This window comes from Macrosteles quadrilineatus, unplaced genomic scaffold, assembly GCF_028750875.1.
Source record: "Macrosteles quadrilineatus isolate MER2022 unplaced genomic scaffold, UCM_ALF_1.0 Scaffold_2__2_contigs__length_208266976, whole genome shotgun sequence".
In the NCBI taxonomy this organism is placed as follows: domain Eukaryota; kingdom Metazoa; phylum Arthropoda; class Insecta; order Hemiptera; family Cicadellidae; genus Macrosteles; species Macrosteles quadrilineatus.
The window spans coordinates 78,815,021-79,103,378 of NW_026542595.1; the positions used below are offsets into that span (position 1 = coordinate 78,815,021).

General features: G+C 36.0%; 3 protein-coding genes and 1 non-coding gene across 4 annotated transcripts; 2 read left to right on the forward strand and 2 right to left on the reverse strand.

The window, feature by feature from the left end:
• Positions 1-13,180: 13,180 nt before the first annotated feature.
• LOC128986999 (transmembrane 7 superfamily member 3-like) lies at positions 13,181-27,994 on the reverse strand. The gene is made up of 8 exons (XM_054407640.1): positions 27,713-27,994; positions 24,601-24,939; positions 23,278-23,543; positions 22,886-23,057; positions 21,067-21,231; positions 18,964-19,116; positions 17,811-18,071; positions 13,181-16,027 (listed from the first exon to the last, which is right to left on the reverse strand). The coding sequence occupies exons 1-8, from the start codon at positions 27,807-27,809 to the stop codon at positions 15,828-15,830; spliced, it is 1,653 nt and encodes a 550-aa protein (XP_054263615.1). The 5' UTR covers positions 27,810-27,994; the 3' UTR covers positions 13,181-15,827.
• A 35-nt stretch (positions 27,995-28,029) lies between these two features.
• Positions 28,030-168,088, forward strand: LOC128987000 (ankyrin repeat and SAM domain-containing protein 1A-like). The gene is made up of 20 exons (XM_054407642.1): positions 28,030-28,262; positions 49,313-49,393; positions 54,158-54,314; positions 68,310-68,455; positions 79,801-79,932; positions 98,120-98,346; positions 98,480-98,624; positions 100,747-100,936; positions 101,125-101,292; positions 101,876-102,121; positions 102,274-102,504; positions 113,923-114,124; positions 155,446-155,742; positions 156,330-156,472; positions 158,398-158,616; positions 159,261-159,488; positions 160,073-160,330; positions 160,785-160,952; positions 161,618-161,755; positions 162,447-168,088. The coding sequence occupies exons 1-20, from the start codon at positions 28,159-28,161 to the stop codon at positions 162,726-162,728; spliced, it is 3,762 nt and encodes a 1,253-aa protein (XP_054263617.1). The 5' UTR covers positions 28,030-28,158; the 3' UTR covers positions 162,729-168,088.
• LOC128988230 (U4atac minor spliceosomal RNA) lies at positions 93,498-93,615 on the forward strand. Its single transcript, XR_008490354.1, has one exon. It is a non-coding gene; the product is annotated as a U4atac minor spliceosomal RNA (small nuclear RNA).
• A 9,973-nt stretch (positions 168,089-178,061) lies between the features above and the next one.
• On the reverse strand, positions 178,062-179,233 carry LOC128986135 (lysozyme C-like). Its single transcript, XM_054406301.1, has one exon. The coding sequence runs from the start codon at positions 179,058-179,060 to the stop codon at positions 178,173-178,175; it is 888 nt and encodes a 295-aa protein (XP_054262276.1). The 5' UTR covers positions 179,061-179,233; the 3' UTR covers positions 178,062-178,172.
• Between the last annotated feature and the right edge of the window lie 109,125 nt (positions 179,234-288,358).

The following is a 288,358-nucleotide window of genomic DNA, read 5'->3' on the forward strand; positions in this document are numbered from 1 at the left end:
CCAACCCGCAAACTTTGGAGCCGCGCGGCGTATAACGCTGTAACAGCCTAACCTGGCCAAATCTCACCTAAATTAATTGTCTGTAAGAGGCTTTCCGACAATCCTTCCGCGCCAACTGTAGAGTAGAGTTGTGGAGTTTGTATCTGACAAGTTGAACTAAATGTAGGTAAATGAGTTTTGACGTTTAATCAGCTTCGATGTTGCTCAACTTAGCATCGCTTGATTGCAAAGTGAATTTATGGTTAAACAATGTGATGCACATTTTGAATTCAATGTGTGATATATTTAAATTGTTTTGCTGGTGATTAAACATTTGACACTAAATACTTTAATACTTTATTCTGAAATCAGCCACCGATAACTCAGTGCTCCAGCGTAACTTTCAAAACATTCAAAAATCCTTTTTCGTCTCTACATTTTTTTACAATTTTCAAAAGTTTAAAGAGTCCCTTCTACACATGTATATTCTCTTTTGTGGGAGACGGTTATGCATAGTTTAGTTAATTTTCTGAAAATTATTTGCTTAATAATTTGGTTAATTTTCTGTTAGAATGTAGAACAATGTTTTACGGAAAATTGTTATTGTAAATATTTTTGTACACGGTTAAAATGATGTAAGTTAGTTAATTATTTTTGCGAAATAACGATATTTTATTTAATTAAATTTATAAACAACGTTGAATGTAGAACCAAAATTACGTAAAAAGTTTCGTCAAGGTGTTATCACATCAAAACACGATGTTTAATGAATTGCTTTACCTTATATCGTAATGATTTAAAATTTGTGAATATAGGTTGACACATTAGTTAGGAGTTAGGACATATCTGATGATCATTATATCTGCATATTCCCACTTGTGGTGCTTGAGTGCAAGATTAATATGTGGTAAAACATTACTACCTATCTTGTAAGTGTTGAATTTATTATGTGTGCTATCCAGTTTCAAGCATGGTTTCGCAAATCTTTTTAAGTGAAACGGGATGGTAAGTAAGGAAAATTTAACTAACGCTAGAAACTGCCCAAATTAAAAAATGAATTATTTCCCCGAAAACATTGTACAGTACAGACTTTTCTAACTACAACCCTCTTAGCCTCATTCGGCCTCATGTTCCCTCGTTATTATATAATTAGCGTCTACAAAATAAATATTTAAGCTCTGAAATTAGTATAACTTCTCGAGGAAAGTTGAATCAACAACCCAAGAAAACTTTACGTGGAAGCAACAAGGAAACACATGGTATTGAATATAGTGCAGAGCAACCAGGAAACATATGGTATTGAATATAGTGCAAAGCAACCAGGAAACATATGGTATTGAATATAGTGCAAAGCAACCAGGAAACACATGGTATTGAATATAGTGCAGAGCAACCAGGAAACATATGGTATTGAATATAGTGCAGAGCAACCAGGAAACATATGGTATTGAATATAGTACAGAGCAACCAGGAAACACATGGTATTGAATATAGTGCAGAGCAACCAGGAAACATATGGTATTGAATATAGTGCAGAGCAACCAGGAAACGTATGGTATTGAATATAGTGCAAAGCAACCAGGAAACACATGGTATTGAATATAGTGCAGAGCAACCAGGAAACATATGGTATTGAATATAGTGCAGAACAACAAGGAAACACATGGTATTGAATATAGTGCAGAGCAACCAGGAAACATATGGTATTGAATATAGTGCAAAGCAACCAGGAAACATATGGTATTGAATATAGTGCAAAGCAACAAGGAAACACATGGTATTGAATATAGTGCAAAGCAACCAGGAAACATATGGTATTGAATATAGTGTAAAGCAGCCAGGAAACACATGGTATTGAATATAGTGTAAAGCAGTCAGGAAACATATGGTATTGAATACAGTGCAGAACAACCAGGAAACATTCGGTATTTAAATTTCATATAGTTCAGGGGCGAATGAACTTTCTGCAGCGCGTCTGGTGCTCCACAACTTCCACGAACCTGCAACCCCGCGAGTGACCAAGACCATGGTCGGTGGGGGGGGGGGGGGGTGAGGGGGTGTCCTGAGGTCAATGTCCAGTCATTGTTTTGGCTACCGTTACCTGTCACCTGATACAAACAATGTGACAACAGATCCATTAGACTAACTAGATAAGTCTAGGTCTTGCGAAGATTTAAAAAAATATGACACGTTTGTTTTGGGGGGACCATGGATGAATCAAGTTACAATTCTTCAATACTTGTCATCTAATACAGAAACTATGAGGGCAATTTGACAACCGATGCATAAGCATAAGAGATAAGAGTATAATCGTGTCTTGAGAAGATATGCATTGTAAATAATATGAAACATTTAGTTTTTAAGGTAGGTCGCAAACAATGGACCAAGATACAATTCTTCAGTAACTGTCATGTGTAAGAAACCAAACAGACAACAAGACAACATTTCGATTACTCTACAGTTAAGACCAATCGCATCTGGCAAAGATTACGAAATTACAAAAATACGATCCTGTTTGTTTTTAAGGGGGGTTGAAAACAATGGACAAGGTTGTGATTCTTCTTAACAAGTATTCGACTTTGTTTTGATTCTGGATACCTAAAAGATCGTAAGTGTGACAATCCAGCCGACACAATATATCTTTAGTTATTATTTTTATCACATTTATGATACTGATACTCTATCTATAAAATCCAGAAACATGTTTAACTCGTGAACTTTTTGACACAGTCGTGAAAACCTATTTGACCGACTCAATTGAAACCCTTAAAATGTTAATGTGTATTATTGTATTGTATTGCTGTAATAGCCATTACTAGGGGTCGTACAGTGGTCAAAAAATCTACAAAAAATATATAATGTACAGACGTCTCTATTTCCCCCCCCCACGCTGTAAATAAAACATGAGATTGGAATTTCTTCCATTTATTTTAATTTCTGTTTATATTTCCTCATTAGGTCAACAACATGGCAACCCATAAGGCCCATGTTTATTTTTTAATTTTAAATTCATTCTTTGTGCTTATTTTTGAACCTATTTTAATTTTTAAGGTATTCTGCACATCTACAAAAAAATCTTTCTAACAGCATGCGTAGATTTTCACATGCGATGCACAGTAGCTGAGAAAAAGTTTTCAAGAAACTTGGTTTGCAGCTAGAGTACCATTAACTCATTTTTACATTACTATAGGGGAGGAAGACACGGATTTTGTCTTTATTTTGGTTAAAAATGGATTTGTGTTGAAATACACGTAGGCCTTGATTATAAATTAAAAGTCATAGTTTGGTATTAACTATCTTTATAAAACCAAAAGTAAATATTTTCAAACACAACATAAACAAATGAATATTAAACATATGTTATTTGTCATCTTCCCCTTGAGCTTGGAGTCCTAATCTTTTTTTTATAAATCTATTATTTCTTCTCTTTATACCCTTGTCTTTAATAGAAACTAAATAAGATCTGGGTTGTTGAAGTTTCTTCTTTATTACTCCTTCATCCCATGTTTTATTGAATACATCTTGATAGTTTTTATTCCAAGAAGAAACTTCAAGGTTAGATATTGGGCTGTTTCTGTAGTTTAATAAGTATAACTGCAGATCTTGTTTTGTTTCTTGACATTTTTTTTAACATTTATTTCACTATTCCGACAGATTTTTCCACTAATCCATTTGATTGGGGATATTATGGACTTGTTGTTATGATTGTTACATTCCATTCCTGAGAAAACTGCTTAAACTCGATACTGTTGAAAGGCATATTATCAGCAATCAGTGTTCTAGGTATCCCAAATCTAGAAAATACTTCTTTAAGCTTAGAAATAATAACTGAACTACTTTTTGAACTTATCTTCAGAGCCTCAATCCACCGAGAGTAATAGTCCACAATTACTAGATAATAACTTCGTTGAAATTCTGCAATATCAACTGCAATTTTGCTGAATGGAATGTTTGGAATATCATGATTCATCATTGGACTTCTGGTTTTTTATTTCCCAAATTTTTGACAAATTTTACATGTTGACACTACATTTATTACATCAGAAGTCATACCTGGCCAGTAAAACAATTGTTTCATTTTTTTGTTGATTTTAGAGGATCCTAAATGAGTTTCATGTAGAGTATCTAATACAAACTTTCGCAAACTTTTGGGTACAACTAATCTTTCGCCATAATAAATTAAATCATCATTAACCTGCAGGTCTTGTCTGATATTAAAAAAATGTTTTATCTCACCCTCAAGTACTTTTGGATCCGGCCAACAGTTATGTAGATACTCACTTACCGAGGTCAAAATATTATCTGACTTAGTTTTGGATTGAACAAGTTTTAGTCTAGGTTCGTCTTCAGTTATTTCGTGAACTTCCTCAGTGTGAACGAAATCATCCATTAGAACATCTTTGAGTTCGTTAGTTTTTGTAGCAATAAAGTAAATGTCGATTTCTTCCTTAAACTGTTTAAATTTGTCTGAAATGTTTCCCTCCGATAGGTTCAGTGGATCTGGTTTATTGAACTCCATAGTATTTAAGCTTTACTTTCTCTTCTTCTATTTAAACTTTACGACTGCGCCATGATTATAAATTAAAAGTCATAGTTTGGTATTAACTATCTTTATAAAACCAAAAGTAAATATTTTCAAACACAACATAAACAAATGAATATTAAACATATGTTATTTGTCAGGCCTAATATAAGAGAAATGAAACGATATATCCTAACAATATAGTAGACCTATACAGAAATGAAAATATATTTCTGTGTCGACAGGTTAACGTGCATTATACCTCATAATTTCTATTACACTCCGATCTTTCTTATAGATTATAGGCCTAATGGTTTCTTTTTCTTTTGTCCTAGGACGCTAGGCACGAGCCCGGAATTGTTTTTCACATTACTTCAGGCTAGACCTAGGGGTTACGGCATTATCACTTAGATAAAAGCCATTGGTGAATTGGTGGGATTTGAACCCGGGACCTCCCAGGAACCGGAGTCCCGCGCTCTAACCACTAGACATGCTCGCCCCCCGTGTTAAATATTTGATCACTTAAATTTCAACCAAGCCGATTCAATATAAATAGCAACAAATCACACAATATACCATTCATAGTAAATTCTTTGCCTCCAATAGCACAATGTGAGGACCTGGCTAATTAAAACACCGCCTTTGAGAAATCCACACCATTCGTTGGCATCTTTCAATACACTTTCACTGTACCAGTTTCCGCGGGTGGTCCATTTTTTAGGGATGGACCTTAGGTATTATTCCCAGTCTTGGTAAGCCGGCGCCAGCTCGACAGCTGTTCCTGGAAGGGTTAAACGTCTGGAAGGATCCAGTTAATTATGCCCAGTTAATCCCTACAGAAGCCTCTTGTCAAATTGGCCTTGAAAAATGTCTCTATTCTCAGTTTTGTTTGGGTTGTCATGAGCCGGCGTTTCAGTGTTAAGTGGTCGTTTGAGTGCGTATTTTCTTGTAAAGAATATAGTTTGATATTTTAAAGGGTTGATTCATTTTATGACATTCTTTTTTATGGATTTTGTCATTTAAAGTTTCAGGTATGAAGGATTAAGTTTTTAGAACACATGTTTCTGGTTTTAGAGTTACTTAAATTAATTGGTTACAAATGTTGTTCTTCTTCGCGTTAACATTGATCAATATGACCTTGGAGAGTAATGAAAAGTTATATATTAACCTTCCTTGGAAATCATTATAACGATTGGACAGTTCAAAAAGTAGCGTAATTTTGAAATAAAGTAGGCCTAGGAGTTTTGTGCCACAGGTTCTGTACTGTTATGATACGGCAAACTAAGAGGTTTACATTAATTCTCATTACAAAATTCAAAACTAATCAAAATTCTGAACGTAGGTTTTGTCTATACTAATTGATAGAAAAAATGACTTACCTACGAATGTAAAATTGTGGTAAAGTATAACAAGTGAGTCCTAGATAATTCGTTTACAATATTATAAAGAAATTATTGATAGGTATTATTTTTTACGTTCTGCTTAATTTTGAATTTAATTTCAAACGTTATTTGTTTTGTATAGTACATTTACACTCTCAATTTTGTACTAAAACGTGTGTAAACAACTCAACAAACACTTTTTCAAACAATATCCCCAAAATCACGAAGATTGGAAAACTTGCTTTCAACCACACACACATACGGTTGAAGCAGAAAGACGTCAGGATATTATTTCCTCATTACTGGTGAAATAAAAGGACGATCGCTCCGGAGATTAGCCGACGTAGGCAGTGGAGCCTGAACAATCTGAATCGCCAGGTAACAGTGACGCAATAAAGGTGGCAGTGGCGGCGACATCAAACGTTCCTCAATAGTCATTGTTGTCGTGATTTATTACACCCAACAATATCCTGAGCGTGATTAGCCGCTACTGTGCGTCGAGTGTTATTAGACATCTCATCATACGTGTGTCATCAGTGCGGAGTGTTTGACACTGCAAGTGTGTGATTCTCGCTGAGTTTTGTTGAGTTGAGGTTATGTGCTGTTTTCGTCTGTTTCGTAGAGTATGTCTTTACAACTTAATGATGGACACTATTGAAAGTAAAGGCTTTGGTAAAGGTAACTGAATGGACATTTGCATCATACGTTTTTGTTATCGGATTTTTATACGTTGTTATGTTGGCCAGGTGATTTGGTTGGTTGGATAGCTTTCAAATTATATCCAATCAGATGGAGACAGTATGACCAAAAAACACAGGCACGCTTTTCTCTAACGTTCAAACATGGTTCAACCATGTTCAACCAAAGAGTAGTGACTCCAGTTATAATCCATTAATCTCAATGTTTTGACCCTGTGACAGTGTGTGTCGTGTGACTCGCTGAGTTTTGTTGAGTTGGGGTTATGTGCTATTATTGTGTATTTCTTGAGTGTGTATTAACAACTCAATTATGGTAATTATTGAAAGTAAAGACAACCGAATGAGCATTTTCATCATACGTAACGTGTGTCATCAGAGGGGATTTTTGACACTATACAACTGTGTGTGATTCTCGCTGAGCTTTGTTAAATGGAATGAGGTTATGTATCTTTTTTGTGTATTAATTTGGCTGGATTTGGTTTTACAGTTAAATATTCAACTTAAAAGAATTACAGAAAGCAAAGGCAAGGCAACTGAAAGGGTCTTGCAATTTTAACGCTGGAAATCCTTTGAAGCATCATCGTGCGTTGGACAGTTTCATAGATTTGTATACTTATGTAGGCTAATTATCATTGAAAGATGAAATGTGGACGGATGTTACAACAAACAAGCTTCAAAATTTACAATGGGATGAGGAGTCTACTTTGCATCACTCGGTCAAATTGGCATTAGGACAGGAAACACTTTATTACTACATCCATAAGATACTTAACACTAAATACACAAAATACTTACTAATAGATACATGACATACTTAACCTTAGATAACATGAGTTGTTTTACATGGGAGGGTGTTTAGCCGATCGCCACAACCCCCAATATGGAGGACCTACTTCTGGTCAGCGGGTCCATCGGACCTAGCCGGGAGGACTGACAAGCAGATCCACCGACCTTCCCCCTATCCGCCACCCAGGGGACGCTCCGTATACGCTGAAGTAGGAAAGCGCACGGATACTTTATTACCACATACATGAAATACTTACACTAAGTACAAAAGATACTTAATACTAACAAGTTTGTTGTTTGATTCTTCAAGCCTGCTTATGTCGTTCTTTTCTATCCCAACTTGTCTTCAATCGGCTCACAGTCTTGTAGCAGAACTCTTCGATTTCTTCTTCTTGTCCCAGATATTCCAGCTCCTCATCCTATCTGCATTCATCTCCCACATTTCATCATGTTCCTCAATCATTTTCCTATAGCAGATTCTTTGTCACTGTACTCTTAGCAATCCTTTCAACTATGAGGATCCTTCTTGCTTCACTGAAGCAATAAACGCCAGGTTCCCGTGTAGCTTTATAACCTCCCATTTTCCTCAGAAGTCACTATTTGATCGCTTCCTATAGCGATCCTCTGCAAGTTAGTTCTTATGAAGCAGTAGTGACACGATTATAAGAATCCTGCCAAAGTTTTCACTGATGTTCCATCTTCAAGAACTGATCTACTTAGTTCCCTCTGGAATGGAGCCAAGACACTTAACTTTCTTGAGTCTGTACTCTTCCTCAACATAATTTTGACAAAAGAAGAAAATTTCGTCTTACATTCATTTATTGAGTTGACGAATGAATAAAATTACTGGTTTCTATGGAAATATTTATTAAATATGTATAGGTAGTTGAGACATTTAAATTCCTTACAATGTTGAAGCCAAATTTAGAATAAAAACCAAAGTATTTAAATTGAGCTTCCAACAGAATGCGCTGACGATTGCTGGTTTAGAGCTATGGCTACAAAAGCAACTTGTAAAAGCAGCTTTCTCCAATTCAGTTTATACCTTGGAGATAGTTTGAACTTGAAGATAACCCCCGGTTTGTTTTCCATACTGTTCATGGCAAGTTTAAACTTACATTTTTTAACAACACCTAACTTAACTGCAGCGTATTCGTCCCTGTATCATTGTTTGTATCGCTTAGCAAGGTGTTGAGATGAAGCAGGTCAAAGCCTGTCTCAGGTGTTAGTGGATGTAAAGAACGGAAACGGAGTGTTAGTCTCGGTGCCGCCCCTAGAACTAGGGTGACATAGATACACTTGACCTCACCACTCCAGCCATGGTGGTAGAGATACCGTGTTTAAAATCGCAAAGAGTACTTTAAAACTTGTGGAACATAGAGGATTCTACCATATTATGGCTGGGTAGCCGAGTGATTTAGTGCTCGACTAACAATCAAAAGGTCACCGGATCGATCCTGAGAAAAGTCAGTAGCTTTTGATAGTTCGAAACTGGACACAGCTGTTCCTGATCATCGATTGTGCTTTGAAAAAAATCATCCTGGCTAATGAAACAGCTAATCTTAGTCAGAAACAAAGATCACCTCACACCATTCTACACTCATCCTTCGCTCATATTTGGGTCAAAATACGCACCTAGGTAGCGTCCCCATCAATTGATAATGATAATGATATTTAAGCCATTCATTTTGGATATTGGTGTCTGGTGACAGTCTTCTATCTCGCTCTAATGTAAAATCAGTCACGTGTTTTTTTTGTGTGTTTCATGCACGGTTCCGTTTGAGTATGTTAAAGTGGAATATAAGTTTTATTTTGGAGTTTCTTCATGGGAGTTTTGAAATTCCCACTTTACTCTCTGATCATAATGACATAGGAGAAGACACGTGTTATAAAAGTTTTATCTAGTTAAACTACTATAATTTATGAACGAATTGAAACGATAAAATTTGAAAATTATCACTTTACAGAAACCGGATGTGAAGCAACTAACCTTCATAAAAAATAATAAATATATAGAGTATGTGTTGTTATGCTACTATTTAAAACATGAGGCATGATTCATGTGTCTGTGTCTTTCATGACCGGTTATGTTTGGCACTGCTGATTTCGAGTAAATAGTATTCTCTTATTATTTCGACAAACTATGCAGTGTACACTTAACTCTTTGTTTATGGTACCAAATGTCTGGTATTATTTTAAAGATATAGCCTACAATTTTATTTGGTGAACATGGGTTTAGGGATGCTAATAAAATCAAAAAATAATAGGAAACATCAGCATACACAACTACAGACATTTTACAGAAAAAAAACTATTTGGGTAACTTAAATTAATTACAAATTAAGTTATTGTCTTTAAGTACAGTATCACCAAGATACTAATACCCCCGCCGCAGCAAACCTGCAGACTAAGCGAATTTCCATTTCCCTGAATGGATTTACACTAAAATGTCTCCTTAAAATTATCACATTTATTCCCTATTTAAATAGAATCAGTTTAAAACATACTTAGGTTTGCTGCAACAGGGAGGGTAAAAGTGTTTTTATGTAAAATGTTAATAGTTAGTAAGAAATAAAAACATTTTCCAAATTTGGGCAAAATATGTTAATAAACAAGCAAACTACAACAGTTTACTTATTCTCCATAAGAATAACATGGGAATTTTAAATTTACAATTTTTTGGAATTTTCTCCGTAACCATTAGGCGCATTATAACGCTTCAATATACTAAATTATTTGTTTTTTTAAGCTCTACAAAATAGTTTCGAAAGAAATTGCAAAATTGTATGTTTTTTGGGTCAAAAATGGGAAAAACCCATTTTTACCCCATAAAAGCCCCCATAAACCCCCGTTCCCATGGTCCGATCATGCTGGTTCGCGAACTCGTTCGAATACACGTTTGTACCAAATTTCATCAAAATCGGATCATTTTTGCTCGAGTTATCGCGCTAACGGACACACACACACACACACACACACACATATATATATATATATATATATATATATATATATATATATATATATATATATATGTATTTGAACGGATGGTGTTTTTGACCTCTAGAGACCTCAAAACGAAAAAAAAATCGGTCCCGGGTCCAGGTCTTACCATGAGTACTACGGTAATAGCTTATTCCCTATATGAGAAATTCGCTAAAACAATATTAGGCTGGGAAATTCGCTAAAACAATATTAGGCTAAGTTTATTTCCCGTAAAGTGTAAGCATTGTTGTCGTTTACTGGAAGTTGTTGGTATGTCATGCTAAACATTGTTGAAATGAAAGCCTCAGTGTAGTACAAGCAAACTAAAAAAACTTATACAGGGATCGTTAAAAAAATTGCAAGAAAACGTTTTATGGTTTTATTTTGTAGCGTTGGGTTTAGAGAATGACATAACGTAAGGTCCAACATTACAAAATAAAACCATAAACCGTTTTCTTGCAATTTTTTTAAGGTCATATCCTATATTTCTCTGACTAGTGTTCAGTTTCTAGAAAAATTCTCTTAATCTCTACATAATAGTCCGTAGTTCAATTGTTGGGCCAGTAGTGCTATGCATCTAGAATAACAAGGGAAACAGTAGTATGCAAATAGTTAGAATACGTCTGGTTTGGTTGTCTTTCCCTTTCTATTGGAGATAAATGTTTAGAATACGTATTCCAGCAACGTCATCATACTTGGCTTAGGTTTAACAAGTAGCTTTAGAGGAAAAAAATGTCCAGAATAAAAACGTTTTTAAATTGCATTTACTTTCTAAAACAAACATAAAATATAGAGTCTTCCAAAAGAATAATGAAAGTTTTTCTGCCACATTGAAAAAATGGCGCCTTAAATTATTTCTTCAACTTGACCGAAGTTTGTTAAATAAAAAACCGAGGCAGTTACAATTTAAAGGCGCATTTACATTAAATCGAGCTCGCATTCGAGTTCATGGAATGCGAGTGACAGTGAGTAACTATTCGATTATCGAATGACGGATCGAATTTTTACCTGATTGTATTATTCGCATTATTGAAATTGGCTCCCAAGAACGTATTAAATAAATAACAATCATCAAGCAATTCTTGTAAAATAAACATATAGAGTTGATAAGCAAAATATATATACATTACGGTTATTTTTCTTTCGACGAAGACATATGCGTAGTTTTTAAATTATAGATTTTTCTGAATCCCAATGAAAGTTAATATACGTGTAAATGAAGATATTACTGTTACTGATTTAACTTCTAGGACTCAATATAACGGGTTGTTTTACTAAAATAAATTCTTTAATCTTAAATGTAGGCCCTAATTATGTTTTAGGTATTAAAAAAAGAAAAAAAAACGACGAGAGAAATATTTAAGAAACTTCAACACTATAAAGGCTGATAGGATTGTATTAATTATTGACTGATTATTCTTACAAATAGACAGTCTGATTTACTAAATAGGCTACGTTTTCCATGAAGTGAAAGAATGAATATTGAACGTAGTTTTTCCAAATGTGAACACACATATTACGTTTACTGTACAAACAATAACAAATAAATCCAAGAGTAGAATGTAGTGTTTTTCATTTACATTTTAACCTAAATTAAATATTTGCAAAAATGTTAAAGACACGTTTTAAGTTAAAAGGGGGTTTTAAGCATCAAAAAGTGATTCGAGGAAATAAACTATTTATATTTTTTTACCATACCTTAGGAATCACTAAACTAACAACTATCTCTTCCAAATCTTGTATAATCAATAGTATAAACGTTGCATTATTTGTAGTTTTATCTGCGCCTTCAATATTTCAACACCGTATGCAACACACTGATGCAATGACCCAATGTGCAGGAGCTGTGAGAAATCCCATACAGCAGTAGCTCAGTCCAGCAGGGTTTCAGCTCTCTGGATTGGAACGTCACGAAAAACGAACATATGTTCACAGAGAAAACTTTGATAGCGACAGTGAACAAAAACATTTTTCAAGAATTGTAACTTGAATTAACAGAAACCGTTTCAACATTGATAGAACCATCCTAACTAGAAAATTGAGCGTGAAACGATAAAAAATAAAAACAATTATTATTTAATTTTTCACTTGCTTAACACACAAATTCTATATTGAGATTTTGCTGTTGTAACTCCTTTTGTAATTTTGTTTCCTTATTGATGAGTTTTCATTTCCTACAATATTTTCCATTTTTCTCCTAGCAGGTTGTTTATTTTACTAAACTCAAAAGGGATTAAACAAAGTAGTATAAATTGTAATTTAATTGTCAAATTAACAGAAAAATTAACGTTACTAAACCCACTGCCTGTTCATATTTTTGGGATAGCATTACATTTGTCATTGTCTATATATAAAAAAAAACTATAAATGCTACACTTTTAATTATAAAATATTTTACAAAAAATATTGATATACTAAATCATTTAATATGCTCAATTAGCTTTAATTAAGTAATTAAAGGCCTACAGAAAACAATCATACTACCATTGGTGGCATTCACATAAGACCTACTAATGGAAAAAAAAACATTTTACTATTATACCTAGAATATTATTTAAGTTAGTTAGAATATTATTTCATTAAAGCCACTAAATAAAACAATACAATAAAAAAGATCAGAAATTACAACAAACTAAACTACCATTAAGTAATAACCAAACTTTTGGAAAATATTAATTAGAAAACAGATTTCCTGCAAATCTGTTTCAATGAAAGAAAAATGAGTTCCACCAGGGGTTGTGTTGAAAGAAGGGTTGTGAGAGGTTTAAAGTGCTTCAAGTGTGAAGGGCAGTTATAGGGTTGTGATGAAGAGGGATGAACAAACTCAGTTAAACACGAATACATCAGTTTACTGAGATAAAACATACATTACACAGCATAACACACTAATATCATAGTGAAACACCATCAAGTGATACAATTGACTATTATTTATGTGTTCTGTAATCATTTACTGAGAGGGTTGCCATAGATTACTGCTTGAAGAGGAAATTTATTGAAAAGGGATAGAGTTTGGCTAGGTTATCTGAGAAGATTTAGAGTCCAGGTAGTAATAGATTTACAGCAAAAAGTCACAAAATAAATAAAACACTGATATTTCATCTGTATGAAACCTCTTCAGTAAATAGGTTGAAGAGAAAAAATACCCAACCTTTGAAAAAGATAGATTCTCTTTAGAAGTCCAATATTAGGATAAAATACATCAGTGTTAGTTTTCTTGTGTCTATTAATCCTGGGACTCTAAGAAAAGGATCCTAGGACATAAATAAATACCAAATTCTGAAAAAAGCCCTACTATAACATCTTTAAGCTCCTCTAAATGTTTAACGTAAAACTTGAAAATGTAAAAAAACACTAAATAAAATAAACAATTATAACAGGTATAATTTTTCTTTAGTGAGACAAATCACAATGGTAATTTTAACAACAAGATGTAACTTATAAAATAAAATTAGATATCATGTGAATCCTCTAAGTTTATAATTGCTTTCACTCTACTTAATATGGCAGCCCTATTCCGAGATAAATTGATTAACTAATGATAACTGCTTTGTGCAATTCACTTTAACACATACAAAAACGTATTATATTACTGTATATCTCAGTACTGTACATATATGCTATATATGATCAGAATACATTTTTACACTGTTAATCATGCAAAACATTTAAGAATAACTATAACCTATAAATATTTATATAACTAATAATACACTTACGCAAGATTAATAAGTAACAATATGACAAATTTTATATTGAGTAATGTTACAAATAACTGTGCTATTTAAATCTTACAAATACAAAGCTGACTGAACTGGAATGTTTCTAAATTGAAACAAAAATAAACGTAAAGTAGTCAGTCTAATATTTATAGTTCTAAACTACTTTCTTTCGTTTATCACAGATTCATTCAATAAGCATTCTTAATATCATTATTAGGCCTACAATGAAGGTGAAATATAACCACCTAAATCCAAACCATAGGCTTGAAGCCATTATACAATTTTTATTTCAGAATATAATTTATACAAATTAAGATCTTTAAATGATTAGTGATTTTATTGATAAACATAAAAACATTTTACTATTTGGTTTGTTAAATTAAACCGTTTATAGCATAGCTCAATATTTGTTTCATGCACGACTTTCAGTGAAAACCAACACAAATGATGACAAAATCACTCGACATTTAAAAGCAAATGTCTGGTGGTAAAACATGTGACAAAACTTACCTTGACAATACTGTATCTAACAGAACAGTGAATGTAGTCAAAATAGAATATCTCTTATGTTTATATCACTAAAATACATTATGATAAAACTTTCTCCCTTATATCTAAACATATGACACCAAAGACTTAGAACGGAGATTTGAGAATTATTTAATACTCTTCTTCAATACCATTGTAGAAATCATCTGACATCAAAACCATTATGGTAGTTTCCAAAGGTAGTTTTTCTAATTTCAGTTTACAGATAAGGTAAGCATAATTAATGTTTTGGAAAATTGAAAGTTGTGCATTTCAACAATGTGCCCCCGATATAAAAAATATTTAAAAATCAGATTAGCAAATGTTTATCAAGGGAAACCTTTAAAAATATAAGTTGGAATAAGATGGGTTGAAGGGCTGATTTTTAAGGGGATTCACAACTGAAAATAATAAGTGTACAAAAAACTAAAAATTGTTTTTATATGAATAAATAAATAAAAAACTAAGTGTTACCAACAATTTATACAGTCCAAGCTTTACTAGCCCAATATTTATAATTTAGGTCTGATTTTATAAGCCAAAAACTCAATAACAAATTTAGGTAGTAATATAGAATTATTGTAACAATAAGATAAGAAGTAGTAATTAACATATTTTACCATTTAATAATTCTCTAATTTGTTTTAGTAAATTTATACCTTAATTTCCAAGCACTTAATTTCCAGGTTGTGCCAAAGCACAGAGAAGTTAGGTACACAGAAAACATTTAATGGTGTCTAGCACTAGTCACTGGTGTCTAGGGCAAAGTCAAACACCGCCCTCCTTGCCCTCATGTACTACAACGCTCACGGAGGAGGAAGACCCTACGCCATAGGAATTTTCCCTAAGTGTTCGCTGATCAGGTTCTTCCTTGCTCTTTACCAGTATATTTCTGGCACAACATACCGGATACGGTCGTCCCATATGCAAGATTCCTCTGTAGCTTACTTCTCTGTGGCCAGCAGGCAACCATGCAGCAGTACTCTGCACTATGTTTTTTTAATTTTAAAATAATGACAATAATAAATAATGGAATTTTATAGATTCTCAAGAAAAGAACATCTTGATGAACAAACATCTTTTCAAACAACAAATATTTTGAATGATTTTCAGTAATGAATCCCCTTAGTGCCTAAGAAAAAAATCAATAAACTGTACGTTAACCCAAGAACAACTGGGAGAAAGTTGGCAACATACATACAGAGATAAATAGAGATACAGAAGGTTATGAGAAGACGCTGTCACTGCCAGGCGAGGCCAGTAGAGGCTTACGCTCGGCACTGGTCCGTGGCGTAGAGGGAGGGAGAGGCGTACCCCACGGGTGGGAGGACGGGGGGAAGGCCGGTCTGTCTCCTGAGAACCTCTGAGATTGCTTCACCAATCCTGTGACTGCTAGAACTACCCACACTGCGGCTAGGATCAAGTCTGTGGGAGAGACAACAGCTTAGAAACCATCAACAGTAAAAATGTAGAACTAATCATTACCACTAGCTTCTATGGTAAAACACAGGCCAGAGTGAGGCACCAACAGTCTTGTACCTTCAGTCTATTGAGGAGCAGCTCAGGCAGCCGGCGAATGGTCTAAGAGTCATACTGTTGGCTCTACTATTTCCATGTAATGCTTTTTTGACCACGGTGTGTGGCATCTTCAGGAGTTTGTAATTTTATGTTCTTTATACATTATTTACACTATATACACAGATTTACCCTTTCAGTGAACTAATAAAATTTTTATATGTAGATAATTTAAAAAGAAAATATATACAAACTCCCTGAATATGCCACAAGCTGTGGCGAAAATGTTGGAGTAAACTACAAATTCCGCAAGAACAAAGGCTGCCAAACAAGGTACTTACTTACTTTCCGTGTCCGGAAATCAGACTTCGCTTTTCCAAAAATTAGCTACCGATATGGCTTTGTCATTCGCTTGTAAAACAAGGTAACTTAGATAGTTCAATATTTTACTTTTTTGCCACTTGGAAAATAAATCAAATAACATCATACAAATATTATCTTATCCTATAAGTTTGAAACCATTTATATATCCTAGGACGTTGAAACATTGATATTAATGTTTGCAACATAAAATACACTCCAATTCAATCCACTAAATATTTTGGTTCTTCTCAAAATTTAAACAAAGTAAATATTTTCTCCCCAAAAGCACACCTCAGGTCTCAGATCTTATAAGCTGGGACTAAAAGGATAAACATGGAAACTACAAGATACACTATTCATTTGGATAAACGCCAAACTGATTACAATTAGGGATGTTTTTATATCTGTGGGGTCAACATAGGCTGAGTGTGAGCTAGGGGTAGAGGGGTACAAGGGTAGGGGAGGGTGACAATAACTAGGGGAGAGACACAATGACAATGTGGACCATGATTTATCATCTCACTGAATTGATTGGAAACAGTTTATAGTTGCGTAATGACACTCAGCCATTGGCTACAACAGCCGACAGGTTAATGATACACTTCAACCTGTGTTGCAGCTGTTTTGTTGCGTTTTAGTTTTACAAAATTGTTATTGTTTAATTTGATCTGTCACAGTGGTCTGGCATTCATAACATATCAGCTTTAACCATTTGAAACTATTCTTTTGATTTTTCATTAGTATTTCTTTGAAAATGTTGTTTCTCCTATCATGTACATTCTTGACCTTCTTCATGTGATTTTTTTATGTATGAAGAAGTATAGACGAGTTATCTACCATTTACATGATGCACAGTTATATACAGCCTATTCATCCAAAATAATTACAAACTAAAGTAAATTGTTTTTAATTTAATTTTTGTAAGAGTAGTTTTCAACACCAGTGGGTGGCATTGTTCGCAAATATGTTTAGGAGAACCCTGGTCTAATACTATCTAGAGGTTCAAGTATTTAATAGAATACTTCTGGGAAATAAGAAACTACCTCAAGTTTAACCTGAAATAGTATTTAAATATTAAAATGAAAATTGAAAGTAGGCCTAAGTTAATTTTAAATTTTAGGAGATTAAGACTATTTCTTTTTGCAAAAAAGGTATAGAGTAGGGGTAACTTACCTTAATTGACATACTTAATCACAAATCAAGTCAATTAAGTCAAACTTAAAAAATGAAGTGCTAAACAAAATTTTTATGTTATTATTTTTATATTTTTTATTATTTTATTTTTCAACCTGGTGTAGCATACAAAAAATGTTACAAACGAAAGACTTACCCTTCATCTGGAACGGAGGGTCAATGATGGCCTCCCCGAAGCCGGGGACTGTGGCTCGTCGCATGGTGTTGATGAAGATATACTTGAGATTGCCACCCACATAGTGGTCTATGGGGACTATGGCAGCGTACGAGCCAACCACTGCACATGCCACGATGTTGACTATGTCTGGGTGTCGAGCAAACATCAACCCAACCAATATCACCAGGCATGTGAAACACATCCAGTAGTCCATATCATGTACCAGATACGCTTGGTTCACTAGAAAAAAAAAATAGTATGAATAGTCATAGATAAAACATACTCCCTTAGTAGATTAGTCATCCTAATGGAACAGCTGAAGCCAATTTGATTGTTAGTTCTGTACGTCCAACTACATAGGTTATGTTTTGTTTACAATTTGTTTCTTGTTATTGCAGTAATTTAAAACCTCGTTTAACCTAATAAAGCGATATAATCATAAACAATAACTGGTCTCCTAGTTATATAACCAAACAGTAAAGCAAAAATCATGAAAATAACCCTAAAATAATAGAAACAAAATGTTGTCTACACTAGCGATCAGTGTGGACGTACATGAACTAGACGCAAAAAACAAGCTTCAAAATTTACAATGGGATGAGGAGTCTACTTGTGTTGCTTAGTCTATGGAATAATCTAAAAAAATATGTATATTGTAATTTTGATTGCATAACTTGCATCTTTGAATCAAGACGTTTTAGGTATAGGTAAGATCTAAAAACAAACAAAATTAACTTACCTCCTTAGATAAGTACCTACTAACTTTGGCTATGAATAAAACTAAACAATCTATTTCAATGTTAAAAGTAGCAACCAGTTTAGAATAAAAATGTCACTATTTATTCGTCGTTATACGTAACTCTTATCTTGAAAAAAAAACCACAAATTTTTGAGTTAGAGGAAAATAACTGAAAACGTAAATGTTTACAAGAAAAGTAGACTACAATGACACAACTCTTCTTTTGTTAAATTGCATATTAACATCCAGGCTAGATTTTAAACTTGAGTACAATTTATTAAATAAATCAACTAGATTCCAAAGTTGTATTTTGCGAGGGAATTCATAATTAGTTTTCAAAAAACATTTAGTAAATTAATTACTTGATTAGAATTAAAAACTATGGAGGCTTACCTATTGGAAAGTATATGACAACGGAAGCAACCAGGTAGCCTAGTGTAGACAGGGCCATAACAACAGACAGCAACGGGGAGCCAAACACCCACCACAACAACAACCACATACCGGCCAACGTCACTCCTCCCACAGTGGCTATCCCTATGTTGGCTGCAACAACAACAACAGTAACTCTCATTATGTTCTCTAGCAACATAGTTTACATTAATTAAGTAGGTACCCAACTGTGAAAAGACATAAGATAATTTTATTTCCTTTAGAACTCAATTTACATAAGTCATTGGAAAACGTCTTGCTACGTTATAATACATTATGAAATAAATGTCAAAAGATCATTATAAATAAAACAATTCCTTCAACATCATCTGAAAGAGAAAACATAAATATGTCACGTAACAAGGGAAAGAGTACTGTACCTGAAACTCGCCATGCAAAGGGTGAAAGTAAAACATCACACTCATCAAACTATTAGTCAAAAAAGTATTTCATATTCTTTTATTAGTTTAAGAAAATTATCTACACTGTCAAATGGGTTGGCCAGGAGGAGAAATTCCACGTCCCTTTTGAACTGATTGTCTGGTTCATTCAATTGATTGTCAAAAAATGGTTCATAGGTCAAAATCAAGAGATGATAAACAAAACTTTCCCCTAAAAGTCCTCTGTTTAACCAGATATCTACCACTTTTAGTTTGAAAAAGAATATTTTATTTTTAAATATTACTTAACAGAGGGTAGAGCCCTGTTTTAGGAAAAAATCAATAAAACAAATTTTTAATTTTTTATTATAACACATCTATAATTTATCATACTGTATATATATTTTTCTGTAAAATTATGTGTGTGTATATTAAGTGGGGAAAACAATTATTAATAAGTTGCACTGAATAAATTTGATCAACAATTTTCCAATTGTATTAGTACAAATCAAATATGACAAATATTTAAAAACACAGGGTTTTTAAATGGTAATTTTCCTAAATTCAACAATACGTAGGAAAAAGAAAAATCTAAAATTTAGGTACCGGTACAGCAAATATTTTGTTTTATTTGTAGGGTTGTATTTTATTTGTATTGTATATGTTTGTATTTAATCAAATGACAGCCAAAAGTAACTGTTGTTATTGTAGTTAATGATATGAAATGTTCAACAACAAAAACTGATATCTACGCCTCATAGATAATACATGAGTCATGATGACTCATCTGTGTCACCTCACACAATCACTGTACACTTGATGTTTCTAACCAAAACTAGCTCAGTAGCTTCCATTGTTACAATCAAAGTAGGTCTACTTCTTTGATCAAATTTAAATCTTTTCTTCTCACAATAATAAATTTAATATAGGCTGTAGGGTCCGTCTAATTTAAGTTTTAACTACACTTTTCCCCTTTTTTTATCTAAGGTAATTGGTACCTAAAGATTTAAACAATTTTCATTTGAACCAATTTACTCACACGGTAAAGACACTCTCAGAAAGTTAAGCTCAAAGAAGGGTTGAGTCAGAGAGGGGGGGGGGGGGAGGAACACCGTCTAAGCTCTGTGAACGACTCTTTGAAATTAACTGCTCTCCTCTTTTAGATTGCAGAAGCTACAATAATGGCATTGACTTAAAATATTTAAGAAAATCAAGTATTTTAATAGTTTAATCCTAAAATATACTGTTTTTTGAAACTTTTTAATATTAAGGTAAGTTCAATATATCATAGCAAAAATGAGAGTATTCTGCGCAATAATCATGGTCAAGAAGTTGTACAGTATAGGCTATGGTGAAAGTATGCAACCCATAAATATTTACTCTCTTTAAGATTTTTAAGTTCATAGATTGGAAAATGATCAGAAAAATGATTTTTTTTACATTGTCATTAATGTATCAATCTATGAGTCAAAACAGAAGAGCGACTCTTTTTAGGGAGATCGTTCACAAAGCTTAGTCGCTCTTCTGATGCTCTGTCCCAACAGTCATTCATAGAGTGCATTTTACTAAACACCCAAGCTTATACAAATAAAAAGAAAAAAAAATAAATTAATAAACACTCGAAATACCATCTTTGCCCTAAAGATTATACAATATTTGTAAAATATATTCGTTGAACACATACCTGCATCGGACAAGCCGTGGGGTGCTACGATGACATAGGTGATCATACTTCCTACAAGGGTGCTGAACAAGAACAGCTCCGTTTGGAAGAAGGAGTGACCGTAGAAACAAACAAACAGACCGATGAACAAAACCAACGCACACAGCGCTCGTGAGAATGTCGATGCTACAACAGACAAGAAGGGTAACTTAGTTAGATAAACTTATGTTCCAGTTGTGTTTGATTAGTTTACAAACTTTTCATTAGGATGACTGGGAAAACCAGCCCATCAATAATTTTTTTTAAGAAAAAATAAATAGGCAAAAGTCAATGAAGAACCCATGTGCAATTTTAAGGAAATAAGCTCACAGCTGGTCGTTTAAAAGTTGTACCCTTTTAGAAAAAGTGGACATTTTTAAAACTCAAATTTATAGAAACACATGGTCCAATATAGGGGACACTTTCTGAAGAGAAATTTAACTACTATTAACAGAGAAAATTAAAACTATATTTAAACAATTAATGAGGGCATTGATGCATATTTACTCTTACAAAGTTCGGTTCTTATCACTGCATTATTTAAATTACAAAAATGGATGTAACAAGGAGACTGTGCTCAAATTGAACATTTAAATACAGTTCAAAATTTTCCAAGGTAAAATAAATCCACTATTAAAATCCATTTTTAGCCCCTGAGCTGTGATATTAATTAAAAATAGGTATTTACCTTCGTCTACAGCTCAATCTGTTGTAACTTGAGTTACGGCCGTTTCGGCATTATAATGCCATCGTCAGACGTTGAACATTCAGCTGAAGTAGCGTCGTCATAGTTGAAACACGAAACACAAACACGAATAACATTTTACTTTTACAATTAATAACGAAAACACAACAAACAGGCCTGTCGCACACACGGTACCGGTTGACATTGCCACGATCTGAACTGGAAACGGCCGTAACTCAAGTTACAACAGATTGAGCTGTAGACGAAGGTAAATACCTATTTTTAATTAAATCCACTATGTTATGTTTAAATTAAATTTGTTTATTTTTAGTGTACACCATAACAAGGGTGTTTACCTGTTAACAATTATATAAAAAATAGCCTATTTAAAATCCATTTTCATAAATTGTTTTGTATCACGTTTGCCATCTGGCTGTGATTAAACATTCAACAGACAAGGATCAGCTATTAAATTACAATCCCAATTTAAACCGTAATAAAGAAAATGGTCTGTGTCACTGAATGTTTGTAAGGAAACTCTATAAATGCATCAAGCCCAAGTGGGACAAAGTCCTATAGAAAATTAACTTTTCTGTTACCTCTGTTTGTCTTTTTCCGTTAATCTTTTTTTACCTTGTTAGATCATATCTGTATCCATCCCAAAATATCAAGGTGGACCTCCTTGCGTAATGTAATAGGACATAATTTTATATTACCTTTGGTTTATACAATGTAACAAATTTTTACAATGCAAATAAATATTTTAATGCTGAAATGTAACTAAAAACATGTTATAGGCTTTTCATTTTACTGGGTAGGAGAACGTCCCCACCTGAAATTGAATGCTGAGGACGCAATTGCTCCTAAATGATCACAGCCTAGAGTTGGAAAAAAATATTTTCAAAAACCGGTGTTTTAGTTTAAACAATGGAAAAGCTAATTGGTTGGATATGCTGCAACTGAGAGAAAGTAAAAACATAAAAATCAAAGCTCAAGTACTACTTAATCAACAAAAACAGCTAAAATACCATTTTCAAACAATGGAGTACTTTCCAAAACCCATGAAACGTTACTAAGGTCAGAATCTAGCAGTTAAAAGAAATAAATAACACTTACTTAGAACTTGGCAGGTGTCAGTATAGCGTGACGGACTGCAGGTATAGCTGAGAGCAGGAACATACACAGCGTACTGGGCAGAGGAAGAGGACACTACTACAGCAAACACAGAGCCTGTGCCATGGTACGCACTGAACACATGCTTTAGTGGGTTGAATCCAAGGTCAGGTACCTGTGTAACATGTACAGCCGGTGTAGCTCAGAACAAAAACACAGCAAAATCCAAGAAAAAAAGATAAATTTTTGATTATTCTGTGACGTACGCTGGTCTTGTTTTTAAACCACTTAAAATTTGTAAAACCTTTTCAAATAATTTTTTCATCCTACTAATTATTTAGTAATAAAACTAGTAAACAAAATAGTTTATACACACTTTCAAACTTCAAACTCACCTTCCGTGCATTGTCAGTAATTCTCTTGACGGTGAGCATTTTGCTGATGAACTGAAAGTACGTGTCGGAGGTGAAGTCCTTCTCTGGTAGGTACAAGTGGTACGTCTGGTAGTGCAGTACGGGGTCACAGATGCCGGGGGTACCTAGGACAGCAGGTGCCTGTGCTGGGGCACTAGTGACTACCACAGTGGGGCCTGTCACCCCCACCCCTAGCCATGGGGCTACTGGCACTGATGCTTCTATGTTGCAGCCTCCAGGCACTGGGGCTACGGCCACGCAAACCAAGGTATTAGACATTTTTGACAAAGTAGGATTTTTAAACAAATCAGTTTATAATCAGCTTAAATAGAGTAATATTTATTTGTATCACATTCTTGTACATAATCACAGTTTAAGTGTAAATATATTAACTAGGGGGTTTTCCCAATTTATACCTAAAAAAATGATTTATTCAAAATTACCACATACAATTTTAGCCTATAAATTTGTAAAAAAAAACTTTTATTTGACATTTCCATGTTATAGAAAACTGGTGAAATAATGGTAATAGTGTAGTAACAAGTTGCTTTGCTTTTAGCTGTGTTTTGTGACAAGAGGAAATGGAAACATGATAATTATGTGGTTAGGAAATAGTTACACGCCCACTTTAGAATATAGAAATAAAATTCTATAGCACCACTTACTTCTATATAAACAAACTTACTACTAAAAAAAATTAACAGGCTAGTTTCAATCAACAGTGCATAGCTTAATTAAAGTTACTATAAAATTAATATATTTTAATGAAATTCAAACAAAGGTAATTTCTTAACGTTGAGTTATTATCACAGAATATAGACACCTAAAGGTACCTTTAGGTATCTATATTCTGTGGTTATTATTTTTGGAGTCATAATGTAAACAATTCAAAAAGATTGTTTCTTTGACAGCTGATTGGAATCAAATAGATGGTACACTATGTAGTAAAACGTAAGAGAAAATGTGTTCAATATTCTAAAAAACTGGGGTTTTGAACTCTCATTATTTTGTTAGGCATAAATTACACCTGGTATATGGCATTCTAAAACATGTAGTACCGTACAGGGAAAAGAGTTTCTCCTGAATTAAGCAGCGTAAATTTCCATCTTGAACATCGCCGACAGACACGAGTTACAGAAGTTGAGTTAAGACCTGTATCACCTTTTTTTGTAGTGAAATGTAAAAATAACCAGAGTTCATGGTTTGTTAAGATATTTTTTTTAAATCATACATTTTCTAGATTTTATAAAAAGAGCTTTAAGTAACCTTTTCATTTAACCTACAGAAGATTTAAGATTTGCTTACCATTTTTAGTGTATGCCACAATAGTCAACAAAGCTGTGACATTGAACGGATTCTCATTCAGTAGAAACAGTTGAGCAGTTTCAGCCGAAGTAACGTTTTGCATAAGCCCAATGTTTTGTCCAGTCACATATTTGCCCTCTACCTTCTTTATGGTGTAGCTAAGCGTAACGTTGTGAAGATACACATGAGTTTGCACAACAATGAATTGAGCCCAGTCCGGGATATATTCTGCGTGGATGTAGTAGTCCATGTTTGCTTGTAATTCATGTATCTCTTCAACAATTTCTCCATCACCAATTGGGCTTTTTAAACTTTTATAAGACAGCAATATTTCTTTAGCTAAAAGTAAAATAGTAAATTATTTTAAGAACATGAAAATTGAATACAGGTATAGTTGGCTCAAAACGTAGATAGACATCTCCTCAGATAGAATGGACCGTCTTAATCCCCTGTTGACATACCATAGACTCATAGATTACAGGTTTTTTAGTAGCACTCGGTAATATTTATAGTATGCTAAGTTAAGCGACAACTGCGTTATGACGCAAAGGTACATCGTAGAACTATGATTAAAATTGGTTTTTATTCGTCTAAGTAAGCAGGAAAAAATGAGCCGTCACTTGATTATGTAGGTCTAATGTATCAATTGATTACAAACTATAGCGTGACACAGATTTTTGTGGAATTCCAGCAGTCCAGGGTGGATGCCACTAATAAAGGCTACGGGTATGTCAACAGGGGATTAGGACAGCCCATTCTACCTGAGGGGGTGTCTCTCTACGTTTTGAGCCAACTATAACTCTCAAGTTCAATCGGAACCAGATGACCAGGCTGCCCTCAAAAATACATATTTGTTTGCGATTGAGTTTTTCACTGTCAAAAATCTACATTTCTTTATTTTCCGGCCATATTGTAAACACAAAAAATAATATCTACCTCAGATTGGTCAGTTCTAACCCATTCCCGCACTTAACCTTTACTCATTGCTTCATTGCTTTAAAGGCAATAGCTTTCAGTCACCTGGCGATGAATGTCCGCATCCCAGATGTTTCTTGTAGGCCTAATAAAAAAAAAAAATGTATCACTGATCTCATCTCGCACACAGTGGGAGGTTCAATAATTCAACACATTTTTTAAAACACTCCAAGCGAAGCCTACATGTTAGCTACATAGCTGCGAATCATGTAATTCTGAGTTCACAATATTTGATGAAAGTAAGAAACGAGAAGCTTTGTTGCGGCGAATTACGGAGCTACGTACATGCAAAAACGGCCCCTACATAAAAAACAAACCTTGTAATTATAGAGCAGTCAGCTCCATTCACTCTTGGATTGAAATACCTGGATTCGTATGGTCGCGATTTCAGATTAAAGTACCAAGTACCTAAGCCTTCATGTTGTGAATAGCTGCTAAATTGTGCAGCCAAGGGTCCAACGCCGAGTTAGCCGGACATGAGGGAGTCTAGTACAGCATAGTTTACTGAAATATGCGTACAGATCAGGCCCATATATAGACCAGGTACCTGAGGCAGGGAAAAGAAGTAAGTTTAAAATTCATCAATGCCCCACACGTTCAACAAATTATTTGCAGTACAGTATACAATGCATGGGCTATGCCTTTATGAAAGATCACTACTATTTAAGAGTCTAAGGCTTCACAATGGTCTAAAATACCTGCTTATTTTAAGGTTACCAATGATATGGAAAAGAAAGAAATCAAACCATTCCTTATAAAAAAGAAATTACTATAGACCTACACAATAGAAGGGTGTCTAAATTACCCCCTTCAAAAAATTTTGGAAAAGTGACTGTTTTAATTTTTACTTCTTAGCTACCATACTCGTACTGTAAGAAATTACAATGTCATCTGTTTCACTAGCTTTGCTGTTTCACGACAATAAACTGATATTATTGTTTAAGAATTGGGTAGGCCGTAGTTTTATATTATTCGGCAAGGAGGAGGATGCGACAATAATAAGTTAACAGTATAGAGAGGTTTTCCCGAGAGCTGTGTTGCTAGATTTAGATAGAATGCCGAAGTGGTTGTAGATGGGAATTTGACATGTGACGGAGGACAGAGGAGTCTGAGGGTAATTTTAGAATATAAAAAAAAACTTTCATTTGAGTAGCTACAAAAGTATCAAGTAGGCCTACTACTGGTACATGGGTAGTTAAATTAATGTGATAAGGGGTAGCCTATAGGCCTACTACCTATAGCCTAGATATACTTTAACGGTTATTGTTTTTGTTCCAAAATACTATGCCTATCTCAGCAACTACATTTTAATATTACTTTAATATTTTTCATTTAAATGGCGACCATACACAGTAGGCCTTGGTATTTTAAGCCAAGTATGAATAGAGATGAGTGTAGGATGAGTGGCGCGATCTTGCAGTCTTGTTAGTGACTAAGGCATATTCCTTAAACACAGCTGTTAATTAATAGCCCATATAGCTAATGGCAACTAACTTAAGGGACCTACAGTTTATAGTGGAATCCGAACCACATTTTTACCTTGGTAAAAGAATTAGTCTAAAAAATTATCAGGATAGTACTGTGGATAGTCGTAAAACTCACTAGTGCAGACGCTAATCCATACTAGGGAGTATCGTATCCACAGTGCATGCCTATAAATATCCACAATTCCTGACCAGGATGACGCCACCGTCCCAGTCCTTATAACTTATTATTATTTTGATTTAGGACCGTACCTGAATATTGATTTAGATATTTATTTGTTTATTAGGTAGCCGAGTTGTGCAACACCATCATACAAATTTCAAGGTTTGATGCAAGTGGACAACCTAAGTTAAGCTCAACTTATCAAATTGCACATCAATTTTATCTAGGGTTAGTGACTAACGGCAAATTGTACAATGGATATTTGTGGAATCTTAGTAAGTTCTAGTTGAATTAAGTAAAGTCTCTCATAATAATTAGTTAGGTGACAATAAAAAGACCAGAATGGGCGATTACCACCAAGAGGGACCTGGGCTGTATGTTGAAGTGTAATAAGTTAGACGTAGATGGAGGATTTATAGTTTATACGATTAAGTTTACTCAAAGTCAAATATGCACCAAGCTAATACAAGTTACGGCTTTTAAAACATACCATTTTGTCGTTCTTTAAAGTACGAGATATTTTCCCCTGACGAAAGTGAGGTTAGGAAACACATAAACAACACACAGCTGACTCCAAATGAATTCATTATGTGTGTCTCTTTTAAAGGAACCTTAACACAAAATTATGCACATTCTTTAAAACCCTGTTCAAATTATGCTCAATCAGAACTAGTTTCATATCATTATCACATTATCACTGCACAATCACTAAACTCGACGGAATTTTAACGCCTCAACGATTATTGATTAGAAATCACAACTTGGCTTTGGGTCGTCTACATTCAGCTGATGAGTAAATGATTCTCTTTCTGGCCACTGGGAGCGCTCAGTGACAAAAATGGTAGTGTTGGATCAATGAAATTGTGATAGTGTAGTAAAAACTAGAATGGTGCACGTAAATTAAAATTGTGAATTAAATGATATTAATTGTAGGCCATGGGTAAGGATCAGGAGTTATTGGAAGCTGCACGTAATGGAAACACTCCGGTCGTGGAAAAAATTCTTAGCCAGCGAGCAAAAAGGAGTGGCCCTCTTGCAAGGTAGGCCTTAATCTTTACACGTCAAAATAATATTCCAGCTATTTTGTTTTGATTTATTTTTACAGTTTATTTGGGAATTTAATATTACTGACTAAAGGTTTGAAATTCAACATTTAGCTTTAATATCTATTTCGATTAGTTTATGAGGTTAAGGTTGAAATTAAGTTAATTTTATGAAACAGTTTTAAGATAGGCTAATGAGTTTTAATTTACTGTAGTCAAAATTTAACCAATAGATTGGTGTCCTTTTGAATATTCAACATCAAATTTTAATGATCAAATACAAGGTAGGCCTATTTGAAATATCAAACAATAACAAATATTCCTTCTGGAAGCGGCCACATAGGGTATACTTCCATATCTGTTGGCACACACAACCAAATGAAAATATCGATCGATATATCGATTGGTTAGTTAGGTAAGGTTAACCAAACCAAACGATATATGGAATTAAACAATCGAATAATCAATATTACTCATTCGGTTGTTTGTGCCAACAGATAAGGAAGTGTACCCGCCACATTAGTTACAAAACAGAAACCTTTTAACCATATAGAACACTCCAGCCTCTACCCCAATATCAATGGTGTTCAAGGTTTAAATTAAATGTTATTTGTAATACTAGTTGCATGTCACCACAATATTTTTACCAATGGTGTTATATGAAAACAACACACTTTTTTCTCTTGTGCTGAGTTAGTCAACTCTGTCAACACCACACCTCTGATTAAGTTGAGTGTTCAACCCCTGAATCAACCTTTACCGTAGCTCTAAAGCCGCGTTTCCATGAGGCAAGTAGGCAGGCAGGTGGTTACCTGCCTCTAGCGTATTTCAAGTTACCTGAGGCAGGTAAGTTAACCTGCCTGCCAACTGACATCGTGTAAGTTTACGTTTTTTGATCGATTAAATATGGGCACTAACACACTTTTTTTCTCTTGTGCTGAGTTAGTCAACTGTCAACACCACACCCCTGATTAAGTTAAGTGTTCAACCCCTGAATCAACCTTTACCGTAGCTCTAAAGCCGCGTTTCCATGAGGCAAGTAGGCAGGCAGGTGGTTACCTGCCTCTAGCGTATTTCAAGTTACCTGAGGCCTAGGTATAAGTTAACCTGCCTACGAACTGACTTCGTGTAAGTTTACGTTTTTTGATCGATTAAATATGGGCACTAACACACCAAATCACAAACAGCTGGTATTGTTCTTAACAATCTAAATAAGCAATGTACGGCTATATATTTTAAATTGGTTTAAATAATCTGATTCTGCGTAATGTTTCTTGTGATGCTAAAGTAGTTTGAACTTGATAGGACACAATCTTCAGACGTTGAAAGATGTTATCATTTTGCTTCATCAGAAAATTGAATTCACATTTAACTTATAAAGAGACACACACAAACATGCAAGTCGCAGACATTAAAAATCATAAAACGGTAGGCCTACTATGAAAACAATAAAATGAAACTAACAATGGTATCGGGGGATGATGTGACACAACTTGATGGATGAAAAGTCAGATGCATACGTGTTAAATGTACTTTAAGCCTAACTATGGGAATCGACAACCTTATGAGAAAGTGAATGAAATGAAATGAAATGCTTTATTGTCCATTAGGCATGAAATGCAATAGGCATCGTCAGAACAAATAACAATATACAATTTTCATAAAAATTAGAACTAAAATGCAAAAATCACACAGCAAACAAAACCAAAAACAAACCATGCACAAAACTACTGTCAAGACAAAACAAAACAATCTGTTACTTACGTACATAGGAAAAACTCTCTCACAGTCTCCTTGGGAATGTCGAAGAAATCGCTGGTTTTATAGAGTGGGAAAGCCAATAAAAGTGCCCGGAGATTGTTTTTGAATTTTCTGTTGGTTTGGTTCCAAGCTGTACAAGAAATGTGGTTAAGAAGCCTTATGCTTAACTGACTGGAATTTCTTTTTGTTTTGCTTAACCTAACATAAGGTACATCAATATTGTTCTTATTTCTGGTATTGTACATATGATAATCACCCCTACGACTAAGTGACTGGAGATCATTTTTTACATGCACAACTGAAACAAAAACATACAAACTACATACAGTCATGATTTCCTCATTTACAAAGAGAGGTCTGCAAGGGGCATCATACTCAGCGTTTGCTAGGATTCTTACAGCTCTTTTTTGTATTAGCAATACCTCATTAATTTCAGCAGACCCACCCCAGAGTCTGAGTCCATACCTACAAAAGAACTCCTTGAAAAAAGCTACATAGGCTTTTTTTAAACAGTTTTTATTTAGACAACTATTTAGGCTTCTCAAAAGGAAGATAACTCTGGAAAGTTTACTGCAAACCAAGGTTATATGAGGGCTCCAAGTCAGTTTTGTATCAATGCAAATACCCAGGAGCTTAACAGAGGTCACATCTTGTTTAATGTTTTTCAGCGTAAAGACCAAAGATTGTGTTTTGGTTTCATTGAGAGACAAAAAGTGTTTATGATAGAGCGTTCAACGCGTGAAGATGAGTTCATGACAAGTCAAAAATAGTTATGTGGTACAAGCAACATTTGGATAAGTCCTGGCGATTGCCACTATATTTTTATCAACAGTTCCCTCTTGCAGCCTACTGTACCAGCTCACCGTAATTGCTAGATATGTTCCAAGCACAGACCCGGGGCCTCCTGGATAGGCAAATGCAAGGTTGGAAGAGGCTGCTTTTATTTTTACTTCTTAAAAAAGCTTAAGATGGGCTTAATCACCTGGTTAAAATCCATTGGTGACTGTCAGGATTTTAAACTACCATAGGTCTTCATGACAGGAGTTTGTTTATCTAATTACATAGAAAGTCATTTCGTATTAACATTAGTAGGTAGCCTAATATCTTGGCTACTTTACTATTTATTGTTGAAATATGTGTTACAGTACTCATGTTTCATGCTGATAGCTTAGGCGAGCAAACTCCAGTAGGAAATAAAGATACGAGTTGTAGATCAATTAACTTGTTTTATAGAGTTATAGAGATATAGAGATATTGTTTCTCGTACTGGTGGGAAACCTTAATGTTGAAGTTCAGGTGCAAAGAAAGTTCTCGTTTACAAAGTCAATCAAGTCTACAAAGTCAAGGCAATCAGATCGGCACCTCTCACTCCACTGTCATATCACCTTATAATACTTAATGGATTCAGATAGTTACTTTGTTCTAATAGGAATATAGTAGTGATATCATGATCTTTGATGCCATTATATTCTCTCACACTCTCAAATAGAATGGCCACCTTTCTTCATAGTTACTTAAAAAAAAAAACACCTTTCATTGCCACCATCACATTCTAGTACGTTCAATCCTGGAAATGTTTTCACATTATTTCACTAGTAGATAAAATCCATTGGTAATGAACGGGATATGAACCTTGGACTTCAGGGACCAAAATTCCACACTCTAGCACCATAATATTGACAAGCTCGTTCCCAAAGATTGACTTTGATTTATTAATGTTTACCTACAGTCTTGTGATTTTCTGAAACATCATATCATTACCATGTTAACTGGAGTTGCTTTAAGGTCGTGACTGAACATGTGCAAGACGATTAGATCACCACCTTTCGACCTTTTCTTCTTTAGATCACTATGATCTTTGATTGTGCCACTTTGTCACCTTACCTTTGAATATGTTGCTCCAGTCTGACTAAAAATTGTTAGTAAGCTGTGAGAAGAAACAGATATTGGAGCAATGAAAACAGTAAGTGGTGTGTTAACGCATATTATCATCCCTGTTTCTCTGTGTAAAATCAAATATAACTTCCCTTTGAGATCAGCTGTAAGAGATGAAAGAATATTTTGCTGGCTCACAACTTACCAATTTTTTATGACCTCCCTGATAGAGATCACCATTACCCGGCATTTGCCTTTGAAAACTGTTTGCGAGATGATACAGAATCAATTCTCGTTCAATACAACTTTGTCTGTGTTTTTGGATTAAATTTGCATAGGGGCATTTAACATGGAGTTAGCAAGTTCTAAAGTTAGCCAATTCCTCATACCCTTTGATATATGTTTAACGACAGGCGAGACCTTAGCTCCTAATCCAACAGCTGCAGTAGGTGGCATCTTTGACTATTGATACAACTAGACATTATATACCCATGTTACAGATGTCGCCAGTTTTAAATGAACAGTTTTGCACTGATGTAAATTACTGATTCCTGTCAAATACACAAACTTTTTAACCAAATCATACTGAACGACTCATTGTAAGCTGTAGCAGCCGTTATGACTTATCAACCATCTTAAAATCAGATCATAAAATTTAGGCGGGTTTAGGGGAAGAAATACATCCCCTCCACACCTTGATTATACCATTTAAACATAGCTCAACAGCTGAGATTTGTCAAAACATTAATCAGCTGCCACATACATAAGTCAGAAAAAAGTGGTGGGGAATTGGCTCTCAAACCGCCCAAATATTGGGAATGGAGTATAGTAACAGAAAATAAGGGAATAATAGAATTTGAGACATTTGTACATTCAGTGGCTGGCTCTTTCAACTACCTAAGTTATTTTTATAAAAAATAAAAAAAAGCTGGTACATAAAGATGAATGTCTACTTCAGTATCCAAAAATCAACGGGGACATGTTTGTAAGATAACTTAACAACCCAGAATCCATCGCGAACTTATATGAGGTTAGTGCGGCCTTTGTTGATCACAAATTATTTTAATTGGCACCCGCCACTAGTTCGCTGATAGCCTTAATTACGGTTGGCAAATAATATCATAATTCAGTAATCACCAACTAGCTTTTTGTGTAAGGTCAGCCCTTTTTTGAATGCTCCAAAAAGGATTTGAACATTTACCACATTGCCATCTAACGTTCCCTTATCAAAATCATCAGCTTCCCTAAAGATATAAAGAGAACAAGTAGTTCACAGCCTACAGTGCCTTACTATCTAGTCAAACAGGTCAGCAACACACGACCTAGTCAGCAGTCAGCTGTGTTTATTGTTGTGGCACAAGGACTGCTGACTGTCACTTTATTGTTATTGTTTAAACTATTCTCAAGGTCATACACTTCAAGTTGATGTCACCTTGTATGACTCAGTTGTATCAATACACGTACTTTAGTCCATCACATATGGAGCTTTAGCTATGGAATTTCTTAATTGATAAGAGAATAAACATGATGTAAATAAATGGTATCAGGAATCTGACACATACTTTCTACCATTAGCTTGTCAACAACATTTATCATGGATAAGCGGTGAGAGGAACTATAGTTCCATTAACTTTTTAACCGTAATTTTTACAACAATGGGTGGTTGCACTATTTTGTTTAGAATTATAAGTATCATACATAACATACTAACTTTAATCAAAACCGGGATTTTAATGGGAAAATATAATAAGTTACAATACCTTTAGAACGAACATTTTTACAGCTATGGGAGTTATACCATTTGATTCAGAATCTAAAGGGCTATAACATAATACAATTTTATCAAAATCATTCGGGCCATTTTTGAGAAAGTTCAAATGATCTGTAAACTTTATTTATGGGGTTTTATGGGAAACCCACAATTAAAAATCTAAATAAAAAAACACCTGGAGATAACATTGTTTAGTATCTACATACCAAATTTTATCAAACTCGAAAATTATGACGAAAACAATACTTTCTTCATATACTGTGGTATAGAGGGAAAAAGGAAAAAATGTATGATTCTTTAATTGCAATCGATTTGAACGGAATCGCGGTTGAATTTTCTGCGGCGAAATAATGATATCTTCGGTGATCGCGGTGATATTATCTTCGCCATTGAGATCAATCCATCATCGTATCCCGCAAACGCGGCAAAATCGTGATTTTCTATTGCGCAATCGTCGCAGATGTTTTTGGCGATAGCGAGGATTAAAGATCGGCTCGAAAAAAGTCCCTAACAGGTTTTATCAGTAAAAGTAATTTTAAAGTGAAAAATTTGCTTTGTCACCCAAAATCCCCGACGGCCGCAGTTATAAAAATGCCGCCCTGACCAACGGGTCTTTTCTTGTACCATGTCTTTAGTCATGGTTAGTTAGGTTAAAAGCGTTGACAGGAGCTACGCGTTTCACGAATGTTGCGTTACGAAGAAGCAATCAGTCGTAGACGGTGTTGTATGTTGTTTTAGTTTAGGTTTAGAGGTGGCATCATAGATTGTCGGTGACAGACCAAGATCAGTGAACCCAAACTGTTGCAGTTTGGCACCACTTGACCGTTGCATCTATTTCCAGCGCGAACATGTTGTTTGGCTGTCAAGATCACATTTCCTGAGGTCGTCATCCTCTTGCTAATGGAACCAGCTCCTGTCGGTGACGGAACACTATTTTCAGACCCTCATGTCTTCAGTTTCTTTTCCAAACTGCTCATGTAGCATGTAGCCTACTCGGGCGAAATTAAATCTGCTGCGAAGGTGGAATAACCTAAACTATCGTGAACGCGATAACTTGAGTAGTTTTTGTCAGATTTTTATGAAATTTAGCTTGAAAATGTAGGGTGGGATTTTTGGACGAGTTCTCGAACAAGCATGATCGGACTATGGAAACGGGGTTTTGTGATGAGTTTCATAAGGTAAAAATTGGGATTTCTCATTTTGGACTTCCGAAACATAAAATTTCCCAATTCAAAAAATAAAACTTCAAACAATTCCAAATACTGTAGCTTAAAAACAAATAATTAAAGTATAATGAGGTGTTTTTACGGTTATCGGCTACGGAAAAAACGAAAAAAATTGTAAATTCAAAATTCCCATGTTATTTTTATGGAGAATAAATAAACTGTTATAGTTTGCTTGTTTATAAAAATATAGGCTTATTGTGATCAAAGTTGGCAAATTCATTTAATTTATAATAAACTATCGATAGTTTAGTACTAAAATCACACTTTAGTACCCTCTTTGTAGCAAAAAACTTAAATATATGTAAAACCTAAAGTTATTTAAATAGGTCCAATTGAAAATCCAATCAGGTAAATGCAAATTCACTTAGTATGCAGTTTTGCTGCGGCATTCATTTACTGTTATATACTGTTCCAACCAAACAACACGTCCATTCACAAATGCTTGGTTATCCTCTGAAATCTTGAACATGAGCAATTAAAACACGTACCGTAAGATTTACTCTAAAATAAGAGAAAAACATACTGGTGTAAAACCCCATGTATGATTAATTAAATGTTTGAGATGTTATTGTAAGATAAGTAATTCTACTGCACCATCCGAAGTCAACAGATCTAGTATTCGAGGCGACTGATTATTTGAACTGTTGTAAACAAACATTGTAATCGTCTATCGAATGATAAGCAAAACATATAGTAGCATAGTACACTGACTGTTTGGGAAGTACAGCACAGTCGTTGTAGTTAAGACGAGGAAGTTATAATCGTGTTGTAAGTTATAATGTAAGTTGTTGAAGTTATAATCGACCTTCATTGACCTTGATAATAAACTCTCTGTTTCGCAATAATTTCCTTCATTCCATCATTATAATAAGTAATAATCTTCTTGACTACCGAGGAACAGTCATCATTAGCCATTTCTGTGACGTCTTGAACCTGAACCGAACCCAAAACACAGTTTATTACGTGAGAAACTGTTTCAAGATCTTATGGTTTATTTTTTTATATTAGGATTTTTGTACTGATAAGTTAGTTGATTATAGAGTTCATTGTTTTAATTTACCGTGTTTTAGATAAATAACCCGATGGCTTATGTTTCTTGACGCAATGTGGTTGTAACCATATCATACTATATTCGTAAAAATGTAATCCCAATTAGTTACGATTTTATTACCGTCAACGTATTATCTTGAGTTGTTCTTTTACCGCCTTAGATGGGTAAACAGTTTAATGTATTTAAACTGAAACGTGGATGAAGGATGATTTTAGAATAAAGTGAGATGCTCTGTGTACTTTGCTACTAGCTACGTGCTTATAAGTTTGTTTTTTTTTGCCTGGACCATTTATTAAACGCTAATGATCTTCAAATACTGCTGGGTCCAGTTCCGAAATTACTTTTCACATTATCGAACTGGCGAGCTTCTGAATTTTGCCAAGATGACGGTTAGTCACCAGCAGGAGTAGGTCATAGAGTGGGACTATCAGTGTAATTGTGCCGTCTGACAACATGATTGGGATGTCTCTCAGTAAGTGAGATATGTGGATCAACGGTTGTCTCTGTCCGACACATGAGCGATGTCTTGTCAACTTGACTTGACTGTACAATCACACCGATGGTCGGTTAGTCACCACCAGGACTAGGTCATAGAGTGGGACTATCAGTGTAATTGTACCGTCTGACAACATGATTGGGTTGCCTCTCAGTAAGTGAGATATGTAGATCAACGGTTGTCTCTGTCCGACACATGAGCGATGTCTTGTCAACTTGACTTGACTGTACAATCACACCGATGGTCGGTTAGTCACCACCAGGACTAGGTCATAGAGTGGGACTATCAGTGTAATTGTACCGTCTGACAACATGATTGGGATGTCTCTCAGTAAGTGAGATATGTGGATCAACGGTTGTCTCTGTCCGACACATGAGCGATGTCTTGTCAACTTGACTTGACTGTACAATCACACCGATGGTCGGTTAGTCACCACCAGGACTAGGTCATAGAGTGGGACTATCAGTGTAATTGTGCCGTCTGACAACATGATTGGGTTGCCTCTCAGTAAGTGAGATATGTAGATCAACGGTTGTCTCTGTCCGACACATGAGCGATGTCTTGTCAACTTGACTTGACTGTACAATCACACCGATGGTCGGTTAGTCACCACCAGGACTAGGTCATAGAGTGGGACTATCAGTGTAATTGTGCCGTCTGACAACATGATTGGGTTGCCTCTCAGTAAGTGAGATATGTAGATCAACGGTTGTCTCTGTCCGACACATGAGCGATGTCTTGTCAACTTGACTTGACTGTACAATCACACCGATGGTCGGTTAGTCACCACCAGGACTAGGTCATAGAGTGGGACTATCAGTGTAATTGTACCGTCTGACAACATGATTGGGATGTATCTCAGTAAGTGAGATATGTGGATCAACGGTTGTCTCTGTCCGACACATGAGCGATGTCTTGTCAACTTGACTTGACTGTACAATCACACCGATGGTCGGTTAGTCACCACCAGGACTAGGTCATAGAGTGGGACTATCAGTGTAATTGTGCCGTCTGACAACATGATTGGGTTGCCTCTCAGTAAGTGAGATATGTAGATCAACGGTTGTCTCTGTCCGACACATGAGCGATGTCTTGTCAACTTGACTTGACTGTACAATCACACCGATGGTCGGTTAGTCACCAGCAGGAGTAGGTCATAGAGTGGGACTATCAGTGTAATTGTGCCGTCTGACAACATGATTGGGTTGCCTCTCAGTAAGTGAGATATGTGGATCAACGGTTGTCTCTGTCCGACACATGAGCGATGTCTTGCTAACCAACGTCTGCCTTCGACTTGACTTTACAATAAAAAGAACTATAACAGCACCGGTTGTCTTTTAGAAGTAATTAATAATGGTGAATCCACAGATACGTTACATTTTCCTAGCACGCCAGGCTCTATCTTGGGACAGCTTTACAGAAAACTTAATCCCAGGCCTAGATCGTGGCCTTATTACAAAAAGTCTTATTACAAAGTCTTATTACAAAAAGCTTATTGCCAAAAGTCATTGGTGGTTGACGGGATTCAAACCCAGGACGGCGGGGACCGAAGCCCTACGATCTTAATCGACCAGCTCACACGCACCATAGCAGTAAAAATTAGTTATTACAGTGTGCAAATCACAATGTAATATAACAGTGTTGTAATGGAACGGAGGATTGTACATTGTTGCTGCTAAATCTATCGCATTACAAGTAGTAGTTGTATCCGTGCTTTGTACACAGTAATATCATCTGTTGATAAGACTTCAGTTTCTTTTGTACTGTTACATTTACGCAGTGTATGATATCAGTTCATAGTGATATCAATTTGATTCGTTTGAATCAGTTACATGACAGTGTAAAAAAAGACACTTCTGTCCTGTTTCAAAATGTTCCATGGCTTGTCGCTGTTGCACTTACCTAATTTTGATGAGTGCATGTGTGTTAAAACGCTAGAGCTTAGCATAATAAAACAACATTGGTTTTACAAATAACCCAACAGTGTTAACATTTGCAGTATGTATTCCGATAGTTATTAATTTAATGAGACACACAGCAAATTAAATAGAAAATTCAATCCAATAAGCATTTTTTTTTTAATTAAGTGATGCAGTGACTTTTGTTTCTGTGATCAATCATGGTTATTTAACTGTGTTCCACAATAATTAACTTAAATAGCCCTTCTCTCTCATAGCTCCGTTGTAACTAGTCTGATAAAAGACTAGTATGACCCAGCATTAATAGGTGTGCTGGAGGAACGGCGATTAAGTAGCTATTATTATTCAGTAAACACCTTGTTTGTTGACCTCTGCTCTAGTGGTATAAACTTGTCTGCATTTTCTGCTGCAATGTGTTCTAGTGTTAATTTTATCATATAAAAAATCCTGCTTTTTCAATTCAAGTATTGAGACATTTCAGATTTATTACGAATTGTTTGGTAGATTAAAAAGTGGAGATTTGGACCAGATTGATCTTATAAACAATAACATAAGCCTATCTTTTCTATACACAATTAATTCGGAAGGGGTTTTTTGTGAACAGATCTCCTCGTAGAGTTTTTATCCGATTTTCACGCATTGGTGTAATTAAAAAAAAAACTCTAAAGTTGTGCTAACTTTAAAAGGAGCTCAATTCATGGCAAGGGAAGGGCCCCAGTGGCCCTCGAAGTTGCCTTATTAACCTTATGTAATAATATTGAAATCAGCTGTGTTCATTTGTTTGTTTTAATTGATTGTTTGCTCCCTTCGACATCCAAAGTTTCGATGAGATTGAGACATAATTCGAAAACAACGCTTTGGAACAATTAAAAACTAAGCTTTAGAGCAAGAGCTTTTGTAAAAGTTAACATAGATTGATCTCAATCTATGACAAAAATATGATCAAAACTCTTTCATTTTCATTTTTGCTTTTTATATTTACTTTGTTTGCATATCGATAAAGTTATTACATTTATTATTCCTCGCAGCTGACTCAACCAAATTATTTGTTATTAATAAATGCGTTATTTATTGTGTTTAGTTTCCAGAACAAGGAGAAGTCTAACATATCTAGCGATCTATGTGATGTTAAACTGTACTAAGACACTAAGTTAGTGTTCTATCCTGGGGGAGATGATGGACGCTATTGGATCTTTATTGTATTACATCTTCGGGAACTTCTAGAATAAGTAGGTCATCCTATCCCAAACAAAGCTTGGATATTTGTTTTGCAGTTGTTTAAATTGCTATTGTTATACTGTATTCCATACAAACACCTGACACAGAAACAGCTGACTTGATTTTTAGTTGCAATGTTGGTTTACACCTGGCACATATTGCATATTCATATAAACAACCTGTCTGGACCCTCAGCGGTTCTCTAAACGAGATCGCGCATTTGCATAACACTTGTGGTTTCGATAGTTCACTAATTTTGTAGTTAAAATTTAGGTCTGTACAGTCATAATTCGATTTGATACCTATTCCAAAATAAGGTATAAAGTATGATTGCTTTGAAAATAATCCTTGTTGCCCATTGGTCACCACGAGCTTTTACTGAATGTTAAATCTATAGAAGTACTTTACTTTAATCTGAAATTGTGACAATACGTATTTTAAGCCAAGTATGAATGGAGATGAGTGTTGTAGGATGAGCGATCTTGTAGTCTTGTTAGTGACTAAGGCCGACATGTTCCTTGAACACAGCTCTTAGTTAATTGGTCATACAGCCAATGGCAACTAACTGGCATACAGTTTATAGTGGAATGAGAACCAAATTTTCGCCTTGTAACTAACGAATTGGTCTAATTATCAGGATAGTTCTGCGGATAGTCGTAGTACTCACTAGTGCGGACGTTAATCCACACCAGGGAGTATCGCATCCACAGTGCATGCCTATAATATCCACAATTCGTGACCTCCTAGTAGTTGGAGTACAGGACGTCGCCACCGGAGACAAATTAAATAAAGAAAATTGTGTGAAATGTGCTGAGTACAAATCTTACTGCGATTGTACACGGGGCTCATGTCAGATCTATTCCACATTATAATGATGGGATGTTTTAATAACAGTCCCAACTCAGTTACAGCCATTTTATTAAGTTCAATAAGTAACAAAGAGATCGAGAATTCAATTGGTCTTACTTATATAGACTCGACATAGAGTATCAAACTCAACTTAAATAATAATAAAACTTAGAATAAGAACATACATATATGACATCTCCCTTCTTTACAAATAAAATAATTACATTACCACTTTATTTTTAAACAATAATAAAACCAAAACAAATTTCTTCTAAATTATATAATGTTCTAAATATAGCTGCTGCACTGATTTATTTTTTATTTTATTTTATTATTATTATTATTTTATTTTTATTTTTTTTTACTAAGATAGGCCTACTTACAAGTCTAGAAGCTGCCTAGGTTTTACGACTCTACCTGACTTGGTCATATACTGTCCATCATGTTCTTTGATAAGCCTAGAATTTTGAGGGGACAGTTTTGCTTGAGATAAAGAACCTGAATTTGATTTTAAGGGACTTTTCGATGAAGGTGACTTGCTAGGCGAGCGCACATCATGAGGTTGTCGTGGAGAAGCGTTCGGGCTTGGTCCTTGCTGTCCTTCGCAGGATCGAGGCGTCTGGTTATCATCTATGGAGTAGTCCTCATCGTCGAGCTCTGCATCTTTTTCACTCTTGACTGGTCTCAAAAGAATTCTGTTCCTATGGTAAAATTTACCATTTTCTGACTGGACTGTATATGACCTAAGTCTTACATCAACATTTACTACTTTTGCTTTTACCCAATTACTACCAACTTTTACCATAACACTTTCACCCTTATACAACTTTCTCAGAGGTCTGGCTTTTTTATCATAATAGAACTTCTGTATATTTTGCCTCTGCTTAAGATTCTTCCACACATTGCTAGGGATTTTAGGTTTAAGATGCACATTCTGATAAGGTAGAATACCTCGCAGTCTGCGGTTATACAAGATCTCTGCAGGTGAAGGCAGGCCATCACCAAGAGGAGTATTTCTATACTCAAGCATTACTAGATAAGGATCAGTTTTTTCAACAATTGTTTTCTTTAAAGTCCTTTTTATAGTTTGTATAGCCCTTTCAACCATACCATTAGATTGATGATGATAAGGGCTGGACAAACTAACTACAAAACCCCATTCTTTAGAAAAGTCTTTAAATTCCTCTGAAGTAAATTGGCTACCAGAATCAGCAAATATTTCTTTTGGAATGCCTTGCCTGCTAAAGATTTGCTTCAAATGGTTTACAATGTTTGATGTTGTTATGTTGGACAAGTAGGCTAGTTCTGGATACTTAAAATAATAGTCAACTGCAAGTAAATAGTTTTTACCATTCAACTGAAATATGTCCAAACCTACTTTATACCATGGAAGTTTAGGTACATCATGTGGAACTAAAGGTTCCTTCCTATAGTTATTTGCAAAAGTTATACAAGGTTCACACTGAGATATCATATCCCTTATTTGATTTTCCATGTTAGGCCAATATACAACATTTTTTGCACGAAGTACAGTTTTAGTTACACCGCAATGAGTGAAATGTAAACGCTGTAACAGTTCACGCCTGAGATCATGAGGAATCACTAATGCATTACCTTTGAAAACTAAATTTTCACCCAAAGTCAACTCGTATTTGACTTTCCAAAACGGTTTCACATTGTCGGGAACATTTTTCTTATGACTAGGCCAATTAGTTACAATGTAAGATTTAAGGATTTTCATGGTTTCATCCTCATTTGTCAACTTTTTTAACTTAGTTAACTGATCATTGGAAACATTTATACTATTTACAACTGTACATACATGGGCTTCAATACTCTGCGTTTGATTATCTACATCAACTGGCTGAGACACATCATAATTAGCTCTTGACAATAAATCTGCAATGACAAGATCTTTACCTTTCTTATAGACTAGATCAAAACTATAACCTTGCAATTTTATCAACATTCGCTGCAAGCGAGGAGGACAAGAATCTATATTTTTCTTAAAAATAGAAATTAAGGGTTTGTGATCACTCTCTACTGTGAAATGAGTACCATATACAAATTGCCTAAAACGCTCACAACCAAACAATATAGCTAATGTTTCTTTCTCTATCTGAGAATACTGCTGTTGTACATCATTCAAAGCCTTGGATGCATAAGCAACCGGAAGATTACTTTGAAGGAGAGAAGCTCCTAAAGCATAGCTAGAAGCTAGAACTGTCAACCGTAATGGTCACAGGCTTTTTCATGTCAAAAAACTGTAAGACTGGTTTAGACACAAGCAACTTTTTAAGCAAATCAAATTTTACCTGTTGTTCATTTGACCACACAAATGCAACGTTTTTCTTCAAAAGAGCACGCAAAGGTGCTGTATGCTCTGACAACTTAGGAATGAATTTACTGACATATGTGATTAAGCCTAAAAACTGTTGGAGACTCTTTTTGTCCTTAGGCTCAGCCATATTCGTTATGGCCTCAATTTTTGATTCATCCATGTGAATCCCTTCGCTGTTTATTCTATGACCTAGATAATTAAGTTCGGTAATAGCAATCTTACATTTACCATAATTTAACTTTATGTTTTCAGACCTTAGCTTATCTAAGACTAGTTTTAATCTTTCATCATGTTGTTTCTTAGTAGCTCCCCATATAATAATGTCATCTACATACACTTCTACGCCATCCATGTCATCAACAATTTGCATCATCTTTTGTTGAAAAATCTCACTAGCGCAACATAACCCGTAGGGTAACCTCAAAAACCTATACCTCCCAAATGGAGTATTAAACGTACACAATTGAGAACTTTCTTTTGTGAGTTTTATATGCCAAAACCCGTTTTTTGTATCTAGTGTACTAAAAAACCTAGCACCTGACAATTTACAGGAAATATCATCAAAGGTTGGCATCTGAAAATGTGGTCTCAAAATGACATTATTGAGATCTTTAGGGTCAATACATAACCGCAACTCACCATTAGGTTTTACTACAATAACCAGAGAATTTACCCATTCTGTCGGTTCACTTACTTTATCTACTATTTTAAGCCTAACAAGTTCATCAAGTTTTGACTTAAGTCTAGATTTTAAAGCTAAAGGTACCTTTCTTGGTGCATGTACTACTGGATTGCAGTCAGATTTTAGTTTTATGCTGCATTCTCCTTTAAAACAACCTACACCTTCAAAAAGGTCACTGTACTGATTTAGTATCGACTCACTATTAGTGTTACCGCTTTTACTCTTGTGACTGTGGGCTAGGCCTATTTCACTAGGCTTAGTTGTCATATAGTCTAGCCTTGATATTAACTTTAACTTTACACAAGCTGAAAGACCTAGTATACATGGTGCATTGTAGTTAACGACATAGAAAGGTAATTTATGAGTTTCACCTTTATGCACTACATCAAGGTAACATAAGCCTAATACAGACAATTTCTGACCCGTGTATGATGACAGTTTGATATTGGTAGGCAACAAATTGTGCTTATCTATTTCAAGTAAATCAAGATAGTCTTGAGTCAAAACACTGACCTGAGCACCGCTATCTAGCTTATAAGGAATGTAAATAAGATCATTTGTTAATAGCTTTACAGACCATTCATTGTTAGAACCGATTTCATTTATGCAACCTAGATAAAGTTCATCTTCACTAGGCTCATCCTCTGATTTAACTTCTATTGAACTTACATTTTTATTTTTACACTGGCTAGAAAAATGGTTCAATCTAGAGCACTTAATGCATCGTTTACCATAGGCTGGACACTTAAACATCGGATGATTATAACCACACTTGCCACATACCTTTCCCATAGGTCTTGTAGATTTTCTCGTAGCGCCTGTGCTACTGGTAGGTTTATATTGGTTTCCCTTGCCTTTGTCCGACCACTGCTTCGCAGGTTTGGTAGCCTTGATTTTATGTAGGCTTAAACCTGCATCGGTTGATGTACCGGTACAGATTTCACTCAACTGATGCTTTGAAATTTCTGACGCCCTACATATGTCAAGAGCTTTATTAAGATCTAAGTCTTTAGTCCTTAAAAGTCTGTCTTTCACTGCCCTATCTTTAATGCCTAACACAATCCTGTCTTTAATAAGGCTATCTGTTAATGAACCAAAATCACAGGTTGAACTTAAATCCCTGAGGTCAGTCACATACTCATCTATAGGCTCATTGTCCTTTTGTTCTCTTAAAAAGAAATTGTGTCTTTCAAAAGTTACGTTAACTTCAGGCAAAAAGTAGTTATCAAACTTGCTAAGAACATGTTTTAAGTCTTTAGCCGATTCTGTACCAGTGTAAGTGAAGTTATTGAATACTTTCAAAGCCCTATCACCTATTATGCTTAAAAGCAAAGATACTTGATATTCTGAGTCTTCATTTTGAGATTTTGATGCAACAAGATATATTTCGAATTTCTGTCGGAAAAATTTCCAATTTTCTCCTAAGTTACCTGACCATTGAAGTTCTGATGGCGGTCGAATGTGAGGTGCACTACTTGAACTTTTTACACTGTGCCCTTTAACATCTATCTCCTCTTGCTCAATATTACCTTTAGGCATTTTTATTCCTTTTTATGTATAGTGGCTGTAACATTACTTTTAATTTTGACTGCGCCATATAATGATGGGATGTTTTAATAATAGTCCCAACTCAGTTACAGCCATTTTATTAAGTTCAATAAGTAACAAAGAGATCGAGAATTCAATTGGTCTTACTTATATAGACTCGACATAGAGTATCAAACTCAACTTAAATAATAATAAAACTTAGAATAAGAACATACATATATGACACACATACAAAATTAAAGCACGAGTACCTTGGGAAAACTGTACACATCGTAAATTAAATATAAAGTGTGTCCCCAATCGTATCTTTACAAGTACTTATAATAACACCTGCTACTTTTGTAACTGTTGTGACGGTAGGATGCGACTAGTGTATCTCAGACCTCAGGACTTTTTTATGAGGTCAGGGTACTCTAGTCTTACTAAAAGTGACGTGATCGTGAAATTCCAGAGAGTTGAAACCCTACTGAGGCTGATTTAGAACTATTTCCTCTTCAATCAACTAAGGATGAATCATGTGATGGAACCGTGACCCGTAGGGTCGGATCTCATCCTAAGTTTTAGGGTCACTTATCAAGTAAAAATGATAAGAGTCCAGGGTAAAAAGGTCTCTGTTGGTAATGTAGAACCCCTCTACGATAGGCAAACATTTGTTCTGTCGCTAGAAATATCGTAGTAGCAAGCCACATTGTTAAGATGTGCCTTAATCACGTAAATTACTTCATGTTAACATTATTGGTGTGAAACCAAACCAACAACAAAGAGCACAGGTCTGACACTTTGTTGGGTTTAATTTGGCTACAGCCAACACCTGATTGCTGACATATGCACTTTCATTTAGAGTTTGTTTGTAACGTTGAACTTGGACTATATATATCCCTCAAGTTGTAGCCCAGCGCATTACCTCCAGATCAATAGAGTGCTATAGATCAATTCAACAGTTAAATTAAAATAAATTATAATCTGTGTTGGAATTCAAACCGATCATAGTTGTACTGTTTAATCTCATTACGATATATTTCAGGCGTCATCAGATCAGATTTTTTGCTTCGCTTTTTATCTTCACTTTGAATTGGCATTACTTTGGACTTTTAAATATTAATAACCAGGGAAATAAAAAACCACGCTGATTAATACACAGTATATGATTAAATTTACAATTAAATTATACTCTGTATTACTGTAGAATCTTTTGTGTGTCGTTAGAGTGGATAGTAGAAGAGTCTTAAGACTTGAAGAGAATAGCGGAGGCAAATAACGTAGAAAGGGAAGTGAGATGCTCGTACTGGGAACGTGACAACGTGTCATTGCCTTCGCTGGGTATCCAGTGTTATCCAGTACCAGCGCCGTTAGCTGGTCAGTGGTCATCTCGCGGCCTTGCTAGATGACGTCACCGGGCAGTTCCCGTCTACAGCGAACACTCACCGTTTCCGGGAGATTTGAACGTTTATGGCCCACGCTCCCCGCCTCATTCTAGAGTATTACTCGGTGTGATGAGTATTCTGGGAAATAAGATTCAGCAACTCTCTGTTGTGGCCACAGGTTACAGCCAAATCATTTGTTGATGAATTTATTGACTACCGTTGACCTCAAAGAATAAACTAAATGTGGAATCTTTAAATAAAAAAAAAAAAAAAAAACAAGTAAAATTGTATAGGCATACTGAATAGCTTGAAAATATATTTGTAGCAATATGTGATTGTAGTAGGAAGCTATCGTAGTAACTGGCGGCTGGTGGTAACAATGGTAAGACTCCGTGTCTTATCTCTGTGAGCGCCAATCATAAACTGATATCGGGTCATAACTCTTTATATCTCTATCAAACAGCCACAGCCACTGACAGTTATATTGGTGTGACTCCATGTCTTATCAGTGAGTGACCTTCATGATCAGATATTGGGTCGTAACTCTTTATATCTCTATCAAACAGCCACAGCCACTGACAGTTATATTGGTGTGACTCCATGTCTTATCAGTGAGTGACCCTCGTGACCTGATGGGTCGTAACTCTTTATATCTCTATCAAACAGCCACAGCCACCGACAGTTATATTGGTGGGACTCCATGTCTTATCAGTGAGTGACCCTCATGACCTGATATTGGGTCGTAACTCTTTATATCTCTATCAAACAGCCGCAGCCACTGACAGTTATATTGGTGTGACTCCATGTCTTATCAGTGAGTGACCCACATGACCTGATATTGGGTCGTAACTCTTTATATCTCTATCAAACAGCCACAGCCACCGACAGTTATATTGGTGGGACTCCATGTCTTATCAGTGAGTGACCCACATGACCTGATGGGTCGTAACTCTTTATATCTCTATCAAACAGCCGCAGCCACTGACAGTTATATTGGTGTGACTCCATGTCTTATCAGTGAGTGACCCTCATGACCTGATGGGTCGTAACTCTTTATATCTCTATCAAACAGCCACAGCCACCGACAGTTATATTGGTGGGACTCCATGTCTTATCAGTGAGTGACCCTCATGACCTGATATTGGGTCGTAACTCTTCATATCTCTATCAAACGGCCACAGCCACTGACAGTTATATTGGTGGGACTCCATGTCTTATCAGTGAGTGATCCTCATGACCTGATATTGGGTCGTAACTCTTTATATCTCTATCAAACAGCCACAGCCACCGACAGTTATATTGGTGGGACTCCATGTCTTATCAGTGAGTGACCCTCATGACCTGATATTGGGTCGTAACTCTTCATATCTCTATCAAACGGCCACAGCCACTGACAGTTATATTGGTGGGACTCCATGTCTTATCAGTGAGTGATCCTCATGACCTGATATTGGGTCGTAACTCTTCATATCTCTATCAAACGGCCACAGCCACTGACAGTTATATTGGTGGGACTCCATGTCTTATCAGTGAGTGACCTTCATGACCTGATATTGGGTCGTAACTCTGTATATCTCTATCAAACAGCCACAGTCACTGACAGTTATATTGGTGGGACTACGTGTCTTATCATTGAGTGACCCTCATGACCTGATATTGGGTCGTAACTCTTTATACCTCTATCAAACAGCCACAGCCACTTACAGTTATATTGGTGGGACTCCATGTCTTATCAGTGAATGACTCTTATCACCTGATATTGGGTCGTAACTCTTTATATTTCTATCAAACAGCCACAGCCACTGACAGTTATATTGGTGGGACTCCATGTCTTATCAGTGAATGACTCTTATCACCTGATATTGGGTCGTAACTCTTTATATCTCTATTAAACGGCCACAGTCACTGTCAGTCATATTGGTGTGACTCCATGTCTTATCAGTGAGTGACCTTCATGACCTGATATTGGGTCGTAACTCTTTATATCTCTATCAAACGGCCACATCCACTGACAGTCATATATGTGTGACTACGTGTCTTATCTCTGTGTGTGACACCTACGACCTGATATCGGGTCGTAACTCATTACTCTTTATATCTCTTTCAAACAGCTACTGGCGGTTAGTTATCCATAACGATATAACAACAATATAAACGTTATATGTTCCTTCCATTCTATATTGTATTGGTGAGACTCCGTGTCTTATCTTTGTGGGTGGCACACATGATCCGATATCTTTTATTAGCTCTGCTTTATATGATCACATATTTGCATTTACTGACAGTTGCACTGGCATAATAATGTTTAAGTATATTAACTGATTGAATTGTGATTAGTGGTTTATGAATACCATTGCGTTTTTTTAAGCTTGCTGTATTTGGATTAGATAGTTAAATACATCGAGAGAAAACCCTACAATAAATCCCTAACACATACAGCTTTTCCCATCATCGGATTTCTACTGTCAATATGCAGTAATAGTTTGCATTTATGCACTTTTTTACTTACCGTGTTCCTCTTATTTTGAAATGACGTAGTTGTAGTAGATGTTGTTGCTTCTGCGTTGTTTTCATGTACGTATAGTAACAACTATTAATTTTGTCTCGAACCTTGCACTGACCTTTATCAAGCGCTTTTGAATATTACAAATTTTAAAGATAATAATGAATAAATGAGGCAAGGCTCTGTGTTGTAGGCCCTAAACAAAACAGTCAAAGACTTAACCAATGGAATCGTGTAATCTTGTTTTTCCGTAAACTGAAAATCGACCAGTTAAAATAAAAGAACAACAATCGAAATCAGCGCATTCAAACGTTACAGATATGAAACACACATCGGAACCACGTTTAACAATATTATAACCCCAACTATTATCACTGCCTGTGGTGAGATTGATTGTTTGTGTTGAGGTAATTAGATGTTCTAATTAGAGTATGTTGTTGCAGCCTGCGGAGAGGGCCCGGGGCCAATGTGCAGGACAGTAGCGGCTACTCGGCCCTGCACCACGCGGCACTCAATGGCCACAAGTGAGTACCAGAACACTATTTATTGTGTTAGTAGTTTGTTATTATTTTAATGTTCCACATGCACATCCTAGGACGCTACTGGTACTGTTTTACTCTCTTCTCCAGTCTACGTATAGCTGGGCAGCGGCATTATCACATATTAAAGTCATTTAGTTTGGGGGATTTTAACTGGAATCTCGTTGGTAGACGATTCGTGCTCTGCCACTAGACCAGATTGCTTCACTCGTATTCATAGATAGTATTGTATCAAATCTTTATGTTATATATTAACTAAAGAACATTGTTCAATGGAACATTCACCCAAAAACGTATTACACAGAAAATTAGTCGGTGTTTCAGTTGTTCACTTTTAACTTAAAGCTGGCTACAACTATATGCTACAACTTTTACATGTAATATTTAGCTCTATCCGTAACCAAGGATTGAATGTTAGTAATGAGAATTTCCTGCTCAGTCACTCTTTCTACCTCATTGTTCCATTCCATTTGTAGAATGCTTTCATTCTTTTACATTGGTAGTGCCAACGCTGAAGGTACCTCACAATTATATTTTTAAGACGTATGCAAGTGATTTCGTCGAAGAGAAAAAAAAACATAAGACATCCTGAGAAGTTCAATATCCACTCAGTAGTGCCGTTTTTCCGTGGGGGGTGGCCAGTCCGTCCCCGGCTCAAAATGTACAAGCAAATCCTTCACCTGCATTAGTTGTTTCAACAGTTATGATTTTCAGAAAACTTAAACTAATATGCCTTTAGCTGACCAAGACGTATATTAAGGGGAGAAATGGGTGAATCCCGCCCTATTTTATTGTTAAGGGTGAACATAGTCACTCATAAAACATCTATAAGAAACACTGAAACGTGGCAGTGACTGACTGATATCTCAGATAGTGACATTGGATTGGCCAATAGCCAGTCCCCAGATACAATATAGGCGAAATGTAGGTGGAGGGTCAAGAGACAGGTTCCATCATACAGAGTAAGGCAGATCAGTACTTGCTGTTGTCGCTACTATGGCTTTCCACAAAGCTCGGATGAATCCAAGGCATTATATTTGTAAACAACATCAAAAGAAATATCCGGAGAACCAGACAGAAAGAGTTTCCGTCGGCCCTAAAAAACAGTTGCTATTTTGAAATTTTAGAGAAGTGAAAGACGAAACGGATGGAGGAGTTACCCAGTAACTATTTTTTTTATTCATGACTCAGGTGACTTTCATTCCCATTGGTGGTGTTTGCAACCGAAGAACTTTTGAAGTTCTTAGCCACATCGGGAACATGGTTCATAGATGTAACTTTCAAAATGTCCTCAACTCCTCAAATCAGTTTGAACAACTATTTCAGGTGAGGAGAGGAAATAACAACAGAATAAGGACTTGCATATACGCCCTGATGACAGGAAAGACAAAGAAACTACATTATAAGGAAAAGTGTAGTATTGAGCCAACTTCCGAGATCAACAATATTGACGATGGATTTCGAAGCAAGCGTATTAATTATTGTTTCCAGTATCCCTGGCCCCCTGCCAGTGTAAGGGAATGTTCTTTTTTCATTTGTGACAAAGTACATGGCGACGTATTCAACAGAACAGTGTCACTACAGCATACAAAGATACAAAGTTGCACACTTCTGTGATTAGTACCTGGAAATAGATATGATGATAGAAAGATAGGGAGATGGAAGGAAAGGGAAGTCATGTGGTAGCAGAGTGTTCTATGAGAGCTAAGAAGGAAGAGTAGGATGTTCATCGAATGGGAAAGCCACAGGATTAAGGATTATATTGGTGTGGATAGGTGCTTTAAGTGCCAAAGGTTTGGCTATGTAGTAAATTTTTGCACGAGTGCCAGGCCGAATTGCTCACGATGTGCAGGAGAGCACGAGTTCAAGAATTGTAAGGAGAGGGATAAAGAGAGGGTGAAGTGTGCCAACTGTGGTAAGGAAGGGAGACAGGATGCAAACCACCCAGCTAGCTGAAGAGGCTTTCCGTTGTTTAAAAGGCAGTGAAGAGAAACAGCGATCAGATAGATTATGGAGTGTAGGAAAAAAACAGATAAATGTTATAGGAGGAAAGATTATGATGTAAGGGATGGTGAGAGTATGACGTCAGGAAGGCCTGGAGGTGATATTGATTCAAGAGCCCTACGTGACTAGTGGACAAATTAGAGGATGTGAGGAGAAATCATTTTTTGACAGGATATAAGTAGCCTATATAAGAAGTGCCGTAATAGTGTTGGAAGACTCAGTTGATGCCATAATGGTCGTACAGGAAACATACGTTTCATGACGTAAGTGTAAGACTAGAGAGAAGAGGGGAGGCAATAAAAGTGGTTAGTCTATACTGTCGGCCTTCAGAAGTAATAGATGGACATAGGAAAGTAGTATAGATAGTCCGGAACAACAGAGGGAAAGGAGCTATCATTGGAGGGTATTTCAACGCTAAGTCGAGGTCAAAGTTGAATGATAGGACCGATAGAGGAGACCGAAGAAATGGTCGAAATATGTGAACTTAAAATATGTGAACTTGAAATAGGAAACAAATGAATTCGCTGGACTACTTTCGAAAACTCTCAAATGTCGAATGTAACCTTGGGCACTAGGAATCTGGTTAGGAAACTCATAGGTTGGGAGATTATGAAAGAAACAATGAGTGGACTCCTCCTCGTTCAATTTTAAATAAGAGAAAGAAGGAGAAAAAGAACGAATAGAAACGTAGGTAGCAACTAAATTACGTATTAAACGCAGTAGCAAGTAAATTGGGTGAGATTTGATAGAAAGCTAGTTGAGGTGGTGGAAAAAACAACAATGGGAAATTAAGGAGGTAGAAGAATGTTTTCAGGAGCTACAGGAGATAATCAAAGACGTACGGGAACATGAAGTACCGAAATCAAGGAAAGATCAAAAGAAGGTGCATTGGTGGCCTGAGGCAATTGAAGAAATGAGGATGTGAAGATGTGGAAGAGATGGATGAGGACAAGGACAGAAAGAAAATAAGAGCGTTAATCACAGTGAGGACAGCATACGGGTGAGAAATAAGGAAGGGAAAAAGAAGTGCATGGCAAAAGCTTTTGGAAGAGGATGGTGAAAACGATCCATGGGGAAGTCGTATAGGATAATAATGGAAAAAAACTAAGAAGGAACCCAACTTGGTCAGCATGGAGAAAGAGGATGAATGATACACGATGATGGTAGATGAAACGCTTGAAAGAATTTTGGAAGGCCAACTGCCATACGATAACCAGAATGAGGACACAGATTATCAAAGGATGGTCAGAGAACAAATCAGTGTAATGTAAATATACAGCGAGCGACCGAAGGAGCCGTTATTTAGAGAAGAAGAACTCGATGAGGAAGTAAAGGAAAATGAAGAACAGAAAATCCTCAGGGTATGATGGAATTAAGATAGAATGGGAGAATAAAAGGGCATCTGCTCACCTTGTTCAATTGGATGTTATTGCAAGGAAGGTTTCCCTCGGTTTGGAAAAAAGGTGTGGTCAAGATTTTCTTGAAGAGCGAGGACAAAGACCCAAGCGTCGTGAAGTCATACAGGCCAGTGACACTGCTCCCAGTGTTAGAAAAGGTTAGAGAAAAGCTAACTGTCAGAGAAGAATGAGAAGATGGATGAATGCGGAGGATCTCTAGAGCGAAAAGCAGTATGGATTTAGGGAAGGAACAGTGGACGAATTAATGAAGGTAAGGAAGGCCTTCTGCAATAGATTACCTGTCGCTCCCTCCCAAGGGGATTCCGGTAATTACCATGGCTGCTGGTTCGGAAACCGTGCGGAATATGGATGCAACTCGTAGTAAAGTTGGTCATGATTCGTACACTTCGGTTCGTTGTTCAAGAGCCTAGGCTTTCTAGCACCATCAAGATGACTTATAGAACAGCAGACATCAGTAGGAGGCTTTTGTACGAATGAAGACTACCAAAGTTCGACATGAGCCTGTGACTGTGAATAATTGGCTTTGTCAGCGGCTTATCTTGCGTCAACCATAATAACATTATGTTTGGCGGCCAGCTAAGTGTCGAACTCGGAAGTGGCCAATCTGAGCAGAAAATGTGGCACGAATCTTCTTTTTGTTAGGACCACGATCTCGGTCTTGGCGACTGCCTTCTACAAACTGTGATTTGGCACCCAGTTGTTGGTTCTGACCATTGCAATTAATTCAGCGACGTCTGGCAATGTAGACATCGCAAGTTTGTTGCTCTCCTATAGCTCTTCTAGTCTACACCAGACTTATCATGTGTTGCAGAAACATTGTGCAGCTGATGCTGACCCACGAGACCTCCACGAACATCGTAGATGTGAAGGGTTCCAGCCCACTACACCTAGCTGCCTGGACTGATAATGTAGACATTGTCAAGTTGTTGCTCTCCTTCTCCTATAGTCCTTCAGTAGTCTATATCGGACTTGTCTTGTGTTGCAGAAACATTGTGCAGCTGATGCTGACCCACGAGACCTCCACGAACATCGTAGATGTGAAGGGTTCCAGCCCACTACACCTAGCTGCCTGGACTGATAATGTAGACATTGTCAAGTTGTTGCTCTCCTTCTCCTATAGTCCTTCAGTAGTCTATATCGGACTTGTCTTGTGTTGCAGAAACATTGTGCAGCTGCTGCTGACCCACGAGGCCTCCACTAACATCGTGGATGTGAAGGGTTCCAGCCCACTACACCTAGCTGCCTGGACTGATAATGTATACATTGTCAAGTTGTTGCTCTCCTATAGTCCTTCAGTAGTCTATATCGGACATGTCTTGTGTTGCAGAAACATTGTGCAGCTGCTGCTGACCCACGAGGCCTCCACTAACATCGTGGATGTGAAGGGTTCCAGCCCACTACACCTAGCTGCCTGGACTGGCAATGTAGACATCGTCAGGTTGTTGCTCACCCATGGCCCATCAGTTCCTAACGTCAACCTCACTGTAAGTACAGTTTTATACAGTAATGTTATATATTTAAAAAATTGGGTTTTCTTTTACGAGTTCGTTTGTACCCGACCCATTTTCATGATTGAGGTCTCAAATTGAAGGCATGCACGCACAGATGTCACATCAAGCATCGGCATACATTTATCCATCATCCCACTTGGCTTACACGTTAACGAAATTTGCTCCCATGTTTTCCTTATGGGAGTTAAATTTGGTTTTTCTTTTCCGAGTTCGTTTGGCTTTTCTACCCGATCCATTTTTCTATGATTGAAGGGTCTCAAATTGAAGGCATGCGCACCAAGTTTTCACATAAAGCATCGGCAAATATTTACCTACTGTATTACTCAACAAATTATATGCGTCAATTTGAGCTATTAATAGTTTAATCAGTTAAGCTCAAGATACTGTATTACTCAATCAAAAATCATAAATTTGATTATTTCTCGGATATTATATTTATTTTAACGCTGCAGAGCAGCATGGGTCCTCTAGTTTTATGTTAATTAGTAGTTTAAAATTGTTTAAGTGGTGATCGGACTACATGCCTTTTCATTCTTACGAATTCATATAACTTCATGAATGATTTTAAATAAAGGATACTATGTAGATAATTCTTTACCCAAAGTAGATTTTATGAAAGTTCTATCAGTTAGCATTTTTTTACCTTTTCCAAAAATAATTCCTCACCTAGATGGTAGTTCTAGTTTCGCATTATTTCTTACTTATTTTGTAAGTAACATTGAAAAACATTCGGTTATGTTTGTTATGTAAAACGTATTATGTAGGGGAAAGTATCCTCTTTCCCAGGATTTCAATAATTCAGCATTTGCTTGGTATAAGTTCAACTTTGTTTAACAATGTCTGCAGAAGTACAATTTATATTGATAAAACTAAATCTTATGGTGTCATTTAACAACTAAATAAATTCGACACCTTTGGAGTTGTACAGAAGATGGTTCTAATACGAGTGTGAAAGCGCAGTAGATTATCTCCTTGCAACTGAATATTTATCTTGCAATGTCAAGCAGACAGTCAATTTATGCGATTGTCCTGGCGTCTTAAAAGGAATCGATTATCTCTTAAGCCTATAATTCCTTTTAGAGCTAAAGGATTGTTTTGTCTGAACAAACGACTTTGTAAAACGTAGAGTTACAGGAACAATACCTGGGTTGTTCGGGGAGCCATTAAATCAATTAGTTGGTCTTTGTACTTGTCACCAAAGAATCCCCCACCCTCCAAACCACCCTTCACCTTCCGTCGTCATACTTGTTAACTAGTTAAACAATGGCCGTCTAACTTTGTACCTTGGTAACTTCCTTAGTTAACTACTTGCTGTCTGATAATAGCTTTCTTACAACTACTGTATGTCTTGCTTATTGTACAGACAACCGGACATATACGTGTGTAAACAGTCATTGGAAAGTCCGTGATTCGTTGTTTTGTTTACGATACATCAACGAAGAATTAATTGCTTTGATGGTTTTTACACTTTTCAAAGTTGTTATTTGTAATGTTTTGTAAACACTTTAAAATGCCTATTACCGGGTTTAAAGTAAATAATATGCATCGGAGTAAGTTTTATGTGTGGTTCTGAGATTCAACTTCTTAGTGGATATATCGTCGAACGGTTTACTTCAAACATCTCTGTTATCTGTTAATGTGACAATGGCAAATGGCTCTCATTGATTTGAAAATTAATTATTTCCTTAATATAGGATTGTGCATGAAGAGAATATAACCTGCCTTAATATCCCCTTGGTTTTTTTGACGGCAATAGCATAAGGTTTGCTCGGCGTGTGCTGTGACTGCTATAGTTATCGAATAACGAAATGTAACCATGAATAATTTGTAGGAAAATGTTTTGAGTTGTTCCAAATATGGATTAGAGCTCTAAAATGGTTTGGACCGTTCCAATCGGCATTATTCTCAATATTATTTTTACTCAAGTAAATTGAAAAGAATAGTAAGATTACATTTCTATCTACACCTAATAGGCCTACAACATTCATTAAGTTTAACTTAGGTTCCTTTGCCACGGGGAACACTCAAGATGTTTTAATCAATTTCCGTGATAAATAAAATTTCACCATTGTATAAACGATTAGAAGACCATAAACTTTTCGTACTATAGTGGTTCTGATAACAGGATGCTTTCTTTTTGCTTTATTTTAACGAAAGCAGTTGAAATGGCAAAACAGTTGGTTGAGTTTACCAAAGCTGACTTGATTCACTACTCACTCAACATGGATTGACAAGCTCGGCTTTGTGAGATGCGAGATGTGATTACGGGCCAATCCCATCGCAAAGTCACGTGTGAGAGAGCGATTATCTCAAGTGTGAGCTGCGAGGGTCCACGCCAATATGTCGCACCCCGAGGTGTTTGACAGTCCTCGTTAAACACCAATATTGCCCCCTTCAAGCCGATATTGCAAATATTTTCCAGATAAAATCTCTTAATCCGAGTGGCCGGCTCAAGTCTAATATTGCTAGTGTAAGGGTTTTGACACACAATAATAACCATTGCGACAGCAAATTCATTATAGGTTTTTACGGCCTTTGCGCCAGAGAAAATCTTGGTTGAGGACAAGTGGAAATATATTGAAGTTAAACGGTTTTAGACCTACTTAGACAATGTTTTGAATTAAGTTATTTTGATTGGTTATGCAAAGTGATCACATAAAGGTAATACTTCCAAAAAGTCGACACAAGCACTATATAGAGCTATGCCAATCCTTTTATTCGGTTTTTGGTGGTGTTTTATAATTGTTGGTGCAAAAGAGGGTTTAATATTTTATAATTTTTGAATGAACGAAGTGAATTCTCATACTGGTGTGAAATGCATCTTTATATTGATCGAAATCTCTAGAATGACTAAAGTTATAAACTTGATGTGTTGCACAAAAATTCTATACCACCTTATCTTGCGACCATTAGTTGTTCAAAAATATTTGTTCCGTAATTATTATAAAATCTTAAAAAAACATTTTTAATTTTGTCCCATAAGATTAACATTATGAGCTACCTTCTTCTTCTTTTTATTTGTTTACATTTTATGACCTACAATTTTGTCGTTTACTTGAGACAAAGAGAACGATACTCTTTCATCCATAGAGTAACAGTCATACCATATTCACATTATAACTCTACAATTTCTAGGATAATAATGTATTTACGAAGGAGTTAACAAATTATCTACTAAAATGTATCACAATTGATTGGAAAATAAATATTTACATGTTTATTCTACAGGCTACGTTGATGCGATTCTTCAGTACGCTGTGCTTTATAATAACATTGAGTTTATACTCAATGATGATAAGTACGACGCGACGGTAAACGATGCCGTGGGTGAAAGTCTACTATTGTTTCCTAAATTGCTAAAAGTTAAGTGTTATCTTTGACTAATTAATATTAGATAAGATTTCACTATCTAATAATCAATGGTTTTAGTTATTTTCGTTCTGGTTATTCTAAATTAAATTTCAGTAAGGCCTCGCGTCGGTGGCTTTATCAATTCAGCCAGTCATTCAAATGTTGCCCCAAAATATTTAGATAAGTTACTGTACTTTCATATTACTGTATAATGATATAACATAAGTACTAAGACTTTTTTTTATCAAATAAGGTTTTTTTTCATTTAATATATCTTTTTTTCATCGGTCGTCTGCAGTTCACTCGCTAACTAAGACAGAATCAGAAATGCTGCCTTAAGTTAAGTTTAGTCTTAGAACATACTCCTCAAGGTTTAGTGCATTCTGCTATTGATAATAAGACGGCAATCTAAGTAGGTTTTAAAAGTTTGTGAATAAAATCCTATCCATTTAAATTACGTAGGTAAGTAATGCAATCAAACTGCATTTTAGATTCAACTCAAACCTCATCCATTTTAAGGTTATCCTAGAACAAGTAGACTCAGTTCTGATGAAGAGCGGATGAAACTCAGCCAATGGACACATGAATAGGCAATAGGAAGGAGCTTTCCCGAATTTGGTCTGAATAAGTGACAAATTTTAGTGAGTTTAATATTGAACTCTCAGTCGACTATGTGCCAACTGAGCTTATGGACCCTTCATCAAGTATTGAACACTAAATACTGTAGGTCAATAAGTGGGAACGGAACCAACTGCTTCAAAGAGCTAGCCCACTTATAATAATGCTGCTAAGGGCCCATAACAAAAGGACTACGCTTAGATAACCAAGAAGTGAATATCAAGACGTACGGTACGAGCAGACATAAAATTGGGCTCACAGGTCTTCATCGATTGTACCAAGGCAGTGGAAGAATGGTGAGACAGACTTCAAAATATAGCCTAAACAGTATAAACTTTTGAAGGAAGGCGGTGAAGCGAGGAAGTGCTGTGTTATGTAAAGTTGTTTTGTGTAAAGTGTGTCTGTTGACATTAACTGCTTAGACGACCGTGTTGCCTAGCCTAGGTATGGCCTGTTAAGTGTTTTGTTAAAATCTGTGTCTAATGATGTCACAGTACTATGTTTATTTATTCAAACAACAATGTGTGTTTAATGTCTTTTTCACCGTCAAAGAATGTAGGCCTACGGTAGAAAGTTTAAACTAAGAAAGGTAGGCCTTAATATAACCCTAACTTACCTAAATAGACCTAAAAAAGTAATGTAGAAAGTTTAAACTAAGAAAGGTAGGCCTTAATATAACCCTAACTTACCTAAATAGACCTAAAAAAAGTAATGTAGCCTATAACTTTCTTTTAGCTACTATGTAAATTTGTGTCCTTATAGTGTAGGCCTACTTAGATTAAGTTACCCGGGGAACGGTTTCGCAGAGAACCTAGCCTACGATAATTTTTATCAGATGAAATATTTTTGTTTAACTTAATATGGCCTAGCCTATATGCCATAACTTATCGTAATCGGTTCACTTTTAGGCGATACAACTTACCATGTAGGCCAAGGCCTATTTCAATATTGAACAATTTATGCCTAAGATCTTTTTTAAAGGAGACTCTTTACACTGTGTAACTTAGCTTACTTTTTAGTTTATAATAGGCCTAATAACTAAGGTAACATTTCTAAAAAACAACATGAATCTTTTGTGTATGATTTGTTAAAGAGATAAATTTTTAAATACATAAGTTAGGCTACGGTAAGTTAACTTTGATCTTTTTCATGAGTTTATAAAAATGTAGGTTACCTATCTTACCTACTGGGTAAGTTACAGTTCCGCAGAGAACCAACAATAACTTACTTATTTTATCAGATGAATAACTACTTATCGGTTTGATTTTAACTTAACTTAATATCGTAGGCCTAGGCCTATTGAATTTAAGTTCATCATACATTAACCATATGATATAAATAAAAAAAATAACGTTTAAAAAATCCCACTCCCCAGAGCCATAGGTACACCTACCGAAGTAACAAAAAATTAAAGAAGTATTTTATTGTTATATCCTTGGTTGTTTTGCTATTAGATAGGCCTAGGCCTATTTGTTTTGTTTCTTTTGCGTACACTTCCATAATTGGTGTGAACCTGGCAATAACTCCAGCCATAAGTAGTGCGCGCGCCCGAAAAATCTATTGCTGGCCGATTTGCGGCAAAATACGACCGCGTAACATGAAACCGATAATGTCACCAGATAGAGGACACTTTAACGGACACGACAGTATCAATATCATGTACCTGGCGGATAAGAAAGAGGAGGTAAAGTCAGCAATAAGTAGAGCGCGCGCCCGAAAAATCTATTGCTCGCCGATTTGCGGCAAAATACGGCCGCGTAACATAATACCGATTATGTCACCAGATAGAGGACACTTTAACGCACACGACAGTATCAATATCATGTACCTGGCGGATAAGAAAGGGGGGTAAAGTTAGCCATAAGTAGTGCGCGCGCCCTCAAAAATCTATTGCTGGCCGATTTGCGGCAAAATACGACCGCGTAACATGAAACCGATAATGTCACCAGATAGAGGACACTTTAACGGACACGACAGTATCAATATCATGTACCTGGCGGATAAGGAAGAGGAGGTAAAGTCAGCAATAAGTAGAGCGCGCGCCCGAAAAATCTATTGCTCGCCGATTTGCGGCAAAATACGGCCGCGTAACATAATACCGATGATGTCACCAGATAGAGGACACTTTAACGCACACGTCAGTATCAATATCATGTACCTGGCGGATAAGAAAGGGGGGGTAAAGTCAGCAATAAGTAGTGCGCGCGCCCTCAAAAATCTATTGCTGGCCGATTTGCGGCAAAATACGGCCGCGTAACATAATACCGATGATGTCACCAGATAGAGGACACTTAAAGGGACACGTCAGTATCAATATCATGTACCTGGCGGATAAGAAAGGGGGGGTAAAGTCAGCCATAAGTAGTGCGCGCGCCCTCAGAAATCTATTGCTGGCCGATTTGCGGCAAAATACGGCCGCGTAACATAATACCGATGATGTCACCAGATAGAGGACACTTTAAGGGACACGTCAGTATCAATATCATGTACCTGGCGGATAAGAAAGGGGGGGTAAAGTCAGCCATAAGTATGATGATAGTAGTGTAGTTCCTCAAGTCTAAGGTGTAAACTGTATTTGGATGTATAAGTGTAATTGGGTGTGAATTAATTAATCGTGTAGAATTTTGTGTTAGGCTAGACTGTCGCTGTAGAGGTCAACATGAGTTGAGAATTCGTTTTTTATGTTAATAAATTGATCATTCAAAGCCGTGACAACAGACAACTTACGACTAGACTGGTTGACGATCCTTTTGTATCACCAACTTTTACCATAAAGTATTAGGCCTATAATCCTATTATGCGCGGCCACTCAAGTCGCGCAGATTTTTTCGGGCGCGCGCACTACTTATTGCTGACTTTACCCCCCCTTTCTTATCCGCCAGGTACATGATATTGATACTGACGTGTCCTTTAAAGTGTCCTCTATCTGGTGACATCATCGGTATTATGATACGCGGCCGTATTTTGCCGCAAATCGGCCAGCAATAGATTTCTGAGGGCGCGCGCACTACTTATGGCTGACTTTACCCCCCCTTTCTTATCCGCCAGGTACATGATATTGATACTGACGTGTCCCTTAAAGTGTCCTCTATCTGGTGACATCATCGGTATTATGTTACGCGGCCGTATTTTGCCGCAAATCGGCCAGCAATAGATTTTTGAGGGCGCGCGCACTACTTATTGCTGACTTTACCCCCCCTTTCTTAACCGCCAGGTACATGATATTGATACTGTCGTGTCCGTTAGAGTGTCCTCTATCTGGTGACATTATCGGTTTCATGTTAAGCGGTCGTATTTTGCGGCAAATCGGCCAGCAATAGATTTTTGAGGGCGCGCCCTCTACTTATTGCTGACTTTACCCCCCTTACTTATCCCCCAGGTACATGATATTGATACTGACGTGTCCTTTAAAGTGTCCTCTATCTGGTGACATCATCGGTATTATGTTACGCGGCCGTATTTTGCCGCAAATCGGCCAGCAATAGGTTTTTGAGGGCGCGCCCTCTACTTATTGCTGACTTTACCAGCCCTTACTTATCCCCCAGGTACATGATATTGATACTGACGTGTCCTTTAAAGTGTCCTCTATCTGGTGACATCATCGGTATTATGTTACGCGGCCATATTTTGCCGCAAATCGGTCAGCAATAGATTTTTGAGGGCGCGCGCACTACTTATGGCTGACTTTACCCCCCCCTTTCTTATCCCCCAGGTACATGATATTGATACTGTCGTGTCCCTTAAAGTGTCCTCTATCTGGTGACATCATCGGTATTATGTTACGCGGCCGTATTTTGCCGCAAATCGGCCAGCAATAGATTTTTCGGGCGCGCGCACTACTTATGGCTGGAGTTATTGCCAGGTTCACACAAGTACTTCCATATCTGTTGGCACAAACAACCGAATGAGTAATATCGATCGATGTATCAAATAAACAATCGAATAATCAATATTACTCATTCGGTTGTTTGTGCCGAAGATATGAAACTGTACCCTTTCTTTTTAATAGGCCTAACTTTTATTTATTTAATATTTAATTAATTAATATTTAATTTATTTTTGGTCAATTGTAAGTTAGTCCTAGAGAGTAGTTTAGCCTAATTTCTTAAACATGAACAAAAACCGTACCAACCATAAATCAATTTGATGTTTAGCGACATACATTGGAAAAAAAGAATTTTTTGTAATCGAAAAATTGAATCGGATAAATATTGATATGAATTGTTAAGATTAAATGTATTTAACTTACTCATCCGATAAAATATTTGGCAATTATTTAGTATGTCTACATTGAGAAATGATGTAATTTTTAGACGTTTACTTAAAGTATTTTTCACGCTGATTCCAAAAATGCAATCCGTTTTTGTCGGAAAGATTCCTAAGTGGATGTAAAACGAAGGCTAAAATTACGAATCTAATGTTCATTTCGCGGTTCGGATGGTAATATGGCGTGGTCTGGACGGGTCCGAATGTGTGCTGAGGACTGTGTGAGCAAAGCAAACAGCTGTTTATACTTGACTCAATACGGAATTAAATCAATTTGTTTTGAAACTAAATAATCAGCTCTTAGTAAGTGAGGAAGGTAGGTTGGGTTTTATGCGAATTTGTGACTGTATTAAGTGTTTTGAAGTTAGGTTCGATTAGGAAGGTAAAGTTTAGTTTATAATGAACCGGCTCATTAATTTATGCTACCTCCAGACTGTCTTTGTACAATTGAAATAGTGGTTGAAACACAATGAAATAACATTATAAAAAAGGCTTGCAAATAAAACAAAAATTGAAATATTTACTTATCTTGTTATTTTTACCTTAAATTCAATTTCCATAGTTAGGCCTACACAGTACTTTATTTGTTTCTAGGCCTATATTCAGGCTTCTATTCTTCTGGTAACATGGTCCTACAGGTTAAAATACTTAAATAATAACATTGTTTTGCATTTTAAATTGTAACATTGTTTTGCATCTTCCCTTAAGAAGGAGTTCCAGATTACTTATAACGAAAATGATTTTTATAAAATAAAAAAAGAATATAAGATGTTTTAACATTAAAACCTAATAAACTATGCATTAAAAATTCAATAAAAATTAAAAAGTGAAAAAAATGTTAGTAAAAGTTTTGAATATGCCCGACCGGGATTTGAACCAGGGACTCTAGCGTTGAACTCCGATCACTTAGCCACTACACCACGGCAACTTCTAATCACGTATTGTAACGAAAGCCATTACGAATACGAGAATCTAGGTCTCGCAACTGTAAGATAACATCACTTAAGCCGGGTTTACACGCTCCGATAAAACATAACGACTTGTCTGCAACGACTAATCGTTACGTTTTGTCGTAGGTTGAGCGGACCATTTACACGTTCCGTCTTTTTCTCTAACTTTGGCTCTCAAACCACTACCAGATGTATCTTGTTGTTAAGTAGTTGCCCTGTCAATTGCCTGCAGACGGGTCAATTTCTTTATATTTGTTGATTAATTCTACATAGGCCAGGTCTTTCTTCTTCCTGTCAGAATAGTCCTTATGTTTGACTTGCCACAAACTCTTGTATAGTTCAATGAACTCTATTACAAATTCACGAGATGCTTGACGTATGTCTGACATAGTGACAAATGTGACAAAAAACAGTAAATATAAACTTCACACTACACTACACAGTCAAAATATACCACAGCGGTTAAAACAACAGTACTACACAGTACAATTAATTACACAACAGTTAACTGGAACAACGCGAAATCGGAGGGTCTACAGGTTGCAACGATGGCTGAGTCACCGTTTACACGCAACGACTTGTCGCTACGATCTACAGAAAATCGCTACGATCTTCAGAAATTAGTGGAAATTTCCACCAACCTTCCAACCTCACTCCAACTCAGACAAAACGTAACGACTTCCAGTTTACACGTTCCGTTTTGCATGAGCGATTTGTCGTTGCAGACAAATCGTTACGTTTTATCGTAGCGTGTAAACCCGGCTTTAGCCACTACACCACGGCAACTTCTAATCACGTATTGTAACGAAAGCCATTACGAATACGAGAATCTAGGTCTCGTAACTGTAAGATAACATTTCCCAAAAATTGTCTTGCTCGGTAGAACTTTTACCAAACGAAATTCGACTGACTACAACAGTTCCTACAGATTTAATCATTTATTGATCTCATAGGCCTATCTACCAATGAAGTGAAAAATTGGAATATTTTAATGAAAATGTCAAGAGGGGTTCACCAGTTAATTAATAATTAAAAAAGTAAGCCATAGATAAGTTAGGCCTACACCCAATGTTATCGTAGGCTAACTTAGTACTTTAATACTTTTTTAATGGTCCTTTACTTATGCTAAAACAAATAGTTGGCAACCATATGACACAAAAACAACATTGATTGTCAAAGGCCTACAATAAACAACACTCTACAAACTAAACAAATTAAAACTATTTGTTTTTAGTCATGCGTTAATTTAGTTAAAGTTTTTTCATTTTCTCTGTCAATGGTTACTATCTTTTTTAGGCTTGGATTTTATAAGAATAAATTGTGGATAAGATAAAATGTTAGTTTGTCTCTTAAAACACAAATTTTATCAATTTCATATCCCATATCTGGTCAGATCTGGATGCCAGATACGATCAGATCTGTGATGCCAGATCTGAACTAATTCCATATCTGGTTAGATATGGGTGCCGGATCTGGAATATGTCCAGATATGTCATCCCAGATCTGGTCAGATAAAGAATCCAGATCTGGGACCAGTCCACTTTTCCATAAGGGACTAACACCATTTTATGGCATCAAACTATTGAATATTATTCATAAGAATTCCAAATTAACCACAGTACTCAAATTGCCATTCGCGATAGACCTAGGGTACTCTTGCATTACTTGCTCTAGCTTTTATAATTAACACTATTTATTCAATTTATGATAGGGCCAGGGGCCACCACATAAGGTTTAAATTCTTGTAAATTTTATGTTTTTTTTTATTTATATGGTTGATATAGGGGATAGAGTCTTACTGTTATTCAGTGCTCGATTTGGGGGGAATGCAGTGGAACGGAGTTCCGGTACCTCTCTTTCAGAAAGATAAAAATATTTGCATAAATAGGTATGGTACCTACATAAAAAGATATTTCATTACATTTCATTTGACTTCAGTTAAAAAAGGTAGCCTTAAAAATAACTTGAATGATGAACGGTTTGCTGAATATAAGAAAGAATGGTATAAATATTAATAATTCTCTCAATGCACCGTAACAACGTGGTTACAACGAGGTTTTTACCAAAAAGTTTGCCGAAATCTTTAAAATTTGAATTCAGGGGATTTTGCGGGTAATCAAGACTTGATTCCGGCTAATTCCGGGGATTACCACCGGATTTTGCGGGTAAAATGAGTAAGTTGTGATGGCAACGCTGGTCATTTGGGTTAAAATACGCACATAGTGGCGTCCCCATCTTAAATAATTGATAATTGATAATTGATCACTGCCACTGTCGCCGCACAAACTTGCGGCGGGCTGCAGAGGCAGGGTTAAGGGGCACCAAAGACTAAAGACAGATTATACATGGTAGCCTACATGGAATTGTCTTCGTTCATTCTCATACGCGACTTCGGAGCGTACTCCTAGTTTATAATTTGATTACAAATTGTTTGCCCTTTTTCAACAAATTATTATTTTCGACTTGGAGACGCGTACACTCAAACTCCAAAAGACAGTAAAGTACTTCTTTCTTTACACATACTCACAAAGAGATGTGGTTAGCTGAAGTCCGGAATATAATAATATACCAAAGATATTGTTTTCCTTTTTCCTTTTCATTTTCCTTAGGCCTAGTTTTATTTCTTGAAATAATGTATTCCTCTGTGTTTCTCTATTTGTAATTCATGCAGTTCCTATTCTGCACTAATGATAACATTTGACAAAATCTTGTTTCCAAGCAAGCTTACATTGCCCTGACCTCTCAAAGTTATCTTTAACAAAAGGTTCTGTATTAGCTCACACCTGTTGTAATGAAATGCCTTTGATCAAAGCCGACGAAATAACCCTGGCCCCTGACCCCTGACCCCTTACTACTGTGATACACCCCATTAATACTACTGTACTAGCAATGAAGGGGTATCCTCTAGAGATTTATCGGTCCCCCAGCAGCACCTTTAGGCCTACTATTTTCTCATTTGATAACATTACATTTCTATGTTCTGTTAAAGACAATTTAGAAAACTTTTAAGCCTTTTCAACGCGCGGCTCGGATTAACCTGACTACAAGTAGTCTGTTGTCCGTAATCCTTCATAAAACACGTTGAATAACAAGGGGCCCAGCACCAATCATTGTAGACACCGTTTCGTTATGATCTTGTTCACTTTAAAACGATCTAAAGTTGGAAATAGCGTCTGTATTCCCTGGAACTAGCAGGTTACACTTCGATTGATGCTCTCCAGATATCCGCATTCACGCAACACTCTTCAAATTATTTACCCCCATGCAGTAACAAAAACTCCATTAACATCTCAGAACAGACACGTTCATTAACATCAGCCATTACTCGAATATCTTTTTCATGTAAGGCAGCGACCCAACTGTTGCCACACCTTTGATAAATCTAGGTCCTAAACTGTCTATTATTGTTTTTATTATTTGTTTCTATTTTCAGTTTTATCCTCCTAAACAATTTCTCCATATTTCCTATTCTTGAAAGAAGGGGTTTACTTCACTTTGGTTCTTGTTGGAAAACACGCCTTGACTACTGACTCCAAGTCGTCTGAGAACTTGCCCTTTTTCAACATCTTGTTATACAGCACCATCAGCGTACACTCTTTTAAAGATCGTACACTTATTGGCTGAATCTTCTTTGAATCCATGAGCTGTTCTGTCTCTCAATTGGACAATACTAAATGCAACTCTTTTATATGAAATCATCTTCACCTATTTAAGCATTGTCCTAGGTAATATTTACTTCTGACGTCCCTTTTGAAAAAAAGGTGATAAGACACTGTCACATGTTCTTGAGAGTGTGTGTTTTTGAGTCTGCTCTTCTTCTAGATCCAGGAACCCCCTTCGATCGGATACTCCTACATGTTCTTGAGAGTGTGTGTTTTTGAGTCTGCTCTTCTTTCAGATCCAAAAATACCCTTCGATCGGATACTCCTACATGTTCTTGAGAGTGTGTGTTTTTGAGTCTGCTCTTCTTTCAGATCCAAAAAAACCCTTCGATCGGATGCTCCTACATGTTCTTGAGAGTGTGTGTTTTTGCGTCTGCTCTTCTTCTAGATACAGGAACCCCATTCGATCGGACACTCCTACATGTTCTTGAGAGTGTGTGTTTTTGAGTCTGCTCTTCTTTCAGATCCAAACCCTCTTCGATCGGATACTTGTACATGTTCTTGAGAGTGTGTGTTTTTGAGTCTGCTCTTCTTTCAGATCCAAAAACCCCCTTCGATTGGACACTCCTACATGTTCTTGAGAGTCTATGTTGTAGATTTTCCTTTCCTACCAGATACAGAGCGTCTAGTTACAACCCAAATATGTACTGCGTCAAATGTACTTCGCAGAGTCTTCCATGCCAGTACCATCGTATTATTTCTCCTGCTGAGTTTTTTTAAACTTTCCCACAACAATCCTTTAGGTTTTTAACCGCCAGTAGATTTTCTTTATTCCATATCTACATATCCTCTCTTCTCTTAAGCTTGAGCTGACCACCTTGCAACATCCCTACTCTCATAACTTCTTTCGTATTTACGTCAGGTCTCGTAGAATATTGTCTAGTTTCAGCTGTTTTAAATCCTACCTTTTCTCACCACGTAGAACCAGAATGAACGTTCTTCTGTTCATTCTGATGTCTATGATCTTGAAACTCCTCCTGAAACCTCGCTGAAGTTATACAATGGTCACTAAGTGTTTCTTCGCTGATTCTCCAAATAGACATTCGTGACTGGTACATTTCTCTACAGAGTACATTACCATAGAAAGCTGTTGCTGATGTTTTGTTGATGTTGTGTTGCAGACCAAAGACCGGGAGACAGCCCTTCACTGCGCCGCCCAGTACGGACACACGGCAGTGGTCAGTCAGTTGTTGGAACACTCCTGTGATCCGACAATCCGCAACAGCCGACACGAGACCGCGCTGGACCTGGCTGCCCAGTATGGAAGGTAGGTCTACTGAGTTTACAAATTGTACAAAGAATTCGCCTGGCTTCTTTATTCTAGGATGTGTGTTTGGCATTTTGGTATCAGAATGATACATCTTTGATGTAAAAATATTGCATTGAATTTTTGACTTCGGGTCTCCGGGATATGAATATAGTGGTCACTATATTCCCAAATCCAACAACGTGGCCCTCTGCCAAAGACCAAGATACGACTGCCTACGGTAGTTTGACTGTGGAGCCCTCCATCAGGATTATGGAATATTGTGGTAATTAACCTACTTGAGCCCATAAAATCGAACTCAAAATCAATATCAACATACTGAAATACATCCGTCTTTAATTTTTTAAAGCCTTTAAACATAACTGTGCATGCTCACACCATAGGGTATGTTTTATAGTTAAAGATTCTGTGAATACGCTTGACCAAGCTAGTTTTATTTTGAACTCCTATCGATTACATCACAGGAGGATTAAATTGATCTGAACTGTAATTTTACTCTGGGGTTGACCACGTCGTGTGCGTAAAGTAATTAATAACATCATAGCATAGATTTGTTATGAAAAATGAAACACTAAGTTTCCATTTCAAGGTGGCTTAAACGAATTCCCCCAGTAAATTCGTTTGTGATTCCATGGACGAATTCAACGTCTTTGAAATTCACCATATTCTAAAAATACTAATTCCTCGAGAATCGACGAGCAACCACCTAGGTGGCCTTCCTTGACCAGTCTTCGGAGAGAAATCTACAGAACGATGGCTTCTGGAGTGTGGCTAAACTCTTTATTTCACACTTTGCCAAGATAATGCTGGTGCCTGTAATGTCAGGAAAGTTTGGACGAAGAGTTCGAGAGGCAGTAAGAGAAACCTCTTCCTTTCTTTCGTGATGCTTCTGGGGGTGTTAATCCCACTGGTTTGTTCCAAGCACAAGGCACCTTAGCTATCCGTCGCGTTTCTATGAATTACGTCTTTTGGTCTATGTGTGATCCAACTACATGTCTGAATCCCGGGATCCCGGCCGGGTTTGGTACCATAAACACCCCGGGATTATCGTAATTTAATCCTGGGATTACGGAACCTATATTTTTATTTTTCTGGTTGATGATGAGTTTTGCTTGACATGAAGCACGAAGAACACAATTAATACGCAATCATAGCATGACAATCGGTGATTGAAGATTATCTTCTTTATGATATCGTAAGCCTTATAAAATGTTCTATCAACATAACTACCACACTACTTTACTAAAGATATTATTTATCATTCTAGGTTTTTAATTAGGTCTAGGCTAGTGCGCCGATTTATTTGTTTCACTACTGAATTCCCTGTAGTCTACTACTGTATATAGCTGTGAACTTGCGAGTTTGTATTTGCTTTGGGGTTTTTTATATACGTAAATTATATAATGATTGATCAAACCTATAATGTACCTAAATAACAAAGTCGTGTGATAAAGTTTCGTGTTGTACTATTTTTCAACATCGAAAGAGAACAAAAGTTAACAGTTTAAATCTTGTTAAGTCCTGTTTGAAATCGTCAGAGGATTCATTTAAAGTGTCTAAAAGCTAAAAATCTCAAAATAATAGAATCTTTGGATTCATCACTGATCAACACTTGCTTGTACAGAATTGTTTATTCACACCGTTGCATTACTGCAGCCACATGGCATGAAGTGATCAGAATAGTAATCATAGTATTCCATATGATTACATAAATAAGTAATACGACTAGTACGTTGTCACTGATTAGTGATTACTAACTGATGCTGTACAGCGTGTCGCATCTCATCAAGAATATATGCATATTGTATCACAAACTTACATGAACGTCGATATATTAATACCAACAACAGAAAAAATTACTGTAACCCAGCGTGATCAACTTTAAAAATAGTGAAATAGTTTTTATATTGTTGTTAGTTACTGAATTCCATTTTTTTACTTTTGTTTTGCAGTATTGCAGTCCTCCTAGCCAAGAGAAGTTAGTTTGTTATATATTATTACTAGCAGAGTACCCGTCCTTCGTACGGGGTTGGCATATAAGTTTAAAATGCTTATTGCAGTTATGCGTTTGTAATGGAGGAGGAGAAAGTTTGATACAATTTGCTTCTATATAAATTGACGGTATACTATGGTATTACACATCTACTATAGCCATAATGTTCTACCACTTCACCTAAAAAGTAAGAAAAATAAATTATTAAAAATTCTCAAAAAACACAAATTATTCATGACATTAAAAACATAAACATAACTGTAAACAATCCTACTCTGACAGTTCTCATTATATAAATGCAAAAAAAATATAGTGCTGCACCCTGTTGGTAAATCTTATAGCTTTAACGCTTTTGAATATCACAGAACCAACTTTGTTAGTTGAAACAGCTGACAAAATTCTTTAATTCCCTTTAAATATGAATACTCATAAGGTTAACATGGGGAACTACAGAGCCACTGGGGCGGAGCCCGAAAGGATTTTTGAGATAAGAATATGCCTATATGTTAATCGGGAATGTGAGCTATCATGATGCCAAATTTCAGCCCAATCCGTCCAGTGGTTTATGCGTGATTGAACTTCAAACAAACAAACACACAAACTTTCACATTTATAATATTAGTGTTACAAGTCAGGAGCCCCGCGCAACAATAGCCAGGCGCCGTCACAAAAGGGTTGTTTGTTTACACGGGTTTCTCAGAACGCACCACTGATAGACAATAGACCTATGTCAACGGACTACCTCAATAGGGGCCCTAGAACCTTCTACTTCTACGCCGGTTTGTAAACAACGGATGCTCGAACTCTCCACTCTAGAATGTTCCACGACAAACTTATATAAGGGACCGTCTTCCAGCACACGGCAGTTGAGTTGAGTTGAGCCTTCCGAGAATCGTCGCAGCAGTGCCCGTCGGTGTTAGTGACCAGTGCTAGTGCTAGTGGCAGTGACAGTGTAGTGACAGTGAGAGTAACAGTGTAGTGACTCTAGTGACAGTGTAGTGACAGTGTTGTAACAGAAGTGATAAATCCTGTAGAGGCCAGCTGTAAGTAGAAACATTGTAAATTAGAATAGGCTTTAGCTAGGTTTAGATAGGGTTAGTTAGGTGTTAGGTAATTCTAATATCTGTAAATATAGAATAATTAGTGTAAATAAATAGTTATTATAAAATCGCCAAGTTTTATTTGTAAAGAACCTGCTAAGCCCGCAACAATTGGTGTCAGAAAGCGGCATTATTTTGGCGATTTTAATTGTAAAATATTGAGTTTAATTTTAGTTGTATTAGATATTTTAGTAAGATTCAGGGTCTTCATTACATAGTAGTAATTTGTGTCGTAAATTTGTTTACAAAGGAAAAAATCATTTATTGTAAAATTATTTTAATTGTTTGGCATAAAAATGGCTTTCAAAGGTGTGAAACTTGATGAGTTAAAAGTAGCTGACCTGAGGAGAGAATTAGAAGAACGAGATATTGATACTAGTGGAACTAAATCAGCCCTTCAGGCACGCCTTAAACAAGCTTTAATTGATGCAGGTGAAGACCCAGAAAACGTTTTATTTGAAACATCAGATATGAATAAAATGCTTAAGAACTTAGAGTCAAAAATGTCAGAAAATAGTAAAACATTAGAGTCAATGTCAGAAAATAGCAAAACATTAGAGTCAAAAATGTCAAACCTAGAAGCTAATATCGAGTCTAAAATGTCAGAAAATAGCAAAAACCTAGAAGCTAGCATTGAGTCAAAAATGTCAGAAAATAACAAAAACTTAGAAGCTAGCATCGAGACAAAAATGTCAAATGTAGAATCAAAAATGCTGAACAAATTAGGTGAATATTCTAGCAAAGTTGATAGTTTAGAAAGTAGAATAAATGAAATCGATGAGAAAGTTAACTGTATAGAAAAGAATCTAGAAGATAGGTTAGTTGATAAGCTTAGGCAGGAGATGGCTGCATCGGGGAGCTTCACACCTGCGTCATCGGCTAGCACTAGCGAACTTCAGCAGGATAACACCCTAGATACGATCTCCAAACCAGCGCCCACCATTGCTGCCGTTGCCCCTCAGAACATCGTTCCTCACTTCGATGGCAAAACTCCCTGGGAGGACTACATGCTTCTCTTCGAGACAGCGGCTATGGTTCATGGGTGGACCGAGGAGACAAAGGCTTCAGCGCTGTGCCTTGCACTACGGGGTGATGCACTAGCTGTTCTGCATGCTATGCCAATGGCGGAGCGGAAGAATTTCGCAGAGTTAGTAAGAAGATTGGACATGCGCTTTGGACATCGACATATGGACCAGCTCTATCGATCACAGCTGCGGAACCGGATCCAGAAGCCCAGCGAGTCACTTCAGGAGTTTGAAGCCGACATTGCTCGCCTGGTGAGAAACGCCTATCCATCGGTCACGGATGATGTCTACGAGAGTTTGGCGGTGGATAAATTCCTAGACGGTCTACGTGAACCTGAGACTCAACAGGCAGTGAAACTCGCCAGACCAAAGACCCTGAGTGACGCACTGACACAGGCACTGGAGTTCGAGGCTGTGCGACAGTCGGTTAGGGGCCAGGCTCGAGTCCGCGTGGCAGACGCAGAACCTACAACTCCACTGGACATCGAGGAGCTAGTAAAGAGAGTGCTGGAGGCACTAAAAACTCGTCGCCGGCAGATACGCTGTTGGAGCTGCGGACAGATAGGACATCCCCGGAGTAAATGTCCTTCGACCACATCAGAACCGAAGCAGGAAAACTAAGGAGGGTTGATGGAAAGGGGCAACCGTCAGCCCGCGATTTGAAAGCCCCGAGGAAAAGTGTTAAAGTTGCTTCACTGGGAAGTCAGTCGAGCAGTTTCTACGTCGACGGAAAGGTGAACGGGCGTCTCCAAAGCTGACTTCTGGACACCGGGGCGACTATGACCATCCTGAATCCAAGCACGGTGTCGACGGAAGATATTTCACCAACATCATGGTCTCTACGTACAGCTACAGGTCAGCTGGCTCAGGTCTATGGGCAGACGGTTGCTACCTTTCACATCGGCGGCTGCGTGTTTCAACACTGCGCACTTGTTGCCGACATAGACGAGGACGTGATTTTGGGAACCGATATAATGGTGAAGTTTGGATTGAAGTTGGACATGTCAAGAGGATTAATGACTCTCGGAGATGAAGATGTCATACTTCGGCGTGGAAAGGATATCTCTGCACGCGTCCTTCTATTGGAAGACACAACGCTACCAGCACGCAGCCAAGTCATCGTTCGAACTACTGTCGAAGGAGATTGGACTAGTGGACAAAGTGTTCTTCTGGAGCCAGGAAGTGACAGTGAATCCCAGCTTGGACGTGGTGTCGTTGTCGCCAGATCCTTATTTAACTTAGGACACGAAAATCCGGTGCGGCTGATGAACTTGAATGGTTTTCCTGTGACAATTAAAAGAGGAGTAACGATCGGAACTTGCGTGGCTGTTAATTCGGTGGTGCGTCAGCTAAAATCATGTCCGCAATCCCCAAATGGATTGCCGAAAGAGCTGGAAGATTTCGTGGAGAGCACCTGTATGGAGCTGACGCATCAACAAAGTGCAAAAATTAGGGACTTTGTTACCAGATGGCAAGATGTCTTTGAGTACGGAAGTGGCCCTAGGGGAAGAACGAATATAGTACAACACAAGATAGACACCGGAGATGCAAAACCCATACGTCAGGCCCCTAGACGACTCCCACTGGCAAAACGTGACGAAGCCGAGGGAATCATAAAGGAGATGGAAGCGGATGGTGTTATCGAGCCTTCTAGCAGCCCTTGGGTGTGACCTGTAGTACTAGTGAAAAAGAAGGACGGCTCAACGAGATTTTGCGTAGACTACCGCCTTCTCAACAATGTCACCAAGAAAGACAGCTACCCTCTCCCCAGGATTGATGACACACTCGACACTCTGGGAGGATGTAGAATATTCTCGACTTTAGACCTCAGAAGTGGCTACTGGCAGGTCGGGCTCGCTCCTGAGGATAAGGAGAAGACAGCGTTCTCTATTGGGACAGGACTTTGGCAATTCACTGTGCTGCCTTTTGGACTTTGTAATGCTCCTGCTACTTTTGAAAGGCTTATGGAGAACGTCCTCAGGGGATTGTCATGGGAGACATGCCTGGTTTACTTGGACGACATTATCGTCCTAGGCAAATCCTTCGAAGACCACCTGAAGAACCTGGAGAATGTCTTCATGCGACTGCGGATGGCTAATCTGAAGTTGAACCCCAAGAAGTGCAACTTGTTCCGCAAACAGGTCAATTACCTCGGCCATGTCGTATCAGACAAAGGAGTGTCTGTGGATCCGGAGAAGATCAGAGCTATCACCGATTGGCCGATACCTCAGGATAAACACCAGGTTAGAAGCTTCCTCGGGCTGTGTGCTTACTACAGGAAATTTGTTAAGGGATTTGCTAATATTGCAAAACCACTAACCAAGTTGACCGAAGACAAGAGGACCTTTGTTTGGGATAACGACTGCGATAAAGCTTTTGAAGAGCTGAAGACTAAATTATGCAGCGCACCCATATTGAGCTACCCACGATCCGACGGAAAGTTCATATTAGACACGGACGCTAGCAATACAGCCATTGGAGGAGTTCTTTCTCAGCTCCAGGATGGAGAAGAACATGTGATCGGATACTTTAGTAAGGTCCTGTCAGCACCTGAGCGTAATTACTGTGTCACCAGGAGGGAGCTTCTCGCAGTGGTTAAGTCCATAGAACACTTCCATAAGTACCTGTATGGAAGAAGGTTTCTCCTGAGAACCGACCATGCCGCACTGATGTGGTTGCTGAGATTCAAGTCTCCTGAAGGACAGGTTGCAAGATGGTTAGAAAGATTACAGGAGTATGACTTCGAATCAATCCATCGTGCGGGGCCAAGCCACAGGAACGCAGATGCACTATCCAGAAGACCATGCGGGGACAGCTGCGCGCACTGCACACGCAAGGAAGACAAAAGTGCATCGGTTCATCGTGTGACCGCCGTTGACGACGAATGGGATAGTAAGAGAATGTCAGAGGACCAGAAGGAAGACGCCGACCTAAGACACGTTATGCAATGGAAGATGGACAATAAAGGAAGACCATCGTGGCAGGATATTGCTCCATTGTCTAAGAATGTGAAGACCTACTGGGCGCAGTGGAACTCGATTTTAATGGAAGAAGGAGTTTTGAAGCGAGTCGTCGAATCGGAGGAAGGAGGGCACCGCAAACTCCAACTAATAATTCCAAAGAAGAGGGTTCCCGAAGTGCTAAGAGAAGTACACGATGGAATTTCTGGAGGCCATCTAGGGGTACATCGTACACTTGCTAAAGTAAGGGAGCGCTTCTACTGGGCTAATCAGAAAGACGACGTAATAGATTGGTGCAGAAGGTGTGTGACCTGCGCAGCTTCAAATGGCCCTGTCAACAAACGAAAAGCCCCAATGAGGAAATACAACGTAGGTGCCCCGTTTGAGCGCATCGCCATTGACGTAGCAGGACCGTTCCCCATGTCAGATACTGGAAATAGATTTATTTTGGTTGCAATGGATTACTTCAGCAAATGGGTAGAGGCCTATGCACTGCCTAACCAGGAAGCGGTAACAGTTGCGGATATATTAATCAAAGAATTGGTTAGCCGATTTGGCGTCCCGCTCGAACTTCATTCTGACCAAGGAAGAAATTTTGAGTCAGCGGTATTCTCTAGAATGTGTGAAGTTCTTGGTATCCGGAAGACTCGAACAACACCTCTTCATCCACAGTCAGATGGCATGGTAGAACGCATGAACAGGACGATGGGAAGGTATCTGTCAAAGGTTGTCTCCGAACATCAGCGGGACTGGGACCAATACCTGCACCTGTTCCTACTTGCTTATAGGAGTTCTGTCAACGAAACCACCGGCCAGACTCCAGCCAACGTAGTTTTCGGGCGTGAGCTACGTCTTCCATGCGATCTGCAGTTTGGATTGAAGCCGGATGAATGTGTGGTTGGCGAGGACTACGTATCGGATCTGCGGAAGAGGATGGACGAGATACACGAGTAGGTTCGTCGCAACATATCTGGAGCAAGTGACAGGATGAAGGAGAGGTACGACGTGAAGGCCGAGAAAGGAGGGTTCACACCTGGTGATCTCGTGTGGCTACATAATCCCCGAAGGCGTCGTGGTTATTCACCCAAACTCCAGAACTCATGGGAGGGACCCTATGAAGTTATTTCCCGTTTAAATGACGTCATCTACAGGATTAAGAAACAACCAAATGGCAAACCAAAAATAGTTCATTATAACAGGCTTGCACCCTACAAAGGAGATCACGGCCAACAAGTTCGGAACCTCTCAACCAAGCAAAGAGACGTCGTGCCTGAGAGACATGGAAATGAGGGACTGAGGTTGTTGTACAAGGACCTCTTCACCTTGCCAGTGGAATATGCCTTGGCACACTGTGTAGCAGAAGACCTGAGAGCGTCGCGAGGTATAGCCACAGTCTTCAGGAAAAAGTTTGGAGGGACCGAAGATCTTGAGCGTCGGAGCCCCGCCATTGGCACAACCCTTCACCTGGAGCGCAATGGACAGCATTTGTTCCACCTCGTAACCAAGGAGACGTCAAGCCAGAAGCCCTCCTACGAATCGTTGAAGAAAAGCCTGCAAGACCTGCGAGACAAGCTCCTTCGGATCGGAATAAAAAAGCTTGCTATTCCCAGGCTGGGATGTGGTTATGACGGACTGGAATGGAGGATTGTAAGAAATATGGTGCAGGAACTTTTTGAGGACACTGGCATCGACATTGTGGTCTGCGTATACAACCCATGGGGAACCGGAGACATTATAGGTCCAGAAGATCCTAAACTTCGAGAGAAATCTGTTCTGGGTCAGAACAGTCTTAAGGAGGGGGCAGTGTTACAAGTCAGGAGCCCCGCGCAACAATAGCCAGGCGCCGTCACAAAAGGGTTGTTTGTTTACACGGGTTTCTCAGAACGCACCACTGATAGACAATAGACCTATGTCAACGGACTACCTCAATAGGGGCCCTAGAACCTTCTACTTCTACGCCGGTTTGTAAACAACGGATGCTCGAACTCTCCACTCTAGAATGTTCCACGACAAACTTATATAAGGGACCGTCTTCCAGCACACGGCAGTTGAGTTGAGTTGAGCCTTCCGAGAATCGTCGCAGCAGTGCCCGTCGGTGTTAGTGACCAGTGCTAGTGCTAGTGGCAGTGACAGTGTAGTGACAGTGAGAGTAACAGTGTAGTGACTCTAGTGACAGTGTAGTGACAGTGTTGTAACAGAAGTGATAAATCCTGTAGAGGCCAGCTGTAAGTAGAAACATTGTAAATTAGAATAGGCTTTAGCTAGGTTTAGATAGGGTTAGTTAGGTGTTAGGTAATTCTAATATCTGTAAATATAGAATAATTAGTGTAAATAAATAGTTATTATAAAATCGCCAAGTTTTATTTGTAAAGAACCTGCTAAGCCCGCAACATTAGTAAGAAGTAAGATTTCAGTAAAGAATTGACGCACAGTATATTGTTGTAAGATATTTTGCAACAAATTGGGATAGTACAGTTTTATTACAACATCGTATCTACTATACAAGGATTCAGGGATTGTAATTTCTTGCACGAGTTCACAACATTTTCATCGACAAATAGTATGATGCACTTTGTTGTTCTCAGATAAAGTATGGACTTCATCATGTCCGAAAAATCGGCGTTTGCAATGGCCCTTCCAAGCTTTTGTGTGAAGATCATGATAATCCAAGCCTCTTTCGGTTTCTTCATAAGCTCAAATCGTTTAATAATTGCATTCCAGTACTGTTTGTTCTGTCTCTCTATTTTACCAATGAATACACAGACCACTATAATACAGACTAAAACTTAACTGCACGTGTCATTTTTTTCTCAGGATTGTTCCAACTCATGGTTGCGTTGACTGAGATCCATAAGAAGTAACCCCTCTGATTTATTTTCAGACATTTGCCATCTGGCTTAGCAAGGTTTTTCTTGCTGTTAACAGAGTCCTTGCAGGCTCTGCCTTCAAAAACTAGTATTCGAGCGATATATATCGCGCGTTTTAGTTACGTCTAACATGATCGGGCCGATTGTAAAAGGATCAGGCGAAGAGTTCACGCGATATTGTCTCATAATTCTGTAGTTGATGTGCGGGTTTCTGATGTATGACCATGGTTGATGTTTCTATTCACAGGCCACAATTTTATTGGCACCTTTCATGTCCATTATTCTGAAGTCTACAATCATAATACAATTATTTGAAGAGGTGCGACTCCAGCCGCAGAAGTCTCAAAATTATCAGTGCTGTCAAACGGATGAACACATCTTGTGGGTGTGCATATGAAACGTCCCTCGCTTTCTCGCTATTTCACAAAAACTAAAAATACATTGTTAACAAAGGTTTAGTTCTTTTAAACCGACATTTCCTTGGAAAATTAGCCATTCACAATCTGATCCAAATTATTTAAACGCAGTTTACCAAGTTCGCTTCTAAAAACAACTCCGCGTCAGGCCCTTACTTGTGGATTTAGACGGCATCTGACGTGAACGGCATTAAGACGTGGTTCTGCGTTCTCAACGGGAAGAAGGAATCGGCATAAACAAAGCTCTGGCCTCTCTGACCAGACCTTAAAATCTCTTCCCAAAGATTTTACGTAATATATTGGCTTAGTCTGTCTCTGGTATCGTGCCTTCACGTCGGTATCGGCAACCACTTCGTTCTTGGTCTTTTCATGTGCATTTAGTGCAATCTATATCCACACCTTCCCCGAGGGAAGGATATTACACTTTAGTCACTTATTCTTTGATGCCATGAAATCCATCTGTAGCCCTGATGAAATCCAGTAAAGCAGTGTACAGTATAATTCAAATTGCGTCTTGTTGAGTTTTCCTCGGGAATCATACAGCTTCTTTTACAACCGCCATTGTGCTTAGTTTGTTTATGTCGGGCCTTTACGATAGTCTGTATGATGGAACCTGTCTCTTGATCCTCCGTCTGCTTGGGTACAATGTATTAGGCCCCGACCAGTTACAGTTAGACGAAGGGTCAGGAGATAGGCTCCATCATGCAGACTGTAGGGCTCCCAGTTTCGACGTCCAGGATTTCTCCACCGTATCAAACTAGGTCAACAATATCCATCCTGATAGAACCTAGGCAGATTAGACAAACTTACTGTAAAGTTTGATTGACGGCTGTAACATTACTACTGAATTTCTTTTGGTTCCAAACCTACTGTCCTCACTCCTACTTTTATAGACCCATTCGTACAGATTCCAGCATCCAGTGATCCTCTCGTCCACTTGTACAATTTCTTCTCTCTGTGATCATTATTATTGTTATGTTACAGACTGGAGACTGTAGAACTGCTAGTCAGGACACACCCTGAGTTGCTACAACCCTACCTCAGCAACCAAGGCTCTAGTCCGCCCTTCACCTTCCCTCACACACCACTTCACCTCGCCTCCAGAAATGGCCACAAGTAAGTCTATCAACCTTTACTTTGTCTTCTGAATGTGTTTGGTATTTACTCTGAATTTTGTGATACACTAATTGGTGCGACTTCTTGCACGAGGGTTAGTAAATTATGGTTGTTTTCAGTTTTACACGTCAAGATTACGTTTGGGTTTGTTTCTGTACAGTATTAGGGTGCCATCTTCAGAAATAAAATCAGGTTTTCTCCTAGCTCATAGCCAGAGTATCGCCAAAGTGAATATATGAGGTTGAAAAAGGTGCAGTGCAGTGCAATTCGGTTGGGTTTCCGTTCGAGTTGGCATGGACACATTTAGAGAAAGACAGAATTTACTTCCCATGGATGCTAGTATAGAGTGCGCATCTGGTCTGCCCACAAAGCATTTCTACTAAGTCTCAGTACGTACCTCTGTGACAAATTATTTCTACAACCGAATGTATATTTGAGAAGTACTCAAGAAAAACGAAATTCTTATTTTCTACATAAGGTTTAAAAAAGGAAGAGGCTCCACAAATTTCGGATCGGGGATGTTCAACTTACTGCCTCAAAAGTTTCAAAGAGTTTTTCTTGAATTCATATAAATGTATAAGTTACAAGCCACATTGTACTGTATTCTGTTAGTTATTTTTAAGATTATTATTGTTACGTTACATTTGTTGACTATTTATAAGTATCATGTAACCTAGGTTCATTCTGAAAAGCAGTTGTAAATTGAGAACGGCTTGGTAATGCAGGTCTTTTTATTTTCCATTTATTTAGACGGAAATGTTTTGGAATTTTCTGTTGGCATTTTTTACACTTGAAAGTTTATAACGAATATTTACTCTGTGGAGTGCCGATTCTTGATTTAGGAACAGCAATAATAATTGTGAAATAACCTTTGCTTTGACCCGTCGGCGCGTCTGTTGCTGCGTTTCGCTCTGATTAGTTTAAAATACAATCATTGCAGGACTATTGCCATCAAAGATATCGTCTGGACTATTTCGTATATGACTTTTAAAGATCAACCTTTAACCTCACATTGGAGTTAAGACAACATTTTGATATGTCTGAAAACGAATGAGATTATCTAAAAAAAAACATTTGTTTCAATTCTCGGTATTTTAAATTACGCCAAACCAACCACCGTTTGAAAACGTATCAGTAAAAAAAATTTGTTTTCTATTTAAATTGTTCAAATCATTGTATTCTTTGGGTATAAACCTGACGATTTAGATGTCCAGTAGCTTGAAAATGGTGTTTTTAATTCATAGAAAGAGACCTGAACTCATTGTAACTTAGTTACGCCTAATTTGTTCAAGGTTTTTGTTAACTTCATAAGTCCGCGTTAATATCCAACCCACAACCCGAATATTACGTTAAGTACATCAACAAGTGACCCGACAAACACATTACGGGCGTTCCTCATTGATACAAAGTCGCTCTAATGCGAGATCGGTGCCCAATCAATCAGTGAACGATTACTGATTACTGATTACTGATTAGCAGTAATGGTCATAATGACGTAGCTAACATTATGATAAGTAGCTTTTAGACAAAGTGTTGGGCTGATTGATTAATTAATACAAATTGAATACCGACCACGCTACTGAGCTAATAGTTATAATTGTTGCACGGATCATCGTATACAGCATGAATAGTTCTCTAAATGGAAGCTTATTGAGATATAATTTCGTCATCACTACTAATCGTCGGCACTGGACTTTGCTTTGCTCTGCTTCTCACAGCCGTGAAACTCCATTTCGGCTAAGCCGTAGCTTCTATGGACCTGTATAACGAACTTTATACGTGGCTCTTTTGAACAAAAGTAAAAATAAAACTGTTAGGTCTTAAAGAATGGTTTCGTTTTTAGCTCAAGATTTTATGCTGTTCCATTGTTCGATTTCGAATAAGTTGACTTAGCTTATATTTCGTTGGTACACGCACGTAAACTTATTGAGAAACTATTGAGAAACTTTTATTGAATTTCTAAGCTATATCAGACCTTTGGTATTTTTGTAAAAAATTCCGGCTACTTTTATGATAAAATTTTACTATGTGTTTTTTTTACATGGGGTGGGCAACGAATTTATAGGACTAATGCAGAAAACAAAACATTTAGAACATAACTGATTGACTCATAAACCTTTTGAATTTGAATTGTTACACTCAAATAGTTTTAATTTTAATCCGTAATTCGATTTCTTAGAAGACTAGCTCAAGTTCATGTTTTGTTGACACACTCGCTAGAAGACATCTTGGGAAACTAGTACAATTGACTTTATATACCTTATATATACTTTTGTAAAATCTAAAGTCTGGTTACATTTTCATTAAACGTTTCAACATAAGTTCTCTAACGTAGAGTGCCTCTACGAATCTTTTAGAGTCATAACGCCCGGGGAGCTGCTTTAAGGGGGTGGATGAACTATTATAATTACTTAACTTATATTAGTTCATCAATGGCAGGGGTTTCTCCAGCCAAAATGAGAACGGAGATTATTTCTCATGTAGTTTACCATACCACCGTCGGCATAGAAAACTTTATTGTGCGTGTTTGTGTTAAAACAAAATTTGGTCGACCTATGTAATAATCACACATAGAAAAATGAGTTTGATCCGCCATATAATAAACAACAACGGTAAAAGTGAGAGCATTGTTGAAGAAAACTTTTTCAACGTGAATTTTTCAACGCCGATTTTGGTTGGTAAATCAAATGATCACTGATTGGTAAACCATTCACAACAGCAACAACATCAATAGCAACAACAACAGGTGTTGTGGCGAGGTTGTGGTCAGTGTATAAACTGTCAGTTTACTTTGTGACGGTATCTTTGATACATTACATTACACTGACACAACTAATGCTGCCGCTGTCGTCTGTTGACTTGTGTGGTCACATTGTCACTTTAATTGTTATACAAATTGCTGAAAATCGATTTTTTCATAGCAATTTTGTCCACTGGTGTATTTTTTAGAAAATTCTCGCATTTATTTCAGTATTGTCTAATACTAGAAGCAGGTTAACTGTTAGTTCGTGAAAATAACAATTTGTTGTCTGTTTAAACTTTTGCAACTTTTCAGTTGCAGATAAATATTAGCCTACTAAAGATACACTCTCTTATTGTTTTAATAGGTAAAAATGAATGTACAACATGACATAATCTCATTAATATTATACTAGATTTGTAATCAAGCAATTTGAGCCTAATCATCGTTTTTAAGAGCGGGCATCATCTAAAAATACACGTCAGGTCAACGTCAGGTTTCTTAATTTACATGGTTGAATGTTAAACGCCACTGATACGTTTATCCTGTGCAACATTAACCTTAAAACTTAAAAATAATTGCATATTTTACTTACCTTGCCGTATTGTCTTTTGCTGTTGCGGTGCCATCTTTCACTACAGTACTACAAATTCAGCACGTCGTTCAGATCTATTCCACAATGAAAAGATGTTTTGTGAGTGTTTCTTGCGTCTCTCGCCACACTTTAGTTGTTTTTGTTACCATGGATATTACCAATTACCTTGTTGAAAATTATTTTATGAGTTTAAGGTTTTTTATATCCATGGAAACAGCTTTCGTCGTATTCGTACTGAATGATGTAGGTCTATTTGGTTTGTATTGTATACGCATGGCTCAATCACGTCCTGGTTGAAGTTCGTTCGCTACGCTCACTGACATTTTGGTTTCAAATTAGCTGTTGTCATAAATTAAAAAAAATAATAGTGCTGCACCCTGTTGGTAACCCTAGTAACTTTAATGCTGTTGAACATCATAGAACAGAACCAACTTGATACTTACTTACTTGATACTTGATAATGTCCCACTGGAAGCGTATCTACGCCGTGGTCGTCAATGTATTATATTTACTCTTCATTACTCTTATTTTGTTACTCTTCCAGGAATTCTTTTGCATTATATATTTTCTTCTCTACCAGGTACATTTTTAATTTTTTCTTGGCCATTTTGATTTTCATTTTTTAAATTTTGAGGCAAACTATTGTATATTTTTATGCACATGTGATAGGGATTTTTTTTAACCAATGCTGTTCTCACTTGTTGTACATGTAGATCTTGGGCTCATCTGGTGTTATAGTTGTGAATACTATTGTTGTTGGTGAAATATTCTGGTTTGGCTTTAGCGGTAACGGCACATTCCAGAATATAAACTGTTTGGTAGAGAGTTAAAATGCCAAGTTCCTTGAAGGTATCTCGACAGAGATACCTTCAATTAACTTGTTTAATTGAAACAGCTGTTAAGATTCATTAATTCCTTTTAAATATGAACAATCATAAGGTTAACATGGGAAACTCCAGAGCCACTGGGGCGGAGCCCGAAAGCCCGATCAGAATAAAAACTTCTTAGTTTTCCTATTTAATGCCCAAAGAATCGGTGTACCGAATTTCAGCCTCCTAGGTAAATGGGAAGTGGGAGAATTAGTGATGAGTGAGTGAGTGAGTGAGTGAGTGAGTCAGTGAGGGCTTTGCCTTTTATATATTTAGAAGATCATGGGTGTGGTGATACAATGACGATTCGTATACTTATCTCTTTAACAAACTATGATAACAGCAAAACTAAAATATTTAGTTTAGTCGTTGATAGGAAAGTTAAAGATACCTAACTAAAAATTGTAAACAGCATTTGTCACAAGTCAATCAATTTGTCTATCATAGAACCACAAATACTCATGTTTTTCCACAACTTGTAGTCCACTGCAGCAAAAATACAACTGTAATATCTTAGATTGTTAATTCAAGCTACGATCGTTAAGGTTATTTATGCGACATTCACGCACACATTGTTGATGAACGCGCAATCCTATTTTGGCTACGATACTTTGACATTATTGCAATATGTTCAGCTTATATTCATACTTAACGTTATTATTCTATTTTAATACTGCACAAATAAGTTGTTGTTTTTATTCGCAAGTAATATTTTTATTGTTTAATCCCTTTGTTGAATCAAAGGCGCAGGTGGTAAGTGAATAAGTGAAAATGTGGGGAGATGCCTCACCTGCCATTTTTTATGACTAAGACCGTTTAAATAGTCAATGGTTTAAGTTTGATATTTGGTAAACAAAAACAAACGTAAGAATATAAATATTCGCCGGCAAAAAACGAAAGAAATTCTTGACAAATAGGACAGTGTGTCTATGACCATGCTGTAATTTATCACACAATAAATATATGACAAGCAGGTTTTCCTACTTAAAAAATAACAATTGTCTGTAACTTATGTGTGTGTATTATTCGTTCTCGCTGTAACGCACTCATGCACTTCTTCATATCGACGACCTATAAGAACACCTATAAATGAACCAAACACAACATAATAGTCAGAGAAATATAGCATAAGAACCTTAAAAAATTTCAAGAAAACGTTTTATAGTTTTATTTTGTAGTGTTGGGTCTGCAGAGTGACATACTAAAAGCTGCTAAAAATCGGTCCACAGGAAACCACCTAAAATCACTATTAAAAATTGTGGCTTTTCCCAACATTGGACAAATTCGAAAAAAAAGGATACCACATGCATTTTTTATTAAAAAATATTTAAGATATTGACTTGAAATGAAGTACTAACCACCCAATAATAATCGGTGTCGTCCCAACTCAATATCTCAAATTAAATGAATAAAATATGCATGAGGTATATTTTTTTCAAATTTGTACAATGTTGGGAAAACCGCAATTTTTAAACGTTTTTATTAGCTCACTTTCTTGTCCGGTACAAATTTTGCAATCAATTTTATACTAACTTACCGATGAGCTAGAGACTTGAAACTTGAGAGATAGCTCACAAATTGAAGACAATGGAATATTATATAATTTAATTTTCATATTTCCCTTGGGCTACGCCCCATGGGCTTGTTTTTATCCATCCTGATTTTAGGAGGTTTTCTGTTGGCCGATTTTTAGTAACTTTTAGTATGTCACTCTGCAGACCCAACACTACAAAATAAAACCATAAAACGTTTTCTTGCAGTTTTTTTAACGTTCCCTGTGTCAGTTTTTTTTTAGTTTTGGGCTATAAACTCAACACAATATATTGTGAATGATTTACTCATAATGTTACCAATATTATGCGATATCCACTGACCATTCGAAAGTGGCGATTTCTTTTCGGTACAGTGAAATAGGAAATGCAATGTGGGCGGCGGGGGCCAGGATATGAATAGGATATTGAAACTAAACTAACATAACGTACAAAAAGCCGCCTAGTGACGTCACGGCGAGAGATGCGGCTACTGATGTGCATGCATTACCTGGGGCGCGCCGCCGGCCGCGGATATTAAAGCCAAATATTGGAGCCACCACATTATTCGATAGTGTTTTGGGCCGGTGATTTCAATCATCATAGCGGCCACTATCAAACATATATCGGCCGCGCTCCGCCAAGCGTGATTTTTGCCCGTGTAAATACAACTGTGTGCGACCGTGTGAAACGTGGACCACTCGTTTTTGCGGACTTAAATCGGTGTAATTGATGTTATAACGTAATTTACGGATTAAGTGCTCCGTCCGGTTTGATGTTGTATATGTGTGTTAATCTGCTAAACACCAAGCTAAATGAAGGCTCGATATAAGACAAGTTTGCAAGCTAAAAACGAGCTTTTCCGTATTCTAGCGTACACGCCGCGCTAGCTCGATAGCTTATAAAACAAATGGTATCGACAGTCTCACACATAATTTCTCCCATCAGCTAATGGGAGATGCTTGTCAACAACCCTTATAATGGGTAAATGGTGGGAGTAACCTAGGGTATTTACGGGTGAAATCACAAATTTCAAACACTTTAGCACGGTAATTGTATACAGCTTGAGGCTTGTACCATTTTGTTTAGAGTTAAAAGGACCATAACACTCTAAATTTTAATCCAACTCGTTCCGCTTTTGCGGAAGTGCGAGTATTTTGTTATAGGGGGGCCAAAAACGGAGATTTCCATCCAAAACTCAAACTCAAAATTTTTTAGGGAAACAGTACTTACGTATAGAGGGAAAGAGTAAAAAGCCCTAGAGAACTTAACATGCATCTCACCGGATTTCTTTGCAAATTATATCGTAACACTTACTCAAAGTGTGGTCACATTAGGTTGTGTACAAGCGTCAAGTTGGATTAATCTTGTCGATATCGAAGGAATTAGTAGAAGTCGTACGCTCAGAGAAACTGGCTTTTATACTTGCAGAGTGAACTCGCTGTGTAACCGAGCTGTAATCGACATTAGTTAACTTATAACAGGACTCCAGTAAAAATAAAGTAATTTTAGATGTACGTTTTAACAGCCGGACAAGATAAGATCTACACTCCCTAAGAGTGTCCCTTTACGACAGAGGAGAAAAATATGACTCAGCTTTGGGGACCAGGCTGGGAAGGGGGTAAGGGAACATCTTACTATTCCCAATACTCTGTAGTAAATTTAAAATCAACATCCTTGGTGTTCACACTGTTGAGCGAAACACGAGTACAATATTCGGCGCCGGATAAAACCAGAGACAAGGATTATGTTTGTGTACCAACTAGATGCTGTAATATTGGTCCTTGTGCTTGATATCCGTTGTTTTTTTTTTTCATTGTGGCTTATACAGGGTGTTCAGAAAAGGTGGGGACATATTTTACCTAGTGATTCCTTGGGTGAAAATAAAAATAAAATTAAAATTATGTAAAATGGGGCAAATCTGACTATCTTCTGCCTTAATTCTACCCCATTTTACAACTAAAAAACCGTAATACTTTTTAGCTATTTCTTATTCGTTCTATTTGATAGGGAATTAAAAATGCTAAATAAAAGTGTTCTAGAGGTTTTTTTCATAAAATCAATCGTTTTTGAGTAATTTAAGTTTAAAAAATTAAAATGGCCGCCATTTTTAAATTATAAGTTGAATCTAGTTGAATTTTTTCTAACATGGGTCTCTTTTACCTTAACATACATACAAAGTTTTATAAAGATCAGTTGAAAAAAGTCACAAGATAAAAATTTTTATCTAAAAAATACAAAATTGTGGATATCTGGTTAACGAAGCGATTTTGGAAAGATTGTTATACTTGATTTTCTCTTTATTTTGTCCCAAGGAATCACTAGGTAAAATATGTCCCCACCTTTTTTGAACACCCTGTATAAGTTAGGCGAGATGCCAATATGTATGTAGATCTGACTTCAAGATACTAAATAAGTTCTTTATGATTCATTCGAACACACCAACAATCCATTTGTAATTTGTAGAAAGTAAGTCTAGATTAAAACTATCTCGATCGTAGTTGGATAGTGTTCTGAGCTTCAATGAAATTAGTAATTCTCTACGTTGCGAGGTCTTTGAGTCGTCAGAGCAATGACGTCAAAGGTTCAGCTGTGTGAATTGAATATCAGGAAAAGAAGATCTGAATTTGGGACAGACCGTCTTTGAGATTTCTGGACGGAGTTTCATTATGTCTGAAGAGAAACGTTAACATTATGTCATTAAACGTATGAGTTAGATACCAGTAAAGCAATCGTAGAAGTGTAGGTCAAGGAATAAAACTGTAGATGGTAGATCGATGTGATCTTGAGAAAACCAAATGATGTCTCAAACATTATCTCTACGTCATTGGTATTTTTTGAACGAAGTCCATTAATTTTCTTTCGAGGGGATCGATACTACAATGTAATTTGACAAATCGATGAATGTGTGAACAGCCTAAATGCAACGCACCCGCGGCATGGCGTTATAGTTTTAATTGAACTGTAATTCAGCGGCCGGCGCGGAAATACGAAACCTCGATTGGATGACACCAACACAACAACAAAGATGAAAATTACCAAAATGAAAATGCTAATTGGCCAATGATTGTGTGAGTGATGAATTTCGCAACGGCAATCACTGAACAGGTAAATAAATACACTATACTGTACCGAACTACCCCGTGCTCCTTTATGTAAGCGACAATCGCCGAACAAGTAAATGCATACGCTACACTGTAAAACTCACTACAACATACTGTTTTATGTGTGAGTTTCAAATAAAAAAAGCAAATAAATGCAATTTATTACACTATTCTATACCATATTCATTGATCTGTGCTTAATACTCTGAGCTGTAAAGATAAACACATGATGTTCTCCTGTTAGTTTCTGTCAGAACGGCAGCGCATGTCGCATTCAAGAAATAATCGACAAGAAAATCGTATAACGCTGTCCACTTCAACCGCGAAAAGTAAAACACGAGATAAATAGTTATTCACTGGTTTCGCATTGTTGAGGTTTATTTGAGTTATTATCTGAGGTTTTAGATTCAAACCGTCACCGGCGTCTGTTGTAATTGCAAGGTATGTGTTGAGCTGGCAGCAACCGAAGAAAAAATGATATTTCAAGGCGTCAAAGTATCATGTCTATTAAAAAAAAAAAAAGTAATTGTCCCATGTAAAGTAACATGTAAAGTAAGTACATGTAAAGTAATTGTCTACTATGTCATGCGTGATCTCAACACTTTTTTCCTACCGAGGTAGCAGCAAAACACTTATTATGCAATAACAAAACATCGTGCTTAGATAACCTGTATTATGTCTCACAATCTGTCAATCCCCTGAGAGAGCTGCAAAGAACTTATCAAACAATAATCGTGCTTAGATAACCTGTATTATGCCTCACAATCTGTCAATCCCCTGAGAGAGCTGCAAAGAACTTATCAAACAATTATCGTGCTTAGATAACCTGTATTATGTCTCACAATCTGTCAATCCCCTGAGAGAGCTGCAAAGAACTTATCAAACAATTATCGTGCTTAGATAACCTGTATTATGCCTCACAATCTGTCAATCCCCTGAGAGAGCTGCAAAGAACTTATCAAACAATTATTGTGCTTAGATAACCTGTATTATGTCTCACAATCTGTCAATCCCCTGAGAGAGCTGCAAAGAACTTATCAAACAATTATCGTGCTTAGATAACCTGTATTATGTCTCACAATCTGTCAATCCCCTGAGAGAGCTGCAAAGAACTTATCAAACAATTATCGTGCTTAGATAACCTGTATTATGTCTCACAATCTGTCAATCCCCTGAGAGAGCTGCAAAGAACTTATCAAACAATAATCGTGCTTAGATAACCTGTATTATGCCTCACAATCTGTCAATCCCCTGAGAGAGCTGCAAAGAACTTATCAAACAATTATCGTGCTTAGATAACCTGTATTATGTCTCACAATCTGTCAATCCCCTGAGAGAGCTGCAAAGAACTTATCAAACAATTATCGTGCTTAGATAACCTGTATTATGCCTCACAATCTGTCAATCGCCTGAGAGAGCTGCAAAGAACTTATCAAACAATTATCGTGCTTAGATAACCTGTATTATGTCTCACAATCTGTCAATCCCCTGAGAGAGCTGCAAAGAACTTATCAAACAATTATCGTGCTTAGATAACCTGTATTATGTCTCACAATCTGTCAATCCCCTGAGAGAGCTGCAAAGAACTTATCAAACAATTATCGTGCTTAGATAACCTGTATTATGTCTCACAATCTGTCAATCCCCTGAGAGAGCTGCAAAGAACTTATCAAACAATAATCGTGCTTAGATAATCTGCATTATGTGCAATCTCATAAACGTCTACTGAGAGCATCAAAAGACTCATCAAACGATCGCAACACATCGTGCTTTTAGATTACTTTATCTGCATTCTGCGCTACAGTAGTTCATAACCTTCTTGTGTCCTGAGAAATTAGCTAAAAGCACAGACAATATAATACTTTAATTTTATTCCATTGGTTTATTCCATTGTCTGTGCTAAAAGCGTTTATCTAACTAAACTGTCACATTATAGTGCTTAGATAATTTGCTTTATACCATAGGGTACGATATCTTATAACTTTATTTTACTGATAGAGCAGCAAATTAGTTCCTTATTTATATTTTATTTGCAACAGTCCCAATATCTTGTTCTGCTATTCACTATTTAATTATTATTCTTAAATTTCCTACATGTTGTAGAATTTCTTATCTACCGTGGTGCTGGACACGCAGTACTGTAGATTGAAATCCTCAGTGATTTGACATTGAGTATTTAATATTTGATCGGACCAATAGTTACAGTTGATTGTTACGGTGTTCATTAATATTTACCGTGTGCGATATACAATGTACAGTTGTGACGTGTGTCAGCGATGTCCGGCCGCCAACGCCAACGCCATCAATATCAGATAAGGCTGATTAACGTCGCGCCGCCGCCATTTTAATATCCTGCCACTGATAAGGACCGCATCAGGAAATGTGGCGCAGGATTGAGTTTTTGTCAAGTGGTGCGTACGCGCCGCATGTGTTACCGGTTATGGAAAATGTTGCCGAGGAATTCAATAAAAGAAACACGCGCGCCATCTGTCGAGGGAGGCTTTATTGGCGGGAGTCTCAACCCTCAACCTAAACTTCGACCCTGACTGAGTTCGCTACTTGCAAGGTGAAATGTGATACAACCTTGCGAATGCTATAGAGACTTGGATTTAAATTTATAATCTAAAAATACTCGTTCTAGGAGTATAAGGATAAAATTATATTTGGTGCTTTGAACTATGCCCCGTGGGACAAAAAAACTAGGGAATGATTGGCATTGTTAAGATATTACGCTAATTACACTTTTCATTCATTCATAAAAGTCCCCTCTAGTTTTTCAGTAGACAAGCTTAGTTGTACAGATCATATACAGGGTTAGTAAAAAGTGTGGAGACCCCCTGTTATTTTTTTAACGGCCCATACTAGAAAAACTAAACTCGGCACACCTTTATGGCATGTTATGAAGTACTTTTTGGGCATAACCGTCACTTGGTGTACATCCCCAAAATGGGGGATTTTGGGGGAAACTCAAAAATTTCAAATACAAAGACCTACCGAGTGACCCCTCATTTTGAAGGTCCTGGTAAAAGAAAACCAAAAACGCAAACTAGAGGTATTTATCTCAATCCAGTAAAAAATGGCAGCCAATTGAAATTCTCAGAAATAGAATTTAACTTGCAGCTTTCCAAGTCTGGAGACCCCCTGTAAATTTTGTAGCGGCTCACACTAGGAAAACTGAACTCTACACACCTTTTTGGCATGTTATGAAGTACTTTTTAAGCATAATAGCCACTTGCTTACCAAACCCAAAATGGGGGATTTTGGGGGAAACTCAAAAGTTTTAAATGATAAGCCCCATCAAGTGATCCCTCATTTTGAAGGTCCTGGTAAAAGAAAACTTACAACGCAAACTAGAGGTTTCTATCTCAATCCAGTAAAAAATGGAAGCTGATTGAAATCTTTAGAAATTGGAAATAACTTGCAATTTTATATTCAATTGGCTGCCATATTTTACTGTGTTAAGATAGAGACCTATAGTTTGTGTTGTTAGTTTTCTTTTATTATGGCCTTCAAAATGAGGGGTCACTCGATGGGGCTTATCATTAAAAAATTTTGAGTTTCCCCCAAAATCCCCCATTTTGGGTTTGGGAACTTATGAGAATTTCAATTGGCTGCCATTTTGTACTGAGCTGAGATAGAGACCTCTAGTTTGCGTTGTTGGTTTTCTTTTACCAGGACCTTCGAAATGAGGGGTCACTCGGTAGGTCTTTGTATTTGAATTTTTTTAGTTTCCCCCAAAATCCCCCATTTTGGGTATGTACACCAAGTGACGGTTATGCCCAAAAAGTACTTCATAACATGCCATAATGGTGTGCCGAGTTTAGTTTTTCTAGTATGGGCCGTTAAAAAAATAACAGGGGGTCTCCACACTTTTTACTAACCCTGTATAGAGGTCCTTATAGGAACGAAGGTCGGTTTCTATTCGGTATATAGAGAGCGATTTCATGTCTATAGTCTATATATTAATAGTTATTTCACAAAATAGAGACATTAAAACATAAAACCCATTCTACTTAAAATACGCTCTCTTGATTGTTGAAGATTTTATTAACGAGCTGCAAAGGTGCCATTAATTTTTAACATTTTAAAATTAAATACGTAGTACCATAGATAAAACATACTCCCGTAGTACGTAGTAAAAATTTCCTCCCATGATTTTATAAACTATTTCTACTTTCTCTTAGGATTGGGATGTTTATGTTAAACGGTTTTTGAAGATAGTTTGCATTTCAATTATTTAGAAATAATAACACATTTCATTAATATTTTTATCGTACTATATTCATCAACAGTTTGCACTCAACCAACAAAACTGCGATTAGCTGGAGGTTAAATTAATTTTACTCTGTTCCCAAACAATATTCTTCACCAATCACCATTGTTGTCAGATGTGCGCCGGTATTTCGCGCTGCGGGTGGCCATTGCAGGTACTAGCGTCCTGCCTTGCCGACTTCGTTGTCTCGCTCACCACTAGATCGCAGCGCTGTAGAGTACGCCAAAAAAGTGTTGTTAATTAGACAAAATCTATTTAAAAAACTTAAATTATGTGTTTATCACAATGTTTACTCTTTTTTGTTTGCCGAAAATATTAAGTTTTTAAGAAAATATATAATTTCACCGTTTTCTAAAAACGAATTATTGATCAAACTTGACGTGAAATGTTTGGTTCTCACACCGATTTTAGTGTTCGCGTTATACGACCTCCTCTATCTTGACCCTTGTTCTCTCACCATCCTTGTCTGGGGAGCGAACTGCCCGAGGAACGTAAGTGAGGGTACGTTTGCTGAAACCAAACAATTAAATCCCGCATCCCACCCTTCGGGGAGGAGTTGCAATTTTTGAAGCCTCCCTTACTTTACAGGGGGGCACCAAATAAAGCATTTGACACTCTTCAACTTGGGCCGATTTCGATAATGGTAATATCGGTATCGGATTTTTACAAAACAAATGCGTTTCGAGTCTTAGTAATTCTGTTTTTCTTCCTTGGGAGTACAGTATACATCTCTTTTAACTCCCTGTGGAAATTTAATTCAGCTGAAGTTGATGACCTCAGCTATTCATTATATTCACTGGTCAACAGCGTTTTCAACAATCGGTTGTATTCATTGTTTTCATTTGATTATAGGGCATTGTAGCCGACGGGATTTAAATTTGTTTACGTTTAGCTTTGACTATTAACACAACTAGACATTCCATCCCCATGTTAAATTTGTAGCCAGATTTTTGTTTTATCAAAATCGTCGTAGTTTATGTGAGCCACCTGCAGATTGCACTGATCTAAATTATAGCTTAGTATAGAATAAATAATTTTCCAAGTTTGATCAAAATATATCCATAAACAAGCAAAACTACAATAGTTTACTTTATTCATAAAAATAACATGCGAATTTTAACTTTAAAATTTTTGAATTTTCTCCATAGCCAATAACTGTAAAAAAACAGTTGAATATATTAAATTATTTATTTCATTAGCTCTTTATGAGTAATAGGGAAACGGTAGGTTTTGGGGTCAAAATAAGAAAAAAAATTTAACCCCATAAAACTCCCACAAAACCCCGTTCTCATGGTAATACTCCCCGCTCACATTTAAGATATTCACTTGCCAACCCACCGATTCTTATCTTTTTATCCCTTTGTGATGAATTCTGGTAGGAATATAGCATCGATGTATATAACCTAACATTATATAGGTTAGGTTCTAATTATATAACACTAGCAGAGTACCCGTCCTTAGTCTGGGGTTGATGTATGTTTAAATGTTGCATTTTGAAATCTGAAATGAAAAACAGTGTAAAATAAGATTCAATTCCAATAAATTTACCTATCAAAAACTGTTAACTTACTAATTACATAAAAAACATTTTCAAACAATAAAAAACTCAAAGCTTTTACTTACAGTACTTTTAAATGATCAAATCAAACATAGACAAACAATAATTTACCACATCTGGTTAATATTATGGTTTGAATGAAAAGAAACATATATGATCTTGCTTCTAAAAAGCATTGCTCACTTAGCATTGATTATAAAAAATCTCATTATATACTATGTGAACAAACAAAAACATTAACACTCTTACTACTAAAACAAACAGAAATATACTTAGCCCTACTATTTATAGCTCCTACTATTCATGCACCAAAGGTAAGTGCATATACAACTTAGTTTTTTATTGTTGTTTTTAAATTGAAATATTTGTATCAGCTTAGAATATGGAAATTTAACGTCATTCAAACAATGTTTATGTTGAGGGTAGGTTAAGCTAAGAGGAACTTGGTTGAAAATATACATATAATGACCATGAAACGCTCGTAAAAAGTTATTCATTATTAGAATAGAATGTTAAATCTACAGAAAGTGTCAAAAATTATAATATAGATAGGTAGTAGCTACCTCTGGATTAGAAAACATCATAACTAATCTATGGGTAGTAATATGAAATTATGATTTTAAAAATTTGTAAAAACTCAAATGGTGAGAACAATACTTCTCTCAAAATGGCAAAAATATACAATTAATTATCTCCTTTGAGAAAAAGTTTCAATTTTTAAGGTGTGTGCCCTACTCTAAACACATGTTAATTCTTCAAAAATTTTAAAATGATTAAAGTAAATGTGAACTTTATAATTTCACTATTTTTTACTCCAAAATCTTTCAATACACATTAGCGAAATTTTTTATAATTAATTAAGTTTAGATACAGCAACAGATATACAATCTCACTTTTTTCATAAAATCAATAATCAATGAACCATAAAATATAAGAATAAATAAACATGTCACATGATTGTAGAGAATATTATATGCCTATTTATAAACCAGCTGTGGAATTGTGAATTAATGTGGTTTGACAGATCAGCTTTTTTACATTTGGGTGGCATAGCAAATTGCAAACATTGTATGTGCTCTCATGGCAGCCATGGAGACCAATCAATATTTACTTTTAAATTCCTCACCTCAGAACTTTTAAAGTCAAAGGGTCAAAGCCCACGTTCAGTATCGAAGTGTGAATAGTCCTATAAAGGTCCTTGGTATGGTAGCTATATTTTTGTATAATTTAAGCCCAGTCAGTTCAGTAGTTAATGCGCCTATTAGTAACAAACATACAGACAGACACCACTAGATTTTTAAGTAATAGTATATATTAAGTTATTATATTATGTTATGTATATTATGTTGTTATACAGGGTTATTACAAATGATGTTCATGATTTCATACATACATGAAATATAGTTTTATTTGTTATAGAAAGAAATAAAATGGTTACAACTTTTGAAAAACTCAAAAAGTTTTGATACAGATACACAGAACTGTAAATGCTCGATACGGAAACCCCTTGTGGTACGACAGATGTCAATAATGTAGTCAAGCTCTTGCTAGACTTTGAAAAGTGTGTCTAGGTCTATTGTTTCGATAGCTTTGGTAATTCGTTGCTGGATCTCAAGTATGCTTGATAATGGTGATGTGTACGCCTTATCTTTGATGTATCCCCACAAGAAAAAAATCAAGGGGTGATATCCGGAGATCTTGTAGGCCAGTTCAGGGGTGTGTCATTATTCGGACCACCGAGCTCGTTCCATATCTCAGGCAGCACATTGTTAAGTTCAACCCTACTACAGGTAACATTAAAATGCAGCCACTTCTCTTAAATTTCAAGTGACACTTGCCAATATAGTGGTTACTAGGAGGATAATCGTTAAACCTGGTTCTTAAGTGTCGTTGCACACTAATAACAGATTGGTTAATGTAATATTGCAACTGGCAAAAAGCTTTCCTGCCTTCAAATTCAGCCATTACACAACACTTACAACAATTGACTTGACAAACAGCTGATATGCACCCAAACCAATGTAAATAAAACTTTATGAGTTTTTCTTTCCAATGGTACCAATTAAAATAGTCTTGAAACAAATTAACCCAGTAATATTTATAATCAAAATCAGGAACATCATTTGTAATAACCCTGTATTATATAACATTATATAGGTTAAGTAGAATTATATTAGGTTAGGTACGTCGATGGAATATAGAGGGACTTCGAGGTGGAAATTACAAGAATAAGGATCCAAGTTCTTCTTGTATGTTGAAGAACTTTTGGTCTATCAACAGATATTACGTCGGGAAGGTCTCGTAGGAGTTTGTAAAAAAATGGGGCTTTAAAAAAGTCAAAAAGTATTAATACAATTATTAATACTTTCAATCTTATATACTGGCAAATTTAGGCAAATAACGAAATAAAACTTGTTAATAGTTGGTTATATTAAGTTATATTCCATCATTAATACCAGTTATTTGTGTAACTATTCATTCCTAACCATCCTGATTATCGTAGTGGAAGCTATTTTAAACACACATTAAAACTACCACTTTATGACATATGATATTTTACAATTCCAGAAGTTCTAAACAAACATAATATGCTAACTCAGCTGATTAGTTTAAAAAAAAATACTGTTCATTTTAAGACAGTACAACGGGTACAACTTCTTCCTCTATGATACTAATCTTGATATACTGTGAATTTACCAAATAAATTGTCCAGGTTTACAACGTTTGAATTTGATTTATGTCTCGTCTCTATATCATTAACAGCAAAGGAGTACATCACCTTCCCAATAGTTTTCTTTATATTACCTTTCCGCCAAGCAATTTTATTATTTTTCATAATTTCCCTTGTCCTTGTGAAAACATCACCTGCTTTGACCTCTCTTATTCTTCCATTGCATGATATGCGTCCTTGTTGGGCTGTGCGGGGAAAGGTCCAACGAAGATTCCAATGAAGGTCTCAACACATCCAGTGTTCTTCCAAACATCATTCCACCGGATTTTTGTTGTGATCGATGTCGTGTTTTCCGGTGAGATGAGAGAATCTTGAGACGTTTTTCTTTTAATTTTCCCTTTGTATCCTTTTCTTAAGTGTCTTTAAACTTCTTGAACATAGCGTTTTGCCTGGCCATAGCTCTGTAAATTATAGTTCTCAATGGTTCTATGAATGATTCAATTCAGTTTTAAATAATTACTTAACTCTTCTGATTTTAATTTCGAATCTTTGTCGCTCATCAATGTTTAGGGTAGGCCGCATCGTGAAAAAACCTTCCAAAAACTCGATGGTTTTCTTGGATGTTGCTTTGAGTCATTGGGGAGACTTCCAACCAGTTAGAGAATGAGTCCACAACAAGTTAAATGTATTGATTCGAGACAGATCCTAGGGAAATCTACGTGTACTCTTTTCCACTTTGCATTTTCTGGTTCCCATGGATGCCACACCTTTGCAGGATTCTTTTGATTTCTTTGGCATGTGGTTAGGATATAGTGTCTTTGTCTACAGTATTTGTGATGATGTTCCAGGGCCGTGGTGGAGGTACTGCTCTCTGCAGGTATGGACGTCAACGTCCGCACGGCCGCGGGGTCCGCGCTACACGAGGCCGCTCTCTGTGGCAAGACCGAAGTCGTCAGGACGCTGCTGGAACACGGCGTCGACCTCGGCATCCGCGACGAACAACGAAACACTGTCACTGATTTGCTCAAACAATTCCCCACCCATGTCGTCCAAGACATCATCACCATTATATCAAGTAAGTTGGTTTTGTTCATAGTTCGCATGCTTATCATAACTTTTCTTGTGGGCAATCTATTTTGCTTGCCTATACTTGTTATGTTAGACTTGTGCCATCGTACAACTACATATGTTGATGTCGGTTCTTGCAGGGTTCAGGGCGGTCCACGGTGACCAGTCTCTACCGCCCATCCCTGTACCGTCTCTAGGCAGTCCCTACGAGAATGTCAGAGTTCCTCCCAGCCACTCGCCCACACAGTGGGATCGTCGGGTCTCCGCCTCGTCGGCGATATCGATGTAAGCATCTCCAGGCCATCTGTTCTGTATTGTAAAAAATATTGCAAAACAATATAGTTTTAGTTTGAATGAATGTTCATTTCGGACGATCTTTGTTGAACAGGGTAAAAAAACAATGGTAAATTCCATTGAAAGTGTATTAACAATTGAGTCACATCGACACAATATAATGTAGTGTAATTATTGTTGCACAATAGGATGTCTATCTCGCACTCACTAGTTTTATATGCTATTACATTATTGTGCATGATTAATTGTTTCTGGACAACGGGTTTATTAAAAGGCGCTCAACACACGATTCGAACCACAAGATTTAATCCAGCCGGTTCGTTAGAGGCGCGGCTAATTTTTAGCGGACAAATGTTGTCTTTCTCGGGTCGGGGCGGATTCAAAGAATACATTATTAGCGACGGGGCGGCGCGCTCGGGCAAAGTTTGCGGCAAAAACCAAACAAACGGATGAGAAGGGCAACTTTTGATTAGCCCCGCGCCCGCGAGCTCGTCTACGGAGCGTGACTAAAACTAAAAATCTACACCGAGTTTTCTGACGGTTTTAATAAAATGTGAAATATATATCCGAAGTGTGGTGTGTCGAGAGCAAATGTTTGTCTGTAGGAAATGAGAAAGTCAGAGAGCGGAAAAACTCGCTCATTACATCAAGCTTCGTCTTGGCGAACTCCATAGTCTCGATATAACCTGACGCAAACATCTCTTTTAATTACACCAAGACTTGTCTAAACTTGTCTAACTGCTTTATTCTGCGGTTTCTTGATTGCCTCTTTTATTTAACCTTTTGACTCGAGGATTTTCATAAGCGGTTATTTCTTGTAACGTTTTATGAAGAGTTCTTGGAAAATGATAATTAGTAGTGCAGTTTAATTTTATTTAGTTTTTATTTTTACGAGTATCATTGTTAACTCTCTCCACTTGGTTAAATTTGAGATAGTGTGGTGTAGTAGTTTGTGGCCTGCGTACAGTGTCTAATATAAATTTATTTGGGACACGTTTTTCTCGTCTTAAACACACGCTTTGCCAGGGTTAATTACCCTAGTTGCATCAGCGATTTATTTGGACGACAATTTCTATATTCATGTTTCTTAATGATGGCTTCGTTTTAGTCATATTTTTTGTGTATAATATTTACTAAACCATTAAGTTCACAACGGTAAAGGTCGAACCAGTGTCATAATACACTAGGCTTTTAACTTATAGTGTATCAGAATTTCCAAGCACTAAATACGTAAGTTAAGTCTGATTTGTTAGAGATTGGCTACTAATTATCTTACCAGGGACTTATTTGGTTACTACTTACCTTATCAGGGACTTGTTTGGCTACTACTTACATTACCAGCACCAGGGACTCGTTATGCTACTACTTATCTTAACAAGGACTTGTTCAGCTACTACTTACCTTACCAGGGACTAGATTGGCTACTATTTACCTTACCAGAGACTTTTTTGGCTAACTACTTATCTTACTAGAGGCTGGATTGGCTACTACTTACCTTACCAGGAACTAGATTGGCTGCTACTTAGACTACCAGGGACTAGATTGGCTACTACTTACCTTATCAGGGACTTGTTTGGCTACTACTTACCTTATCAGTGACTTGTTTGGCTACTACTTACCTTACCTGGAACTTGTTTGGATACTATATTTACCTCACTAGCGACTAGATTGGCTACTACCTATCTTACCGGGGTGTTTTTTGGCTACTATTTACCTTACCAAAGACTTGTTTGGCTACTACTTATCTTACCAGAGGCTAGATTGGCTACTACTTACCTTACCAGGGACTAGATGGGCTACTACTTACCTTATCAGGAACTAGATTGGCTGCTACACTTACCTTACCAGGGACTAGATTGGCTACTACTGACCTTACCCGGGACTAGATGGGCTACTACTTACCTTATCAGGGACTAGATTGGCTACTACTTACCTTACCAGGGACTAGATTGGCTACTACTTACCTTATCAGGGACTAGATTGGCTACTACTTACCTTATCAGGGACTTGTTTGGCTACTACTTACTTTACCAGGAACTAGTTTAGCTACTGATACCTACACAGTCAAAATTCCTCCAGTATAGTGTAACTGAAATGTGATTTAATTATACAGAGGCAGTGGCAATGACGGACTAAGACACTACGGACTTTCCAAGTCTCTGATGGACTCTCTGGAGGGCAGAGACCTGGACCAGATGAGTGTTTCCTCCACAGCATCCAGCACTGGTGGACCCTCCCCTAGAGACATCTATCTGCCCATGGCGCCTTCCCAGCCCTCACCCACTGCCAATAACAAAGTTTCTGTAAGTATACGTGGCAATTTCTTATACTGTAAGCTGAAGTATTGTCTTTGATGACTTTTCAACAAACTATTAATAGTTCATACCTAAGAAAAACAAAATGTCATTTGTTTAACTTTTGGACCCTTATATTGTAGAAATGGATCTACTGTACCAAGATACGTTTAGTGATATTCAAATTATGTTCACAGCCCACACCACCAAAGAAGCCTCCCCGGCGCAACCTGTCAGTGTCGCCAACTCACCTGATGCCGCTCATGTCTGTGTCTGCGGACCATCATCAGTCTCCCTCCGCCCATGCCTACGAGTACCTGTTCCTGGCGAGGAGTGGTGTTCGCAGCCATGGCGACCTGGACGAGGTGATTAGCTATTTCTTCTTCATGTGAAGTTTCTGATCTTTGGCAATACACCAGGGTCCACAAAATTTTGTTCATGGATAATTTGTATTTGTCACATGAATTAGTTAATATTGAAGTAGTGAATAAAGATTAGACAGCTTTTAAACATTGTTTAGGCATACAGCAAATTACTTACATGTTCACGTCTGTTGGACTTTTCAAAAACCCTGTATTGCAGAAGGCCTGAGCATCCTAAAGCCAAAACTTATTTTAGCCCTTTTTGTCATGAATAATATTTTAATTTTGGTCCAAACAAACTTGTCAATAAATTATTATTATTTTCCCCTAACTTTCTTTTAGGAGCCTTTTTAATTTTTTTTAGCTTCTGTATGAGGCTTATTGCACAACTCATGAGGTACCTTAAAATCTCCTGAACTTCATCATAAAAACTTTTTAGATAACACCATTAATATTTGGGGGTTTTGTGCTCTTTCATCCTATTGAAGTACAAAAGTAATAAGTAGTAAGTTTGAATGAAAGTAATTTTTGTTTAAATGTAATTTGCCAATTTTTGTAATTGCAAGATGTTCCTTCCCCGTTGCAGATGATGGCGTGTGCAAAGCTGAGGCGAGGCGTATCTGCTGATCAGTACGTAGACATGAAGCTGAGACGCAGTATGGTGAGTGAATCAGATGACAAGTACGAGCCTGTCGCCATCACATCACTGTATGAGAACATGCCTGTGAGAACAACAAACCCTAGACGGAAACTGCGGAGGATAACAGACAAGAGCTACGAGAACTGCGACCCTTCCGTCATCCTGAGCAGAGGCGACCTGCCCTTCCGCAAGGTACTTGTTTTTATTTTTGTGTTCTTTTTGTAATCTGAAACTGAATTTGAATTTTAAATCACTTTCTATCTGGAATTCTTGAATTTACCAATATTTTATGAAAAATTTTACTATAATTCTTTTTAAAAGTACCTATGTTCTTTTTTCTCCAGGTGGAAGCGTATTCACCAGCCACAAGTGATTCACCCATCTTTGTATCCAGTGCTTACATCACATTCAAGTCATCACAAGAGAGTTTGCTCAACGGGGATCACAAGAAGCCCCCGTCTAACTGTCCACTCAGTCCCACACACTACCAGCAGCCCCCCACACCTGATCATCCCCCGCCATCAGCGCTGGAGGCAGAGCGCAGTATCCACCAGCGGATACGACCTCTTAGTCAGGTATGAACATGTGTGATTTATAATGAGCCCAATTATTTCAAATTCTTTTATTTTGAGAAGTCATATAGACTAGTTTTTTTTTATCCAGCCCCTCTTTTCATCTTTATTAGTGTGGTGTGCGTGTGTTTGTTTTACAATTTCTATTAGTATGAACCTGAAATTAGTGTAAAGTTGTACACATCATTACCTATGTAGCGTATACAACTTTATACTCATTTCAAGCTAGACTTCAGGCAATGAAGTATCGACAATTAGTGAATGCAGCATTTATGCAGTAACTCACCAGGTACAGCAGCATTCAAGTTGAAGCAAGCAAACTTGACTACAAGTAGAGGGGTAGAACAGGACAGTGGCTGGGCACCCCTACAATAATTTTATCTTTACACACACCTCACTGGATAGCGATCAAAAAGTGGAAATTTTTAAACAAATTGTAAATTTAATTATTTATAATCTGAAAAAAATATATAAAATAATCTGAGGTATTGAAAAAACAAACAATTGTTTTTTTTTTCTGTGTTGGTCCAACTTCTATGTGATTGTAAAGGAACATCCAGTTATAGTTTCAGGGTAATTCAGATACCTTTTGTGATGATTTAGAACATGATTGTTCACCCCCAAGTAATGTGTTCAAGGTAGACACTTCAAAATGTATACGTTAGAATGGCTAAGCGTTGTATTTTACAAAATCACCTACAAATTCATAAATCACTTATAATGTATGAAACACATCTGATCTTGAGGTTAGAGCTGGACTTCTATCTATGATGGCTTGGGTTGGATCCTACCAATCCGTATTAGTTCATTTAAATTATGTGTTGGCTTACTTAAGAAAGGTTGGGTCTCCCCATAAAGCTATACAAATGTTTTATGATAGTAGTATTATTGTTTTTTTCCGGTTTGTCTGTATTCCTATAATAATTTTGTAAGATGGCAAACCTTTCTCTAATACAACTTTATTTTCTGAATAGTATTTTCATAATCAAATTGTTGTACTTTGTACTTCTAATAGAGCTTTTGTCTGTTCGTCAACTTTTATCTGTGAAATTTAAAATAAAATAATATATATTCATCCTTCAGTTGTATTTAATTCCCAGCAGAACAGTAATTGACATTTTTGTCTGTGCGCTTTATGAATGTTTACATCCTCCTATAACATAAAAATAACTAGAATCTTTAACAATAAGTTGACATTTATTTACACAGTCTTCAAAATGCTTAAATACTTTTTTACAAAAACAGGACGTATATTTTTGTGAAATTAAAGTCACAAAGTTGTTTTCCTTTTCAAAAAAATACACAAAACACCATAAAGAACATTATTTTAAGCCTAGATGTTAGCATGTAAATTGACACTTTGTTTAACTCAAGGTTACACTAATTTGCACTCTGCGGATGCAACTAAACTAATTTGAAAAGCTTAAATTGTTTAGTTTGATTAATTATTTTACTCATATTAAATTTTATAAAATGTTATGTTTGTTATATTTTTTTACCAAATGTTTTAGGATGAAAAGAGCCAATCTTTTCATCCGAAAAAACATTTGGTAAACAAAAATATTAAAACAGTTTAGGAAAGGGGGTTTTCCCCGTTTTAAAACAACTTAAGTAAAAATCATAAACTTGATATACCTAATTTAGGCGAAACTACGTTTATCTATTATTAAAGGATATATTTTTTTATATTTAAACAGGTTTATTTGTATGCTAGTGATTCTTGTGAGTGTACTGAATATTAACATTTTCTGTTTAAACTCATTACTCATTCTTATTTTTAGCTTATTTTGTTGTTGCATTAAAAACATTGACTTATAGGATGGTAAAAGAATTAAATTCATTTTTTTCTTTTCATACAAAAACAAAACTAGATTCTAAACTAACAATTAATCAAGTTTTGATAAAAAAACAAATATTTTAATAAACCTTAGTGAAGGTAAAACATTCTGTCCTTTTTAAACTACTGTATAAGAATTTCAAATCTTAATAAAAGAATGAATTATTTGTTTGTTTAGTAATATTCTACATTCAAAATTGATTTTTTATACTAGAAAATGCATTGTTATTACTTAATAGGTTATCTGCAAATTGTGTGAATATTTCGTTCCAATGCGTACATTTTCTGTCCTACTTGTTAAGTAATTGATTAAAAAATTAATTAACTGATATTAATGCCAATTGAATATTTGTATTGCTTAAGAAAGTAGAATAAAAACTTAAAAAATCCTTTCCTCCTAAAAATCTTCATTAGGTATGCTAAACAAGCGCATGCAACATTCACAAATAACTTGACAGAAAGATTTAATTTGGCACGATTTGCTCTAATAAAATTATTAAAATTGTTTACTTAATACCAAAGTCTTATGTTTAATTTTCTGAAATTAAAATGTAAAATTAATGTTTTATATTTGATTTTTAACAATAATTGTTGAAGGTCCTATCATTCTTTAATGTCCTTTTAATTTGTGATGATGGTTTACTTAAGGAAGGTGGCGTCTCCCCAAAAAGCTATAGAACATTTTTCTGACAAATAGAGTATTATTGCTTACTCCGGTTAGAATGATTTTGTACTCTGGTTTGCATTTGTATGATGGCAACCCTTTTTCTAATACAACTTTATTGTATGAACAGTGTTATTAGAAAGTGGTGGTGCTATTCCGTCTATAAAAGCAATTTGTTTCACCTTTTATGATTTATGTAGCCTATATGTTTATTTTCACAAATAAGTAAAATTATTATGATACTTTGAATTAGATTTTTATATTTATGTACACCAACCAAAAAGATATTCATTGAAAAAAAAACTCACAGTTTAGTTTTGCCTCTCTCAATGGTAGTTTGGAATGGAACTGATTTTTAAAGAACAAAATATTTAGCCACTTTTTCGCTTTTCTGTTTCCTCACTGATGGGTAAAGCAACTGTATCTAATATACTACAGTATAAATATCTGTGCAAAAATGTTAATTTGATACATTTTTTAAAATTACCCATGTTTTAATTATGTAGATTATCTACTAAATTAAGACAATAAAAGTGAAGATTTCACTTACTTGAGTACTTCAATATCTACAAAATTGTATGTTTGTATAATGTAAACAAATAAAAAAAATTAACATATAATATTTCTATAGGACACTTAATCCTTTTTTTACTTCTTTACTCCATCTCAAAATTATTATTCCTAGTTGTTAGAAAGCAATGTCTCTGATTACTGAATTAGCAAACACTTCAACAGTGTAGTATCAAAGATGAGATATTAATTTTCCTAACAAACTGTAAAGTGTGTCAAACTACACCAGGGAGCAGTCAGCGTGTGTTTGTTTGACATGTTGTTTGTTTGACAACACACATCTCTAGAGTCTCATGATGTTTTACCTTGAGTAATCATCTTCAACTCTCATTACTCCTTGATTTTCATGAGATAATCATCCTTTCTATGTACAATTTAGTCGATTATGCTATGTGTAGCAGGTTTAAGTGTCTGTATATTTTTAGACTCTAAAATAATTTTAGTAAATACGCTGTTAATGGAATGTGAAAGTAAATAATTGAGCAACAATATTTTATAAACATTTTGTACGATTCAAGGATATACCCAAGTTTCATTTCTGTTTGTTTTTTTTTTGCCTCCTGATCACAAATTTAAATTAATCTAGAGGTAAAAATACCTTTAACCTATTCTATTAATCTATTAATCTAAAGGTATTTTAACCTCTAGATTAATATACACAAGCCTTGAGATCAGTATATAAGACTACAATGAAATTAAACCTTGCAAACAATAAATCAAAACATGACATTAATTCTTAAATTTGTTATATTTTATTTATAAATATGAAAAAAAAACTAAGTAATACAATATATTTCACCTTATGTTCTTTTATTTTTATGTTATTTATAAAAAAAAATTCCATATAAGAAGATATATACATATACACAAAAAGTTAAATTAACTTAATACCATTAACATTCGCCAATCAAATCCATTTGGAAAAAATTCAACCTTTAAATAAGAAAAATTATAGTACATGTATACACAACTTTAATACAGAATAAATAACAAATCACAAAACTCAAAAATTAATTTTAAAATAGTATTATTTTATTTATTGATTTAATTACTACATGGTGAAAAATTTTGTACAACTAGTTCTGTTATAAAAATAAGTTCAAATCGTGTTTGAAATTAAAATACCTTACAAAAGTAGGTAAGAACAAAGCTTTATATTGTTAGTTAATTTTGATGCTAAAACTCACATTACAACTACAGTATACTATTCTACCTCATGTACTACCTACTGGCTTTAAAAAGTTGAGTACTGGAATCTACAAATGCAATAATGCCAGTAACCCTTGGGCAATCAATCCACACTTATTTTGAATACTTAGTCAATTATAGATATCCTTTGGATCCTTGAACCTCATTGAGTGTACAATTTTGACACATTCTCCTGTGTATTTTTCTCTGGCGTTCAAATAATTTTCCGTTTGATTCTAATGTTGACAATGAATATTTGATATCATTAGTCATAGCGAATTTAAAGCAAATGAGGTAAGGCTGCAAGTAAACATTTATTTAGGAACCTGAAGCTGAAGTAAGGAATGACAAATACAGTGCTGGCCAAATTATTAGACTAATGCATTTTTTTCATGTTTTTTTTATATTTTTCGTACATAAAAATTGCATAAAAATTATTGTATTGCCTATTTAAGTATAAAATGTCTTTTGTATGTTACTTAAGTATAGTATAAGCTGAAAACTTCATTATTTAATTTTGCAGTTGGCACCCCTGCCTTTGGTGTAAAAACAGCAAAAATAAAGAAATAATTCAGGGCTACCACCTGTGAAAATAAAAAAACAGAATTTTTAGCTTATAATATTTAAAAATAACACACAAATAAGAATATGTACTTTAACCAGTAATAAAATAGTTTTTTGGCTGAAAAAAAAACCAAATAACTATAAAAATGAGTTTAGTCTAATAATTTGGCCAGCACTGTATGTTTGCAATGTGAGAACAAGCATAAGATGTCTTAGAGGTGAAGAGTTGGGTGCTCAAATATACACTTTACAGATAATCCTGTATTATTAGTACTATAATAAATGTGGATTTAAAACCTTAAAAAAATAATGCTAAGTAATTCTTTCGGATTCTGAAGGATTATTATAAGGAGGTTGTAACCAAAAATGGTTTAAAATCGTATCATTGTACAATTTGTAAAATATTTTTTACATCGCTATAACAATCACAGAATAAAGAGTGAGGTGAATGAAAAACATCTTAACATTTGTCAGCATTATTGGAGCTTATGGGTCTCGCTGTATCATGTGTTAAAATGTGAAAACGGAGTTTTGTGTTTTTCTGTCCCTGCGTTTTTGGCTTTTGTAAGGGAAGGGGCCAGTCTCCGGTCTTGTTCATTTTTTTTATGTCGAAGATCTTTTGTCAGATAACATCATTAGTCGATAGTCCAATGACAAGGGGAATCTTGGTCCTGAAACGTGATGAAATATCAATAATAGTAACAAAACTAAACCTCTATCATGGCTACAGATGCAAATTTGTAACTCATATCAATCACTGACTTTGCACCGACAATAACTAATACAACTTTTGCAAAAAATATAGAGAATTTAATTCGTTGGATTATAATGGACGGCTTCCATTACAGCTAGGTACTAAAAAATGTCCGTACTAATATCTGATCAAATGTTAATCGTCTTGTTTACCTTTTGTATGTTATGTTTTGGTTTGGTATAATTGTTAAAAAGATGTATTAATATTTTTTTCATTATAAAATCGTTTTCCATTATATTTCTGGGCTATTTATTACATTATTAAAAAAGACGACGATCAATACTGTCCTCATGTGAGAAAGTATCATCACATAGCAAAATTTGTACACAAACCCAGCCAAAGCTTGCAAAAAAAGGAAAAATATCACAGATAACTGTATGTAGTCAAAACAAGAAAAACTCATCAATTACACAAAAGAAAAGCCGCGAGCTTATATTTCATCGAGTTTAAAAGACTCTTTGAACACAACATTTATTATTTTGTCTATAGTTTTTTGGTTTGTGGCAACTAAAAAACTATTTTATGTTGATCAAAAAATACAACATTGAGGTTAGGGTTGAGCAGCATTGTTGTGACGGGATAAACAATGTAATTTCCAACCTCTAAATTCGTCAAACGTAAATATTTCCCATTACTATACTGTTGGTCATCTTCACGAATTAATAATATTACTTAGTTTTTAAAACGAAAACGCTGTTTATTAAGTTTATTTATAGACTAACATTTTACACGCAAGAATTCATTTACTCTAGATTTAACCCATTTCTTGTTGATTATTATTAAATGAAATAAACTAAACCCAACTTTTATTTCGTTCAGTTGCCCCAACATTTTACTTGCCCCTACCATTCCTCACTCCGGATGACAACTGAACAAAACGAAATTGCTAGGAAAGTGAAGAATGCATCTTGATAAATCAGCTGTTTTCTAAACTAATTCTCACGAACAAAATGTCACTTTCTATGACAACTGTATACAAACTTGTTTTTACAAATCGAGAGGGAACATAGTCCCTCAATTAACATCTTCCTAATAAACTAACAGCGATCACTGACGTAGTATATGTTGTACGGTTGAGATGTGTACGATAAGTAACATTGTTACAACTACAGCGTTGTAGACGTATCACGTTATAGCGTTATAGCGTCGTCGTGTGTATCCAGCAAGCGGCAATACAGCGGTTAATGTGATCTAATTAACATCGCGCCTCGCAAGGCACAGTCGCTAATCAATTGTCTTACAATACAATATCTCATTAAATGTGCCAACATGGCGGATACAACTGTACAAAATAAAGAAAATAATCCCTCAAATGAGGCCCAATAATATTAACAGCGATCACTGACGCAGCATATGTTGTACGGTTGAGATGTGTACGATAAGTAACATTGTTACAACTACAGCGCTGTAGACGTATCACGTTGTAGCGTTATAGCGTCGTCGTGTGTATCCAGCAACCGGCAATACAGCGGTTAATGTGATCTAATTAACATCGCGCGTCGCAAGGCACAGTCGCTAATCAATTGTCTTACAATACAATATCTCATTAAATGTGCCAACATGGCGGATACAACTGTACAAAATAAAGAAAATAATCCCTCAAATGAGGCCCAATAATATTAACAGCGATCACTGACGCAGCATATGTTGTACGGTTGAGATGTGTACGATAAGTAACATTGTTACAGCTACAGCGCTATAGACGTATCACGTTATAGCGTTATAGCGTCGTCGTGTGTATCCAGCAAGCGGCAATACAGTGGTTAATGTGATCTAATTAACATCGCGCCTCGCAAGGCACAGTCGCTAATCAATTGTCTTACAATACAATATCTCATTAAATGTGCCAACATGGCGGATAATCCAGCTGAAAGAAACACTCCAGCTCGACATTGCTTGGCTTGTAAAGCACATTCGCCTTTGTCAGAGCCTCTTTCACTCGATGCTCTTTTCTAATTAGATACAGTTCTGTTGAGGATTCCTACCTCTTGTGTTCTCTTTGGGGTTTTAGCTTGTTTCGAATCGCGAGTAATTAGTAGACAGTGGCGTTGTGTTTTTCGGGTATAAAATACTAATTGGCGTTGTGTTGTGTAGTTGATGTGAGAATGCGCCGATCCTTAACTTTGTTTCAATACATTTAATGGGTCAAATCCCTTTTGGACTGATACAAGGATAATGCATCTAGCGCGTCGCAACCCATGACCTTAATTCTATATACAAGATAGTATTAGAGGTGTTCTCGTTTCGCAATTTTAATTTACGTATCTTTAGACTTGAATTAATACTCCCGCAGCAGCAAACCTGCAGACTAAGCTGACCTTAAAAACTAAAAAGTAAATCGGTCCCGGGTCCAGGTCTTACCATGAGACCTACGGTAATAGCTTAATCCCTAGATGGGAAATTCGCTAAAATTACATTTATTGCAGCAAAAAGGCTGTTTTCAATACCAAGCTCAAGAAACAAATGTTGTCCCTAAAAGAAAAAAATATCAGTTTGAGCTGGAATCGAGGACAAATATTTTCATTTTTCCATACATAGTTGCATTTTGTTAGTTTTATATAGTTTGTAAAACAGCCGGTTTCTCAACATTTTACTTTGCCCACTCCAAGTAACAACTGAATCAAACACAATTTAGGCCTAGGTTCTATGGATGGATAAAATTAAACAAATAAAAGATAAAATATGTAGGACTTGAAAATGTGATTTAAAGCTCAAACTGTTTTAATTTTTGAACGTCATTGAGTTTAATTAATGATTAAATTTTGTTATTACGTAGTACGGTTTTTTTAGTTCTTATAAAATAAATCTATATACAAAATACAAACTTTTTCTCGTTTAAAAAAAGATAACTCTGACAAGTTGCACAAATATTTGTATCCAAAATCGTTTACTTAATCTTTTAAAAGTAGGTACCGGTAAAAAGGTGGTTTAAAGTAGGCCCGTTGATCGTCGTCGTTGTAGACCACTTCACCTACTACGGCAGTAGCCCCGACTCCCGCACGGTTCTCACCCTGTACCAGGGGGTCGTCGGGTCGCCCAATCACTCGCCCCCCGCGGTGGTGGCGTTGGTGGCTCAGTGGCTGTTGGCGTGCAATTAACATCGCCCACCTTACAACCGCAGCCACTTACATTCACACCATGAGAGGCCCTTGTATTGTCGCCAGTCAGGGCTTATACGGGTAATTATAGGGCTTGTGGTATCGCTAAGGACTCTTAGGACTAACTGTGTTCTAAAGTAGAATTATTTGATTGGAAAGTAAGCTTGGATTTGAGGAACCGATTGCGGTCCTTGTATTTGCCAGGGTTTCGTGCGGCCCACAGTTTCGCTAAGGGTGCATCAGTCTCAAACTGTGTAAAATATCAAACCATTTGATTGGAAAGTAAGCTTGAATTTGAGGAACCAATTGCGTATGTATGTCTTGGGGTTACATATCGTATCCTTGTATTTGTCAGCAGTCAATTACTTGACAGGAATGTAACCGTGAATTTGAGGAATCAGTAGCGTGTATTTCCACCATTGTATCCTAGTATTTGCCAGCAGTCAGTTACTGAAAGTCACCAAGTTCGCGGTTTCGCTTACGGTACTGAGGACTCAAACTGTGTTCAAAAGTCTATTTGTTTGTAAAGTAGGCGTATATTTGAGTAATAGTTGCGTATCTAAGACGTCCCTACATAGTGTTTACGAGTAATCATCATTGTCAAGGTAAATGTTTGCCGTAACCGGACACAGGATCGATGGACGACGATGCGGCGCCGAAGACCTTTAAATGTCACCATCTCCGTCACTTCCTCAGTTTGGTCCTGGATGTGACGCGAGTATACGGTTACCTATCCTTGTACCTATAACTTGTGCCAGGAATAAGTGGAATAAATATTACGGTTCTGTTTAGTTACACAAATTAGAATGGGTTTCAAACGTTAAATATCGTGTGTAGCTTTTTCCATCTTTGGAGTTTGGCGATTTTGAGTGTTTAGTACGTCGCACGCGCTTTTTGGTTTTCTTGGTGTCCTTGCTTATGCCGATACGAAATGCGTTCTTCAATGAAACGATCGTATGCACAATCTGTAGACAACACCGAGTGTGCCACTCCTTAGGTTATACCATGTTCGTGCATTCTCGGTGAGTTGTGACGTCATCATGTCGGTGATCGTGTCGCTGAAGAAGTACATCATGGACGCGGACATGTCGCTGTGCACGGAGATCTTCATGACGCTGGCGTGTATGCGAGGCATGGGCCGTGACGTGGCGACAGGCACGGGCAGTGTCGGTGGAAGACAACCTCAGAGGTGCGGGTTTAGTGACACCAGCGACACGGATGGCGAAGACGCCACGTGGGTGGACGACGCGGTGTGGTATGACTCTCTGTGGATGGACGACGACCACGAGCAGAGTCTGGAGTTAAGCTACTGCTCGGAGGTGAGGGAAAGCAACTATAGTTCGGCCGCATAGAAAACGACCTGTGTGCTAATGCTAAACCAATGCTAGAGGAGGTCGCTTTCTAAGCGGCCGAACTATAGTCTTGGAATGCCGTTGGAAAAGGTCTAGTAGGGTCTAGGAAAGAATACTTGCAAAAGATGTAAAACTCTTCTGAAACAAGTTATGTTGAAAGATGTTGTGCTATCCCGGTGTTCTCCAAATTAAATGCGGTACTTTTGTGTGAAGCCGACTCACAATCGCCAATCGCTTAGGCAAATAAGTTTAAAGATATAATATAAATGGCCGAAGTATGGAAAAAATTGCACGTCCAATTAGAATTTTGGTTTTAATTTTAGGAATAGCTTTGACGAATTTGACTAAGATTTCTACCTACGCAATGTCGGATTATTACAGTAACCTTTTGAACAGAAAACATTGGAGCATATGATTCGGTTCAAATTTCACGAATGGATATAATTAATTAATTTCACGAGTTTAAGTGTTTCCCCTTGTGTTTTTATTATATCTGTCGCAAATGTGCAAATTATTGCAATGTAGAGTACAAATGATAGAATTGGTTAAATAAGCCTTACATAAATTTAATTAAAACATCATGTAGACTTTTTTAGTTTCTGCTCTTAGTTACATAATGAAGCGGAAACATCATTTTGTTCTCATTCTAAAATTTCACGAAGTACAGTACATAATTATTTTAATTTTTTTATGGGAGTGTAATGTGTGAATAGTACGTCAAAGAGACATTCCCGCTGAGAGCGTAAATATCCCTGTAATTATAAATTAAATAAATACAATTGAAGTATCATGTGTTTTAAGAACCCTTCTTGTTTATACAAAGAGACAAAGAGCCTATGCTTTTTCTACTGAAACCTCTTTGTTATCAGATTTATCTTCTTCTGGACTGAAGTTAGAATTGTGAAACAACTTGAAAATTTCCCCTAACTAAGAACTTTAGATTCTGGGAAATTATTAATTCCAACCTCTCTGTCCTAGTAATGCTGTATGCTGTATCATGATTAAAAATATATCGGCATTGACGACACGGGCGAAGAGCTGTTTCTAAAGCAAGGGGACATTTCTGTTTCCTAACCTCCTTTCCAGTAGCACCGTGTAATGGTGAACAGTCACGGGCATGGGCTCAGATAAAGAGCTTCTGCTTCTAAAACGGAATGTTCATTATTAGCCTTTTTTCTGTACCTTAACCTCTCTTTCCAGGAAACATACATGGAGGATGGAAGACCTAGCACAAATGAAGAGCTAATGCTTCTGAATATGGAAACTTTTCCAAATCTAACGTCTTTTCCAGTATTCCTATATCAAGTTGAAAAGGAGATCCATTGGCGTGGGACTGAGGAGCTGCTGTTTCTAGGAATGGGGACAACTCAAATAACCTTATATCACCTTTTCAGGAATATTGCAACATGATGAAGAGAAGATCGCGAGACATGGAGACGGAGACAGATGAAGAGTTGCTGCTCCTGGTGTTTCCCGCCAATACTCCAGCTGACCATTCCAGCGGCAGTTTGTCCAGTAGCGTCAGTCTCAGTGACAAGAGCGTCTCTACAGATAACAACCAGGTGGAGGAGTACATCGGCGACGTCCCCTTCGCTGGTGAGTCACTTTGTATTCTGCATGGAGTGTTTGGTAGTTTGAGGGTTCGAAGAATTGCGTTGCCGTTTAGGCCGAAGAGGACCAATGCCCAGAGAAGACTCGTTCAGTGAGACCTCGAGAACACATTCGTCGAGACCTCACGCCAAATATGATTTCGTTACATGAGATTGAACTGATTCGTTGTTTAGTTTGATTTTTCTCTTAGGTAGGTTAATAGACAGTGATTGCGGTTCTTAGTACGACTGATGTAGGAATCGTGTAAATTGAGTAAGAATCCCAAGAACAGTGTTCATTGTAGTTTTGTCGATATAACATGCGTTACAAAATTTAAGTTAAGCAAGACACAAATCTAAATCGAACCAGGAATACCTTAAAGACACCAAAATTTCGTCAGAAGAATATGCTGAAATGTATTGTATTCTTTTAAAACATATTTTGTTTGTTTTTAAACTCGTGAATGTTAATTTTCTTTAATTCTAGAGGTAAAAAAATCGCCTAATACAACTGTGTCTTCTTTGCAATGCGCCCTAGGACAATCAAAATTCAAAATATGTAATCATTGATTCATCAACACATCGTTTTAAATTGGCTCAAATATATCTTGCGACCTTTAAACACAGACAATTTCTTCTGTTTGGAATTAAACATAAACATATATTTTATCTAGTAGAATCAGAATTGACACAACCCACCCGTTTATACGTAATAAAACAGCTAACCCCGACATTGCTCACGGTACAATCACATTTATTAGTTTCAACAGTTACCTTCAACTACTAACTACTCTAGTTTACATTTCGATGACACGGTTGTGGACACCAGCTATTAGGTGTGTAGAGTGTAGGCTAGAGCTGGGGTGACAATAGGATGCTAATATATGCAGACCGGACACCGGATGCACGGACCACCCGCCGGATGTTCCTCTCTGGGTCAACTGTCCTATCCTCCCCCGTCGCCCGTCGTCGCCGGATTATAATTGTTCTGGACGGTTTCACATTTTGTCCCCGGCTTGTTAACGTTTTTGCCGATCCCACGACCGCGTAACGACCCGCTATTAAGCCGCGTTTACACCAAAGTTGACAACCAGGTTGTCGACTAGTTTCGGAAACTTGTTGCTTTTTCTACAAAATGCAGCAACTTTTTCCGTCGTCAACTAGTGGAGCAACAAGTTTTCCACTAAATTTTGGTTTCCCGCGGAGAGTCGGTAAGATCAAAGAAAGTTGACAACAAAAAGTTGAAGACTAGTTGCTACGCGCTTTGCGCAAGCAACTTGTTGAAAACTAGTGGAGAATTATTCCCCTTCCCATATTGTATACATATTGTAAATGTGTATTATTGAATTATTTTAATTATTATAATAGGGTAAATGTTACGGTAGCTATCTTTCTAACTTATTTTAATACAATTATGGCTGATAACTCTGGATGTGTACAGAGCTATAGACCACGCCTGTGGCCTGATTTTGATTAAAATTTGTATGTAGGTACTAATCCATAATATCTCCAGGTATTTTAAAATTTTTTATAGAGATTTTGATTTTTAATGGTGATTTTCCCATAAAAAGACGGAAAATTTGATTTTTTCGGAAATGGCCGAAACGACTTTAATAAAGACTTAGTATGATAAATAAAGACCCTTGAATTACTACCTTTGAGGTCCTTGTAGTTCTAAACAATATACAGTCGTGCAGCGACCTAATATCATAGTAACATAGTTACTAAATACCTATTAAATATCATTATTACTCTAATCACTTATCAACGATAATGGTTGTTGACAAGCTAATGGGAGATAGTATGTGCCAGATTGCTGATTCAATAATGTAACTGAAGTAAACATTATTTTCTGTTTAGGAATGATTGCACCTTCTTCGTCCGACGACATCCTTACACACTGTACTGATTATTACGCGCCTATTCTTTGGCAACAAGTTTTCCACTAGTTGCTCTAAATTAGTGAGGAGCAACATTTAGTTGTCAACTTTTAGTTGTCAACTTTTGGTTGTAAACTTTTGGTTGTCAACTTTTGGTTGTCAACTTTGGTGTAAACGCGGCTTTATGCGTGGTCAGATGTATTATGCATGCGTCTCGTAATTGTTTGGTAAAACGTCCCAAACCGCCTCAGGGAAATGTGTGAGAATGTTGGTGGACCTTGGTTGGACACGCTGAGGTGGTACAATGTTTGTATATGTACTGGCAAAAATAAGTTGTAAGGTACTTGATCAATGGTGATAGATTCATAGATCAAATTATAGGCGTAACCAGAGGGTTTTGGTTGGGAGGTACTGGTAGCCTCTTCATACACAGCAAAAAACGTTGAAATTTAAAATTTTTTGTTACCCAAATATGTAATCTACGTAGTCGAGGAAGGGTAGTGTTGTTCAAGTAGAATAAAGAAACGGTTGTGATAGGCTTAAATTTATTGGATTTATATACGACGAGATCAACAACAATTTTTGATCATCAACAACATTTGAGATCAATCAAACAATACCCAACGTTTACAATTTTTGCTTAAGAAAGTTTGCATTTTTCCCGATTCAGATGTTGTACATTTTTAATATGGAAGTCATTTATAATCACTCGTTTCGCCAGCTTAATGCTCCGCAACTGTGTTTTAAGCAGACAGGTGTTAGCAGGCGACAGATATCACGTCTACGAATATTAGACGTTCATGCGTCTATAAACAACATGACAGCAACAGCTTTTGTCAATATTACTTCAGGGTGATTAGTTGGCGTTGGTTTCTAGGGTCGTGAGATTGGTTTGTTATTCGCAGCACTCTATATATACGGTACTTTTTATTTTTATGAAAATACTGAATTTACTCATCTGAGATTTTACTCAGAAACAATCTTTGTAGGTCTACCAAGGATAAGTTTTACTCAATGTCAACATGGGGCCCTGCCTTCGGGTTTAATGTCTTGAGTTAACCTATGAAGTAAATATTGTTTAGTCTCCAGTTCATGACATGACAAACAAAATAACATATACACTATTTTACATTCTTAAAGCTACAAATTTCCCACTATCGAACAACCACAGAGAAAAAGTAGATATTACTCTTTAGTAAAAGAGTTGATTTGAAAGAACCGAAGTAAATAACGAGATGACGTTGATATTTTGTAACTGATTGCCCTCTGAAGACTCAACAAAATACGCTCTTTGCTATCCTAGGTGCCGTGCCATCAGCCATACACCGCTGCAAAGCATGGGTAGAGCTGCAACTTGTGGAACATTCACTGACCAAACTGTAGCCTTCATTTAGCAAGTGCAATGGTTCCATTCCCGCGAGTGTTGCAGAATGTTTTTGTTTCTCTCACACGTGTGAGTGTGTGAGTGATGTGATGAGTATCTGTGTGAGCAGTTCTCACTATATAGATGACCCTCGCAATGCGCAACATCAGCCACCACCACATGGGGCCTGGGACCCTCCCACGATATACTCACATTCTCGGCTCGGCGAACTGAAGAAACTTGCGTGGCTCTGGGAGTTCTGTAATTGCAGTGTAGTTACTGACTGGTCTCAGCCGGCATCCACTATTACAAACTGTCCTTCATCCAATTCAAATAATCAATTCCCGCCTAATCAACCCGAGTAACATCTTTGCCTTCGTGTTCAACGGAAAAAAAACTCAGTTGAGTCTCCCCTCAACCATCAGTTTGTGGGAGCGAAGTCGTTTGGTAGGTGACTATTCATAGGCGTGTCCATTCGTTGTTTGGTAACAAAGTGAAACGGTCTCTAGACGAGTCTAGATATCCAAGAATGATCCACCTATGATCCACTCCCGTAACCTATAAAAACAATGTGTTGTATTTTTAGCTGTCTTTGACTGTTATATGACACCGTGACGTTAAGTTACCTGCTTTGTGATCTTGATCTAACGTCATCTCGTTGTGTTGGAATTCCGCTTTCTAGATTTTTCACTGAAGTCTCAAGGCGACATGGTTGGTTAATTATTCTACATCTTTAACTTTTCTCACAACATATTTTTAAATCCTCAGAAAGTCTGACCGAAGTAATTCTGTTCCTTAGGCCCCTGTTCGTTATTCCTTAGCTTCACTTCCTTATGATTCCCATCGACTTGTAGAATAACGTGACGTATCAACATCGCGCAATTGCAGCGTGACGTCACGAGGAAAGCCCCGATGTCGCTATCACACAAGTGACGTAACGATGCATGAGGCTCATTCCCGTTAGATGACGTCACAGATACTACGTCACTGTACACATGCAGTGTGATTCATGTTGATATAAAACACTGCCTTGCGGATGGGTTTTAAACTAATCTTTGTTGAAATATTATGATCAAGAAATCGTTATTGTTTCTTCAAATTCAGTTTTAAATAATAACCTATCAATAGAACCTAAGTTTAAACGAATAGGTCAATCATCATTTCCTATCCGTCCCCGTTTGGATAAATTTATGTAGTAAGTTATCAACAAGGGTTAAGTAATAGATTATATATCTAAGAAGACAAAAAGGACAGTAGTTGAACTATCATTTTGCCATTGAAAACTGATATCTCTGCCTGTTATCTTAAGATATATTGCCCCTAAACACATGACGCATATGATGGTCGTGAAATTAATTCATGGTATGCATTTTTAGTGCAGAAACAGAAGATGTGCCTTGTGCGAAAGAACAAATTTTTTTTTCTGAGTCATCAGACTTAAAGGATATAGCGTAGACATATTAATGTTAACAGCCATGCCATAGTTAGTATATCGCATAGCCCAAAGCTAAGAGTGATTGTCAGTATTTGTAGTCGGGCTTCCAGAACCAGAAAGCGCCCCGACACCTAGCCAGACAAGGTGTGTGGTATTGCTGCGAAAGGCACTGCTTCGAAAAAGGTTCGGCTCTAAGCTACTGTTCCAAAAAGAGGTGAAATGCCAGGAACTGCTCCGAAAACATTGCTCGGAATGGAGGAAAGGCATTGTGCCGAAAGCATGTCTAAGGTCAAGCACTACTCCAAATGAATGTCCTCGACCAGGTGCTACTTGGAAAGGCTCTGCTTCGAAAAGAATGCGGGGCTGAGACACTTCAGAAAATTATCAGAAATTCACTGCTCCGAAAATTTGTTTTGGAACAGTTCCGCACTTGATAGTATAATTACGATCTTTGTGACGGTCGTTATTGTCCTAGTTATCATAACGCTGGTTACTAAGTACTGTAAGTGAGCGGTCAGTGAGTTGGTAAGTTGTGTGCTGTGGCGGGAGTGAAGAGTGACCCTGGCTGGCATCAGCTGGTCTGTGATAACACTCAGTCAGTGGCGAGTGAGTGAGTGAGTGAGTCCGCGCCACACGGATACGCAACACATGTAGTCAGCTGTGAATATACAGTGCAAGTTAGTGTGTGATACATTCTGTGATCCGGGAGTGCTGTTTTTGTGGATTATCTTCGCTAGATCCTGTAAGTATTCGGTCAAATTCTAAGTTAATCTAAGAATAGGAAGATGTTATACAACTTTTTTCTCTATCATCAATTCGTTCGTTCGCCATTTTATTTAGTCAATTTAAACCAATTCAACACAGCTTATTTTGAACAATACGATAAATCCTACACCTACATAAATATAGGTATTTTAATTGCTTTACCATTAGCACCTCTAACATAGGTAACAGTTGACTGGAGGGTTGTGATGTTTCATCTTGTCATTGTTGTTACTATTTTAATTTAATTCATCGACAATAATTAATCATTGTTTTAATAATTTGTATTTAATTATTGCCTTATGCTGCTGACTAAAGCATATTTTAAAGGTGCCTAATTAGAACTGACCCTTAAGATTAAATCTAGAACATCATTTTTTACCGGAATTTCGCAGAATCTGTGTAGTTTTTGTGCTCTTGGAATACATTTTAAAATTTAAGATTTACTTAGTCATCCTTCTTCATTTAACTCCATGATACAGGCATTTTCACAGCCATTTTGAAGACTGGATCATCCAAAACATCTTGTTTCATTATTTCCGCGTCATTTCCGCTCAGTCCTAAGCGATTCCACACAGTAGTAATTTCAGATGATATGTCACAATCAGCTGTCTTGTTGACCGTTGACCCACAACTCTTATCATCGTCTACTAGTCTCAGTCCATCCTAACAGGCAATTTATTGTTATATGCGTAACATGGTCTTATAGAACCTAGCCTACTACAGTCTTTAGCGATTGCAAATTGTGAAGCGCTAACACATGGGAAGTGGAGCGAGTGCCAGCCTATTTTTTGCCGAGGGGTCATAATCTGTCAAAACCGTCAGGTAGGCCCGAGTGCCAGTTGACTCCCCAGAGCGTAGAGTGATTCAGGGGAGAAGTATTTCATAGCATATATAACATCGATTGAAAATATTGATACAATTAGTAAACCTTCATTTTATTTGTTCATAATCAGAAAGTTTGGTTAGATTAGGTTATAATAGTTTTACTTTAGCCCTCAAACAAGTTTTTCTCGTCTCCCCCCTCCGGTTGATCTTTCCACCCCCTACCCAACGCACCGTGGAACCGGTCAATGATATCTGGCTGGCACTCGCACCGCCAAGCCTAAGGCTGTAAAATTACCCTCGTCAAAGTTTTTAGGTAACTGGCACTCGACCCTTCACTACAGTATGCTTTACGTTGCTCAGGGAAACGTAAATTTTAACATGTTCAAGACTATGGCGTTGTTTCCCATTCCATTTCGTTTAGATGTTTCATGTATTTGACCCCAACAACGTCAAATCACAATATATGTGGTCGGTATAATACCAAAATACCCATAATTATTATTTTGTATACTGTAAATATTTGTAGAAATTAATTTGTTTGTATATATTTTTATATAAATTAAATGTTCTTCTTTTTTTACCTTTGTACATGGCATCGTTGTCCTTGATGATGAGGAAGTGTGAGCTACAGCCGTACAATGTGCAGTGTGTAGTGCAGTGTGCATTGATGCATCGTGTTGTATTCTGCATGCTGCTGCTGCACACTCCAGCGAGTGCAGTTTGTACCTTTGCTGTAGATGTCACATTTCACCCGCTCTGTCGACCATCCGGAATGTTAGTGCCATGTGATAACATCTTTTGACATAGCTGCGTATCGAGCCTACATTTTTATTTAAAAAATATTGTTACAATCTGTGAAATTCTACACATTCGTATTTTCATTCATACGAGTTTAGGGAAAAAATGGTCAGTCACAGAATTGCCTGTGTAGATACCGGTGTTTATTTATACTAGAGGTCGTCCAGTGGTCGAAAACTCGACCAAAAAGACATCTCTATTTTCACCCCACGCTGTAAATAAGACATGTGATTGGAATTTCCTCCGAGCGTTTTGATTTTCTGTTTACCTTTCGTTATTATTTCTTCACTAGCATGGCAACCCATGAGGCCCATTTTATTTTTTTTATTTTTAGTGGTTATTTTTTATCGTAGGCCTATTTTAATATCTAATGGGATTCTGCACATCTAAAGGAAAATATCTTTCTAACAGTGTAGATTTTCCCTGTGATACGACTACACGAGCTTAGAAAAAAGGTTTTCAAGAAATATGCTTTTTTCTTCTATCTATTCTACATAAGTAAAAATCTGTTGAACATTTGCGAAGGGTTATTATTTGCTGGAAATCTCTGCACTTTTCAAGTTATATGATTTTTTCATTTTTCATTTTTCATTTTATGATCAAATTGTCAATGGTCATCTTATTTATTTGCACTCTAACCTGAATGGTACATTTCCAGCGGTTTGTTGAAGTTTCTACATGTTAGTTTGTAAAGCGTTCTTATAGTACAGAATAATTGAATAATCATCTGCAGAAGAATATTGATGGTATTCATTTGTAACAATTGTATAGTCTGAAACCGTTATATTGTTGAAAACGTTAGCAAAACAACTTTTAGTGGTGTCAGATCTCAATGAGGGTCAATAGGCCATTGATGACCACAAAGCAATTATAGTACGGATTAACAATTATAGCTTTGTTTACAATCGACAGTAATATCTATTGCAATCACAATTTAGATACATTTGTGAATAAACATCATTATATAGTCGTTGGCCTTTGCTACCACGAATGGTGAGTCTTAAGTTTCGAACTTTGACCTGTTTCGCTGTTCGCAAAGCTGTATTTGTTTGTGTACATACCTTATCTGTTTGCTAACTCAATGTTTATCACAACAAACTACATACAATAACATCTAAGAGTAACGAGATAACTCCCGCATTGTTTATTTAACTAAGGCCCGATTTCAGCAAATTCTCGCTAACGATGGTTTAATTAAACTTCGGTTAAAACTAACCGACGATTTAAACCACAGTTAAGGAAATCTGGTTTCACCAACGAAAACGCGTCAAAACTAACGCTAGTTTTATAAACGAGAGTTTAGAGTAAAATCCAGGTGGCAGTGGCACTGAACTGTCATTTACCAGGCTGTTACGGGAGCAAGTAAACATAACCTAGAAAACAAATCAGTGTTTATGAGGTAGTGAAAACAAAACTGGAGACAGCAAGCTTACAGGAATACAATAGATTCTGAGCAAAATAACAACAGAAAGCAAGAATAAATACCAAAACAATTAACATAAGTAAATAAAGGCAAAGCAATGTTGATCAAACATATTCGAGGAACAAATTGGTTGAGTTTTGCGGTCGAGTCAAGACTCATCAATCCAACTTTTTACAGGGATGTTCAATATTCTGTTTGTTCACTAAGCAGTTTTGTACATTTGAAGTAGTGAAAAAAACTGGAGTCAAAAGAATTACAAGATCGAGACACAATGTAGATAACACAAAAATAATTATTTTCTATAAAATACTAGCACAATAATGACAATTTAGGTTTAGATTTTGGTTTACTTACGTCTGACCGAACGCAAAACAATTGTTTGAACGTTGGGTTAGGGTTACCCAACGCCGGGAGAAGGAAAGGGAGCCTATTTTTTCGAACAATGAAATAATAAATTTGATAATGTTGGTAGAAGAGCCAGGACACTCTTTTTAGCCGGGATAAAATAGTACGGCTCTTGATCACCAATCAGTTCAATGCGGTCGCCGATCACAGATATACGCCTTAACTAAAAGCCTTGTGGGATAACCTAAAGCAATGCACTATGTGGGATAGCCTAAACACAAACCACTACAGTGGTTTTTATTCATTTCCTAAAGAAAAATTCCAAACGTTTTGATAGTTCATATCTAATAATAAAATCAATTTCATCTTTGTTATTAAAATCATTAACCCTTTCTCTTATCCACCTAGTTAGGCGAACAACATAGGCCACTTCATTGTCATCACTTACTTTCAAAAGCTAATTCGTACCGTATTCTCTTCTACCATTTCGCCTTTCCATATAAACTTTAAACTTAAAGCCAGCTGATATTTACTTAACGAAAGATTAAAGAAGTTAACCGGTCAAAATTGGGCAGTTAATTATCTAACGACGGTTTAGTCTAAACTAGCGCTAACGGCGAGTGGTGAAATCCGATTTCGTCAGTTAAGAGCTAACTGCAGTTAGAGCAAGGCTTAACGGCGGTTTAAAAGTTTGGTGAAATCGGGCCTTAGTAAACTATCTTATTTTCAATCGCATTGTTGTAGTAATCACTACATCATTTCAAAATCTTAGTCATATTTTTAAATTGACATCTATTCTAGGCAGGATAAAATATTAACTGTCATTGCTTCATGGTCTGACCAAGGAAGTGTGAATTTGGTAGGTTTTGTACCCTAAAAACCCAGTTTACCTTTTTACTTAATGGTCAAAACGTAATTTACCATTCACATCGGCTTAAAAACCAACAACAATTTCACACGTTACAGTTTTACTTCACCTTCAACATGCCTACCCGTACAGTGAATTAATTAAATGCTATATTTTCGCGGTTATGGACTTACCTTCATGATCGTTTACATACTTCTTGATTTATTTTTGGGTTTTTGAGAAGTTTTTGAGGTGTAACAAAAGATTGTATGTCTCAGGCTGCAGAAAACCCGCTGACCAATGTCCTTTATATTGGATAAATGTAAACCTAGATCAAGTATAATGCCAAATTATTTTATCATTTAATGTGTGATCATGCTGAGGGTCTAGCTATGAAGGGGAAGGTGTCATAGCCACCGGACATGACGTCACACAGACCGCAGACTAGTCACTGGTCACAATGCAGTATCTCGTGACATCCGCCACCCTCACTACCCAGAAACCCTTGATGTAGGGTGGCTGTGTCTATATACACATCGGGTCCATTCTTCGTGTATCACACCAGATAGAGTTACTCATTGTATGTCTTTATAACGGGAATTAAATGTGCTCGCCACGTCTTTAGACGCGTTTCAATCTTGTGGTTTTGTGTCTGTTTACTCTTTTGTTCAGTTAGGTGAAGTTCATTTTTAGTTTGACCGTACAAGTCTCTAACATAAATTTATCGATTTTCTATGGTAATTATACTCGCACTTGTACCATCATCGATACTCGTGAAACCGACAACATGACAATACTGTACATGACTATTGAAACAATATTCAACTATCATATAAATTCGAGAATCAAAAAATAAATACCTTTACCTTGTATAAAACTATAGAAATATTCAAAACTCAAACTGATCTTATTACTTTGATCCCTTCGGTCAGGTAGTTTACTTCATCTTCACTTGAGATACAGTATCAGTGACCACAGAATTAATGAATTAATTTTAATTCTGTGGTCGCTGGACAGTATATATATATTAGATAATATGGACTGTCGCTTAAACTGTTTAGAATCGTCGGAATGTTTTTAAGTTATAATTAAGTTTTACCTCCACACTGTCTAAAACTACAGGAATAGTAAATCACAAACTGACCCCAGCGCTCGCCAACCACAAACCACGATGTTGTGGTAAGTTCGTGGTTGTGGTTGTGACAAGTCGATGTTTACGTCTCCTTGATGCCGACCTTGATCTCATTCAGGTCATGAGATGATAAACGTGCAATTGCTAGATGTAAACCACTAAATAGTGATTGTCTCTGGCTAGATAAGTACAACGTGCCAGATCGCACGCAATCTATAGCACTACATAGACACTACTGTTTCGTAATGTGTGTATTATCTAATCTAATGACAGTGATTTGCGATTACGAATCTTGAGTCATAAATTCAATCGATCGTAACTACAAAGACAGTTCTGGGAAGTTGTGTTTACTTAAATGTTGATTAGTAATTTCTCATACATATTGTCAACGAATTCTTTAAACATTTAACGCAATCACTTCATTAGGCCATTAACACTCCTAATAATGAAGACACACTATGCAATAAAATAATAAATTAGAGTGGTGGCTTTTGGAAGAGATTGGTACATGAATATCTTCTTTGTTCGATCAGAAGGTGTAAATAGCACACGCACAATCCACCGAAAATAGGAGATAATTTTTGATGAACATAGAAGAAAGAACACGACAAGAATAGTTAGGTAGTGATAGACAGGCACAAGTTGCTGACGAAAAACATCGTGTGGAGCATTTAAAAGGTTAATTACTAAAACTATTGTGGTTTTTTCTAACTGAAGATCCTATCTTCATTTAACAAGCTGTATTTCTTACAATATTTAACGTAAAATATTTGAGGTCGTCGATTTTGCTATGTTTCTTTAAGATGAAAGGTTGAAGTCGAACATGAAGTTATTAATAATTAGCCAATTAATAATTTGTCTACAGTAACAATTAAAACTAAACACAGTTTATCATTTATCTGAGATCAGATTTGATAGCTATTCACTCTGCTGTAATTATGGGTATTATGCGTTGGTATTGTGTAATCTTCGATCTGCGCTAATAATTGTACAATAATGTTTCCGTGGCTAGCAGTCACGTTTTAAGGTATTGGAACTCGAGCTTTGATAATATAGATTTTGATAAACCGTTTTGCGTGATCTGGCAATTAAGTAGATCACAATTTCGAAATTAGACCTCTGAAAGACGAATCGTCGTTGCTAATAACAAACATATCAATCGCCAACAGTTATCATCATTGCACAATTAATTATGGTTCCTGAACAATATAAGTTTTTTTTAAATTTAAACTGCTGCCGAGTAATTATTATTAATTGATTTTGGGCTGAAAGAAGAGTATGCCAGTTGTAGCAATTCCTATCGACATTCGTGTCAATACTCTACTTTTATGAGATGGGGACGCAACTTTGGTTCCCATGGATGAGCTGCTCTCTATGTAGACTGTATGTAAGATCATGATGGGATGAGTGAAATGTCTGAAGTAGCTTTACTGACTAAGATCAACTGTTTCTTTGTCCAATTACCAAGGAGAGTTGGGTGCAGTTTCAAGTCGACAGTGACAAAATTGGCGACCATACATTGATGATTAATTTGTTTGTTGCATTTTTGCGGGGAAGCGAGTTGGTCTAGTGGTAGGGCTCGGGACTTCTGAGCCTGAAGTTCCGGGTCCAAATCCTGCCAATTACTAATAAATTTTATCAATGTGATCATGCCGCTACCCGCGATCGTCTATAACCTAGCGTCCTAGAATGTTAAGGTGGTACATAAAAACTGCGTTTTATGCGAATAGTGATATAAATTTAATTGTGTGTCGTGATGTAACAAAACTTGCCACCCAGAACGGCACATGGGGCAGTTAACCAGCGGCGCCAGACCCAATGTAGCGGGCGCGGTCGCAGGAAGCAGGAATCGTATCCACAGTAATAATGTGTCAGTGTGTGTGACGCAGTGTCATGACTGACGCTCTGACTATGCATATTCATGTCGGCCGTTGACACTTCAGGTGTATACTGCACGTGGTGTAACATTTGATACTCGTCTACTTATAGCGCGGTGTAACAGTTGATACTCGTCTACTTATAGCCACTTCGTATATTACAGAACTAGCAATGGATCCCTTAATTATTTGCCTTAGCCATCGTCTTCTGGTACTTAGTTGTCAACTACTGTTGTGATAGAGACTATGTATCATCGCACGACCAAAGATTACACCCCGTAGAACTCTTTTGGGATCTCCTTTGGGCAGCGGAGATTCCAACCGAAATCACTTTTAATTAGTTGTAACCATGTATTTCCAATCCACACTGATCACTCTATCCGGCCTGGACGTTTTTCAAACCAGTCTTAAAATCAGGTCTTGTGCTTCCTTCAAATACACGCGTGAGACGTAAATTCCATCACATGTTCTGGTACTTGTTTGTTTGTTCTATTCTCTATTTTCTATATGTTGTTATATTCTCGCAGTGTGATCACCAGGACAATAATTAGAATAAGAGCAATACACATCGTCTACATTGTCAGACCATTGTGTATGTTTAATGTGGCCGAAATTTCCTGTCAGGTGAAGATACTTCCTGATGTATTAATATGATACTTTCTGATGTAATTCATATAGTAGTTTACTCTGCGATCACCACTAATTCAAGTACTAATTCAAATCTTTTACCAAGCAAACTCTACAACCTTTTTCACACCAAGTTTATCTTAGCTGTCTTCCTCTCTTCCTTGTTTCTAGGACATCTTAAAAGAAGACATTACCCTCGATAGCTACCATCAAACCAGCAACTGTATTTTACAAAGAGGATATACTTTTTTCAACCCTCACTTGGTAAAGTCTACTGGGTAGGCCAAAGAAACCCTAGACGCTGAGAGACCTCTCACTCTCTAGCTACAATGGTGCGTGTTGCGTGAGATGCTTTTCCCAGTGGACAAGAGACGGATACACGCTAGCTGATCACCGACACTTACAGTTCACACAACTGAAAATTTACTCTGTCAAGGCTATCCATTGGTGGTAGGAACAACATAGCTGAGAACAGGGAATGTTTTAAGTACCTATTCAAATATTTGCTGTGAACTTAAATCAAAGGAGTATAATTCTTACATTGAACGAGATTACATTTACGAGACCTATTGTTTATCTATAATTGATTGACAGACTAACCACAGTGTGTATGTTGTGTCGTACTTTGTGTTGTGTGTAGGCAGCGTTGCGTTTAGTTGAACAACAAAACAGTAATTATCTTAATCTATTGCGGACACAGGGGCTCACATGTCGCCATTATCTCTATTAGTTGATTGGCTCTAATGCTCTTTTAAAGATGTCTTTTATTAGCTCTGTGGCCGCAAAGTCCCCTTAGTTAGGTTTTTGTAGGTCATGTATTACAAAATTATATTACACTTTACTGATTCTCTTTTAAAGTTTACTTCTTTGAATTCATGTGATATCTCTGATGTTCTTTACATAGTCTTATCGGTTTTCGAGTTTTCCGGAGGAAAAATAGTGCCCACAGTTGTTATTTACAAACCCTTCTTAGTTTTGTCCAATGCATAGTTTTTTATAACTAAACCCTAGACTTTGATAGGGAAGGCTGTAAGGTGGTATGCATCCCATCCAAACAAATGGACCAACTATAGCAACTTTTAGTTTGAATTCAAATAGATTTGGAATAGATTCAATCAGCCCATAATAGGACGAGCTACTGTAAAATTACATTCCCCATAATATTTGACACTATGGTAGTTTATATGATATACCAGATGTTTGACCTAGTTTAACGGTTGGTGTGTACAACAGATAAGTAACTGACACCAGCACACTCTGTTATAAGCTCAATTTGATTACACTCATAATTAAAAACCATTTACGCATTTTCATTTTGGATACTGCAAATAGGAATTACATTTGTGTGAATCAACTATACCATTGAGATACTGCAAGTAGACATCACATTGACGTGAACCAGACGTACCATTGACTTTGGATACAGAAAATATGCATTATATTTATGTAAACCAAAAGAACCATTGACTTTAAATGCTGCAAGTAAGCATTACATTTATGTGACCAAAAGATACCACTGACTTTGGATACTACAAGTAGACATTTTATTTTCTCAATATTGCAAGCAGACAGTTGCATTGTACACATAGTTTTAATTTATTTCTCCATAAATTCCTTGTTGAAGTTTTTACCTCTAATTTTGATTTCAGAAAGTTTGGTATCCATATGACCAGTGAACCTATTTTGAACGTATGATAAACTTGGGAACTATCCTCTTATATTAAAAATCATTTATGCTATATTTCTTTTGTGAAAGCAAACAAGATAGACTTACACAGATTGTATTAATATAATAGTGTGTTGAGGGAGGATTTGGTGGCCATATAAGGCTGTGCTAGCTATGAGAGGTGAGGTGATGTGTATGCAAGTGGGCCAAAGTCATGCGCTGTACGACCATCGACCCAGCGCAGGGCCACGACACGGCGCCGCGCCGTACAGTCATAATACAGTACTACAATCGCCAGTCTGGGGAGTAAATATTATGTCTTCACAGAGACATTCAATAGGTTATGTTTGATGTATTAGTTGGGACTGATTAATTCTAGTACAAGTTCTTATCGATTATTCAGATACGTTTGTACATGTCGTGTGGAGTAGTTGACCTAACTCCCAGTACTTTGAATAAAACAATAGTTTACATATTTCCATAAGGTAATTATCAAAACATGTCATCCATCCTTTATATAAAAACATGTTTCTTGAAACCCTTTTTTTCAGCTAGTGTGCATCGCAGGGAAATCGACGCATACTGTTATAAAGATATTTTCATGTAGAATTGCATTATAAATGCAAGTAGGCTCAAAAATAAGCACAACAAATTAATTTTTTTTTTCAATATGGGCCTTATGGGTTTGCCATGCTGGTGACAAAATAACAACAAAAATGAAACAGAAAATCAAAACAAATTCAATAAATTCCAACCACATGTTTTATTTACAGCGTGGGGAGCAAATAAATAAGTCTGTACATTATACGTTACACATTTTAAGGTCGAGTTTTCGACCACTGGACGACCTCTAGTATTATTAAAACCGCGACAACGCTTGTTTTATATACGTTTTAAATATTGTATCGAATGATAATAATTTAGATTTTGGTTTTTAAAGAAATCCAGTTTGACGTGATATTATCAAGTCCTCTAGGCTATCGAGCATATTAAACAAACACCGATTTCCCGTCTCAGATTTGTTATTGACTTACTGCAGAGTTTATTATTTAGTACTTGGGGATCGAGCTTTGCTCGGGGAACTTTATCACTTACCATCCGAGGTACATTATCCTACTTAAATGAGTAACAGCTGACATAATTAAATGATCGCGAGTGTGACAGTCCGGTCGTCGAAAGAAGTACCTAGTTTATTTAGCACCACCCAGATAACATGTGTTGCTCGAACAACTTTTTGCTACACCAGAAGCTTAGCGCCATGGATTTGTGAAGGGGGATATTTCTTTAAGAAGCTCAGTACAGATTGATTAAAATTACTGTACATTGTACATTTGAATATGAATATAACTCTAGATTTTTCATTAATATGATAAAGTTGTAATTAGTTTAAGAATAAAATTAACATACTGGTATTTGGGTTAAGCTACCTACAGAGTGAGCTAGTTTCAAATACTGATGCGTGAATAGTTCAAAATTTTAACCAAGCCAAACTGAATGGTGGACTTACTGTATATTTTAGCATACAGTATATTTGTATCATCAATCATCTCCCGTGCGGTACCGGGTTAGAATAGCACCGCAGCCTTCTCGGGCTTGTCGTAAGAGGCGACTAAAAGGGTGACCGACGAACTCACTGGGAGTCCCTGGGAGTGCCCCTGTTGTGTTGCAGGGGTTGATGTGTGCTCTGCACTGCCGATGGGTATTCTTAGTGGGTCGTGAGAAGCCAGCCACTTCGGTCCTTGGTCAGGGAGTGCGGCATGGATGTAGAGGTCGGGCTCTGCATTGTGACGGGCGACCCCCGGCACGTCAGGTATCCGGTGCTGGGCAAACGGAGGTCAGGCCCCGGGGAACTGGGGTAGGGGTCTTTGTCCCCGAGGGTATACCCGTTCCTGACTGATTCCGGGCCGCTCCTTGCCGCACGATGCGCTGGAATAAACACGATGGATTTAAATAAAACCCCTCATAACACATTTTTGATTAAGAGCTCAAATGAGCCAGAAAAGACGTTGGAAGTGGAGCGGAACGCTTTTGTCCGTAGCTCCAAGGTGCAGCGGTCGCCACCACCGAAAAACGTGAGGACATCTCCCCCACCTGCCACCTTCAAATGCACCAAGGAGTTCCCCCATTTAGGAGCTCCTTCGGAAAGTGGAGCTGGGAACGGTGCGGAAAGCGTCGGAGATGTAGGTGTCGAGCTGGTGTTGCCAGCAACTCTCCCCCACTCTGCCAGTTCTGCTGTAGGGATGCCGGAGGAGCCATTCAAAGCACCGCTGAGGTCGGAAGGCTCTGAGATGGTGCTTCTGCGTCAGGAATATCTTGACGCAGAGAGTGACATTGAAACCCGGCTCCAAGACATGGAAGCTACGATCAAGGCTATGCTGGACACCTTCCGGACCCAGAAAGCCGTAAATCAAGTGGTCAAAAACGGCATGGCCAAACTGGAGGATGACCTTGGCTTCGTTTTTGCCTGCCGGGTGGTGAGTAAGGCAGCCATGGAGAAGATTGCCGAGAAGGTTGTGTCTCTGTCTGACGAAAGAACACTGCCTTCTAAGAAACGTAAAAGGCCTTCCACATCGGACAGTCCTCAAAAAAGAGAAGAAGGCGTCCAAACCAAAAGGACCACGGTAAAGGCCAAGGCAACTCAGACTGATCTATTGTCTGCTGTGCCCAGATCCTTTTCGGACATAGCTGCAGCTCCTGCAAAGAGCCAACAACCACAGCTACCTACGACCCCCCTTCAGGGAAGTTCCCGAAAGGGGTCAGTCGTAGAGACACCTGGGGCTGCGTGGGAAAAACGTCGTTCCCGAAAGGAGAAGAGGCAGTTGAGGCGGGCGGAGGTCGCCTCTATAAAGAATGTGGCAGTGAAGGCACAGCCGACCGGCGTGGCCCAAACTGGGCCCGGCTCGGTCTCTGCTCCGAAAAAGTCCCGGCCAAAAAAGCCCAGGACGGAGGCAATCCTGGTCAAGCCCTCAGGGGGAGATCTTTCGCCGAGGTCTTGGGTGCAATTAAGGCCAAGGCTAAGCCAGAGCAGACCGATACGGTTGTACGGTCGATTAGACGAACCCGGGACGGGGACGTTCTCCTTGAACTGGGTAAGTCGAAAGACAAAGCAGCCTTTACTGCCGAACTGAAGGCAGCTGTTGAAGGCCAGGGCACCGTCCGTGCTCTTGAACCAAAGACATCAGTCGAGGTTCGAGACATTGATTGTGTGTCGACGGAGGTTGATGTTGTTGAGGCCCTGAAGAAAGCTGTCCCCGAGCTTGGCGGGCAAACGGCTTTATTTAAGGTGTGGCTCACAAAACCGAACAGGAGTCAGCAGCGGATGGCGGTCGCCGAAATGGCAGACGCACATGCCACGAAAGTGCTGGGACTCCAGCATCTGAGAGTCGGCTGGGTCAACTGCAGGCTCAGACGGAGAGTGGAAGTGAAGAGGTGTTTTAAATGCCTCTGTTTCGGCCATTCCTCCCGAAACTGCAAGGGACCCGACCGAAGCAAGAACTGCCTTCGGTGCGGGGAGGTCGGTCACGTCCGTAAGGACTGCCAAGTCGAGTCCTGTTTCCTTTGCAAAGAAAATGGGCTCGCTGACAAACACTTGAAGCATATAGCTGGGTCTGGACAGTGTAGTGTATTCAAATCTGCACTACAGCAAGCGAAAGTCCTTTCACGAAGATAAGAATCCTTCAGTGCAATCTTGAGCGATCCAGGTCGGTAGACGCACTTCTATGTCAGCTTGCCCTAGAACACGATGTCGACGCGCTCTTAGTCAGCGAACAGTACCAGTACCGTGATAGTGACCCATCTTTTTGGTTCCCTGATAGTCTTGGTACTGCTGCATTCTGGGCGCGTAATGCAGCGAAAGTACAAGTACGGGGTCACGCGAAGGGCCGAGGTTTCGTTTGGGTTCGGTGCCGGGATGTCACTTACTTTAGTGTCTACCTCACTCCCAACGAGGCCATCCGTGAATTTCGTGAGAAGATAGACCGCCTGGAAGAGAGCGTGCGCAATACCACAGGACACGTCGTCGTGGGTGGGGATTTTAATGCTAGGGCTGTCGAGTGGGGAATGACCCTCACCAATTCCCGGGGCAAGTACATTCTGGACTTTGCTGCCAGAGCCGGACTCGTTGTCGTCAACGAGGGAAACACGCCAACTTTCCGGCGCCCTGGGATGCGGGGAACGATCCCAGACATAACCCTTGCATCTGAGTCCCTTTTGCCAAGGATCAGAGCCTGGAGAGTTCTGGAGGATTACACGGGCAGTGACCACCAGTACATTATTTTTGATGTCCTGGATGGTCATCAGAGACAAGTAGCCGCGTTTCGTCAAGTGCCCGTTCGATGGAATATTAAAAAATTGGACGTGGCAAAATTCAATGAAGCCATCTTACGAGGAACACCGGTGGTTCCCCCCGCAACTAGTGTGGCTCATGCAGAGGTGTTAGTTACATCCATGATGGGACTAATCGTCTCCGCTTGCGATGAGTCTATGCCTCGCGGAAGATCCCGGTGCAATAAGCGACCTGTGTACTGGTGGACTGCCGAGATTGCGGAATTGCGTCGGTCAGCATTGAGAGCCAGAAGACTTGCTACCAGGGCCAGAGAACCTGTAGACAGACGTCGTAAGTCGGATGCTTACAGAGTGGCTAGGAGGTCTCTTCGTCGAGCCATCAACCGGAGTAAACGTAGTTGCTGGGAGACATTAAGGGACGATATCGATTCCAATCCGTGGGGCTTGGGTTACAAACTGGTAACCAAGAAACTTGGCACCCGCTCTCCACCTTCCGTCATGGATGGGGCCACTATGGAGAGGATAGTCGAGTCCCTTTTCCCGGCTCACACGTTGCGCCCACTGCGTGATTTCGGAAAGGTGGATGACGTACCACTTTTCAGTCTTGGAGAGGTGGAGGCGGCCGTCCTATCCCTGAAGAACAATAAGGCTCCTGGACCCGATGGGGTACCCGGCGAAGTTCTCAAAAAGGTTTTGACTATTAACCCCTTGATCCTTTTACGCATGTACAATGCCTGCCTAGTCGAAGGAGTTTTCCCTTCGTGCTGGAAAACAGCTAGGCTTGTGCTTGTTGGGAAGGGGAAGGGAGATCCAGACCTGCCATCCTCTTACAGACCTCTGTGTATGTTGGATACGGCTGGAAAAGTCCTCGAGAAGTTGATACGTTCCCGACTGAATTCAGCCGTAGTCGCTGCGGGGGACCTGTCTCCTCGGCAGTATGGATTTAGGATGGGGCGATCTACGGTTGACGCTGTTGAAGAGGTGAAGCAAGCCGTGATGAGAGCTGAGGATTTTAACCACTACTCTCGAAGGGTTGTGCTGCTCGTCACTCTCGATGTGCGAAACGCATTTAATTCGGCGAGGTGGTGCGATATGCTGGATGCTCTGGAGAACACCTTTCACGTCCCGGCATACCTCATGCGTATCATAGAGGATTATCTCCGGTTCCGCCTCCTCTTGTATGACACTACAGAGGGCCCACGGACGATGAGTGTCACTTCCGGTGCTGCCCAAGGTTCCATACTCGGCCCGGACCTCTGGAATGTCGCGTATGACAGCCTCCTGAGGTCTGAAATGCCTGAGGAAACTGTTTTGGTTGGGTACGCGGACGACGTTGCAGTTTTGATAGCTGCACGTAGCGTTGAGCTGGCTCAGCTAAAGCTGAACCGAGTTATGCGTACTATAAACGCATGGATGACAGACCACGGTCTCTCGCTTGCTTTGAGCAAAACTGAGATCGTGATATTAACAAAAAAACGGATTGACACCATCGTGCCGTTGAGGGTAGGGGCCGTTGAAGTCCAGACCGTTCGTTCTGCCAAGTACCTTGGGATTATGGTGGACAGCAAGCTTAGCTGGCGGGATCAGATTTTCCGTACGGCGGACAAGGCCGCTAGGGTGGTCTCCTCTCTTAGCCGGTTGATGGCCAATGTCGGAGGGCCTCGGTCCAGCCGTAGAAGGCTGTTAATGTCTTCTGTCCAGTCCGTACTCTTGTACGGTGCTGAGGTGTGGGCAGACGCTCTAAATAAGGAGGTATATAGGATGCGGCTTGCCCGAGTGCAGCGTCAGGCAGCACTAAGAGTTGCATCCGCCTACCGAACAGTGTCCGAACCCGCCGTCCTGGTGGTTGCTGGAGTCATCCCCGTCAAACTTTTGGCGGCGGAGAGAAAAGCAATTTATCAGCGCCGTGGGGAGGACCAGGCACGAACAGAGGAACGCACCCGCACCTACCAGCTGTGGCAAGAGAGCTGGGAACAGGAGACTCGGGGACGCTGGACCAGGCGACTGATAAAGCAAGTCCAACCTTGGGTTAATCGGCGGTGCGGAGAGGTGGACTTCTACCTCACCCAATTTCTGACGGGTCACGGCTTTTTCCGGTCGTACCTGTTCAGGATGGGCAAAGCCGTGTCACCCGATTGCATATACTGCCCAGGCATTCCCGATGACGTGGAACATACATTTTTCCACTGCCAGCGTTGGGAAAGGCCCCGCCTGGAGGCTCAACAGTTAGTAGGACTGCTGTCGGTGGACACGGTCATACCGATGATGACGGAGGGTGAGGACAATTGGACCTGTGTGTCACATTACATCCAGGGTATTCTCCGCGCCAAGAAGCTCGACCTTGACCGGGATGCGGTGTAGGTCTTAAAGTATCCAAATGCCATAAACGGTGAGAGCCCTGAGGGCTTAGGTAACATGTTGGCCTGACTTGAAGTAATGTGACAAACAATTCCAGGTCTGTGTCCAACAGAGTAGAGGGGGTTTTTTAGTGAGTAGTCTGCGATAGATTCAGGAGTCTCACACTACAGGCTGGCTACCTGTGTGCGTAAAAGCATTTTCCCTCCTCTCCCTTAAAAAAAAAAAAAAAAAATCATCAATCATCACCGTGACAGAAAAATTGATATAACTACGTTCTTATTTTTCTGTACCCAAAATGTCAATGCTTGTACTGAATTTTCTTTTTACACCTTGAATCATCAGGTGAATGGCTAAACTCCAAAGAACCCGTATGATGCCTATTCATTATACACTGAGGAATTATTCACAGGACCATTATTATCATAAGTATCGACTTCTTAATAAATGTGTTTTATTGTTAAATCAACTTTTGCCACGTGTTACAACGAAATGATCTCCCATCTTATTTTTCTCCTAACAGAGCGTTTTATGTCAGTCAATCACCTGTTATGGTCGTGTAAACAGCTGATCATGACGTCACAACGTCCTACGTCTCAGTGACGACGACATCCAGGAATACACGGCTAAATTTATATTTTGGCGTCCAAACAATATCATCTTGTGTCAAAATATTGTATCTAGCTCAGGTTATATGAGTAGCAGACAGTTAATGAGTTCCGTTCCAGCGACCGTGGTTAAATAGTAGGTGAAATAGTTAAGATCAAAACCACGTCTGGAGTTAATAAGGGAAGGTAATGAGAGCGTGTTTTTGTGGCTATTAAGGTGCGGTTTGGTTCCTTGCTAGCGTGAAATTAATGTAAACTGATACAAATTATATTTGTGTAAGACAAGTAAATTTCAGTACATAACGTTTGAATTTGCGTGATAGCGTAAAATTATATGGGAATTATAATTACACCTTTTGTACACCCATTGATGGGAGAATCGTCAATGGGTGGAGACAGTGCAGAGTTAGATGGTTAAAGTGTAAAGTGAAACGTAATACTTTGTGTGTTATTTGAACTATCTATTCTAGCTTTCTTGCAAAATTTGACTCGAAATAAATATTAAGTAATGTAACACATTTTTCGCTGGTTTTTTTTCTAGTGGGTTATCAAATTGAATAGACAAAAACAAATAAAGTTATCCATTGTCCGTGGGTTATTTTTTGCTGAATCATTACAAGCTAGCAATTTACAGTTCAATTCTAAATTCGGGCATCAATTTACCGTGACACATCATCGGATATTGTTTGTTTCATGTAGCTGTTTAGCAACATAACCGTCGGGCTTACAACGACATAGTGTCAAGAACCATTTATGAGTCACAGCTGTTTACACTAAAACAGCTGACGCGAAAACGTCTAGTCAAGCGGTAGAAGACCGTGTGGTGGTGTGCGCTGTTGTGAAACTAGATTGTGATTGTTGGTCTACATGATAAAACGTGAGTATTGTTGATCATTATCAATTGTTACCAATATAAGGACGCAACTTGACATATTTTGACCGAAATTATGTACGAATTATGAGTGTAGAATCATTTACTGTTGGATATTGAAGTCGTATGAGTAGAATGAAGTGAAATGACATGTGTATCTTTGTTACTGGCTTGAACCAGCCGTTTCTTTAGCCATGGACCATTTATTCTTTACATTTTATACAAATAACATTACAATATTTAACTTGAATTCACTAAAACATCACGAACTGTAACGATAACCCCATTTTCGTATGGATGTAAACAATTTTAATGTAAACTTGAAAAAGTTCAGATGATTGACAACAGAATTCAGCACAAACTATGAAATGTTTAAAGCCTGAAGGACGAAGGGCTTTCACGGAATATCATCACAACCTAGAAAAGCCACATCTAGAGGATAAGAGTTTTAAATTTATAAGTTACCTAATATGCCTATAAAAATAAATATTTAGGGTTCGATTTGATGAATACAAAAATACAACAACTCTTTTAATAATATAGCTAGTTGGACCTGTTTCGAACTAGTCTTTTCTCAGGATCGAACCGACGATCCTTTGATTCCTAGGGTAGCACTTTCAAACACTCAGTTACCTAGCTGTATTTAATTTTTCATATTAACGGTCAACAATTTTTTCTATAGATTATTGATTTTACGTGTTGGTTTAATATTTAAACAAGGATTCTTCAACACCTCAAGACTCAATAATCATACAGGAGCAATTGTTGCCGCTCGACTTTGTCTCATAGTGTCACTTGTGTGTATAAAAGGTTCCCAAGATGTATCAGTGGCTGAAGGCGCGATATCCAATGACTTCTGTCCAGTAAGTGGAATGTGGAGGGTCGGGTTTAAGACCTAGTTTACGACATCTCATTAATTTAGCAAACTTAACTCGTCTGATTGGTCCAGCATTGGCAGGAACGCCGTAACTGTTTGAGAGTCTCTCTAAGACCGCTCGAAGAAACCCTGACTTTCGTCGTATAGGCCCTACCTGGTAACTAGTCATGCAATTTACCTTTACAAAGTGATATGTATTTCACTGCAATCTTTGCCAGTGTTGTTGGTGTTGTATGTTATCGCTTGGGACTTGGGAACTGTCAGTCAAGGATACAAAGGGAATGGAGTTGGTTAACCCTTCCCACGAACGTTACCAAACTCCCTTCGTACAAGTCGAAGATGCTCGGTCTCCTTGCGGAATGTTGTGTCATCTTAGGGTAGTTGTATTTTTACTGATTCCATGTAGGTTTCAATAGGGACAGGAAAGGTGTCCTGTAATAACTTTGGGTTGGGTTTTAATCAAAAGTATTTTGCACAGTTCTGTGATACTTGAAAATGTAACTAATCAATTTTGTCTACCTGAAGAACAAACTTAACTCGCAGCAAAATCCGTTTGTCAAATCCGTGCAGGAGTTTGCCAAATCGGATGAGACCAACGATCACATAAGACCAATGAGACAGAGTACAGTAACTTATGACGATACCCCTACCAAAAAGTAACCTGAAGGTTTGATCAATTTGCATACATTGCCGAGTGACGAATCGTCTGACCTCTCACTGGAGTTTCCGTTCTCTATCCTCTATATTTCTCCAATAGTTAACACTTTTCGGAACCCGTTAGTGAATGACGTCATATTGACTAACAAATGACAAATCTGAGATACAATGGGAACGTCACCACAGCCTACTCATTGCAGTCTTCATGAAAAGTACAGTATTCAACTATGAGGCGTGCATTGAATCACACACATTCGTTGTGACTATTTAATTAGTTGCATTGCGTTTGCATAACAAGTTGTATACATTTAAGCACTAAACGTTTCCCAGGTCGTATGTGTTGGTTATTTCTGCAGCAGTGGCAATGCCTCAGCATCGGTGTTTGCTGACCGTAGTCTGCTGAAGGTGTCAGAGTCAGGTATGTGCTGCTGATCTTACGTTCTCAGCATCTCATATGGAATATTGCTCTCTAGCCGTGTCGGTATGTACTCTTTTTGTAGTGTTCGACTTTTAATTTTAAATTCTCACACTCACCGTAGTGTCTTGCACTGAGGTATCCACTTCATTGAACTTTCTATATGCTTGATCATCCAGTGTCTTAAATTGGCACACCTAAATATTTGCCCGTGCAACTTTTAAGATTCTAAGGAAATTAGGGACTTGCATAGTCGATTTTGATCATCTTTAAAAACGACCAAGATTGATTTCGTACGTTGTACAACTAACTGCTGGGTCGTATCGAAAAATGTGCCTGCTGCAAATTAATCTCTACGTCCTCCACGAATTAGAGCCAACACGGCTCTAGCCGAGGCTGTATTTTCGAATGCTGAAGGGGACAACCTCGGTGGACTCATTCCTCACTGAACCTTCACAATCACGTCACCTTGTTTAGTTATATTTTCTGTTGCCTCTGTGGTGTTATTGTTTTGTTCTGTTGCCATGGTGATGTTGCCGCCGCGCTCATGGTTTCTGTTGCATGTTGCAGATGACTGTCTGCATCCTCTAGATGGAATGGCGTCAATATAGCCTACCCGAGCGCGTGTTCCTGGTCGAGTTTTACTTTCGTTCGTTCTCGGTCAGCGACGACGGCTCTCCCTGCCTAGGCTGGGTCCGCGACTCCTACTCTGCCCGCTTCCATCGTCCGCCTCCGCCCCACTCGCTCATAGTCAGACTGGTGGATGTGTTCCGCTCCTGTGGCAGCGTGCTCGCCCCAGGTACACGGGAGGTGGAGGCTTGTCTTGCTGGTTGCTACTAACATGTCTTTGGGTCTTGGTGCGGTGGCTTCTTCATCCCCCTGTCCTTTCCGAGCTTTTTAAACGTCTTCTGTTTCAATGCAATGTGGTTCTTCTTTCCTGAATATTTCTGGGTCGTATGATGTACATTGTACATTGCTGGAGTTTTAAGCACAATTATTTTCTAAAATATGTCATCATAGTACTATTCATGTATCAAATAATTAGAAATTTCGGATAATCAAACTAATTTGTCATAATATCCTGTACAATTATTTTTTTATCGGCGTGCTGGAAAATAAAAAAATACAAACGTTTTAAGACTGATCTGCTTTCAAACTTTGTTACAAAAGGACATTCTCTTGCTTTATGCAATTGTGCAAACTATTAAGGTTTTTATTTTTGTAAATCTACCTAAGTAGAATATCTTTCTTAAGTTCTAGTGTAAAACAGATACAATAGTGCACATATGTTTCAATTGACTTATATTACATCTAAGCTTAATTTAGCAATAAAGTTGACACAAACCTTAAGCTGTATATAAAGTCTCGCTACGACCAAATTCATAAACTCCAAATCCCGGTAATGGTGAAAAGTCGTGACGCATATTATTCAAATGTCGGCGGTGGAACTGAATAATCATCGGCATTATTCAAATGGCCGTGAGTTTAACCGTGCTGTGGCGTTGTGACAGATGTAACGAGGCCTTGATTGCAACTACACTTGTTACTGGTGTTTTGTTACTACATGTCGGTTGTTGTAACTGTTGATAAGTTGTTATAGTTATAGATAATGAGTTAATCTTCCTTTTATGACATCTTTAATATGGGGGACATTGGTTAATTTGTTAAATTACATAGCGGACATTGTTGTTTTATTATTATAATTTTTAAGATTATAAGGTCTTGTGAATATATTGTTTTTTCTCAAAACACTTATAATATGTTAATGTTGGAAACGCTACAAAAAATAGTTATTTGTGCAACTAGTGAGAAAAGTGAGCAATTGACTCACTCGAGAGAAATCCTTACTCACGAGCCGTAGACGAGTGATGAATGGTTTCTCGAGTGAGGCAATTGTACTTTGAACTCGAGATGCACATTATACTTTTCCTACAGTTACCATAAAACAAATAAATTGGTGAGAAACATAACCTATTTTTACACAGAAGTGAACTTTTAATATAACATTTAACGTGAAGTGACAAATACAACAGTACAACAGCTGACCAGCTGATTTAGAGCCAGTGCTGCCAACGTATTTCGCGCGCATACGACGTTGCCTGCATGTTACGCCACGTTACGCGCTCACTATTTCGTGCCTTCACGTTGCAAATCTGGAGTGAGACAAAGTAATTAGAGTGAGACAATGTTAACATTGTCTCACTGATGAGCGAATTGGCCACTTTGCTTTCTCAAATCAGTGAGAGAACATGTACATTGTTAGGTAACTGTAGGAAAAGGCAATTGTATGTTATTTACTATACAGTGATATGGGACTTTTCTAGCATGTAATTATCAAGTTACGAAAAAGGCCAAAATCGTTCTGGTAGGAATAGAAGCAGAGTTGGTTTGTGAACAATGTAGCGATTGTTAGGTGTTCCTTATTTGCAGCTCTCATTACACAAAAACCCTACTTTGCTAAACCAAAGCTACAGTAACAGTGGTAGAAAAGTTCATCAGGATATCCATTGCACATTTCCACAAATTTTACCAAATGATTTTACAAGAGAACGAGTTTTTCTTATTGTATCTAAACGGCCTAATTATGTAGACTAAGCTCCATCAACAACAATCAGTTGGAGCTCAAGGCCAAGCAAAGAATGCTGGAGAATCTCACGGATTCAGTTTTAGCCAGTGATGTTCAAGGTCTTCTAACTCACGGGCGTCCCTCACAGGACTAATGTAGTCCTGGGTGTCCCAGCAGCTAGTAATCTGCGACAGATCGCTGATTGTCAGTTCTTTTTAACCGCCAAAAGACTTCAAATCTTGCCAAATTATTGAATTACTATCTTTAGTAGTTGGTGCTTGCAATTACGGACCAATAAATTCATAGACGATTGCTTCATTGAATCTATTCGGGCGGAAACAGTCAGCAGCTTTATACGCTGATATTCAAAGTTTGTCTGAAGTGTATGAATCGGTAATCATCATGTAACAGCAAAGTTACGACTCGTAAAATATGTTATCGCTTCAGTTATTGTCGGAGTGTTAATAATTCATTTAATCAGTGACCTCCTCGAAGGCGAGATTTGCTCGACAACTTTGGTTAATCAAGTTTTGTAAACTCTCGTAACAGTTTCTTAACTTTCGCAAGAACGGAGACTTTCCTGACTTTGTAGAAACGTTATATTCTTCGCGTCACGTAATATTTCCAGGTCGTTTTGGGTAGTTTATGAGTTAAGTTTGTACACTGAGACTTCATTTAGTATTAATTTCCACTGTGAAATGTTTTCAGGTGAGAAGATTTAGTAAACTCTTGGTAGTAGGTATTTTTATTTTTTTTTTATTTTTTTTAAGAGAACGGTCAAAACTATTGGACTTGTTACTGTCAGACGTGCCTTTTCGTTTTACTTTATAGCACCATGAAAGTTATTGAAAGCCTAGTAACAAATGACATTTTGAGTCTAGAATCTGTCTCGCTTGGAATCGAACCAACAACGTAAAAATATTAATGCGTGCACTACAACTACTCTCGGCTTCTCAGATTTAAGTTTCACATGCATCATATACTTTTACTATTTTGTAACAGTTGTTAATCACTGTGATCATTCTCAAATATAATAGTTATTTTAACACAACAATTTTCTTGTGACTTGTCGCACCTAGATATACAATTGAGCTGTTGATCAGCAACCATTACTCATTAGTCATCGCTCATATATTCCGATCACCTACTATTCCTCTTTAGTCATTCAACAGCCAATCGTCGCCAAATAGTTTATGATGTGGTGGCTCTTGACATTCCTACGTGAGCCCATGTGGTATGATGGGCATTGTCTCTGCAGTATACTGTACCTCGCTGGTATTGTAGTCATGAAGACTCAGGCTTCTCTGATCACCTACTATTCCTCTTTAGTCATTCAACAGCCAATCGTCGCCAAACAGTTTAGGATGTGGTGGCTCCTAGACATTCCTACGTGAGCCCATGTGGTATGATGGGCATTGTCTCTGCAGTATACTGTACCTCGCTGGTATTGTAGACATGAAGACTCGTGCGTTCTCTGATCACCTACTATTCCTCTTTAGTCATTCAACAGCCAATCGTCGCCAAATAGTTTATGTTGTGATGGCTCCTTGACATTCCTACGTGAGCCCATGTGGTATGATGGGCATCGTCTCTGCAGTATACTGTACCTCGCTGGTATTGTAGACATGAAGACTCGTGCGTTCTCTGATCACCTACTATTCCTCTTTAGTCATTCAACAGCCAATCGTCGCCAAATAGTTTATGATGTGATGGCTCCTTGACATTCCTACGTGAGCCCATGTGGTATGATAAGCATTGTCTCTGTAGTATACCGTACCTCGCTGGTATTGTAGACATGAAGACTCGTGCGTTCTCTGATCACCTACTATTCCTCTTTAGTCATTCAACAGCCAATCGTTGCCAAATAGTTTAGGATGTGGTGGCTCCTTGACATTCCTACGTGAGCCCATGTGGTATGATGGGCATTGTCTCTGCAGTATACTGTACCTCGCTGGTATTGCAGACATGAAGACTCGTGCGTTCTCTGATCACCTACTATTCTCTGATCAACAGCCAATCTTCGCCAAATAGTTTAGGATGTGGTGGCTCCTTGACATTCCTACGTGAGCCCATGTGGTATGATGGGCATTGTCTCTGCAGTATACTGTACCTCGCTGCTTTGTAGTCATGAAGACTCGTGCGTTCTCTGATCACCTACTAATCCTCTTTAGTCATTCAACAGCCAATCGTTGCCAAATAGTTTAGGATGTGGAGGCTCCTTGACATTCCTACGTGAGCACTTGTGGTATGATGGGCATTGTCTCTGCAGTATACTGTACCTCGCTGGTATTGTAGTCATGAAGACCCAGGCTTCTCTTATCACCTACTATTTCTCTTTAGCCATTCAACAGCCAATCTTCGCCAAATAGTTTAGGATGTGGAGGCTCCTTGACATTCCTACGTGAGCACTTGTGGTATGATGGGCATTGTCTCTGCAGTATACTGTACCTCGCTGGTATTGTAGTCATGAAGACTCAGCCTTCTCTGATCACCTACTATTCCTCTTTAGTCATTCAACAGCCAATCGTTGCCAAATAGTTAAGGATGTGGTGGCTCTTGACATTCCTACGTGAGCCCATGTGGTATGATGGGCATTGTCTCTGCAGTATACTGTACCTCGCTGGGATTGTAGTCATGAAGACTCAGGCTTCTCTGATCACCTACTATTCCTCTTTAGTCATTCAACAGCCAATCGTTGCCAAATAGTTTAGGATGTGGTGGCTCCTTGACATTCCTACGTGAGCCCATGTGGTATGATGGGCATTGTCTCTGCATTATACTGTACCTCGCTGCTTTGTAGTCATGAAGACTCATGCGTTCATTGATCACCTACTAATCCTCTTTAGTCATTCAACAGCCAATCTTCACCAAATAGTTTAGGATGTGGTGGCTCCTTGACATTCCTACGTGAGCCCATGTGGTATGATGGGCATTGTCTCTGCAGTATACTGTACCTCGCTGGTATTGTAGTCATGAAGACCCAGGCTTCTCTGATCACCTACTATTTCTCTTTAGCCATTCAACAGCCAATCGACGTCAAATAGTTTAGGATGTGGAGGCTCCTTGACATTCTTACGTGAGTACATGTGGTATGTTGGGCATTGTCTCTGCAGTATACTGTACCTCGCTGGTATTGTAGTCATGAAGACCCAGGCTTCTCTGATCACCTACTATTTCTCTTTAGCCATTCAACAGCCAATCTTCGCCAAATAGTTTAGGATGTGGAGGCTCCTTGACATTCCTACGTGAGCCCATGTGGTATGATGGGCATTGTCTCTGCAGTATACTGTACCTCGCTGGTATTGTAGTCATGAAGACTCAGGCTTCTTTGATCACCTACTATTCCTCTTTAGTCATTCAACAGCCAATCGACGTCAAATAGTTTAGGATGTGGAGGCTCCTTGACATTCCTACGTGAGCACATGTGGTATGATGGGCATTGTCTCTGCAGTATACTGTACCTCGCTGGTATTGTAGTCATGAAGACTCAGGCTTCTCTGATCACCTACTATTCCTCTTTAGTCATTCAACAGCCAATCGTTGCCAAATAGTTTAGGATGTGGTGGCTCCTTGACATTCCTACGTGAGCCCATGTGGTATGATGGACATTGTCTCTGCAGTATACTGTACCTCGCTGCTTTGTAGTCATGAAGACTCGTGCGTTCTTTGATCACCTTCTAATCCTCTTTAGTCATTCAACAGCCAATCTTCACCAAATAGTTTAGGATGTGGTGGCTCCTTGACATTCCTACGTGAGCCCATGTGGTATGATGGGCATCGTCTCTGCAGTATACTGTACCTCGCTGGTATTGTAGTCATGAAGACTCAGGCTTCTCTGATCACCTACTATTCCTCTTTAGTCATTCAACGGCCAATCGTCACCAAATAGTTTATGATGTGGTGGCTCCTTGACATTCCTACGTGAGCCCATGTGGTATGATGGGCATTGTCTCTGCAGTATACTGTACCTCGCTGGTATTGTAGTCATGAAGACCCAGGCTTCTCTGATCACCTACTATTCCTCTTTAGTCATTCAACAGCCAATCGTTGCCAAATAGTTTATGATGTGGTGGCTCCTTGACATTCCTACGTGAGCCCATGTGGTATGATGGGCATTGTCTCTGCAGTATACTGTACCTTACTGGTATTGTAGTCATGAAGACTCAGGCTTCTCTGATCACCTACTATTCCTCTTTAGTCATTCAACAGCCAATCGTTGCCAAATAGTTTATGATGTGGTGGCTCCTTGACATTCCTACGTGAGCCCATGTGGTATGATGGAAATTGTCTCTGCAGTATACTGTATCTCGCTGGTATTGTAGTCATGAAGACCCAGGCTTCTCTGATCACCTACTATTTCTCTTTAGCCATTCAACAGCCAATCGTCGCTAAATAGTTTAGGATGCGGTGGCTTCTTGACATTCTTACGTGAGCCCATGTGGTATGATGGGCATTGTCTCTGCAGTATACTGTACCTCGCTGGTATTGTAGTCATGAAGACTCGTGCGTTCTCTGATCACCTACTATTTCTCTTTAGTCATCCAACAGCCAATCGTTGCCAAATAGTTTATGATGTGGTGGCTCCTTGACATTCCTACGTGAGCCCATGTGGTATGATGGGCATTGTCTCTGCAGTATACTGTACCTCACTGGTATTGTAGTCATGAAGACTCAGGCTTCTCTGATCACCTACTATTCCTCTTTAGTCATTCAACAGCCAATCGTTGCCAAATAGTTTATGATGTGGTGGCTCCTTGACATTCCTACGTGAGCCCATGTGGTATGATGGGCATTGTCTCTGCAGTATACTGTACCTCGCTGGTATTGTAGTCATGAAGACCCAGGCTTCTCTGATCACCTACTATTTCTCTTTAGCCATTCAACAGCCAATCGTCGCTAAATAGTTTAGGATGCGGTGGCTTCTTGACATTCCTACGTGAGCCCATGTGGTATGATGGGCATTGTCTCTGCAGTATACTGTACCTCGCTGGTATTTTAGTCATGAAGACTCGTGCGTTCTCTGATCACCTACTATTTCTCTTTAGTCATCCAACAGCCAATCGTCGCCAAATAGTTTAGGATGTTATGGCTCCTTGACATTCCTACGTGAGCCCATGTGGTATGATGGGCATTGTCTCTGCAGTATACTGTACCTCGCTGGTATTGTAGTCATGAAGACTCAGGCTTCTCTGATCACCTACTATTCCTCTTTAGTCATTCAACGGCCAATCGTTGCCAAATAGTTTATGATGTGGTGGCTCATAACCTATTTAACTAGGTTAAAGCCACTTCCTACTAACTTAAAGCAAAGTTACGACTTGCTCCTTGCAAGTCGTCTGCATATACTCCAAATAGCACATAACAGGTAACTGGCATTACCTGCGCACATTGGAAAAGGTTATTACAACTTTTCCAATGTGTAAATTAGAACTGTACAAAAAAAATTTAATATTTTTTATTAGATATATAATTAATAAATAAAAAATATATTTATTTATATCCAGTACAAAAAAGTAAATAGCCAAAATACGATGATTGTGAGCCCATGTGGTATGATGGGTATTGTCTCTGCAGTATACTGTACCTCGCTGGTATTGTAGTCATGAAGACTCAGGCTTCTCTGATCACCTACTATCCCTCTTTAGCCATTCAACAGCCAATCGTCGCCAAATAGTTTAGGATGTGTTGGCTCCTTGACATTCCTACGTGAGCCCATGTGGTATGATGGGCATTGTCTCTGCAGTATACTGTACCTCGCTGGTATTGTAGTCATGAAGACTCAGGCTTCTCTGATCACCTACTATCCCTCTTTAGCCATTCAACAGCCAATCGTCGCCAAATAGTTTAGGATGTGTTGGCTCCTTGACATTCCTACGTGAGCCCATGTGGTATGATGGGTATTGTCTCTGCAGTATACTGTACCTCGCTGGTATTGTAGTCATGAAGACTCAGGCTTCTCTGATCGCCTACTATTCCTCTTTAGTCATTCAACAGCCAATCGTCGCCAAATAGTTTAGGATGTGTTGGCTCCTTGACATTCCTACGTGAGCCCATGTGGTATGATGGGTATTGTCTCTGCAGTATACTGTACCTCGCTGGTATTGTAGTCATGAAGACCCAGGCTTCTCTGATCACCTACTATTCCTCTTTAGTCATTCAACAGCCAATCGTTGCCAAATAGTTTATGATGTGGTGGCTCCTTGACATTCCTACGTGAGCCCATGTGGTATGATGGGCATTGTCTCTGCAGTATACTGTACCTTACTGGTATTGTAGTCAAGAAGACTCAGGCTTCTCTGATCACCTACTATTCCTCTTTAGTCATTCAACAGCCAATCGTTGCCAAATAGTTTATGATGTGGTGGCTCCTTGACATTCCTACGTGAGCCCATGTGGTATGATGGAAATTGTCTCTGCAGTATACTGTACCTCGCTGGTATTGTAGTCATGAAGACCCAGGCTTCTCTGATCACCTACTATTTCTCTTTAGCCATTCAACAGCCAATCGTCGCTAAATAGTTTAGGATGCGGTGGCTTCTTGACATTCTTACGTGAGCCCATGTGGTATGATGGGCATTGTCTCTGCAGTATACTGTACCTCGCTGGTATTGTAGTCATGAAGACTCGTGCGTTCTCTGATCACCTACTATTTCTCTTTAGTCATCCAACAGCCAATCGTTGCCAAATAGTTTATGATGTGGTGGCTCCTTGACATTCCTACGTGAGCCCATGTGGTATGATGGGCATTGTCTCTGCAGTATACTGTACCTCACTGGTATTGTAGTCATGAAGACTCAGGCTTCTCTGATCACCTACTATTCCTCTTTAGTCATTCAACAGCCAATCGTTGCCAAATAGTTTATGATGTGGTGGCTCCTTGACATTCCTACGTGAGCCCATGTGGTATGATGGGCATTGTCTCTGCAGTATACTGTACCTCGCTGGTATTGTAGTCATGAAGACCCAGGCTTCTCTGATCACCTACTATTTCTCTTTAGCCATTCAACAGCCAATCGTCGCTAAATAGTTTAGGATGCGGTGGCTTCTTGACATTCCTACGTGAGCCCATGTGGTATGATGGGCATTGTCTCTGCAGTATACTGTACCTCGCTGGTATTTTAGTCATGAAGACTCGTGCGTTCTCTGATCACCTACTATTTCTCTTTAGTCATCCAACAGCCAATCGTCGCCAAATAGTTTAGGATGTTATGGCTCCTTGACATTCCTACGTGAGCCCATGTGGTATGATGGGCATTGTCTCTGCAGTATACTGTACCTCGCTGGTATTGTAGTCATGAAGACTCAGGCTTCTCTGATCACCTACTATTCCTCTTTAGTCATTCAACGGCCAATCGTTGCCAAATAGTTTATGATGTGGTGGCTCATAACCTATTTAACTAGGTTAAAGCCACTTCCTACTAACTTAAAGCAAAGTTACGACTTGCTCCTTGCAAGTCGTCTGCATATACTCCAAATAGCACATAACAGGTAACTGGCATTACCTGCGCACATTGGAAAAGGTTATTACAACTTTTCCAATGTGTAAATTAGAACTGTACAAAAAAATTTAATATTTTTTATTAGATATATAATTAATAAATAAAAAATATATTTATTTATATCCAGTACAAAAAAGTAAATAGCCAAAATACGATGATTGTGAGCCCATGTGGTATGATGGGTATTGTCTCTGCAGTATACTGTACCTCGCTGGTATTGTAGTCATGAAGACTCAGGCTTCTCTGATCACCTACTATCCCTCTTTAGCCATTCAACAGCCAATCGTCGCCAAATAGTTTAGGATGTGTTGGCTCCTTGACATTCCTACGTGAGCCCATGTGGTATGATGGGCATTGTCTCTGCAGTATACTGTACCTCGCTGGTATTGTAGTCATGAAGACTCAGGCTTCTCTGATCACCTACTATCCCTCTTTAGCCATTCAACAGCCAATCGTCGCCAAATAGTTTAGGATGTGTTGGCTCCTTGACATTCCTACGTGAGCCCATGTGGTATGATGGGTATTGTCTCTGCAGTATACTGTACCTCGCTGGTATTGTAGTCATGAAGACTCAGGCTTCTCTGATCGCCTACTATTCCTCTTTAGTCATTCAACAGCCAATCGTCGCCAAATAGCTTAGGATGTGTTGGCTCCTTGACATTCCTACGTGAGCCCATGTGGTATGATGGGTATTGTCTCTGCAGTATACTGTACCTCGCTGGTATTTTAGTCATGAAGACTCAGGCTTCTCTGATCGCCTACTATTCCTCTTTAGTCATTCAACAGCCAATCGTCGCCAAATAGTTTAGGATGTGTTGGCTCCTTGACATTCCTACGTGAGCCCATGTGGTATGATGGGTATTGTCTCTGCAGTATACTGTACCTCGCTGGTATTGTAGTCATGAAGACTCAGGCTTCTCTGATCGCCTACTATTCCTCTTTAGTCATCCAACAGCCAATCGTCGCCAAATAGTTTAGGATGTGTTGGCTCCTTGACATTCCTACGTGAGCCCATGTGGTATGATGGGTATTGTCTCTGCAGTATACTGTACCTCGCTGGTATTGTAGTCATGAAGACTCAGGCTTCTCTGATCACCTACTATTCCTCTTTAGTCATTCAATAGCCAATCGTCGCTAAATAGTTTATGATGTGGTGGCTCCTTGACATTCCTACGTGAGCCCATGTGGTATGATGGGCATTGTCTCTGCAGTATACTGTACCTGGCTGGTATTGTAGTCATGAAGACTCAGGCTTCTCTGATCACCTACTATTCCTCTTTAGTCATTCAACAGCCAATCGTTGCCAAATAGTTTATGATGTGGTGGCTCCTTGACATTCCTACGTGAGCCCATGTGGTATGATGGGCATTGTCTCTGCAGTATACTGTACCTGGCTGGTATTGTAGTCATGAAGACTCGTGCGTTCTCTGGTCGCCGCAGATTATAGACATTACCGGACACTGACGACTCGGACGATTACAGGCGGAGATTTCACGACTTGGGAGAAAGTTTGCCTACAGCAGATTGTTCTGTTTCCATTGTTTTGTTTTGTTATGGTGTGTAATAAGTCTTTTACTATTGTAAACTAACGCTCCTATATAACCTATACACAAAATTACTCGTATTTTAACCATACGATTAAACCACACCATTACCATTGAACCACACCATTTTTCTCTAAATTAGTCGGTTCAACTTCCTAGGTATTTGGAACCAATTATTCGATCGTGAAGAAACTTAGCAACAAAGCAACGAAATTAAAGCTTCCCATATCGAACTATATATAGTTTGATGGCGTCGCCTGTAGAACGAATTTTATATCACGATAACTTTGTTTCGTCAAGCCCTAGTGTTTTGTCTTGTCATAAACAAAGTGAATTTAGCATGCCGGATTTATTTACTTGATTTTTCGGGGTAGGAAGGGGGGGTTATTGGGTAAGGGTGTTAAACGAGTTATGCCCAATTTTGGTTAGTATAGGTCCATCGTTAAAAGCTAGGGTTTTCTTACATTTTGAGATCAGCGCGATACGTACCGTTTTACCATTGACTATCAATGCTTCAACGCGGTGGGCAAGGCGCTGGTGGTTTCCTGGTTCCGAAAAGGAATGCGGTATAGCTATGACCAGACTTGTGATAAATAAGTCAGTCAATCCGAGTTTTTGTCATAAAGGTAAGAAATGATTACTATCAACTTAAGTAAACAATGAGATCGAAGATTAAATAGACTCGATTGTGTTCACCATGACTTTTTGGTTGTCGTCATTCAACCATCAATTTTGAATATAGTGACACTACACAGGTCAAAGCATCTCTTGTAAACATGTATGAGCCAAAATACCACTATGTTGGGCTTTGCGGTCCGCCGTCGGTGGGTGGTCTAGTGCGTTGCTTTTGTTGATCTAAGGTAGTTTTCGTTTGATAGATATACTTTAAGCTGTATCACACAATGAAGATGTGTAAATGTTTAATCTGTGGTTGAACGCCCTCACAAACTATATAGAAACACTGACAACCCAAAATTACGAGACATCTGCGAGGTAGGCTATGACAGTAAACTAAAGTCTTGACCGAAGATGTTACATTTTTATTTCTGTTAATTTATAGCTCAAAAGTTGACAGTTGACCTAGATTCCATCGAGAAATGAGTCTTGTGACATTTGCATTGGAGCAGGAAATATAATTCGGTGATCGGTGCGGAGTAGAGTGTTTGGTTACATAAATATCCTTACATGGTCATGGCTGTGGTGCCAGTGACAGTTGGGGGGCTGCTGCTGCTTCTAGTGTCACTCGACATATGACTCTTGTTTACTTGGGAGTACTGTTACGTCGTACTGTGGTACTGGTAACTGGTATATACAGCGTGTCCCATATGAAAGTACACACATTTTGGGAACAGGTTAAATACCCATTTAACCTGTTCCCATTTAACTAAATAAAACTTTTTCCAAAAACACCTCGTTACCGAGATATCCTCAAACCTTTTTTTTAATTTTTAATTTATATCCAAAAACTATTTGAGTTATCCTCACGAAATTTGGTATGCTCTTTAAGAAAGTGCTAAACTGTAATAAACCATAAAAAATGTATATTAATTATTAAAGTTTGAATAAATAGCGTAAAAATCACGTTTTTAGGTACAAAAGAAGGCGCACCTGCTTGGCCTTATTTTGCCTGGCTTTTACAACTAAACATCGTGATTTCTCAGCTATTTACTATTGAATCATTTCAACTAGAAGTGGTTTTATGGATAGTTTAATGTTAAACAAATGTGTACTTGACATTATTTCACAAAATCAGCCATTTTAAAAACTAAAATTAAATTTAAAAAAATTAAAAATATTTAAATATTTTAAAATTAGTGATACAATTTAAAATACCGCCATTTTGTAACCAAATATTATTATTGGTTATTTAATAATGGTTCAATGAACTTGAACGGTTATTTTTATGTTTATTTAAAACAAATGGATTATTATTCAACCTCGTTCGCTTTTTATAAAACGATTGGTTTGGTTGAACAATTACCAGTACGTAAACAATGTATATAGTTGTACCAAACATCATGTAGGGCCCTGAAGGGTGGTAGAGACGACCTTTATATGACCTTTATAGGGCATCCCTGATATTTCATCACCACTTGGCGCTAGTCCTGGCGGTAAAATGCCGTTCCTACAAATTAATATTGTGCCACTATTTATTACAACAATTCCAGTTTTTTTATTCAATGTGTATATAGAAAGATCATTTTGCTCCTTCATTCATATATGTTGGCATGCAGCTGAATTTTTCAACCGGTTTATTTAGTTGATTACAAAAAAAGCGTGTCCATACCCAAAAAAATGTATAAAACCACGTCTGCTTGTGAGTGACATTTGGCAAAACCTTTACCCCTCTTTATTTGTTTTATATCAATACTGTTTTTTTTACATAAAGATAATTGGTTTCATTTTTATTCTCTAGCTTGCAATATGTTTTGATGTGTTCGAATATTTCCTCAATGAATATTAATATTGAGTTGCTTTTTTGTTAAATTTAATTTAATACTTGTTGGTAATTTTTTCTTGTTAGGTACAAAGATAAGTCATAAAAATATGCTACAGAAATAATATAATACCGAATAAAGGGTTATGATTTCTTTCCATTGTCCCTAGGCGGGTTTTTTAGTAAATAAATTCACAAGGTATGTAAATAGTTCTTTGGTAGTGCATAATAGCCTGCTATTGAATGGTTAGATAGTTTGGGAGATGCCATCTCAGATTAAGGAGAAGCATGGAAGATCGTTAATGTGTATGTTGGTCAAATCTACCTGGGCACTGGCCCGGGCTAGTCCCAGGTAAATGGCGGGTCAGGAGATAGGTTCAATCATACAGACTATAATAGGTCTTTCCACTACATGCTCGTGTTACCTACTCTCTAAACCTAAGAACCATACGTGAATTGCGAACTTATGTTTCGCCGACAGTTTCCCTCCCATTGTTCTGTTATCACACTGTCAAGATAACACCGGTCAGGCTTCTGTGTTGTATAACAAGTGTTGCTGATAATAATGATAACAACAGCTGACTGTTCTGTGAACTGACCGACGCGACGCACTGTACTGTGACTCCTTCTGAACAGTGTTACCAACTAAGTAAATACTAATGTTTTTCTTTGAGAAATGTATAAAACATGCTCTTTTATTATCTCAAGGAAAGGTGTGAGGTTTAAGAAAAGGCTTTACATATTCAGCCCGGCATTGTACATTATTTTTCTCAAATAATTTATCTTAAAATATTTTTAAATAACAAAAAATAAAAATCTTGGCTATTCATGTTATTTTCATGAATTTGGTTGAATGTACTTTCGTGGTTATCCAGAAAAGCAGTTTAAACTGAAAAGTGTTAAAATAACCGAGATATTATTTGAGGCGTTCGGCGTATATAGGCCTATGTTTCCTATTAATTTAGAATTCTACACGAATCGTCTCTTATGCATGATTTGTTGTTGTAGAACATATCGTGATGTGTTGTGAGGAATGGAGGATATTTCACGTTGCTCAGACAGAAATTACAAATCACGTCGGGATCGGTGAGATAAATTTCCCTAATCCAGACGATTCGTATTATTTCCCTACCAATTTGTAGAAAGGTCGTCTAGCAAGGACATTGTTCTCCAGCACAATAATTCCTCGTCTTCCTAGGTAGATGTTTGCCACAGTGTTGACTTCAAACTGTACAATGTTTTGTAATATTCATCACAAATATTGTTGTTAGTACAAATACTCTATATTGTATATTAGGAACATTGTATTTTGTTCGCCCTAATTTTAGCTGACGTTCGTAGACGATATCCTCTCTGTTCTTGAATTTGTTTTAGGCTATCAATTAGTAGTCCACAAAAAAAAACTCTTGCCGTGTAGTGACATTAGCTAATGTTTGACACCTAATATCCTTAATGATAATTAGCAGCCAAAGCAAAGTAATTAATTGTCAGTCAACCAATGCCAGCTTAGCTTGAATGTACTTTGTCGATTTTGCTTTGTGTTTTTCTAGTTCTAAACATGTGTCCAATTAATTTATTCGAATGGAATCATTTAATAGGTTGTTTATAATTGCTAGGAGTATAGAGGTTTTAGCTTTATACATTATGTAACCAACACACTTTATAAAATATTTTTTTTGCGTTTTATAAAATTTTAGAATAATAATTTACTAACTTCCAATTCAATATTCGTGTGGCAACAATCTTTATACTGTAGCTTAAAAGTACTCATAATTTATTTGAGAAAATTTGTTTTAATTACTTGTACTTTGCGGATAGTATTTGTTTTAAACATTCTTAAACTTAACACCAAAATCATACTGCAGCGATATGGCCATTTTCCTTCCTTGCTTGCGGGTCTCTAAGTGTACCTTTTGCTGCCTAAAGCAAAAAGTAATCAGTGATATTGAAAGTATGCATTGTTTTCCATTGTAGTCTACTTCATTGTTGTTTGATCCTCCAGATGATGAAGTTGATGACACAAGTCAAGTGTTACATTTTATTAATTGTATTACTTATTTCAGATAGCTCTGGTATATGATTTGATGTCAAATTTGATGTATTGACTTGTGTTGATTAATTAGAAGAATCAATCTAAATTGGTTGATCTTTTTCAGCTGCTCTCTGACATAGATTACCTAGTCAAAATTATTTCCTATGTTTTAACTGACCACCTACCGTTGTTGTGTGCAGGTTTACTGAAGGGCTCCACTACCACTGATGGTGTAGGCTCTGCCAGAGCTGAGAGACCCAAGACTCTGCGTCGCCTGAGGGCCGTGTATGACCAAGGTCAGGGGTCAGCAGCCTCAGACATGAAGCAGCGACCTCCCGAAGACCCGTCCTCGGGCCCCGGCTGCGGCGTGCTCAGCCCCTTCGACGAGCAGGAGGAGTGGGCCAAGATATCCGAGATCATGGCCAGCTTCGGCACCGGCCTCGTCAGAGAGTCGGTGTTTGTCACGGAGTTGGAGAAGGAGTTCCAGGCTAGACTAGGTTGGTGAATTGTTGGTTATCCAACGGGAGACGGACTGAATTTTACCTGAGATTTTTTTTTGCCGAGATTTGATAGTTGCAGCACTAATGAATGTTCAGGGTGGGACTGGTTGTCCAGCATTTGCATGGGACTGGATTTTCAATACTTGAAAAGAAGAGAAGCTACCCAGAGCCTTAAGCATTATTGATGTCCTAGGGATTAGATTAGATTGGGTTTAGTATGGACCCTATCTTGATATAACACAAACATTCCTTAAAATTGTATTGATTCATGTAGTGCATGCAGCTTGGTACCAATATCTAAGGTTTACCTGTTTTTCAAGTGTTGGACAACCATTCCTCCACTGGTTTTTCTACAGGAAATAGTGCAGTATTTTTCTTTTTAGTTAATTATCATAGATAATGATGCAGTATGATGATCCTTCGCTCAGTCAAGTTTGTCACTGTCCTAATGATGAGATATTTACAATTAAGCCCTATTAATTTTTTTTTAACCTATTAAAACAGTATGACATCTTCTTTTTGAAGTGAACCAATTTCTTTTCCTATCACCCAGTGTTGGTTACAACCCTGTATGATTGTTACAGGTGTTTCTGGCCTAAACAGATCAGACAGTGGGGCCTCCATAGTCAGCACAACGTCTACTGTGGCTCAGTGGTTGGCTGGGATGGGACTGGCCGACTACGAGTCTCTCTTTACTAACTACGGTTACGACGATCTCGACTTTATTGTAAGTAGTTCTCATGTGTTATATACTTATTTAATAATGTATAAGTTGAATGTAAAATTATTTCCGTATTTTAATCTTGTATTGTAGATTATTTGGATATAGTTTAACCATGGCCATTTTGTTGAAGTAAATTTAATAGCAAGTAAAAATATATTTGATCCTACATCTTAAAAAGTGCAGAAACAAAAAATTTTAGCAACTTTTCCAAATTAACGCGGTGGAGGTTTGACTGGAATGGCTAACCCAGATTTACTTATCCGCCCAGTTAACTTCTGACTCTGAGTTTATTGTATGACCCTTTGTAACAACACTGATCTGTCTTACTGCCAAGTGAGTTATCAATTGAGTTTCATCATCATATATGAGTTTAAAACTAAACAGTGTTAATCAGGTTATTACATTTTGATAACTGAGCATATATTGACAGATTTAGTATCATCACTTATTCATTTTGATGTTATTACTAATTCTATTGTATTCTAAGAACAAAGATTATCTAATTGTTGTATGTTTCTAATCAAACAGAATGCCACATATTGTATGATCTGTGTGACACAATGGGACAGTATTGTCTGGGCTGCAGCAGTCAGTGTCTAGACAATGCTCAGTCTCAGCCACTGTGTGCCAGGTGCCCAGTGTTGTCTGGGCATTGTCTACTGCTCCCCATTGTCTTAGAGTCCCACTTAATTGGCTTAGTTTGGTATTACCTATTGACTATAGGAATGTCAATTAATAAAATTACAACTTGAAAGTAAGAAATTGTTGTTGTCTTTTTTGTGGTAAATTATGAGGTACATTTTTGTAACATTTGTTGTAGTGTTAAAAGTGTCAAATAGGATATGAATGATTTTCTATTTTTAACTGATTTGTGTTTTGAAAGTTGTCATTTCAGTGACATTGAGAGGCTATTTTTTTACAGTTTTTATTTTGTGCCAATAATCACTATACAAATATACTAAAGTAGGCCTACATCTTCTTTGGATAGACTTTCACCATCACTTATCGTAAAATTACTTAATTACGGACTTTGGATTAGACTTTTCTGCACAGTTAACTAATCAAGTTATTTGTGAGGAACAAATCAAGTCACATGATTTATAATCTGTGTGAAGTCATGTCGTCCTGAGGATGGCACTACATCGAGGCTGAAACACAGGTGTATGCTTGGGACTCGATTTTGACACGGTCATCACCAGAAGACCACAATTCTACATCTTCTAACACTTTTCAATATCTGCCCTTATGTAGTACTTCGAACGTTTCAAGACGGCTACGGTATTATATAAATTATATTAGAACCTCGATCAATTTTGACCAGGCGCTTTGCTCTCATCACCTCCCTTAGGCCCAATCAGAGATTAATGGAATTTTATCTATTTAATACAATCTATCATTCGTACCAGCGTAATTGCTTTTCATCCCCACTCTGTGAAAAATGCAATTAGTTAGTTGGTGGGCGCTTTTAGAATGTCCTCTCTGAATACTACTCATCCTAACACCTGTAGCCTAACGTTTTTGTAGCCTCCTCTTTGTTGTAGCCTAAATGTTTTTTTTTTAGCCTACTCTTTGTTTTTCCAAGTTTTTTTTGCCTAAACATTTTGGAATCCTAAATTTTCTTTTTATCTACACTTTGTCATACACACTTTTCCTACACGACGACTTAGCCTACATTTTATTTGTAGCCTACATTATTTCATAGCCTACACGTATTTGTAGCCTAAACATTTTTGTACCCTACACTATCTCGCAGGCTACATTTTGTTGTAGCCTACACTTTGTCATTGCCTACATGTTTTTGTATCCCACATATTCTGTCGTAGCCTAGATTTGGTTGTAGTTTACATGTAGATGTAGCTTTGATCTATTGTAAAATGGTGTTTGCCGTACTTGTAATACATAAATAAAGAAATTTATTGCTGTTGCAGAACGGTGTGTTGGAAGACTCAGACCTGGTAGATATGGGAGTCAGTAATGAGAAGGAGAGAGGCCAGATTCTGGAGGCTGCGCGCAGTCTGGCAGCGAAGGTTGTGTCTGCGTACAGACCATCCCCATCACCTGCGCCCCCACCTAACAACAACAACAACGAGGAGAGCAACGGGGGCAACAGCGGGGACAAAACTGACTCTCAATCTGAACCAGCACAGGTATGTTATTTGCAGCCTAGGTAATAGATTGTTGCAAACAGGCACTTAGATTGTTGAGTTAAAAATTTAGTTTTGCATATTGTTAATTTTGTTGCTAAACAGGTTAAGGGAATTGAAATGCTTGATTTTTTTCTGTGAACATGATACATGTATGGAAAACGTCAACAGACTAAGACAAAGAGTAAATTGTAACAATGCGTAATTAGTTTTTTCCTGCAACACTCATTATATAGAAAAGAAAAACAACACTTGCAGAACTCACAAATTAAAGAGGGACAAACTCATTTAATCGGTTGAGTTTTATAGACTAACAACTCAGACTCAGAGTATATCTTTCTTTTTTCTCAGACAACTAATTAATTATAATTTTAAACTATTCATCCATTTTCACGTTTAACTGGTGTTTTCAGTAAGTTGTGACTATTGGGATTTACTTGACTGGGCAAATCATTGTCCTGTTCTATCCCTTTGGATAGGTAACTTGCCTCAACTTTGAGAGAGGCTATAACAATGGAAGAGACATAATTAAAAATTGATTTCATAAACTTTTCAACTTTATCTTTCAGTAATCTTTACAAAGGAACTAGTAATTTCTGGACTCAAATGTTGCTGCCTGTATTTACCATGTTATTGTTGGTTCGCAGACAGTAGAAGACTGGTTGTCTCGCCTACACCTGCCGCAGTACGCCGACACATTCTCTAGGCACCTGTATACAGACATGGAGCGAGTCAGGCGCATCTGGGAGGTGGAGTTGACGGCTGTGCTGGAGATCAGCAAGCCTGGTCACCGCAGGCGCATCCTGGCGTCTCTACCTGCCTCATCACGTCAGCCGCCATCCATGGACTCCATCAACCAGGACCTCTCCAACCTGGTGGGTAGCTGTAGTGTCTAGAGTGGTTGTACACAATTAACCATCTTTGTCTATTTAACTAACATTATTTGATTTTGTATATGTAACGTACACTATAAACTTGGTCTTCTGGGTACAATACTGGTTGACACCTGTTCGGGTGAACTTCTCTGAGGATGCCTGTTTGCAAAGAGGCTGAAATGTCAACATTTAGCTATAAAAGTCTCTGTCTTTAACACAGTTGATTGACCCAACAAGTTTGTAGTTTTAACATACTTTTGGTGTAGATGTTTGTCTCCAAAATAAGTTAAATAATCTAAAGTAAACAACTTTTTATGTACATGTTTTGAATCGCTGAAACTAGGTTTAAGTAAATTTTTTAAAAATAAACTCTGATATTACGATTACGGTTTATTTGTGGTGTTGCTGACCTAGTAGTTAGAGTCTCAAACTTAAGTGCAAAGTTAAAAGTTTGATCCTTGAATGTGCACAAAGATTTAAGGGGTTTGGACTACTTACCCAAATCGTTCAATGGTCTCTTATAGTGTTTACCAACAAAAAATGTCTCATTCTTGGACCATCATATAATTCTTTGATTGTTACAGAAGAACAACATTCACCAACTGAAGGAGGAGATCAAGACAAAGTTGCCCTCCAACCAGAGCACCCCCGGATCCACAGGGACATTACGGCATAGTCACAAGAAGAGCCGCCCAGCGCCCCCGCCTCCTCCACTGGGCGGAGGAGACCTGGAGATACGAGAGCCTAGTCAGCTACTGGTGGGGGTCCCCGCTACACTCACTACACAATGGCGACATCAGCCACACTCACTGGTCACCGGACATGTCACCTACCTGGCCAAGGTAACTTGCTGCTGTAGTTGTCATGAAAGATGCACAGAGTTCGAAGGGAAGAGGAGGACAAGGAACTAAACTCTGGGAACCAATCTTTATAACAAATTGCTCCTCTGTTTCAATTTTTAGAGAGCTTACAATAATGGCATTCAATAATTTTAACTTTAAAATCTTAAAGATATTTGTTTAATATTTATTGAACAACAAATTTAAGTATTCTGTGCAATGATCCTACCTCATACCTAACCTAACCTAACCTTACTTGATCCATCCTCATTGTAAGGAATAGGCTCAAAGTCTTATATAGGCTATTGAGAAAGTATGTAGTTCATAAGTATTTTGCTCTCTTCTGCCATTGTCTTTACATAATCATTCTGAAATATCATAATATTATGCCAGGATTGAAATTAGTATTTTGTCATTTTACTTCAGAAAACCTACAACACTTGAACGTTATTTTCAGTATTTGGGTTCAACCCTTGTGAAAGAACTGAGGGGAACCGAGTCTACAAAGAAGAGTATTCAAAAGCTGAAGAAGTCGTCATCAAGTGATGACAAAGAGAAGGTCATCCCAGAGATCATCTTGGCTATTTCATTCAGAGGAGTCAAGTTTCTCAACCCCAGCAACCAGGTGAGACTGTCTTTGGTAGAAGCGGTAAAAGTTAAGCAACTATTTTTTTTTCATCATTTGAAGCAATGATAAAAGTTTTTAGTCATATAATTTAAAGCTGCTTGGAACTAAACGTAACTTTGACCTAAAATGCCTTCCAATAAATGTCTGTGATTAGGCCATTTTTTTCTTTAATGAATTATATTTTCATACTTTTTTGTAAAAGTACACCGAATGATTTTGTTGGTTTGAAGGGAATAAGTGAAATAGTAAACGTTACCGTGCATTAGCAGCATTAATATTATAAATAATTGCATTCTAATAATATTTAGGCCCTAGGTATTTTTTTTTTTAATAACTAAGACTGTCCTGGCTATTATAATTTTATCTTGTTTAAGAATTATCAGAGGATTGTAGTTTTTTTAAACACCTGTTAACCTCTAAATGATAAGGGATGGAAAAAGTTATGTGGATAAGGATAGAAGATAGTGTAAGGGAATAAGAATAAGAAGAGCCTATTGCCATTAAACGTTTAAATTTAATATACATTTTATCTACAATTTCTCCTACTCTCTTGCAACTACTTATTTAGCAGTATCCTAGTCACAACAAAATGTGTTTCTTCAATATAACAGATATTTAAACAAGCAGTTTGTCAAGTTGCTGATTGTTTATGCTTTGTGCAGGAGGTGATCTGTGAACATGACATCCGTAACATCCACTGCGCCTGTCAGGACGCTGAAGACCTCACACACTTTGCCTACATCACCAAGGATCACTCCAGCAAGTCACATTTCTGCCACGTCTTCTGTGTCAACTCCATGGTACGTGTTGCATCATACCATAGTGAAAATGTAGTTCTTTGGTATTATACCGACCATTCCAGCTATGTTGAGTTTGGTCACCACACCTAAGTTAGGTTAGGTTAGGTTAGCATAAGATAATCTAACCTAACCTATCCTCCTAACTTAACTTAAACTAACCTAACAGTTACTTAATTTAGGTGTGGTCCGTATAAAACCAAAGTACCAAAAATGCTTTAGACAGAGTAGGAAGTAGACGACTTTTTGCCAATGGGCCTAAATGGTTTTATGGATTTTAGATAGGATAACAGGGTTAAGCTTGCTACTTGATATCCTAACAAATAATCTTTCATGATACTACAGTAAATCTCCTTTTCCTCACGCGCTATATCAAAACTTAGATTAACAAAAATCTTAATTTTAAAAAATCTATCTGTAGAAATTAAGTAGGTATGCTACATAATGGGTAGTTGGTCCAGCTTGGCTTGAGCCTGTGAAGATAAAGTTCAGAAAAAAAACTGGTGATTATTTCAATAAATAGATTCTGCTATACGATTGTAGAATTTAGCATGACAGAGTGCAAATAAAGTGAAAGAACGTCTGTTGTAGGTCTCTTTAAACTAAAACTGCCTTCTTATTTCGATCATCGTTATTTCAATTTTTCATGAGTTTTCTTGTTTCAACTGAACATTATTTTCTGTGTTTCTTTCAGGATCAAGCGACTGAGGTGATTCTAACACTCGGTCAAGCGTTTGAAGTGGCCTACCAGATGGCGTTGCGCGAGGGCTGCCGTGACTCCAGAGGCAACGGTCACACCAGGTCTCGTAGTGTCAACCAGATCACGACCACCACACTGTCAGCGCCTGTGACAACTCAGCCTCAGACTAACTCACACTCACGTAGTCACTCGGTTAATGAGATCAAAGTGAACGGTAGCGTGACGCCCCCCACCACACCAGGTCGCGCACCTATAGTGACGAGCGACGACGTGTAAGCCACCACTGGGCCACCATTGGTTAATTGTTGAACTATGGTGAAACCTCTGTAGTAACAGGAATATGACGATTAACTGAATATGGATCTCAGAAATTTCTTTATAATTACGACAGTTTGGGCAACTTTTTAAATGTGTTTCTATGCTGTGGGCATTTTTAACGTTTTGTTGGGGAATGGTCAAAATCTTGGCCTTGTAACTATCTAACAACGCCCTTTTGTTAGATAGCATCACTAATTTATAGCCCAGTGACAAAAATGTCTTCTGGGTCCAAAAACAATCTTGCTTGAAATCAAACCAGTGACTTTCAGATTTTACGTATATGTATATCTACTCGACTAGATTTACAATTAGAATGATTTCAGTATAAAATAACACAGTGTTAACAAGAATTACACATGAATTTTCTTTTTTTTATGAACATAATGCTTATAACACGTCATATTATTAAAAACTGTAGTGTGGCATAAACCTACAAAAAAACTTGTTAATAGTGCATTTTGGATGTAACGGAAAACAAAGATTGATGGTTAATCGAGATTCCACTGTACTTCTTTGGTTGACTAAACTATTGCAATTTTTTGTCAAGAAAGTTTTTGCCATGGCTAGGTTAAAGGTGTCTTGGGGATGCTTGACATTTTGAGTGTATTTTGGATTTGATTTGTTTGATATATTACATTTTGTTTGCATTTAATTGCAAGCTAAGAGCTATAAGAGTACTTCAATTAACCGTTAAGTGCACAATCTGTTGTCTAAATAAAAATAAAATTGTTAAAAACTATTTAAGGGTTTGGCAGAAAAGTAAAACTATACAGAAAATATTTACTTATACAAATGGCCAGTATGGATAATTTGTCTTGTGTAAGGTTCGGCAATATTAACTGGCAATACTGTTTTGCTTTTGAACAATCAACTAGCAGTGGTATATTCTTCATAATTCATAAACATAATTATACTTCACTTTAGATTATTTTGTATAGCGTGACAATATTAGTTAGATTTATTATATATATCAGGGTTTTTATACTACTGTTTATCTTTAGATGGTTAGCTACAGTTTTAATCTGTATAGCGTACCTGTTAAAAACTAATTTCAATATTTATTACTGTCAACATTTGTTTGGAATGGTGGTCCAGTGGATTAATTTTACAAAATGAACTTTATTTTTGGTGTCCGACATCACCAAATAGACTGCTACGGTTACGTTATTTCTAAGTCATATTTTAGCTTATAGCCCAAAGATAGTGCAAATATCCAGTTAGTTTGTATTTGATTACCTATTTGTTGACTGAAATCACAATACCATTGACTGAAGCTATGAAAAGGTCTTTTCGAGTTGTATTATATTTATTGTGGTAAGGATCTATAAAACTATGGTTATAGTTTGATTTTTGTTCGAGACTATACCGTTTTACCCTTGAATTTGAACACCGCAATAAAAACCAATTAAGAACCTACAGTAATGTTTTAAGATCCAACAATTAGCATTGATACATATACTTTACATCATTTTCCAACCAAGCCATTCACTGCCAATCAAGTGAATGATTAAACTTAGTGATTTAGCATTACAGGGTTGATTACAAGTACAAATAACATATTATTTATCCAAACACCATTATAGACAAGCCTTGATTTATTTGGTCTACTACAGGTATTTAACTAGCATCATAGTTGGGACCCTCTCCGAGGGCCAATTTCAGGCAGCCCCTGTCCCTCCCCTATTAGGGGTGACCCTATTGTAAGGGATCTACCACAAAGTGAGCTAATGTATTGAAACTCAAACTTAACCACTTGTTTTTATTTGAAAAAAAAACCTTTTGTGCTCAAAACTGATGATGTTATTTTACAGTTTTTGTGCACTTAAAATTTTACTGCAATTTTTTAAATGCTAACAATCCTTAGGCAGGGTACTAAAAAATCATAACCATCAATTCCTAGCTTCGCAACACATTTTAGTTGCTAATCCCTCCATGGTTTAATGCTGTGATTTTGTATATACAGCTTGTAATGTAAATTGTATATTTTAGAGTTGAATATGTGTGCAATAATTAATTCAGATGTATTTATTGTTCTGATTTGTGAAAGGTTGCTATGTGAATTTTACTGGAATTTATTGCTTTTGAGCTAGATTTGTTTGCATTTAAGTGTGGTGTATGTGGAATTGTTTGAATTTATGTGGAAATTTAATTTGTAAATAAAAAAGACTAGAAGCATTTTTATTTGTGTATACACGATGCTAATAAAATGGACTAAAAAACTATTATAAATGGTAACTAAAATGATAAATTTGTTCAATTTGTTTTACTGTATTGTTTATGAGTTCAAAAAAGTGAAAATATGTAAATGAAAATTTATTTCCAAAAAAGTTTTTTAGGTACCCTAACGGTAATCAAATATGTTTCAATACGTATTTACTTGTAAAGTAATTTTTCGTATATGTGTAAAATTGATGTATGTTAAATAAAAATTGCTGGTTGATGTAAACAATATCATCAACATGCTATATTCATGTTAAATGTCAGCTAAATCGAATAAGTTACGTGTGGAATATGTTCACAGATATCATAGGGTAGGTCAAAAGTACAAGCATGAGAGACACCAATCTTAAAAAATTCCAAGATGTTAAATCACATCAAAATGTGAAAGAAATTGTATTTTGTTTTTAGGTTTTTGGGAGAAAGGTAGAAAATCTACTATCCCACTAAAAAAATATGAGAATCCCTTAAGTAAGAATTGTTTTAATAGTAGTCATAATTCCTAAACAGTTTGATTTTATTTTTAGATAACGATTTATTTTTAAAACTGTTGTATTCTTTTTTAGTTCTAATGTTTTGCTGATACTGAATCATATTGATCGTGGTTATTCTAGTTGTTAAATTTGCAAATAACTTGTACAGGTATTATATCATTGACTACATTTGTTGCCTTTACACTTGCTGCTTGGCTATGCATTTATTATATATATTGTTGATTCTAAGTGTTATTGTTTAAAATGTAAATGCTTTGATGTTCTTGCTGTTAGATTACCAGTTTAATTAAGTCCCAGTTTTCCCCTTATTTATTGCTTCAGTGAAAAAGAATGTGAATCAAATCTGTTTATTTGATCAATCAAATTGAATCAAACTTGTTGTGTTGTAAATATGTGTATATAAGAAATTTGAGACAATTTAGTTTAAATAGTTTTAAATTAATAATCAGTTTCTTCTCAGTTTGTGTATTCCATGTCTTTCACCTTTTTTTATATTATATGAGTAAACGTAATTAATATGAATTTGAAATATGTTTGTTTAATGAAGTGTAGAAGAATTCCCCTGGTTCAAAGACACCATTTTCCCAGTAAAAAAGTGATTAAAATTAAATACAGGATGTAAATTTTATTTATTTTTTAAAATTTTAATTCTTTTCTTTTTCAAAATTAAATGTTTTGATGATTGGTTCATAATTTGCATTAAAAATTATAAAAAAATACATGCACTTATTTTTACATGTCAGTAAATGTGTTGAGCCCTGAATATTAAATTAAAACAAGGATTATCGAATGCTCCTCACATTACCTTCCTAAGAATAATAAAAAACACCAACACAGGGCAAATAAAGAGTACAGCAAAAATTTACTGTTCTTATAAGAATTGGTTGTGTTTTATCATGCCCCTTAACTATAATAATTCATACTTTATTGTCTATCATTTAAAAGTTAATTTGTCGCCCCAATTTTTTAAGGTCCAAACTGATAATTAAAAAGAGACGGAAAACAAAAATTTTAAAAATTATCCACATTTAGCTATTGTATAGGTTTAATATTCTACCTAGTAGAATTATGTAGCTGTAAATAGCACATAGCATTTACTCACTGAAGCAATAAACACTTTATAGAAATTAACATTTCGATAGGTGTATAACATAAACATACTCGATTGGTGTATTGATATGGGAAAGCATAATAAAGTTCAACTTTGAATCTGCTTATTTCAAAGCTTGAAGTCATTAAACTTGTGTTTATTTTATTCAGCTACAAATTTGCATTTATAAATTTCCCCATGTTAAACTGTGTGACTTCATGAAACTATCAACATCGATGATTTTTGCCGTCCTGGCTTTGGTCGCTCGCTGTTGTGATTTCTTGTAATCAAATAATTTTAGAATTTACCTTTTACTGTTAGAAAACAGTTTTACCATAAAGTATACCCAAAGGAGCTTATCATAAGGTTTTATTTTTGGTTTTACATTTTAACTTTAAGCTTTGGCTGATAATTTGTTACAAAGGTAATACAACAATGACGATACTTTCAAAGTACAATAATTTATACCAAGTGTGTGCTATTTTGACGTAATTTCAAGTAAATGTTTTGTACAAGGTTTGACTCTGTTTTCAAAAGTTTATACTGTTTTGTAAATTCCCCTTGATTATTGTGTAAACGTAAAGTATACAAGACTGTATTATACAGATTTTGAGGACTATACACCAATGTTTCGATGGCCCCTTGCTTCCCTGTCTCTTCCCATATTGTTGTTGTTACATATCCTTTATGTATCATCTTTCTCTGTGTGCTAAATTCTGTTGTTTCTGTGGCAATTCTGCTTTAAAATAACTACAACACTTAGAACTGTTTTTAAAACGCAAATTTTATGCATTTTTGTTCAGTTTAGATTTGTTTAGAAATAAAATGGTAAAATGTCAAATGTTAAATTTTTTTACTTTTCAAAGTATTTTTTTTTATAATGGTTTATATACATTTTTTTGTAGCTTATTGATTATTTTATTCAATTTTCAAAATGAAATATAACTGTTACGTTTATAATATAACAATGCAACTTAAGACCTGTACATGATGACCACACAAGCTGTAACAATACTACAGACATAGCCACAGCCACAGAAATAACCGATTATGGATACTATATCTTGCACAATTCTATAAGTGTAACATTGTCAAGGCTTTCAGTTCCTTTTGTATCATAAGAGATTTAGCATTGTAAATAAGCTGTTAGGAACCAGGTTTACAGTTTCAAATCCATGTGTGCTTTTAAAGAAACTATATGAAATGTATATTTAGGTAATTAAAGAGTGTTTGGTTTCAAAAACCAGTGAGAAGAATGAAGGATCCTTCAGTGCTCAGTCAAGAACCTAATATACAAATATATCAGTAGTCATAGCAATTTATTACCGTACATTATCTATTTACAATCATTAAACAATGTTCTTTAATGTATGTAACTCAGAGAACCTATAGTTAGAGACCTTAAGGTTTATATTAAGCGTTTACTGAACATATTTTGTTTTTGTTGAATTATTTTTAAAGTGTTTTAATTGTTGGGGAATCAGCAAGAGCTGTGAAACCGACTATTAAATAATTGCTGAGCAAAACTTGTGTTCTTGCTTATTTAACCCTGCAGATTTTGATAAACATAAGATAAACTAAGATTTATCAATTTATCATACATGCAAAATATATAGGTTTCTAATAAATGCCACAACCCTTTCACCCATAGCACAGCTTCCATTTTTAACCTCCTTTTAAATTCTTTGATTAAAACCACACACAAACTCCTTGGTCAAGTAGTTCATTCATTCCCACGCCATTTTCAAAATGTTGAAAAGCGCTTAATCCACAGCACAGTGGCAGCACGCACTGTGTAGTGCCACCACTACCACTACCCTACAGTACTATACTATAGCGCACTACTACAGCGCTAGCCCCACGGCCACGCGCTACCACTCACCCGTTTAATGACGTTTAGCGCTATAACAACATCACAGGGCTAGACCCTTCTACAGATTGAACTGGTAACTCAAGTGGTTTGGTCATTATGGCGTGCCGCACGGCGCGGCGGTTCCATTCATGCTTTAATTGCGGGGCCTTTAATTATCATGCGTTATTTGTCGTTGCGCCAAACCTTCAATGAAATGTGTTTAATTTGTGTTTTTGAATTTACCGCCTGGGATTTTGCCCGGGTGTATTTGGACTTAAAATCTTGTGCAATGTGTTTTTTTACAGTGATGTGCTAAATTGGGGTTACTATAATTTGAGGTTCTCTGTTGTATCATAGGAAATTAGAACTGTTATTATTTGGGACACGGTCTGCGATTGTTTTAATTGATCATGACGGATTTTTAAGCTACCTTCAAAGTTTATGATAAAGACTGGAATAAAGCATTCACCTCATGTTTTAATGTCAGATTATACGTTTTCTTTCCAACTCAGTCTCCTACACTCCATGATTTTTAAACATAAAAAATACGTTTGCAACGCAGGTTAAATGATTCCACGTTCATTTTGGGCTTATCCGGGAATATTTTCTGGTCTCCAGTCTGCAAAAGAACAGTAATTCTATGACTTGCCGACTTGGATTTAGTCGTGTTGATATATTTCTCTGTTGGCTGTATATTATTGTATAGTAGAGGTCGTCTAGTGGTCGAAAACTCGACCAAAAATATGTAATGTACAAACTTGTCTATTTTAACCTCACGCTGTAAATAAAACACTTGTTTTGATTTTCTGCTTATGTTTGTTTCGTTGTCATTTCGTCACCAGCATGGCAACCCATAAGACCCATGTTAATGTTTTTTTTATTAATTTGTTGTGCTTATTTTTTACCCTATTTTAATTTATAAAGGGGTTCTGTGCATCTACAGGAAAATATCTTTCTAGCAGTATGCGTAGATTTTCCCTGCGATACACACGAGCTGAGAAAAAGGATTTTCAAGAAACATGCTTGCCCTTAAATATAAAAGATAATTTTTGACTTTTATTTGCTTAAATGACATTGCATCTCTTAGCATCCCATTTTCATTTGCAAGTCGCTGGCTGTTTATTGAAATCCATGCGATGTATGTATTCACACAATAAAAAGAACTTGCTGTTATTATTGTTTTAATCTACTCATTTAATTGTTACTCTTTATAAATTAGCATTATCTACTAAGTGGTTTACTTGTCGGATATGTAAAAACAATAAGCAATAAGTTTTACGGTGAAGTATTTAATTTGTCTTCTGCTGATTTGATAAATCTATGTTGAATATACTTATTTATAAGCTACTGTAATTCATTATCAAGGTACAACAATATAATTACGCTATTCTGGGAACACTAAATCATAAACCGTAGTCATAATTGCTCCAACTCGAAGCCGTCCCAAATTCGATACATAAGACGATCAAGTGCTCTAAGCTTCCTTTCCCGTTCAAGAAACTAAAAACCTGATTGCTTATAAAGCCCAAATAACCGGATTTGCCGCTTATTGTTTGGTAACAAGATTGCATATTGCGAGCCGCTCATGCTTCGCCGTTTCACTCTCTATTAAGATACAGATTAGCGCATCTTCCATCTTGTAGCACTAATCTCCGTATCTCCGCATGCTACAAATTGATCGCATATTCGGTTTAGGCAAATTGTATCCTGGCTTTACGTGGGGGGTTGATAAGTTAAAATACCACCCTTGATACGTTACGTGGAGAAGTTGCACCTCTTGAAAAAAATATTATTTATGTTTGATTTTCCATGATTTGATGTATTCTAAATTCCCTTCTCTACAATAATCTTCCTTCTGAATTCTTATGGACCTTTGAATAGGGGAATATATTTCACTATCTGATTATCGATTGAAATAGTATGTCCCAAAGATCTGTACCCTGGAAAATCAGCACTGATTCAATGGAATATTCAATTTTGTAAACTGACAGAGACACTTTTGAAAGTTGTGTGTTATTTAGTTAAGAGTGGCTTTCCGAGTTTCACAATTATAAAGCGCCTATTGTACCTTAGAAAGTCGATGTTTCATCGAGTTGTAGAGCGTTGTGGAAATGTGTAAGGGTATAAATCCTACTAATATTATAAATGAGAAAGTTTGGATGTATGGATGTATGTTTGTGACAAGTGAACGCGAAAAATACTGGTCGGATTGGGCTGAAATTTGGCACGATGATAGCTCACATTCCCGATTAACATAAGGCATATTCTTATTTCAAAAATCCTTTCGTGCTCCGCCCCAGTGGCTCTGGAGTTTCCCATGTTAACCTTATGAGAAATGGAATTATTGAATCTTAACAGCTGTTTCAATTAAACAAGTTGGTTCTGTTCTATGATGTTCAATAGCATTAAAGTTACAAGGATTACCAACAGGGTGCAACACTATTATTTCTTTTACATTTATGACAACAGCTAATTTGCAACCAAAAGGTGAGTGAGCGTAGCGAACGAACTTCAACCTGGAGGCGAGTTAACGTAGCGAACGAGCTAACCTGAAGGCAAGTGAGCGCAGCGAACGCGCTCCAACCTAAAGGTGAGTGAGCGTAGCGAACGAGCTCCAACCTAAAGGTGAGTGAGCGTAGCGAACGAGCTCCAACCTAAAGGTGAGTGAGCGTAGCGAACAAACTTCAACCAGGACGTGATTGAGCCATGCGAACGAGATAATCTTGAAAATTAAGAAGTTAAACGGAGCAAAGCCCGCGGGTTACAGCTAGTAAATAAATATATGCAAATATGGAGGGAGTTTTGCAATTAAATTATGGACATTATTTGTTGTATCAAATAATTAAGTATCATAAGTTGATGTACAATAGTGTATAAGAAACTACAGCAACAGTTTACTTGTCTACCTTGTGCCGCTCGCCACTGTAATCACCATAACATTTACTTCACGACTAACTTCAGAACGTAATTTTTTTCCGGAACTGAATCGGCCGTTCACTTTAGTCAGTACTGTTCAATTGGAGGATTTTGTAAACAATTTTCTTTCCTATTTACTGTATTTTCAGTCTTACAATAGAATAATGAGCGAGACACTCACTGACTATTTATTCCGTGGTCTTATTTTAACAACTATGTACTCTTATAAATTATATTTATGTGTCTTGGAGTTTTTTACCAGACCATTGATTAATTATGTATAAGTGTGTGTATCTTTTCAAATTCGTGTTATTTTTAATTGATTATATTTGTTTTAATTTATTACAACAAATAACTCAACAAGTCAAACTTATTTCTTATTTAACTTAACTTATTTAACATACAAACTTTTTCACATAAACGAGTACTATTTAAACGCAGCGTATGGGCGGTCAATGTTTTGACTTGGTATCTTGTCATTTTGTTGACATAAACTATCTATATATCTAATTCCGTAAGCCCAAAATTTTACAATGAAATTGTGAGCGAACTGGAGGCCGTAGAATGCTGGGAGGGGTCTCATTTTAAAGGTCTGGGCATGAAGTTTTGGGGAAAAATACTCATTTTTCTTACTTATGCACCAAAAGGTTATTACAGGATAAAATAAATCACATTTAAATAGCATGGGAATTCAGGTCATGTCCGATTTGTTTACTTTAAAACATGTGGTTTAGATTTATTTAAAGCATATGGTAATATCATTGACTATTGGCTACAAAAGTTGTATTAATAGTGTTAAAGGTAGTATGTAATATATGTATTGTATGTAACTATAGTGCATTTGAAAGTAAACATGCGTGCAAATGAAAATGAAACAGCATTTTGTGATTGGCTTCTACGCTTATATTAGGTAATGGAATCTTAGAGAGCAATAGGGCAACACCGGCAATTGACATTCCAGATAACTTTGTTCTCTCTGATTGTGCAATTGTTTATGGCAACTCAATAAATCCAGAAAATATTCAAAACTACTCCAATCAAATAATTGTATGTCCTTTAAATGAACATTGTGATAATTTAAATGAAGAAGTATTAAAAATCTACTACAGTAATTATGAAGTAGTTTCAGAAGACCCTACAGAGAGGTTGAACATACCAATTGAGTTTATAAATTCAATTACACCATCTGGAATGCCACTACACAAATTAGTTTTAAAAGTTGGTTCAATAGTGATGCTCATAAGAAATAGGGTCTGGATTAGTTAATGGAGTACGATTGGTTGTGTTGGGTATGTCTGAAAAAAGTGTAAAATTAGTAGTAATTACTGGAGTAGGGAAAGGGAACATATTTTTCATGCCAAAAATAAAACTAATATCTACAGATCCTAATATGCCCTTTAAATTTACAAAGGATTCGATTCCCATTGCGATTATCTTTCACCATTACTATAAATAAAGCGCAAGGCCAAACCTTCCCAAAAGTTGGAATTTATTTGAAAAAAAAAACAGTGTTTACCCATGGTCAACTTTATGTTGCTTTTAGCCGGGTAAAGCGGCCAGATGACGTTAAAATAGAAATAGAAACAAATAAAGACCAAGGAATGGACCAAAATGGATACTACACAACAAATGTTGTTTTCAGAGAGATTTTGTTACAGAATTAGTATTTTACAATTTGGAAGATGACATTATCTCTATGTGTTGTGTTTTTCTAAGTGAATTTGTCTATATAAAAAAAAAATGTATATATATTTAATTAAAAGTGAAGATTATTGAAAATGTTCTTTTGCTGTATTATGATTAGAAAATTTATGTTACAAACCCACCACATGAAGAGTCCTTTTGAATTTTTATCCTAAACAGAGCAGACATAAAAATGAATTATGCAGGTATGTGATAACTGTTATACATTATTATAATATACAAAAAATTTAAACGATAATTCAAGGTAGGGTACGGTAACCCATGAGACAAATAATTTGTACAAAATAATTATTAGAATATTTTACATATACTGAATATAGTGGCTATTGCCCCTACAAGCCACTAGTATGTATTTATTAACTATTTACAACAGTAGATATGCGTACAATAGTATATTGTAATTGTTAACCCTGTAGTTGAAAGGAATTTGTACAACAGACTCATACTCAAGTTCTGATTATTTAGACAATGAACATTGAAATTTTATGTTCTGCTCCACTGACAATGTCAATGCATGTAAATGTCCATGATAATAAATTATTTGATTTGATTGATTTTATTTGATATGTGACGTGACACAAGATGGCCGCCGTGCCAGGTGTGTAGTGTTGTCATCTGTCCCACATCTTCACGCTTCGTCTCCCATTGGCTCATCCCAGCCTCAACAATGACCAAGTAAATAGATCCGTCCCGATAACACAACAATGTGGCGGTTATAGAGCTCTCTGCTGGCGTTGTGGTTATGAATATAATATAGTCTAAAAATCATCAAAAACCCTAGCTTATAAAATGACATGTGAATTAATCTGAATAAAATTTTAATCCGAGTAAAATACTAGATTTTTTTTAATTTTACTTTAATTTGGGGGTTTTTAATTTTTTTTCAATATTCGTTTAACATTTGTGTTTATGTTTAACTTTTTAAAAACCTCTAAGTTCCTAAGGATATTTCTGTCGTAATCAAATCAAGCAAATCTGTCTGTCTGTCTGTCTGTCAAGCACTTTAAGCAAATTAGTTCATATTCCTTGAGGATACTTCGTGAAATATCACCATGGAAAAGGTTTCCTAATCAAACCGAGCCCTATTGTAACATAGCGACCACATACAATACCGACGTACTCAGTATGTGTTACGTTGCCTTATATACCTTGTCGTGCCTCGTGTTATAATTTTGTATGTTTTTATAAAATCCATATTTGCCTCCTGGATTGATAATGAGTAATAATAATAATAATGGGTTAAATACCTTATTTATGTCCTCAATCCAAGTCGTTTTTATAATGACTATAGTTTCGGGGCCAACAGCCCTATTGTCAAATTTTCTGTCTTGTTAAAATACTGTTAATAGCATTGGTCATCGTTGAATTTCACATATACACATACACTGACACACGAAACATTTATATTTAAACGTAACATTGAGAGTTTATACTTTTGGCCGGCCTAAACAAAAGTGATTATAACGGCCGGCCAAAAGTATAAACTCTCAATGTTACGTTTAAATATAAATGTTTCATGTGTCAGTGTATGTGTATGTGTGAACTTCAACGATGACCAATGCTATTAACAGTAATTTAACAAGACAGAAAATTTGACAACGGGGCTGTTGGCCCCGAAACTATAGTCATTATAAAAAAACGACTTGGATTGAGCACGTAAATAAGGTATTTAACCTATTATCTATAATATTAAAACAAAACAGGGTTTTTTTATTTCACGATTCTGAATCAACCACTCGACGGATTTTCATGATTGTTGTGTTGAAAGAAAGATAATTTTGAGAACTAGGGAATGTCGAAGCCATAATTTTAGTTTAGGGTCCCAGTTATTTAGAAATTAAGTTTTAATTTTTGAAAAGTCTAGCAGCCGACGCTAAGATTCTAAACTAGCTTATGGTGTAATATAATTTGTTTAACATAACAGCTGTAAACATTCAGCGTTTGTAACACAAATTCAGCATTTGGATAATAGTAAAAGACATACTAAGGGTTGACTTATTTATACTATGTGTAATGCTAATCATTGACACGTTCAATCCTTCGATAAGAGGATGACAGATTATTTAAATATACATAGGTAAAATACTAGGATGTTCAAAGGATTTTTTAAATAAATCTTTGTAATCTTCGGTTTAGTGCAATATAATTTTCTTTTAACTAACAGCTGGTTAAATATAAAAATGCTCTGTAGAACTATGAGGTTATTTTATTTACTCTGATTTGTCATTGATTTTTAGGAAATAAGTAAGAATAGTAGACCACCGAGAAAAGTAACACCATCGATGTATACATGTCGAGGCTCTGTACACGAGTCTTAAAAAAAGGATATGCAAACTATTATACTGCTCAACTTTTTTAGGAAAGGGTAGGAAAATCCATTTTTTACACGTTTTAATTCATCTTGGTTTGTTACAATCAATGTTTTTGAATGATTAAACTTTGTTTGGATTAGGCCCGGAAAGAAGGAGACCAAGAATCCTCAGGAATACAATTTTAAATTACCACCACAACCCAGACGGGTTTTATCATTGACGTAACATCAACTTACTTAACTTAACTTCACTAGCGTGTTTTACGTTTTAAATTCCTTCAACATGTGACCAGTTCTTTTGTTCAAATGAATATTATTTTATTTTTGAGTCAGCTGTTTACCAAAACAAACTATATGTTGTTGTTTTTACTTTTCTTTGTTTACACATTTATTTAGCAATTGATGCAGTGAAATTGATATAAAGGATGTGTGGACGATTCGTTTAATGATGTCAGGACACCAACGTTATAATTATGTGTACTGTGCATTTTATTGGATGTTTTCGTTTTATTTGAGGGAGTTTCTATTCAGACCTACTGGAAATTGTGTATAGTATGAGTAATTGTATTCTTTTGATATTGATTATGGAAGAGGCAGGTATGCGATGGAATTGGAAGGTGATATCGTTGACTAGGCCTATACACTTTCTCAATTGATAATTACTCTTTCTACTGTAGGCTGCTATAAAATTTGTCTTTATACGTGTAAGCTAGCTGTTCTCATTTATACACAGTTTTAACTGACTACTTCCGTACGTAGGACGGGCTAACACCTCGTCTATATATTAATTTGAAACTGTTTTTCTTTGTGACAGCTATTTTGAGAGAACGGCTGGGCGTAGAAACTCGGTAGAGGTGTCTAAAGAAAGGTCCTGGTCTGTAGATGAGCCATCAAAAGAGAAACATGGAGAATTCCCTCGGGGCTCTGCACCAGTGGCCTTTAAATTCCCATCCCATGTTATTCTTGTGGAGGAAAACGAGGTTTTTGCCACAGCTAATTTGAGAGAACGGCTGGGCGTAGAAACTTGGTAGGGGTGTGCGGTAGGGGTGTGTCTAAAGAAAGGTATTGGTCTGTAGGTGATCCCTCAAAAGAGAAACAATGTAAATTTCCTTGGGGCTCTGCCCCAGAGGCCTTAAAAGTTCACTCTGCAATTTTGTTTACATTTCGACCATATGGATAATTTTACACTACTTTTAATGAACCAGCTGTTAATATTAAAATTGTATTCAAAGGTCTACTGAAACTGTCAAAATTAAATGTTTACATTATTATTTATGATTTTAAATGGATTCTCCACTGCATGGCAAGTTTTTTATAGTTCCAACAAAATGATGAATTTATGATACGTTTGAAATGTTTTGTTCAAAAATCTATGCTTTATTGCTCTTAGAAAATTTTAAATTATGAAATATGTGTGACTTATCAATTTCAAAGGAACATATAACTATTCCTTATCGGGTTAGCTTATACATATTGTAAGGTTGGCACTTGCCTTTTTTCCTACTTTCAATCACCATTTATTTTTAAATTCAAGAAAGAACACCTGAGATTCATTTATTGGTATAACAGTTTTTGATAATCAGGTTGAAAATTGTGCCATAGATGAGTACGTTGAGGATGAGAGCTGTGTTCAAGTTTTGGAATAGACTAACTACGGAGTCTATGGTTTTGGTAAAGTAGGTGAACTAATGTCAATTCAGGTATTTAAAAAAAATGTGTACACAGTTTTTACTTTGATGTACACAAGTAGGTTGAACAACGCATCTAAACCTCACTACATACAAAACATTCGGAAACACAACAGTGTCATCACATCTCATCGCATTTCCATAATTTGTTACCAATGCTGGACTAGGTTATGGATTTGGTTCCGCAAATGTTTAAGATTTGTGATAAAATTTCCTACAATTATGGTTTATTCCAATCCACGAAATACATGCACAGCTTTATGTGATCTATATAAGGCAAAACTACCCCATAGATTAATGAATTATCAAGTAAGAACAGGATGATTAAATACATGGGTCGATGTGACAAGAGAAGGATTTAAAATTGCTGAGATCGAAGTAAGAACGTTACTGATTTCTGGAGAATCAGATATTTTTATGAAAAAAAATATGAAGATTTACTTATAAATCCGGATACAATCTGAATGATTTTCCTAAAGCAGATGGAATTAGTGGTTATTAATAAATATTGACTCTTTCCGTAACATGATAGGCTAATTATATGAACTCATTCTCCCATATAGTGAAAGTGGCTTTGGTATGAAACAAACTCATGAACAAACAATTATAAGACTCCTAAAAAACCTTTTGGGCAACCTAAATCCGATAAAAAGAAAGGTAAGAAATATTGTGTTAAACGAATTCATCAATCACGTTTTTTTGGGAACACAATCGTCATACTTATTATTGCTTATCCTCCCTTCATATAACTAAGATGTTAATGACTTCACTCTATCCAACGCAGTTAGCTGAATTTACATAAATCCTCAAGATTAGCCGTCGATTTCGACGGGGTTCCACTAGTTATTATTATTATTAATGTATGTTTCTTAATTTTGTCTGCCAAAAGTTTTACAGCTTTTGCACATTATGTGTAATGTTAAGGACCTTGCACATTATTGCATGCTGTAAATTTAACTTCATTGGCAAAATATTAACAGGATGGGTCTGAAATAAGATAGGTAGCAGAAATTCCAGTGCGGCAGTATATTTTAGGTATTTTAAACGTCACAGTACTTACAACAAGTATCAGAGATCACAAGTTCACAATGTTCCCAACAGTTCACAACAGTGTTGTCCTGAAGTCACAGTCAAGGGTACTCGTCCAGAAACCTCGGGTCGTGATGGATGTTGTGCCAAGCTGAGCTCGGGTCTGGGTCGCGCGTTAAAGGAGGTCGACGAGGAAAACTCGTTTGTCGAGACCTTGAAGTCTGTGACGCCGATATCTGATTGACTAGTGTTATTTTCCCTGTATCATCTATGATGTATTTATCGTCAGGATTATCGTGTGGTCTCCCGCTCGTTGTATCGGTTACTATCGTCGGCTTCCTCGTCGTTCGTGGCTTCTTCGTTGTCGGACTCTGTGGTTTTCTGCTAGGTTTCTTGGTAGGTGTGAACGGTTTCGTAGGTAACGGCCTCTTGCTGTACTCAGATGAAGTATCGTACGTCAACCTTGGTTGTGACGTAGTGGTAAACGTACTTGGTGGGTTTTGTGCAGGGATATCGGAACTTGTAGGATGTTGAGAAGTACCGTTGGTTGTATCGCATCCCTGCACGTAGAAGCTGACGTCACCACTACAGTAAGTCTTGTACACAGTCCACGCCGTGAAGCCACCCCCGATGCGACCACTGTGAGCGCGATGCACTGTGAGCGCACAGACCACGTCGTTGTCAATATCGTCATCCTCTAGCTGGGCGCAGGTAAGGCCGCAGGAAGTGCCAGTCCCCGGGGGCGAGCACCAGTAGATGTCGCTGATCTGGAACAGCCCGTGGTCACCACTTTTGTCAGCGTTGAGGCGACCCACGGCGGAAGTGTTGTAGCGGGACTCGTGCTCCACGATGCACACCCAGGTGGCGAGGTCTCCAGGTGGTATGTTGTGTTTGGGTCGAGATAACTCCCTCACCAACTCACACCTATCGTACACCTTACCTTGGGCTACCGTCGCTAGGAGGATGACGACGAGCGCGAGAGGAGCCATGACGTCGACTGAGTGGCGAGACGAGCGGTCGAGGACGTCGAGTGGCCGAGTGGTCCAGGCGACACTCAGATAGTCGCACTACTGCCAACACCGTGGGCAACTCACAACCAGCAATAAATATTTTGTAACTGTCCACTGGTGTAACAACACTCAATGAACATTCAGCCAGACGAGATTATTAATAAAGTGACTGATATCTTGGAGGAAATCAGCAATCAATTAATTAAAACCAGGAAATTATTTTACAAAAACTATATCTTTGATAAAATTGAGGGTCAATGAACGTTTTACTGTGCACTAAATGTTTAGAACTACTTTGGTATTTAGAGTGAGAAAACTAATAATTGGAGAGTTTTGTATTCCTACAATATAACATCACCACAGAACCACATAACTACAACAACATACAGTACACATATTTGCTGCACTGAATGACCTTAGTCAACTAAATAGACTGTTAGTGTAACGGACTGTGGGGAAATAAACAGCTTTATCAGCTGTCACTTATTTGTTTCACTGTTTGACTATCTTGAAGCTCGATGCTATAGTAGTTGTCATTCAAAGTCGTCGTTTGATGGTCGATACGATTAAGAATCGATTTAGTGTAATCAACCTTCGTCTTCGTCTCGTGTCAGTGAGTCTGGGGTAAAGTAGTGAAGTAGTGATTGATGTAACAAACGCGATATGTTTCTTACACTGGCCCATGTAATGTACCTAGAAGATCAGGAGGCAATAAAAATTGTTGAAATTGCACACTGTAAACTAGCTGCATTGTTTCATGGGTGGATAGATTATGCATAATGTAATTTTCAAACCCTAGTAGTCCATTCAAGGATTTGAATTTCTTGACAAATAAGATAATTTAAATCAGTGATTTAACAATTTTATAAAAATTTTCTTTCTGGGTAGCCGAGTGGTATTGTGATCGCTTTTAACATTAAAGTTCGATTCTGGGGTTAAATCAGTTTTTTACCCCTGACGGTAGCGAGTCAAGAGGCTGAAGTACAGTACATTACTTTTAAATATAATTTAAAGCTTATTTACCTATCATGAGGGAAAAATGTACTGATTCTGTAAATAAATGAATGAATAGTGAAAATAGTAAAACACAGCGAAGGGGCCATTCATTGAACAACTGCCTACATATTTAAAATAACAAAAATTGTAAGATTTATTTATGAAAACTTCTAATCATTGTATAAAAAATAAAACTCTTTACAAGGTAAGTTCTATATTAAATATGTCACTTAAAGGGAAAACGGTACCTATTGTCAAGAATAATTAAACGATATCATTTCACTCATTGCAATAAAATTATTCCTTGTCCAAACAGGACGGTGTTCACAAACTGACGAAATAAAACTACATTTTATAGTCGGTTTGGACACTGAGTCTTGACCCTCGACGCAGAAAAAAAAGGAAGTCTCGACGCAGAAAAAAATATTTTTCCTTCTATATAAAGAGTTTGAAAACTGTACTGTATAAAATAATCGGAATTTTCCTACGAATCTCGATCAATATTCTTATATTTTCTTAATTAAGGGCTAGTTCAACCCCCGTTCAACCCCAATCCCCACTTCTTCAACATTCTTAAATACTTTCACGAAGGCTGAATCAATTACCGGGAATTAAGCGTTAACGTCTAATCAAACCAGGAAATAATCAAGAGAGACTTGCCCCATTAAATACGCAGCATCTTGTACTCCAATAGCGATCAAAAGTGTGGAAATATTTGCCGATGTCAAGTGGAATGGAGTGGATGCATACAAAGGAACTCGTCGATGAGCGATGGATGGTGTACGTACGCTGTACGCTGGGCTGTGAGGGCTGCGTTACTGTGGTGCAACCTAGCGGAACAGTTCGGTATTTCAGCGACATCAACGCGCTCTTCATTCCGCCTGCGCGACCTCAACCTCGGCCGCGCGCTGAGTACTTATGTGACGCGATGTCGTAGTTGTTACTCGCTTTTTAGTGTGGAATAAAGTCTAAAGATTAAAGCCCTCAAAGGGTCCAAAAAAAGTGGTCCTGAGTTTTACCAAGGCTTAGCCAGGTAAGGATGATTTGCCGGCAGAAGGGATGTCTTTTTTACGTGTTATCCTAACCTAACCTAACCTACTCAATCATACAGTCTAAGAGGTTTTGCCAATTGGCTGAGTTAAGGCATTGGCTTAAGTAACCCATAGGGTGGCTCCCTGGAGTAGTTTGCGCAATTCAGGAATACCTGACTACCTGACTCAGGTCAGTTGGCGCAATTGATGCCCGACCCTAATTCATAATTAGAATACTTTAGTACAGGTAAAATTGGGTTTTATAAACAACAACATTTGTACATTCATGAAATTTCACCTGTGAGTTACTGTACTTATAATATGAGAAACGAAGATCCGATGAGTCCCCAAAATTTTGGGCGTCCTAAGGCCCTTTTTGGGGCCCTTTTTGTTACGAAGGGCCCTTGTTCCTGAATAATTTTGTTTTTACGTTTAAGGTCGAGCGAGGTGTGGTTTTCGATGGTTTTAGTTATTTTAAATCGATTGGGAGTAGTTTTAAGTGTATTAAACCACACCATACAGGGTGTTTCGAAATATTATTACTTTTTACGATATTTAAACATTTATCCATAAAGTAATAAAATTAGTTACGTCCATGCCCTATATAAAAGGGGATTATTGAAAATAATTGTAATTCTTTACTACGTAAGGGGAAAGGATCACAAGGAGTAAGAGAAAATATTAAATACCCCCGTCGAAGCAAACCTGCAGACCTAGCGAATTTCCGTTTTACTTACTTGATTTTCAATTAAATCTAAAATAGCATTGCGTTAACGATTACCTAGGTTTGCTGGTACAAGGAGGCTAATAAAGTGTGTTTATAGTAAAATATTAGCCTAGTATAAAACAAATAAATTTGACAAGTTTTATCAAAATATATCTATTGACAAACAAACAAAATCATTTTACACTATTCTACATAAGAGTAACATGGGAATTTTAAATTTACAATTTTAGTATTTTTATCCGTAACTAAAAACCATACAAAAACACGTTAATATACTAAATTATTTGTTTTAAGCTATTTAAAATGTTCTAGAAAAAAATTGGGAAACTTTGTGTTTTGAGGGTAAAGTAAATAAGAAAACCCCTAAACCTCGTTCCCATTGTTCAGGACAAAAATGCTTGTACCGAAAATGCTGTCCTGATGTCTTGGTGCTGTCCTGGTCGTCATAACCACGAAAGATAACCGCACTTTAATTAATTGAAAATAAGTTTGAGGAACTTAAGATACAAGTCGCAAACGTCAGTATGTATGAAAGGTGTTTTTGCACCACATTGTTCGTGATTTAAGATTGGTGTTGCCTGTTCTGCAACATGCAAGGTTTTAGGTTTGTAAAGGGGAATCCTGCTTGAACACCAACTTGGACAAAATCAGTAAAGATGGACAAGTTGCTAAGAATAATAAAATTGTTAATGAGTCGTCTGAGAATAATTATTGTGATGATGATATTGTAAAGAGAGATACTACGGAAATTGTAGAAAAATGGCTTTAGTTTAAGTACTTCATTTTAATATGTAATGTAAGGTTTTATACAAATACAATTGTTTTAATTTTTAATAAATGTAAAAAAAAATAACTTAAATAGCTACCTAAGAAAAATACAATATTAATTTGAAATTGGTCTTAATAGATATGCATAAAAAACACGTTAAAAGATTATTCACACCACCTTAAAAGTTGAAATTTTTTCTTAGTAATCTATGTTACTATGTTATAGTGTAAAACTTAATCCATCACCTTTTAGCGAACATCCCATATAGGAGATAAGCTATTACCGAAGGTCTTATGGTAAAAACATAGACCCGAAACCGATTTACGTTTTCATTTCGATGCCCCCAGAAGCCTAAAGCACCATCCACTCAAAATATTATATATGTGTTTATATACATATATATAATATAATATATCCATGTTATATACGTGTCCGTTAACATGATAGCTCGAGTAATTTTGGTTCAATTTTAACGAAACCGGCATAATCGGTCCATGGAACAGGATTTTATGTTGTAAAAATGTGTAATCTTTGACCCTCAAAAGACAAAGTTTCCCATTTTTTCTCTAGAGTATTTTAAAGAGCTTAAAGAAAACAAATAATTATAAACAAATAGTATATTTACGTGTTTTGTAAGTGTATTAGTTACAAATAAAATTAAAAAATTAAAATTCCATGTTATTCTTAAGGAGAATAGTGTAATATGATTTTGTTTGTTTGTTTATAGATATGTCTTAATAAAACTTGTCAAATTTATTTGTTTTATACTAGGCTATTAATATTTTACTATAAACACACTTTATTAGCCTCCTTGTGGCAGCGAACCTAAGTATTCATTAAACTCAATGCTATTTTAGATTTAATATGAAAATCGGGCAAATGAAAATTCGCTTAGTCTGCAGGTTTGCTGTGACGGGGGTATTTAATATTTTCTCTTACTCCTTGTGATCTTTCCCTCTTATATTGTAAAGAATTACAGTTATTTTCAATAATCCCCTTTTATATTGAGCATGGATGTAACTAATTTTATCACTTTATGAATAAATGTTTAAATATCGTAAAAAGTAATAATATTTCGAAACAACCTGTATGGAGTGGCTTAATACACTTAAAACTAGTCCCAATCAATTTAAAATAACTAAAACCATCGAAAACCACACCTCACTTGACCTTAAACGTAAAAACAAAATTATTCAGGAACAAGCGCCCTTCGGAACAAAAAGGGCCTTAGGACGCCCAAAATTTTGGGACTCATCGGATATTCATTTCTCATATTATTAGTAACTCACCGGTGAAATTTCATAAATGTACAAATTTTGTTGTTTATATCGAGTGTTTTTGTATTATTTTACCTGTACTACTTGGTGCGTTTAAGGAATTCGAGGTTGATCTACTGAAAATATCACGAGAACTTTATAGTGGACTACCGGGTTAAAACCCCGCCAATAACCGATGACCCCTAGCTTCTTGATGTAAGTCAGTTCGAAACCCACCTATCTAGAAAACAAAAACTTATATGTATCAGTCGGGGAAATCTTATACGCTCCTACTCTGTGGTTTGAAGTGTCTCTTCCGCCTAAGATCCATGGGATAGTTATTATTAACTTGGGCTTTCAGAGTGTTCATCCATAAATTCCATAAAATGTCTATTTCGCTATACCAAATGCCACTGAACTTAAGTGTTTGTTTTTCCTTGCAAAACGTGAGACAATTTGTCTCATAAAAGAATTTTTTGTTTGATTGATAAATTATAACACGCTCTTGCAATTTCAAACGATGCACTCCAACGAAATAGTCTTGGCTAATGAAAGCACGTGTTTAATTGAAATCATTTCATATTCTCGAGTAAAGGAATTTACAAAAGGAGTCGCGAATTCCTCTATACCCCCAAGTGAGTTAAATCTTGTACAATGTACATACAAAACAATCTGCCACTAGTTGCGTTTAGACAACTGAAATAAGCAATACGAAACATACTCAAAATTATTTTACTACCTACCCTCCGGTATATTAGAGAATTTTTAGTTCGGTTACCTTATTTATACGCCAACCTACATTGTATCAACCAAATGAGCTACTTTTCCTTCAACAATTGAACAAATTTCAACTTTTTTCACATACTCCAAATTGTATTCACTCTATAATACTAGGATTACTTTCATAGCAGTGAAAGCCAGTTGAGCGGAGCGATCACGTTTCATGATTTTTAATAAAGAAATACATTAAAACAACGTTTAGATATAATACAACTATTTCATCAATTTAACTTAGCAGTTTGTCCCAGAACTATCAAAATCTATAACAAGTTTCATAAGTAAAGATGTGGACATTACATATATATATATATCCTTCGTATCTGTATTTTTTCTATGTTTCCTTGCTAATGTCATCTGGTGAACCAAGCTTGTTGAACCCGACCAATCGACATTTTCTGCATAATCCTGCTTGGATCCATATGATTAGCAGATGTAACTTAAAGACTTGCCTGCTTTGAGAGAATTGCAGGAATAGTTTTCACCATACCCTATAAGGTCTGTTTTCTTAAATTCTGTACATGTAACATATGAAAATCATTGTTTTCATGCTAGTGTTCTACATTCAGTTATCTCAAAACGTTGCCAGAAGAGAAGTTCGTGCGTTTCGGGCGATTATTGCTCGTCATCATTTTCTACAAACATCACGCAGTTTTTGAGAATGCATTCTGGAATTTTCCTTAATATGACACTCTTATGCAAATTATGTGTTTTCTTGTAAAACTAAAACGCAAAAAACTACTTTAGGCTAACTCACTTGGGCAGTTATTGAATAATATACCCCAATTCGTTGACAACATGCTGATAAATACAACATGACGATCAAGTGTGTTGCCAACAGGATACTCATCAAAAAGATTTTCTAATTTTACAATAAGATTTTAACAATATAATTTATTAGTAGATAAAAACGCCCTCATTTACATTAGTTCCATATTATATCTTTGCTATCAAACACATGTGGTTATATTTAGTCGACATTGGCACACTAAAATGTTTCCACATTACACAAGCTTTGAATAGGGTTTAAATTTCACAATTAAAGTAATAAGACCGCAAAGAAATATTTATTTAAAAATACCTAGTTATTTAAAACTGATTCGTGTAGTTGTTTTAATTTCCAATCACATAAGATAAATATTGTTTTTATTTGTTGTAACTTTGAACTTGATTTAGATTACACAAATAAAATCTGTAAAATAAAAATAATAATATCTGTACCTTTTCGATCAATGGCAGTTTTCAAAAGGCGTGTAATACTTTCTTAGTATATTTGATTATTATTATTATTATTATATTCAAGGTCATCATCTGAATGTTTATTCATTGTACTGTGTTTAGGTAGTACTTGTCTTGATTTTAAACATATGCTATGATTATTTGGTTTGTTTACATTTACGTCATTATTTTGTAACCTTAATAGCAAACCATAAGGCCAATGATAAAATTTAAAAACTTTGATTTACTTTTAAATTATATAGGCATTATCAAAAATTTAAGTTGATTTACTTACCTTCCAAACATTTGTCGAAATAACCTTAGTAAGTTTGGCTAAAATATGTTCAGCCGTTATTAAATGGTTATAGAAAGTTTGCATTGAAGCTGATCCCAAAGAGCTTCGCTTCGCTCCGCTCAATTTAACTTGTTTTGTGTCAAAGGGTTGATTTAACTAAGCATCGACAGTTATATAACTACAGTGTCACTGCAAGGTCTTTTTACAATTTTACTGTCAATATGTAGAAATAAAAAATAATAATTCCTTCTGTAGTTTGCTGCATAGTTCTATTTACAAAAGAAATATATTTAAAAGTATATACAGTATTAAAAATTATACCAACAAAAACCCCCAAATGTAGTTTTTCTTTTGTATTATTTTGTACATGCGTAAGATTTACTTGGTCTTCTCAAGTCTTCTTCTCAACTAATTCAAAAAGTCTCAAGACTCTCGCCTCCATTTTCATACCATCTATAAAATACACTCAAACCAAAAGTGCCACAAGACTATTTACAATAACAAGACATTTCGCAACCTCTCCAGTGTTTGTGAAGGGCTACAGTCTCGCGCAGAGTACATGTAGACTATTCAGGTTCTTTTCACCGGTAATTCGTTCATGGATTTCTGATTTTAAATAAATATGACGGATGGAATGAAAAGACATTGTGGTAGAAGAGCCAGAGACGATCTCTGCAGTCGTCGGTAATGAGGGCACTTTAGACCATCAATGTACCCCCCCCTCGTACCCCCCATGCCCCCCACACTCGAGCTACCCCATTAAATACCCGCTGGATTGGGGCTGTGTGCGTTTCCACTCTGCTCCGCTATTGTGGAAACCAGCAAATCGGAGGCGAACGCTTAATTCATCGAGATCCATAAATACACCATCGGAAATATTCCCTCATTGTCATTACCGAGAAATATTGTCAATTCGATTTCAGAACTCGTTAACCTCTCTTGGTGTATGAAGAGTAAGGAATTATTGGCAACTTTAAAGTTTAAATTTTTTTTGTAATTGAGATGAATATTTGTAATGCTTAATTTTTTCTTTAACGTTTACAACAGATTTAATACATTACATGAACGATTATAGTACTTGCTTTTTTTATTCTAGTTGTATTAATAGTCAAAGCTATAACCCAGTAAATCAATCAATATATATGCTACATAGCATGCCTATATGCTATATGCTGCTTATGCTTTGATACATCCAATTTCTCGCAATTGAAGTTTACAACTGCGTTAACAGGCGCTGACCTTTTCTCCCTAAAAAAGGCAAAAAAGCCTTCGTACTCCTTAGGAAGAGAAATACCTAATTTAAACCTTAAACTCATTTATAAAGAAATCGGCTGTTTTTGGTGCAGTATTACGAAAATGGGTTTTGCTAGTCTCTTAGATTTGTACCCATGTAAGAACTCGACAAACCTAAAGATGCGCTAGTATGTAATAAAATATTAAACATTTTCATTCTTTTAAGTAGAATATAATGTAATTTATAATTTCGTTACAATTGTCATAAAGTATTCACACAATAAAAGAATCACATTAGTACATCTCTTCCTCGCAGTCCCAGCGATAAGATGATCCAAGGAAGGAAACATTAGAAGCGAGCACAGGGACGTATTGTGGTCTGAGGCACTATATTACACTAACTACTCTGCAATACTTTGCATCCAGAACGAACCCAAAGACGAAGGGGGATCTTGAACCCAAAAAGCGGGTTCGCGAAGCGTATCATTTACATAAAAACCGAATTTGACGACTGGGAACACGGAAAGGGCAAAGGAAGCGTCTCGAAAATACGGCAACATTCGCGACACAAAGGTTCGTTTCTAAGAGACGTTTTGAAAATATGTTGAAGATCGTTTAGCGAGAGCGTCGTGGTTTCTCTCGGAGTATTTTAATAATCTCTCCTTGCCCCGTGTAGTAATTAGAAGAGGGAAACATTTAAAAAGGGAGCAAAGCTTTGCGAGGAGGATCGCTTCGCTGGCCTCCAATGCACATTACAGCGCAATCCATTAGACCAGCTCGGCCTGGCTTCCACAATAATTAAAAAAGACGGAATACCTTCGCTATAACGACCCCGACCTGAGATACAGTTGTAAGAGCTAAGAGTACCATTCAGCCCGCGATTATACAAATAACTTTATATCCTGCCCTTGTCGTATTTTAATGATTCTTACCTCTCTGTATTTCTTTGTAAGAACCGCGCACCCTTAACTCTACTCTTCTGTAGTTAGTTACAACCAAGCGTGGACACTCTGCCAATTGGTTAAAAGGTTGGCTTTCACAAGGAGTTTCTTTGAAACAACTTGTTTATTTTGTTTCTCATATGAGTGACTTTTAACTTTTAACAAGGACCTTTAAACTACTCGTGGTTTTTTCATTACAGCTAGTAATAAGAATCATTTGTTTCAAAGTATGGCATCGTGTAAAAAAATACAATGTATTTATCTTTTAAAGTCTACTTATTAAATAATTGTATGAACAATTTTGTACATGTCTGCAAACAAACAAGAGAAACAAGAGAAAAAAATTGACTTCTGGTACTAAGGAATTTACTTGTTCCTTGTAAGTAGAAGGAGGTGCTGCAAAAGAACCTGAGCCTAAAAATTTACAACGCAAAAGTGGATTACTTGATTTGTTATGATGAAAACGCAGTTTAAAAGATTTTTAAACTATCTTCACACAACATATAGTTGATGGTATATAGACAATTCGTATCTTTATGTTAAACAACTAGAATTAGGTAGACTAATTTGCACACTTAATACAAAAAGCTGAAGTTTAGTTACATTTTCGTAAAACTAACCAAAATAAAGTATCAACTTTATTTATTATGAAAATTGATTTGTAGCAAACTATACAATTATCAGTTTTGTTGAAATCCAGTTTAAGAGTGATAATCTATTTTTGTAAAAAAATACAACCGACTTCAAACGCTCTAAAAAGAATGAAATAATTTCAATAAAGTAAACTTTTGTATTAGGCAAGCTCACGTATTTAAAGTCGGCGCGGCTCTATGATGATTTTTGATACAAAATAAAGAGGGTGTCCATATTGCAGGTGACTATAGTAGTGGCGAACCCACAAAGATAAGTCACTTCCGGCATTTTTTGGCCCAGAACTTTTAAAACTTTCGGCGAAAAAAATGTCCGAAGCCCCAGGATAATTTTTAGCCACTTTTTTTAAAGACCCAGCTCTCGACCTATACACCTCTATATAAATTGTCTACTTTTTTAATACTGAAAAACATGTCTGGAAATGGGGATCATTTTTTGGCCACCAATTCTAAAAATCCTGATCTCGACCTATATCCCCTATATTAATGTTTAATACCAATGTACAACTTCATTACTATTTCAAATCCACATCCATTCACATGTATATTCTCAAAATCATCAACTTGACAGTGCGAGGTGTGTACGCGAACTCGGGCGCGCTCCCAACTCATGCTTCACTTCCCCAGTGGCAGTTCATGTGATGCAAAGACTGGGCATATGTAAGTACTATCTATAAATTTAAAAAAATGCTTATATCTTTAAAATGATAAGAGATATAGAAAAAAATGATGCCTACTTATTTCAGTTTCAGATTTGATTCTATAAACCCAGATCTGGTTATATCAAACCAGATCTACCCATATATAATCTCAGATCTGGCCCTATATACCCAGATCTGGCTTTATAAACCCAGATCTGTCCATATATAATTCCAAATCTAGCCCTATAAACAACCCAGATCTGGTTATATCAAGCCAGATCTGTCCATATATAATTCCAGATCTGGCCCTATATACCCAGATCTGGCCATATATAATTCCAGATCTGGCCCTATATACCCAGATCTGGCCATATATAATTCCAGATCTGGCCCTATATACCCAGATCTGGCCATATATACCCAGATCTGTCCATATATAATTCCAGATCTGGCCCTATATACCCAGATCTGGCCATATATAATTCCAGATCTGGCCCTATATACCCAGATCTGTCCATATATAATTCCAGATCTGGCCCTATATACCCAGATCTGGCCATATATAATTCCAGATCTGGCCCTATATACCCAGATCTGGCCATATATAATTCCAGATCTGGCCCTATATACCCAGATCTGGCTATATCAGGCTAGATATGTGGCAAAGTCCAGATCTGGCCGCATAAACCCAGATCTAGCCAATTTTACAAAATGCTGTGCATGTGTATAAAAGGAGCGAGTTGAGTGGTTCCTTTCTTCAGTCATCGTCGCGCGGCCCACCATGATCATCTCTTGGTAAGTTTAGCATGTAAACAATAGTTTAATTTGTATTACAATTTTTAATATTTTATTTAAAATTATTAATTTTCTAAATTAAAATTTTAAAATAAAATTTTATAAATTAAAATTTTTACAATTAAATTTTGTAAATTAAAATTTGTTAAATTAAATATTATAAATTAAAATTTGTTAAATTAAATTTTATAAATTAAAATTTATAAAATTAAATTTTATAAATTAAAATTTCAAAATAACATTTTCTTAATTAAAATTTATAAAATTAAATTTTATAAATAAAATTTTTACAATTAAATTTTATAAATTAAAATTTGGTCAATTAAATATTATAAATTAAAATTTGTGAAATTAAATTTTATAAATTAAAATTTATAAAATTAAATTTTATAAATTAAAATTTCAAAATAACATTTTCTAAATTAAAATTTCGAAAATTAAATTTTATAAATTAAAATTTGTAAAATTAAATGTTCAAAATTGAAATTTCTAAAATTAAATTTTATAAATTAAAATTTGTAAAATTAAGTTTTATAAATTAAAACTTCTAAAATTAAATTTTATAAATTAAAATTTCAAAATAAAATTTTCTAAATTAAAATTTTATAAATTAAAACTTGTAAAATTAATTTTTCTAAATTAAAAATTCTAAAATTAATTTTTCCAAATTAAAATTTCTAAAATTAAATTTTATGAATTAACATTTCAAATTTCTAATTTTATGTTAAAATTTGTTAAAATCTCTTAAATTCTAGTTAAAAATTTTGAAAATTTCACAATTTCTGAGACCTCATTCTTAAACATGAAGCCGTCATGTCAACAGTGCTCTGTGTCGTTCTCCAACAAAAGTAACTTGATTCGGCACTACAAGTTGACACATCAAATGAAGGTGAAACTGTGCAAAGTTTGTAATTTAATTTGTGATAATAACATGGCTCTAAAATCGCATTTATTACAAAATCACAAGACTTGTAATTTTTGTAAAAAAAATGTTGTTGGACATTTTAGGAGACATGTAAATTCTTGCAATAATTGTCCATATACAATGATTGAATTTGTTGGTGAATCGATTAGAACTGAACTTAAAAATACTCTTCAGTCTTGTCCTCTTCCGATAAAATGGACTTTAGTAAGGAGAATTAAATTTATAAAATATTCAATGGATCAAAATGGGCAATTAGTTAATGAAAAAGAATGTATTGCAGATTTTCGAAGCCTTACCACCTTAACTATTGAGAAAAGAGATTTAATACACCAAATTGAAAATGCACTTTTAAAGATTGATGCTTCTATACACAAATATCAAGCCCAAGGTAGTGGATGGATATATGACCATACTAAGTATTGGCAGTTGCACGTTTACAAGTATAAGCCCTTAACTCCAAAGTCGCATATTCCCACACCAAAAACTATTCAATCGAAACATGCAGTTTTAAATATAAAAAATGCTGATAATAAATGCTTCCTTTGGTCAATTTTAGCAGCTTTACATCCAAGGAATTGTATCAATGAAAATTCTGAAAGGGTCTCCAATTATGTACGCCACGAAAGTCAGTTAAATATGACAAACATAAAGTATCCCGTAAAAATATCTGATATAGATAAATTTGAAAGACAAAATAATATAAGTGTTAATGTATTTGGGGTTGAAGACCAGAAATGCATATATCCATTAAGAACAACCAAACTAAACTGTGATACTCACGTAGATTTATTATTATTACAACAAGGTCGTAAATCACATTACTGTTTAATTCGTGATTTTAATAAGTTAATGTTGAGATGTACAAAAGATGACCATAAGAAGTATTTTTGTAAGTTGTGTTTGCAACATTTTTACACTAATGATATATTAGAACGTCACACAACATATTGTAAAAACTTTGATGCCCAACGAGTGGAAATGTCTAAACAAGATACATTACAATTTAAAAACTATAAATATCAACTTAAAGCCCAATTTGTGATTTATGCAGATTTTGAATGTTTTATAAACTCAAACAAGCATACTCCATCTGGATTTGCATTCGTTGTAGTGAGAGATTCTAAGATTATTTCTGAAGAGTTATATAGTGGTGCAAATGTTATGGACGTGTTTTTCAAAAGGTTATTTGAGACTTATGACTTCATTAAACGTCAAATGTCGATATATATTCCTCTTGTAATGACTCAAGAGCAAGAGGCATCTTTCCAAAACTCAACACATTGTCACATTTGTGAAAAGCCCCTATATTTTGATAGGGTGAGAGATCATTGTCATTTAAATGGCTACTACCGTGGAGCTGCCCACAATGATTGTAATTTAAACTGTAAAGTAACAAAGAAAATCCCAGTATTCTTCCATAACTTAAAAAATTACGATGGTCATTTAATAATGCAACACTTGGGAAAATATGCAAAGTTAGATCGTAAATTAAATTGCATAGCCAAGGATATGGAAAAGTACATTTCATTCTCTGTTGATGATTTAGTATTTTTGGATTCCTATAACTTTCTGTCCCTTCCATTATACAAACTAGCTTCCAATTTAAATAAATTTAGATTCATAGACAATCCACTACTACAACGTAAAGGCGTATTTCCTTATGAATACATGACGGGACCAGATAAGTTTGCAGAGTCTCTACCCCCAATTGAATCATTCTATAGTACTCTAACTAAAGAACATATCTCTTCCAATGAATACGAACATGCTAAAAATGTCTGGACCCATTTTAATATAAATAATTTACAAGAATATCATGATTTATATCTTAAAACAGATGTATTGCTACTGGCTGATGTGTTTGAGACATTTAGAGACCTGTGTTTAAAGGATTACAAACTGGACCCCGTACATATGTATTCACTTCCTGGATTAACATGGGAGGCCTGTCTTAAAATGACTGGTATAAAATTACAATTATTTCAAGATATTGACATGCATTTGTTCATAGAAAGTGCGATTAGAGGAGGAGTCAGTATGATTTCCACACGTTACGCTAAAGCCAATAATAGATATATGGGTGAACACTATGACCCCAATCAAGAGAGTGTCTATTTAATATATTTAGACTGTAACTCACTATACTCTACAGCAATGTGCGAGCCACTGCCTGTGGATGGATTTCATTGGACTAATGAGATAGACTACAAATACAATCAAAATGATGAGTTTGGATACATTTTAGAAGTTGATTTAAAATATGATAAAAGCTTACATGATTTACATAATGACTATCCATTAGCACCAGAGAAAATGAATGGCAAATTAATACCTAATTTAAATGACAAAACTAAATATACTTTACATTACAAAGCATTACAAAAATATGAGGAATTGGGTTTGATTGTTACAAAATACCACAGAATTTTAAAATTTAGACAGTCTAAATGGCTTGCGCCCTATATTAATTTTAATATTGAAAAACGAAAATGGGCTAAAAACGATTTTGAAAAAGACTTTTACAAATTGTTAAATAACAGTCTCTTTGGTCGAACAATTATGAATCAACGAAAGTTTCGTGACATATATCTCAAGGATGAGTCACTATTAACAAAATATGTCACTAATCCAAGGTTTGACTGTAGCAAAAAGTTCGATAACAATTTACATGCTATACATTTAAATAAATTAGTTGTAAAGTTTAATAAACCTATATATTTAGGAATGACAATTTTGGATATCAGTAAAGTAATAATGTATGATTTCCACTATAATTATATGTCAAAATTTAAGAACAAAAGATTTCTTATGACAGATACAGATTCTTTTATGTATTCTATAGTTACAGAGGACTTTTACAAGGAAATAGAATGTGACTTGCACTTTTTTGATACCTCTGGATATAGTAAAGACCATTTCTTATACTCTGATAAAAATAAAAAAGTCACTGGCAAGTTTAAAGACGAATTAGATGGTCATATTATGTATGAATATTGTGGTTTAAGACCAAAGTTATATTCTTATATTCCTCTAAAATGGTTATATGAAGAAGACAAGCAAGCTTTAGAGGTGAAGAAAGCTAAAGGAGCTGATGGTGCTACAGTTAAACATCTCCTTAGACATCAACATTATTTGAACTGTCTTGCAACTGGGCAAGATTACTATGAGAATGTGACAAGAATTAAATCTACAAATCATCATCTTCAAACCTTGACCATGAACAAGAAAGTACTATCCTTTGACGATGACAAGAGGTTTATTCTTGAAGATGGCATCAATACTCTTGCGCTTGGTCATTATAAAATTGATCAAACATAGTTAGGTTCAATAAATTGTATGTGTAGATATATATTCAATGCTGCAAAATAAAATGCAAATGTTAAAAAACTTCAGTCTTTCATTTATTTAACCTTACCATCCTCTTGATAGAATTGGTCAAACATAAATCTATATTTGCCATTATTCTTTGACCTTTCTTTGTCTATTACGAAAAAGCCATATTTAGTTTTATCCCAACATTGATGACAGAGATTTTTAAATTGTTCAAATGAAAAGTCATTACCAACATGATTGTGATATACATGTTTTAAATTTAAATCATCTTGTTTGAATAATATTAGGAAATTTCCATTATCACGTAAATGTTTGTGAACTTTGCTGTAAGATTGACACAGGTAAAAACAGTTAATATTTTTATGTCGACCCATTGAGAAAAATTGTGTAATATTTGGACTATTTATGTCATCAAATACATCCACTGACTGTGATTCGACATCATTTGGTGTGATTTCACAGTCAGTAAACGTGTGTAATTTCACTTCGTCACACAAACTAAATATTTCAATTATTGTTTTATATTTTTCTTGTTCTAAAGATTTTGATATTAAATATAAGTTTGTAAATTTTAATCCTTCCTTTTTCACAATTAAATTGTAAATTACAACCGTCTTCCCACTTCCACTTGGACCACAAATAACACATCGAATATTGGTAGGAAATAGACCCAACTTCTTTGGTATATTTTCCTTAGTATGTACTATTTTAAATTTATGTTTTTGTTGAATAAAAGACATTTTTTATATAATAAAAATGGTGAAAATAATAAGAAAACATGTAAAAAGGACAAAGGTTTATTCTTAAAGCCTTACAGGGGTCGAGGGTTATTGAATACTCTTATAAATAATCTTCCATTTCCACTTCACATACCATCATATCGGTACTGTGGACCTGGAACGAATATACGTCAAAATCTAGCCAAAAATGTACCTCCAAAAAATAAGCTAGACTCTTATTGTAAAGAGCATGACATATTCTACATGAATAATCCCGATACTGCTGCTCGGAACAAAGCAGACATGAGATTAGCAGACTTAGCTTGGACTAGAGTAACGGCCAAGGACGCAAATCTTGCTGAAAGAGCAGCTGCTTATGCCGTGACAAATTTAATGAAGGCAAAAGCAAAAATGGGAATGGGATTAAAATTTAATAAAAAAGATGGACAACTACCAGCTATTAGAGGCCGCAAAAGACGTGCCTCACTTCCGGAGGGTGTACCTAAAAAACGAGCTAAAAAATGTAACACCAAGAGTAAAAGAGTGCGGAATAGTTAATTTTGACAGTTCATCTGGCACACATTGGACAGCATATCGTAAAAATAAAGATATTGTAATTTATTTTGACCCGTTTGGAATCCAACCTCCAAAAGAAGTAATTAAATATTTTGAGGGACATAAAATCTTCTATACTACTGATCAAATACAAGATTTAAATAGTTCCATTTGTGGAATTTTATGTTTATCATTCATAAAAAATTTTTGTTTATAAAAATGGATTCATTTACTATAGCATTTTCGGGTACAGAGCCAGAGCTAAAGTCAGTGTTCTTTCCTCCCATTGAATTAAATGATGATTATGTAATTGGATTAGTAGATTTTCAAAGTTATAATTCTATATTTAATGTTAAAAAACCACTAAATACTTTAACATATTACAAAGTAGAGAAAATAACATTACCAAAGGGAGAGATCTTAGTTGATGATTTAAACCAATTAATAAATGGTAAACTTAAAGTTATAATAGATAAAAATGGAGAAGCATTAATTAATACTAAATCCAAACTTTTATTTAAAGGGCTTATTCCAAAATTAAATCAACTTAAAGGCAACAAATTAACCATTGGAGAAAGTGATGATGTTTTCTATTATAACCACAATGCTCCAGTTACAATAGAAATTTCTGAAGGAACATATGAGGTGGTTGAGCTTGCAAAGGAAATTCAAAAGCAAATTCCAAACTTTTTCCTTACAGCTAATAATAAAACTATGAAAGCGACATTACTTTCTAGCCACGTGTTTGATTTTACAAAACCATGTTTAGGGTCTGTTTTATTGGGATTTAAAGGTGTTTCTACTCCTGGTGTTCAGTTTGAATCTACAAATAAAATAAACATTAATAATGTAAATGTGATTAGAGTAAAATGTAATATTGCAAACGGGTCCTATTTAAATGGCAACAAATCACACACCATACATAGCTTTTATCCAGAAGCTCCTCCTGGCTACAAAATTATTGAAGTTCCAAGAAATATTATATATTTTCCTGTAAATAAGAGAAGTTTAGATGTTGTCAGTATTACATTTGCCGATCAGCACGACAAGGCAATTGACTTTAACGGAGAAGAAACTACAATTACTTGTCATATAAAAAAGATATGAGAATTTATAAGAATTTATCTATAAGTGTACAAAATGCTAGGTTCCTAAAGTCAATAGGACTAAAGTTAAAATTTTCTATTAATAAAAATGGAAGATTTTCTAGACGTTACAGGGAAATCCCAATTCGACGATAGTGTGGTTAAAATTACAAATCACTCCTATGTTCCCCACAACACTTTGGCAATAAATAATTCTGATGAAATTCGAATATGTATTAATAATCAAGATTTGCTAACTCTCCCATGTAGGACTTATCTGTATATTAAGGGAGAAATTGAAAATCATGATAAAGGTCATTTTATAAATAATGCATTTGCATTCTTATTTGATGAAATTAGATTTGAAGTTGCAGGTAAAGAAATAGACATTGTAAGAAACCCAGGAATTTCTAGTCTTATGAAAATATTGAGCTCTTACAATAAAACTACTGTCACGTCTACCCTTGTGACGGGGGGGGGGGGGTGCTCGCTTGGGTGAGAGGTGGTGAGGTGTTGAAAACAGCACAACAAAATCAGCAGACGAACGAACTATTTATTGAAAATTAATAACGAACTTCCCTAACTTAAACTCTAACAAAAACAATTCATAAAATTCCCTGCGCTAAAACATCAAGGTACCGACCGACCCTCTACCCGTTCCCGTGTCGGCGCGACGCGGAAGTACCGACGCTCTCTGTACTCGGAGACCTTCTCGGCCCCGTGTCTCGCAGCTCACTGCCTCTGCCTTCGTCCAAGACACCACGGCTCGGGGATGCTGTCTCAGCAGTCTTCTCGACTTGCGTGGGATATGGGCCCCACGTCACACTCTCCCTGCTTGAAGATCTGCCAGGGTTGGCTGCAGATCTCCCTCTGAAGAAGTCCTCGTCTCGGCCTGGTAGAACATGACAGCTCTGGGTGTGTAGATGTGACAGTCTTTCTAGAACATCAGGGTGACATGTCTCTGCAAGCTGCTTCAAAAGGCGGGTTCATCTGCACTACACTTCACTAACTCCTCCAGGTGTACTGCACTGTCCATAACATTGAAGAACTGGTGTGGTCTTGAAGTCTTTGGCTAACTTCTAGTGAGGTAGGCGTCATGTCCTTGGACGGGAACATAATTGTTTATGGCATCACATCACTTGGCGTTTATAATTTTCATTTGGAGACACATTCTGGCTTCCACTTAAATTGTCTGTAGTATCAGCAACTCGATGAATCACGAACGTTCGGGGTATCGGAATCGGCGGGACCTTGCCTAGCTAAATTACAAAGTTTTTCAAGGGTTGAGCTAAATAACATTTATTAACTGCACCATTATAAAGGAAATAGAAATAAACAATCTTACAAGGTCTAGTCTAGCTGACCAGTTCAATAATTACCAGTTAGATTACGAATATCTACATGGTGCAGGTCCTATCGGGGCCTACTCTACCTACTCTAACTTACCTAACCCTTTACAACAAAACTGGATATATGAGAATAAAAAGCGGATAAAGATATACAGATAACTTAGTACATGGCCCCTTATTACAAACATAATTCATCAAGGTACAAATAGTGAAGATCATGTTTCAAAGTATAGGTTATATACAAAAGACAATAATATCCTATTTTATAGTTAACATATGCATACACTCTCGTAAATATATTCAATTTGTAAATATATACAATTCCTAACACTAGAGTAACATTGATCATTTAACATCAGAAACATATAATCTCAACTAACCAAAAAGAATATATATAAATGCCATAGATAGAACATACAACAGATTTCATGCCTAACTTAACAAAATTATCTGCCTGATATAACGGGTTATTAGTTATCCACTGTGTCGCAGTTATCACGATGCAACGTGACTTCTGCTAATCAGTCAGCACATCGTCAGCGTCTCCGGTGCGCCTCAACCTACGCCCGGTCGTTCGCTCGCACGCTAGCGCACGGTCAGCGTTCTAATTTCCTGTCTCTATCGCTCGGCTCTGCTGCGCAACGTCTAGCTACAATATTACATTTTCCTAAACCCTAAACATTATCAAACTTTAGCATTAAACTCTTGGCTACTGATAATTATAAAATGCCCAAAACTTAAACTAAAATTACATGGAACCGTTCTACACATAAGCACATTTTTTTTTTTCTTGAGCCCATATATTCTGGCAGATATTTCAAAATTACTTGAATACAGGGTTCAACAATAGATCTCGACAAACAATCAATTTTACATGTAACAGACCATCCTATAGTATTACAACAATGATTACCAAAAACCTTAATAACAAGAAAATATTATCTAACTCTAACAAGTACAATTATTTTGACAAGTAAAAATCCAACAATACGGTTAGCATTTTATTTCGTACGCCCCTAACCTCGCTCAGTACGCTATTGCTTAGCACGCATAAATCGCTTTATTAGCCTAACTTGTTCTTTACTTAGCTTCACAGGAATAAATGATTATTCGCCTACGCGTGTACTTGCATTATGATTAATTTTACTAACACAATGTCCTACATCACCTTGCGTTTAACTTACTGGGAACAAAATATACATTGCAGTAAACAGGTAAATCAAACACATTCATTACATTCACTCTCACATTTATACGTTGGTGGCCACCATCATTCATCTGTCATACCATGCACGTACGTAGTACTCCACTTTCACTCCCACTATTTATATGTTACCACAATTTAATGAATGATTCTCCTTTATGTTGTACTCAGGCGTGGTCGCGCCACGCGGCCTACATCACCGTGACCTTGGCGACCCCACGCACGCCGTCAGCTGGCTGCGCTTCCTCGCCTACATGTCTCTCTCTCTCTCTCTCTCGGTACAGCTGTAGACTCCTATTCCACAACAACATTAACACATTAAAATCAACAGAATCCAACCACTTCCAAGTTACGATCTATTATACGTCATTATGATTCATAATCATAACACATATTTTTCCTCTTTTTATATTCTACATTGGTTATACATGACATTTCTTTTGTTCTCTTTTTCATATAAACACCTTCATACATTACTACTGATCCCACCTTCATTGGGATAACTATATATCAATCTCAACACCTTGTATATTCACAAAAAGACAGTTAAACTTTACAGCACTTACAAAACAGTTACACAAAAAATGACATTGGAATTCTTCATCCCTGTTTAAAACATTCATATCTACATAACCCTTTTACACAACAGCATGATATTGTGTAACTACTATTATCATGAATTACACTGTTTGGGGACCGGATACTCCCTGTTTACTCGGTTCCCACCACTCTAGTGAGATTCGGAGCTCCTTTCCGTCCACGGAAGCAACGGGCAAGTCTTTTGGGAGTTCGCCCTCGTCCGTAAGGCGTCTAGCTCTAAGCTCCACCTCATCCTGTCGTCCTGGGCGTTTTGCAAAGACTTTTGTGGTCAAAATCCAACTCAGAACAAAAATAACAATAATTACTATACAATATAGACAATCATACAAGAACGTTTCAGAATTTTCAGTATAATAAAAATCCATCTCTGCCCTAACTAAGTTAACCATACCTAATCCTAACAAATGGGGGTTCCTAAATACAATTATAGTTAAAATAAATACATATAAAACATGAACAGCGGCCGAAAGAGCCGTGTACAGCCCCTGTGTCTCCTGTGAAAATCTAAATGTAGGTCGATTAATTGGCTGGTGACCCGCGATGCTGACGTTCCAGTGAGGAACGTGGGTGGGCCACGTTACATCCAGGCACTCTTCCAGGGTGTTAAACGTGTTAGTCGTCTGTCTGTCAAAAGAAGAGATCTTTAATGATTTTAATTTGGACCAGGAGGCTGGCAATACATGTATCGCCTCCGACACTTGCGGCATTTTCCTACACGGGTATGACTCTGAAACAAACACTTGGGATGATTGTCGCAGACTACAATCACACGGGACCTTGACCTCTAACGCTCCCAACATTCCCCCGTCTGAAATGCTGAACGTGCGATTCTCGCTGTATCTACAAACTAACTGCATCGGACCAGATACATGAGTGACGACATACCGGTCCGTGTCTACCTGATTTACTAAGGTTGTATTTCCTGAAACACAAGAGAACAAACACACTGAGCTTAACTGCTGAATCGTTGCACCTCTGAATATTTTACGTGGGCACTGAGTTCCAGATGCTACATCTCCGCTGTACCTAGGGATATAACACAAAGGGTTCCTGTGCGGTTGGCAATTTCTCACTCCTTTCCCTTGAATAACTATGAGTTTATTTCCGCTTTCCGCCAAAATAGTTTCTTCATTCTGTAACATACACGTATTGTTTTTCCATGCAAAGGGTACTGAGATTAGTTCATAAATTCGCCATTGCGCCTCGCGCCTCCTGATTGGCACCTTTAAGTTTACTAAAATACTGTTTTCTGAAATGACACAATCAGCAATCTCTAACTTTAAATATTTAGTGACTTCCTGCAAGGGGATGGCCAGTTCATGACCATCCAGTTTAATAGCTTCCTCCACGGTCTCTAGGTCTGCTTTTAATTGATCAACTGTAACAATAGAATAAGGTAATTTTCTTTCTCTACATTGGCTAAGCACTTCCAATTTTGAAATCAATTGTGTCGTCTGGAGTTGCCGAATGACATGGTGTACGCTCATCTGTAGCAAACTAAAACTTTTAAAATCATTTTTCTGCTCCTCAGTAAATTGTTGTTTCTGAAATCGGTCAATAAGTTTAGTAATACTTATACCTGCATTTATAATTTGTCCAAAAGTCCTCTCAGCTTCCTCACTGTAATTTTTTATATTAATGTTTATACCCTCTATCTCCTCGTACGCCTCGTCCACTTGATGCGCCAATTCCTGTTCGAATCCCAGCATTACTTTTTGATTAGTGACAAGGGGTTTTAACTGTCGCTCTGTAACGACTCCACAACACCAATGTGAAAATTTCCCTATAAAGTTAACACTCCGGGTCACTCTATGACCGGTTTCCGAAGTTCTCTCGTCCACACTGGAGTTCAGCCATTTGATTTGCTGACCAACCCGCTTGTCGGCCTGTAACATCCACGAAAACATAGTACATTGAGGATCATTCAAGGCTCCTCCACAGAATCCATTGTTCTCTGGCAAATTTAACTGTGCTAGGTCTACAGAAGGCCAAAAACTCTTATACACTAGGGGAATCGTTGACTCATATATCACCGCCGTGGGCATTACTTGCCAGTACACCCCTGACGTCACGGAGATAGGAATTGTTCCTTCCATTTGACACCTTGAGACAAGTGCATTACAACACAAAATTATGGCAAATGGATACATAATCATTTTTTAAATAGTAACACAATAAATTCAAAACACCTGTATCAACTTATTTATGAATACGTTTCTATATAGAAATATACTACATAGAGATTATTATATACAACCGCCCTCTAAAAGCGCTGCTCGTAGTTTAGTAGATTAGATATTTACTAAATTATTTTACTTAGGTGACATACCCATTACAGACCGTCTACATTCGCACCACTATTCACCAGTCTCGTCTAATGATTAGGCGTCCCGCACTGTTTTACTGATCACTCGCGGTCACACACTAAGGCCGTCCGTTTGACTGCTGGTATCCGCCTAACCTCGGTCCAAAAGTCACTGAGGTTGTCACCCCGTGCTGACATGGCGATAACGTGTCACTAATCCGGCACGTTGGCCTGAGTAACGCACTTAAACGGAAAAAAAAGAATGTATCTGCCTGATATAAAAATGTATGTTTAAAGTTTTCTTTTCAGCTATCTTTACTACACTTAGTGTCACTGTCACTATTTAATTGAGCCAAAAGTAGGCCAGTGCTGCGGCTACCAGCGCTACCAACACCACCAACATAGTAGCCGTCCCCCTTGTAGCCGGCCTCACCTTTTCTTCTTGAGCAGCTTCTGCGTAGGCCGTCTGGGCCTCGGCGCCTGGCCTCGGTGGTCCTTCCTGAATCCTGATCTCCCTCTCGGAGAGTTCGATGTGGAGATTGCTCGGGTCCGAGCTTTCTTCACGTAAGGGCAGGGAGGTCCGCTCTGGGGTCTCCTGCATCGCCCTCAGTAACTTGCCGATGATGGCCCCTCTTCCTCTTCCTGCTGTGCGCCCTGGATTTTTCTGCAGGTCCAACAATGCTGCGATGACAGCTCCTCTGTGTCCCCTTCCTGCTGGGACCAGCTTCCTCCCACTCATCATCTTGCCGTTTACTCTTAAATGTTAACTTAATATACGCACAACAACGCTCTGCGACCACACGGATCTTAAATAATCCCTCTTACAACTTAATCTACTTAATCTATCTCCTTTAGCTTAAGACAGTAAGGCTTCGGACGCCCGAGGAGGTTGACCTGATATAAGCCACTCTTTAGTCCAGTAAGTCAACAATGAATAGAAACAAAAAAAAACGAAATATTAATCTATACTTTCCACAACCCACTAAAACCCACAACTTCTTTACAATTAATTTGAATGGCTTATAACGCCCCTCCTCTACCTGTACCTAGACGACTTCCACTTACTGTCCAAAGGAGACTTATTTCTACTTAAACAGGGTAATGCTATATTAACTCATCAATCAAACGCTTATTTCTACGCAAAACTCTACTTTACTTTTAAATCCAAACTTTACTGTGACTCAAAACTAATCCTAAATATCTTCAAAATACACTAAACTAATACCTCACATTAAACACACAAAATCAAACCCTGAAAAGAAAAGAAACGTCTATCAATTTCTTCCCTACTCTGTTATGACTTTAATTAATCTTGACCCTACAGAACAAATAATCAAATTAGCACTTACCTTAAATAATCCCCGGTCTCTTTTATTCCGTCGTTGACTCCAATCGTCTCAGGAATACCCGGCCTGTCTCCACCAATTTGTCACGTCTACCCTTGTGACGGGGGGGGGGGGGGGTGCTCGCTTGGGTGAGAGGTGGTGAGGTGTTGAAAACAGCACAACAAAATCAGCAGACGAACGAACTATTTATTGAAAATTAATAACGAACTTCCCTAACTTAAACTCTAACAAAAACAATTCATAAAATTCCCTGCGCTAAAACATCAAGGTACCGACCGACCCTCTACCCGTTCCCGTGTCGGCGCGACGCGGAAGTACCGACGCTCTCTGTACTCGGAGACCTTCTCGGCCCCGTGTCTCGCAGCTCACTGCCTCTGCCTTCGTCCAAGACACCACGGCTCGGGGATGCTGTCTCAGCAGTCTTCTCGACTTGCGTGGGATATGGGCCCCACGTCACACTACTAAATTGTCAAATGTAGCATTTGATTCTGACACGAATTTAAAAGAGTTCCATAAAGGTGGCAAGTTTAGTACATGTTTACCATTAGAACTGTTAACTAGTGGCTTGTAGGGACATAAGTCCCTAAAAAGCTCAAATGTAAAACAACTTTTTGCAATACCGGTATTTAAACAAACTCAGAATAACATTATCTATGTGTCAGAACAGGCATCCCTACACCATATATTTTGTGTAAAAACCAGTTTGTTGTTCTTCTTTGTTTGCTTTTGTTGATGTCATTTTCAATAAATAATTTGAATCACTCCAGTGGTGTAACATGAAAAGGCAGCAACACATATCATTGTTTGTGAATAAATACTGGTTTACTAAGGTAGCTTTGGTCTTGTGGTTAATGAGGATAAATAAAAGCTTCCCTGTTTGGAATTTTAAAAATTCATTGGAGGTTCGCCTTCAGATGAATTGAAGACGCCTGCAATTTCATCTGCAGTAGGCTTATTATACCTACGACGATCCATATTTATTCTGTCTACAAACCTAAGTTCTAATTCACTGTCACCTTGTACAACCATTTCTTCCGAAGCTCTTTTGTAAATTTGTGCAAATGGATTTTCTAATAGAATTTCAGCTAGTTTTGACAATATGTCAGATTTTAAGTCACTATTTTCTCGACGCCTTTGACGAATTTCTGTTGCTGTTGATGTGTCAATAATGTACAATTGGCCATACACGGGGTCTTCATCATGTTGAGGCAGCAAATCTGAGATTGAACGATAAATCTGTCCTTGAATTTTGAAACAGTATGGTCCTTTTCCTGGAATATCTTTCTTACTGGCTGAAAAATAAGCAAAAGCCATCGCACTGTTGCATTGTCGAATGAATTTATACAGTTGTGGGCTGTCTTCAAACAAACTCTTAAGTTCTACATTAGTTTTTGACTGAGGAAGGTTAATAAGTCCGTTTATGGCAACATGTCATAAAATGATTATTCGTTAGTTCTTCTCTAAAATGAAGAGCACTACATTGAATGCACTCTTGGTCCAGTAATCCTGCATCATGGATCTTTACATTTCTCTCGTCTACCATGGGTCTCCTAAAAAGGGGTTGTAACATATCTTGATTAAGTTCGTCATTATCTACTCTTGCTCTCCTACGCGCACTGTCATTCCTATGAACAGTTACCCGCCTTTGTGGTATTCCCCTGGCGTTCATATTAATTACAGTACTTATAATGAAAAGAATATATATCCAGCAGCCTACATACCAAAACATCTTGAATCCCTGGTGATTTTATAAAAGTATGATCGAATATGATTACTCTACGTTGTATATTCACTGCACTAAAAAAAATTACTTACGAAGGAATGCAAATACACCATTTTAGAACCAATAACATTTATAGGTTATTTTAGTTGTATATATTTACACAACCTTAACCTTAAAATGTGTAGAAATATAAAGAAAACAACATCATTTAAAATAAACTTGAACATATGATTTAAAAATAAAAACAAAACAGAAGTTAGATTTAATTTCGACTCTTTGATTATTTATACAGAATATATTTATTCTATGTCGTTTATTCCTTTAACACGACAATAACGTAAAAGCATGAAAAAATGAAACTTGAGTATATGATTTAAATATAAACAAAGAATGCAGACGTTTTTCCGACTAATCTTCAATATTTCAGTTTTATTATAGTATACATTTCATAGTTGACTGGCTAAAAGTAAACCAAATGCGTGTATTGATCACTGTTTTCAAATCTGTGGCACAGCTGTTTTAATTTCAAAAGATGTAAACAAATTGAATTTATGGTAAAAAAAATAAGAAAAATGAATAGTTTTCCCTCAAAATTCACGTCAAGACCTTTAAAATAAGACCCCTCCCATCCTTCTACGGCCATCCAGTCACTCACAATTTCTTTACAAAAATTTGACTTACGGAATTATATATATAGATAGATGGGTGTGTTTGAGGATTTTAATAAGGTATTAGTAAATGTCAAACAAGAATTGGTATTGAAAAGATCCAAAAATGATTTGAATTGTATATTAACAACCACTAGTGCTCCAGCCAGTGGCACTGCTGATATGATTCCCAAAATTACACTTAACTCAATTCAATGGGTTATGCCACATGAAATACCATCAGATGGGGAGAAGTTACAATTACAAAAGATGTTATTGCAAAATAAAAATTTGCAAATTGCATTTAGAAGTTTAGAGTTGCATGAACTTCCATCATAATACTACAAGACGTACATGGTCAGTAAAGACATCTTCAAGTTTGGAGAAGCCTAGGTATATTATATTTGGTTTTCAAACAGCTAGGGATAATAGTGCACGAAAAAGAACTGATGAATTTGATCACTGTAAATTAAAAAATCTCAAAGTATTTCTAAACTCTGAATATTATCCTTATAGTGATTTAAATCTCGATTTTGAAAATGGAGATGTCTCTAAAGGTTATGAGATGTTTATGCGGTTTAGAGAGACTTACTACAATACTATCCCAGATCCTATGATTTGTAGGGCTGAGTTTATGAAGAAATATCCACTAATTGTAATAGATTGTTCTAGACAGAACGAAACAGTGAAGGAAGGAATTGTTGATATTAAATTAGAGATTGAAACTGCAGAAAATGTACCAGCAAATACATCTGCATATTGTTTGATAATACATGATAAAGTGTTTGAGTACAATCCTTTGTCAAATGAGATAAATAAAATTTAAATAAAAGATGAAAAACATTCAACAAGAATTGGTTGACTCTGCAAATCAAATACGAGAGAAATATAGAGCTTTAAAACGTGGCAAGTTTCTAGAGGCTGAAGAGAGGTTCCAAACATTCCAACCTTTAATAGAGCCATTACAAGAATTAAAGAAAATCACATCTATTGGTAAAACAGAGAGGCCTCGAATGGAGATACTCCCAATGACTCCATCTAGAATATCAATGATACCAAGATTACAACAATCCACCCCACAGAAATTAGATTTTGGTCTTTTAGCATCAGACTATTTAGGAAATTACCTCAGTAAAAGTAGTATGACAGACACTACATATGGTATTAGACGAGAAGCAAATACATTTTTTATTGGAAATAAGGAAGTTGATATTGCCAATGATGATGTTACAGTTGCAAATAAAACTTACAAGGGGACAAAAGGCTTGTGGCAGTTGTTAACTTTAAAAGAACCTGAGGATTATACTCCGGCTGATTTGCAAAATTATAAAGAAATTTTGGAAGCTAAAAATGGGCATTTAAAGAGTTACAAAGATGGTGCACCAATTTCAAGTAATAGACATACTAAATATCTTAATATAATTAAACCTCTATTTAAATCTGTTGGTGAAGGTTTGAGACAAGTGACTGGTAATAAAATAGACTATATTTATTGGGATGATCCTAATGAGCTTGTAGATAGGTTAAGACTTCTTTGGCTAAGTCGCCAAGCCGGTAACTCAGGAGTGGATAATGAAATAGATTCCATTATTGAGGAATTGAGAGAAAGTGGTATTATTTATTAAATAAAAATATGTTTATAGATAAATTTTATCGTTTATATAATCCATATAATAAGCCTGCAGAACCCAGGGCTAGTAGTGAACCTACTTTAAATTTACAAGACGATAGTTGGAATGGTTTAAACCGTAAAATTGGTAATGTTAAAGATGGGGAGTTTGTAGATGATGTATCAACTTTGGGACAGACATTAACTAGAAAAGGTGATGTCTTTTTACAAGGTAAAACTAAATATGAGTTTTTAGAATCTAAGAATAAAAATTGGAATGCTAAAAAACAGAAAATTACGAATGTGGAAAAGGGTGAAAGTTTAGATGATGTGCCCACTTTACAACAGACTTTAATACGTAAAGATGGTGGTACATTTGTACAAGACAATAATAATTATGAATTTTTAGAATCAGAAAATGGTGTTTGGAATGCTAAAAAACGAAAAATTACTAATGTAGAAAAGGGTGAAAGTTTAAATGATGTGCCCACTTTACAACAGACTTTAATACGAAAAGAAGATGGTAAATTTGTACAAGACGATAATAATTATGAATTTTTAGAATCAGAGAATGGTGTTTGGAATGCTAAGAAACAGAAACTTAGCAATTTGATGGAAGGTACAGATAGTAAAGATGCTGTGAATGTTTCACAAGTTCCAAAAATGGAGGCAGGCTATTGGAGTTTTTATAATAAAAGGTTAGTACGTGTTAAACCTGCCATTGATGAAACTGATTGTGTTATAAAAGAACAGACTATAACTTTTGATAAAAAAGAAAAATGTTGGGATGCCAAAAAACAATTTATAAGGAATCTACCAGAGGGGGGACATTTGGATGATATTTGTCTAATGTCACAATCTATGCATTACGATGGATCAAAATTTGTATATGGAGAAAAAAATTTTAATTTGATGGAATATAATCCTGATTTATTAGTTGCTGACCCCACATCTTTGAGTGGATTTAAGTATATAGATAATAGACCATATATACCAAAAAACTATGTATTTAAAAGGATGGAAGATAATCTATTGATTGGGGCTAATGGTGATGTATTTAGAGTTACAGGAAAGGATGATGTTATAAAAAATGAATGAAATTGCATACGAACTTCATAAGCCTGCAAGAAAGAATTTCATTAGAAGGTCTTTTAAAGTATTGGGTATAAACGAAACCATACAAATAGATTTAATTGATATGCAAAACTATGCTAGAGAGAATTCTGGCAATAAATATATTTTAACTTTAATAGATACATTTTCTAAAAAAGCTTATGCTGCTCCACTAAAAAATAAGACAGGGTTAGTGGTTACAGAAGCCATTAAAACCATTCTACCAAAGGGGGTTAAAAACATTCAATCTGACAATGGAAAAGAATTTTTTAATCAATATTTTAGCAAACTAATGAAAAACTTAAATATTAATCACTATCACACTTTTTCTACAACTAAGGCTGCAATTGTGGAGAGGTTTCAGAGAACTTTAAAGAATTGGTTATATAGGGAATTTAGTTCTCAGGGAAGTTATAAATGGTTGGATTTACTTCCAAAGTTAATTCGAAAATATAATAATAAAGTGCATAGATCTATAGGAATGAAGCCTAACCAAGTGAGTATTAAGAACAGTAAATATGTGCATGAGAGGTTGACTTCTAAAGTAGTGCAAGTTAAGAAGCCAAGATATAAGGTAGGTGATAGCGTAAGGATTTCCAAGTATAAACATGTTTTTAGTAAAGGATATACTCCAAATTGGACAGGTGAGCTATTTACAATAGTAGAAGTTAAAAATACAAAGCCTGTGACTTATATCTTGAAAGATGAAAATGGCAATATAATCAGGGGAGGCTTCTATACAGAGGAGTTGTTAAAGACCAAGTATAAAGATATGTATTTGGTAGAAAAGGTAATTAGGAGAAAGGGTGATTTATTGTATGTCAAATGGCTTGGGTTCCCAAGTAGCCAGAACTCATGGATTTCCACTAAGGATGTCCAAGGGAGCGCGCCATGAGCCGGGAGCGCGCCCGAGTTCGCGTACAAACCTCAATCGATTTTGAGAATATACATGTGAATGGATGTGGATTTGAAATAGTAATGAAGTTATACAATGGTATTGATCATTTATATAGGCTTGTATTGGCCAAGAGCTGGATTTTTTAAAAAGTGGCTAAAAAATGATCCCCATTTCCAGACATGTTTTTCAGTATTAAAAAAGTAGACAATTTATATAGAGGTGTATAGGTCGAGAGCTGGGTCTTTAAAAAAAGTGGCTAAAAAATGATCCTGGGGCTTCGGACATTTTTTTCGCCGAAAGTTTTAAAAGTTCTGGGCCAAAAAATGCCGGAAGTGACTTATCTTTGTGGGTTCGCCACTACTGACTATCTATAACTAAAGGTGTTAATCTGCATATCTTTTTCATAGTTATGCGTTAAGTGTTATTTTATTACCGTAATCAGATATCGGCATTATAGTGGTATTAACGAGTATCTTTAAAAAGATTATAACGCATTTAAATGTTTCTAACTTGGAAAAGTAACATTTTAATACTAAACTAGCTTCTTTTCCATATCATAATAACAATTTAAATTATTTTCCTATTCATATAGAACATTTGTGTGTGTTATTTTCATAATGCATTTATTCTGAAGTAAACATAAAATACACAAAAATATTTTCTTTAATATATAAACAAAACAGTTCAGTATCTTACTAATATTATAAATGTGAAAGTTTGTGTGTTTGTTTGTTTGTTTGAAGTTCAATCACGCATAAACTACTGGACGGATTGGGCTGAAATTTGGCATGACGAAAGCTTACATTCCCGATTAACATATAGGTATATTATTATCTCAAAAATCCTTTCGGGCTCCGCCCCAGTGGCTCTGCAGTTCCCCATGTTAACCTTATGAGTATTCATATTTAAAGGGAATTAAAGCATTTAGTCAGCTGTTTCAACTATAAAAGTTGGTTCTATGAAATACAAAAGCATTAAAAAGTTATAAGATTTACCAACAGGGTGCAACACTATAATTATTTTTGCATTGATGTAGGCTACAGCTAATTTGAACTAAGCAGCAACAACCATCGATCTGATCGATGGCAACAACAAACTGTGATACGCAATGAGAACTGTCAAAGTAGGATTGTTTACAGTTATTTTTTTATGTCATGAATAATTTGTGATTTTTGCGAATATTTAATAATTTATATTTCTTTATTGTTTAGGTGAAGTGGTAGAACATTAATGGTTGGTAGATGTCTAATACTATAGTATACCGTCAATTTAAAGAAGCAAATTTTATCAAACTGTGTCCCCTCCCCCATTGCAAACGCAAAGCTTGAGTATAAGTGCACTACGCATTTTAAACTTATATGCCAACCCCGTACGAAGGACGGATACTCGGCTAGTGTTTTTATATATTTATGTTATCCAGCTACAATTTATTGATTTTCAAAATACACACACAATATTTAATTTCAATCATATTTGCAGTTTGAGCCGCGCCGACTTGAAATACGTGAGCTTGCCTAATACAAAAGTTTACTTTATTGAAATTATTTCATTCTTTTTAGAGCGTTTGAAGTCGGTTGTATTTTTTTACAAAAAAAGATTATTTCATGATTTTTAGTGACGGTATAATTTTTTTTGTATTAATTACTTGAGGTTTTTTGATAAGCAAAACTGATTGAAACGATCAAAAGTTCCACAGAACAATCATTATTTTAAAACTGCTTGAGTCACCTGTTCAGGTTACATAATCAATGGGTATGAAAATAAACATTTTTAGATATTCCTTAAGAAATAAAGAGTTGTTCATTACATTAGGCCTAATGAAAAACTAATTGTCTCGTCTAGATACATTGAAATGTCAGACATCATCGTTTCCTGCAGTCGGTGTACTTCTACATTATAAAAATAAATACAGTAACGTCTCAAGCCTTTTGGAACAATATGAAAGTTATTCCTCAGCTACCAGCACTAAAAAATCTCTCAAAAGTGGAAAATTGGTTGTTAACACGTATAGTATCTTTGGAAAATATTATATGAAAGATTGGTTCAGCTAAAAGTGGTGTAAATCATGTAGGGGGTTTTGTTTGCTCAAGATATAGCCTAGTCGAGATTGCAAATCATCTTCCTCTATGACTTTCCGAAGCAGGCATAATAGTATTGATATTTTATAGTAACTGGGTAGAGAATATTAATAAACATTCCACATCTGCAAATTAAATATGTATATGAAAGATTGGTTCAGCTAAAAGTGGTGCAAGCCATGTAGGTGGTTTTGTTAGATCAAGATATAGCCTAATCGAAATTGCAAATCATCTTCCTCTAGGACTTTCCGATGCAGGCATAATAGTATTGATATGATATAGTAACTGGGTAGAGAATATCAATAAACATTCCACATCTGCAAATGCATGTTTAGTAACTAAAATATTTAACACTTTTAAGGCAATTGACGACTATGCACTGTCACACTTCTTAGGTCGTGTAAGGAATAATTGCATTTGATTTATATTTAGACCTGTTTTACGAATGCTTTGGTTTTCACAATACACCTTTATTTGTCAATATCATACAGCTATTCACTGAAACATATGTTTTTGTAAGTCAGAATATTCAATACTAAAAACAGAATTACCGTATACACAAATCAGGTCAAACGTTAAAATACATTTTTTATAGTAACCAAAACAAAATGCATTTTTCTCAATGTAATTCATTTAGGCTCCATGGCAATAAATAGTTTATTGATCAATATTTTCATGAAGAATTGTCTGTAGCTTCATTTAAATGGTTTCAACTTACAGCTGTAGGAATGTTATTATTTATTGCCTTCTCTGCACAAATGTAAACAATCTGCACAAATGTAAACAAAATAAAAGTTGAATATTTAAGGTTTTCAGAATTTTTCACCGAAACAAATCTATATATTAATTTGAAACTGTTTTTCTTTGTCACAGCTATTTTGAGAGAACGGCTGGGCGTAGAAACTCGGTAGAGGTGTCTAAAGAAAGGTCTTGGTCTGTAGATGAGCCATCAAAAGAGAAACATGGTGAATTCCCTTGGGGCTCTGCCTCCGTGGCCTTTAAATTCCCATCCCATGTTATTCTTATGGAGGAAAACGGGGTTTTTGTCACAGCTAATTTGAGAGAACGGCTGGGCGTAGAAACTTGGTCGAGGTCTCTAAAGAAAGGTCTTGGTCTGTAGATGAGCCATCAAAATAGGAAAGAGGTAAATTCCCTTGGGGCTCTGCCCCAGAAGCCTTTAAAGTTGCCTCTTCAGATTTATTTACATTACGACCATATGCATAATTCTACACTACTTTTTAATGCAACAGCTGTTAATATTTAAATTGTGATTTATTGAATTTGTCAAAATGAAGTACAGTATTTGCAATGGATTTTTCTGATTTTAAAATTGATTTTCTTCTGCATCGTGTCATGTTTTGCAATATAATGTTCTATTACCAAATCAGTGGAAAATCCTAATATCACAGTAACTTTTAAAATTATTTCTTATGGAGTTAACTTATATCTATTGTATGGGTTGGTTTCTGCCTTTTTTACCACTTCTTGGAGATTGTACATAGGTGATATTCTTTGGCATATTGCATCTGTAGACAAAACTTGGGTTAATGTAATTATTACAATTGAAAAGAGGGAGAAATCCTGGACAATTTGATATAGGCTAAAAATAAAACTGAATTAACACTGTGCTACATATTTCTTGAGCAATCATTGAAATACCGATTTGCGTTTAATGGAAACAGAATAAGTCATAGAACAGAACCAAGTAGAAGAAATAGAAATAATGTTTTTTTTTACACTAAAAACACTAAAAAAACAAGATCAGCTTTTTGAAAAAATATAAGATATTTACAAAAGATTTGGATTATATCTAACTATTGTGTAGATCATGAGTATTTCCATAATCTTTGAGTCGCCTGTAATGCTTCGCAATTGCTCGAATTCGAGCAACAGGTACACTAGTATTATACTTAAACATAATATATAAGGTACCAAATAGAAACTCTCCTGGTTATTTTGGTGGTAGAACCACACTGATCGGTAAAAGAATCACAGAGAAATTGGTGAACATACATAGAAAAAAAAAAACATCGCCACAAACAAATTGAGAACCTCCTCCTTTTGTTGGTAGTGGGGAAGTCGGTTAAAAATGGACTTAGCTGAACTAAGCGACCGTTGAGTTTAAAAGGCTAAAACGTTTTTATCCAACCAAATTGAGGAATAATCTGTCAGCTGATCAATTTAACTAAGTTCATTTTTTATTACAACTGCTGGGGCTGGAATGTCTAGTTATATCAATAGTCAAAGGCACGATTACTAGAAAAATACCGGTATGGATCATAAACATAAACAAATGACGTTTTTGGCCCGGAAATAAACATTATTTAACATTGCTTAAATGGAACTGCCAAATCATATGTTCAATGCTATTAGAACAGGATTCGGGCCAACAACGTCATTTTGTTTATGTTTATGATCCATACCGGTATTTCTCTAGTAATCGTGGTCAAAGGTCACACTGAAGCATGTAAGTAGAACCATAGACTAACCAACACAAGTAGACTTCTCATCCCATTGTAAATTTTGAAGCACGTTTTTCGTGTCTAGTTCATGTACGTGACACAAAGGCGCTAGTGTCGACGAAACTTTGTTTCTATTATTTTAGGGTTAATTTCTTGATTTGTGCTTTACTGTTTGGTTATATAACTAGGGGACAAGTTATTGTTTATGATTAGATTGTATTATTTGGTTAAACGAGGTTTTAAATGGCTGTAATAACGGGAAACAAATTGTAAACAAAACACGACCTCTACAGAAAACCGGACAGAACTAACAATAAAATTGGCTTCAGCTGTTCCATAAGGATGGGAAATCTACTAAGGGAGTATGTTTTATCTATGGTAGAACGTACAATAGACACAGAGTACGGTGAGTTATAGGTGTTACCCCGATAGAAGTGTGGCTAGGGAATACACTGAGGGTGGAGGGTAGTGTGTACGTGTGCACAGTACCAAGTAGGGGTCAATGATATGGTTCACCACCTCTGACGACCTCGGGGGCATCCTGAGTTACTTGAGATCTCGAAACATCACTCAAACTACTAGGAAGTTTTAACAGGGTTTCTAATGTTCACGGCTAAAAAATATAGTTTTTGATCACATTATGTCAACAAAATTACATAATTATCCATTTTCGTATTATTTTGTCTTGGTTGTTTATTTAATAACAGTTTTCATCACTTTGATTACAATATTTTTCCAAATTTGACACACGATTCTCAAAAATTCCAAATACAAAGTTGGCTCAATACATTGTTGATAGTATATATTGTTGATAGTTGTACTGTTGCTACAGAATAAAAAGTTATTATGACATCTGAGCTGTGGAACTGAAGTCACCCCCTTTGTTACTAAGTAAAAAACCTAACAAAACCTTACAAACCAAATAAACCTATTTAACCTAATAAAATTACCTAAGTAAAACTAAATCAAACAACTTTCAAGTGTGTATTTTGTGTTGATAATAACAGTTATTGGTTATCACAATATTATTTGATCACAATATTTTAATAAATTAACTTTATTTCTTTTTACCGGCCAAACAATATATATTATTTATTATATTTTTGTAATCAAGAGACTAAATTTTCTTGATTTCGTCGAGTGATTCTTATGACATAGTCACTGAAACGATCGTCATCCAGCCCTTGAAGGAGGCATAAGAATCACTAGACGTGGTTAAGGTAAATTAAGCTCTTCTTCATGTGTAAGTGATTCGAGACCACCCAAAAGTTCAGTTAATTCTGTTAGGATTGGTTTTTTTTATTTTAAATTATTGATTGTTGTACTCTCGTATTCACAACTCTCTATAGTTAATTCTTGTTTTTTACACATAACAAATCTCGAAATCTTAGCTATGAAACTTAAATCAGTTCCACTGTCCATTTATCTTACTTACGCAAAAATTACAGTAAGCCGAGATTTTTTTTAAGTTGTTTCCTTTTTCAACGGCTAACTACATAGAACTCAGCAAACCCTTTTACACCTATGAGGATTCAATTAATTTAAATATAAATTAATGTAAATCCTTCTAGTTTTACACATCCAAACCCCGACCGAACGAAAATTAAAAATCCTATTTCAAACACGATTTCAGAGTAAATTAACAACTCCTATTCCACAGTGAGAATCAATACAAAAACAAATTTACTTAGTAAAATGTGTTTATATACTGTTACATTCGTCAAAACTGCGCCTCAACATATTATATTAAACATTGCACATTGTCGCATTTACTTTTTTGAATTATTGACAACATATAATTACGCAGAACATTTGCTGCATTTAGGGCAGAAGTATTTCTAAACCTGGACCCCTGACGTACGATGATTAATAATTTATAAAGAAAACCCCTCAATAGATATTTCCCTATTTGCTTGCCAAAAGACAGTTTCCTGATTAATAAAACTAAACAGGCATATGTTTTTCAATTGATTTGTTAAAAACAGATAATAGTTTAATGTGTTGTTGTTTGATGAAAGAATTGAAGAAGATGATTTTGTTAACATTTATTTTGTCATTTCAAATGTTTAATATTAAGTAATCTTCCGTGATATCAAATTAATTGAATCACGCATATTGACGATTTCAATTGGCGACCGTGACAGGACTTTTTTAATTAAGGTACACATGTTGGAGTTGATAATACTCCCGCAAACTCTCTGTGAAGAAACTCAAGCCGAAGATGATGAGCAAGGACTTTCTGTGGCAAGGAGCAGAAGACCATAACAATTTCTCACCTGGGTATAAATTGAGGCCTAGAATGAGGAAGATTTGAAAGATATATTGAGGGTTTTTGGGGCGGATAATTGACGTACTATGATTGATCATTTATAAAGAAAAACCCTCGATAGATATTTCCCAATTTGTTTGCCAAAAGACTATTTCCTGATTAATACAAATAAACAGTTATTTTTATGTTTTTTAACTGTTTTGTTAAAAACCGATAATAGTAGCTCAGTAGCTACGGTAAAACATATAAATTATATGTGAAATTAATATAAACTGTTTTTTTTTTCTTTACTACAGTGCCTTATGTCGTGTGATTATTTTTCCTTATTTACTTTATATGTACGTTTTTCATAGAAATGAATGTTTAAGTAAGCTTATCATTTGAAAATTGAATCGTATGGGTACATTATTTCCATACATGAATCAGCGCCCCATATCATTCGCACTAGGTAGCCTTATAAGTTAGCCTAGCCATTAAGAATTACATTATTTCAAACTAAGAGTTTCAATTGAGTTATGTTACTGAAACCAAAGAGGAGTGTAACTATTACAACGGAATTCAAGATCAAACTTTTCGCTTCAGTGTCCTCTCCCTTGCAAAGCACGGGTACAGCAGCTAGTCATTTATACAGAAAACCCCTCAATTGATATTTCCCTATTTGTTTGCCAAAAGACTGTTTCCTGATTTATAAAAATAAACAGTCATATGTTTTTCAATTGTTTTGTTAAAAACAGATAATAGTTTAATGTGTTGTTGTTTAGTGAAAAAAATAAAGAATATGATTTTGTTAACGATATATTGACGATTTCACCCTGATAGGAATGCTAATACAATTACCCCAATTATTTCTGATTTAAAAAAAAACTTTAATTGCACATTTTGAATAGATTTTAACAAACATTTTACCAAACAATACGAATTTAGTTTTAATTATGTTCATGCGTTGCACTAACATTTTATATAAGTATACAAATGCATTAGTAAAAACTAAGGAAACTTTTTGAAACTTATTTTACCAAACAACGACTAGTTTTGACAATTTATATAAGAAATATTTCAATTCATCATTTTCACAGTCCCAGTGAATGTGTTGGTTGTCGAGTAGAGATACAGTTTTGCCATCACATCACCAGCTGGAGCACGTGTGTTCAGCTTCACCAGTCCCCGGTTTAGCCCGTCTCAGCCAACGTTCGGAATATAAAACATCGCAGTTGCCGAATTTTCTCTTTGGTGCGGCGCGGATTACTGAGTTTTATACTCACATATCGATGGATTTTATCGAAAGGTATTATGTTTTCCACCGATACACGCGGTATTAACGTGCGCATTCTTGCCACCTTTATTTGAAATTGCTGTAATTCAGGGTTTGGAAAATGTTAACAAAATATTATAAACCCTCCTGAGCCTGTTTCAATATATTTTTTGGACATATGTTTTTATATTGAGAATGTATTGAGTATCATGAGTACACGTATAAAATTGTACGCCCATTGTTAAACAGACAAAAAACATTTAATATTATTTTAGGGAACTAAAATGATAGTAATAAGTACTTTCAATTATATTTTTCTGATATTCAAATATAAAATCCCTGATTCTTATACTGCATTATTTATTATTTTGACCATATGGACAGAAGGGATAAGGATAATTAGTAGAGATAAGGAAACAGTATTCATACAGTAAAAAGTTACTTGTTTAAAAAGTAACTAACGATGCCGTGCCAACGACATACATTTTTACTAAACCACAAAAAAAATTGTGAAAAAAGACTACAGAATAATATAACATGTTTATACAAGGGACACTTTATTATAAAAGTTGTATACTCGAATTAAAAAAAGTTTGAACACTTATCATAGAAACTTTAACGCTTATAAGAAAACCGTATTGTAGATTTTCTTAATTTTAAAATAGCTTTCTTCACAGCTCAATAAAATAATAACTACAGCAGCACTCTAATCATTGTATTTAACATGCAACTGCTTTAAACTGAACCAAAAAACAATCTTAGAGAAAAAATGTTATAAATTCAATCAATCGCCAAACATTTTTTTTTTCAAAATTCATGAACATTTACAGAACAAAATTCTGGGAAACTGTCGGTTTTTCGAGTGAACAAGACAACCGAACCATGTTTCAGATACATGTAATTGGCACTTGGTCCAGTGGCTGTGACAAGGCAGTGACAACAGCTGACTGGCCAGCTCCGGGACATAACCTCACTTTTTGCTGCTCCATCTGCAAATGACACTCGCCAGTAACCAGCGATGCGTGACTTGTCAAGAGTCCAGTATTGTACTCTATGTATTGTGTAAGTGTATGTGTGTGTGTGTGTGTGGAGTGAGGTGGTTACTGGACCGCAAATGCACTTGCAAACAAAGTTCAATAACGTATTGTCTGAAGTGAAAAGGAAATATTTGTATCGTTTGTGTACTAAAACGCCCAATCATTTGATCGTGATTGTTTATGTACGATTTCACAAGAAACGAGTTTTAATAGCGACTTAGAAGTTGTCTACAGTCTAGAGAATTCATATTGTATTTATTATATGGAAAAACTTGTTAGATTTTAGGAGAGTCTCGTTCGGAATACTGTAATTGTGGGTTACCACCTCCAGTAATGTGGAAGATTATAAGTCATAAGTAAAGACTAAAGAGACACACCATTTTTATAAACTTTCTTTTTTAGCGAATTTCCCATATAGGGAATAAGCTATTACCGTAGTACTCATGATAAGACCTGGACCCGGGATTGATTTTTTTTTTCGTTTTGAGGTCCCTAGAGGCCAAAAATAGCATCCGTTCAAATTCATATATATATATATATATTTATATATATATATATATATATGTGTGTCCGTTAGCGCGATAACTCGAGCAAAAATGATCCGATTTTGATGAAATTTGGTACAAACGTGTAACCCTACGTTTATTCGAACGAGTTCGCGAACCAGCATGATCGGACCATGGGAACGGGGGTTTATGGGGGCTTTTATGGGGTAAAAATGGGTTTTTCCCATTTTTGACCCAAAAAACTTAAATTTTTGCAATTTCTTTCCAAACTATTTTGTAGAGCTTAAAAAAACAAATAATTTAGTATATTGAAGCGTTATAATGCGCCTAATAGTTACGGAGAAAATTCAAAAAAATTGTAAATTTAAAATTTCTATGTTATTCTTATGGAGGATAAGTAAACTGTTAATTGTAGTTTGCTTTATTAACATATTTTGCCCAAATTTAGAAAATGTTTTTATTTCTTACTAACTATTAACATTTTACATAAAAAAAAAACACTTTAACCCTCCCTGTTGCAGCAAACCTAAGTATGTGTTAAACTGATTTGATTTAAATAGGGAATAAATGTAATATTTTTAAGGAGACATTTTAGTGTAGATCCAATTAGGCAAATGGAAATTCGCTTAGTCTGCAGGTTTGCTGCGGCGGGGGTATTACTTTATTATATCGGCGCAATTACAATGCAATATTTAGATTCTAGAATTTAATAGACTCAAAACAATTCTGTATCATATCTATATATTCATTTGTCCAACATGTACATAATTGTTGTAATAGGTTTGTTAGGTATTTTGGACTGTGAATCACAAAATCAATGATTGTCTTTTGATGTCTCTTCCTGGTGGATTATCCAGTATGAATAGAATAAGCGGAGTTGGATTTAAGTTGAATTATGACAAGTGCTTTTTGACGTAAATTGTATCTAGCAGATGATAAGAGAAGTCAATCCAAAAACATAAATCATTTGTAAAATACTATGACTACTCTTAAATCTAACTCTCGGAATTATTGGGACAGATTTACCCGAAATTACTGTAGGTAAAGGTGAAATAAACCCTTAATATGGTTTGTATTCTAATCTTATCTTAAACAATAATAATTTGAGGACAGAGGTTTTAAAGCATGAACTTCTTCATTTAATGGTACATAAGTTAACTTAAATGATTAATATAGGGTTACAAAAAATTGTTCAGGGGTGGGGATTCGTGCTGGCCGAATCAAAAGATTTCCAATTTAAATTTTCAATGAGTATGGTAAATTATAAATTTAATAATCTTTCAAAAAAACAATAAATTAAATAGGAAGGATTTTGATTTTAATTAATGGAGGTAAATAGGGTCCAAATGGATGCTTGAGGAGTCTATAAGTTAGTCTGAGTTAATAAATGGAAAGTTCTCACCAATCTTCTGTAATAATAATTTTCTTCTTAGTTTAAAGGCTTAAATTCTTCTTTCTTCGGTTAACTTAATTTGGATATTTTGCCAATACTTTACTTTATATTTTCATAATTTATTTCACAACTAATATAGTTTCTATGTGCTCTTCTTGAATAGCTAAACTGCACTCTCCTTTTCATTGTTGTAAATCATATCAAGTTATGGGGTTCACATAAATAAAAACATGGTTGAATTTTATTAATAATCTTGAACCCAGATGGATGGTGTTCTGATTGGAGGATTTGTTTTTTAATAATAATTTTTGAATAAGCCAATGAATAAATTTTGATTAACAATTATATATATGTTGAGACAATATGGTTTTAATAATATTAACAATGGACATGGATAAATATTGAAAATATAACAAGATTGAGTTTGAAATTAAAATAAGGACTATAATTATAAACATTGAATTTTGAGTCATTACAATATCCCCTCAGAAAATATGTAATTAAATTTTTAATGACATATTTTCGCTAAATGACGAAAAATATATTTAACATTATACAGCAAATAACAAATATTGAGATGAAATTGAGTTGAAACAAAAATCTAACAAACTTAACATTAAGGTTTAACTAGAACAAATTTCAGTTGGAATGAACATAACAATAAAATAATTCTAAAATAGCAAAATGATTACTATCCCCTCCTATCTTCTACAAACATTAAAAAACATAACATTAATTTAAGTGGTTAAAACAATTTTTTTTTTTTTTTTACATAATAAATGAATGGAGTGATGAACAAATGTTGAAATATGAAATGAATATGAGACATATAAGAGATGTATGATTCTTATAGGTAATATGGAATACATTAAATGAATAGTTGTTGGTGATTGCTTGATGATAACCTCTTATAACTAAATACATTAAATTTGTGATTATGACTATAGTTTAACTATTGGGACAGAGGTAACTGGGAAATTGGCTTGTTAACTCACTGCTTGTGTGGGTATGATTTAAAATTCTTCCTTTTTACGACAATGTTTACTGGGTTAAGCGCACATTACAGTTTATCTTCTATCTTCGGTTATAGTGTGTAGATTGGTTCAATGTATTTCTTCATGGAGGATATATATGATAGGGTCCATATAATTTATCATTGTAGAGATAACTTATGTGGTATGTTGATGGTCCAAGTATTGGGGAAATCGGTTTGAAGGTCTTCATGTAATTGTGGGTCTGTGGTTCTTTCTTGGGTAAGTGATATTCTTTGTACATTGTAAAATAGTTTTCTTCATTGTTATAGTAGTTATCATATGGCCTTTGGCAATTGCTTATATCTATTTGACATACTTGTCCCATTTTCATACTCATATCACATTTTAGTTTAATATCAGTATGATTAATTGTTAAGCTTAATTTATTTTCATTAGAATCTATCTTTAGTCGGAGTTCTGTTAATGTGTCCATACCAAATATCACAGGTTTAATTAAATTAGGTATGATAAGAAATTGAAGCCAGATGGTCTGATGTTCAATGGTTACAGGGGCATAAATGATTCTTGCAACACGTTTTGATTTTTCACCAGTAGCTGTAGTTATTGTCGTATTAGACAAAGGAAGTTCTTCAAGTGGTTGAATTATTTTTTGATTCTCTTTGAAACATTGTTCGGAAATACATGTTATTGTAGAACCAGTATCGATTAATGCTTTTGTTGGGAGATTATTGATTCTAATATCTATTTCAGGGCATTTAACTGGTTTGGATACAGGAAATTTATTATTTTCAGTGGGTTCATTTAATAAAAAATCTTGATCACACATTATATTATTTATCGAAAAATTGTTAGGGTTATTTAAAGAATTATTTTCGAGGATATTTGCTGTTGATATCGCTGTAGTTGTTATGATGTTGGTAGTTGATGGTCCTCGGCTTACATCTACAGCGACGTGTCGTTTCCCTGGCTGGTGTATGAGGGGTTGAAATTTGTTAGAGATCTTTGTTGTGTTGCTGTGTCATGTGGACTGTCTTGACTTATCATGGCACATACTTGTTTTTGCTCATTTGTAGGATATGGTTTGCTGTTATTGTAATAGTATTGATTAGGCCTTTGGTGGTATCGGTTTTGATCAGTGAGCGTATTGGTATAAGGATGCTGTCTGTGGTTTTGATTGTAGTTTTTGCGAGGATCATGTCTGAAACGGTTGTATGGCAGATATTGGTGTTCTCTAGGTTCTTGATGTTCTTGGTGTGGTGTCCGTATAGCATAAGATGATGTTTTTGGTTGATAGGCTCGATGGTTAATATCAGAGCTATATGGTGGAGTCTTGTTACGATGTGTAGGACTATTTGGTCGGTGATCCATATTAAGGTAGTTCGCAGGTTTGCTCCTTTTGGGTCCATCTCGGATATCTTCTTTTTGCAGAAGTCTTTCGAATGCTCGAATTGTTGTCACGTTCTGTACTTGAATGCTATCTTGGATGAGTTGATCAAATCGTTCGCTTAACAGGATCACTATTTCCTCTTCAGTCATTTGTGGTGTAATAGACTGTAGCAATAGGACTCTCTCAGTAAAATATTCAGTTCTGTTGAGCGTTCCATTAGGTTTGTAATGTTCGGCTTCAATCTTGCTACGTACTCCTCTTTGTACTTCACGGCTCCAGTATTTCATGGTGAATTCTTCGGAGAATCTTTCCCAACTGTTAATGTCTGCCTTAACCAGTTGAAGCCATCTGGACGCTGGTCCTTCAAAACTGACGTCGAGCAGATCTTTCAGAATTTCAACAGGGTCGTTATTAGGATTTCTTTCTATCCTTTTAGCGTAGAACCGTTTAAGTTTTTGTAGATATTCATTTGGATTTATAGTTCTTCCATTGAATTTAGGGATTTGTCTTTCCATTGGGTCAGATCCCGAACATATGATTTGAATAGGATTGTCGTTCCGGATTGGTGAATGATGTTTCAGTTTTAGTGACTGTACTTCACTTTCACATTTGTTTAGAGTTTCAGTAATAGTTTTAATTTCGTTTTGTTGTTCTTGGATAAGATTATTTTGTATGTGTAATTTAGGTACAATTTCATTGTGGATGGATTGTGCATAATATTTAGCAATATTTTCACTGTCGGTTTTTGTTTGTAGCACTAATGCTTTCATATTTTGTTCTAACTTTTGTTCTTGTTGTTCCAAGTTATTAGTTACAAATGTCTGGATATTTATTTTTGATTCGTCAATTTGATTTGTGATTTGAAATTGAAATTCTTTGTTTTCTTGATTTTGGGACTGTTGGTTAGCTTTTAGGACATTTAATTCCTGGCGAAATTCACTTTGTGTTGTTCTAATGTCATTTATTTGTTCTGTTAGAATTTTTTGACATGATTTTATCTCACGGTTTAGCTCTATTCGGGTCTGATCTAATTTTTGGTTTAGTTGTGTGTTGGTTTGATCAAGTTTAGTGTTAAACTGTTCTAGAAATTTAAATATTTTGTTCAAATCCGGTTGTTCAGTAGTTTGCGTAGCTTTAACTTCAGGTGGTTGAGAAGTTGCGTGTGTGAACGTTGGTATTACGTCATTGGGACGGTTTTCAATGGTCGGAGACTCGGTCTCTAACAGCTGGAAACTTGCTTCGGGCGTCTTCGTTAACCCTCGGATGATTCCGTGTGTCGATGTGGTTCTAATATCAGCTGACTGTGAATGTGTGCTTTGATTGGCTGCGGGTCTTTGGTGTACTTCAATAATCTCGGCCCGGTCCGTTGATTCTAATTGGTCGCTCTCGTTCCGGTTCAAATCTTCGACACTGGGTCCACTGGGATTGAAACGTTCCGAACCCGAACCGGTGTTAGATTCATCTTGGCCTTCTACATAGGTTAGGTTTTCCATTTCTTCTGTTGACAGATTTGACGATTCGTCTGATTCGTGTTGTTGAAATGATAATGCAGGATAACGTCTCGGTTGTCTCAAATTATAGTGATTATCGTTATCGTTGTTAGCCATTTTGTTTACGACGGTGTAAGGGAACAGGGATATTATAGGACAAGTTGGGTATCGTTATAACAATAATGAGCTAGGCCTAAGCTTTACGACATGAAATAAATCTGTTTTACCTTATAGTAGCCTATTTATTTTTAGAATTACAAGTCGTTTAGTTAGTACCTAATATTGGTGGGACATAAGTTGTGGGAAATCGGGATTCTTAATCCTACCTAACTTCTTAAGAGTAGGCCTAACATACGTAAGTATTAGCCTATTGGTATTTATTAGCCTATTTTAGATTGTCTCAACATACGATTATGAAATCTTTTGATTCAAGCCTATTACGTTGGGCGCCATTGAAATAAACCCTTAATATGGTTTGTATTCTAATCTTATCTTAAACAATAATAATTTGAGGACAGAGGTTTTAAAGCATGAACTTCTTCATTTAATGGTACATAAGTTAACTTAAATGATTAATATAGGGTTACAAAAAATTGTTCAGGGGTGGGGATTCGTGCTGGCCGAATCAAAAGATTTCCAATTTAAATTTTCAATGAGTATGGTAAATTATAAATTTAATAATCTTTCAAAAAAACAATAAATTAAATAGGAAGGATTTTGATTTTAATTAATGGAGGTAAATAGGGTCCAAATGGATGCTTGAGGAGTCTATAAGTTAGTCTGAGTTAATAAATGGAAAGTTCTCACCAATCTTCTGTAATAATAATTTTCTTCTTAGTTTAAAGGCTTAAATTCTTCTTTCTTCGGTTAACTTAATTTGGATATTTTGCCAATACTTTACTTTATATTTTCATAATTTATTTCACAACTAATATAGTTTCTATGTGCTCTTCTTGAATAGCTAAACTGCACTCTCCTTTTCATTGTTGTAAATCATATCAAGTTATGGGGTTCACATAAATAAAAACATGGTTGAATTTTATTAATAATCTTGAACCCAGATGGATGGTGTTCTGATTGGAGGATTTGTTTTTTAATAATAATTTTTGAATAAGCCAATGAATAAATTTTGATTAACAATTATATATATGTTGAGACAATATGGTTTTAATAATATTAACAATGGACATGGATAAATATTGAAAATATAACAAGATTGAGTTTGAAATTAAAATAAGGACTATAATTATAAACATTGAATTTTGAGTCATTACAAAGGATATCACTGCGGCTTAACATCACTGTAATACTTCATCACCATGGCGAATATGAATGGAAGTGTGGATAGTGAGATGCTATGTATACATGATTTATACCTGTTTAACAAGACTATGACTGAAATCAACTTTCCCTTTCAGCCAGAAGCATTAATTCGCCAAATAATGGTCAAGGACAGATGGGTGGGTACAGTTTAAAATTGCCATAAAGTTACATATTTTTTCCAGTATCAAACCGGCGTCCTTCTGATAGTCAATCAAACGCTAAACCCACTCAGGACAACGCATTGACAATCTATAGTAATGAAGAGTCTCAGTTGGGGTTCGCGGCATTTTTTTCCACTCCCATCTGTATAAGTTTCTAGACCCTTTTGATAAGCCGTTCTAAAAGCATCTTACCAAGAGCAATTTAGTTCTTTTTACGCGGATCTTCCCCCGTTGTGAAGGCGTGGACAGATGTGCGCGTGTCTTCTGCGCCGGTGACTGCGCACAAGACATCGCGCCTGCGCATCTCCGCATCTGCGCAAACATCTTTGTCGACTGTCTCCACAACGCACTACACACCACACACTCTGTAGAACGTACCACGCCGCGGGATATGTGTTGTTGATTGGGGATAGATAGGATGTGGAGTCTTTGGTGTAAAGAATGAAACAACTGTGGAGGTGGTTAGATAAAAGTGGCTATATTGTGTAAGATTATAGATCATGATATCCACTATAGATCATGTTATACTCGGAACTGAACATTTAAACAAAGAAATTACATGAGAGAGTAGTTCTCCGACTGTCAAGATACTTTTTTAATTAATATGTAATAAAGGATGATGTAGTATTGTATATTCGTTTATGTACGATTCAAATAGTTATTATGTTTGATATTATTTTTAGTTAACCGAGAAGATTTTTAAAGTTCATGAACACCGTAGATGCATGAATTTTAAGATAAAGTAAAATTTTAATTGATATAAAGGAGCGAAAAATAATTATTTGACCAATAAGATGGTAAGATGGTTCTTATCCAATATAACATACTGTAATTGAATAAATTTTTTACTTTTGTAGTAACAAAATATTAGTGGGACTCGAATCATAAACACTGTATTGGATGAAAGGTATTTATCTTAAAACCCATATCCACGATAATCTTGTGTTTATCATATTGTGTTTAATAACCGTGTGTGTTATTAATCAGTGTGAATAATTACTACTTCTGCATATACGTTTAATTTTAAATTATTTTAAAATCATGGTGACCTCTTGTTTTGAAAGTACTTTAATTAAAAGAAAATTATATAATTAATTCTAGTTCGTGTATTTTATGCATTGTTTACCTCAATTGATGATTATTATGTATAAACATATTTATTATAATATCCCCCTTTAAAAGCCGAATCCCCTGAAATTCGATGAGATAGCAAGTAGATTATTAATGTTTCAGTCTCGGATGTCGGTATACCATAGACCGGAGACCGGAGATCGGAGATCGGAGAAGAAATAACATCCGATTTACTCCCGATTGGTTTGTTATTTTAATATCGGCCCGGAGCTCATAAGACTCGGTCGGCCGAGGACGTGGTCAATCTGGACCCGATGATATCTCAGACTTCGGTCTGTTGCACTTAGACCTTACAATGGAGCTCTGCCGAGACTGGGGAAACAACGTTATGCTTTTGACCTCTGACTATATGTTATGAGAAAAATAATTTATTTATAAAAATAAACACGTCTGCCCTAAAAAAATAAGGTTGTCAATGACACAGAAAAAATGTACACTTAAAATATTGAAGGATTATAACAGCTATAAGACTGATTAAGTTTAATGTTTGCCATATAAATCAGGATCAGGATCCTGATCGCATTTAAATACTATAAATGTGTGTAAAATATCCTGCATCTATGCAATTCCACTAGCAGATAACGATTAGATCGCATAGATGCAGGTATTTTAAATTTTACATCAATCATGAGTATAGCTGTTTAACTAATGTATAACTAGTTTCATCTTTAATTTATTTTTACAGGCAGAAAGAAATATATTTGCAATAATAATACAGGGGGACGATAATCTCAATATTATTTTTAAATCGTGTTGTAAGCAACATGAGGGGTTTTTATGTTATTTTCACAAGTAAGTTTTACAATTTCACATTGGTTGGTTAGAAATATGAAAAAAAACACACTCAATGAGTTTGGAAAAAGTTTTTTTGTTTAAAAAAAACGTATTTATCATTAATTCTAGAAACAAATATATTTGCAAAAATAATACAAAACGAACTCAATAGAATGATCGTTTGTTAAATAGAATGGCACGTCTGAAGCTTTGATCTTATAGATATAAAAGCTAACATAGTTTATATTCTCATTAAAAAATCATTTTTTTTAATCATCAACAGGCTGATCTTATCTAACCTAATCTATATTTTAAATTATTTAAACCCAATATTTTAATACTTCTAGACTAAGTATACAAAGAATTATAGACGAAAACATAAAATTAACTTTGGCAAAACCATTATGTGTAATAACATTTTTACATCCAACAAAAAAAATCTGCATTTCAAAACGTATCAAAGTACCTTAACTAGAAAAAATATATTGTTTTACAAAAAAGATGGTAAGAGAATATGAATTTTTATTTGGTAACTATAATAAACGTTTTAAAAAATACCTATGAAGGCTTTAGAGTTGTAAGGGATATTTAGCACTAACAGACGTAGATATAGAATGGTTCAATGCTATGAACCAGCCGTTATTTTCATTAAAGTTTGTTAAGTGTCTATAATACAAACTCGTGTATGGAGCTCCAATTATTGATTTATTTTCGCATAAGAAATGCAATCTATCTGCAATTAGAAAGTTTGATCAAATGTGTTAAATTACACAGTTTAAAATCGTCCAGGAAAATGTTTAATCATTCTCATGTATAAAAAATACACGAAATATGCAACCACATTATTATTTTTTTTGTATTTAAATATATTTGTGGAAACTTGTCTGTGTGATAACTTTTTTGTCTAAGCCAATACAACTGCATTTTAAATGCACACACAGTAAAATTAATTTTCAACCCCGATAACGCCCAATAACCGTATCTTAATCTTCAAATATTTATCGACGACACAAACAGGATGTGAAAATGAGCAAGGAATCTTCAAACATTTGCGCCATGCTCGCTCATCGACTAAGTTGATTGTAACGCACAGCTTTTAGCCCCGTATTACCCTTGGTTAAAGCCCTTAACAGGATTACAAATTGAAAAGGTTTAAAACAATCCTTCCACCCCTCCCGTCTGCTTTTGAAACTCCCCCTCATGTCAGACGCTTGCCCAGTCAGGCCTACCCTTGCCTAACTTGGCCGGGGGTTGGACCAAGTTGTCAACTTCAACATTAGACAATTAGGATAAAACAAATCGGTAGGGAATGATTTGTGTTACGGCGCAAGAGTTGAGTTGTCGTAGCAAAGGGTAAAATATTGGAGAAAACCTTTTATGATTTTAACGCCTGCAAGTAACGCAAAGCAATGTGGGTACAGCATCTATGTTGCATACTTGCGCCTTGAAATAATGCAATGCTCATGCAAACTTAATACTATCGCCTCATAATTTTATAATCTATTAAGTAGAACGTATTCTTCAATTTCTTAACAATGCCGCATTGGATTAATTACGTATTTACATAATTTTCAGTCATCAAAAGTGTAATAACTTGAGACGAAACAAATTAATAATTAAGTAATTTAACTTCAAACGAGGGTTAAAACTCTATAATACATTTAATTGAAACTTAATTAAGTATTAACTTTGTATTAACTAGAGCTCGTCCCGTGGTCGAAAACTCGACCAAATTTATGTATCGTACAAACTTCCCTATTTTCACCCCACGCTGTAAACAAAATTTGTGATGGGAATTTCTTCCGTTTGTTTTGTTTTTATGTTTATATTCTGTTGTTATTTCATCATCAACATGGTAACCCATAAGACCCATGTAGTTTTTTTTTATTTTAAAATAATTTTTTGTGCTCATTTTTCAGCCTATTTCAAATTATAAAGGGATTTCACACATCTACAGGCAAATATCTTTCTTAACAGTATGCGTAGATTTTCCCTGCCATGCACAAGAGCTGAGAAAAAAGGTTTTCAATTAACACGCTTGTCTATTAATATAGAATTAGCCCCATGTTAAATCTCGATAAGAAAATTGTAATTTCCATTTTTGACCCAGTTAACATAAATATTTTCAAAATACAAACAAAGCCTGTACATATAGGACCGATAACCTTCCTTAGTCCAGTAGCATGGTAAAGCTAGGTGTCATAAATTTCGCAAACGTTTTTTAATATATACTATTTTAAGAGTATTTAAAAATTAAATCAAATGTAAATCTTACTTCACTTACATTTTCAGAAACTTCATCACAATAAATCTAATAAAATCTTGAGATATTTTAACACATTTCTGTTTATAAATGATGAGACTTCATGTGTTCGAAAATCTTTGTCCTACATTTTACCTGATTTCCTTTTATTGAAATATTTTTACTAATTAAATATTGTTTTCCAAAAAGTTGCTCACAAAAAACTATCAAAGCTCTACATACAATAACAAACTTTTATTTAGAAAATTGAATACCCACAATTCCGTACAAATATTTAAAATATTTGCACGAAACAAAATCAGAATAAAGAGAACAATACAGCCATTGTATTTATAACGTTTTAGAATTTTTACAAATAAACCAAACATATGTAAATCACGAGTGAATCAAACATGTTCGATCATGTAAAAATCACACAGATGTTTTACAAAGCAACATTGGCTACATTTCCAAGAATACAGTTGTTCGGACGAAGCGTTTTCTTTGCCCGTTCTCAGTTCACGGTCCGGCGAGTGTCCGTTGATAATGTCTCTGGTCTTGCAAGAAAATATATTTTATAAACCGTTTCGTATTGTTGAAAGGAAATATTACCGGTAGACCGATCAGTTTATATTTTGGTAAAATTGGAAATACAATTGGATTTTGTAATACTATTTCGAAAGAAGAACTCTCGATATCATACCACTCTCTAAAAATTATCGGTGATTTTATAATATATAGGGTTTTCATGAATTAAACTCGGTTTTGTATAGTGTATCACGAAGAATAACTCATGTTTGGTTGATAAAATGTTGTTTTAAAAAGTTTTGTGTATAAAATCAATCGCTTTTTTCCACACTAGCCGCTATAACTGTGCTTCGGAAAGGGAAGGGGATGTGCAGCAGAATAGTGCGGTAGTGACTTCTTCGCTTTAGAAACAAAACTTCATTTCACTACCTAGTGTGGGTACCTTAGAAACAGCAATGCCACCAAGGTATTATTGTAAACTGAAAATTGAAGTCAAGATTATTTATGAATTAAGTTGGATTTGTGTAACTTTGTTGGTTGACCTTTACGGAACCGTTTACGAAGATCAGCTGTTTATTTCTTTAGCTAGAAGCACGAATATTAGAGCAGAAACTGTTTGTAATCAGTAGCATAAACATAGACAAATTACGTCACTGGCCCGAATGTCTATACCAGTAGCCGTAACAGCAGGTTTAGAATTTTTTACGGTTCAGTTTAAATAATAATAAAAATATGTGTTTTTTAGGGCCAGTGAATCATATTTTTACTTTCTCCCCTATAGCCTACATAGTATAAGGAGAAATCATTGTTTTCGTAAAAATTTCCGAGTTTGAGTTTTGAGTGAATATATCCATTTTGGGCCCCCCTGAACAAAAAAAAATTGGTTTTCGAAGTGATGTCTGTGTGAGTGTGTGTGGATGTGTATAGAGCTACAGACCACACCTGTTGACCGATTTTGATGAAATTTGGTACAGTATGTAAGTACTAATCCATGGTATCTCCAGGCGATTTTTAATTTATTTTTAATTTCAATATTTAATGGGGATTTTCCCATAAAATCCCATAAAATAACGGACAAATCGGATTTTCTCGAAAATGGCCAGAACGATTTTGATAAGAATTTCAGTATGTTATAGTACTTTAGATTCTAAAACAAATTGTACAAATTCAATTTCCGTAAAAATTACGGTCCAAAAGTTATTGTAACTTATGTTATTTTCCCATTAAAAATCCCATAAAATAAAAAAAATCGGATTTTGGGAAAAAATCCCGGATTTGATTAAAATTAATGTGTTATGGTCCTTATAATTCCAAACAAAGTAATGCAACCCTCCATTGCTGTAGCAATTACGGTTCAAAAGTTATTACAACTTTTGTGATTTTTCCTACACAATTGTCACAGTTACTCCCCACCTTACCCATGATAAAGGATGTTGACAAGCTTATGGAGAAAGTATGTGGCAGATTCCTGATACCGTGTGTTTATGTTTACGATCCACATTGCTTCTGTTCTAATACTAGTGGATAGAACCATTAATTAAAATTCCAGTCATCAAAGATTGTAATAAGGAGCTGGGTCTGAACCATCAAAAAGGAACTGACACTCAAGTTTTTTCCTAGTCTACTGACTCTATGCTACAAATGTTGCACTTTTCCTAAAGTAAGTGGGAAAATATCTTTCTACTCCTTCAGTGAGCTCAGTTTCACACTCAGAAGGACTCCAGGTACGTCTATGTCCAGTGATACGCGGCGGTTACTGTGGGAAGGTCAGGAAGGGTTGGTGGATTATCTTCAGACATCTGCCGCAGCTATTCTCCTTGGCCACTGAGTCAGACGCGGGCTCGCGGGGTTGTGTTTGGCGGCGTCTTGTGTTTCATTTAACGTCCTTATTACGTCCTTTAGACCTTTTAGAGACCTCCCTTAGACCACCCTGCGTGTGATCAGACTAGTGGAGTGGTCTTCCAGACTAATACAAGTAGTTGGATAGCTCAGTGGGTATATTTACAGAAATGCACTGTGGATGCGATACTCCCTGGTGTGGATTAAAGTCCCCACGAGTGAGTACTACGACTATTCGCAGTTCTATCCTGATAATTAGACCAATTCGTTAATACCAAGGCAAGAATGTGGTTCGGATTCTGCTATAAACTGTATGCCACTTAGTTGCCATTAGCTGTTTGGGCTATTAATTAACAGCTGTGTCTAAGGAATATGTCGGCCTTAGTCAATAACACGACTATAAGATCGCGCCACTAATCCTACACTCATCCTTCACTCATATTTTTGTTAAAATACGCACATAGTGGCTTCCCCATCTTAAATCATTGATAATTGAAGTGCTCAAAAGATTGCCGGTTCGATCCTTGGCAGTTGGCATCTAACTAAAATTGTTAATGTTTGTAGTTTATTGAAACACCACTGTAGTTTATCAATATGTAGGTGTCGTAGCAGAATATACAACAAATTTAGTTTCTCCTAACACACGTTTCCCATTGTTCGGTTTTCATTTTCTCCCCATTTAACACTTTATTACCACTCTATATCTTCCCCATCAAAATATTATACCCCGTTCCCAGAAAGAATACTTCGTTAAGGAAAGTGAGTCACCCCTGATTGGGAAACATTATTCTAGTTCTACCCTTGTCCGCGGCCGCACATAACAACCTCAGTATATCAACCCTTGCCGTACAATACTCGCTAACTATGTTGCCTAACACTGCTACTGTCCACATCCACATTATAAAGCTATAACGATCCCCATCACAAGACTAATGACAACATATTCTACCCCTCGTCCATCATAACCCCTCACCCCTGGCACCCTTACGCGTCCGACGACGGCAATGAATTTTAATACTTGTCACCGATGAATAAGCGCCCAAAATGCATCACTTCCGATATGCAGATACCCTCTTGGTGATTCTTTACGTCGCTGGGGGTCGAGCATTATGTAGTCATGGTCTTTTAAGGGGACTGAAAGAGATACAAGTTTAACGATGCTATAAATTGATGCGTAAAGTAATAGATTTTAGTTCGAGTAGCAAAAAACCCCCAGTGGAAATCGCGATTACTCGTTTCGAATTTGAAAACATCAATCAAATACTCGAAGAAGTATAGCTGAACTAATTTAGATACTGTACTGTCAAATGATAAGCGTATTAAATAAAAAAAGTAATGTAAAGATTTTCAAATTTTCTGGCAAGGTAAATTCAAAGGGGGTTCGCCGCTTATTATATTGCTGAAGTTTCTGTATATTCAAGAGGAACAGTGCACAAATTGTATATAGTGTTTAAAACTCGAAAGAATAATGCAATATGCTTTTACCTTTAAAAAATTGTTTGTGAATTGCAGTTGCCATTGATGATAACTCTACATCCATTGGTTTTAAGGAAATTCCGTTTTTATTTTATGAATGCTTTTAGAGTTCAAGTTCTTGCTGCCAAATAGCCTGATTCAAATAAAAGCCTATCCCAAACCACTTTTCTATTAAATAAATAAAGAAAATAACTGTACAATTGGGGTTTTTACTTTTGAATCAATTGGATCTCGCCAACAAGTTTGGTAAGTTTGGTGAAGCCAAGTCAATATAATATTATGATTAAATATATTCGAATATTGTTTAAATATAAACTACTAATTATAATTTACATAAATGGAATTGGTCGATTACATCTTGACTATAAAGAGTGATTTAATTACCACAATCCGGTTACAATTATCAATTAAAAAGTATCCTGTTGAAAAACAATCAGTTTTCATAAACTGTTTCGTCTCTTGTTTGCAATCTGACTGTTGTTAAATATTTACATAATTGAAACCCTTATAAAGAAAGTTGACCAACAGAACTGGACCTTTGACATCACCATCTAGGAATAAAACAATTCCAGGGTGGCGAAGCCACAAAGGAAATTACCTTTTTAGTTACCATTTGTCCCTACGACAGATCATAAACTTTTAAATGAGATCTCGATCGTAAAAATCGGATGAGTAGGACAGTTGAACAAGGAATGTTAAGGAAACCTCCTGATTGTATGACGTGTACAGATGAATAGAAGATTGTATAGTTTTGTGTATATGTCTTGTATTTAAAAAAATATTAGAAGAAATGGAGGTACCCTTGGTAAAGACGAAGATATGTATTCCGTGTACTTCCAGCATCAAACTTCGCATTCACCCAGAAACCATGCTCACTGCGTTTTATACGGCTAAGGTTAGGTAATAAATTTTGACTAGCGACTCGCAGGAATCGAACCGGCCACTTTTTGTTTACTAGGCTAGCACTATAATTATCAAGCTACCTCAGCTCTGTCTTACACTTTGTCTTAAAGTTACTCTTTCCAAATCCATCTATACCCAATATAATCCACGAGGGGCGTTTAGAATACGGCAAGTGTCGGTTTCCCCGATGCAGGGAATGCCGCTGCTTTGGCGCACTCCCAATTACGGCGACATGTCGTGCGACGGTAATTGGAACCGATGGTCTGGTGGGGGGCTGGGGGGCAAGGGGGGCTTCTGCTCCACGGAGCGGCCAAGTCAGTGTGAAATCGCTCAGATATAGCGGGGGATGAGTCACCGATCTGCTCTGCATACGTAGCCTAGTAGACTCCCTGTAGTGCGGAGGCCATCCGAGCACACTGCGGCTATAAGGCCCTGTCACAACTCGTACAAGTCGTACTAGAGTAGCGACTACTAATCGCTATGTGTGACATAGTAAGAAGTGGCGACTAGCACTCGCCGGCGAGTGAAAATGTTAAAATTCACTCGCTAGGAAAGTCGGACATGTTCAACTTTTGGAGCGAGTAGTCGCTGGTCGCTAGTAGCCCACCTTGAAATCGACGCTGTCCCCACTTGCAATGTATCTTTAAGCTATTTCCAGTTTTTTTTCTGCATGAAATTGTCTTCCTCCAAAATGTATCTTTTTCTATATCAGTGGTGATACCATATCCAACAATTCATCAAATTTTGGAACGGTTATTCTTATTATATGACTAAGGGCCTTCATTTGCTAATTCTTTCATTGGTATTGATGAAGCACCCTCTCGTCTCCCTATCCACTCCTGAACCCACTTGCGTTTATTCTTCTACTTGATTTTTGCACAGACCACTTACGCAAATCCGCAACATATGTCTTAAAGCTTCCCTCTCTAATACCAAAAAATTTACATATTTCTCAGCACAGTTATTTTCTACACAACCAAACTGAATTAGTCGCTACAACTCGCCATGTGTGACTGGAAGTGTTTTTTCAAGCCTGCGAGTACGAGTGGTGACTAAAAGTAGCGGCGACTAAAAGTATGTCTCACCACGTTACCTAAACTGGAAAGGACATGATAGTGGCTGGAATCTTCCTAGGGGTCCTGCGAGTAAATAGCACTCCTCACTGAATAGGCTTACACCATTGACAAGTGGATGTGTAATGAATAATAAAAAAAAATAAGTTAGAGTCATTCTAAAACATGTTGGAAAGGACATGATAGTGGCTGGAATCTTCCTAGGGGTCCTGCGAGTAAATAGCACTCCTCACTGAATAGGCTTACACCATTGACAAGTGGATGTGTAATGAATAATAAAAAAAATAAGTTAGAGTCATTCTAAAACATGTTGGAAAGGACATGATAGTGGCTGGAATCCTCCTAGGGGTCCTGCGAGTAAATAGCACTCCTCACTGAATAGGCTTACACCATTGACAAGTGGATGTGTAATAAATAATATAAAAAAAATAAGTTAGAGTCATTCTAAAACATGTTATGTTAAAAATAATTGTGTATTTGTCCTACCTAAATAGACCTTAAGTGTTGAAAATTACTGCGTATTTCCCAATTTCAAATATTGAAGTAGAAAGATGGTGGTGATGATGTTTGGACTGACAAAAGCGTAAAGGTGGATTGTGTTTAAAAGTTTAACTTGATACGACTAAACGATTATAGATGTCAGATACGAGTGTGGCCTGCCTATCAGCCATAAAGCTGACAATAAAATTATACTATTATTACTATATACCATGTATATAATGGTATTTTAGGTATAAACTATTTCATAACCATAGTTAAGCGGTAATTACAAAAATTACCAATACAAATGAAATATATCTTCATAATTACTATAGATTAGTACCCATATACCGAAATTCACCAAAGTCGGACGAATCCAACCAAAACTAAAACTTTTCGTCGACATTTTCAGAAAACCATACTTCCACCATTTACTATGTATAAAACTGAAAATTCTTGACCTAATAAGTTCCTTAGGACTATAAAAACCCCATATCGTTAACTCAAAATTCACATAATTAAAAACCATGGATGACATAAACCAACATAAAGATCGCGTATCACTTGAACATTTGCCACACTCCATCAACCTCCCTGACAGCTTGATTTCGCCTACTTATCGCACAATAGACAGCTTATAATCGCCCGGAAATAAAGAGTGCAACAATGAAGTATCAACAATGCGCTGCCGCCCGCCGGAACACCGGAACACCGCCTCCACGGCCAGTTGGCTCCACCGGAAGTAGCCCTATGACGTCATTATCATGTGCTGAGGAGGCTGTCAGTCGGGGTGACTTTTTTACAACTTGATTGTTGCAACAATGGCCGCGCCACGTGCTGAGTACCCTGATACTGTCATTATATCACTCATATTTGATCCCGGACACACGACTTGACACAAAGATGACTCTTGTCGCAGTCAAAACAGATTCCGTGCTGCTAAACTGAGATTATAGTGATATCTTAATGTAGAACCATTGAGTTGTAGGGTTGACTTTCACCAGTCATAGAAAACTTCTCATCCTATTGTAAAATATTGAGATTATTTTTATATGTGTTTTATTTGGGTTTGAGTGCTAGTGTCGACTAATATTTGCAATAAGGGAATTAATTTAATGATTTTTGAGCTACTCTTTGATTATAACACTTATGGGAAAGCAATAGTGTACAATAAATGTCGAATGTCAATAGAATATACAATATTTGGTTAAATGAAATACACAGTTTTTGAATTGATTGAACAATAAACAAATAGTAAACAACGAGTCACCCTTTTCGTAAACCGGACGGATCTGTTGAATATAAATTTTAAAGTGTAATGATTTCACCCTCTATTAAATATAAATAAATATATTAATCATCCTTGGAGTCATAAAATCACTACTTTCCATTCACTTATCCATAGACTTATTAATATTCCCTTGAATAGAGAAAACTTCAAAAAATATAAAAAACCATTAAATACTTAGCAGAGAAAAATGGCTACAGGGCAAAAATGATAGACAATATGGTAAAGAAGAAATTGAAAAACAAAATACAGAAGCAAAGAAAATCAACGGAAAATGAAGAGAAAAAGAAATATATGTGTATACCTTATAACAAATATATGACTAAAGCACTAAGAAATACATTTAAAAACGCGGATATAAGAGTGAGTTGCAGAACTAAGAACAATATATTCCAATTAAGCAATAAAAAAAATCAAATACACAGAAAATAATGAAGACGAAAATTACAACAAATCAGGAATCTGCAAGAAGTGCCCATCTTATATGTTAAGCACATTGGGTTTTCTCTCTCGAGTTCGTTTGGCTCTTCTACCCGTCCGATTTTCATGATCGAGGTCTCAAATTGAAGGTATGCACGCACAGATTTCACATCAAGCATCGGCATATATTTATCTTATACCATTATTCTTAAATTTTAAGAATTAAGGTGATTTTTAAGAAACAACCCATCCTGCATCCGACAAACGAATTGACTGCAGTGTCGGTGCGTGATCGGAGTCAAAATCGGAGTAGGATCGGAGTATGACGTGACGCGTGTTGGAGAGGTGTAAACAACCACGTTCAAAGTTAAAGTACCATTCCCCTCTCCGACAGTCGTACCACAGTATGATCGGAGTCGGATCGGAAGAATGTATGACAAGTGTCCCCGCCTGTAAACTGTAGTTACTGTAGCAATATAGGTCAAACATCTCGAAGTTTTAAAACAAGATTCAAAGAACATCTACAAGCATTGAAATAAAAAAATCAAACATCAATGAAGTCGAACTTCGCCGACCATATAATGAACACAGACCACAGTTATAAAAACATGAAAGAAAATCTAACAATTTTAGAATATGAAAAAGAACGTGAGAAACTTAATGTAAAGGAAGAGCTAAATATTTATCTACCCAATAAAAATTACCCTAAGAAAATACTTAACACAATGATTCCAAAATTAAACCAACCGATCTACGATAAAACTTAAAAACTAAGGAAAGAAAGAAAAATATTAAATATAGTATAGTGAAAAAATTAATAAAAAAATTTATTAAGATTTATTTAACATATTTTCTATTTAAATTGTTTTTACATATGATTATATTATTAATTTTGTTAGTTTTAAGAATGAGGTTATGATAAATATGACTTGATCATGGACTTAGTCTCCAAAACATGTCGTCATACAAAATAAAATAATTATTTTTAAATGGTACTTTGTTAACTATGTTTTTGATTTTTATTATATTAGTAGCCTAAAACATGCAAGAAAATAATAATAATATATATATATATATATATATAACCGATCTACGATAAAACTTAAAAACTAAGGAAAGAAAGAAAAATATTAAATTGAGTATAGTGAAAAAATCTCCCACAAAGAAAAGAAATTATTAATTGTTTGAAGTTTTTAATGCTAGAAACATTATCAGACATAGAAAATATAACGTAACAACGTTAGAATATTGTATATTATTCAATTTTTCACAGTACTTCCAAAATGGAATTGTGGATATTATTCTACCATTGTAACATTGTATATTCTAGGCATAATAATGTTTATTGCAGTAAAAACTTCTTTGTATGTAGTGCGTTGTTTAAAACACTGAAATATTTTTTAGGAATCAACAAAAAATTGTCTTCAATTGATGCACCTAGTACGGATTGGACGGATTTGGCATGATGATAGCTCACATTCCCTATTAACATTTAGGCATATTCTTATCTCAAAAATCCTTTCGGGGTCCGCCCCAGTGGCTCTGTAGTTCCCCATGTTAACCTTATGAGTATTCATATTTAAAGGGAATTGAAGAATTTAGTCAACTGTTTTAACTTTACATGTTGATTCTATAATATGCAATAGCGTTAAAAAGTTATAAGGTTTCCCAACAGGGTGCAGCACTATTATTATTTCGTTTTTTTCATATATGACAAAAGCTAATTTAAACTAATTTGAACTGTGATACACAATGAGAACTGTCAAAGTAGGATTGTTTCCAGTTAGGTTTCAGTTTTTAATTTAACGAATAATTTGTGATATTGTGCGAATGTTTGATAATTTTTTTGCTATTGTTTAGGCGCAATGGTAGAACATTATGGCAATGGTAGATGTGTTATACTATATCATACCGTAAATTTATGAACCAAATTTTATTGAACTGTGTCTTCCCCCCCCCCATTGCATACGCAAAGCTTGAGTATAACTGCAATAAGCATTTTTATGTGCGAACCCCGTACGAAGGACGGGTGCTCGGCTAGTATTTTATACAACTGCATAATTTAACTTACATAGAAGTTCTTACAGCAGACTTTACTATTATTTCACATTGATAAAAATTAAAGCACGCCATATGCAAACATTCTCGCTGTGCACTAATCACAATGTGATTACCAGCGATTACGTCCACCATAAGAGTATACACGGCCTTATGATTGGGTAACAATCCGTATATCAATCCATACAATATCCCTGCAGCAATATCTCTATGGCATGACAGGATCTAATTAACAAGCTAAAGGCTAGGCGTAAATCAATCCCTCCGACCAATCACGTGATACATAAGGACGAGGAAATGGATCTGCTAAACGATCCACCGTTGATTAGTGGCCGCCATCTTGCATCCGGTCGTGCCGGAAATGCGGCACGCGTGCATTGTGGTCACAACGGCGTCAATTGCCCGTGCCACTTCCGGTACTTGTGGTGACAAAAGTGCGCGAGAATATCTTCCGCTGAACACACTGGTGCCAACATACTGGAACTAAAGGTTAAACGGAGAGTTAGGGGAGAACATAATGATTGTGGTGAAGGGATGCAGAAGTTGAACTGGCTAAAGGACTTTGCCAACATCTCAATTACTAGGCAAATGGTTTATACAGTATTAGTATTAGCTAGAAAATAAGCATGAATTAGGCGCAGCTATGCAGAAAAGCGGACTGAATAAAATACTTTAATAACATCTTGATTGATTACTAGATGTTTTGATAAGTAAATATCTTATACTGTACGTATCTTCACGTGAAATAGATGAAGATATGAAGAAAGTCTGCTGAATAAAGAACTTTGCTAACATCTCAATTACTGGATGTTTTTATAAGCAATTGTCTTAAACATATCTTCATATGAATTATGCCATTATGTAGTGCTATGCAGAAAGTCGGTCTGAATAAAAAATGACTTTGCTAACATCTCAATTACTAGGCGACTGGATAAGAATTTAGCTAAAACATATCTATGAATTAGGAGGACCTGAGCAGAAAGTCGAACTGCATAAAGAACGAATTTGCTGACATCTCATTTACTAGGTGATTTGATAAGCATTTATCTGAAAGACTTAGGTGGAGCAATGCTGAAAGTCGGTCTAAAAAGAAGGACTTCGCTAACATCTAATTTATTGGGTGACTTTACAAGCATTTATGTGTAAGAATTAGGTGGAGCAATTCAGAAATTTGGTTTAAAAAGAAGGACTTCGCTAACATCTCATTTACTGGGTGATTTTATAAGCATTTATGTGTAAGAATTAGGTGGGGCAATTCAGAAATTTGGTTTTAAAAGAAGGACTTTACTAACATCACAATTACTGGGTGATTTGATAAGCATTTGTCTGAAAGAATTAGGTGGAGTAATTCAGGAAGTCTGTCTAAAAAGGACTTCACTAAAATCTCATTTACTGGGTGATTTTATAAGCATTTATGTGTAAGAATAAGGTGGAGCAATTCAGAAATTTGGGTTAAAAAGACTGGGCGATTTGATAAGTTTTTATCTGAAAGAATTAGGTGGAGCAATGCAGAAAGTCGGTCTAAAAAGAAGGACTTCGCTTACATCTCATTTACTAGGAGATTTAATAAATGGACTATTTATCTAAAACCTACAGTATCCATAAATTAGGAGAAACTATGCTGAAGGTCTGCTGAGTAAAGAAGCACTTTTGCTCAATTACTAAGAGATTTGATAAGTAACCTATAAAAATATTTGATAAAATTTGATTTGATAAAACACCCATATTCACATGAATGAGGCGAAGCAATTCAGAAAGCCGGACTGAATAAACCAAGAACTTTAACAATGGAGGGAACCAGACATTTCATTCAGGTGTTAAAGTTGCAGAAAGTGAATAAAAATATAATGAACGAGGTTGAATTGGACAATCGACATTGCACTGATATCAATAATTACTGTTTTAGGACTACTCTCATATTAATAGTTGATATGTTCGTTTTATATTTTAAACATCTCAATGCACAAGGGTTTATTGTTAGGTTTTATTTGGATTTGTTTTTGGGGATCGAACCATAATTTTTGTAGTGAGATTTCTTTGATTTAAATTGTCCTTTTATGAATAGGTTTTATGGTTTAGCAATCGTTTTACTTATAAAATAAGTGTGGAGGTTTCTGCTCCTAAAACGTAATCTAAGGTACTTTAATTTATCGTGGTTAGAAACTAGGATCCAGGTATTAAAACCAAAATGAAAGATCTAATCCATCAGGAGATATCTTACGTTCGGTTCCCGATTATGAACACTCCTCCTGCTCTCACCTCTTATCAAAAGACTTTTTGATCAAACATTTTTTCTATAAAAAGATGTATTAATCACTTAATATCTTATTCTTTAGGCTTAGAGAGAACCAGTGGCGTAGTCCTAAAATTTCCAGTGTAGGAACCCTCAACGTCGTCTAAGAACTGAAAATCGTCCGCTACACCACCAGAGACCACAAAAACAAATATTAGCACAAAAAATCAAAATCGGAGAATCAGACAAAACAAAATTCTTTTATAATCCATACGCATAGCCAGAGATAAATAATAATACGGTGTTGTCTATTTTACATTTTATGTTTTAGTAAGTATTTTTCAAGACAAATATTCCACCAAGATAACTCCGTGAAAACATGATGTTTGACTAAAAACCAATATAATTTGACAACACTATCCAATCGTGTTAGATTTGTAAGCGTTAACATTACCTACACCCATAGAATAAATCATCACTGACAAAGCTTTTACGGGATACTGTTTTAAACTGGTGATGGTCAAAACCAGGAATTTCGTATCCCAAACCCCGTCAGTTCTTAGACGAAATTGAGCGTTCCAACACTGGACTACACCACTAGTGCTGTCTAAAGCTAAATAATAGGGTTTGAAGTGATTAATACATTTTTTAAATGAAAAATCCGTTGTGTCTTTTGATAAGAGGTAAGAGCAGCTGCCGTGGTGTCACCATCGTGAACCGAACATACGACATCACTTGATGGACAAGATCTTTAATTTTGGTTTCAATACCTGGATCCTTATTAGTTTCCAACCACGGTACATTAAAGTACCTTAGATTATGTTTTAGATGCAGAATAAATAAACATATCGATAAACCCTGTAGTTATATGTGTACCGAGTTTGAAATAAATACCCAACAAATCAACTATTGATAGGAGAGTAAAGTCCTATCTTGTAGATTCAAAAACATTTCGTCTACAGTATATAAACTAGATGTAGCCATTTTTTAAATAAAACAAGATTATGTCATAGTCACTCACAGAGTATACTAATTCTGTTAGAACTCTACACGTCTACTGTATTTCCCTCTTATTTTTTGTTAGCGAGGTAATTAATATGACATGAAATACTTACTCTCCTATCAATAGTCTACTTGTTGGGTATTTATTTCAAACTCGGTACACACATACCTACAGGGTTCATCGATATGTTTATTTAATTGTTTGTAATAAAAACACCATTTTTGTAGAGACTTTTCTTTGGTTAAATTTTAATGAATGTGTGTCATGGTTTTACTAATAAAATAAGTGTGGAGGTTTCTGTACCTAAAACGTAATCTAAGGTACTTTAATGTATCGTGATTGGAAACCAATAAGGATTCAGATGTTGGATCCAAAATGAAAGATCTAGTCCATTAGGTGATGTCGTATGTTCGGTTCCCAATGATGACACTTCGGCAGCTTGTTGAACTCCTCCTCTCAAAGAATTTTTCATTGAAAAGAGGTATTAATCACTTCAAACCATATACTTTATGCTTAGAGAGCAGCAGTCCTAAAATGTCCAGTGTAGGGACGCTCTCAATCGTCTAAGACCTGGCTAACGTATATAATTAATATATAGGATTATTGGAAAAAGCAGTATTGGAAAGCCGTTCCCACGATTGGGCTCCGGTACACCAAAGGAGGTTACAAAAACAAACATTTCTACAACAAATTTTAGTCAAAGAATCAGGCGAAAACAAAAATCTTTCACATTTCATACACATAGCCAGATATAAATAATACCGTATTCTCAATTTTGCATCTTATAGTTTAGCAAGTATTTTTCAAGAGACATTTTCCACCAAGAAAACATGTTTATCTATAAGCCTAAATAATGTGACAACACTACTATTCAATCATGTTAGATTTGAAAGCGTTCACATTTTTATATTCGCGTTATGAATAATGGGCTTCATAGGATTATTTTATTTTTGTTGAACAACTCTGGGTTATGGAAAAACTTCAACATTAATCATCACTGACAAGGTTGTTACTGGATATTGCTGTGAACTAATGATGGCGAACTGATGACTATACCACTGATGCTCTCTAAGCCTAAATAATAGGGTTTGAAGTTATTGAAACATTTTTTCAACGAAAAATGCGTTGTGTCTTTTGATAAAAGGTGAGAGCAAGAATTCGACAAGCTGCCGAGAGGTCATCTTTGGGAACCGAACATACGACATCACCTGATGGACTAGATCTTACATTTTGTATTCAACATCTGAATCCTTATTGGTTTCCAACCACGATACTTTAAAGTACCTTAGATTAAGTTTTAAGTGCAGAAAGCCCTACACTTATTTTATTAGTAAAAACCATGATACCCATTGATAAAAATTTAACCAAAGCAATTTCTCTACAAAAATGATGATTTTTTTTACAAAAAATTAAATACACATATAGATGAACCCTGTAGGTATGTGTGTACCGAGTTTGAAATAAATACCCAACAAATCAAACTATTGATATGAGATTAAAGTCCTGCTACTGTAATTTCTTTCTAAAACCCATGTCCTACCTACAGTTAAAGCTTATTCCATGTATAGAAAATTCACTAAAACAACACTAAAATTAATTTAACTCCTGACACTAACATAGCCATGAATATTAGATCAACTAAAACATTTAGTGGTCAATATTTATTTGTGTTTTATAAATATTTTAATTGCATGTTGTTCCAGTATTAACTTATGATATCTATTACTTGTTTCATGAACGTAGGTGGTGATCTGTATCATGAATACAAAATACCAGATGATTCAGAATCAAAAATGGCAACATAAGCTTTAATTCCGAAACTTTTGAATCTTGAACAAAGCTTTGATACTCGAGATTCTGTTTGACACATCACTAATGTTAACCACTACAACTTCACATGTACTGCGATGCAGTCCCAGTTTCTGAATGTTTACCCTACTCCGCTGCACAACTTCGCAGTTCCAGTATGTCACTACCCCACACAAGGGGAGCGTGGGACTACGCGGCTGCTCTATTACAGTTACACCCTCCCCGATTAATTCCACTTTTATTTAGGGTAGACCTCCAGCTATCCTGCCTGATCGCCAGTGACACATTAAAAGCGCATGACGCTCTAGGAGGGGATACCGTTGATTAGCTGACCTGTACCTCACAGTCATTGTTGGGGACTCTTTATAGTTTTAATTGGAACAATTGACCCAGCTGCAGGGGGCCAGATGAATGAGGCTATAACAGTCTCACTAGTATTGACCTTTCCAATTTGTTTACACCTCGGTTATTTTGTTAGCTAGTTAACTGTAACTGCACGTTAGTTAATTGACTAGAGGTTAACCATAAATAGACTATTTACTTAGGACTTTATTTTGGTTAGGATATTGAATAGGGTTATATCGCACGTTGATTTGTATCAAACACAGGTAATTTTTACTAGTGCAACATAAGATACTCCCAAATTATTGGATGGTTAAGGATCCAAAGCCAGCTTTCCATCATTCGAGCAGTTTCGCTTATGCTTCGAGGAACGAGATTCGAAGCATTCAGTTTGAAGATGGTGCTGCAATTCCCCCATTGCTTTAGTGAGCCTTTATTTTATTATTTTATACATATAATTTGTCTTACCAATATTAATTGATTTGTACTAGGGAATTATCAATACAAATTTTAGTTTTCATTGTCAGTGTTTCCGTACGGTACCTTGTCAACCAACGGTATTAAAATTTACCCAACATTCATAATCGCTTAAAGATTGTGATATTATTTCAACTGAATAAACACGCTTGTTGAACATAATCCTCACGCAAATTTAATAAAAGTTACAGATTAAAATATCAATCCGTAAAAATCAATGTTACTTCTCAACTAAGACTGATTGTTTGAAAAAATAAATATTTAACTCATTCAAATTAACACCACATGGATAATATCACGATGCGTTTGGATTTTCATAACCACAAAAATATTGCGACTAATCAAATATTACATGTATAATCCCGTAAAACCACGAGTTTCAGCTTAACCCACATTGTCGATCTGACCCGCCAAAGTCGTTCACCAGTGTTGCCAATAACAGTTTCCATCAGCGAATAAACAAATCCCCGTTATTTTATTGTTTTTGTGTTGGCGGCAGTGTGATCCCGTTAGTCGGTTGACTGAAGTAATTGCATACAGCAATACACGATAAAAATAGATCTCGCAACCCGGTGCATTACAGGGGGGGAGGGGGGTTGTAGCAATATGATTATGTACCACGCATCACCAGGCAAACAAATTGTTTTATAAAGTGATTATAAGTTATCGCTGACGGGAGCAAGAGCAAGGCATCCCGCTGAGGAGGGCAAATTGTGTTCACTTGTCAAGTGTAAGGGAAGATGTTGACTTATCTGTCGAGAGCTGATCATCTACATGGACCGTCTGTTGTATCCTGACTCATTGTTAGAACCAGCAGAGTTTAACACATCGTTATTTTATTGTTTTATTTTGTGTAGTTAACAACCAATTGAGCAGAGCGAGCGAAGCTCTTTTACACGCATTTTCTCATAAGCAAACTCCTCCTATAGTACAGGTAAAATTATACTAAAAAACCAGTAGAAAACATAAAAATTAGTCCATTCATGAAACTTTCAGGAAACGTAGTAATCACCATAAGGTATTGGAATCCAAAGAGTCCCTAGTGATTGTGAGGGTGGAAGTACCATTTTATGGGGTTTTAAGTTTATGGGGGTAGTGATTTTGAGAAAATTTTTATTTATGGGATCCAAGCAAGTGGGGTGTCGTTTTCTATGTTTCTTAGGATGCAGAATCGAAAAAGGACATAATAAAAGCAATAAAACCGACAGTTTATCAGAAAAAGACTAATTTATTAAAGAAAAACTAAATATGACAAATTAATTAAGGTAAAATAATCCAGTTAATTAATATCAATCACCTATTACAAAATTGATCATGAGTCTGTGTCACATGTTAAAGTTGTGAGGAAAATTAACCAAGAAACTGGTAGTTACGACCCTTTAACCACCACGTGTCATATTGTTCATTAGCTACTGATGTATCATCACCTTCCATGGAATCGTCAGGGTCTCTAACTCGTTTGTTCTCCATCATCGTTTTGACTTAACACTGGCAGCTTAGTAGTGGGGATGGGTAGCAGAAACATATTTCAGTTCTGGCGATGATCCTGCAACTAAAAAGATAATGTATAAGACCAAGTATGTAAAACCGCCCAGACCCGAATTTTTAAGGACCTTGGTTGCCCGTAATGACGTCATCAATATGGTGCTCGTAAGAGGATGCTGGGTCGCTATGAATTGGTTACCATACCAAAATGCCTGAACCGATTTTAATGAAATTTGAAATACAAGTGCTTGAATAATATATCTAATCCCAGTTTGTCAATGGTCGAGTTTGGTTAGGTCATTTTAAAATGGCGGTCGTTAATAATTAAAATAATTAAACATTTTTTAATATTTTGTTTTTTCAACTCTCTCCAGAAATCTGCAGAAATCTTTCATTTTCCTTGCAATCACAGGTTGTGATGCCATCTCTGCATTTCATGGAATAGGCAAAATACCCCCACCGCAGCAAACCTGCAGATTAAGTGAGTTTCCATTTGCCTGATTTGATTTTCAATTAAATCCATTTCAATAACATTATTTTTAGTGTTAACTAGATTTGCTGCTACGGGGAGGGTAATTAAGTGTGTTTTTTATTAAAATATGAATAGGTTAAATAAATTTGCCAAGTTTTATCAAAATATAACCATAAACTAGCAAAATAACTAATCAGGGTATTCAAAATAGTTTAGAGAGAAATTCGAAAATTTTACGTTTCTGCAAACATGAGAAAACCCAATTATTACCCCATAAATACCCCAGGACACCCCGTTCTCATGGTCCGATCATGCTGGTTCGCGAACTCGTTCGAGTAAACGTAGATTTACTCGTTTTTACAAAATTTCGTCAACATTGGGTAATTTTTGCTTGAGTTATTACTTGAGTTGTGAGTTGTGTGTTCTTTAAAAAATACACGTCTACAGTCATTAACGCCGTTAAAGTTTGATGTTATATCATATAGAAAAGTACAACAAATCTTTGGATTGATTCTAACGAGTTCGCAATCCAGCATGATCAGACCATGGGAACGGGGTTTTTGGGGGGGATTTATGAGGTCAAAATTGGGATTTGTCATGTTTAACCCTCTATAACATTTTCCAATTTCTCTCTAAGCCATTTTGGATACCATGATGAATTTGAATACCTTAAAAACCAAATAATTTTTTTATTGAAGTGTTTTTGTACGGATATTGGTTACCTACTGAGAAAATTCAAAAATTGTAAATTTATCATTCACATTTTATTCTTATGGAGAATAAGTAAACTGTTGTAGTTTACTCGTTTATGGATATATTTTGATAAAACTTGGCAAATTTATTTATTTTGACCTAAGCTATAATGTTTTAATTAAAAAAAACACACTTTATTATCCTCTCCGTAGCAGTAAACCTAGGTACTAATTAAACTTAATGTCATTGAAATAGATTTAATTGAAAATCAAATCAGGCAAATGGAAACTCACTTAATCTGCAGGTTTGCTGCGGTGGGGGTATTTTGCCTATTCCAAGAAATGCAGGGATGGCATCACAACCTGTGATTGCAAGGAAAATGAAAGATCGCTGCAGATTTCTGGAGAGAGTTGAAAAAAAACAAAACATTAAAAATTTTTTTATTATTTTAATTATTAACGGCCGCCATTTTGAAATGACCTAACCAAACTCGACCATTGACAAACTGGGATTAGATATAGTATTCAAGCACTTGTATTTCAAATTTCATTAAAATCGGTTCAGGCATTTTGGTATAGTAACCAATTCATAGCGACCCAGCATCCTCTTACGAGCACCATATTGATGACGTCATTACGGGCGACCAAGGTCCTTAAAAATTCGGGTCTGGGCGGTTTTACATACTTGGTCTTAAATATTATCTTCACCCTAAGTTGCAGGATCATCGCCAGAACTGAAATATGTTTCTGCTACCCATCCCCAATAGTAGCTGTCAGTGACAAGTCAAGACGATGATGGAGAAGAACGAGTTAGAGACCCTGACGATTCCATGGAAGGTGATGATGCATCAGTAGTTGATGAACAATATGACACGTGGTGGTTAAAGAGTCGTAACCACCAGTTTCTTCGTTAATTTCCCTCACAACTTTAACATGTGACACAGACTCATGATCAATTTTGTAAATAGGTGATTGATATTAATTAACTGGATTATTTTACCTTAATTAATTTGTAATATTTAGTTTTCCATTAATAAGTTAGTCTTTTTCTGATAAACTGTCGGTTTTATTGCTTTTATTATGTCCTTTTTCGATTCTGCATCCTAAGAAACATAGAAAACGACACCCCACTTGCTTGGATCCCATAAATAAAAACTTTCTCAAAATCACTACCCCCATAAACTGAAAACCCCATAAAATGGTACTTCCACCCCCACAATCACTAGGGACTCTTTGGATTCCAATACCTAATGGTAATTACTACGTTTCCTGAAAGTTTCATGAATGGACTAATTTTTATGTTTTCTTAAGTGAGTTTTACCTGTACTACTAGACGACTGAAGCAATCATTATTAAATTTCATGATGATGAATGCCATTTCGGTGAGTGCCAACATCTATGGCGTTTAAAAGTTCTCCCAGGAATCCCACCCCACGGGGTCTCAAAGTTGCAATGTAATCCTTACCGAAGTAGTATTTTACACATAAACTTAGGCAGATGAACATTTTGTTGATTTAAATGCAGTATCAATTATCAATTATCAATTATTTAAGATAAGGACGCCACTATGTGCGTATTTTAACCCAAATATGAGTGAAGGATGAGTGTAGGATGAGTGGCGCGATCTTGTAGTCTTGTTAGTGACTAAGGCCGACATGTTCCTTAGACACAACTTGTTATTAATAGCCAATAGAGCTAATGGCAACTAAGGGACCTACAGTTTATAGTGGAATCCGAACCACATTTTTTCCTTGTAATTTACGAATTGGTTTAATTATCAGGATAGTACTGCGGATAGTACATGAGGAGACAGCTGATAGAATTATTGTAACTGTTAATCGTGGATATTAGAACAGAAACGGTGTGAATCATAAACATAAATAGTTACGTAACTGGCTCGAACCTTACACAAATAACATTAAAATATGGATTGGACGTTTTTGACAGTTCCATTTAAATAATTCATTTTCACATACATTAAAATATTGTTCTTTCATAGCTTTCTTTACCACGGTTGTTCAACACTTTGGCATTATTTTCTTTCATTGTTTGATTTTGTGTAGTTTTAAAACGACATTTAACTTAGTTTTTTCTCCAAACGGTACCTTTTATTTTATCCTCGTTTTTATTTAACTGAATCCAAGTAATTTATTTTACAAAAATCAAACATGGGCCTTCAGTAAATTGGTAGGTCTACAAATCATTTGATTGATGCGATTAAGCAAGCTGTAGTAAATTTTCAGATCAATTATAGCAGAAGGTTGCTATAAAACAAGCGAGATCCAATCAAAGAATCAAACGATCTTTCTTAAAAATTAAGACCTCATCGGACAAATTTGGAATCAATGTTCACAGCAAAATTCTTACATTAAATTTACTGTAGATGATTGAGAACAGTTTTGATGCATTTGAAAAAAATGTCATTTCATAAAAGTATTTTTAAAAGAAAATTTGAATTAAAATAATATACCTTTAAGTTAAGATATCATTAAACTACTGGAAGCTCATGACTAAGCTATTTGATAGTCAAGGCTATTATATAAAAACTTTCGAAATTCAACAACCTTGTTTTGGGAAATAAACACTCATCATCAACATGGTTTAAGTATGCGTCTAAATGAAACAGTTTTAGGAGTATGTAGGTATCAAAGGGCCGTGGTAAAAATGTAAGTAGTCATGTACAATTGTTGTTATGGACTATTTAGTGTATTTATCGTCCATGTGTTAGTAACATATGTGGCAAAATCCAATTTGGTTAATTAAGATTAGCTGAGTCTGCAGGTTTGTTGCTATGGGAGTATTTTGGGTATATTTTAAAAGGTGAGTTACATTTATAGGGCAGGAGTAAAGAAGACCTTCCAAGTGATTCTAGTTTCATCCTAGATTTGTTATTAAGGAGCAAAGGTGAACTTGTGCTGAATCGACGGTAAAAAGACCCCGGAAGCCCGAAGATGACCTAAAGGATAATATAATTTATCGTCACTTAACTGTTCTCCAACTAATATGATACTAAGAGTGTTAAAATAAGCCAATTATTTTATGATCCTTTAAAATTAACCAATCCTATACCTACATAGTACATACCAACCAATGCTTCTATTTAAGATTTCCTCCCGACTCCTTGCAAACAAGGATTTTGCCATAATATGACAGAAAACTTATAGTTCCTTAATAAAGTAGATTTTTAAGTGTGGTGTTGATGTACCAAATCATATAGATATATCTGTTGTTTAAATATTAAGCCGGTGCGGGACTTTATATACCACAACATATCGTTATGTACGAAGGAAATATTTTTTAATGCATACTTTGTTGCATTGTTTGTATAGTAAACACCAATATATACTACTACACTGTTCTATAACAGGTTATTAAACTGTAACATACACATTTGAAACTCGAAATGTGGACATTGAAACCTCATTTTGTAACCCCAATAAAATAACACGTAACCTGAGGACAAAAATTTAACATTTAAATCGAGTTGAAAATGCTGTAAAATACGAGGGAGTTAACGCAAGAAGAACAAGCAAAGTCAACGACGCGTCCGAAATAAAGTTGTTCGAGAGCAGAATGCTAAGGCACTCCTTCAATAAGTTGCGGAATCAAATTGGAGGGCACAAATGTGGAGCCGGCAGCAGGTAGCAGCCGTTCCGCAATTTGATTCGGTTTTGATTCCTCTTACCCCCCCCCCCCCGGACTCGGCCCAACTCAATCAGCATTAGGCTAACTCGATTCCAGATTGCTCGCGTAACAAGGCGCCCATAATGTGATTGTTTTACACGAAAACCTATTTCTGGCCCGACCATCTGTGCCTTTGAAGTCCCCCCCCCACAACCCCCCCCCCCAGGGCGATATCTCGTGATAAGGTTCTGCGGCCTTTGTGCGGCTCAGTCAATTTGTTTTCCTGTATCGCGTATTGATATGTATCACTTGCGGGGAGTGCGGCTTTGAGAAATAGAAATTGCCGAATTTGATCCCCTATGATGAGCAGCATTGAGGTTTCGACAAATAGTTGAGGTTATTTCATTAAGATTCTCATATTTTTATTCAATTATGTATTACTGTATATGTATTTTCATAGTGCATCTATTTTTGCTTGGAATTCAATGTACTTAACAAGTTTGTTTGCAATAGCACATGATTGGATGGTTGGCAAATACGATTTGTTGATTGTTGCCACCTCGTATTCCCGATAAGAAACAACAGGGTTTTAATACTTTTAATACTTTCTTATTAAATGGCGACCATACAAAGTAGGTATTTTAAGCCAAGTATGAATGGAGATGAGTGTAGGATGAGTGGCGCGATCTTGTAGTCTTGTTAGGCCGACATTCCTTAGACACAGCTGTTAATTAATAGCCCATACAGCTAATGGCAACTAAGGGACCTACAGTTTATAGTGTACGAACTGGTATATACGAATTGGTCTAATTATCAGGATAGTACTGCGGATAGTTGTAGTACTCACTCGTGCGTACACCACACCAGGGAGTATCACATCCACGGTGCATGCCTATAAATATCCACAATTCGTGACCTCCTAGTAGCTGGATTACAGGACGATTCCACCCGTTCTGACAAAACTAACCATCTATCTAAGACACTTTGACTAGATAGCAACTATAGCACGTATATCCAACCCTCATCAACAACTACAGTATCACCTTCAAGGCATACGGAAACCCAGCGCCTATTCTTCAAACAGTCAAAATCAACAAAAAGATTTCATCCCATCCATATTCCAAGTGCATACATAGCCTATTACACACTCCATCGCATACCAGTTGCTAGCGACATCTGCGTTACCAATCGCGTAACGCGTATCACATAACGCGCAACGTCACCAGGCACGCGGCCGCCACGCGCAACACGCGCGGGTGACAAGTTAATTTGATATCAACGAGCGATCGTGTTTTAGACGCGTGCCTGTTTATTGAGATATCAACTGGCGCAGATTTATAATTATTCAGCGATTAATAAGCCTCCCTCTGGCGTCGCTCAGTCACATTATCACAGAATATAAACAAACAGTAATAAAGTGATCGCTTTTTGTCGCAGTTCCCACCCTGTGTAGAGTGGAGGGCGGGTGTTCTCACAGTTACTGCGAGATAAAACATGACTCAGAATAGTTAGGTTGTAAGTTGATTATTTGCATCATTGACTTTTGGATATTGAAGTCGAAGTAGTCATCCAATCTATGTGAACTTGATGCCAATTTTTTATTTAAACTGAGCTTAGTTAAATGAGCAAAACACAGAATGTACTACACTGTAAAAAGATGAGTTTACGCCAAGATCTTGTAAGCAAGAGTAGAAAATTTAAAACTTCTACTACAGTAGTGTCGTAATGGCTAACTACGCTTTTACACTACTTTACCTACGACCTATAACTTCCAAGAGAGGTAGTTTTCGTTTATAACCTCTCTGATTGTGATGCAACGACTTATTGTCCCAACAACTCACTTATTGTTTAGTTAATGAAAATGGTCTTAATGATAAGTCGACCAATAGACCATAACTTGTTCTAAGTATTACAATTGTACTTATTTTCTCTCAATTCTTGAAAATCATTGGTCCAATTGTTTCAGATATTGTGATAGTTATTGTGGCATAAATAATACAGTGCACTTTACAATAAGTTGTCCTTTCTGATTGGCTTTATTAAAATGTTGCCGTATTCGTCAGTCATCGCACTCTGTATGTGGCCCAATTCAATTAAAATGTTTATAATATTTTTTTAAATGATTGTTTATGCTTTAATTTATTTTATGTTATTGGGTCAGAGTTTCTATCTCGCCTCTAAGATAGTTGGTTAGTTTTATCAAAGCTTATGTCGTTTCGTGTATACCTTGAAGCGATATTTCTCCAATGTCAAACAAAGACACTTTTAAAAACGAGAATTGATGTCGGTCAGGCACGTTGTCAAAAATGTTAATATTATCGTCAAGAAAAGTACCAATGCTGTCATTGTCAGATGCTGCCGTCCATTAGGTTCCTATGGTAAAATATAACTTCAAAATCCAAGATACGGTCTGCAAACACAGCATTTTTTCAAGAACCGCACATATTTGTAATAACCTTAATGCAATTTAAATACAGACTTGTTTTACGAAATTGTTGAAGAACAAATTATGAACAAGGGTTAACAGATTTTTAAAAACACTTGATTACTTTTCAGCGGTTTTTACGTACGCATACATACGTTAGTTAAATGCAACAAAATGTATTCTCTTCTTCTTTCTTGTTTTTACAATCGAAATAATATTTTTTGTATTTTCAAAGGCTCTCGGTATTTAAGTGACAAAAGTTTTAGTTAGAGGTTCCGCCACGCGTCAGTGTGAGCGCAGCACTGTACGGCGGTTCCATGGGATCCTCTTCTGACACAGGGCAAAGGCCTCATTGAAAATTGACTAAATAGTATACAAAAATATCCATATAAATATACATAATATCCACAACATTCAAATTTGCCGCAAAATAACGATCGTTGTAATTACTTGTTCCTACAGCCACCAGACAAAGTGGCCTTCCTTGAACTGATTATATCTCAGAAAGTTGCTAATTGCTGCATCTACTTACTTTTGTCGCAATTTTTTGCCACACACCAGTACTACAACCAATTAAAACAAAACAGCGTGCGTTTATTATGCACGTTTGGCAACACGTAAAGATATTACGACTACGATCAGCTAGTACAGCGTTTCCCAATTCTTGGATTTAACCTAGCCTAACTTAAAAACGTTTTGTAGAGTATGTGAAAGACTAATTATTTATATGATTTATAGTAACTGTAGGAAAATTTTTAGTGTAACGCGAGTGCAAACTGCCTTTGCTGCACTCGTGCGTACACATTTCTCCCGCGTGCAGCAAAGTGTCACTTAGCTCACTAGTTACACAATTAACTATGGAAACACCATCATTACCTAAGAGCGTGCGTCAAGATTAGTATGAAAGAAAGATAAGTATAGAATTGTACATTTAACTTTCTCATAAATTTATCATGTTTATAAATTAACTGAAGCTGAAGACAATTTTTGAATTGTCTGGGTCTGGATAATCTGGGTTATTTCTGTCTGGTTTACGTAGATAGGGTGTTGTTGTTTTAAAATTTAACTACATAACAAATTTCATCAAACCCGGATTACTTTTACATATGTTGTAGTTTGTAGCTCTAACAACCACACACAGCTTCGAAAACCACTGTTTCTTAACAGGGGGACCCAACACGCATATTTCCATCCAAAAATCTCCAATATTAGACGACAACAATACTAAGTATTGGAGGAGAAATTAATCTACTGACTTTTCAGATCGATCCACCAACTTTCTAATTAGTAAGGCGAACGCTATATTCATTCATATACCCCAGCTATGTCTGTTCATCAGTTAGAGGGTTGATGTTATGAGTGAGATGCAATCATAAATTATTATCCGATGTTGATTAGGTTGAACAGAAAACATTTCCCTACATAAATAATGTCCTCAATTGATTACTTCAAAATGTACCATAGTTATATTATTATATTAGGCAATTCACGGTGCTATTATTATAGTTATTATTCAACAATTTAGATTATACGCACTACCTTATTTATCATCCCTGTGGATCAGTTGAAGGCAATTTAATTTATAATCGTCTGCTAGGTGTGTAAGTATGAATAGTGCTTCTTTTTACTTGATTACTTGGAGAATTCCCACTGGTATCGCATCAGCGACGTGGTCGTCAGGTTTTTTTTTTAAATTTCTTGATAACAATTTAAATAGATGGATTAATTTCCTCCTCAGGGATGTACATGGCCCAGACATATATTTCATCAACACTGTAGTAGGCCGCTTGACTTAAGAATGTTTTTAGCACCTTGAATTTGTTGATAGAGGGCTCTTGCGTGATGTACTGAGGCAATTATTGTTAATTTTTATACCATTGAAGTAAGGGCTCTTGCTTGCAAGGGTGGAATTTACTTGAGGTCCATGTGGATTTGTTGCTCTTCTTGTGTTCTATTTGATAATAATTTATATTTGACTAACTTATAAAATATCAAGTTTACCCTAAAATAATTTGTAAATAAAAACCCTTTTTAAAATACCACGTTTTTAAACGCACTAAAAGTAGAAAGGAATTTATAAATATGTGGAAAGAATAAATACTTATAAGATTTCAAACGAAAAACGTCGGGCCCATGCAATAGATAATTTACGATAATCTTAACCTATTGAATTATAATTATCTATTGCATGCGCCACACGTTTTTGTTTAAAATCTAACAATTATTTATTTTTTTCACATATTTATAAACTATTTTATTCTTTTTAGTAAGTTTAAAAACGTGGTATTTTAAAAAGGGTTTTCATTTATAAATTATTTTCTACTTTATAGTCTTTAATGTGTAAATATGTTAAATCTATTTTATACGGCCTCTTATGGGAAGCTGGAGTGCGTTTAGTGAAATACCACCTTAAGCGAGTAGTTCAAAATACAAAATTAACTTTCAATGAAATGTACACTTTATTAGTACAAATAGAAGCTTGTGTCAATTCACGCCCTTTAACACCTTTATCTAGCGATCCAAATGATCTTACTCCCTTAACACCTGCTCATTTCCTAATTGGAACTTCTTTCACCAGTGTTCCGGAACCTAATCTTAAAGATCTGAAATTAAATAGACTTTCTCGATGGCAACATGTTCAACAACTCTCGCAGCATTTTTGGAACCGCTGGTGCAAGGAATATCTGAACCAACTGCAGAAAATGTCAAGGTGGAATACATCAAGACCTAACATAAAAATTGATGATATAATGCTTATTCAAGACGACAATTTACCACCTTGTACTTGGAAAATTGGGCGAGTGATCGCAGTGCATCCAGGAAAAGACAATTTTGTGCGAGTTGCTACATTACAAACAAAGGATGGACTGATTAAAAGATCGATTTCAAAACTGTGCCCTTTACCAGGTCAAGAAATGGATTGAAATAACCAAATTTAATATTTCAAAGGGGCCGGAATGTGTAAAACACATAATTTACATAGCCTATATACAATTATTTCTCAAAAAGACTACAGTATATTTATCAATGTGTGATTCAAATCATATGTTTTGTTTGTTTATACATATTTTAAAAACAAACTTATAATTATTACAGTCCACTGCTACTTTCAATAAACATGTACTAGATGTTTTCTATCTTTTATTTTACAATTCAATTCAATTTCACTTTTTAATACAAACCAAATATCTTTTAACTGTTATCAGATGTTTTCTCTAGTATTCTCATAATCACAAAACTTAGAATCTCTCGGGAACAGAACCTGTACCTCTGCTCTTTGAACAAACAGTCAAATTAAAGTATTTACAGCTGACTCCAATCGATATACTATTCACATTCTTCCAAAATGTAATTGAAACTTTCAAAGCCCATAGGGCGCAGCCCAAGGGAAATATGAAAATAAAAAAATATTTAATATTGCATTGTTTGAGGTGGTGTATTGTGCATTGTCATCCATTTGTGAGCGATGTTTCAAATTTCAAGCCTCTAACTCATCGGGAAGTTAAATTAAAATCAATTGCAAACTTGTACCGAACAGACAAGAAAGTGAGCTCATAAAAACGTTTTGATAAGATTAAAGCATTTAAAAATTTTCTAGTATCTAAAAATCATATCCCTTTAACAAACAATGAGAATTAAAGCACAGACAATATAATACTTACTAAAGCTTCTTATATGAGTTGTACAGTATTACAGTTTTAACAGTCAGTTTTTATCTAGAAATCACAACGCAACATCTAGCTGAATTCTTTTATTATCAGTCCATGTTATGTCACATATTGTAAATTGTTATTTTATGAGTTTCGTGTTGTTATTTGTAGGTTTTTCTAGGTTCACTCAAACATTTCTTGTGTATGATGCATCAATTTCTTAACAAGAATCGGCTCCTAGCTTTGTAATATTATTACTTAAAAGAGGTTATGTATTGTGCGGATTCGTTAACATAGTTTATGCTTACCTACAAATACATAAATAATATTCTTGTGATGTTTTGACTAATTTCTGTCGGCATGGCATTTTTAAATTCAGGGAGAGATATTTAATAACTATGAAGAAGTTTAATAAAAAGACTGTTAATTTGTCAAACAGTTAACAACTCTAAAAACACAATAGTGTGCAAATAACTAAGTGTACATTTTTCTTTGCAAAGTAGTTTAAATCACTTTTTGTACCTATATATTATTGTTATGGACTAACGATTCGTTCTTAGGTTGATTATTTAGCTACCCATTTTAGTCGCTCCTTGCGCGTACTTCCAGCTAATAATTCGATGACTAGGATAGGTCAAGTTATATACAATACTAAGGCCCGTAAATAAACTGTACAACAATGATTAAGTTGGCCTACCATTTCAATATTTCATACAGAATCTATCAGTATTTCTGTCAGCAAGTTATATCTCCGAACATCAGAATTAACTTCAATATTGAAAGTCCCGAAGTTTAACTTATATTTGTAGGAAGACGCGCTCAGGGAGAGTACAAATGGGAACACGGCAGTAAACTTTTCATATCGGTGATATGCGAGATTAAAAAGCGTATTATGTAGATGAGATAGAGGAAACGTCTTGGTTAGGGATGCACTAAAGGGGAGAGGGGATAGGGGAAGCTACGAGGGTGCAGGACGGATATCGAGCGATCCCATTGGAGCGTGTAACACGGGGGAAGGGGAGGGGGTATCAGCTGGCCAGCCAACAATGCTCCTGTAAATGTCAGTGACGTAGACACTACCGATGGTGGAGATGTAGCGGGATTTTCGAAGCTATACCTTCTAGTTCAATTGCACTAATTGTGGTTTCAAGTTTGGGTTGGCTTGATTTGCCTCCTACCTCTTGGCCTGAGTAATTCTAGAGGTAATTATCAACAAGAAGCTTTATGACATTTCTGTCAAAGTCATTCTGAAGTCGTTTACTCGCTACCGGTTTTGATATCTATCATGGCCGGTAATTTTAAAGCAGCAAAACATAACATTTTTCACTCTTTTGTTTATAAGTCTACATAAACACTTAACACACACGGATATAAACTAATGAAACAAAACAAGGTGTTCCAGCCAATATTACTTTTACAGGAAGGTAATACTGTTTAACCTGTTGTTGATAACAAACTAATTGTGAAGTTGTCCGGAAGGCAATACATAAAATAAAACTAGACCAAGGCCTTTGCTGGTAGATCCGAACAATGACATGATAGACAACGATGTCGGAACGTACGATGGTCCTGATTATGAATCTGTTTTAAATTGTGTTGATGAAACGCTAGAGTTTGTCATTGTAATTTCTGGACAGAGGAATAGTCATTCATTATGCTGATCTTGATATTCTATGACAATTGAATTCCGATGTTGTGCGTTTAACACTAACGCACCTTAATAAACAATTAATATTATAACTCTTGCTTTGATCACAATATACCCTTGTACCATGGTGGAAGGAAAAACATTTTCCTTCCACCATGCCCTTGTACGGTGTTGTGGGTCCGAAAAGCTGCCTTCCTAAAGATAAATACACAATAATTGTAAACAGGGAATATTATAGACACACCATTAACTCTGATATCTAGCCCTAAAGATCTCCTCTCTCCCTCCTATAGACTTTTCAATCGATTCACTATCGGTTTCATCACTAAATATTATCAACTACTCACGTCGAAGAAGAGCTTGTCGTTTTTACAGTAGCGACAATGAATGCACTCATTGTTGTAGTTTTGGGTTACGCACCTAAACAGAAAACCCCACAATCTAGTCTAGACTATATTAAAAGGCAAGCATGTTTCTTTAAAACCTTTTTTCTCAGCTCGTGTGCATCACAGGGAAAATCTACGTTTACTGTTAGAAAGATATTTTCATGTAGGTGTGCAGAATCCCTTTAAAAAATCAAATAGGCTCAAATATAAGCACAAGAAATGAATTTGAAATTTAAAAAAATTACATGAGCTTTATGGGCTGCCATGCTGGCGACAATATAACAACGAAATATTAACACAAAATCAAAACAAATGAAAGAAATGATAATCACATGTTTTATCTACAGTGGGGGTTGAAAATAGAGAAGTCTGAATATTACATATTTTTGGTCGAGTTTTCGACCACTGGACGAACTCTAGTTAAAATAAAAAGATGGCCCTTAAAAACTAGATCGACATGAAATGGAAGAAGATGATGCAAAATACATATCCTCTTCCTTCAAGATACCAAACGTCAACAAACATGTTTGGAGATGCACAATGTATGTATTTCACAATCAACGGCCCTAGAGACTGTGAAAAACGCTAGAAGAACATTTATTTCAAACAAAAAAGGGGGACTTTAAACAGGATCAAATTAAAATAGAAGAAGACTTTTCTTCTCCATTTTGAAATATTATTGCTAAAATGTTCTATGACGAATAGTAACATTTTTTATATTAGACCAATATTCATCCTTCGCAATTATGAACTTTTAAAACACAGAAGTACAAATAATCGTTCCTGACGTTCTTGTATAGAGCAGACATTGTGTTCTTCTACCATTTTTGTACGAATTGTTGTTTTTCTTCAGTATTATTTTTCTTGTTTTGACTAACAAAAATTTATCTGTGATTTTTCTTTTGCAATATTCCAGCTTTCGCTTGTGTTTAATTCTTCAAACCAGGTCGAAAATCCCAAAACGTAAAAAAAATTAAAAGCAATAACTTTTTTTACTAATCGTGATGAAAATCCGAATCCGCACAAATCCCTCAAATGACATAAAACCTCCATCACAAGCAATACTGTACTGTGAATACGCTATGCCTGTATTATTTACAATCCTGAGCTGTACATAAACCGTCTCGAGGTATGACGTCACGTTCAGCAGGTGAGCAGGTGTTGGTTTAGCCTCCCTTTATTCACGGCGGCGGCTTCGGCACAATATGATACATTTTTTATAGACACCTACACCTCTATTTACAAGGCTTATCCAGGTTTTTACCACAATATTGGTGATTATTCCCAGAGCCCAGTGATGCCGACAAAGGTGCCGACAGAGCCGTCTTAAGATTTACTTTTTGTTGGGTTTGTGGCCCTGACGGCACCGCCTTGCAAAGGATAGATAGAAGGTATAAGTAAATAGTCATACCGCTGTTGTTGAGTTTTTTTCTATGGTTGATGGGACTCTTCTGAATATCCCACGTCTGTTTCGTTGCACTATGTTGGAGAGGTTAAAATATTACATTGAAAAAACATAAGGTACGAATATTAATATTTCAAAAACTCTCGGGGTCGCAAATAGTGGTGTAAAAATCATATAAAGCTGATAATGTACTGTTATCATGATTTTAACAACGGTGGTAAATCCAAACAAATATTTTAAAAACGAGATGGTGTGTATGTGTGAACTGAGGTCTGAATTTCTGTGTCAAAAGTCAGGTGCCTACTCTTCAAGCAGAAACTAATTGTGGAATTTTCCAACTTAAAAATACTAGTATTTAACATTGGTACTACAAAAGAGTGAGACGGCGACTTTCTTATTTTATGGATTACACATCTTATATCAGCTGGTTATGTTGTGTCGTTAAAATCTAGAATTGAATTATTTAAGTAATTTTCACTTTATTTCTCGGTAAAACCTTTAGAGAATCATTTTATACAGTACTGTGTAAATACGATCTTTTAGGTTGTTAGCGTGTCATTCTTCAATCAAATTGTTTGGTAAGGAAGACCTACGTATTCTATAACCTCCATATTTTGATTTGTGGATTGGTTTGTGTTTATTCACCTTTGTTTCGTTCTTTGGATTGTTCCTGCTAATCAGCGAATACTACGTTGGATCATGACCATGATAATGAAAATCATGTTTCACAAAACGATGATAGCCCTATAAAAGAGAGTATTTGCTCAAAAGGAAAAGGTAGAAGTAAAATCAAATGCTTCAAGTAAAAGCTTTTCTTTCACATAATATGTATAATGATTTGCTTTTACTAGCGAGTAAATCCTTCAAATCACAAGGGCACATCGTATAAATGATCAACTTGTTCTCTTGGTCTTTGCCTAGTTTAGTGCACTGAAATAACTATGTAGCAGCTGATTCATCTAACAGTAACAGATGATCAATAAAGTCATGATTTCATCAAGTGAAGACGATCCGGATGATGTGCTGCCTGTAGATTATAACAGCGAGCTATAGTTTTTCGCTAATGAATTACATTTGTACCCCGAAATACTGTAAAAGTCCCAAATTCCAAAAATTAAGAAGCTCAAGGAAGAATCCATTACAATTGATTACAATCCATTACAAGTGATTTTGAAGTACAAATCCACATTTGGAAAGGACAAGGACATTGATGCAAAAGGAATGATGAAGAAAATAAACAGCATGAAAACACGTTTAAAAAAGAAAACTGACGCTAATAGGACTGGAAATAAAAAGATTGTGACCTTAGAATGGAGAAGAAAATGCTGCAGCTCTCGAAGTGTGATTCAAATTCTGCTATTGCGCGAATCCCAGGTACACATTAGTACCTGGGTAGGTCTAGTACACATTTATATTTAAACATATAACAACCAACTTCAGACATTTTAACAAAATTAACTTTATAAATTGACGCCTAATAATTTTAAAATGATATAAAAGACCCCGCTGGATAAGTTTGAAACTGAGACCACCCAGAATTTGACCCAAAGAGAGCTTCAACGGTTACTGTATTGCTGTTGCAGCAACTAAAAACCGCTGAGGTTCAACAACAGTATTTTAAATTTTGCTCGAAAAATCAGCTCGGAAATTTGGAAACAAAGCAGTGTAATTGTAAACATGATACGATAACAGTTACAGGGAACAAAATTACTACAACTTGTAGGTAAATGTTGTAAAAAAATGAATGCTTTATGTAGAGTCATTAATTGTCTGTCTCTTTGATATGTATCAATAAAAAGTGTTTATTACAGCAGTTCATCTCTCTTTGACCAGCACGTCGAATTGAAAGTACTCATGGAAAGTTATTTTCTTTTAACGGACCATTTATATGCTCTTCAGCATCTTCTTCTTCATGTTCGTCGAAGTCTCGGTCATTCAAGTGTTTTGCTATGTTGTGAAGTACATACAGGCAACGATAATTTTTTGAATATTTTCCAATTTCACCTTACATAGGCTACATATTTCAAAAATGGGAACCAGCGCTTCAGTTGCCCGAAACAGCATTCTATAATCACACGTCCTTTTGTTAGAAGTCTGTTAAAGTTCCTTTGTTCTTGATCGTGAAAGTCCAGCAAGTAAAGAACTTTCTATGTCGTCTAGTCAAACAGTAATGCCTAAGTGAATACAAATAATCTACTAACACGTCATGATGGTTTTTGGCAAACTGTCCCGGGTAATAATAGGAACAACCTTAATCTGAACAACCGTCATTCTAATAAACCCCGACAGTTGATTTCAAAGAAAATGATTCAAACGGAAAACATGTTTGAAGCTCTCAGTTACTCATGTGACGTGGAAAAATCTTCTAATTCTTAAGCAGAAGGATATTAAACCTCCACACATATTTATTCCGAGCATCTCAAATATCAAACAAATTATAACACCAATAGAGTCTTTGATTCCTAGAAATGAATACACTTACAAGTACACTATGTGATAAAAGTATAATATTAAGTAAAAATTTGCTCTTAATCTATTGATTCATATCACCAACTAGTTCATAAGTTGTCTGATCCAAAAGTTCAGTGTCATACATTCTAAGTAAAATAAGACAGGACCTTCAGAGTGGTGCTGAAAAATATGCATTTCTTAACTAAACTAGACGATGTTAAACTATTAATTGGGGAAAGGTCATAATAAAGTACGGAACGTATAAAATACAAGAGACTTTAAAACTAAATCGCCACTGATATTGTTTTTTTGGACTTTTAGCTTAGCCAAAATAACAAATACATTTTTAATATTAAATATTAGCTGAATGCTAAAATCATATTTGAACCACCAAGAAAAAGATCAAAAGTTGTCCATGGTTAACAGTTGTCCATGAAAAGTTTTAACAGTGTCAACAAAATAGTCACACAAAGGATTACTGCTGGTATACATTTGGCATTGTAGTGAAATCGACGAATTTTTGGATGCACCAAATCAGCACTCCTTCTGAGATGTAGAGATTAATTTTCAAAGAAACCAAACCAATCAAAAGTCCTTGATGAGACCTCATCAGTTGCCTTAGTATACAGTATTCTAAATATAATAGACAGTACCTTGATTGTAACAATAGCTTTTTAAATTAACCTGCACACTTTATGCTCATTGACCTTAATATTTCCGGTGACTAATTTTATTTTAACACGTAGGAAAATGTGGATAAGTGTGCAAGTGGTGAGTGTAGTGTGGACATGTGTAATTGAAAATTCGTTATGTTTTGTATTTTACTACTGTTTGGACTTAATTACCATTATCGATATAAACAGTGCAGTGCAAAATCCCACTTAACTCCCTACTGATCCCTCTAAATGTATGGGTAACTATAGATGAGATAAAAAATAAATAACTATATACGATATTTTGATATTTTTTCATAAAAATACCTAACGGCTGTTTGGTTTATTACTGAACCATAAACTGTTTACTTCATGACGCCAGTGGACGTACCTCGCCTCGTCACTAGACGTAATAAAATACTTTACGACGTCTCAGAGTCTGCCTACCCTAGCTGAGGGGAAGACAGGGATCAGGGGGGGTAGGGGGGGGGGGGGTGCAAATATCCTGTGGGAAATTGTGATCGGCCGACTCTTCCTTTTATCCCGACTTTATTGAGAGTCGCGTCATCTTTGAATCCCTCGATAACATTTTGATGGAACTCCGGAATATGTTTTTGAATTCGAAATTGTCTGTCAAACGCAGCCCTAGATGCGTTGGGATTGAAAAGGACGCATTTTACTTTTAAAGTGGAATCTAACTTGGTAATATTAGTAAGATTTAGAGGGGATGTGTTTTAATTTAGTTGTGTGATGGTAGTATGGTTAACTTAGTAAGACTGCATTTGTTGACATTTTTAAATACATTCTTATTAATCTTTAGCGTAAAACTAATTTTTACGTCATTGTACGCATTTAATTACAGTATGCATTATTGTCCCGATTCTCAAACATTTGGAAAAATTGCAATTATTATTTACTTTACTGAAACGTGTTACTAAACCGATTTAAAAATCACCTCACATGCCCTAATGGACAACTATTATTTTTGGTTTCCACAAATCTAGTGGCATATACGGTTGTAGATTTCCATTAAAAATATTTTGGAATTGATGATTGTTTACAAAAGAGAAGTTTTAACTGATGACGAAGAATCATGCAAAATGTCTTGGATTTCTATTAGATCTCTATTTCAATGAGAATAAAATCTACAAATCACGGTATTTTATTCGTGGTTGACCTAATCTTGGAAGATCTGGTTTGGAAGCAACCGCTATAACTCGATTATACATCATATTTTAGGGATCAAGTTATTGAACACAACATATGTTACTTTAGATTAGGGTATTTTTACAGTTCTACTGCATTTACAATATTCATCAACCGGTTTTGGGTATTTTTAACTATGCCTGAATAGACAGCTATTATTTTTGGTTTCCACAAATCTAGGGGCATATACGGTTGTAGATTTTCACTAAAAAGTTTTTGGAATTGATGATTTTTTACAAAAAAGAAGTTTTAACTGATAGACCAAGAAATAGATAGAGAAGACCAAGAAATAGACCAAGAATTATGCAAAATGTCTTGGATTTCTATTAGATCTCTATTTCAATGAGAATAAAATCTATAAATCACGGTATTTTATTCGTGGTTGACCTAATCTTGGACGATCTGGTTTGGAAGCAACCGCTTTAAAATATTAAAATTTATTGTATAACACGATTATACATCATATTTATGGGATCAAGTTATTAAAAACTCCATATGTTACTTTACACAACAATATACCAAAACACAATATACCAAAAATCCTAGCTTATTCAAAAACACTTTCCCAAACAAAACAAGATAGTCAAGAGAAAGCGTTCAAGTTAGCAATGAAAAGAACAACACAATAATCGCTGTACACAATCGACGGTATTTCGATCTAATGTCTTGCCAATAGTGGATTCCTTTTGTTCTAGTAAACCAGAGTAATCCCCGGTCGGGTATTGTGTACAGACAAAGGTGGTGCAATCACAACAGATGAGGCGGGACAAAGGAAACAATAACTGAAACAGAATGGCTGACAAAGACTCAGACTGTCGACTGATTGATTGTGGTACAATAATGTGAAAGGTACAATCAGTCGTGTTGTGAGAAGCGACTGGAGCAGCCTACGGACATCGCCGTGCGATCTAGCGGGCAGCGGCGGAAATAGCACGTCCTCTCGCCTGCCTTTGAAGTATTTTTTAAAAACTCACTAGCACATAAATTGCACCGGCATGAAAATTTGGTGTAGTAAATAAATATTCTAATTTTCCATATTTTGTTAACTAAATTTATGAAGTTAAAATTTACTCTTTGGTTTTTTGCTAGTGAATCTAAATTCAGTCATTTCAGTATTTCAGTCGTAGTATTTGATTGAATACTTAATATTTTGCTAAATTCAAGGTTTTATATCAAGCCATAAACGTATGCCAGCCAAGCAGGCTATGAGTGATTGAATTTGTATTTACGACGAAGCTATATTACAACCTTAAATAAACCTGTATTGATAAATTGTTTTATGTGAGCAGAATCATAACACATATTATTTTTTGATTGGAAATAAATGTTTTCGGGAATAAAAACAGAACTTGTGAGTACAGCATCAGGGATATAACATAACATGCTTATAATTTTCCTTTATTAATCCTTTATGTTTTTATATTAATATTCATATGTGGTTTTCTTTGTTAGCGAATTTCCCATATAATAAGCTATTACCGCAGTACTCATGGTAAGACCTGGACCCGGGACTGATTTACTTTTACAAATTTATTTAAATTACCAAAGTCTGCATTGAGAATTATTTTCAAATTAAAACCACGCCATATCCTGTAAAAAAAAACTCAATATATATTTATGAAACAGTACTATTTTTAAAGAACAATTTTGAGAAATTCTGGAAAATGATGAATTAAGTGAGAAGAATTATTATTTGAGAAAATTACTAATATTTCCATCTACTTTCCACCAAACAAAGTTTTATGAAAAACATCTTTATCACAACGGAAGAAAATTATTTAACAAACACCAACTAATATTCAAAGCTTGAAATTAAAAGAATACAAAAATGTTAAAAGAAATCCTTACTAAAAATCCAATCTACTCTGTTGAAGACTTTACTGAAAAATGCATCAAAATTTGAAGTTCTATTTAATACTAAACCTAATTGTACTGTCGATACAATTTATATTGTCAAGACAATAAAGTATTTATTTGTTTATTTACTTTTTGAGGAACCTAGAGGCCAAAAACACCATCCGTTCTAATTCACATATATATAAATATATATATTTATTTATTGAATAAATATATCGTTCACTATTGAGGGCTACTATTATTATTATTAATTGAAATAAATTATTAAACATTTAGTACCCTTTAGTTATTTATTTATTTATTGAATAACTAACATGTTTCGGCTCTTAGGCCATGGCCACAGTTATAAACAAATAGTAAATAAATAGAATAATGTAAATAATAAATAATTAAATTATCATATGCTTTATGAATTTCGTCTTGTACATAGGTTGGCTCAGGAGTTGTTTTCTTTTGATTTGTTATACAAGATTTTTTCATATATTATGTTTTCTTTTTGGATTTGCATTGTATTAAGTATGTTTTCAGTATCCTTTTTATGGTTTTTATATATGTGAAATTCTTCTTTAATGAATAATTTGTCTTTGTTTGGTTCAAATTCAATTACTGATAAACTATCTTCTATGTTTTGATATTTATGATTAGATTTTAGTAAATGTTCTGCGTAGATAATATTCTTATATATATTCTATAGATATTCTTATTGATAATATGATAAAGAACAAGATTAAGAAATTGAGAAATTAAGAGCAATTGAAAAAAGAATACACATGTCTCCCTCATAACTCTAAATAAAGCAGTAAGGAAAACCTTATCGAAAACAAATTACAAAGCAGCATATAGAACAAAAACAACGTCTTTAAGTTTATAAATTCAAAAGTTTCCATTCATCAACAAGTACCTGAAGAATCATCAAAATTTTACAAAAGCGGAATTTACAAAATTTGCTGTACGGACTGTAACAAATATTATATTGGCCAAACTAGTAGAAGCTTCAAATGTAGATTCCAAGAACATATACAGGCATTTAAATCAAAAAATTCAACAAGTATAATAATATTTATAATACAATAATATTTATTTATATATGTGTCCGTTAGCACGATAACTCGAGCAAAAATGATCCGATGTAAACCTACATTTATTCGAACGAGTTCGCGAACCAGCATTGATCGGACTATGGGAACGGGGGTTTATGGTGGGTTTTATGGGATAAGAAAGGGGTTTTCTCGTTTTTGAAATAAAATTTCTTTCTTTGGAAAGCCTCAATAAATAAATAACTAACGTTCGTCTCCTAATCATCTTGACTCGACTTGTTACAGGGTTGTTTCCGCAGCTTGAGCACCAGAGCCGGGTTATATCTAAAAGTATGAATGTCCAGAAGCAAGGTGGTAATAGAAAGACATCTCCAACATCCACTAATGACACCAAGACAGTGGGTGATGTATTCTCTAAAAAAAATTCCATCCAGAACACCACCCCCGGCTTACCGAAGAAGAAATAAATCTCCAACTCCCGAACACAAACCAAAGAAAAATTCTGAGAAAGAAGACAAAAAAGAAGAACCAGTGGCATGTAAACTAGTACTACTAGTAAAGTCAATCCAAAAGTAACAGATAACAGTGCTACAAGACAACCAAGAAACTGATCACAAGAGTGTCGAAAATAAAAAATCACCCTCACCAATAGCTAAATCAAAGCAAAGGAAGCTTGAAGAGATAGACAAATCAAGAGTAGAAAAAAAGAACAGCTGCTAAAGAAAACAGACGGTCCTACACAAAAACTAAGATCTCCTAAATTACCACTTCGACATCAAAAAGAAAACAAAGGTAAAATATCAACAATTACTTATAGATCAAACGATTTAAGTAACAAAATGTCACCCAAGAGAAGATCGTCACCAATAAATGGGCCTTTAAAATCAAATCCTATCCCCATTGTGGTGACGTCCACAAGAAATTACAGGACTGCGGTTGACACACATGCATCTAGAAACTCAAGAAGAAGAAGAAGATCTCCAGTTGGCCAAGATGTGCAAGGAGAAAACCTAGGAGTATTTCTAAGGAAATAGAATTCAGAAACAATAAGAACTTCACAAGTAATCACTCTAGAAGGAGTAAATCAAAGTTCCTTATATTACCACTTGGACATCAAAAAGAAAACATAAGTAAAAGATCAACAAGTACTTATAGATCAAACGATTTTAGTAACAAAATGTCACCCAAGAGAAGATCGTCACCAATAAATGGGCCTTTAAAATCAAATCCTATCCCCATTGTAGTGATTCAGATTACTGATTCAACACACAAAAATGAAATGATTACACTATGCAATTATGCATTTGACATTGTCAAATATTATTAAATATAATCTTTTGTAAAACTAAATATTATAAAGGGCAAGGATAAGAGTAAAAAATCATCCTTGGAAGAATGAAAAGGGAAGTTGATATTTGTAGATTCTATTATTACTATGAAACACTAAAAATAATTACCTATAATTTCTATCACACAAATTTGTACACGTTCCTTCCTACCTAATGTGAAGAATTATGTGTTGAAAGTTTCACGTTTTGATGAATTATATGGTTTGGAACCTTTTTATGTATGCGACGCAATTGAAGATTTGTGCAATGTTGAATTGTTTTATAATTTGAGGTTATTCTTTACTTTAGTTTTAGATGACTGTTTTACTATTTATAGGATTACGACTTTCTTATAACAAGTTCAAGAATAAAGATTACAGACTTTTATTAGTCTCTTTAGGGATATACAAGAATGCATTTGACATTGTATTATTAAATAAAAATCTTTTTGCAAAAAATACAGTAAATATAGTATTATGAGGGACATATTTACCCTGGCCAGCTTCTAACACAGATGTTGTACACGTTCTTCCCATTTTAATCTTTTATTTATTTAAATTCCCAGTAGTTTAACAGAACTTTCAGACTTGTATGATTTTTCCATTTACCACATTTTTAGTACTATGACATTTAGAACTGCTGTTTGTACATTCTGTTGAAGTCATTGCTTATTTTGTTCGTTATGTTCACTCTTTTGAGATGACCCACGAAGTTTTTTTAGGTTGACACTTTCATTATTCACATATTTTTTATGTTAACATTATATACATAATACATGCATTATTATTATTATTATGTCCTATTATTAGTTACATCAGGGCAAAAACTGGGTAAACGAAATAGGCCGCAAGCTAATGGAAAAAACAGGTGACTCTAAAACGTGGAGCTACCTAGTTCAACGAATTGCCATGGCCATACAAAAAGGAAATGTCGCCAGCATCATTGGTTCCTCGCCCGCAGACGACGATCTTTCGTCAATATTTTATTTATAAAATTATTGTAAAAATTGGTGTATTATAAAAAATGTGTAACATAAATAGACGTATAATTTATTAGTACACACCGGAGAGAGACATAATAAGTGTTCTATATGTGGAAAATCCATCCAATTGTTTAGTTAATAATAATATACACAAAATATATTATAGGTTTTACAGTATTTCTGATGATAATGATATATTTATTTTTATATGATATATTTGGCCACATATAATGTAGAAACCACATAATACAAATACTTTTAAATTGATTATATATATACACAAGAAGAGGACTTTGCGAAATAGGGAATACGTAAGGTACTATTTATTGGCACGTGTCTTTCATTCGATGAAATGAGTGTAAGTGGTCGGATGTGTTTTGATAAAATTAAATTAAGTTGAACTTCTAGTACAGGAATAAAAAATAACAAATTTATATTATTTAAAGGATTATTGCATGCATTTTAAATTAGTTTTTAATGAATAATTTACCTGCAATAATCACTTTAGCAACATAAATCTACCATCTCCATCAGAAGGTCGCTGGTTTGATCCGGAGAAAAGTCCGAATTTTTTTATGGTTAGAAACTGATCAGCTGTTCTTGATGATTATATAGTATCGCTCTAGTTGTATCTAGTTTCAAGTAAGCAAATGTGAATGTAAATTATCTAGTTACTTAGAAAAAAAATATGTTTTTAGTCAAAATTTAAAACATGTTTGCTTGTCAGCTTTGGGGAAGGACCTACCAAAAACACAAGAAAAATAAGAAACTTAACAAAAAAGATCCATGGGAAAAAGGCTGGTCATGACAGTAAAACGAACCTCAGGTAATTAACTTATGGTTCAGTACATTACAGTTTTGTGATGCTTGTAACAGGTGTTTTGTTTGGGTTTGACATTTTTTCTTAACCGCATCGACCAATCGATTGTCAACCGACCGAACCGAACCGATCGTTTTAGATAACCAGTAATCGATGTCGGTCGACGTCAACCGCAACCAACCCAAGGCGTATTATAAAAGTAAAATACGTATAAAATACCGGGACTACAATCATAGAATGGCTAACCCACACCTTATAACTCGGATGTAAACCAACAAACAGATAGACCTCGTTTAGAAGGGCTTCCACAAAAAGGGTGTTTTATTTGAAGAAACAAACGCAGACTTAACAAAAGATTCTGAAAAGAGGAAGTCAAAAAGAAACATCCTAGGTTTCTAAAATACTACTCAAAGATCATAGACAAAAATATATAAAAAACACGGATTGCTGAAACACATATCCTTTGCACCTTTTTGTTACAAGAGAACTAACTAAATTTAAATATTAACTCAAAGCCCAGCAGCCGAGCTCTTCCCAAAAGCTTTCCTAAAAGGAAATCCCAAAAGCTAAACAAACCCCAATCAAGACAGATTAAGTTTATATTAAGACATTATTTTCTCTTCATTCGTGGTCTAAAATTCGGAGTGTCTTCTTTGGGATAATACGAGTACTAATACACAGGGCTCACACCAAAAATTGGTAGAACTTGAGAGTATTCAGGATGAGAAAATGTATTAATTTATCTGAAACATTCTACCCTATATCATTATTGAATCCTGGCAAACTAATAACCAACAAGAGATTGGCAAACAAAAATCATATTTCAATATTTCAATCTAATTCCCAAGAAGGGAAATGTACATGTTTCATTAGAATAAAAATGTAACACTTCGTTATTACGTTCAATAACATCTAAGAAATATACCTTTTCACCACACTATCATGTTTTTGGCTGTATTACATACGTTAATTGGTGGCCGAAAGTTACGTTTTGCTGGCGATGCCAGCTGTCCATAATTTGGGGACCGAGCAGGTTTTTACAGGCCGGGGCCGCAAAATCAGCTGTCCGCTTACTTACTTAAAACATGAATGCATTTTAAATACATAATCAAAATCCATAGCATTTCAATAGAATTGTGTTATTGTCACCGTTGCCTAGCAACTATATATTTTTATTTTTGCTGATTCCTCAAATTATTTCTTCACATAACCTTAAAGTTGTAGTTGTGTTGACTATCAGTGTGCATTATTATTGTGGTGAATAGTGGTAATAGGGTATAGTGTGGTGAAAAATAGCGTTCGTACCACGGACCGAAATGGTTTTGCGGCTCTCGATCGATTTAAGTTCTCGACTTCGTCTCGAACTTAAAAACTATCTCGAGCCGGCAAAACCTCATTTTCGGCCCTAGGTACGAAATATAGTATTATAATATTTTTCTTTCAGCTATTATAGAGAAGGATACTATTATAAGGCAATATAGGCCTGGGAGTTATTATACATGGATGTAGTGATATGAAAAATTCAATAAAGGTAGTCAAATCATAAAGCAAACTTCATGACGAGAACTAAATCCACAGACTGCTTTACTGACAATGCATACCACCACCACATTCTGGCCATAGTATTCTAACAAATTCGTCACAAGTAGTAATATTAGGCTCAAATCTCCAATGAAAAATTCAACAAGTGTAGTCAAATCATAAAGCAAACTTCATGACGAGAACTAAATCCACAGACTGCTTTACTGACAATGCATACCACCACCACTTTCTGGCCATAGTATTCTAACAAATTCGTTTATATGAGCCTTAGAGAAATAATTGAGTACGGATGAATTCAATTCAATGTACCAGTTTTAGCGAATTTCCCATTTAGGGAATAAGCTATTACCGTAGGACTCATGGTAATACCTGGACCCGGGACCGATTTATTTTCATCGTTTTGAGGGCCCTAGAGGCCAAAAACACCATCCGTTCCAATTCATATATATATATGTCCGTTAGCACCACAACTCGAGCAAAAATGATCCGATTTTGATGAAATTTGGTACAAACGTGTAAACTTACATTTATTCGAACGAGTTCACGAACCAGCATAATCAGACATGGGAACGGGGGTTTATGGGGTAAAAATAGGGATTTTGACCAAAAAGACATACAATTTTACAATTTCTTTCCAAACCATTTTGTAGAGCTCAAAAAACAAATAATTTAGTATATTGAAGTGTGATTATGCGCCTAAGGGTTACGGAGAAAATTCCAACAAATTGTAAATTTAAATTCCCGTGTCATTCTTATGGAGATTAAGTCAACTGTAGTTCGCTTGTTTATAAACATATTTTGTTCAAATTTGGATAATACATTTATTTCTTACTAAACTACAGTATTAACATTTTACAACAATAACACCTTGTCCTCCCTGTTGCAGCAAACCTAAGTACTCGTTAAACTAATTTTATTTAAATAGGGAATAAATGTGATATTTTTAAGGAGACATTTTAGTGTAAATCCAATCAGGCAAATGGAAATTCGCTAAGTCTGGAGGTTTGCTGCGACGGGGGTATTTCTAAAATTTCCACGTGAGGAAATTATTTTTTTCACTTTTTGGAACCGTCCCTTCTTACCACGGAGTTTTCAGCAATATTGTAGATTCCCCAGCCGCGATTGTAACGCTACCATTGAATTTGAAGTCATTGGCATTACCTTTTTAAGTCTTTTGGATTGCTGACTGAACTGCTGTAAATATAAAATTTGTCTGATTTTATTAGGAACTTTAACTGTTCTTGTAAGTTTTTTATTAGTCGCATTAGCTCCATCTGCCCTTTTAATTTTGAAGCAGAAAATCTGAGGTCAGCCATTTGCCCACTGACTACGCTTAAACGAACGGGTTTGATAATGTTTAGCAAAGGTCAAACTACATAAGAATACATTCTATTCATAAGACATTATTTTCAACTGTACAGTTAGATTTTTTTTAAATATAATATGGTGGAATATCTTTGACAATAAACTTCTTAAGTCTGTAGTGTGATTACGTGTTCACACTTGACAAATTGTAAAGTTAAATCAACAAACAAACTGTGATATTCATGGAACAAACAAAAGATACATTAAGGAAATAAAAAAAACTTCTTTTTTCACTTATATTACTCTTCTATATACGGGTGGCGTCGTCCTGTAATCCAACTACTAGGAGGTCACGAATTGTGGATATTTATAGGGATGCACTGTGGATGCGATGCTCCCTGGTGTGGATTAACGTCCGCACTAGTGAGTACTACGACTATCCGCAGTACTATCCTGATAATTAGACCAATTCGTAAATTACAAGGAAAAATGTGGTTCGGATTCCACTATAAACTGTAGGTCCCTTAGTTTCCATTAGCTGTATGGGCTATTAATTAACAGCTGTGCCTAAGGAACATGTCGGCCTTAGTCACTAACAAGACTACAAGATCGCGCCACTCATCCTACACTCATCCTTCACTCATATTTGGGTTAAAATACGCACATAGTGGCGTCCCCATCTTAATTGATAATTGATTGATATATTGATATATTCTTCAACAAAATAACTTCAGCGTTAGATAATTAAGAGTTTTTACCGTGAAATAATTGCTAATGAACAAATTAACTATTGAATAACAAGTTTTAAACTTGTGTACTGTATCCAAATTCTAAGTGTTTATTTTGAAAAGTATAAAATAACCAAGTCCCTTCTAAAATATCAAATCTTCTCTTAAAAGGAGAACTGTCCCACTTTATATTAAAATAGTGATGTATTTGTTACTGAAATCCAAGAGAAACTGTTGGGATCTTAGTAATTAAGTGAAACGAGTGGCTAACTCAATAGAGGGACCCCAAAAGGGGTTCCAAAAGAGTGGCCTCGCGGTCATAAAAAAAACTTAAGTAAGAAAGAAGCATTTACTGACTAAAATTTTGGTCTTAAAAATTTAAAAAGGGGGAAAATGTGGTGTGTTTAGGATTTTTTCTCATCCAATTAGGCAAATATTAATTACTATAGTGTGTAGGTTTTCTGTGACGGGGTTATATAATATTGTCAATAACCTTGGTTCCTTTGGCTTAATTTTTCAACAATAAGAACTCCTCGGAAGGGTGCTAGCTTGGAATTGTTTGAATACTGTTAACATCAGAGCAATAGCAACCCTATAAAAATCATAATAATTGAACTGGCTTAATACCTTCCAAAGCATAGATCTCTGATACACATTTGAAGGATAAATTGCGTTGTCAACATCTTTATTAACTAAATAGAAGACCTTTAATAGTTAGATATATAATTGGGAGGCATACATTGATTATTTAGTTAATACACCAACTGCGAATCCAACCATCGCATAAATAACTACACAAATGATCATGGACATGTTCTATAAGCAAGCTGCATTCATTATGCACACAGACATCTCATTATTCCTAGTGGACGACTATTGGTGAACCACATAAAGATATACAGAGATGAATGTAATTTAGACTAAATAAAGTTGTGAGAGTCCCAGTCCCAGAAGGCGGCAAAATTGTCAACATATGAAACGCAAGAAATGAGATTTTGTAAAATCCGGGTTTGAGTCAGTTCCGCATGGACGACATGAAAGTCTGCATATTGGTTGTGCCACGACGCCACACTACACACACACACACACGTACACCACTAGGGTGGTAGTGGATTGACTTTGTAGATCTACTCCTAGTTTTTCTGCCGGATTGAGGCACCTCTATGTACAGAGATAGTATGCGGTAAATTAGTGGGTGATGCCATCCACTATTTCCCCCCCCCCCAACCAATCCTGCTCTTTTAATATTAAAACTACCTACCTAGTCATCGTAAATAATATTTTAGAACTTTTGCCAAAACATGGGTCACAGGAAGACAGCCAATCATTGAACATTCTTCGACACGGATCCAATAATTGGGCAATTTGTCTCCCCTGAACAGGTAGGTACCAAAATACCAGTGAACTGATTAGTAAATGACAGAATGTACAAATACAACCACTATATTTACAATTCAACAGTAAAATACGCGGGTTTTAAAATTCTACGGGTGTTCAAGTTTAAAATATTCGGATATTCGGTTGTATATGTCTAACTATGCAGAAAATAGTCTATAATAGTATATTTCAACACTAGGGCGTAAAGTGACTTTTTTGACCCGAGCTCAAGATTCACAAAATGAAAATAAGCGACGGATGTAATAGTATCCTCAGTTGTCAGTATCATATTTTTCACGACGTTAAAAAGTGAAAATTCAAGTATTAGCATTTAAATCCTACTAATATTATAAATGAGAAAGTTTGGATGTATGGATGTATGTTTGTAACAAGTAAACGCGAAAAATACTGGTCGGATTGGGCTGAAATTTGGCATGATGATAGCTCACATTCCCGATTAACATATAGGCATATTCTTATCTCAAAAATCCTTTCGGGCTCCGCCCCAGTGGCTCTGCAGATCCCCATGTTAACCTTATGAGTATTCATATTTAAAGGGAATTAAAGAATTTAGTCAGATGTTTCAACTAAAAGAGTTGGTTCTATGATATGCAAAAGCATTAAAAATTTATAAGATTTACCAACAGGGTGCGGCACTTTTTTTTATGAAAACAGCTAATTTAAACTAAGCAGCAACGAAAAACTGTGGTACGAAATGATAACTAGGATTGTTTACAGTTATGTTTATGTTTTTAATTTCATGAATAATTTGTGATATTTTGCGAATTTTTAATAATCTATCTTTCTCTACTGTGTACTTCACAGTGGTAGAACATTGTGTAATACTATAGCATACCGTAAATTTGAGGAAGCAAATTTTCTCAAACCGTGTCTTCTCACATAGCAATCGCAAAGATGGAGAAGGCCCTATACTTATTTTATACTTATTTGCCAGCCCCGTACGAAGGAAGTAACTCATTAGTATTAGAAGTACATTAGAAGTACATTAGAAGTACATTAACTCTGCTAGTACTACCATAAATAAAGCTTTTGGTTCATATGTCCGTTCTACATTAACATAACGGTCGTGTTTCCTGGGTTTTCCATGGCACAGTTTTTGTAAGAACAAGTATTTGTACATGATTGGACGTAAGGCTACATAGTGACAAATGGACAAGGGAGGCTTGTTAGGGCTACATGTACCAATTTGCAGACATGAGGTTGAGAGACTGAGATATGGCATCGTTGACACGGTCACACTTGTTAGGCAGGGGTCATATCAGCACAAATATAACATCTAGACTACAACTAACTCGTTGCATTTTTTGTGACATTATATTTAAACACCATAATACATTAACTTGGGAACGAATTAGTGTGTATGTAAATATAAAAAAATATGAGTGAAATGACAATTTAAGATTCAAATGCATTGAATGGTTAAAGAATGTATTAGAGCGAAGACGGGTCAACTCTTGTTATTGACTTTAACACTTGTATATTTCTATATTGAAGAAAGATTTAATTTGGTAGCAACTTCGGTTCGAAATAAAAACCAATATAAGTAAAGGTACCCTTCTATTTTATAATAATAATAATTCCTTTTATTTTATTTCATTGTTCCAGTAGCGTTATTTTTTAATAGCCTTAATTGTACTTTTCAACACCCGAAGTGTGTAGACTATAGAGGATTTGTTAAATTTGCTTGAAACAACATAGAACTGTTATAATATTATTACTGTATAATTTTTTTTTCAAAAAGTGTCAATAACGTAAACAGTTCAACGATAATTTGGCAAATAAATAATTCATTAACAAGTGTACCTATACATTTTGACCAAACAAATTTATATTTTGACAGAATTTATTTACAACACAACTTAATTACATGAATAGTTATTTTTGGAACTTTGCACAGTTTCTGAAACGATTAAGTATAATTAATGGTAATAAAGGTGTAATACCAACAAGCAAGCAATATGCTGTTAAAGCTTATAAAGTAAACATTTCCGTTACATTTTGCAGAAAGAAGATTTCTCAAAACAGATATTTGTTATAAAAAATTATAGTTGTATTTAAAGCTTAGGGGAAATTTTACTAACATCGCTTTAAACAAAACAATCGGTGTTTGAAAGTTATTACCGATAAATTAGGCTCTGTTTGAATGGTCAATGACATTCTAAAAGATTTAGTGTAAATTATATACTGCATTATGGAAACTAGTGCAATATTTATCGGTGCAATGTCGCGCTTACGCACCTGACACAAAAATTGGTGGGAATTTATCTAAGTTACAACTAGTTTTGGCATTCTTATTCTATGCAACTTAAAAATGTCAATAATTGTCATAATTCTATGCAGTGTCTGGACTAAATAATATTTTCTACCAACAACATGTAATATATTTTTCCTACAGTCACCCGACAAAGTTGGCTTCCTTGTACTGTTTATAGTACAGAAAGCTGCTAATTGCTGCATATTTATACTTTGCCGTACGGTTTATACTTTGCCGTACGGTTTATACTTTGCCGCACATCAGGATTCCAACGAAACAACACAAAACAGCGTGGTTCCATTATGCACGTAATCCGTGTACGCTTGGAAATAGGTTGGCAACACTTAAAGATAATTATACTATGAGCAGCTGATTGACTATTATAACTACGATTTAACCTGTCATTTCGTGTTTATAGTTTCGGTATTTCTGAACTTTCTGGACTTTTCTTTTAAACGTTTTTAAAACCTTCCTACGATCTTAATAAACAAGAAAATACCTTTTAAGCATTTTTTTAGGCGCGGAAACCACTTCAAATTACAAAAACATACGGAACTATATTCTCAAAACACGGAGCACATTTCTTGCCGAGGAAAAATAGCGGAGTGATATGGACCGCGGGTACTACTTTCTCTAGGGCACCATTTGTGTTGCCAGCTGAACCTAAAAACGTGTTGCATAGTGTTTGAAAGACTAATTATTTATATGCTTTATAGTGACTGTAGGAAAAATATAATGTGTAACACGAGTGAAAAAGGCCTTTGCTGCACTCGAGATCATTCCACACTCGCCTGCGGCTCGTGCGTAAACATTGCTCTCGTGTGCAGCAAAGTGCCACTTTCACCACTAGTTACACAAATAACTATTTCCTACAGTCACCCGACAAAGTTGGCTTCCTTGTACTGTTTATAGTACAGAAAGCTGCTAATTGCTGCATATTTATACTTTGCCGTACGGTTTATACTTTGCCGTACGGTTTATACTTTGCCGCACATCAGGATTCCAACGAAACAACACAAAACAGCGTGGTTCCATTATGCACGTAATCCGTGTACGCTTGGAAATAGGTTGGCAACACTTAAAGATAATTATACTATGAGCAGCTGATTGACTATTATAACTACGATTTAACCTGTCATTTCGTGTTTATAGTTTCGGTATTTCTGAACTTTCTGGACTTTTCTTTTAAACGTTTTTAAAACCTTCCTACGATCTTAATAAACAAGAAAATACCTTTTAAGCATTTTTTTTAGGCGCAGAAACCACTTCAAATTAAAAAAAACATACGGAACTATATTCTCAAAACGCGGAGCACATTTCTTGCCGAGGAAAAATAGCGGAGTGATATGGACCGCGGGTACTACTTTCTCTAGGGCACCATTTGTGTTGCCAGCTGAACCTAAAAACGTGTTGCATAGTGTTTGAAAGACTAATTATTTATATGCTTTATAGTGACTGTAGGAAAAATATAATGTGTAACACGAGTGAAAAAGGCCTTTGCTGCACTCGAGATCATTCCACACTCGCCTGCGGCTCGTGCGTAAACATTGCTCTCGTGTGCAGCAAAGTGCCACTTTCACCACTAGTTACACAAATAACTATTTTTTTACAATAACTGCACATATAAAAATCATAAAGTAGTGAATTCATTACAACTAATAATTAAGGTAAATGCACCAGTAGCTGACAGTGCTCCAGAAGCTGACAGTTTGAGTTTCTTAACATTATAGTGTGGTCTCTTAAAAATATTTACACATGATTGCATTGTTAGAAGAACATATGTTTATTCTTGATTTGTTTACAAAGAATTCAGTGAAATTTAGCTCATATTCACGGAATGGTCTTGGTTTGAAAGCGACCCTGTCTGTACACATCACATTTAGGCGATTCCCTTAATGAAATTGTTAAGAAAGTAAGTTTGGTTTTTTGTCATTTCGTTAAATTTCTTAAATAGTATTAATGATTAGGCTCATTATTTTTATCAATTATACCTTTGTTGACAATTTCATGATAAAATTGGGGTGTTAGGGGTTTTGGATTTAAAATTATATCAATGTCAGGCTTTGGTACACAAAAGCCATACAGGTTCCACTAGCTGACAGGGGATATTTGCTACTTGCACAATATTAAATTGGTTTTACCCATCGAAATTTGCATGCTATTTATAATTTATGCGATCTAATCTTTATAAGCCAAAGCCTGATCCGTTAAAAAACGACAGTTGTTTAAAGATTTAAAAAAGTGTTTTAATTTTAAGAAATTGGCTAATTTTGAAAATCTTCGAACATCTGCCATTTTGCGCAGGATCAACCTTTTGAAGTGCGGTTTGCGGCATTGATTTCAGTTGAAGTAGACCTTTAAAATGATGTACAACTCAACATAGGCTGTCGTTAAAGATTTTCTTCTTACCCCCGACGGGCCGTCCCCCAAAGGTGATATCCGACCACCATGTACAAAGAAAAGTAGCTTTCAATTTCCAGTAACGGTATACCAAATGTTGTTGTGATATCGTTTGTCGTTTAATAGTATATTTCGTACCTAGGGCCGAAAATGAGGTTTTGCCGGCTCGAGATAGTTTTTAAGTTCGAGACGAAGTCGAGAACTTAAATCGATCGAGAGCCGCAAAACCATTTCGGTCCGTGGTACGAACGCTATTTTTCACCACACTATACCCTATTACCACTATTCACCACAATAATAATGCACACTGATAGTCAACACAACTACAACTTTAAGGTTATGTGAAGAAATAATTTGAGGAATCAGCAAAAATAAAAATATATAGTTGCTAGGCAACGGTGACAATAACACAATTCTATTGAAATGCTATGGATTTTGATTATGTATTTAAAATGCATTCATGTTTTAAGTAAGTAAGCGGACAGCTGATTTTGCGGCCCCGGCCTGTAAAAACCTGCTCGGTCCCCAAATTATGGACAGCTGGCATCGCCAGCAAAACGTAACTTTCGGCCACCAATTAACGTATGTAATACAGCCAAAAACATGATAGTGTGGTGAAAAAGTTATAAAGTCGTCCTAAGACTTAACGGTCACCCTGTATATATTTTTTAATGTAAATATATATATATTTTTTAAATATGTAAAATAAATTTTCTTAATAATGTTTTACATGATTTTATAATTTAATTATTAAGTTAGATTTTATTCGTCTTATAAATTATAATACCCTTAGGTTTAGCAGCTAGTACATTTATAGTTCCAGTGTCAGCTACTGGGACAACTGACAGTCAGCTAAGCACTTTTTTCACTGTCAGCCACTGGAACACGTACAAAGGTTGAACTAAGTTTAAAAATGTTATAAAATATATTTTAAAAACCCTTTTTGTATGAAAAATTGGAAAACTACACTAAATTTAGAATCACATAAAATCCGTAATATCTCTTTAGTTCCTGTTTATTCAAAACCACGGATTATTAAGTGCGTATAGTTTCTTATACTGTCAGCTACTGGTGCGTTTACCTTATAAGTAATATTTCGGCAAAAGGTGAACAAGGTCCGCTTCTAAGGTGTAGGTGCTTTCGATCTGATGATCTGAAAGACTTTTTACTCTCAAATTCAATATATTCAATTATATTTCAAGAACCCCTTCGTGGGAGGGGAAACCCTATGTGAGTTACCTCGTTTGACACCTAGAAGCATCGGTCCACCCATTCGCATGCAACTGTACGATTGTATATATGCCGAGTGGAAACTTATAGTTCCCTACGAGAACCAAAAATTTAATACTTCATTTACATGAGCTATATTAAAGATTTGGCCAAAGTGATGAACGTAATTTAATTATTGCCTAATTATAAGAAAAATTTAATCATTATTTGTATTTGTAAATATATTATTTAATTTGTAAATGATACTTTTTATATGTGGGTTCGTGTTGGTTGTATTGCAATCTACTTGCCGACATGGCTACGTAGTTAGATCATCCGCCGTCAGGCTCCGCTAGCGACCAGAGCGATGCATCAATCTTCTTTACCCAGCAAGTTATTAGACTGAACTGAATAGGATCTAAACGTTGATTTCTAACTTTAATTTAGGTCAATATTATTACTTAATGCTATTTTTACTATCCATTAGGTTAATTTAATTATCTTCTCATTTATATTAGGTTATTGTTCCGCTAACAGAGAGTACTTATAAATCTGTCAGGAGCACGATTAAAATAATAGTATTATGGCGCTACTCACAAATTTTGTTTTCAGTACTTTGACAACTGATTGACACACAAGGCTAGTGTGTTTCATTTTAGGTAAAAATAGGTATATACAGATTGATATTTTAGTCTGTTAAACATATACAAGGGGTGTCCGTGAAGGGTCTTCATGGATCATCCATTCGAAGCCAAGCAAGCTAAAAATATTGACAAGTCCGAGACCTACGTCGGGTTCGTGTTTCATGCATGTCTCATTCACTTTTATTTTAGCTGACTCCACTCCCTGGGACGATTAGTTTCGTTTTAGTATTCGAAAACGTAATGAAAACAAATTGCCGCCCTACCAAGTATGCATCGCGTTCTGTGATATTTTTTCAGTAGAAAGAAGGATATTCCCTGTCAATTACTGTTTCCACTTTCCAGTTGACATATACAGGGTGTCCCGGATCTCTCTACCAATATTTTAGGGCGTTGCTCTTGGGTAAGAAACATAACTAAATATCATATTTAAACTGTCCGGAAGTCCTTAGTTACTCACACAGCCGCCATTTTGTTTTTTTTCAGTTATTAATTTTTTTCTAGAGAATGGTTAAACATACGAAATGGAAACTTTGCACAAACATTTATGACAACTAGACAAAGCTACCAAAAAAATATCACGATTTTTCAAATTCATAAAACAAAATGGCGGCCATATAATTTTTTTTTCTTAAATAACTCAAAAACCTTTGATTTTACAAAAATTTTAAATGGCCGCCATTTTATTTTATGAATTTGAAAAATCGTGATAATTTTTTGGTAGCTTTGTCTAGTTGTCCTACATGTTTGTGCAAAGTTTTCATTTCGTATGTTTAACCATTCTCTAGAAAAAAATTAATAACTGAAAAAAACAAAATGGCGGCTGTGTGAGTAAGTAAGGACTTCCGGACAGTTTAAATATGATATTTAGTTATGTTTCTTACCCAAGAGCAATGCCCTAAAATATTGGTAGAGAGTTCCGGGACACCCTGTATATTGTGTATGCAGAAAGTGTAGAGACGTATAAAATATACATAAGTGGCTTAGGGAGCTCGCAGAATGCTGTAGATGTTTGCAGAGGTGGTCATTCGTTTCCATACCATCGATACAACGTTTCTGATACAACTACTCTCTGATACAATTCGTCGAAGCAGTACTCTCGACAGAGGTTTTTTGAGTGTGAAACGCTAATATAAACACAAACTGTTTATTTTCCACAACTAATACATCTCGTTCCATTGGGAAATCTTTTGAATGCTTGTTTCTAATTTCTTTGATTTGCCTGAAATCATCAGAATCCTCTTTCAAAAGCCTTTTAATGTAATTATCTGCTTGGAAACTTTGCCTGAATTTGTTTGCGAGTGATTTGTTTTCTGTACATTAGAACAAGAACCATCCTACTCGCGAGTGAAAATCACAAAGGCACTTTAGTTAATGACATTTTTATTACATACTTGAAAAAGGGTGATTTGTCTGCCTTCTTGACTGTTTGTCGCTTGAAAGAGGGTTGTTTAATTTGTCCTTAGTAGTTGAATTCCAGAGAGAATTACTTCAATACTCAACAGGTAATTTCCAAAGCGTCCCGCGACAGGAAACAACTAGCTAATGTTGTTAATTACTGTGCATGAATTACATCGACTTTGTTTATCGATTATAACAATAGAATAAGAAACCCATATTAATTACAGATTTTCGTGGATATAAATGTGTCAAAAACAGTTCATTCAATATAGTGACACACAAACAAATTTTCAAGAATGTTGCTTATTTTCCCTTTTAAGCTTAAACACTTCTAGTCTATACTTTTGAGTTGAGAAACTAACCATGCTTAAGAGGCAATCCCTTTGATGGGTATCTTGGTTTTATTGTTAGTCTTAACTTTTGATTGGTAATTTAAACATTTTCTCTACTTGACATAATATTTTATTGCGCTGCACACCCGCCGAAAGGTACGTCTAATGCTGAGTATTTCCACATCTACGTTTGTCTTTTGTGTCACCATTATATGATGTAATAATTAATATTAATTATAGTAATTTGACGACGTCCACCAGACAGATAAGAATAACTTCATTCTCTTTTGATGGTGTGCGATCATCACACATAATAATTAACCGTTTTTAAATCGTGAAGTGTAACTTCTTCCATGAGTTTATCAGAATGATTGTAAAGTTTGAGGTACTGTACATAAACCCCCATTTATTTTGGCTTCTTATGGTGACATAAAAAACTATCAGTAGTTACTGTTTTTATTTGCTGTGAAAGCAAATAAATTATACGAGCCAGTAAATTATGACAGTTAAACCCTTCCACAAAACAGTATCTCAGCTCAGCACATAAGCATAAAAGGTTTTGAAAAAAAATATTATTTATTCAAACCCCAATGAAATTAACGGATGATTGAATATCTTAAGTAATATATTAACAGAGCCTGAATAATAAATTTGTTTAAACTTCGGTACCAACTAAATTAATAATTACTAAAAGTCATCCAGTGGTCAAATACTCGTCCAAAAATATGTAATGTACAGGCTTCTCTATTTCCACCCCACGCTGTAAATAAAACATGTGATTGTAATTTCTTCCATTTTATTTTTATTTTATATTTATATTGTTATTTATTTCATGACCAACATGGCAACCCATAAGACCCATGTTAATTTTAAAAAAGTTTTAAATTCATTGTGTGCTTATATTTAGCCTATTTTAATTTATAAAGGGTTCAGCACACCTACAGGAAAATATCTTTCTAACAGTATGCGTAGATTTTCCCTGCGACGCACACGAGCTGAGAAAAAAAGGTTTTAAAGAAACATGCTTGCCTAGATTTACTATACAGAACCATAATCATGAAAAAATTATATTTAACTAGCTGTTGTACCCGTGCTTTGCAACGGGAAGAGGACACAAAATAGAAACATTTTAATCTTTACATCTGTTGTGTATAATAGTTACACATCCACCAACGCTTTTAGAAACAAAATTCAACTTTTATGGCCTTAATAGAAACATACCACCAACAATAATGGTCTATTGTCTGTGGTTTGATTAATTTTAAATCTTCTGTAGGCTGATATGAGAAAAACTGACCAAATCTTCGAATAAAACTTTCACATACATGATTTGCTTTCATCTCCTTTAGTTACATATCTTTTTAAGTTATTTTTGACATTTTCAATTTCAATTTTGAAGTTGCAAAAATACTAATTATTAAATTTAAATGAACATTTTTTAAATTTCACTCTTCTTCATATTAAATCACAAATCCTTCCATCTTCAGTTCCTTTACACAATAAATCATTAGCAAAACTAAGTCAGCTGTTATAAAAGAAATATTGTTGTGCCTTATCAATAGTCTTTTGAAATATTAAAGAAACTATATCTGTACAAAAAAAAAATGTTAAACAAATAATTTAGCATTAAAGACAGCAGACAAAACTAATATGATTATCAAAGCATCAAGGACCGAGGACAAAAAATTTAGTAGCAAATACAGTATATGCTTCATTGCATCTCTGATTCTACTCTACAAAATATCAACAAACATCTTAATCAAGGGAATAGGGACCTTAACTTCCAAAAATTCAAAATTGAGTTATTGGTATATTCTTAATCTAGACTATTAACCAAACACACTGGTGAAAGAATTATTAAGATATCTTAAAAAATGCCAAAGTTATAGGTGTTTAAAGTTTTTATTTTAAAATTCGTAGTTTTAAGAAATCGCGCTCCAAAGTTTTCTAATTTTCAAGCTAAGATATTTTTTATACTACTTGGATTATTTGCCATGTTTTACATATAATTTTGTCAGGAATTTAAGGCAGAATGATAATTGATGATTGAATTTGAGATAATTATTTACATTGTTAGCCTAACCTCCCTTAAATGGATTGGGGTTGAAAAAAACCAACATTTTAAAGATAAAGTGTATTACTACCTAATTAAAAAATACAAAGGTTTTATTATATTTGTAATTATATACTACATTAGTAAAACAAGTTATTAATAGTCTGCAGCATACAAAGTGTCAATGCTAGAAGATTATTTTTTTACTCTTTTTGGTCGTTTTTTTGGAGGTTGAGTACTTGGACCTGCAGCAACATCTTTATCGGAAGCCTCTGGACGATCTGGATCAGGTTCATTTACTCCATCTTCAGGTTCTGGTCCTGGATTAGGCAAGATTTCAATATCCTGTGCAATACAATTTTATTAATACTAATATAAAAAAATTGCTAATAAGCGTAATTAGTTTTTATAGTAAGTTAAGTCTGTAAAAAAATGTAAGTAAAAATGTAAAATGTAGTTTGTTGAATATTTTAGTATTGAAGAAAATACAACATATTTACACAAAAATGTTTATGAAATTCGTTATTCTACAATAATAATTATTTTTTTTTTTATTGTATTATTATATTATTTTTATTGTTATTATTATTGTCGAAAGTGTAAAGAGCAAGTAAGTAGATTAATGTAACTTGTTTAATGAATATTCAACATTAAAGAAAATATTATATTACACAATTCATACTCTTGAATGAAAAATAAATTTAACAGTAAAATTTTTATAAAT

Bases quoted from the DNA above. Each gene is read 5' to 3' on its own strand.
- LOC128986135 (XM_054406301.1), bottom strand. From the start codon at position 179,060: ATGGCTCCTCTCGCGCTCGTCGTCATCCTCCTAGCGACGGTAGCCCAA.
- LOC128986999 (XM_054407640.1), bottom strand. From the start codon at position 27,809: ATGAATTCATTTGGAGTCAGCTGTGTGTTGTTTATGTGTTTCCTAACC. The intron at 18,072-18,963 runs GTAAGCCTCCAT...TTTTTTTTCTAG, and splicing joins TGTCATATACTTTCCAATAG to TGAACCAAGCGTATCTGGTA. The intron at 16,028-17,810 runs GTAAGTCTTTCG...TCTCTCCCACAG, and splicing joins CCCTCCGTTCCAGATGAAGG to ACTTGATCCTAGCCGCAGTG.
- LOC128987000 (XM_054407642.1), top strand. From the start codon at position 28,159: ATGGGTAAGGATCAGGAGTTATTGGAAGCTGCACGTAATGGAAACACT. The intron at 155,743-156,329 runs GTTGGTGAATTG...TGATTGTTACAG, and splicing joins GGAGTTCCAGGCTAGACTAG to GTGTTTCTGGCCTAAACAGA. The intron at 161,756-162,446 runs GTACGTGTTGCA...TGTTTCTTTCAG, and splicing joins TCTTCTGTGTCAACTCCATG to GATCAAGCGACTGAGGTGAT.